Source organism: Ambystoma mexicanum, chromosome 7q (genome assembly GCF_040938575.1).
Source record: "Ambystoma mexicanum isolate Mex_15411 chromosome 7q, UKY_AmexF1_1, whole genome shotgun sequence".
In the NCBI taxonomy this organism is placed as follows: Eukaryota; Metazoa; Chordata; class Amphibia; order Caudata; family Ambystomatidae; genus Ambystoma; species Ambystoma mexicanum.
This window is the reverse complement of record NC_090941.1, coordinates 433754174-434042531: the sequence shown is the minus strand read 5'-3', so window position 1 is coordinate 434042531 and position 288358 is coordinate 433754174.

The window sequence follows — 288358 nt, the reverse complement described above, 5'->3', positions numbered from 1 at the left end:
CCTCCTCTTGACTACATTCCTACACTCAGCAACATCATCTTATTTCAATAATTGCATTAATCTTCACCCCTGAAAACACTTAATAAAACTGCAACAGGTTATGTCCACCCCACCACCCATAATCCTGTGCTACCACCTGCATACTCTCTGGTAATGATTTTGCAGCCTAATTCTTGTTCAAGATTTTTAAAATCAGGGAGATGCTCATCCCTTTCCTTTCCTTACCCCTTGCTTCATTGCACCCAACTATACCACCTCTTGCCTACGTCACTCTCTGAAATGTCCTCCACTGAACCCTGAGCCATTCTACAAAGGGTACAAATCCTTTCCACAACTAAAGGTCCATTTGCTCCACAAAGGCTCATGAAAATGGCACCCATTAACTCTTCCCCAATTAACCTTTGCTTTACTCTTTGGGCCTTTCCTTCTTACTTCAAAGTAGAATCTGCTATACCAACCCTTAAACAGCACATGTCAGATAACATCAATCCTACTAAATCATACCCTGAATGACTACTTCATCAGCCTTCTAAAATCCTAGGAACTTTCCTATGTATCAGGATCTCCACTTACTTCACCACTATTGGCATTCAAGATATTCACAAATCCTAAACAGACTAGTATAGGGAAATCACAACAGGTATAGAGATACCCTTAAAACTGTGGGACTCATTACGAGTTTGGAGGTAGCCATGCCGCAAATAGCGGCATGGCTGCCTCCAAACCCGGGTACCGGTCCGGTTTCCTTGAATGAGGAATTACCGGGCCATTCCAACCTTGGAGGACCCGATAATTCCTCATTCAATTTACCCATCCCCATTTGAGCCCCCATAGGGCTCAATGGGAATGGGGAGGCAGCTAACAACATGTCCGTTAATTACGGGCCCGTTATTAGCTCCCTGGTCCTTTAGAGGCTCCCGCTAAGGGCAGCTGGTTAGCGGGACCTGCTAAGGTACCTCGTAATGTGGCGGTAAGGGGTTAACGGTACCGGCATCCTTACTGGCGCCATTAACCCCTTACCGCTGAGCTCATAATGAGGCTCACTGTCTCTGTTGTTGAGATCAACACAATATTTCTAACAACAAAACAGTTGTTCTCCTTTTTCATTGTTTATTTTTTTGAAAGACATAGAAGAAAAACAATAAAGGTTTTGGTTTCCTTCTTGATGAATGGGAGGTAAAGGTCCAAATTCAGCACTGTCAAGGGGGATGCACCTATCAATTACGTAACTGATGGGGGACATAGCAGGTAAGGGGCGTAACTCCTAGGGGTGAAGACATCATTGCCCGCCAGGCAATGTATTCTAGGCACAGGTGCAGCAGGAGTTGCCCATGGGTGAAAGTGGAGGTGGGGTGCAGGGTACGTGACAGATATAGATAAGGGATAAGGGGTAGGTGTTGTGGGTAGAGGGGATAGTGCAGGACGATGTGAACTATACAGCAGCCATTTTTTGTGTAGGCCTCAGCTAAGTAAAACACTTTTCTTTTCAGAGTTACAAGGACCATGTACTGGGTGGACAGGGCTTTCTTGAACGCTCAGCCTCAGGCAGTGTGCTGGAGAAATGTTGCAAGCTGACGGTTCCCAGGAGAATATAGCTGCAGTAGAATGGGACCAATAGATACTTTCGAGGGAATCAAAAATTCAATGCAGCCAAATAAAATCCAACCAAAGTTCAAATCGCCCCTTGGCATATGATCATGGGAAGAGAGTTGTGGTTTGAGGGAACAGGCAATGGGGAAGCAATTACCAGGAGAGGTTTTGGTGTCCCTAGGGTGCATCAGTGTTTTGTGTCATTGCTGAGGTCTTATTGGTTGCATGCCATGCAAATGTCTCCCCTTTGCCAAGCTAAGGTTGCTTTGTGCATTCGATCTGGGCTAACCAATGGTAAATGAATAAAGTTCTAATGGTCAGCACAATCACATAATGCTTTGAAACGTAGATGTGGGAAGGTTTGTGACATCATGATGAGTGGTGGTGGACAATGGGGGCCGTTATTGCATGAACTAATTATAATCATTCAATTTATGCCTGTATATAGAGGACTGACATAGTCCCACCAATCAGCTTTTGTAAGGTGTTCTAAAATATATTTGAAATGTGTGTATTTAAATGATGTCATTTGTGTACAAAAATGGTGCCCGCTGTGGATGGCGTTGAAAGCTCACTTCGCTCATGTCATGTTCCACAGGGCTGTTTGTACTGTGCTTTCCCAGCTGCGTTTTGGGCCTATATATATAGCTTTATTTCTGCTTTGTGTACACTTCTTGCATTACCTTGGTGTTCCAGTTGTTACTTGCCTTAGAGGACCCATGAGAGAGATGTTTTTTTAACTTTTTAACTTTTTCCCTGGGTAATAATAAAACATGGTGTGTATTTGCATATATATTACATAGAAATATAGGTTTAGCTTTCTTCTATCTAGATTGGCGGCGCATCACCGCTTTCTAAGGAAAACATGCACCAGGTAGGGTAATGATAGTTCTTTCTATGAGGCAAGAGATAGTGACTCTTGAGCACCAGATAATCAAAAAGATTCTTTGTTTTAAGTGTTAAACCTCTTCGGACACAGCGAGCATTATGGCTCCAGCTACATGTCCTCTGATCACAATCATAACATCTTCTGTAGTTTTGGCTTCTCACCCTTTCTGCTGCCTTTGGCCTGGTTTACTTCTATTCTCTCCAACAGACCCTTCCTGCTCTTGGAATGCAAAATAATGCTTCCATTTAAATTATTTGACACCTCCCCCATCATAGCTTCTCTATCTCTTGGAACAAGGTACTTTGTGATCCTGATACCCCTCACCCTCCAGTTGGTGTCCTTCAAGTTGCTGTCCTGGGCCCTGTATAGTTCACTGTCGGCACTTCATACCTTTGTCATCTTATCTCCCTTTTATCTGCTATCTGTAATAAAATGTGTTCCTTGCTACCATAACTCCTAATCTTTCTGTACACATCTCTAACTGGCTTACAGCAAACCACTGATGGATGGCAGTTCAATGGCGCATGATGAACTTCCACATGAGCTAAGTGCTCTACAGACCAGTGTCCAATACTCCCCTTCTACGTACATCACATATCTCGTCCCCCAGCCTATTCTTCCATCCCTCACAGCAAAATCATGATCCTGTATGATCATGAAACTAATGGCCACAACCGTATTGCTGATACACCTACTGCTGCAATGAATCACCTGCTTATTATCAGTCATATCCACATTTCCTCATCTTCTTCTATGCTGAAGCACTCATATTAATTCTGGTACTCAGTCCCTTTGACTACTGCACAAGTGTCCTCCCTGGGAACCCACTCTATTCCTTCACCTCTATTGACAAAATACTCAATTTCATTATACATAGACTCTTTAGTCTCTCTCACTCTTCTCCCATTTACCATCACCAACTCTGTTTTGGCTAGCTCTCAATGAGAAACCAAGCCCTGATACTAGGGCTTGTTTTGAAGTCTAACCATGAAAATGCCCCAACTTACTTTGCTGGCACTAACCCTGGCTTCATTTATCTACACAACTTGTGCTTGGACATAATCTCTTTGTTCCCTGTATATCCTCATTCTTTTATTCTTTCTTCTTTATTGCTCCTCACCCCTGGAATGCACTACCCCTCCACATCCAAATCACTAATACCATCCATTCTTTTAAATCTGCACTGAATCGCCACCCCATTGGCCTAAAGAGATAACTCATGTTTTATGTAGTGTGTCTTGTCCTATCCAAATTTTATATATCTTTCAATCACTCATAATCATGCCCCCATATGTATGGAACCTAGTACACAATTTTCAAGTATATTGTTAGTCCTGTTGTTGTGCTTCTGGCATAGGCTACTTGTTCGCTCAATATGTATACACAAATAGAGGAACATAGGAGCCAGGGGGATAATGCTGATTTTGAAATAGCAGCCTGTATCTAAATTAAAAAGACTGCAGGGCAGCTAAAACAGGAATTGGTCAACCAATGATGGACATTGGTGATTTCTGTGCCATGAGAATAATTTGCAGTGTGGGCTGAATTCTTAGATATGACGATTGAGGTACAATGTCACTTCATGCGTTAGAGTAAAGATTTGTTTAAACAAATATTCATTATTTTAAATGCTGTGATTTTCATACTTGTAGTTAACATTTTATTTATTTTGTGAATTACATGTTTTTCATTCCTGACCACCGAGTTCTATCGAATCTTTAACCAGTTATGTTTCTTTAATTGTGTTTTTCTTTTATATGGATTTGTAATAACAATTCCGAATAGTAATACACTGGTAATTATAGTTTGTGGAAGTGTGTGCCAAATCTGATAACCACACACATACATATGGCTCCAAAAGTAACAGATTAGGAGCATAAGATACAAATTGGAAGTGTGTAAAGGATAGCATTGTAATCAAAATTGTAACCTTCTGTGCTAACATCTATCCTAGTTCACGTCCCTTACAAATGCGCCCAACCGTCTTCGCACATATGTGATACTATTCCAAACCCTTTATTCTCTGTCAGAACGCAATGTGCCATTCTGTTGAATCCATTCTATGAAAAAAAAACATCAAAGAACGAGTCGACATGTTAAATAATGCAAAAGAAAGGCCTGTTTAGATGTGCAAATGCGTTTTGGTTGATTCGAAATTCTTCCAGCTCTTGCTCGAGATATGGATGAAAGCATTTCTCCGGAACCCAAATGATCTGTGCATACTGTTGCATATATGCAAGAACTTCTAACTGTATGGTATTTGATACATATAGAAATGTTTTCATTTTACAGAATATACATATTACAGGGCGTGCGGTAGCGGCTCTGTAGTTATTGTTAAGTTGCTCACTCAAAGAAAGAGCACTTGGGAGGATTATAACTTTACCCCCTCTTGACGAGTTCACACCAAACCTAGCCAAAACTGTGTATGGCCCCTTTGAAATGATTCTGCAAAGTTTGGTTCGGTTTCGTGCAGGAGGGAAAAAGTTATAGGAGGGACCTGACATTTGTGGAAATCCTTATTTATGCAATGGAAAACTAATTTTGCTCACGTCTACAGCCAGAAAACCGCTGGACGGAGTTTCACCAAATTTGGCGAGGATTTGCGGCTTGGTCTCGAAAACATGCTTTTTCAAAGTTGATGTAAATCTGTCCAGTAATATTTTTAAAAAATGGCCAGAAAGTAGGTCAAAAGTAATTCAAGATATCTGGGTCCGGTCCGTGGACTCACTTCCCGATTCGGAGTCCGCGGACAGGCCTGGGCCAATGAGGGGGTGGGGGGTGTGATGTTCATGGACACTGTATGTGCCCGCTGATTGGATGGTGAAAAACGTGAGGTGCATCATATTTTTTGGGATGTTCGCCATGTTGGATCTGAGGACAGAGGCCGGTGTCTGCGGATAGAGCGGTGGGGAAAAGTCTGGAAAACAGATTTGGGGTTATTTTATGGCAGAAAGAGGGCCTGGGGTGTGGAATAAAGATGCTATTGAGCTGTTTTTCTAGGTGAAAAAAGGGTGTGCAGGTGCCGCTGAATCCGTAGACTAGCAGTAATCCAAAGACAACCCTGTGAACAAACAGTTTGAGAAAACACATTTGGGGTTATTTGGTGGCTGAAAGAGTGCTAGTGGAATAAAGATGATATGGAGCTGTTTTTCTAGGTAAAAAAACTGCGTACAGGGGCCACTGAATCCGGTGACACTACGGAAGTCCACGGACAACACTGTGAACAACAGTTTGGGAAACACATAGATGTTATGTTGTTGCTTAAAGAAGGCCTGGGAATGGAGGGGTAGTGGAATAAAGATGATATGGAGCTGTTTTTCTAGGTGAAAAAAGGGTATGCAGATGACGCTGAGTCTGCGGTCAATTTTACTGGCCGCTGACATTATGTGGGTGGCAGTGGGTACTGGGTGAGTTTTGTTATTTGAAGGTGTACTGTACGTACTTATTATATGGTTTAATTATATTGTGGTAGTTGTGGCCAGTGCCCAGATTCTGGGGGACATGGCCATTGACCATGCCCCCAAGAATCTGGCCACTGACCACAAACACTATAGTAATATGTGTATAGTAATTATAGGTACTGTACAGGGAGTATACTGTATTTGTAATATGGTGGAATTAACTAATTTAAGTGTATATGGTATTTATGATCGTAGTACAATTGAGGATACTGCTTGTTGATGTCCCCTCCGCCTTGTACACAGTCAATCATTGTATCCTCATTAAACGGTTAAATGATGCTTTTAGCATCATGCACCAAACACTGCACTGGCTAACATATTTTCCTCACTAACCGCCCTTCCCTGCTGCAACAGGGTGGTTTGTACTACACCACCTCACTGTGTACCTGCAGAGTACCCTGGGGTTCGATCCTATGAATGTGGCTCTCTAATATCTGTTTTGTCCCTCTGGCTCACCTGATGTCCTTCTTCTTTTCTCATGTCAAGTGTTATTTTAATGACACACAGCTTTCTTTAAACTTCCATCAACACATTTCTTCTCCTCAATTTTTAGTCCTGATTGGTTGACCGCAATTGAGGCATTGTGTACAGCTAGCAATCTCTGTCTGAATGCCAGTTAGACAGAGATCTTTCATATTGTGACACTTGTGCCCTGTTGTTCTTTTGGCCTCCCTCTTTGGACCCTCTACTCTCACCATCCTGTGAGGCCAGAAACCTTGGCTTGATATTTAAGTTCTTCCTCTCCTTTAGCCCTTACATTTTGGAGCTTGTAAAAAAAAAGCCCACTTTCAGCTTCAGCTCCTTATAGGCATTCTACCGTTCCTCGCATTCCCACAGAAGCTCAATGTCCCAAGAGCCCTGGTACTTTCTAGGCTGGACTACTGCAACACCTTCTTCTGTAACCTTCCCCTTTGTTGTCTATGGCCCCTTCGGCTAATCTAAAATAGGGCTGCAAGACCTATTTTAGGCCTCAACCCCAGGGATTGTATTGCTGCAGCCCTAAAAGGTGTACATTGGCTCCTAGTGGTTCCATGGTTCTCTGTAACATTGACAAGTCGTTCTGGGGCCTGGGACTACAATATCTCCAATGTTATATAGCCCTCTGCTGCTGTAACTCTATTCTCTGTTTGTCAAACACTTTTTGAAACAGAGTGTGAGAGGAATGTCCCTCTCTTTGGTTGGTGCCACTCTTTAGAACAGCCTTCTTGCTCCTCTTATACTTCAGCTGGAATTCCTTAAGTTTTGGAAACTTTTAAAAACTCTGTTTTCCTTGTTCCTGTTTTACTTAACCCCTTCCCTGCTAACTCATAACAATGCGACTGAAACTGGTGGCCTGGTCCCTCATAAACCTTACATGTGCCAGGCCCTATATCTAGTCGACACCAGCACATCACCAACCCCTTTGAGTACTGCCCTTGCGGGTCTACCACCTGGTGGCTGTGTACCCTATCCTTGTGACTCCTCTGCCCCAGCAGTTAGCCAGTGGCCTCCCACCTTGCCATTTCTTGGCACTTTCCTTCCGGGCGCCTATCAGCAGTTGGCAATCCCTACTCCACTTTCCATTCATGCACTTCTCTTATGCACAATACATATGGGCATTTATAGCAGCATGTGTACAATGTTTTGGGATAAGCAAGGGAAATGCAGATGCAAAATATGTCTAAAACCTTCTTAAGTGACAGTTGGGTGTGGAATTGTAATGTGTTTATAGGGTTATCTGTAGTGATACTTATTGGTGGATAGATGTGCGACTATTTGAAAACAGGCAATGAGGGACTTTTACAAACATAAGAGTAACAAGGGTGGAAGGGCTGTCTTGTGCAGTGGTGTGCACATGCAATCCAGGTTTTTTAATAATGCATGTCCTGGAGAGGGGACTGTGGAGAAGCCCAATAGTCATGAAGGTCCACGGATTATGGTTCTTATTGTATGCCATAGAAAAGTATTTGGGACAGAAAATTGTTCAGTGCTTTATTTCTTTTTCTCTAGTATAATACTGTCCATTATTCCCATTAGCATAGTAGAAATGTTAATGCGAATGGTGGAGACTTTTATTGAGTCTAACTACTTAAATGAAAAATGTAAAGTCCATGGAGTCTATAAGCTTATTTTTTCATATTCTATTTTTTAACTGTGAAAGGTGGTTCCTAAAGGAACCTTTGTTTTCGTGTGTTTTGATTTAGAGTGTTTTCTTTTTTTTCAGGAGAGGCCAGGGAGTATGGTGGGGAGGGAAATAAGAGAAGGATCACCAACCACAGATATGGAGGGGCAGGTGAACAGGGGAGGATGCTCGGCGTGCGTTAAATCTAAGATAGGGGGCAGTGTTTCTCATGGTCCTTGATTACAGCCTCAAAAGCACTTGGAAGCTGCACTCCCCTGCAGAGTGGTGTGTTGCAGTATATACAGAGTACTGTTTGTTAGGGAGAATTCTCTGTTTAGGCTGAATTTCCTAACCTAGTGAATCCCCCAGCAGCTTTGCTGGATTTCTGGAGTTTGTTTTTTTCCATCCTGTCAAGAGTGAGACTCTTTTCTCCCACTCTTGGACATGAATGTGGTTAATTCCTTTGAATGTCAATGTGTTCGATGGGTTATGGGGTCTTTTACTCCATAAGGTCTCATATGTTTTGCTATGTGTGTTACAACGCACCCTCCGTGCCGTAACACCGGGGCGTCCTAGAGGATCCCCACCATAGACTCCATACCCGGGGACTGACTACTGTCTCCCCGGGCATGTAAAGTCACCATTGGCTTTACTAGACCTGAATTTACTAACAGAACTAGTACAAACCATCCTATTGTGGACGTACTGGTAGGGGTAATTCGATTACCCCTGGGTCTCTTATTCGAGGGGGCACTGTCCCGTCCCCCCTCGTCGAGTTTTGGCTGGTGGCAGTGGAAACTACTTGTTATATTCGACCCGAATATAACCCTATGGGATTCTTCCCATTGTTGCAGTTAATACCTTTTCTCATTAAGCTCTAACATACCACCGGTTTATTTATCTTAAATAAATCTATCGGTTGGTATTTTCTGCCAGAACTCGGTTTGTAAAATGGCGTCTGTGTTCGTCTCTGTGACTCCTAAACCAAAGGTTGAGCCCTTTGTTCCACTTTTGGCAGGCTTCTGCACAGAGGCCCTCCAAAGTGGTGCCATTCTGTCTGGGTACCACAGGGGGTGTGGGAGGGGGTTTAGGCACCCTGGACTGAGTTGCCTTGCCAACTCAAGTCGCACTCTGGTGTGATTGGCCCAAGTGGTGAGCCACCCCGCTCACCACTTAGCGTGTTTTGATTGACAACTAGGCTGAATGAATGGGGGTTTTCTGCATAAAAGAAGGGCTTTTGGGACTGGATCTTCAGAAGTCGCCACAGGACGTAAGAATCCGACAAGGGTAAAGCTGAGCCGACCTGCAACGACGACACCTCCGGTGGAGCCCTGCTGAACCGACTCACCACTTCCCAACGACAGAGGAGATCTCCCGGTTGGAGAGTCTTCTTCCCCTGACTGGTGGGAACAACCAGTCCCCTTTGCTTTTTCTTCGTTCCAGGACGTAGTGGTCGAATTGCCCATGCTGAGCACCCCGGCAACCGGATAGCCACTACCCACTGTACCGCGACCAAAAGGTGGTGCCTTGTGACGGAGCACTCCCCGGCTGGTCTCTTCCCTGGTGGTGCAACGATCTTCAACTTTCCTTCGACGACGAGATCATCTCTTCTCTTGGCAAAGCCCCGACTTTCATCCACCACCAGGAACAACTGCCCCCGCCGGAGCTGCCTCTCCACATACAAGGTACCGTGTCCACCTGGCTTCCCTCGTGACGGTTAGCGTGAGGTGTATTAATCCTTGCCTCTCCATTGGGTCGCCTCCAAGCTTTCTTAACTTTCTCTTCTGAACTGGTCCAATCTTTCTGTGACAATTTGCGCCAAAGACTCGAAGTGCATTTCCACTGTGATACTTTTTGGGACATTTCGCCTTGCCTCTCTCCGGGTGGTCCTGGCCTCTGAACTTTGCAATCTACAGTAGACCCTGCCTTACTTGCCTTGCATTTGTTCGTAACAGTGTTGGTACCGAGTTGATTTCATACCCTGCCTTTTCTCTCCCGTCCTAACGAATACTAGAGTGCCATCTAGGTTAAAGCATTCACCTCTGTCTGCAAATAAGTGGGGCCGATGAACCTAGACTTGTCGAACTATTGTTAGGGGGATTGATTTACTTATAGTAATTGTAATTGAAGTTGTTTGCCGTATTAGTGCCAGAGTGTTTTCTATAGATGTGCTGTTATAAATAAATACCTATATATCTTTACAACCAATTCTGTTCCGTGTTTGCTAGTTCTACTGTGTAAATTGCCCTATTTTGTATACTCCACATACTGCCTAACTTTTCTTGAGAGAGGTCTGACTGCTCAGCCACAGCTACCAAATAAATCTGTGTGGTACAGACAGCTACCAAGTGGGTTTACTGCCAACATCTGTAAGCCTAAATCTTTTGCAGTGGTCCCAGAGGGAACTACACAGGTTTTCCGCTTAACACTGGTGTACAGCGGTGGGATTTGTATCGAGTATACAGTTTACAGTGGTTTTCAACACTTTAGGATAACTAACCACAAAGCTTAGCACTAAAAGCAACTTTCAAAAACATGTCTACTATGGAAGTTTACAGTCAAGAGTCCTTGTCAGGTGAAAATACTGAGAGTTTGAGAGCTCTCTGTAGACAAGAGAATCTTCCTGTAAAAGGCAAGAAAGTAGAATTGATAGCGAGATTGCTGGAAAACCAAAGTCTGGGTACTGGTTCAGAAGAAACAACTTCTCCAGCAAATGTAGAAAACAGTGATGGTATTGATCTGAATCAAAGTCTTGATAATGAGTCAGAAGAGGAAAGTGAACCTAATGAAGTTAGCCACTCTGAGCCTCTGTCTGCCTTAGCTACTGTACCTACGGGGCCCATAATAGGTCCCACATGTAACCCTGCTTATTTTGAACTTGAAAAATGAAGCTCGAGTTAGAATACAAACGGTTTTTGGCTCAATCTGAAAGAAACCAAGAGCTGGAGTTCAGACGGATGAATGCCCAGGCTGAGAAGAAGCAAGCTGAGTTAAGGCTCAGAGAAATAGAACTTAATCACGAGTTAGAGATGAAAAAGTTGTCTGTGGAAAATGCTTCTCTGTCCTCTGGTTCCTCTAGAAGCTCCAGTCCCAAAAGTCCCCGGATGCCGAAGGAATTAGTGGGTATGTATGAACCGAGATTGGATGTTTTGGATTGGTTGAAACTGTTTTAATATAATCATGGGCTCCAGGTTTAGAACCCTCAAAAAGCATGATGGTACCCCTTGGGCTACCTGGGTGAGTGAAGGATTGAAAAATGTATAGGGATGGATTAAGGGTTACAAAGTGAACACTTATGAGGGTATGAAGAATCTTTTTATGTTGGAGTCTATTTATGATGCCTGTTCTCCTGAGCTCCGACAGCACTTCGCTGATTCGAAGGAATTGGATTCCAGGAAGCCAGCTAAGGCTGCTGACTTGTGGTTTGCCAACAGGGCTACTCATAAGGATTCTGGGGCAACTCAGAAAAAGGATAAGGGAAAACAGCCTAAGAAAGACTCAAAAGAGAATTCGAATAACTCAAATTCCAAAGAGGGCCCCAAACAAAACCAGAAGGGTAAGCCACAAGGAAAACCGCAGCAGAATAGTGTGCCTTCTGGTGCCAAACCGGAAGGAGGCCAGAACAAGCCACCATTCCAGAAAGCATTTGGTAAATGCTTTGTGTGTGTCTCGACTGACCACGTGAAAGGAGATCCCAGATGTAAGGGTAAACCTTCAGGGGTCCAGCTTGTCTCCTTAGCCTTCGCTCCAGAGGAGGAAGTCCAAATGGCAAGTGGAAACTTTCTACTAGTGGCTGATGAACCCATTGGAGTCTCAGCCAGTGTTTCTTTAGTGTCTCTGGGGTTGTGGGAACAACAGAATTTAGACGTCTATAATTCTATCCACGATAATACTAAAGAGTATTATAAGGACAGTGTCCAGGTGAATGGTCAGGAGACTCCTGCCATTAGGGACACTGGGGCCAGCATAACTGTGGTGGATAAATCGTTTTTTCAGGCTGAGGATGTTGCTAAATCACCCAAACGCCTCACCAAGTTAGCTGGAGGGCCTGTGCAGATGCTTCCCCAATTACCAGTTCTCATCCAGTGTAATGACATGATTGTGAAGATACCTGTCAGCATACAGAGTGAGGTACCAGGGCGCGTTCTGTTGGGTAACGATTTTAAAACTCTCTGAGTTGTGTCGCATACCCCCAGACCTCCTAGTAAATGGTTACAGGAGCTAACCAGACCCGCAAAGGAGTGAACCATGCAAGGTACTCTCCAGGAGATGATGAAGAAAGAGATCACTCCTGCTCCACTGGAATTGTCGGCCGCTGTCTCCAAGAAATCAGAAACGAAAGGGAAACCTAAGACTTCTATACCGAAACCAGCTGCCAGCATTTCAGTGCAGCCAACAAGGACTTCCCCGCGGTTGTCCAAATTTACACCCGTAACTCCACCTCCAGCTGCGACTGAGAGGGAGGTACAGCCCTGTGTGGTAGAATTAGACTCTGAAGAAGAGCTAATGGAAGGCCAGGAACTCATTGGAGATCTGGATCCTGTTGACCATCCTGAGCTGCAGTCTTTACTGGCAGAAGGTGGACCTAACAGGGCAGACTTCAGTAAGGAACAGAGAGAATGTCCAACTCTGGAAGGTCTTCGCCACCAGGCAGAAGCTGAGGCTGAAGGGCCAGAGCCTGGGAAATACAGGTTGCACTGGGAAGATGGCCTCTTCTACAGTGAACCGACCGAGTCTGCACCTGGAGACTACAAACGACTTGTAGTACCCCAAGAGAACAGACCACAGTTCTTGCAGTTAGCCCACGAGATTCCTTTGGCTGGTCACTTGAGTTTCAAGAAGACTATGGAAAGGCTCTCTCTCTACTTTTATTGGCCGAAGATGGGGGCCGAAGTAGAAAAAGACTGCAGGAGCTGCCACACCTGCCAGGCCTCTGGTAAGGTGGGCTCCAAGAATGTGGCACCTTTAGTGCCTCTCCCAGTTGTGGGAGTCCCATTTGAGAGAGTAGGGATTGACATTGTTGGTCCCCTTGATCCTCCAACCTCCTCAGGCAACAGGTTTATACTTGTTGTAGTAGACCATGCTACTAGGTATCCTGAGGCAATTCCTATGAGGACTGTTACAGCTCCGGCTGTGGCTAAGGCCCTCCTTGGTATTTTTACTAGGGTCGGGTTTCCCAAGGAAGTAATCTCTGACAGGGGGTCAAACTTTATGTCCCACTACATGAAAGCCATGTGGAAAACCTGTGGAGTTACTTACAGGTTCTCAACAGCTTACCACCCACAAACCAATGGGTTGGTAGAACGGTTCAACCGAACCATGAAGAGCATGATAGGTGCTTTAGAAGAACCCCTTAAGCGTAAGATTTCATACCCTGCCTTTTCTCTCCCGTCCTAACGAATACTAGAGTGCCATCTAGGTTAAAGCATTCACCTCTGTCTGCAAATAAGTGGTGCCGATGAACCTAGACTTGTGGAACTATTGTTAGGGGGATTGATTTACTTATAGTAATTGTAATTGAAGTTGTTTGCCGTATTAGTGCCAGAGTGTTTTCTATAGATGTGTTGTTATAAATAAATACCTATATATCTTTACACCCAAGCTCTGTTCCGTGTTTGCTTGTTGTACTGTGTAAATTGCCCTATTTTGTATACTCCACATACTGCCTAACTTTTCTTGAGAGAGGTCTGACTGCTCAGCCACAGCTACCAGGTAAATCTGTGTGGTACAGACAGCTACCAAATGGGTTTACTGCCAACACCTGTGAGCCTAAACCTTTTGCAGTGGTCCCAGAGGGAACTGCACAGGTTTTCCGCTTAACACTGTTGTCTTGGGAAGATATGGATCAACAGCCTCTTTTATGGCTTGCAAGGGCCTGTGCTTTTGTGTGCTCCACAGGAGTAGCCTTTGTGGTGGAAGTATTGGTTGACAAAGATGGGGTAGAGGAAGGCAGCCTACTACTTCCTGAGAAAGAAACAACCTTTCTCAGAGCATCCCGGTGGTTGGATTTGGTGTGGCAGCGCATGGAGGTGGCCCCGTAGGAGTACTGCCCAGGTTGTGCATGACTGTTGCATTCAGTGGGCCTCATTACGACCCGGGCGTTAACCATGGCGCTATTAGCGGTGAATGGTGAATGGCGGAATTACCGCCCCATTCCAAAGTTTGTGGGGCGGTAATTCCCCATTCACCATTGGCCCTTCCCCATTCACATTTTTGCCCCCCTAGGGCTCAATGGAAATGGGAAGGGGGTAATTATGGTACCGCAAATTGCGGTACTGTAATTACCTCCAAGGTCCCTTTGAGGGTCTTGTCCTTCTTGGCTGGTAAAACCAGCCATTAAGGGAGGACCCGCAAAGGGACCTCGGAATAGGGTGGTAAGGGATTACCGGCACCAGTGCCCTTACCGGTACAGGTAATCCCTTACAGCCCGGGTCGTAATGAGTACCAGTGTATTTGAACATGGTAACTTTAGCCTTTGGAACACCCCCAACAGTGGTAAAGAACTACCATATTGATGATTCTCTGGGTGCTGAAGGTAGGCATTTCCTCTATCTCATCTTCCTGGTCGTCTTGATTCTTTTCTGCATCATTGCATTTTTTCCACTGCCTAGGCCCTCCAGCTGGTGGTGGAGGTGGTGGTGGTGGCTCCTGGGGAGGAGGAATGGCCATGGAGCATGCCATTTTTTAAGTTAAATAGCAGTTGTGTTAACATTCTTCCAAACATGTGTTCTCTCCTGGATTGCAGTAGGGAAATCAGTGAGAATAGGTATTGGAGCTGTGCTACATTACATTTTCAGCTTGAAACATCCTACATCAGCTAAAAATGCAGTTTGGAACTGTTCGCGAAGCATGGATACATTTGCGAAAAATTTCATCACACCGTGCATGGTCACGTGATGCTGTACGGAAAGTCTGTGATGACGTCAGACGTTCTTGAACATCGACGAACAAAAACTATTGCAAAAAGTTCATAGAAGTGTAAATATGCTGCTAGAAGGAGGAGAATGGCACACTTTTAAGGTGAAACTTTGTAGATCATCCGATAATGCTGCTATACTGGGGGTAATATTAGGAAGATGTAGCAAATTGAGGTGCACTAGTAAAAACACATGAAATTCAGTAAAAAAAGAAAGACACAGAAATGCACCAGTTATGGTAAGCTAAACAACCACCACCGTGCACTGCTAACACTCACACCAAGGACATTAACAATGAAACATGTTAGAAATCAATATCCCATTTAAGACTGCCTTTATGTTTTCATTAAGAACAGCTATGTGAATCTTATTAAGCATTTCTGCATACTCTAACAGGGTAATTCATAGAATTTCACACAAAAGTGGTGCACGCGGCTGGCGCACAATGTCCCCGTGCGAAACACTGCGCCAGCCGCGTGCTAAAAAATCCATTTCATCGCACAGCGTATTCATGGATTTTAGCCTCCAAAACCAGCCTTGGCGCAGAGTGGCGCAGCGACCCTGCAGCAGTGCCAGTTACGCCCCCAAGAACGCCCTCGCGCAAGGAAAAGCCATCAAAATTCCCAATTCATCGCAAATGTCTGCGCTAACCCTGGACCAGTTCAAAGGGCTGCCAAACAGCAAACGCCAAGTGGGGAACGTGTATTTCAGTGGTTTGCGGGAAGTTTCACACGTGAATGTCCTGGGTACGTGTACAACAGGGGTGCGCGTGAAGTAATACATGCAAATCCATCAGGGCACATGTATTCCAGGGGTGCGCGGGAAGTATCACACGCAAATTCAGCAGGGTCCGTGTATTTCCGGGGTGCGCGGGAAGTATCACACGCGATTCCATCAGGGCACGTGTATTTCAGGGGTGCGTGGGGAGTACTACACGTGAATTGGCCGTGTGGGTCCTCCCAGGTATTCCCTCTACACCCTCCATGGCCCCTGCAGGCAGCCCACAACACAGGGGACTACCCTGCACCCCTGCCATGTCCCACAGGCAGCCCATCCACCATGGGCATGCCCCCCAGCCAACCCACATGTCACCTTGCACCACTGATCAACAACGCATGTCTCCCAGCACCCTCAACCCCCAGCACTGTGGGGCACCTGCCAGGAGGCCCCCACACATGTCCAACTCATGTCCCCCTGCACCCCCACCCCCCCGCAGTGCAGGGCACCCTCCACCAGGCCCCCACTCATGTCCAACTCATGTCCCCCTGCACCCCCATCCGCCTGCATCCAGGACCACCCTCCACCAGGCCCACACACATGTCCAACTTATGTCCCCCTGCACCCCCACCCCCCCAGCATCCAGGGGCACCCTCCACCAGGCCCCCACTCCTGTCTCCCTGCACCCCCAGCTTCGCGGGGCACCCTCCACCAGGCCCCCACTCCTGTCTACCACCCCCTCACCCCCCAGCAGTCCGATTTGCCTGGGTACGTGTATTTCAGGGGTGCGCTTGTAGTCTGACACGCAAATTGATCAGGGTACGTGTATTATGGGTCCGCGTGAACTTCCATATGTGATATCAGCAGGGTACGTGTATTACGGGGTTCGCGGGAAGTTCCACACGCGATTGCCCTGGGTACGTGTATTCTGGGGTTACTTGGGAAGTTCCACATGCGATTGCCCTGGGTACGTGTATTTCGGGTTGCTTCGGAAGTTCCACATGCGATTGCCCTGGTTACGTGTATTTCGGGGTGCGCGGGAAGTTCCACACGCGATTGCCCTGTGTACGTGTATTTCGGGGTGCGCGGGAAGTTCGACACGCAATTTCTGCAGAGTACGTGTATTCCAAGGTGCGCGGGAAGTTCCACACGCGATTGTCCGTGGTGCGTGTATTTCTGGTTGCGTGAAGTTTCACACGCGATTTCAGCAGGGTATGTGTATTCCAAGGTGCGTGGGAAATTCCACATGCAAATCCAGCAGCCTACGTGTATTCCGGGGGTGCCGTGGAGTCCTACACGTGAATCGGCCGTGTGGGTCCTCCCAGCTGTTCACTCTACACCCTCCACGGCCCCTGCAGGCGGCCCACACCACAGGGGACTACCCTGCACATGTCCCGCAGGCAGCCCATCCACCATGGCCATGCCCCCCAGCCAACCCACATGTCACCTTGCCCCACTGTCCACCAACGCATGTCTCCCAGCACCCCCACCCCCCAGCACTGTGGGGCACCCTCCACCAGGCCCCCACTCCTGTTCTCCTGCACCCCCACCCCCAGCATTGTGGGGCACCCTCCACCAGGCCCCCACTCATGTCCAACTCATGTCCCCCTGCACCCCTACCCCCCAGCACTGTAGGGCACCCTCCTCCAGGCCCCCACTCATGTCCGCCTGCACCCCCACCCCCCAGCACTGTAGGGCACACTCCACCAGGCCCTCACTCCTGTCCCCCTGCACCCCCACCCCCCAGCACAGTGGGGTACCCTCCACCAGGCCCCCACACATGTCCAACTCATGTCCCCCTGCACCCCCACCCCCCAGCACTGTAGGGCACCCTCCACCAGGCCCACACTCCTGTCCCCCTGCACCCCCACGCCCCAGCACTGTGGGGCACCCTCCACCAGGCCCCCACTCATGTCCCCCTGCACCCCCACCCCCAGCACTGTGGGGCACCCTCCACCAGGCCCCCACTCCTGTCCCCCTGCACCCCCACCCCGCTGCATCCAGGGGCACCCTCCACCAGGCCCCCACTCCTGTACCCCTGCACCCCCACCCCTCAGCACTGTGGGGCACCCTCCATCAGGCCCCCACTCATGTCCCCCTGCACCCCCAACCCCCCAGCACTGTGGGGCACCCTCCACCAGGCCCCCACTCATGTCCAACTCATGTCCCCCTGCACCCCCACCCCCCTGCACTGTGGGGCACCCACCACCAGGCCCTCACTCCTGTCCCTCTGCACCCCCACCCCCCTTCATCCAGGGGCACCCTCCAGCATGCCCCCACTCATGTCCAACTCATGTCCCCCTGCACCCCCACCCCCCTGCACTGTGGGGCACCCACCACCAGGCCCTCACTCCTGTCCCTCTGCACCCCCACCCCCCAACCTCCAGGGGCACCCTCCAGCATGCCCCCACTCCTGTCTACCTGCACCCCACCCCCTGCACTGTAGGGCACCCTCCACCAGGCCCCCACTACAGTCCGCCGCACCCCCACCCCCAGCACTGTAGGGCACCCTCCACCAGGCCCCCACTCCTGTCACCCTGCACCCCCACCCCCCAGCACTGTAGGGCACCCTCCACCAGGCCCCCACTCCTCTCCCCCTGCAACCCCACACCCCAGAACTGTAGGGCACCCTCCACCAGGCCCCCACTCCTGTCCCCGTGCAACCCCACACCCCAGCACTGTAGGGCACCCTCCACCAGGCCCCCACACCTGTCCCCCTGCACCGCCACCCCCCTGCATCCAGGGGCACCCTCCACCAGGCCCCACTCCTGTCCCCCTGCACCCCCACCCCCCAGCACTGTGGGGCACCCTCCACCAGGCCCCCACTCATGTCCAACTCATGTCCCCCTGCACCCCCACCCCCCAGCACTGTGGGGCACCCTCCACCAGGCCCCCACTCCTGTCCCCCTGCACCCCCACCCCCCTGCATCCAGGGGCACCCTCCACCATGCCCCCACTCCTGTCTCCCTGCACCCCCACCCCCCAGCACTGTAGGGCACCCTCCACCAGGCTCCCACTCCTGTCCCCCTGCTCCCCACCCCCCAGCACTGTAGGGCACCCTCCACCAGGCCCCCACTCCTGTCCCCCTGCACCCCCACCCCCCAGCACAGTGGGGCACCCTCCACCAGGCCCCCACACATGTCCAACTCATGTCCCCCTGCACCCCCACCCCCCAGCACTGTAGGGCACCCTCCACCAGGCCCCCACTCCTGTCCCCCTGCACCCCCACGCCCCAGCACTGTGGGGCACCCTCCACCAGGCCTCCACTCCTGTCCCCCTGCACCCCCACCCCCCTGCATCCAGGGGCACCCTCCCCCAGGCCCCCACTCCTGTACCCCTGCACCCCCACCCCTCAGCGCTGTGGGGCACCCTCCACCAGGCCCCCACTCATGTCACCCTGCACCCCCACACCCCAGCACTGTGGGGCACCCTCCAGCAGTCCCCCACTCATGTCCAACTCATGTCCCCCTGCACCCCAACCCCCCTGCACTGTGGGGCTCCCACCACCAGGCCCTCACTCCTGTCCCTCTGCACCCCCACCCCCTTCATCCGGGGGCACCCTCCACCATGCCCCCACTCCTGTCTCCCTGCAACCCCACCCCCTGCACTGTAGGGCACCCTCCACCAGGCCCCCACTACAGTCCGCCGCACCCCCACCCCCAGCACTGTAGGGCACCCTCCACCAGGCCCCCACTCCTGTCTCCCTGCACCCCCACCCCCCAGCACTGTAGGGCACCCTCCACCAGGCCCCCACTCCTATCCCCCTGCAACCCCACACCCCAGCACTGTAGGGCACCCTCCACCAGGCCCCCACTCCTGTCCCCCTGCACACCCACCCCCCAGCACTGTGGGGCACCCTCCACCAGGCCCCCACACCTGTCCCCCTGCACCGCCACCCCCCTGCATCCAGGGGCACCCTCCACCAGGCCCCACTCCTGTCCCCCTGCACCCCCACCCCCCAGCACTGTGGGGCACCCTTCCACCAGGCCCCCACTCATGTCCAACTCATGTCCCCCTGCACCCCCACCCCCAGCACTGTGGGGCACCCTCCACCAGGCCCCCACTCCTGTCCCCCTGCACCCCCACCCCCCTGCATCCAGGGGCACCCTCCACCATGCCCCCACTCCTGTCTCCCTGCACCCCCACCCCCCAGCACTGTAGGACACCCTCCACCAGGCTCCCACTCCTGTCCCCCTGAACCCCCACCCCCAGCACTGTAGGGCACCCTCCACCAGGCCCCCACTCCTGTCTCCCTGCACCCCCACCCCCCAGCACTGTAGTGCACCCTCCACCAGGCCCCCACTTCCGTCCCCCTGCAGCCCCACCCCACAGCACTGTGGGACACCCTCCACCAGGCCCCCACTCCTGTTCACCTGCACCCCCACCCCCCAGCACTGTGGGGCACCCTCCACCAGGCCCCCACTCATGTCCAACTCATGTCCCCCTGCACCCCTACCCCCAGCACTGTAGGGCACCCTCCACCAGGCCCCCACTCATGTCCCCCTGCACCCCCACCCCCCAGCACTGTAGGGCACCCTCCACCAGGCCCCCACTCCTGTCCCCCTGCACCCCCACCCCCCAGCACTGTGGGGCACCCTCCACCAGGCCCCCACTCATGTCCCCCTGCACCTCCATCCCCCAGCACTGTTGGGCACCCTCCACCAGGCCCCCACTCATGTCCAACTCATGTCCCCCTGCACCCCCACCCCCCAGCACTGTGGGGCACCCACCACCAGGCCCCCACTCCTGTCCCCCTGCACCCCCACCCCCCTGCATCCAGGGGCACCCTCCACCAGGCCCCCACTCCTGTCCCCCTGCACCCCCACCCCCCAGCACAGTGGGGCACCCTCCACCAGGCCCCCACACATGTCGAACTCATGTCCCCCTGCACCCTCACCCCCCAGCACTGTAGGGCACCCTCCACCAGGCCCCCACTCCTGTCCCCCTGCACCCCCACGCCCCAGCACTGTGGGGCACCCTCCACCAGGCCCCCACTCATGTCCCCCTGCACCCCCAGCACTGTGGGGCACCCTCCACCAGGCCCCCACTCCTGTCCCCCTGCACCCCCACCCCCCTGCATCCAGAGGCACCCTCCACCAGGCCCCCACTCCTGTACCCCTGCACCCCCACCCCCCAGCACTGTAGGGCACCCTCCACCAGGCCCTCACTCATGTCCCCCTGCACCCCCACCCCCCAGCACTGTGGGGCACCCTCCACCAGGCCCCCACTCATGTCCAACTCATGTCCCCCTGCACCCCCACCCCCCTGCACTGTGGGGCACCCACCACCAGGCCCTCACTCCTGTCCCTCTGCACCCCCACCCCCCTTCATCCAGGGGCACCCTCCACCATGCCCCCACTCCTGTCTCCCTGCACCCCCACCCCCTGCACTGTAGGGCACCCTCCACCAGGCCCCCACTACAGTCCGCCGCACCCCCACCCCCCAGCACTGTAGGGCACCCTCCACCAGGCCCCCACTCCTGTCTCCCTGCACCCCCACCCCCCAGCACTGTAGGGCACCCTCCACCAGGCCCCCACTCCTGTCCCCCTGCACCCCAACCCCCCAGCACTGTGGGGCATCGTCCACCAGGCCCCCACTCTTGTCCAACTCATGTCCCCCTGCACCCCTACCCCCAGCACTGTAGGGCACCCTCCACCAGGCCCCCACTCATGTCCCCCTGCACCCCCACCCCCCAGCACTGTAGGGCACCCTCCACCAGGCCCCCACTCCTGTCCCCCTGCCCCCCCACGCCCCAGCACTGTGGGGCACCCTCCACCAGGCCCCCACTCCTGTCCCCCTGCACCCCCACCCCCCTGCATCCAGGGGCACCCTCCACCAGGCCCCCACTCCTGTCCCCCTGCACCCCCACCCCCCTGCATCCAGGGGCACCCTCCACCAGGCCCCCACTCCTGTCCCCCTGCACCCCCAACACCCAGCACAGTGGGGCACCCTCCACCAGGCCCCCACACATGTCCAACTCATGTCCCCCCTGCACCCCCACCCCCAGCACTGTAGGGCACCTCCACCAGGCCCCCACTCCTGTCCCCCTGCACCCCCACGCCCCAGCACTGTGGGGCACCCTCCACCAGGCCCCCACTCATGTCCCCCTGCACCCCCAGCACTGTGGGGCACCCTCCACCAGGCCCCCACTCCTGTCCCCCTGCACCCCCACCCCCCTGCATCCAGGGGCACCCTCCACCAGGCCCCCACTCCTGTACCCCTGCACCCCCACCCCCCAGCACTGTGGGGCACCCTCCACCAGGCCCCCACTCATGTCCCCCTGCCCCCCCACCCCCCAGCACTGTGGGGCACCCTCCACCAGGCCCCCACTCATGTCCAACTCATGTCCCCCTGCACCCCCACCCCCCTGCACTGTGGGGCACCCACCACCAGGCCCTCACTCCTGTCCCTCTGCACCCCCACCCCCTTCATCCAGGGGCACCCTCCACCATGCCCCCACTCCTGTCTCCCTGCACCCCCACCCCCTGCACTGTAGGGCACCCTCCACCAGGCCCCCACTACAGTCCGTCGCACCCCCACCCCCCAGCACTGTAGGGCACCCTCCACCAGGCCCCCACTCCTGTCTCCCTGCACCCCCACCCCCCAGCACTGTAGGGCACCCTCCACCAGGCCCCCACTCCTGTCCCCCTGCACCGGCACCCTCCACCAGGCCCCCACTCTTGTCAAACTCATGTCCTCCTGCACCCCTACCCCCAGCACTGTAGGGCACACTCCACCAGGCCCCCACTCATGTCCCCCTGCACCTGCACCCCCCAGCACTGTAGGGCACCCTCCACCAGGGCCCCACTCCTGTCCCCCTGCACCCCCACGCCCCAGCACTGTGGGGCACCCTCCACCAGGCCCCCACTCCTGTCCCCCTGCACCCCCACCCCCCTGCATCCAGGGGCACCCTCCACCAGGCCCCCACTCCTGTCCCCCTGTACCCCCATCCCCCAGCACTGTGGGGCACCCTCCACCAGGCCCCCACTCCTGTCCCCCTGCACCCCCACCCGCTGCATCCAGGGGCACCCTCCACCAGGCCCCCACTCCTGTACCCCTGCACCCCCAACCCTCAGCACTGTGGGGCACCCTCCATCAGGCCCCCACTCATGTCCCCCTGCACCCCCACCCCCCAGCACTGTGGGGCACCCTCCACCAGGCCCCCACTCATGTCCCCCTGCACCCCCACCCCCCTGCACTGTGGGGCACCCACCACCAGGCCCTCACTCCTGTCCCTCTGCACCCCCACCCCCCTTCATCCAGGGGCACCCTCCAGCATGCCCCCACTCCTGTCTCCCTGCACACCCACCCCCTGCACTGTAGGGCACCCTCCACCAGGCCCCCACTACAGTCTGCCGCACCCCCACCCCCAGCACTGTAGGGCACCCTCCACCAGGCCCCCACTCCTGTCTCCCTACACCCCCACCCCCCAGCACTGTAGGGCACCCTCCACCAGGCCCCCACTCCTGTCCCCCTGCAACCCCACACCCCAGCACTGTAGGGCACCCTCCACCAGGCCCCCACTCCTGTCCCCCTGCAACCCCACACCCCAGCACAGTGGGGCACCCTCCACCAGGCCCCCACACATGTCCAACTCATGTCCCCCTGCACCCCCACCCCCAGCACTGTAGGGCACCCTCCACCAGGCCCCCACTCCTGTCCCCCTGCACCCCCACGCCCCAGCACTGTGGGGCACCCTCCACCAGGCCCCCACTCATGTCCCCCTGCACCCCCAGCACTGTGGGGCACCCTCCACCAGGCCCCCACTCCTGTCCCCCTGCACCCCTACCCCCCTGAATCCAGGGGCACCCTCCACCAGGCCCCCACTCCTGTACCCCTGCACCCCCACCCCCCAGCACTGTGGGGCACCCTCCACCAGGCCCCCACTCATGTCCCCCTGCCCCCCCACCCCCCAGCACTGTGGGGCACCCTCCACCAGGCCCCCACTCATGTCCAACTCATGTCCCCCTGCACCCCCACCCCCCTGCACTGTGGGGCACCCACCACCGGAACCTCACTCCTGTCCCTCTGCACCCCCACCCCCTTCATCCAGGGGCACCCTCCACCATGCCCCCACTCCTGTCTCCCTGCACCCCCACCCCCTGCACTGTAGGGCACCCTCCACCAGGCCCCCACTACAGTCCGTCGCACCCCCACCCCCCAGCACTGTAGGGCACCCTCCACCAGGCCCCCACTCCTGTCTCCCTGCACCCCCACCCCCCAGCACTGTAGGGCACCCTCCACCAGGCCCCCACTCCTGTCCCCCTGCACCTCCACCCCCCAGCACTGTGGGGCACCCTCCACCAGGCCCCCACTCTTGTCCAACTCATGTCCTCCTGCACCCCTACCCCCAGCACTGTAGGGCACCCTCCACCAGGCCCCCACTCATGTCCCCCTGCACCCGCACCCCCAGCACTGTAGGGCACCCTCCACCAGGGCCCCACTCCTGTCCCCCTGCACCCCCACGCCCCAGCACTGTGGGGCACCCTCCTCCAGGCCCCCACTCCTGTCCCCCTGCACCCCCACCCCCTGCATCCAGGGGCACCCTCCACCAGGCCCCCACTCCTGTCCCCCTGTACCCCCATCCCCCAGCACTGTGGGGCACCCTCCACCAGGCCCCCCCCTCCAGTCCCCCTGCACCCCCACCCGCTGCATCCAGGGGCACCCTCCACCAGGCCCCCACTCCTGTACCCCTGCACCCCCAACCCTCAGCACTGTGGGGCACCCTCCATCAGGCCCCCACTCATGTCCCCCTGCACCCCCACCCCCCAGCACTGTGGGGCACCCTCCACCAGGCCCCCACTCATGTCCAACTCATGTCCCCCTGCACCCCCACCCCCCTGCACTGTGGGGCACCCACCACCAGGCCCTCACTCCTGTCCCTCTGCACCCCCACCCCCCTTCATCCAGGGGCACCCTCCAGAATGCCCCCACTCCTGTCTCCCTGCACACCCACACCCTGCACTGTAGGGCACCCTCCACCAGGCCCCCACTACAGTCCGCCGCACCCCCACCCCCAGCACTGTAGGGCACCCTCCACCAGGCCCCCACTCCTGTCTCCCTGCACCCCCACCCCCCAGCACTGTAGGGCACCCTCCACCAGGCCCCCACTCCTGTCCCCCTGCAACCCCACACCCCAGCACTGTAGGGCACCCTCCACCAGGCCCCCACTCCTGTCCCCCTGCAACCCCACACCCCAGCACTGTAGGGCACCCTCCACCAGGCCCCACTCCTGTACCCCTGCACCCCCACCCCCCAGCACTGTGGGGCACCCTCCACCAGGCCCCCACTCATGTCCAACTCATGTCCCCCTGCACCCCCCACCCCCCAGCACTGTGGGGCACCCTCCACCAGGCCCCCACTCCTGTCCCCCTGCACCCCCACCCCCCTGCATCCAGGGGCACCCTCCACCATGCCCCCACTCCTGTCTCCCTGCACCCCCACCCCCAGCACTGTAGGGCACCCTCCACCAGGCTCCCACTCCTGTCCCCCTGCTCCCCACCCCCCAGCACTGTAGGGCACCCTCCACCAGGCCCCCACTCCTGTCCCCCTGCACCCCCACCCCCCAGCACAGTGGGGCACCCTCCACCAGGCCCCCACACATGTCCAACTCATGTCCCCCTGCACCCCCACCCCCCAGCACTGTAGGGCACCCTCCACCAGGCCCCCACTCCTGTCCCCCTGCACCCTCACGCCCCAGCACTGTGGGGCACCCTCCACCAGGCCCCCACTCATGTCCCCCTGCACCCCCTCCACCCAGCACTGTGGGGCACCCTCCACCAGGCCCCCACTCCTGTCCCCCTGCACCCCCACCCCCCTGCATCCAGGGGCATCCAGGGGCACCCTCCCCCAGGCCCCCACTCCTGTACCCCTGCACCCCCATCCCTCAGCGCTGTGGGGCACCCTCCACCAGGCCCCCACTCATGTCCCCCTGCACCCCCACCCCCCAGCACTGTGGGGCACCCTCCACCATGCCCCCACTCCTGTCTCCCTGCACCCCCACCCCCTGCACTGTAGGGCACCCTCCACCAGGCCCCCACTACAGTCCGTCGCACCCCCACCCCCCAGCACTGTAGGGCACCCTCCACCAGGCCCCCACTCCTGTCTCCCTGCACCCCCACCCCCCAGCACTGTAGGGCACCCTCCACCAGGCCCCCACTCCTGTCCCCCTGCACCTCCACCCCCCAGCACTGTGGGGCACCCTCCACCAGGCCCCCACTCTTGTCCAACTCATGTCCTCCTGCACCCCTACCCCCAGCACTGTAGGGCACCCTCCACCAGGCCCCCACTCATGTCCCCCTGCACCCGCACCCCCAGCACTGTAGGGCACCCTCCACCAGGGCCCCACTCCTGTCCCCCTGCACCCCCACGCCCCAGCACTGTGGGGCACCCTCCACCAGGCCCCCACTACTGTCCCCCTGTACCCCCATCCCCCAGCACTGTGGGGCACCCTCCACCAGGCCCCCCCTCCTGTCCCCCTGCACCCCCACCCGCTGCATCCAGGGGCACCCTCCACCAGGCCCCCACTCCTGTACCCCTGCACCCCCAACCCTCAGCACTGTGGGGCACCCTCCATCAGGCCCCCACTCATGTCCCCCTGCACCCCCACCCCCCAGCACTGTGGGGCACCCTCCACCAGGCCCCCACTCATGTCCAACTCATGTCCCCCTGCACCCCCACCCCCCTGCACTGTGGGGCACCCACCACCAGGCCCTCACTCCTGTCCCTCTGCACCCCCACCCCCCTTCATCCAGGGGCACCCTCCAGAATGCCCCCACTCCTGTCTCCCTGCACACCCACACCCTGCACTGTAGGGCACCCTCCACCAGGCCCCCACTACAGTCCGCCGCACCCCCACCCCCAGCACTGTAGGGCACCCTCCACCAGGCCCCCACTCCTGTCTCCCTGCACCCCCACCCCCCAGCACTGTAGGGCACCCTCCACCAGGCCCCCACTCCTGTCCCCCTGCAACCCCACACCCCAGCACTGTAGGGCACCCTCCACCAGGCCCCCACTCCTGTCCCCCTGCAACCCCACACCCCAGCACTGTAGGGCACCCTCCACCAGGCCCCACTCCTGTCCCCCTGCACCCCCACCCCCCAGCACTGTGGGGCACCCTCCACCAGGCCCCCACTCATGTCCAACTCATGTCCCCCTGCACCCCCACCCCCCAGCACTGTGGGGCACCCTCCACCAGGCCCCCACTCCTGTCCCCCTGCACCCCCACCCCCCTGCATCCAGGGGCACCCTCCACCATGCCCCCACTCCTGTCTCCCTGCACCCCCACCCCCAGCACTGTAGGGCACCCTCCACCAGGCTCCCACTCCTGTCCCCCTGCTCCCCACCCCCCAGCACTGTAGGGCACCCTCCACCAGGCCCCCACTCCTGTCCCCCTGCACCCCCACCCCCCAGCACAGTGGGGCACCCTCCACCAGGCCCCCACACATGTCCAACTCATGTCCCCCTGCACCCCCACCCCCCAGCACTGTAGGGCACCCTCCACCAGGCCCCCACTCCTGTCCCCCTGCACCCTCACGCCCCAGCACTGTGGGGCACCCTCCACCAGGCCCCCACTCATGTCCCCCTGCACCCCCTCCACCCAGCACTGTGGGGCACCCTCCACCAGGCCCCCACTCCTGTCCCCCTGCACCCCCACCCCCCTGCATCCAGGGGCATCCAGGGGCACCCTCCCCCAGGCCCCCACTCCTGTACCCCTGCACCCCCACCCCTCAGCGCTGTGGGGCACCCTCCACCAGGCCCCCACTCATGTCCCCCTGCACCCCCACCCCCCAGCACTGTGGGGCACCCTCCACCAGGCCCCCACTCATGTCCAACTCATGTCCCCCTGCACCCCAACCCCCCTGCACTGTGGGGCACCCACCACCAGGCCCTTACTCCTGTCCCTCTGCACCCCCACCCCCTTCATCCGGGGGCACCCTCCACCATGCCCCCACTCCTGTCTCCCTGCACCCCCACCCCCTGCACTGTAGGGCACCCTCCACCAGGCCCCCACTACAGTCCGCCGCACCCCCACCCCCAGCACTGTAGGGCACCCTCCACCAGGCCCCCACTCCTGTCCCCCTGCACCCCCACCCCCCAGCACTGTAGGGCACCCTCCACCAGGCCCCCACTCCTGTCCCCCTGCAACCCCACACCCCAGCACTGTAGGGCACCCTCCACCAGGCCCCACTCCTGTCCCCCTGCACCCCCACCCCCCAGCACTGTGGGGCACCCTCCACCAGGCCCCCACACCTGTCCCCCTGCACCGCCACCACCCTGCATCCAGGGGGCACCCTCCACCAGGCCCCCACTCCTGTCCCCCTGCACCCCCACCCCCCAGCACTGTGGGGCACCCTCCACCAGGCCCCCACTCATGTCCAACTCATGTCCCCCTGCACCCCCACCCCCAGCACTGTGGGGCACCCTCCACCAGGCCCCCATTCCTGTCCCCCTGCACCCCCACCCCCCAGCACTGTAGGGCACCCTCCACCAGGCCCCCACTCCTGTCCCCCTGCACCTCCACCCCCCAGCACTGTGGGGCACCCTCCACCAGGCCCCCACTCTTGTCCAACTCATGTCCTCCTGCACCCCTACCCCCAGCACTGTAGGGCACCCTCCACCAGGCCCCCACTCATGTCCCCCTGCACCCGCACCCCCAGCACTGTAGGGCACCCTCCACCAGGGCCCCACTCCTGTCCCCCTGCACCCCCACACCCCAGCACTGTGGGGCACCCTCCTCCAGGCCCCCACTCCTGTCCCCCTGCACCCCCACCCCCTGCATCCAGGGGCACCCTCCACCAGGCCCCCACTACTGTCCCCCTGTACCCCCATCCCCCAGCACTGTGGGGCACCCTCCACCAGGCCCCCCCTCCTGTCCCCCTGCACCCCCACCCGCTGCATCCAGGGGCACCCTCCACCAGGCCCCCACTCCTGTACCCCTGCACCCCCAACCCTCAGCACTGTGGGGCACCCTCCATCAGGCCCCCACTCATGTCCCCCTGCACCCCCACCCCCCAGCACTGTGGGGCACCCTCCACCAGGCCCCCACTCATGTCCAACTCATGTCCCCCTGCACCCCCACCCCCCTGCACTGTGGGGCACCCACCACCAGGCCCTCACTCCTGTCCCTCTGCACCCCCACCCCCCTTCATCCAGGGGCACCCTCCAGAATGCCCCCACTCCTGTCTCCCTGCACACCCACACCCTGCACTGTAGGGCACCCTCCACCAGGCCCCACTACAGTCCGCCGCACCCCCACCCCCAGCACTGTAGGGCACCCTCCACCAGGCCCCCACTCCTGTCTCCCTGCACCCCCACCCCCCAGCACTGTAGGGCACCCTCACCAGGCCCCCACTCCTGTCCCCCTGCAACCCCACACCCAGCACTGTAGGGCACCCTCCACCAGGCCCCCACTCCTGTCCCCCTGCAACCCCACACCCCAGCACTGTAGGGCACCCTCCACCAGGCCCCACTCCTGTCCCCCTGCACCCCCACCCCCCAGCACTGTGGGGCACCTCCACCAGGCCCCCACTCATGTCCAACTCATGTCCCCCTGCACCCCCACCCCCCAGCACTGTGGGGCACCCTCCACCAGGCCCCCACTCCTGTCCCCCTGCACCCCCACCCCCTGCATCCAGGGCACCCTCCACCATGCCCCCACTCCTGTCTCCCTGCACCCCCACCCCCAGCACTGTAGGGCACCCTCCACCAGGCTCCTCCACTCCTGTCCCCCTGCTCCCCACCCCCCAGCACTGTAGGGCACCCTCCACCAGGCCCCCACTCCTGTCCCCCTGCACCCCCACCCCCAGCACAGTGGGGCACCCTCCACCAGGCCCACACATGTCCAACTCATGTCCCCCTGTCACCCCACCCCCCAGCACTGTAGGGCACCCTCCACCAGGCCCCACTCCTGTCCCCTGCACCCTCACGCCCCAGCACTGTGGGGCACCCTCCACCAGGCCCCCACTCATGTCCCCCTGCACCCCCTCCACCCAGCACTGTGGGGCACCCTCCACCAGGCCCCCACTCCTGTCCCCCTGCACCCCCACCCCCCTGCATCAGGGGCATCCAGGGGCACCCTCCCCCAGGCCCCCACTCCTGTACCCCTGCACCCCCACCCCTCAGCGCTGTGGGGCACCCTCCACCAGGCCCCACTCATGTCCCCCTGCACCCCCACCCCCCAGCACTGTGGGGCACCCTCCACCAGGCCCCCACTCATGTCCAACTCATGTCCCCCTGCACCCCAACCCCCCTGCACTGTGGGGCACCCACCACCAGGCCCTTACTCCTGTCCCTCTGCACCCCCACCCCCTTCATCCGGGGGCACCCTCCACCATGCCCCCCACTCCTGTCTCCCCTGCACCCCCACCCCCTGCACTGTAGGGCACCCTCCACCAGGCCCCCACTACAGTCCGCCGCACCCCCACCCCCAGCACTGTAGGGCACCCTCCACCAGGCCCCCACTCCTGTCCCCTGCACCCCCACCCCCCAGCACTGTAGGGCACCCTCCACCAGGCCCCACTCCTGTCCCCCTGCACCCCACACCCCAGCACTGTAGGGCACCCTCCACCAGGCCCCCACTCCTGTCCCCCTGCACCCCCACCCCCCAGCACTGTGGGGCACCCTCCACCAGGCCCCCACACCTGTCCCCCTGCACCGCCACCACCCTGCATCCAGGGGCACCCTCCACCAGGCCCCCACTCCTGTCCCCCTGCACCCCCACCCCCCAGCACTGTGGGGCACCCTCCACCAGGCCCCACTCATGTCCAACTCATGTCCCCCTGCACCCCCACCCCCAGCACTGTGGGGCACCCTCCACCAGGCCCCCATTCCTGTCCCCCTGCACCCCCACCCCCCTGCATCTAGGGGCACCCTCCACCATGCCCCACTCCTGTCTCCCTGCACCCCCACCCCCCCAGCACTGTAGGGCACCCTCCACCAGGCTCCCACTCCTGTCCCCCTGAACCCCCACCCCCAGCACTGTAGGGCACCCTCCACCAGGCCCCCACTCCTGTCTCCCTGCACCCCCCACCCCCCAGCACTGTAGGGCACCCTCCACCAGGCCCCACTTCCGTCCCCCTGCACCCCCACCCCCCAGCACTGTGGGACACCCTCCACCAGGCCCCCACTCCTGTTCACCTGCACCCCACCCCCCAGCACTGTGGGGCACCCTCCACCAGGCCCCACTCATGTCCAACTCATGTCCCCCCTGCACCCCTACCCCCCAGCACTGTAGGGCACCCTCCACCAAGCCCCCACTCATGTCCCTGCACCCCAACACCCAAGCACTGTAGGGCACCCTCCACCAGGCCCCCACTCCTGTCCCCCTGCACCCCCACGCCCCAGCACTGTGGGGCACCCTCCACCAGGCTCACACCGCTGTCCCCCTGCACCCCCACCCCCTGCATCCAGGGGCACCCTCCACCAGGCCCCCACTCCTGTCCCCCTGCACCCCCACCCCCCAGCACTGTGGGGCACCCTCCACCAGGCCCCCACTCATGTCCCCATGCACCTCCATCCCCCAGCACTGTTGGGCACCCTCCACCAGGCCCCCACTCATGTCCAACTCATGTCCCCCTGCACCCCCACCCCCCAGCACTGTGGGGCACCCTCCACCAGGCCCCCACTCCTGTCCCCCTGCACCCCACCCCCCTGATCCAGGGGCACCCTCCACCAGGCCCCCACTCCTGTCCCCCCAGCACAGTGGGGCACCCTCCACCAGGCCCCCCAAACATGTCCAACTCATGTCCTCCTGCACCCCCACCCCCCAGCACTGTAGGGCACCCTCCACCAGGCCCCCACTCCTGTCCCCCTGCACCCCCACGCCCCAGCACTGTGGGGCACCCTCCACCAGGCCCCCACTCATGTCCCCCTGCACCCCCAGCACTGTGGGGCACCTCCACCAGGCCCCCACTCCTGTCCCCCTGCACCCCCACCGCCCTGCATCCAGGGCACCCTCCACCAGGCCCCCACTCCTGTATCCATGCACCCCACCCCCAGCACTGTGGGGCACCCTCCACCAGGCCCCCACTCATGTCCCCCTGCACCCCCACCGCCCAGCACTGTGGGACACCCTCCACCAGGCCCCCACTCATGTCCACTCATGTCCCCCTGCACCCCCACCCCCCTGCACTGTGGGGCACCCACCACCAGGCCCTCACTCCTGTCCCTCTGCACCCCTACCCCCTTCATCCAGGGGCACCCTCCACCATGCCCCACTCCTGTCTCCCTGCACCCCCACCCCCTGCACTGTAGGGCACCCTCCACCAGGACTCCACTACAGTCCACCGCACCCCCACCCCCCAGCACTGTAGGGCACCCTCCACCAGGCCCCCACTCCTGTCTCCCTGCACCCCCACCCCCCAGCACTGTAAGGCACCCTCCACCAGGCCCCCACTCCTGTCCCCCTGCACCCCCACCCCCCAGCACTGTGGGGCACCCTCCACCAGGCCCCCACTCTTGTCCAACTCATGTCCCCCTGCACTCCTACCCCCAGCACTGTAGGGCACCCTCCACCAGGCCCCCACTCATGTCCCCCTGCACCCCCACCCCCCAGCACTGTAGGGCACCCTCCACCAGGCCCCCACTCCTGTCCCCCTGCACCCCCACGCCCCAGCACTGTGGGGCACCCTCCACCAGGCCCCCACTCCTGTCCCCCTGCACCCCCACCCCCCTGCATCCAGGGGCACCCTCCACCAGGCCCCCACTCCTGTCCCCCTGTACCCCCATCCCCCAGCACTGTGGGGCATCCTCCACCAGGCCCCCACTCCTGTCCCCCTGCACCCCCACCCCCTGCATCCAGGGGCACCCTCCACCAGGCCCCCACTCCTGTCCCCCTGCACCCCCACCCCCCAGCACGGTGGGGCACCCTCCACCAGGCCCCCACTCATGTCCCCCTGCACCCCCGCCCCCCAGCACTGTGGGGCACCCTCCAGCAGGCCCCCACTCATGTCCCCCTGCACCCCCACCCCCCTGAATCCAGGGGCACCCTCCACCAGGCCCCCACTCCTGTCCCCCTGAACCCCCACCCCCAGCACTGTAGGGCACCCTCCACCAGGCCCCCACTCCTGTCTCCCTGCACCCCCACCCCCCAGCACTGTAGGGCACCCTCCACCAGGCCCCCACTTCCGTCCCCCTGCACCCCCACCCCCCAACACTGTAGGGCACTCTCCACCAGGCCCCCACTCCTGTCCCCCTGCACCCCCACACCCCAGCACTGTGGGGCACCCTCCACCAGGCCCCCACTCATGTCCAACTCATGTCCCCCTGCACCCCCACCCCCCAGAACTGTGGGGCACCCTCCACCAGGCCCCCACTCATGTCCAACTCATGTCCCCCTGCACCCCCACCCCCCAGCACTGTGGGGCGCCCTCCACCAGGCCCCCACTCCTGTCCCCCTGCACCCCCACCCCCCAGCCTATAGGGCACCCTCCACCAGGCCCCCACTCATGTCCCCCTGCACCCCCACCCCCCAGCACTGTGGGGCACCCTCCACCAGGCCCCCACTCCTGTCCCCCTGCACCCCCACCCCCCTGCATCCAGGGGCACCCTCCACCAGGCCCCCACTCCTGTCCCCCTGCACCCCACCCCCCAGCACAGTGGGGCACCCTCCACCAGGCCCCCACACATGTCCAACTCATGTCCCCCTGCACCCCCACCCCCCAGCACTGTAGGGCACCCTCCACCAGGCCCCCACTCCTGTCCCCCTGCACCCCCACGCCCCAGCACTGTGGGGAACCCTCCACCAGGCCCCCACTCATGTCCCCCAGCACTGTGGGGCACCCTCTACCAGGCCCCCACTCCTGTCCCCCTGCACCCCCCACCCCCCTGCATCCAGGGGCACCCTCCACCAGGCCCCCACTCCTGACCCATGCACCCCTACCCCCCAGCACTGTGGGGCACCCTCCACCAGGCCCCCACTCATGTCCCCCTGCACCCCCACCCCCCAGCACTGTGGGGCACCCTCCACCAGGCCCCCACTCATGTCCAACTCATGTCCCCCTGCACCCCCACCCCCCTGCACTGTGGGGCACCCACCACCAGGCCCTCACTCCTGTCCCTCTGCACCCCCACCCCCTTCATCCAGGGGCACCCTCCGCCATGCCCCCACTCCTGTCTCCCTGCACCCCCACCCCCTGCACTGTAGGGCACCCTCCACCAGGCCCCACTACAGTCCACCGCACCCCCACCCCCCAGCACTGTAGGGCACCCTCCACCAGGCACCCACTCCTGTTTCCCTGCAACCCCACCCCCCAGCACTGTAAGGCACCCTCCACCAGGCCCCCACTCCTGTCCCCCTGCACCCCCACCCCCCAGCACTGTGGGGCACCCTCCACCAGGCCCCCACTCTTGTCCAACTCATGTCCCCCTGCACCCCCACCCCCAGCACTGTAGGGCACCCTCCACCAGGCCCCCACTCATGTCCCCCTGAACCCCCACCCCCCAGCACTGTAGGGCACCCTCCACCAGGCTCCCACTCCTGTCCCCCTGCACCCCCACGCCCCAGCACTGTGGGGCACCCTCCACCAGGCCCCCACTCCTGTCCCCCTGCACCCCCACCCCCCAGCACTGTGGGGCACCCTCCACCAGGCCCCCACTCCTGTCCCCCTGTACCCCCATCCCCCAGCACTGTGGGGCACCCTCCACCAGGCCCCCACTCATGTCCAACTCATGTCCCCCTGCACCCCCACCCCCCAGCACGGTGGGGCACCCTCCACCAGGCCCCCACTCCTGTCCCCCTGCACCCCCATCCCCCTGCATCCAGGGGCACCCTCCACCAGGCCCCCACTCATGTCCCCCTGCACCCCCGCCCCCCAGCACTGTGGGGCACCCTCCAGCAGGCCCCCACTCATGTCCCCCTGCACCCCCACCTCCCTGCATCCAGGGGCACCCTCCACCAGGCCCCCACTCCTGTCCCCCTGAACCCCCACCCCCAGCACTGTAGGGCACCCTCCACCAGGCCCCCACTCCTGTCTCCCTGCACCCCACCCCCCAGCACTGTAGGGCACCCTCCACCAGGCCCCCACTTCCGTCCCCCTGCACCCCCACCCCCCAACACTGTAGGGCACCCTCCACCAGGCCCCCACTCCTGTCCCCCTGCACCCCCACCCCCCAGCACTGTGGGGCACCCTCCACCAGGCCCCCACTCATGTCCAACTCATGTCCCCCTGCACCCCCACCCCCCAGCACTGTGGGGCACCCTCCACCAGGCCCCCACTCATGTCCAACTCATGTCCCCCTGCACCCCCACCCCCCAGCACTGTGGGGCGCCCTCCACCAGGCCCCCACTCCTGTCCCCCTGCACCCCCACCCCCCAGCCTATAGGGCACCCTCCACCAGGCCCCCACTCATGTCCCCCTGCACCCCCACCCCCCAGCACTGTGGGGCACCCTCCACCAGGCCCCCACTCCTGTCTCCCTGCACCCCCACCCCCCAGCACTGTAGGGCACCCTCCACCAGGCCCCCACTTCCGTCCCCCTGCACCCCCACCCCCCAACACTGTAGGGCACCCTCCACCAGGCCCCCACTCCTGTCCCCCTGCACCCCCACCCCCCAGCACTGTGGGGCACCCTCCACCAGGCCCCCACTCATGTCCAACTCATGTCCCCTTACACCCCCACCCCCCAGCACTGTGGGGCACCCTCCACCAGGCCCCCACTCATGTCCAACTCATGTCCCCCTGCACCCCCACCCCCCAGCACGGTGGGGCACCCTCCACCAGGCCCCCACTCCTGTCCCCCTGCACCCCCACCCCTCAGCACTGTGGGGCACCCTCCACCAGGCCCCCACTCATGTCCCCCTGCACCCCCGCCCCCCAGCACTGTGGGGCACCCTCCAGCAGGCCCCCACTCATGTCCCCCTGCACCCCCACCCCCCTGAATCCAGGGGCACCCTCCACCAGGCCCCCACTCCTGTCCCCCTGAACCCCCACCCCCAGCACTGTAGGGCACCCTCCACCAGGCCCCCACTCCTGTCTCCCTGCACCCCCACCCCCCAGCACTGTAGGGCACCCTCCACCAGGCCCCCACTTCCGTCCCCCTGCACCCCCACCCCCCAACACTGTAGGGCACCCTCCACCAGGCCCCCACTCCTGTCCCCCTGCACCCCCACCCCCCAGCACTGTGGGGCACCCTCCACCAGGCCCCCACTCATGTCCAACTCATGTCCCCCTGCACCCCCACCCCCCAGCACTGTGGGGCACCCTCCACCAGGCCCCCACTCATGTCCCCCTGCACCCCCACCCCCCAGCACTGTGGGGCACCCTCCACCAGGCCCCCACTCATGTCCAACTCATGTCCCCCTACACCCCCACCCCCCTGCATCCAGGGGCACCCTCCACCAGGCCCCCACTCCTGTCTCCCAGCACCGCCACCCCCCAGCAGTCAGGGGCACCTGAAGCAGGCCCCCACACATGTCCCCCAGCCAACACGTCATCACAATCTAGATCCCTGGCCCTTATGGGCAGCCTCCACATGGCAAACACCCACCCAAGTATTGCATCCACCCACTTAGAAATGACAATTACATGATACAACCCCAATGGCAAGTATGTAAATGAACACATGTCCCTCACATACACACAATGGGTGTCAGTGAATGTCAAAACCCATATCATGACATGCATGAAACCAATGAGATGATACTACACATTGAAGTATGATGAAAAAATATGTATTAAAAGCAACATAAATGGATTCAAAAATAAACAAACGAAAATGGGAATTTAAAACAAAAAGCAGCATGTCCGTAAAATAATGTAAAACCACAAATCATAATCCAAAGGAAAGGTGTCCAAAGTCACAGTTCACAAAAGTAAATCCAATGGAAAATTAAAACCAAAAACCATTGCTCCATGGGTAAAATCAAAATTAAAAAAAAAAATTCCCAACAGTCAACTATATACAGATAAACAATCCAGGGTCCATGATCCCAACAGAAGAAATGAAACCTATCTAATAACACTACCTAATAAAAAAAACTATATACAAAAATGTGGTCCATTGTCCAGTGATGCAGTGACAGGATCAGGGACAGGATTGCACACTGGCACCTCCGCGGCGGCCTGTGCTGCCTCCTGTCCCTGGTCCTGCACTGCACCACTAGCACCAGTGTAATCCCCACCTCCAGACCCCGTCTCTGTCGCTTGCACGGCCTCCTCCTCCACCAAACACCCACCAAACTGGATGACTCTGTGCCATCTTCCCCCGTTGGGCCCTGTGGGGTCCCAGCTGCCCCTTCTGCTGCCAAGGAGTCCAACTCCGACCTCCGCCTCTTGGACCTCCCCCCGGCAGCTGCGGCCTGGGATGCGGCACCAGACTCCTCACTCCCCGACGAGATCACATCCTGGGAGGGGAGCCGGGCCTTGTGTCCTCCCCGCCGCTGTGCTCCACAGCACCTTCTCCGTCCTCTTCATCAGTTGACGCTGCAGACAGGGAGAAATAAAATACAGGCATCAGGGCACTGTACAATGGACACATACACACATGACAGTTGTACATGAGTGGCATTGGCAAACCTCAGACAAAGCATCACAATCGCCAACACACACGTCATTTCAACTCGCACACATGAGCCATACCACAGCCATATCGCAACAGCCAGCACCATCCATACACATACACCAGCATGAGCAGGCAAAGGTGAGCCAGACATCACATGCAACACAGGGAGTGCACTACACATGCACACACACCACCACACTTGCATGCATGTGTACACCTCTGCCAACTGTCACAGTGTTCAGATTGGCATCCATGTCACATCTGCCAATCAGGCTTCCACATCCCGCTGTCACATGCATCCATGTTGCATCACTGTTGCACCCTTGTCAAATACACACACATTCACATGTACACAGTGCTGATACATGCAGCTGAAAACAACATCCATGTGTGACATCACGAACATGCCTACTTACATGCACATTCATCCAAACATGTGTGCCCACACAACTGCATTTGGCATGCAAGCCTACACACACAAGCACCATCCATGTCTCACACATGACAGCCCTCGCATGTGTTAGCCTCACGGCCCTGTCCACCCCCCCATACTTGGCCCCATAAAAACACATGTGCAACCTGCACACTACTGGCACATCACCACACGCACAGCTCACAATCATGATGCATGTACAGTTACCGCTCGACTCCAGACGGGTCTGCCTCTCAAGGACCTGGATGTGGAGTGCTGGGGATATGCATTCCAGGACCCTCATCTGATCGTCCGACAAGTGGCCCTGGCGCCCCTTAGCATCTGCTGCCTTCAAGAGGCCCCAGGCCTTGTTGAGGGTCCTGGACCTGAAGTCCTCCCAGCGCTTCTTCACATGATGGAATAGTTGGACAGCCACCCCCTCCGCGTTGATGGCAGTCACAATGTCCGTCCAGATCCGAGTCCGTCCTTCCTTGTCGGCGCACAAACTTCCGAAGAGTGCATCATACTGCCCCAGGACTTGCTCCACCAGGACACCAACTTCGGTGGCAGTGAAGCTGGCGCCCCTCTGCCTCTCTGGCCGGGGGTTGTCAGTGGTGCCACATGTTGCAGTGCCCGACATGACAACCCCAGAGGCAGGAGTGGGTGGGCAACTGGGTGCTGGGGCTGGTCTGTGGAGTGATGGAATCCCAGTCGGGAGTCTTCGGTTCCAGCAGGGGTGGTCACAGCAACAGCACCCCTGGCTGATGTGCAGGCATCAAATGGCAGTGCACGTGGGCAGCAGGCAATCAGGCAGCAGCAGATGGCAGGTGGGAGCGTGCTCGGGGCTCTGGGGGGCAGTAATTCGGCCTTCTGGGCAGGAGCGTGGTCTTCCGTGTGCTCACGCGTGGCCAGCTTGATACGGAGTGATTTGGCACGTGAAAATCCAGCACGTCTGCGGGTAATTCAAGGAAAGGTCCTTAGTGCGTAAGCGCATCAGCACACGTACGTGAATTCATTGGCCCAAAGGCCACCAGCGCGTATGCGCGTCTGTGACGTGCGTGTGCTGGCATTTCCCTGTACACGGGTGCATGTTACACATCCTATGACTGTACCTCAGAGTGTCAGCCTCAGAGTGTCAGCTCATGTAATTGGAGGATGGGGCCTTAGCACGTACACGCGGAAGTGACGCTGGACGTGTGGGCATGTTTAAAAGGTACGTGTAGAACGCCATTTCCTTCTTGTACGTGCTTTTCGTGGAGAGCGAGTGGGTGAAATCTGTACTTCTTGTCGGTTCACACGCGATTTTCTTCACGGCGTTCCAAGTTCGTACTCCCTGTTACCTCTGACAGCTTTTTCTCTTTTTGTCTGTTTCCTGGGCCTGTTTCCTCAAACAGCATTCACTTCTCCTGTTGTCCTGTCTCCTCAGATAGCATACAATTCTTCTTTTGGCGGGGGTGTTGCCAGCGCGCACATGCGTGTATTTTTCACGCGTTATTTCCTGGCAGACGGTGAGTCGCGCACGTATTTGACATCTGTGCTTGCCCCGTGTGTTGCCTACCCCTTCAGAGGTCAGTCTAGGCTGCGTGTGACACGCATACATTCATTTTTGTGTTTCTGGGTGCCACAGCGTAGTGCAGGTTTATTTTTCCACGCACGTGGTCTAGGAGGGGTTGCGTGCACATTATCTCCCTTTTTCGGGGTGCCTGTGCGTTGCGTGACCTGTCATCTTCCACCAGGGGTCACATATAGCCTTGCTAGAGCACTAGGGTACGAATTCCATCTAGTACCCTACCCCTTTGACCCCCAATTGCCCAGGACAATAGTTTACTGCAACTCCCATATGCACAACTACATCAGTGCCATGGTTGGGAGGCGAGCACGCGGTAAGGGTGGCAAAGGTGGACGAGCCACAAGAGGTGGCCATGGTGGATACGGTAGGGGACGTGGCCGGGACTTGCAGGGTGCCCCTAGCCCCCCATGTGTGGGTGACCAGTCAGGGACACCCATGCCCCCCCCGGTTGAGAGTAACGTGGCTGACACCATCCCTGCTCAGCCCTTGTTGGACCAGCCCATTGTGGCACCAGACCTGGCACAGGGTGACTCCATGGCTGACTTCCAGGTCAGCAGGTCTAGGCCACATGTGGTGGTGCACGTTGGTGTCACCAGCCCATGTGGATCAGGGGCAGTTATGTCATCTGCTGCCCCAAGTAGGCAGGATGGGGAGGCTGCAGGGGCAGCTGCGGCTCCATCCACCACAGCTCTGAGTCTCCCAGCCAGGACAGTGTCGGTCCTAGTCCATCCAGCTGACGTTCCCCCTGACTACATCACACTTCAGCTAATGCCTGCACCAAGTCCCATGGTGAGTGTTCATTCCAACACTCCTGGTCCACAGTCCACTGGGACTCCTGCCCCTTGTGTCCAGAGCGGCGTAAGACACTCAGTATCACCACCAGCTTCCAAGCGGAAGAGGAAGAGTGCTCGTCCAGTACAGGCTGATGCCCCAGACACGGCTACACAGTCCGGCCCACCAAGGAAGCCCAGCTTCAATCAGGCTGAACTGGATGCACTTGTAGAGTATGTGTCCGCACATGACAGAGAAATGTTGATTACTGCAGGATGCAAGACCACACCTGCACAATGTCAGACACACTGGCAGACCATTGTGGAACTCATAAGTGCCCTTGGATTCGTGAGGTGCACAGCTAATGATTGCTACAAGCGCTGGAATGACCTGAAGCGCAGGGCAAAGAAAAAGCTGGCCTCAAGTCATGCCGCAACTCTAGTGACTGGAGGTGGGTCTCCAGCAGAGGACATAGAACTCACTCCACATGAGTATGTTGCTGGGACCTATGTCACTGAGGAACAGATCCAAGGCGTGGGAGACCTGCCAGATTACGAGGCATTGTCCGGTGAGTGCACATGCATGTGTGTGTCATCCATGTGCATTGTGTGTGTGTGAGTGGTTCTGATTGAATGCCAGGTGAGGGGGTGTGTGCCTGAGTGGTTTGCGTCACCCATGTGCTTCATCCAATACATTCTGCACACCAGGATTTGGGTGTTGCAGTATCCCTTCTGGCAACAGTAGACATTCAGCCCAACCTCACGCCAGTTGCCCTTGAAGTGTCATCTTGCCACAACATAGTTGCATATTATTCTGTGTTCATTCAGTCTGATTGTCTGAATTCCACCACTTTCACTGGGCATTTCTCAGTCCTATTGTCACATGTGTGACATGGCTAGGGTACATGCCATCTGTGTGATGGCATGTGTCATGTATGTGTATTGGACATGCCAACCACAGGCCAATGTGTGATGGCACTGCTAGCCAGCATGCAGCAAATGTGTTGGTCTTCCATCTTGGTGTCATCAATGTGTGCCATTTGCCTCCCCTTCACACGCAGTGACAGTGCATGCATGGGCGGGTTGTAGTCATGTGGGACATGTTTCAATGAAGTACTGTTTCTGTTGCTTCTCAGCCCTAATTGTGTGCCATGGTGCTAATGCCTGTTCCCATTTATTTTCTTTCATGTCTTTGCAGGGGATGACGCACTTGATACTGCTGGGGTTGTGGAGATGGTGCAGACCCAGGGGGGGTCTCAGGGCCGACCGGGCACCAGTGAGGGACGTGGTGTGGTGGTGGGTGAGAACCCACAATTGCTACAGACCATCATCTCTAGGGGTGTCTCTGGGTGCACCTCCCCCGAGCTCTATTCAGGTGTCGATTCGAATGATGAGACCTACGTGCAGTCGCAGGTAACTGTTTCTGGGAGGGATTCTGTAATGTCCAACCCACCTGCACCAGGGGTAGAACCCTCAATGGGGATGTCAGTGTTGGTAGGTCCGCCTTTGGTGGTTACGGATGCAGGGTCACACTCCGCTACATCTGATCCTGTTCCTGGACCAGAAGATCAGAGGGGGAATGCAGTCCTGCAGCCTCAGGCAGCGCCGGCACAGCAAGGCGCAGTTCGCCTTGCCCCAGACAGGTGTGGTGCCCGCCGACGCGGTGGCCGTACGCCACCTGGCAATACCGCATGGGAGCAATCCATATACGGTATGGCAAACCAACAGATAGCATCAACTGAGATAATGGCTCAGGCCATGGATAGGGTGGCCACTTCCATTGTCCCCCAAGAAAGGCTGATTGAACAACTACAGCAGGCAACAGACTCCATTAGCCAGTCACACAGGGAGGACATGTTGGCGTCAAACAGGGACAGGCGGGCAGCACTGGAGACTCTGCAGGAAGCCATTTCTATTGATTCCCAGGGCCACAGGGAAGCCCTGAGGGTGGAACTCCGTCAGCTCAGGGTAACTCTGGTTGAGCTTGAGGCTTCAGCTAACACGGGGACAGAACAGCAGCTGGAGCAGCTCACACGTACGCTCTCAGCTGAGATGCAGGCAACTAGAGAGGAGGTCCGGGCATACCGTGAGTTGTTGCATGGGGACCTCCGCACAAAACATCCTCCAGAACCAGATCTTCCACACCCGCATTCTTGCAGCCATGGAGGACCAGACTAGGGCTTTGCGTGGGCTGTCTCCAATAGTGCCACCACCTCCTGATGCAGCTGCAGAGGGTGAGGAGAGCGACAGCATCGATTCTCCCACAATATTGTAGCCGTGCAGGCCATGAGCCCATGGAAGTGTTTTTTTTTTCTCGCAAGATCCACACAGGTGGGTTTTGGTGTGCACCCTGTCCTCGGACCTCCTGGGTGGCCTCCCCCACCTCCCCGGGCCCATTCATGGCCATTTTTGATTTTTGATTTTTGATTTTTGATTTTTGTTTTTTGATTTTTGATTTTTTGGACAGTGTGTTGCCTTGTGTGGCTCCCGTGGGCATACACTGTATTGTGGCAGGGCACATGCAGGCTTGTCCTGAATTTGGGTCAGATGTTTGGGTTTGTGTGACACACACCCCTCCTGCTTCCCGTTTCCATGGGCTTGCAAAGGGTGTGCCCAAGTGAAATTGACTTACACGGTGACGTTGGACTCCCATTTGATGTGTGGGCAGTCTGTAGTCAATACTGTGTATATATTCCTAGTGCATATTGTTGTTGTATTGTACACTGCACGGTGTATTGATATGTGCCTCTGCATCCATCTCATCCTCCTAATTTGCAGGTCCATTTGTCATGTCTTCACAAGGGGGTCTACTTTGGAAATGGAGTCCATGTTGTAAGCAGTGCACCTACACTTTTGCGTGGCGCTAACACTGTACAGTTGGAAGTGTTCGAAGTGCTGGCATTATCAGGTAGTGAGGCTACCAATTTTTTAAGTCCGTACTGTCATGTTTATGGTAGGTTGGAGGTTGTGTAGGTGATTAGTATTATTGGTAAGTATTTGGTAATGTGTGTTGTTGGTCCTGCATTACTGTGAGCATTTCATGTGTGTCTAGTCTCCATTAGGGACACTGTAGTTTGTGACACTTGGGTCATGTTGTGGGGATTAATTTGTTTGCTCTCACATAGCATGACATGCCATGGTGTGTTGTGTGGCTGTGCCGGGGAGGGGTTGGGTGACATTGCACTGTTCTCATGTTGTATTTTGCAAGTGGGTATTCATTTTTGCTGCATGGAAGTGTGTCTTTTGATGACACTGCATTGGTGGTGTTTGTGTAGGTAGGGATGCACACATTGTGACACTTCCAGATGAACAATCTCAGGCTGCTATGGTTCTGACAGTTGACTGTCCCTTCATTTATCATAATTGTCAGATTTAGTCATCATTGATTGTCAGATGGTATGTGCCAGGGCTGTGTGCACTCCACAGGGGTATGATTTCTATGTGAAGTAATTATCCACCAGCTGCGTACGGGCTGCCTCACCCCGTGCCCTTTTCCCTTCCCATGCGCAGCAGGCGTGCCTGTGGTTGGGGATGTGGGGGCACCACCATGTCCACAGCCAGGCCCCGGCGTGTTGCAACATTGTGCAGGACACATGCTGCCACTATGATCCTGCACACTACTGGGGGAGCGTATAACAGCTGCCTGCCAGAACGGTCAAGGGAGCAAAAGCGTGACTTGAGCACTCCGAATGTGCGCTCCACTATGCCCCGTGTTGCAATATGGGCTGTGTTGTATCTTACCTCTGGAGGCGTGATGGTGTTCCAAATTGGCGTCATCATGTGGGCGCTCAGAGGGTAGGCACTGTCCCCTGGGGAGGTGGTGATGGGGGTCATTAGTGGGGTATTGACATTACTCTGTATCTGTCATGCATGCGTGTGCTGTGGCATTTATACTCACCAAGCAGCCATGCATCGCCATGCCGCCCAGCTTCCATGTCCCGGTTTAGGTTTGACATCCTGTAAATGAAGCTGTCGTGGGTGGACCCTGGATAGTTGGCATATACTGAGGTGATGATTCCCTTGGAATCACATACTACCTGGACGTTGATGGAATGCCAGTGCTTACGGTTTCTGTAGATGTGCTCAGATGCCCTGGGGGGACGTAGAGCCACATGGGTGCAGTCAATGGCACCTAGCACTTTGGGGAATTGTGCCACCCTGTAGAAATCCTGGCTGACAGCCTGCCTTTCTGCAGGTGTTCTGGGCAGGTATATGTGCCTGCGGACTGATGGGCGTGCAGTGATGATGGCCAACACCTGGTGTAGGCACCGTGACTGCGTGGCCTGTGACACCCCCCCCACTATGGCATTTGTCCGCTGAAATGATCCGGTAGCCAAGAAGTGCAGTACATTGAGGACCTTCTCCAGGGGGCTGAGTGCTTGGGAGCACAGGGTGGGTGATGTGAGGTCATCCTCCCACTCACTGACCAGGTCGAGTATTATGTGTGGTGGAAACCTGTACCTCCCATACACCTGGTCATCAGGCAGACCAAATAGGCTGGTTCTGGGTGTGAAGATTCTGGCCCTGACTATCCTTCTCCTCCTCCTGCGGTATCCCACGGCCACTGCTGCTAGGAACGGTATATTCATCCTGGCGTCTGAGCTTGTTTGTTGTTTGCGCACTCTTTTATGCTGCGCGGGACGTGTGCCTGCTTCATGCTGGCGTACGTGTTTCCGGATTGGACCTTTTTTTTGTTTGGCGCGTTCCACCACAGGAATACACGTAAGATGCTCTCCCAGGCCCAGTCACAAGTACATATTCCCGCCCACCCCTGAAATACACGTACCCTGCAAATTCACGTGTGAAACTTCCCACGTACCCTGAAATACACGTACCCAGAGCAATCGCGTGTGGAACTTCCCGCGAACCCCGTAATACACGTACCCTGATGAAATTGCGTGTAAGACTACCCGCGCACCCCTGGAATACACGTACCCTGGCAAATCGCACTGCTTTTGGGAGACATGAGTTGGACATGAGTGGGGGACTGGTGGAGGGTGCCCCTGACTGCTGGTGGGTGGGGGTGCAGGGGGACAGGAGTGGGGGCCTGGTGGAGGGTGCCCTGCACTGCTGGGGGGTGAGGGTGCAGGGGGACAGGAATGGGGGCCTGGTGAAGGGTGCCCTGCACTGCTAGGGGGTGGGGGTGCAGGGGGACATGAGTTGGACATGAGTGGGTGCCTGGTGGAGGGTGCCCCTGATTGCTGGTGGGTGAGGATGCAGGGGGACAGGAGTGGGGGCGTGTTGGAGGGTGCCCTGCACTCCTGGGGGGTGGGGGTGCAGGGAGACAGGAGTGGGGCCTGGTGGAGGGTGCCCTGCACTGCTGGGGGGTGAGGGTGCAGGGGGACATGAGTTGGACATGAGTGGGGGCCTGGTGGAGGGTGCCCCTCACTGCTGGTGGGTGGGGGTGCAGGGGGACAGGAGTGGGGGCCTGGTGGAGGGTACCCTGCACTGCTGGGGGGTGGGGGTGCAGGGGGACAGGAGTGGGGGCCTGATGGAGGGTACCCTACAGTGATGGGGGTGGGGGTGCAGGGGGACATGAGTTGGACATGAGTGGGGGACTGGTGGAGGGTGCCCCTTACTGCTGGTGGGTGGGGGTGCAGGGGGACAGGAGTGGGGGCCTGGTGGAGGGTGCCCTGCACTGCTGGGCGGTGGGGGTGCAGGGGGACAGGAGTGGGGGCCTGATGGAGGGTGCCCTGCACTGCTGGGGGTGGGGGTGTAGGGAGACAGGAGTGGGGGCCTGGTGGAGGGTGCCCTACAGTGCTGGGGGGTGTACGTGCTGGGAGACAGGAGTGGGGGCCTGGTGGAGGGTGCCCTGCACTGCTGGGGGGTGGGGGTGCAGGGGGACATGAGTTGGACATGAGTGGGGGCCTGGTGGAGGGTGCCCCTGACTGCTGGTGGGTTGGGGTGCAGGGGGACAGGAGTGGGGGCCTGGTGGAGGGTGCCCTGCACTGCTGGGGGGTGGGGGTGCTGGGAGACATGCGTTGGTGGGCAGTGGCACAAGGTGACATGTGGGTTGGCTGGGGGGCATGGCCATGGTGGATGGGCTGCCTGTGGGACATGTGCAGGGATGCAGGGTAGTCCCCTGTGGTGTGGGCCGCCTGCAGGGGCCGTGGAGGGTGTAGAGGGTGTAGAGGGAACAGCTGTGAGGACCCACACGGCCAATTCACGTGTGGGACTGCCCGGCACCCCTGAAATACACGTAGGCTGCTGGATTCGTGTGTGGAATTTCCCGCGCAACCGGAGTACAGGTACCCTGCTGAAATTGCATGTGGAACTTCACGCGCACACCAAAATACACGTACCCTGCAAATTTGCGTGTGGAACTTCCCGCGCACCCCGAAATACACGTACCCAGGGCAATCGCGTGTGGAACTTCCTGCGAACCCCGTAATACACGTACCCTGCTGATATCGCGTGTGGAAGTTCACGCGGACCCATTATACACGTACCCTGATGAAATCGCATGTAAGACTACCCGCGCACCCCTGGAATAGACGTACCCAGGCAAATCGGACTGCTGGTGGGTGAGGGGGTGGGAGACATGAGTGGGGGCCTGATGGAGGGTGCCCCACAGTGCTGGCGGTGGGGGTGCAGGGTGACAGGAGTGGGGGCCTGGTGGAGGGTGCCCTACAGTGCTGGGGGGTGGGGGTGCAGGGGGACATGAGTTGGACATGAGTGGGGGCCTGGTGGAGGGTGCCCCTGACTGCTGGGGGGTGGGGGTGCAGGGAGACAGGAGTGCGGGCCTGGTGGAGGGTGCCCTGCACTGCTGGGGGGTGGGGGTGCAGGGAGACAGGAGTGGGGGCCTGTTGGAGGGTGCCCTACAGTGCTGGGGGGTGTGGGTGCTGGGAGACAGGAGTGGGGGCCTGGTGGAGGGTGCCCTGCACTGCTGGGGGACGGGGTGCAGGGGGCCATGAGTTGGACATGAGTGGGGGCCTGTTGAAGGATGCTCTACACTGCTGGGGGGTGTGGGTGCTGGGAGACAGGAGTGGGGGCCGGGTGGAGGGTGCCCTGCACTGCTGGGGGGTGGGGGTGCTGGGAGACATGCGTTGGTGGGCAGTGGCGCAAGGTGACATGTGGGATGGCTGGGGGGCATGGCCATGGTGGACGGGCTGCCTGCGGGACATGTGCAGGGGTGCAGCGTAGTCCCCTGTGGTGTGGGCCGCATGCAGGAGCCGTGGAGGGTGTAGAGGGAACAGCTGGGAGGACCCACATGGCCAATTCATGTGTGGGACTCCCCGGCACCCCCAAAAAACACGTAAACCCCGTAATACACGCACACGATATTTTTCACACAGCGGGTGTCTGTGTTTGTCGGTACCCCTTTGCACCTCATTTGTCCTTGAGGGCCACAGTATGGATCATTCATCATAGCTGTATATGGGTGCTTTTTGTAAGCACACATTTTAGGGCACATTTATTTCAGGTGCAGGGTCGCTACCGCCTGCTTTCTTGTGGTCTACTTGTTTGGCCCTGTGCGTGTCTTTGACCATGCGCTGGTTTGCCCTATTCAATTCCATGAGGCGAGCGTGTGGGCGTTCCGCGCACTTGCCTCCTGTACTTCCCCTGTGACGCCCATATTTTAATGCGTTGTTCCCCATTCCGTGTGTTACGCCTACTTTTGTAATGTGCGCCGCGCTATGTGTGATTTTGCAGCGGCCGTGGCGCACGCTGTTGGATGGCCTGTGCGCCGGCGTGCGCCGTGCTCTTTTTCAGCGGACATCCAATATATTTCTCGCGCACGGACTTCCATGAATCGATGTGCGCTGGTTTCCCTGCTATTTTGTCAGTTGCACTGCGATTTTCACACTTTTACTGCGAATCACACGTTTTGGCACCTCTGCGCCACAATTTTCGGCACACATTAATTCCATGAATCGGTCTGTTAATCTTCAGATTGTCTCATATTAATTTTAAGTTCCTGGAATTCCAAAAATTCCAAACGTTAAAATGACCAATACTTCCTTTTCTTTTTTTACTATCCTTAGATTGTAGCATTCTGAAACTAGTTGTCCTTTCACAGGAGTTAATTTGAACTAGTCTCCAAAAACAAGTACATATTTACCTCCAAAGAAAATGCTGTAGTCAGTCTTCAAAACCTTGTGCATTCACAAGTGAATGAAAGCTAGCATCAAATTAGGCATCATACTTACTTCATCTACAATCAAGGTATTTCATGTTCTAAGAACTTTTCATACTTCTTGTGCTGTACTTTATATACGTTCCGATACTCTAGTTTGTTGTCCTGCTCCACTGGTAACATCAACAGGCAATGTAAAGTAACACCTCCTACATTAAATGCTGCTAAACCTGTTGGAGCAGTTGCAATACATGACACAGAGGAATCTGTCAGATTTTGGATCATAGCTCGTATTGCATTAATTAAAAAAGATGTACATGTCTTGTCCACTAACATACAATATTACAGGTTTGTATTGCACACAAGAACATTCACACATATCATGCAGTAAACCATGTAAGAACCTATCTTTAATTGTATAATACACTTCTTTTTTATCAATATTAAGTTTACTTAAAAGGCCATCACAATTCACATCTGCAACTTTACTTTGTTGCATTGCAATTTCTACTTCCTCCATTGCAAGCTCAACATCAGTTTGAATAATTGGCTCAACAAGGACACTTTGATTTCCTGCTGCAGAATCTTGACTGCGCTCAGGCGTCTCTTTTGCCAATTCAGCTGCCAAAATGTCTTCTTGACGTAGTTCTTTCTCTACTAACTGCAAGTACTGTTCACATTTGTGATATGTAATTAAGCTTTTTTTAGCAAAAAATGATTCTTCAAAAGTTTCAAAACTTCCAAGCAAATCACTTTTTGCATGCTATGTGAAGAACAACTGCAAAAGTAAAATAAAATAATTCCCTTTTCTCTGGAGTTTGGCAAGACAGTTTCATGTGGTTAACGAGACTTGCCTTATCATGTCTCATTAGACAACTACTACATCCATGGACTTTAAACTGTCCTGTGTTACTGTTTGCTTCAATAGTTTGATAGAAGTAGCATTGTGCTGCTTGGTATAAACAAAGATTCTCCAACATTTCAGATCGATTTGGATAATATGTATCAATCAAATTGGTTTTCAAAATCTCTGTACTGTCGGGTGCTGCTTCAGCTTAATGCTCTATTTCAGTCAAAGGATTCAAAACCCGATTTCTAGTACTAGCTTGCCCAAGACTTAACCAAACTACATTAATGCTACATCCATGCAGAGGCAAGCTCGTTAGCCGATCTGCAGATTTGTTGCTACCAAACTCTCTGTGAAAGCATCTTCAAACCAAAGCATAGTAGTTTCTGACTGAGACTTTTATCTGCTGAAAAATCTGCCCATACTTCAGCTGCATTGCTCTTTTCTGCTTTTGTCATGTATGCTATAACATAACGAGCAACACCTGTTGAATCATCAGCAATAAACTGCACATCAGTATGTGCATTCCATATCTGAGCAATGACAGGATTGTAATCATTAATGAATTGGCATTCCGTATCTCTTTTTAAATGTTAGGTATTTGTCTTTGACTTACCAGTAAGATAGTGTTGAACAGATGACATTAAACTATTCAGTCGACCAACTGCTGTCACAGGCCTTGCAAAGCCAAATCTGCAATGAGTGTAGTCTTTACTTTCATATTTTCTATGACAGTGCTTTCCACATGAATGCTTTTGAAACCTTGCCACCTTGTTCCGTAAATCAGCAGTCACATGCTGAGCTGGAATAGAACAAGTAACATATTTTTCAATGAACTCCATCACACAGCCATCACTTTCCTTACCAAACTGAAAAGCATCTTTAATCCAACACAGGATATGTATATGTGGAGCCCCACATGTCCGGTATGCTTTCCTTCAAAAGAAATGGTCCATAGGGCATAGTGGACCATTTTCTTTATTACATATAAAATGTAACATGGCTAAACATCTGTGATTGAAAAAAAACATTATCCACTTACAGGGTCCATAAAACACAATTCCCCTGGTGTCATGTGTTCTATGTTTTCTTTCTCTGCATTAGTTTCCCGAATCCACTCTGCAATTTCATCCCAACCATACTCAGCGCAAGTTAAAGTCACAAACCAGGTTGGAGATCCCATGTTTCTAATCATGCATCTAACCTCGGAGTGTCTCCTTTACCAATATTCTTTGGTTCCTTTTATTGTAGCAAGAATTTTCGTAAGTTTGCCCTCAAATGAATATTATTTCCTGTCACCCGTTTCAGCATCTCAAGTGCAGAAAGATTTTGAAATCTAGTTCTGGTCTGAAGTGTATGAGAAACAGCATAAGATAATGTTGAAAATTCACTTACAGACAATTTGTGAAAAATATATTCTACATTGGTGTGAAATCGTGAATCTTCTGAATACATTCTTGTACAATGATATTCTGAAGCAGAGATTCTTACCTTCTGATAATCCAATCTCCATCCAGTACCAGTTGGAAAAAGCATAGGGAAACAATGGGCTTCTAGTGTCTTTCCCCAGATACTAATTGGTGCACCTTTTGTTGCTTTCATTTGATACAATTCTAAACTGTAGCCCATGACGTTACGTGAGTGTAGAAGGTGAATAGTGTAATGTTCATACACACTATTCCCTTCTGCAACAGATAGAAACTGAAACCGAGATTCAGTGCTTTTGTTTGTTTGCTCAACATCAGGCATAGACAAACCTGTTACAGTCACACTGCCTCGGTATAAATGATTGTGCTCCAATAGAAACGCCAATGTGTTTTTCACTTTTCCAATATCAATATGTTGTTGCCAAATCCTCTTATCTTTAGTGGCAACACCATTTACTACACAACTTTGCCTCTCACACCTTGCACTAATGACTTTTTAGGCAGATTTTACATATTTGTTTGCAATGTAACAATAACTTGGAAAGGATGAACAGTTTGCAATGCAATCATTTCAAATATGTTACATTTTTGATGCACAACAGGGATATCAGACGCTACCATGTCGTTTAAGACAATTATTGGAGGAATACGTATATGATTAAGAACTCCAACACAGTGGGCCTCATGCCATTTTTGCCACTCTGAAAACTACAAACTAGTGGTTTGCCTGCCGGAGCCACTGTGCCCGACAGGTCGGACCCTGCTGGGCACAGCAGTCATGGTAAGCAAAGCTGTCACGGTAGCACCAGCACCATTAACAAAGGTGCCGGTGCTTCTGTGTCCCCACTCACATAGAGTCCTATGGGACTCTATGGGAATGGAGATTAACAAAATTACCAGCACCTGACTTCCTGGCCGCCAGACTTGTAATAGCCTGGTGTCACTGTAAAGTCAGGCACCGGTAATATTTTACGGGTCTGTTGTCAACTCACCAGTAGCACCGGTAGGTTTACCACCAGACCCATAATGAGCCCCAGTTTCTACAAACATAAAGTACCTCACTTGTCTCAAATCTTTCTTCTAGAAACAAATACAGATAACGTTCTTTCCAACATGTTCTACAGTATGTTTCATTTTGTTCTCAACATACACTAGTTGCACTTGAGACTTATAAAAAGTGCATCAACAAGATACTCAAACAATGTCAGGTCTTTCAGAAGAAGTCAGCTCAAAAATTGCAATACTTCTTTTATACTGTTAAAAAAATGTGATCATTTGATTGCATAGGATCATCATTTCCACTTCCTGTAAGCGTTTCATTTACGTACACATAGGGCCTCATTACGAGGCCGGCTGTAAGGGGTTAACGGCACCAGTAAGGATGCCGGTGCCGTTAACCCCTTACTGCCGTATTCGGAGGTCCCTTAGCGGGTCCCACTAAGGCCGGCTGGTTTTACCAGCTGCCCATAGCGGGAGCCGCTAAGGGACCAGGGAGCTAATAACGGGCCCGCAAATGGGGACTCGAATTAATGGGAGAGGATAAGATCCTGTTAAGTTATATTGCGCCGGATGGCACGGAAGTCTGCATAGTCAGCAAAAGTCCATGCTTTTCGCAATCAGGACTGTCGGGATTCCAGCACAGTCACTCTAGCACTCTCAGCACCAGGCAGCAGCCTCATGGACTTTTGCTGACAATGCGGACTTCCGTGCCATCCGGCACGATATAATTTAACAGGATCTTATCCTCTCCCATTAATTCACCCGCCTTGAGAATGACCCTTATGGATTGAAACACGTGTCGGTTGACCACCATATCTAGATGAAATGTCTACACTTTAACAATAAAACACACTCTGAAAACACAGCAACAAGCTTCAGATCCTTTATCAAAGGGTTGCACATCCATTTTTCTCACTGCAAGTTAAACAGGACGTTTGCTGTACTCTCTCTACAAGAGGTATTTGGTTTACCTTTCATGACCTGTGACCATGCCGAGATAATACCTTATGCAACAGATAAATACAGAGCCCAGCACTGGAGTGTTCATTTTCTAGAACCCACTCTCTACCTCGTTTTTCTTAATTATTACTTCTACTTTTTTCTTTTGCAAAAAAACACTTAACCATACATCTAGATTTTGGTTTCACAATTCTCCAAAGATTTGTAAAAACTCTGGAGTGATACATTTTCCTATATATATCTTTATTTCTCTTTCAAGTTGATAAGACATTAACTACCTTTTTTCTAAAAACATTTTTTTTTCTTTTTTTACTTTCAATAAAAATATTCTTGGTTCCAGCATACTCTGTGTTCGCATATCTCGTACTTGAAATTGCACATTTTAAAAACTATCTTCAACATCAGGTATTGTTGTATTACCTACAGGATTTGTATCTACAGATTTGAAAACACTACTTTTTGAAATATAAAATATAACACTCTAGAACTTTCTTTCTTGATGGCATCTTATGAAGAAATTGGAATGATTACATTCACACATTGTGTTTCTTTAGATTTTCAATATACAATATAACTTACAAGCCCAGGCTGATAGGTGGAGATGGAATTTAATGGCCCACCAACCCAGGATTTGGACGGGCAAGCGAAACAAGGAACTCAGTCAAAGCTGTGGGATGTAAAAGCCTGTGGGCCTCATTACACGGTAGTCGGTAAGGGTTAACGGTCACCGGTAAGGGTAACGGTGACCGTTAACCCTTACCGCCTTATTACGAGGTCCCTTTGCGGGTTGGTACTTTAACGCCTGCTATTAGCAGGCGTTAAAAAACGAACCCGCAAAGGGACCATGGTGCTAATTACGGTACCGCAATTTGCGGTACCGTAATTAGCGCCTTCCCCATTCCCATTATGCCCTATCGGGGCAAAAATGGGAATGGGGAAGGGTCTTGGTGAATGGGGAATGACTGCCCCCGCTCACCTTGGAGTAGGGCGGTAATTCCGCCATCCAGCAAGGCAGACACAGTAAAATACCGGCGGCAACAATGGCGCTAATAGCGCCATGGTTACCGCCTATGTGTAATGAGGCCCTGTGTCTACCCATCAGCCCAGGTCTAATAATTATGTGTACCCTGGAATTTGGCTGGGGCGCAGATAATTTTCTTTTTTTTATTCCTGACAAGAGATATGCTCAAATGGGGTACACCTACCATAAGAAATAAAATAATGTGCCACCACGTTTTAAGTCAAAGGAGACTTGGGGCCTCCTTACGAGTTTGGAGGTAGCCATGGAGCTATTAGCTCCATGACTGCCTCCAAACCGGTCTCCATTACCGGGTTCCTGCAATGGTGACTCTTTGCAGGAACCATTCCCCATTCCCATTTGAGCCCCCATAGGGCTCAATGGGAATGGGGAGGGAGGTAACAATGGGCACATTACAAGTGTCCCATTGTTACCTCCCTCTTCTCCTCGCGGGCCACAGAAAAAAGATGTCTGTTTTTACCAGACGTCTAATCCGGGTCCCGCAAAGGGAACCTCGTAATCAGCCCTGACGGAATGAAGAGAGCCGGTCCTGTACCGGCCCCCTTCATTCCGTCAGTACAAGGGTCGTAATGAGGCCCTTGGTCTCTTTTTGGATGACAGCAAACATAAAAGAACAGTTCCAAATTGGCCACCATGATTCAAAAAGGATCCTTTGACCTAATAGTACTACCACTACTACTCAATAAAACATGTCAGCATGTATATCCTCCCTCTACTACCCATCCCCACTATCATTACAGTTTTTGAATGGCTAAGTCCCCTGGCAGCACCATAAAACTACTCTAACAAACATAATCAATAATACCATGATCCACATACCAGTACACACTTCTTAAATAATACTACACACATAACTTCAGAGTACAATTCCCAAACAACTTCGAAATAGAAGAAATGATCACTAGAAACATGATTTTCACATTCAAAAAGGTGTTCCAAAATAATACGTAACACATCTCTACTTTCGTATACCCAACTATCCATTCATCTATGTTATGTTTTCAATTTAGGAGTAACGTGATAAGAGAGCATAGCACCAATATAATGTACTGCCACTTGGTTGGTCTAACTGACTCCAGTGTTCACACCTCACAAGCCTGTACTTAACAGCTGAATGCCAACTCCAGGCACACACCATTGAGCATATAAGTGGTCACATAACATGGCCCTACCACACCCTTCCTTCTGCCAGCACCCATTTAATTACTCCTCCTTAGCCATCCTCAACAGAAAACATGCACAATTAACTATCTCGCCTGTTTCCACCTATTGGCGTAACATATACAATTATAAACATAATAAATACAAATACAAAATTTAAAAATAGTAAGACAATAGCCTGATCCACTATCCTGCCTTTCACCTGCAAACTAATAATTAATGCTGCTACTCAACAAAAGATATCAGCAAGTATATCCTCCCTTCACTGTCCATCCCCACTCCATTAAAGTTTCAATGGCCAAGTGGCCTAAGCAGCCCCAGAAAACCTTCTTAGCAATCCTCATCTATAATATTGTTTCCCACAACCGACTATGCACCCCCATTCATTTTACATCTTCTTATGTCATAACAACATATTGCATTACATAGTATGGAACACAAATAGATTATGCCCTTCCAAAGCACACTGTTTGCAAGCAAATTGGAAAAATGCCAAATATGATTGTTCTTTATTAATTCTAAATTACTACCAACAATTACATAACAGCGGAAATCCTGCAGTGTAAAAGTTCTGTAAAGATTTGTTAGAACATATAGTTATTAAGAAGACAAAAACATTTTTTCCAAAGCTGCGGCCTACTACCCCTTAATTTTCCCATAGACAAACAAGGTCCATGTTTGCCAACATGCACAGCCCAAACCACTGGTTGGATTTGGACCAGGTCCGAAACAACTTGTGCATGAAGCAATCAAAAGCTTGCTGTTTGTGGTTTGACATTATTTAATTATTTGATGGAGAAAGGGGTTCCCTCTTCTCAAAAATTGATAGTTATATCTCCCATGGTGCATTGAAGGATCATGATTTTCAGAAACGAAAAAGCAGCTATCTTGTTTTTATCTCAATGTGAGCTTAGGCCATTACCTCGTGTATAGAATGCTGTGATGTCCTTTATTTTGTTCCAATTTCCTAATAGACACTACCGCTCTCTTCTTGTAAAACTCAGATGGAACCTTCTTCCCACTCGGGAAGTCCTACGTAAAAGGAAGAAGTTTTCTGATTTGGATCCCACCTGTCGTTTTTGCAAACTTTTGGGGGTCACTGAAACTTCTCGGCATCTCATTCTTGATTGCAAGGCTTTGACCTCTTTAAGGGACAAATATCTAGGCATTTTTAATGTTATGGGGCGACTTGGGGTAGACAATTGGATTTGGTCACAATGTCTCTCAATCTCGAACATCAAGGTTGGTCTGGCTGTGGCGGGCTTTATCAGAGCCCTTGACCTATATGCCCCTTTGGTCTGATTTTTGCTCCTATTCTTGGAACTATGAATTTTTTACTATAGGAGCACAGTGTTTTTTAATATGAGCAATGTATTTCATATTTTATACCTTGTATTTATTCTATCTGTTATTCTCTGTAACCAGTACTTTATATTGACTTGACTAATCTTAGACAATCAAATTTCAAATCTGAAACCGGTTGATTATCTATTGTCTGTCCCTTTTCTGTAAAATTTGCTAACTCTTGCAACTTATGTAAATCTGTTATTTCGTATTTCTTTAGCGGGTATTTTCTTTTTCTTCTTTTTTCAAATGCAAATGCAAAGCAATGAATGTTTATCTCTTTCTTTTTTTTTACTATTTTGTTTTTTTTAATTATAAAGTTTGTTCTATTTGTAAAGGTTTTTTGTAAACCATATACAATAAAAAAAAAAAAAAAAAATAGAATGCTGTTCCTGTGTGAACACATTTATCATCCATTAATACACATCTAAACAATTCAAATTATGCTATACCCCTTGTGCACAGTAGTGAATACATGAACAGTATTCATATAGTATAATATTTCCAGTATTCTGCTACATTAAAGATATAAGACATAATTTGCAACTCACTTGGATAGTTAGCTGGTATATGTAAACAAAACCGTTTTAAAATCAAAAGTCAGAAACGAACAGGCTTAGAGTGTTACACAATGTATCGGTTATAGATCTTACTGTCATGTTTATATACTCTAAATTACTCCGTGGGGTTTATGTATAGATTAATTCACAAGCAGTGTTCATACATTTTACGTTATCTCCTATGGATAACTACATTGTCTCTATGTATTGAGAAATTCACAGTATCCACACACTTGACAGTATCTCCAATATTCAGCTCCAATAGGATAACATGGCCCTCATTATGACCTCCGCAGTATCCATGCCACTATTGGCGGCATGGCTGCCGCCGAAATCGCGTCCGGGTCCACAGAATGAGGAATTACCGGGCCATTCCGAGTTCGGAAGGTCTGGTAATTCCTCCCTCCGAGGACCCGGACCCGGTACTTCCCCATTCCCATTTCAGCCCCCATAGGGCTGAATGGGAATGGGAGAGGGAGCAAACAACGGGCCATTTCGAGTTGGCCCGTTGTTTGCTCCCTCTTCCCCTCGTGGGACCCAGTAAGCGCACCTGGTTTGACCAGGCTTTACTTGCCGGGTCCCACAAGGGGACCTCGTAATGAGGCAGTACGGGGTTAACAGCGCCAGCACCTTTTACGGCGCCGTTACCGCCTTACCGCCTCAGTCATAATGAGGCCCCATGTCTCTCATATTGATAGTCTAGATGGCTTCATGGTGTTTATGTATTGATGAATTCACAAACAATGTTCATACATTTGACCGTATCTCCGATATATAACTGCAAATGGATAACATGACTCGCATATTTGTGGTCTAGATAACTTTATGGTTTTTATGCATTGATGAGTTCACAATCGAGGTCCGTACATCTGACAGTATCTCCAATAGAAAACTATCTTGTCTCTATGCATTCATGTATTTACAGACAGTATTCGTGTATCTGCCAGCATTTGCCAGTATCTTCATTATTCAACTGTAGTAGGATAGCATGTGTCTCACATTGATGGTTAATTAATGTGATTTGTATCTCAAATGTGTTGTTCATAGCCACGGGGCTGATTACATCCAAATGAGAAATCCAGTATAATTCCCTTTGTGATATTTTTTTCTGCAGATCGCCTCCGCTCGGTAAGGGGTGGATCACTTCCAAAATTACACATCTCATTTGAGCCACTGAATGTCTCGCTTCTTTGAAATGTCTAAACACTGGCACTTAAGTGTTGGCTGTTCTTATGTTGGATTTATGCTCAGACTAATGGTCTTTCGCTCACCTTATCATGTGCCCCATGTAATACTTACCACATGCGTATTTGAGTGCATAAATGACATTTTGTGTGTCACATGTTGAAAAATTATGTAATGGAATCTTTCTACCAGTATTGGGGTGCCGAATATGCTCTCCCTTGATTATGTTCGAACAGTGTTGACAGTTGAGGCAAGGAAATGTCCGCAACTTGGGTTTTTGTAACATCCTATGAAATGGTTTCTTGATACGTTCTGCCTTAATCAGTGTATCCTTGAAATGTCTTCCTATCTTGTATGCCATCATAGGCGGCTCCGGGATTAGTCTATGAAGAAATGGGTCTAGTTTGATAAAGTTCCAGTTCTTCTTGATTGTCCTAGCAATCTGATGGCTCTGTGCTGTACATCGCAATGTATGTATCATTCTCATTGTCATTATTTTTGGTTTAGACCTCAGTTGATCTTCCTTCTTGTGTCCCTCTACTCTGGTGATTGCCTCTTCTAGGATGTCAGATGAATAGCCTCTTTTCTTAAACCTTATTGACATCTCATTCTACTCATGCTGGAGTGCAGTTGGGTTTAATACTATTTTCTTTAGTCTGAGAAATTGACTATAGTGGAGACTCCTTTAGGTGTTTAGGAGGAAAGCTCCCAAAGTACAAGGTGTTATTTACATCTGTTGGCTTACGATAGATGGTAATTGAAAGTTCATTATCTTTAAAGGTGACCATGACATCTAGCAAATGCATATGTGGTTCCCCCACTTCCAGTGTGAACTTGATATGATCGTGGCAGAGGTATAGATGGTCAAAAAATGATGACAGTTCAGCACTCCGTCCTTTCCAAATGGCAAAAATGTCATTGATGTACCACTTCTGAAAAATAATCTTGGATGATCAGGATTCCTTATTGAGAATATGTGTGGTCTCAAAATAAAACATACAGTTATTAGCATATGTGGGAGCCACCGATGACCCCATTGAGGTACCTGAAATTCGTAGGTACTATTTGCCTTCATACGTGAAAAAATATACAACTATATGAATACTGTTCGTGTATTTACTACTGTACACAAGGGATATAGCGTCATTGGTCATTGGAATTGTTTAGATGTGTATTCATGGATGATAAATGTATTAAAACAGGGATGGTATTCTATACACAGTGTAATGGCCTAAGCTTGCTCACTCACCTTGGGGTTTTAGAGCTAACACATTAGCATCTCGCCCTAATACTATTATCATTATTTGTCTGCCATCAGGAGAGATATTCCTTATTTGAATAACATCAGGCATTTAACGTAGACAGATAGATGTTTATCCTTTGTCTCCTACTAGGATACATCACAATGGAGCAACATTATTTAAATACTTTTATCTTTTGCACAGAATTTGACTGCATTTTTGACACTTGTTGTGTGTTAGGTAACAGGCTTCCCGTGCAAGGATTCCTTTTATTTATATCAGCAGATAATATTAAAGTGCCCGATCATGGAGACAGATTATACCGTACCCTGTGCGCGATGACGTCATCGTGTCTTGCACACATTTGGTATAAAAACAACGCCATTTTGAGCGCTGTGCTCTCTATTGTAGCTGCAAGTGGTTGGAGCAAAGCAACTTTTCAGGGTAAGTGACCATACCAGAATGTCAGGGGGTTTATCCCCAATACCATACCAAACACCATACCAAATTAGCAGCCCAGATTGGAATTTGTTTTATTAAGCTATAACAGGACATTTTTTGTCCTTTTAGGTGGCGAACCTACAAAGTAATATCATCATTTTTACTTCTCGGGGAACTGTCACCAGTTTTTGTTGCAGGTGAGATTTTCAATGTGACAGACGCAGTTTGATACTGCTCAAGCAATTCTTGGCATAGTTTTTCTCAAAACCTATTGGAGATTGAGGTTACAAGGGCATCTGGGTGCTGATTTGCAAGAATAGTTACATGGTTTCATATGGTGAATTTTCTGGACAGATAGTTAGGGGCAGTGTTGGAGATACATGTATGGGTTAGTGCTTGCATTTTGAAGATGATGCTTTCTTGTACTTGAAACCAGTGCATGTTGTGTCTGGCCGTAGATATTGTTATTTTTGGAGATGTTCAGCACTGCTCTTACTGCGTTGTTCTGGATGATCTGACTTTTTCATATTGCAGACATTTTTGCCTGCAATTAGGGAATAGCAGTAGTGGATGCTGGATAGTATGAGGGCTCTGACGAATATGATGCCACTGTTGGTGGAGAGGAATGGTCTGCATGCATTGATCAGTTTTGCAATGTAAGCTGCTGGTGAGGCAATGGTGTTCACTTGTCTGGTTAGTGATAGCATGGAGTCTAGGTATACTCCCAGAGTCTTTACCTCCTTAGCAACTGTGATGTTGTTCCCATCAATGGCAAATGCTTTGTACGAGTTGTTGAGTGTGTTTAACTGATGTTGTGTGCCAATATGTAGAAGTCCTGTTTTCTCATCATTTAGGCAGAGTTCATGTTGTGCCATCCATGATTGTATGGTTTGGTAGAGTTTACTTAGTGCATTGGAGTCAGTGGGCCTCATTACGAGGTGGGCACAAAGGGATACCGGGCACCATTAAGGACATCGGTGCCGGTAATCCCTTTGCGCCCTATTCCGAGGTCCCTTAGCGGGTCCCTTCCTTAACGCCTGGTTTTACCAGGCGTTATGGACGGGGCCCTTTAAGGTACTTCAGAGCTAATAAAGGTACCGCAATTTGCGGTACCGTTATTAGCGCCTTCCCCCTTCCCATTGAGCCCTATGGGGGCTGAAATGGGAATGGGGAATGGCTTTTTCAATGGGGACATACCAGTCCCACAAAGGTCGGAATAGACCGGTAAGTCCCCATTGAACGAGGGCAGACTCGGTACCGGTAACAGCGCCATGACTACCTCCAACCTCCTAATGAGGCCCAGTGTCATAGTTTCCGGAGATGGGTAGGAGGATTTGGGTGTCGTCCGTGTAGGTAGTGCAGGTGACATCCAGGACATCAAGGAGGTCTCAGAGGGGTTTTGTGAAGACGTTATATAGGGTAGGCAAGATGCAGGAGCCTTGAGGCACTCCGCAAGTGACTGGGGCAGGTGGGGCTGCAGCTGAGGTGGAGAACACTCTCATTGTGTGGTTGGATAGGAAGGATGCTGTCCAGGCTGTGGCTTTGTCTGAGAAATGGGTGGCTGAGGAGAGGTGTTGGCATAGGATTTGGTGATTGACCAGGTTGAATGCTGCAGAGAGGTCAAGAAGGAGGAGGATGACCATGTTGCCTTTGTCTTTGATTTCGTCCATTTGGATTTTTATGTTTAGAAGGGCCGATTCCATTCTGTGATTAGGGCAGAAACCAGAATGGGGGAGGCCAAGGAGGTTGTGGGTTTCCAGAAAGTTTTGGATTTGTAGATAAGTTGCTCTGTCAAGAAATTTTAGGAGGCAGGGTACGGTCGTGATGGGGTGGTTGTTGGCGCCTTGAGGAGGGGGAGTACGCAGGCTTCTTTTAGATTCTCTGTGATGTTACTAGTTGAGAAGGAATTGTTGATTAACGCCATGATGAAAGGGGCAGGTTCTACAGCGCAGTCCTTTATTAAGGTAGCCGGGCAAGTGTCTCCTTGGCATATTGATGGTTTAAATCCTTTGATAATTTTGGTACTTTTAGCTGGGGTGATCGGGGAGAAGTCAATCCTAGAAATCGAGCAAGGGGTGGGGGGACTGTGCTGGACTGGGGGCTGGTCTGATGTTGGGATCTTTTTTTTTGCTATGATTTAGTTTGGAGTAAAGAGATCTTGTCGAGGAGAGGGTTTTGGATGTTCTTGCACCAGTTTATGTCTTTGGTAGAGTTGTCAGATGGAGGCGCTGGTGTTTCATTTTCACGCAGGATAGTGAAGAATTCCCTTGTGCCCAAGTTTGCTTCTTCAATTCTCCTGTTGTATGTGGTGCTTTTGGTTTGCAAAATAGCTTGTTTGTATTGCTTGGAGAGGGAAGTCAAGTGCTGTTTGTTCTCCTCTGAGGGTATTTTTATCCAGGCAGACTCAGCAGTTCTTTTAGAGGAGTGCAGGGTTTTGAGAATATGGGGTGAGCACTTGGCTTGGGTTTGCGGATGCTCAGAGGAGCTACATTGTTGATGGCATTGAGGAGGGTTTGGTTGTATGGCTCAACCAAGGTAGTGGCAAGGTAGTGGGGTCAGTGAATGTGTCCGGACGAGCAGTTAACGGTCACAGCAGGGGTATTGGTTGACTGGTGATATGCTCTGTGAGTTTCTTGAGGGGACGGCTGGGCATGAATGGGGTGGGACACCCGAAAGGGAACTCTTTGTAATATTGAAGGTGATGATGTTGTGTTCTGACCATGGGCACGGCTTGTTGGTTAGCATTTTGGTGTTGCAGTTGAGGTCTCCAATCCAATCTAGTGTATGACCTTTATTGTTGGTGGGGTTTGTGATGAGGTGCGAGAAGCCAAAGGATTCTATGGCATTGGCTAGGGCAAGTGCATGGGGATCCACTGGGTCATTGAGCCCTAAGTTGACATCTCCAATAAAAAAAAAAAATTGTCAGAGGGCGTGGCGTTCGTGGAGAGGAGTTGTGCAATGTCTTCTTCGAAGGAGAGCAGAGGGCCTGGGGGTCTGTAAGTTAGATGAATAGTGACGGTGGCTGTAGTGGATAGGGCAATTTTGATCGAGGGGATCACAGCTGATCAGATGGAGGGGTTGGGAATTTCTCTGATGGGTAGTGTGTTTTTGGCAATAAAGGCGACTCCTCCTTTTGATGCTAGTCTATCTTTCCTGAGGATTCTGAAGATTGTGTAGCCATCTGGGATGGCTAGGGAGAGGGATGGGCCAGTCGCAGGGTGCAGCCATGTTTCTGTGATTGCTAGGATGTCTAGTTGGTTGGAGGTTATGAGGTCTGAGATGTCGAGGGCATGGGCAGGGAGGGATCTGGCATTGATAAGGGCTCCTAAGAGGTGTGTTATGGTATTCGCTTTACAGTTGATGCTGGGGGTGATCTTATTAGGTGAGTGTTTGGGTATGGTGGTGGTATTAGAGATTGGGGAGCATGTTGGTTTCTCTTTTTGTTTGTGGGAATTGGCTGGGAGGGACTCTGGATAAGATTTCATGGTGATGGCAAAGGTGGTTCTCGAATTGAGATGCACATTTCTCCATGTGATAGGTGGGGTTGTTGTGTGAAAATACTGGTAGCATAGAGCTAGGCGAGATGCTAGTCTATTGTTTTGAGAGTACATGGGGCAGGACTGACTAGGACTTGAGGATGGCTTGTAACCCATGTCCTGTGGGATAGCTGGAGTGTTGGGTGCACGTCCATTGGGCAGGAAGCGCGATGGTGTGATGTTGTGAGAGTCTGGGAGGTGGTTGGACATTTGTAGGGTGAGTGTACATTTGTAGTTAGTGTTGTAGAGTTGAGAGTGTTTAGCAGGGCAGATCATTGGGTTTGTATAGACCCTAGCTTGGTGGGGACTGACAGGAGTGCATCCAGGCATAATGCATGAGGTTTTGATGCAGGGTAGCATTGAGTGATGGTTGTTGGGCTTCAGGCTGCTGGTGAGGGACGTCTGAGAGTGGGTTTCGGTGGAGGCTTTGATGACGCAGTAGTGCACTGTGGCAACAATCAGTAAAGGCAGCTGTGTTCAGTTTTAAAGGAGCAGAGGAAGGCAAGCAGCAGTGTGTAAGTTGGGGTTTAGTAGGGGCCCATATACTTACAGTATGTTATGGGCAAAGTGAACAGCCACCAATCTATAGGCAGTCAGTCAACTGAGTGCAATTTCAGGGCAATTCCAGGGCTATGCAACTATTGATCTTTCGGGGCGACACAGCTAGATACAATATTTAGGGCAACACAGCTAGATGCAATTTTATGGGCAACAGAGGAAAATGCAGTTTCAGGGCAACACAAATAGATCCAATTTTCAGGGCAACACAGCCAGATGCAATTTTCAGGACAGCACATGTAAATGCAGTTTTCAGGGCAAGACAGCTAGACACAGTTTCAGGGTAGTGCAGCTTGATTTCCGTGCCAGAGTGAGCATATCACACAACAAGGTTCAGTTTTGGAGGTGGCTCAGCCAAGGGTGGTCATTGGAGGTCAGAGGGAATGTGTCAGCTCATTCAGGTGAGCACGCAGATTCAGGCAAGCACAATGTTCTAGTGGACAAAATTGAGGTCAGGAACAGAAGGCTAGGATGTGCACGTGCTGACTGAGGCATGTAGATAGATGACGTGTGGTTATACACGTTGAGGAGCGTGTAATGGCTTGGTCAGTAGAGGGTGACTAAGTTAGTCAAGGGTGCCTTACCGGTGCTGTAGCTGCATTCTCAGATCAGTACCGATAAAAAGTATGGAGAGGGGTATGCAGCTCTGCCATGCTCGGACAGGTTACTACAGTGATAAGAACACGAAATACGAATAATGGTTATGGATCACAATACCAGAGGATTTCTGGACTGTTTATTATAAAGGTGATTTATCAAACTTAAGGTGATCTTAACAATGACAGTAGACTTTGCAGTAAAGCGCCCATGATGAAGAGTGTTCAACTGGCTTTCCATTAAACCAGTACCTGTGAAGAAAACAGAACTTATTGTAATTCTTTTCCGTGAAGAATACTCATTCTGAATTTCTCATCTAAATAACTTTTTGAAGCTTTTCATTTAATGTTTGAAAATTGTTGTAATTATGTTTTGGCTATTATCTAGCCTTTGACAGTGTGCAGGGGACGGGAGTTCCCAAACCTTTGGGACCTTATTTTTCTGTATTGCATAGATGAATGGTGCATGTGACAAGACCTGATTTCTCCCCTGCACCTTAAGTTTCATACCTAATTTGTTCTAACTACATAACCAACCAGATACGATTTATCAGACAAATTCCTCTACATAGGAGTGCACTGTCAACCATTTTTGTTGTATAAAAGCATATAAGTATAAAAGATAATCACCTTTTAAACCCAGCACTCTGTCGTGAAATATTCCCTAGAAAATGAAATACCAATACGAAACAACTGCTTGCGGTCTTGTGGGTTAGTGTACTGGGAACATGACAACCTGAGTAAAATACTGGCAGCCAAATACTTGAGCAAGCTTGCCAACCTCAAAGAAAAGTTATACTGTCCACCCACTTGTTCCCTTAATTGTGCCCTGAAAAGCAGCTACAAGCAGTGGCAAATAACTGCACCAGTGTCCAGGATTTCAAAAAGGGCTTACACTTATGATTGTACTAGAAAACATACCAGATTAATAATACTCTAACCATATGTTGTAAGTTGCAGTCATTGTTTCTGTTTATGTATTCTTAGATTGCTGTATTAACAGCAAAACTTCAGTAGACATTTTATGTTTCAATAAGTACATTTTTGGATACTTGGAGTAGTTCATTAGAGGCCTACCAATCACCCTTCATAAGATTATAGTAATACTCTAAGTAGGACCCCTTATAGGGACCTTCCATTTGCAGTGTTATAGAGTAGTAAAGTCATATGTGATGTATTCTTTGATGTCCTGCGTGTAAGTCTTAACAGTGCATGACAGTGGTGCTAGTTTGGTTGCATAACCTACCATAACTTGTGACTTTCTTTGGTTTTGCGATTTTACCGTGCAAACACAATGGGCCTCATTACGAGGTAGGAGGTAGCCATGGTGCTATTAGCACCATGGCTACCCCCTTACCGCATTCCGGGTCTGGGTCCGAAATAGGGACTTACCGGGTCATTCCAACCTTGGAGGACCCGGTAAGTCCCCATTCCGGGAACCATTACCCATTCCCATTCGAGCCCCCATAGGGCTCAATGGGACAGGGGATGGAGCTAATAACGGTACCGCAATTTGCGGTACCGTTATTTGCTGTTGGGGAAGGGATTACTACCTACCTCGTAATGAGGCCCAATGTCCCTTTAGCTAAAGTTTTTTCACAGAATTTCATAGGCGTGGATTAGTACAACTTAACCATAACATCCATTTGGCTAAAGTTTTTTTTTTACTGAATTTCACAGGTTTTTATGATGTTTTTATGAGTGCAACTTTACCATAATGTCCATTTAACAAAGTATTTTCTCTGACTTTCATAGGTTTTTGCCAGTGCAACCTAATTTACCAAAGACTTCATTATTTCTCTTTACAAACTATCCACTTAAAAATCATTCTCCCATGCCATTCAATAGTTGTCATTCTCTCCTGACATAAATTAGCTGTCTTGTCCATGGACAGTATAATTAGTCGGCAGACGTACTTGTGGACAGGTGACATAAATATAAGCCAAAATCACAGGGGAGGACACAATATTCTTTATTTGTACAACAATACAAACAATCAATACAACCATATTTTTCATGTATAAACCTTTGGAAATTGAAAAACTGATTTTAAAATCATAACTCAATGTTATGATTGTACCAAATTCGGAGCAAAACTCTATTTTGTTAGGGTGGGGCTGCGATGCCTGGGGGGAAGCTGTGCTTCATGGGGTTGGGGGGGTATCCTGTCTGGGGTCTGTCCTGCCTGGTGGGGCTGCCTGATGATGAGGCATACAAGGTTGTGTCCTCGTCAGCCACTGGGGACTAGGCGCATGGCCGGCCCTGTGACCTTGGGCTGTGTGCCTCCACATGGTCATGGCTTTCCGGTGGTGTGCTCATTTCCGGCACATGCATGTCTTCAGGTGTCGGGCCACAGCAGCCTGCTGGTCATTGCTGCTTGCCCCTCATTCCTCCTGGGTGGTTGCTATTTGGGTCACTTGAACTGTCTACTCCAGGTCGGCCTTCATGGGTTGGGCCCTTGGTGTTGGTGTTGGTGTGAGCCTGGAGGGTTGGGCCGTATATGTTGACGTGAGCCTGGAGGGTTGTGCTCTTGGTGGTGGTGTAGCCCTGCTGCCCTGTGGTGTGATGGACTGATGGGGTGGTTCTTCCACCTTGGTATGCCCTGTCGACCCCATCGCAGGGTGGTGGTACTGGTGGAGGCATGGGTGGGTGCCCAATGGGATATCCCTGCTCCCTCGTCCTCCTTGGACGCCTCAGGTGATTCTTGCATGCCTGTAGGGGACAAAAGGGATGGCATTGGGTCGCATTCACTCACATGTTTTGGCATGCATAGCAGTGCTTACAGGTGGGGTTGCACAGGTGGTTGGTCTCATACAGGGTCCTGGCCTGCTTGCATTTTGCAGTGGGTTGGTATATATGGGGCCTGCTGCTGGTGAGGGGACACACTTGGGAATATGGCTTCCCGGTGGTGAAATGGCAGGGGTACATTGTTGGCGCAGGCATTTATTGTGTGGCAAGTATCTGAGTTACACAACCAGCTGCAAATGGTGCACTGCTGTGCCCATGCCATTGGTGTGTGTTGCATGGCACTTGGATGTGTCCCTTGGCTGCCACAGCTAAGGCTCACAGGGGTGGCCTAGGTCAATGGCACATGGGTGCTTCTGTGGATGCCTGTGGTGGCTCCCACACACTGCACCCAGTCACAATGCCTGGCTCATGGATGTTCACACTAAGGGATGGTGTGGTGGGCAGTTCTTATTACATTTGGAATTTGGGGGGTTGACTCACCTTCAGCCGCCTGGGTGCCACCGCCTGTCTCCCCTTCTCAGTCTCCCTCTATCCCTGCCATGTCAATGATGCTTCTGCAGTGCTCCTCCCATGGCATGAGCTACGGTGGTGGTGGTGGTGATCCTCCTTCGTTTGCCTTGGAATCTGTCCTGTGCTGGGCTAGGATGCCCCGGACCCGCAGGTCATTGAAGTGCTTCCTGCAGTCTTCCCCTTCCCTGGAGACACTGCCGACTATGCTTGTCATAGTGCCCTGTCACCTCATCCACAAGGACGTTGAGTTCTGACTCTGTAGAATTTGAATTACAGAGCCGATCCTGGGCTGACTAGCCCCTTGCATGCTGCTGTGACAATCTGGCTGTTGAGATGGTATGGATGACTGCCAGGCTCCGATTTGTTTTGGATTGTGATATCCAAAATGCCCATCGCAGTTTTTCCTGTTCCTGCGCTGATGCGTTTCCCGTGCTCTATTACCGCCGGCTTTTACAGTGCGCTATTACCGCTGGCTAATAGCACGCAGTGTTGGCTGCCATTGGCCCTAGCACTATTTGCGGTGGAATTTCGGGCAATAGCATGCATCCCGGCGATATTTGGTCGAGTGGTTTTAGAGTTAACACTGGTGACGAGAGCACCTGTCTGCCGACTCGTGATACAGCAGTTTCTGCGTGACTACTCCCGGCATTAACGCTAATACTGCTCAACGGAAATAACACAGGATGTACAGTGTTCATTTGAGAAGACTACCATGCACAGGGAATTATTACTTTACATGGCATAGGCTATTTCCTATGTACCCCTAAGGGAACCTAGGCCAGATGCATCTGGGGGGTAGGTTTAGTGCAGTAGCTGTCACATGTGCCATTCACTGTCAACTTGCCCTCTGACTAATCCCATACAACTAACACCAATGGATGTAAATATCACTAATGTGTTACCAATGAAAGTGGACTGTGCCTATCCAGTGGGACTTTAGACCTTCACATGATTTAAATGTTTTATTTAGTGGTATTCACAGTATGCAGTCTACTTCTACAGGACTTCATGTACACATCCATCTACATCGTAACACATATGACGAGGTCACGTATAGATTGGTAGTGGGGTAAAGGGTTATGTAATAACATTACGGCTGGGTGGGTGTTTGCATGGATGATTGAAGCTTAATTGGGTGAGGCCGCCAGGTCTCAATCATGTTCTGGTGGTAGTCAAGGATTGTTGCATTTAGCAAATTTAGACTAAACGCATTCTACTTGAGGGTGTCCCTTAAGGAGACATGACAAGCGTACTGACCAGCGGTGTACCTGTGAAATGTGTGTGCAGTCACAATTCTTTTCAGTGCAGCAGATAGTTTTATATCTGGCTCACCATCACAACTTGTGTATTTGCTTTACTGTGTTTTTGAATGTCATTTATTGTCACTAATGTGTGGTGCATTCTGGTACATGTGGTTTGAGTTTTCTGCAGGCCCAAATACACCCATGCCGTTAACTGCCCCCCACCCAATTCAACATTCCTCATGGCCTTGTGGTTAGACTCACCCAGCAGCCAGGTACGATGTCCAGTGTGTTGTGCCATGTAGCAGGGCAGGGTGGAGTTGTGCAGCAACATGGAGTCATGTGTGGAGCCAGGGAATCTTGCACAGCAATGTGTGATTATTTTCGCGGGCATTGCATGCCATTTGTATGTTGAGGGAATGGTGCAGCTTCCTGTTGCGTTACCCTACCTCCATAGCATGCCGTACAACCAGCTCCACATGTGTGCAGTTGACCCCACCTATTACATTAGGCATGCCTGCAAGTATATGGAATGCTATTTTTGTTGCATTCACCTCCTCCGCAGTCCGTGGTAAGCTGATGTGGTCACGTACATGGGACAGGAGTGCATCTAGCACCTGGGAGAGCACAAAGGAGAAACAGGGTTGGGAGATTCCATGCAGCTGCCCCACTGTGTGCTGATAAGTGCCTGTGGCAAGGAAGTGTAGCACAGACACTACCTTCAGCAAGGGGGAGATGGCTGTCCTTGGCTCACCAGGTCATCATGTATCAGGTCCACTATAGCGGTGATGGTGTCCCTGTCCAGCCGGTACAGGGTGTGGACATGAGCGGGGATGAGAATTAATGGGGTGGCCCTTAGGCGAGGGATTGGTGGTTTCCTGCGGGGTACAACCGGCTGCACATTGGGTATCTGCTGGGCCATGATGGCCCTCCTTCTCCTCATGCACCTCCGCTGTGTCCTCCGCCTCACTGCCTCCTCAATGAGTAGGTTTGCAGGCATGTCCTCCAGCCCCAGTACTGCTAGTGCTAATGGTAGCATTGTGGATTTGGAAAGGTTGTGGGGCGTGGGAGTGGTCCTTTTGTGCTGTGCCACAGACCATTGGCACCACTGGTGCTGATTGTGAGCACCTGTGGCAGGTTTCTACACACCAGACTCCTCTTAATGCCTGATCCACGATGCCAGTGTTTCCGGCATCATTACACCCATTACTACCGGCATGTACATGCCGGTGGTTGAGTGTCCATGCACCTCTTAATGTGGAATTACTTACGCCATGCCGGTATCACTGGCACGGCTGCCGCGTGTCAACGCTGATCCCGGCAATGGTGTGGCTGGACATGGCGGGTCACTGGGTATGCTGGTAACACCGGCATCGCGGCTCGGACTACACCAGTCCAGAAAAGGGTGCCAATATGGAAATAACAACAACGCTATTTCCGGACCAGCATTCTTGTAATGAGACCCATAGAAACTATAGAAAGAGATATCAATGGAAATGGTCAATTAGAAGCATGAACAATAATGCTGCATGACATATTGGATGTACTTTCAATGACTGTCACATGGCATATATTGTTGATAATTCCTGTATAAAGTGCTAACTTATGGATTCTATGACACTGCATAATCTTGGAAGTGCCATCACTATAAAACTGTATAAACAGCATGGCATATACATCCGCCTATCAGAACATCAAATACAGTATACGAGATATTTCTACCTTTTAAAAAGTATAGGGAGATTATTTGAAGAAAATCTGTTGCACTGTGAAGTAGCAACATCGATTCAATGAACAAACTGCCACCACCCATGTACACCTACCCCTAAAACGAAAATATAGGACTATATGAGACACTAACCCATCAACTTAATCGTTTCATTCCAACTGAATCACAAAATAATACACCAATATTGGACGCCCAGATCAAAGAGACAGACTCAAACTCGATTATTGGTGCTGCACAATGTTATGATAATATTTTACACAATTGCAATATTCTGTTATGCTATGACGGCAGAAATGAGTGGTAGGATAATTAAAATACTTAAATGGATCAATAGAGGCAAACCCACTTCGACATTTGATTTTTCTCAAACTTGAATGGTTTATAATTGCCACTCGATGCATTGTCAGAGCATGTTTTCAATGCAATAATTCTGTTGTATGTGTTGTACTTGAAAAACTATTTAAATACAAAGTAAAACAAATAAAAGTAACAATCCCAAAAAGAAAATGTATCCTATATCTCACTTTATTTTTCATCCTCCTTTCTTGTTCCCTTCATCTGAACGAACTTCAACAAGCCATATTCTATGCAAACGTTTATATATGCATGTCGATTTACTATATTTACTTTTATTTATTGCTTGAAAATATAAAGGTAGAGATTCCTAGCATAGGCTTCTCGATCTTCAGTAGAAATCGTAATCTTCAGTTGCTTTTCATAGAACCATGATAGTAGTGCATCATATACTTACTATGGTACCAATAATAATAATAATAATAATAACAATGTATTTCTTATGTAGCGGTATACACCCATAGGTCTCAGAGCACTGAAATAACACAAGAATGTAATATTCCACAGAGTGGTACTCAATTTATCAACCTCAGAAGAATGAAAAACTGAGTTGACCCAGCCAGGATTCGAACCTGCCACAGCAGGATGCACATAAATATCAGCGGGTAGTGCTTAGCTCGCTGTGCTATCTGACCGGCTACATCTATAAAAGTCTAACACCTCTCTTGTATCCTCCTGTCATGTTCTCTTCACCTTCCCAAACATGTAATTGCTGTTTATTGTATGAACTTTTTATATGGTTTTATATGAAGATCTTAATTCTCATAACATGAATCTTGATCTTCTAGTTTCCTGCTCCCAGATACGGAATGAGAATCAAGATCTTTGAAAACATAATGCATGTCTTTCCACCTCCTCACTGTATCAATTTCCAAAGAGACTTAACACGCAACCTCTCTTTAATGACCCTTACATGTTGCCTTGATCTTATATGGGGATCTCAAACTAAATCACTGCAGTACAGAGAAAATTGAGATCTTCATGTAAATCACATGAAAGGCTTATACGCTCAAAACAAAGGGAAGCGATCACATGCATCAGCACCACTTTGTTCAATTTCAATCCAAAAAGTAACGTTTTCTGAGCAAATTCCACATCAAATACAATCGCCCTAATAGCATCCTCCCACACATTGTACATTCATTTAGGAAGTTATATCCGCATCATTATTATTAATCATAAAAACAGGCATTGCATCCCTAATTCACTCAAAATACTCCTCTTCTCCTAATTAGCATATTTTTTTACTTGCCTTAACACATCATTTTTTTGAAGTTTTTTTGTTTTCTTTTGCTGCTTGGAAATAATCAAAATCGTTAATCTTGAGGGGAAATGCTTGAAAAAACAAATCACATCTTCACTATCTCCAGACCTTCACAAATCCTCCCTCTAACCTTATCCACGTGATCCCCACCATCAATACAAAATCAGTTCAGTGATTTGGGCTGTAAACATGGTTGAAAATTGCACACTCTCACTATGGGAAAACCAATGCAAAATGTGAGAAACACTGTTTCAACCCTTTATATCTATTGAACCGGAACACAGATCTGCACCGAATAGTTCAATTTTGGGGGGACCGTGGACAATGTTGGGAGACCCTGGACAGACAATTTGTTTGGGAAATGTGATGGGAATACATCCTACAGGTCAAAAGTTTTTAGGCATAGAATGTTCTCATGTTCTATAGGGGATGGGTTTCACCTTTACTAGTGATAGTATCCCTGTAGCTATGATTCAGTTGTCTTCAACAGATGAAGAACAGTTTTTGGGCAGCTTTTAACTTTGGTGCCATTCAACGCATATATAGACACAACTTTGAATCTTTTTGGAAGGTGTTGGGCAGTTTCATCAGGGGGGAAAAGTTCTAGGGGAGTTCCAACATTTTTGAAAATCATGACTTGATTATTTAAAACACAACTGTGCATCCAACATTACCTCAAACACCGCCCTTCCTTGGACAGACCACACATGCATCAAATTCATCATCCCCACCAACCCTAAACCTAAGACTCTCACCCACGCACCACCTGCCACAATAAGAAGTTCTAAAAAACTCAACGCAGACAACTTGCGTCCCCACCTTAAAAGTCCCTGCCTAGCACCACCTTTCTCTCAGGACCCAAATATACTATCAGCTATCTTCAATGATACTCTCACCAATGCCATAAACTCTATAGCCCCACTTGAAAGCAAGAAGGAAAAAAAAATCATTTCACTGCAACTCTTGGTTCTTGGAAGAACTCCAAACCCTCCGAGCTCAAAAGCGCAGTCGCTTAAAAACTAGCAAACGGATCCAAGTGATCTAAATAAGAGCCTTTTCAAACAAATAGCCCTCCAATATAAAAAAGCCCTCTTAGCAGCAAAATCCAACTCCTTCAATGATAGGATCTCAAAGGCCAACTCCCAAGCTAAAGAACTATTCACAATCTTTAATGAATTAGTCACTCTTACGGCTACCGCTGACGAGATAACTAAAGACAAAGGGCCTCATTACACGGTAGGCGGTGAGCCATGGCGCTAGTAGCGCCATGGCTCATGCCGGTAAAATACTGGCACCACCTTGGCAGAAAGGGGATTTACCGCCCCATTCCAAGGTTGGAGGGGCGGTAAATCCCCCTTCCACCATTGCCCTTCCCCATTCCCATTTCTGCCCCATAGGGCTCTATGGGAATGGGGAAGGCGCTAATTACGGCACCGCAATTTTGCGGTGCCGTAATTAGCTCTGAGGTCCCTTAGGGGGTTGGATTTTAACGCCTGCAAAAAGCAGGCGTTAAATCCCCGAACCCGCAAAGGGACCTCGTAGTAAGGCGGTAAGGATTTACCGGTACCAGTATTTTACCGGTACCGGTAAATCCTTACCGCCATCCGTGTAATGAGGCCCAAAGACGGGTGTGCCAGCATTCAGTCCGCCACGCTCAGCAAAATAAAACTCCTCCAGAACAAAATCCAAAACCACTGCAAAGCCCTCACAAACCAAAAGACACAAGACAAGCGTAGTAATCTGAATCACGCTCAATACTCCTTCAGAAACGTCACTGAACCTGAGGTCCTTAATCTCATCAAAAACCTCAAACCATCCCTCTGAAAAGCTGACATTTGCCGTCCCAAAATCATCAAGGAATGCGCCAATGACCTAGCACCCCTGATTACTGCCTTCATTAACACATCTTTCCAAACAGGAACTGTCCCAAACAATCTCAAGAAAGCCTGGGTGCGGACACTTCTAAAAAAGGCCACACTTGACCCAGCGCAACCCAACAACTACAGACTGATAACGGACACATTGATAGAAATCTATTGATGAACAAACAAGTCAGCGCCATAGCCTCTGCATCAGCGTTCAGCACCAAACTCATCAATGGCATTAAACCCTATTTATCCACCCCCAACCGCTTGTCCATAGCTAGAGCAACTATAGGAGCCAAACTCGATTATTGCAACACCCTTCTAGCTGGCACCTCTGCCAAAAACATTCACAGACTGCAAACCACACAAAACAATGCCCTCAGTGCCGCCATGAGCATCCCCAGAAGAGACCATGGAGGTCATTACGACCCAGGCGGTAAGTACACCAACTTTACCACCATGGTGTAAACTATGTTTACACCATGGTGGATGGCGGATTTACCACCCCATTCCAAGGTGAGTGGGGCGGTAAATCCCCATTTCCCATTTACCCTTCCCCATTCCCATTTTTTCCCCATAGGGCATAATGGGAGTGGGGAAGGCGCTAATTACGGCACCGTAAATTACGGTGCCGTAATTAGCACCAAGGCGGTTTAGCGCCATGGGTTTTAACGCCTGCTAAAAGCATCCGTTAATATTGGAATCAGGCGTTAACGGTTAACGACGGCGTTAACCCTTAACGCCTGGGTCGTAATGACCTCCCATATATCCCACGCCAGACGCCTCACCATCACTCACAGGTGCATCAACAAAACCGCTCCAGCATACCTGTCTGAAGCAATATCAAGGACCACATCCACTCGACCCACCAGAGCTCAGTACACCAACCAGCTACACATACCACGCATGAAGAGAGCCACAGCAGGAGGTCTAGGTTTCTCCTATATTGCACCGAAACTCTGGAACTCAGTCCCTGATACCCTTAGAGCTGGAACTTCTGCAACAACCTCAAGGCCACTCTCCTCAACTAGCAAGTGGAGGACTGCCTCCTCCACTTCTGCCATGTATATTGTAGTATAACACAAATATAATATAACTATATTGTAACCTATATGTGTACTGCTAATGACTATGTAACTATATTGCAACCTGTATATACGTTGCTAATGACCATGTAACTAAGGAACTAAGATTTGTACTGTAACAAGTGCCACGATGTCCTCGGGCTGTTGTGCGCTATATAACTATGAATAAAACAAACAAATATATATATATTCAGTTAAAAAAACTTTGTTAAAGGGGCGTTATGGTTAAGTTGCAGTACTAAAAACCTATGAAATTCAGTAAAAAAACTTTGTTAAATGGATGTTATGGTTCCAAGTAAAACCGAAAAAGCCTTGAAATTTGCCAGTTATGGTAAGCTAAGCAACCACTAAGCTACTCATGTATAAATATGTACTTTCTCTGGATATGCTCATAGTTGTATTCTCATTACTTTCTTTAGGGTGCAGTCACATCATGTGATAGGTATACATAGGGAAGTAGTGGGTTTGAAGCAGAGCAATCATTTCTGTGCATAAAGAAAATCAGTTAGGTTATGAATACTTTCTGGTTCTACTGCTGCTTTTTTGCGTACTTCACTTTCCCTTTATATACTCATATTTGTATGTGTTGTTGTGTCTTTGTGTTTTGTATGTAATAATGAAATTATGCAGTAAGTGGGTTTTATTAGCTACTTATTACATGTTTCACAGTACGCAAAACTCTAATCAAAAAGCATTTATCATTTCACTATTCAACATGGGAAGATTAAGAATATTGCACCTCCATCATGTATGCTGCACACAACGCTTATATTTATACATGAGTAGCTTAGCATACTGTAAATAACTTCATAATAGAATGCTACTTATATCAATGCACTACATAGCTCATGATATTTATTCCAATGATGTTTCACACTTTTTTGTCAATATTATAATAAGAATCCTTTGTACAGACTTTTCATGAAAAGTAAATGAGCATGTGATGTCATCAATGATGTCATCAATGACATTTGTGATGTCATCTTTGATGTCCTGGGAGTTAGTCGTAGCAGTGCACGGTGGTGGCGTGAGTTATGGTTGCTTAGTTTACGATAACTGGTGAATTTCAAGGGGTTTTCGGTTTTACTTGGAACCATAACGTCCCTTTAATTTAGAACACACCAGGTTTCCGGGATGTCCGTAAATGAACAAAATGTAGGTGTCCTAAGGACACCATACCTGTCTGTACCGTTCGCAACCAAGATGGAACTGTCTGTAGAACAGGCACGGTGTCCGGGATGTCCGAAGTCTAACAAAACGGAGGTGTCCTAAGGACACTATACCTGGCCGTACAGTCTGCAGAACATCTACGCACATGCGTACCACACCCGTAAATCCTGCAAACATTGTGCCCGTCGTAACTGTCTGTCTCACTTGTGTCGCACTTTTAATTAGTTTCAGGACCCAAACACTGTCCGTAGAACACCCGCACACATGCACACGACCACTCCTGTGCATTTGGTGTCCTGCGGACACCCATTCCCTTCACGGACGTGTTCCCAACATCATCATGTGACAGCACCCACGTTGAGCGTGTGCCCTAATTTGCGGACTCTGTCCGGTGCCCAACATTTTAAAAGAACGTATTCAGAGAATCCAAATTATTTTACAGTAAAAAATCACCATTTCACATGTCTCACACAATGGCCCAGGCTTTCCACATATTTCTTGTAACATTTTGAATGCTTTTGAGTGTTCGATATGTTCTCGAGGCGCACCACTCCACCCCTATAAAAGGCCACACCCCAGAGCTGATCTTCATTGTACTTCTGGCCATTGCAGATTCACTTTTGCTGCCTTTCCTGCTCTGGCTGAGATTACCTCATCAACCCTAATGGCATCCATGGCTGCTGTTGCTACATCTGCCTCAGCACCACCCCCAAACCCTCCACCACCACCACCTCCCCAAGGTCCTGCAGAGGGGAACACACGTGAGGATGTAGAGAACGAGAATGAAGAGGATGAAGAGAATGAGGTTGAGGAACTCCCTACTGCCAGCACTCGCCGGGAGTCTTGAGCTTGGCGGTTGTTTAAGATGTATGGTAACGTACCAAAATCAAGTGCGGACAAAGTCACTTGTAACCAGTGCAAATTAATGCTGAGTCGTGGGAGACGTGGTGCGTACAGCTTTGGTACGACATCCATGAAGCGACACCTAACTCCGTTCCACAGTGCGGACATTCACAAGGTTGTACCTTGTGATGAACGTAGTAGGTTGAGTTCCTCTACATCATCCTCTGTTTCCACTCCTCTCACAACAAGAGACACTCCCGTGGGAGAGCGCATCCCTACAGCTGCTTCACAGGCCATTCACAATGCTGTTGACCCTTACCTTTTGAGGGTCACAATATTGTGTATGCACAGCAATGCAGCACTCTGCAGGGGGGAGAGTCTTCGAAGTGCTTTCGAGACTATGGTCATGGACCACCAGAAAATGAAAATGTTACTCCAAAAGACACATTGGATAAGACTCTGGAACGCATGGAACGGAAAGTAGCCATGCTCAAGGAAAATGTCAATGGTTTGAAACAGTTAGTGGAGGACCACATAAAAGAAAAACATTAAATACCATTGTCCTACCTGTACCTGTGCCCCCTCTCCTTGTACCAGTGAACTATCCCCAAACCCTCAACAACAAGATAAACGTTTTGATGAGACCATGATCCCTTCATCCCCTCCCACCCAGCCTCTCCAAACCCCTTATTCCCCTGTTTTTGTATCAGTTTCTGCTTCCCCCTCTCTTTCATAATTTGTGTATGTGTATATAATAAAAAAAAGTTATGTTTCTTGTAATGAAATTCTTTGTGTCTTATTTTTTTTTAAAAACCAGTTAAAATGTCCGCGGACAGCGCGCCTGTCCGTAATTAACAAAATCTCGATGTGCTAAGACACTACACCTATCTGTACCATTCGCAACCAAGATGGAACTGTTCTTAGAACACACCAGCTGTTCGGGATGTCCGTAAATCAACAAAATGGGGGTGTCCTAAGGACACTATACCTCTCCATACCGTTCGCAACCAAGATGAAACTGTTCTTAGAACACACCAGGTTTCCGGGATGTTCATAGTGTAACAAAATGGAGGTGTCCTAAGGACACTATACCTGGTCGTACAGTCTGCAGAACATCTACACATGCGTACCACACCCATAAATCCTGCAAACATCGTGCCTGTCCGTAATTGTCCGTCTCACTTGTGTCACACTTTTAATTAGTTTAAGGACCCAAAAACTGTCCATAGAACAACCGCACGCATGCACACGACCACTCCTGAGCATTTGGTGTCCTGCGGACACCCATTCCCTTCACGGACGTGTTCCCAACGTCATCATTTGACAGCACCCACGCTGAACATGTGTCCTAATTTGCGGACTCTGTCCGGTTGCCCAACATTTTAAAATAACTTATTCAGACAATCCAAATTATTTTACAGTAAAAAATCACTATTTCACATGTCTCACACAATGGCCCAGGCTTTTCACATATTTTTTGTAACTTTTTGAATGCTTTTGAGTGTTTGATATGTTCTCGAGGCGCACCCCTCCACCCCTATAAAAGGCCACACACCAGAGCTGATCTTCATTGTACTTTTGGCTATTGCAGATTGACTTTTGCTGCCTTTCCTGCTCTGGCTGAGATTACCTCATCAACCCTAATGGCATCCATGGCTGCTGTTGCTACATCCGCCTCAGCACCACCCCCAAACCCTCCACCACCACCACCTCCCCAAGGGCCTGCAGAGGGGAACACACGTGAGGATGTAGAGAACGAGAATTAAGAGAATGAGGTCGAGGAACTCCTTACTACTAGCACTCGCCGGGAGTCTTGATTGTGGCGGTTGTTTACGATTTATGGTAACATACCAAAATCATGTGCGGACAAGGTCACCTGTAACCAGTGCAAATTAGTGCTGAGTCGTGGGAGACGTGGTGTGTACAGCTTTGGTACGACATCCATGAAGCGACACCTAATTTTGTTCCACAGTGCGGACATTCGCAAGGTTGTACCTTGTGATGAACGTATTAGGTTGAGTTCCTCTATATCATCCTCTGTTTCCGCTCCTCTCACAACACGAGACACTCCTGTGGGAGAGCGCATCCCTACAGCGGCTTCACAAGCCATTCACGATGCTGTTGACCCTTACCTTTCGAGGGTCACAATATTGTGTATGCACAGCAATGCAGTACTCTGCAGGGGGGAGAGTCTTCGAAGTGCTTTCGAGACTACGGTAACGGACCTCAAGAAGACCTGCTACCTACCCAAATAAGGCCCACTCTACATCTTCCTCTCTCCACCTGCCCTTTCTTATCCCCGTGGTTGGTGTCCCTTCCTTACCCTCCTTTCCCCTCCTCTCCTGGTGTGTCATGTATAAAAAAGGAAAAAATATATAAAACAACAAAAATCTCCAAAAAAGGCTCTTTTCAGAGTTTAAAAATAGAAGTATCAAATAAACAGTGCAGGGCCCTGCGCATTTTTTAAAAGTCTGCGGACAGTCCTAGGACAGATAAAACTTTGGGGTGCTGCCCTAGCAAAACCAATGCACTTTTCTCTGGGAGTAAGTGGTGGCTCTGAAAAGAGCCTTTTGGTGGTGTGTTTGTGTGTTTGAAAAACTTGGATTCTTAACATCTAATGCAAAATAAATGACTGTAATTCCAAAAAAGGTTGCAATGCATTTTGTACATTTTTCTGAAAAAATCTGATTGCCAGCATATGTAAGATAGACTCCATCTCTGCGAAAAATGTATGTGCTATGAAACATAATATTTTAATTGTGAAAAGAGGACATGCCAACATCTCTTAGAAAGGCACAAACAGCCTTATTGACATTGCACCTCGCTTTCTCCATTTGTGGACCAAATGAAGAAGAACACAGCCACATTTGTCTTTGCGCAATATGAGAAAATATTACTTGGGAATTTGGAAACATGTCCATGACCTTCTCAAGTCCTTCTTTCATTGCAAAGTGCAAAGAAATTCCAGACAGATGTCCTAAACTGTTCCCTCCACAATGAATGATAATTATCTCTGGATGATGCTCTGTCTGTAAAGTAGTAGAGAGAGGTACCAAGTCCAGCCACTTCATTCCACACACTCTATGCCAGTACACTTCCACATGAGCGAATGCAAGATCTGCAGATACACCACAACGTTCTGCATGCACCTCCAACCAATGTATCCATGAGTCTCTCAAAATCCAGATAATCTGTTTTCGAAAACACACAGCCATAGCTATCTGTTCTTCTCTCAGGAAAAATGCATTCTCACAAAATCTCTCCTTACACAACACACCCACTAAACTTTACTGACCAATCCCTAGCTACGCTCATTCTCATTTGCATGCCTCTCCCCCCCTAATCCCTGTATGTAATACGCGCTGTCCGCAGACTACCGTCATGTCCGAGGACATAGAAGATCTGAGCATGGTGAATGTACATTTAAATAGTGTTCCCCATTTCCCCTTTGAGGTGGGCTCTGAAAAGAACCGTTTTTTGGGGGTTTTTTGCAGATGTCTGACAGACACCTGTTATTTTGTATTTTTTGGGGGGTTTTTTCTTCATATTTTAGAACTACAATCTTCACATAACCTGTTCCAAAGCAAACCTTACATTGATAAACAGCATGGCATTTCCCAAAAAAGATAAAGAAACACCATCTGCTTCAAAATAAGCAGCATTACTCAAAACAATATTCTCGTTGTTGCAGAAAAACATACCAGCTCTAAGCATGAAAGCACGCAAGCCTCGATTGATTGCACACCTAGCAATGTTGTGCTGAGGACAAAAAACAGAACTATTGTCCCATATTGGCCTAGGTAGTAATCCAGAAAAAAATACTTTCGCTTTTGGAAGGATGTTGATTACTGCTTGAACCAACTGTTCCAAATCTGCCAACAAAGTAGCGGAACTCACGTAGCCCACATTGAAAGCACCATAGTGCAAAACTACCAGATGGGGACTGTTCATCCTACGCATATCTTCACAAACGTGGAGAATTGCCTCTACATTGCAATCAGGCACAGCGCTACACACCACCTCCACTCCTCTAACATCGAAGTTGTTTGAAACATGCCTGCATTGAGAATACTGCTGTAAACCATGGACAAACATATCTCCGAGCACCAACACCCTGACATTCTCCACCTCTGCCATCTTCTCTACACACACTCTCTTTCTACACAAATCCATAACTTCAAAATCTGATTGGTTGATCACTACAGTCCCCTTTCCATGCTGGATTTGCTGGAAATCCCTGTATGTGGCACACCCTACCCACGGACAGCCGTGGTGTGCGCGTGGCACGTAACTCTTAGCCAGCCCTTCTACACTTTCCACATCACTCTTGGTTCCATTCCCTCATTGGATACAGCTATGCAGTAACACAATCATCCACCAATCACATCCAAGACCTCTACATCTAACTCCATCATCAGAGTTACGCACTTCAAATGTATTGTTGATCACTCTGAATACAAGTCTCATATCATTGGAAAGCACCAACTACAAAAACTACTGTACAAGTCTTGAAGATTTCTACTTACAGCTCCATGCATATCCACATTCATGATTACAAAGTACAGGTATGCATATTTTATTCAGAGTACATGTACAACTCTTATGAATCTATATAAACAGAGTAATGCGAGTAAATCTGCATAGCCTATACATACATTCCAACGTTCCCGATTTAAGCACGAGACTCCCGATTTTTCATTGAGAAATTGCACTATTTTGTACTCTCTCCTGCATAACCTATACATACATGCCAACCCTCCCGATTTACATGCAAGACTCTCGATTTTTCATTGAAAAATGGCACCATTTTTTACTGTCTCCCTACTAAATTAATGCTAATCCCAATGCAATCCTATGAGAAAAATAAATGCTCCCGATTGCTGTGATGAAATCTCCCTCTCAGGTGCTCCCGATTGTTGGCATGTCTAGCTATAAAATGAAAATATTCACATTTTTCCCATCTACTATAATGAACTATCACTTCTAAACCTGTCTGCTATCTACAACAAATCTGTAAAAAAACACGTGAATTTCATGAACTTAAAATTCTACTCATTTGCAAAGCATGTTGAACTAACATACTGTATTTATAAAGGCTGCACATAGTCAAATGCATGCCTACACTATGTTCAGATATCAAACAGGAATACTACCACTAAAACATAAAACATAAAAATCAACGTGTATTAACATCAGTGCTATAAACACACAAAATTACTAACTTCTTTCTTTTACAATTGCAGTGAAGACCACTCTCCTGAAAATCAGCAGCATCTAAACTACAAACATATCCGAACAAACCTGCTCATTCCACAAAAAAAGAGTAAGTACAATACTACCTTTATATTCTTACCGTTCCTCAAAGACACCATGTTGTTCATTCATGTAACTTGCGCACCAAAAAAAAGATCGATTTCTGAACCATTCTGCCCACAAATCCCCATTTATTAAACAGAGATTAGCAGGCAAAATGACACACAAATCCCTGTTTTTTTGGAACACAAATAAAATACTCCACCCTTAGAATGTTAGTTCTACAAAACAAAGAACTGTTTTAATTTTATACCATTACGTTTACTATTAATCCTTCTCCTCATCACTAGCTCACTTTCTACTCTCATCTGAACCGCAGTGTACTAACACACAAACAGAAGAATAGCCACCCCAACTCATTCTAACTGCCCAATGCACAATCACACACCACCACATACATCTTTTCCATCAAGCTCATACACTCATGCACACACCACACATACATTGCAAAACAGACCAACCCATACCTTCTTTTTTTTCAACAGACCCCAAATAATGCCTACCAAAAAGCAAGTCCGTAGAAAGCAACGCAGAAATAGAGCAAATGAAAACAAAACAGCTAATGCAGTCATTTAGCGAAACAAAACAAGCTTCTAGTACAGAAACTTTGCCTCCTGTATCAAAATGTAAAATGAAACAAAAAATGCTTAACAAGAATTTGGCTTCCACTACTGCTAAAACTACTCCTATAAATCTTCATATGCTAGCAAGTAACCATAACAAAAAAAGTATTTTATCAAAAATGTTCCGCCACAGAGTCCTTCAGAATCTTATAAAAACAGGAGCAAAATCATGCACAACCCTTAAAACCTACCGTAGAAAATTAATCCTAGAAGCTTCGTAGACAGTGCAGTCCTTCTCAAAAGGAAGTTATTTATTTTACTTTTAAACAGGATGAAACCACTAACAAAACTAAGTACTAAACTACAAAAAAAGTCTCAATAAACGGAATGTCAACAAAAATAACTTCTTAAATATCTGTGGAGGTGAATGGAGTCACACCACGACCACAGAACCATATTTTAATGAAGAAGCAGACAAACAAAACCAAACAAACACAATTGCCATCCATAGCAGTGGACAAGGTTATGAAAAAATTAATAATACCATAATGGAACAAGAAACACTGCTTACAAAAATATCCCCAGAAAACTCAGAATTACCTCTCCATTCGACTGAACCAGAACGTCCAGTATACAAATGGCCATGCACGTCAATGTGTAACATTCCCACCAAATCTTTCAAATCTTTACGCCAGTTCCTCAATCAGTATGTGAAAGGTAAAGACAAAATCAAAATGAAAGTGCTGCAAAATATGGATACCTGTCCAGTGCGCAAATACACAGGACCACAAGGACATTCATTAGCCTGCATTTCAGGACCTATTTGCCAAAGCACCTTCCATGATATCAAAATGATATCAACACATCATTCAACTATAAGAAATCTAGTCTATAAACTGTACTATGCTAAAAGTCCTGCTTTAGAACTAGCCAATTTAAATAACTCTCTTCTACATGGTACACCCAAAGACCTACAAGAAGAAATCAACTGTATCCAGAGAAATGTTTTGGAAGTGAAAGCCACTTACAAAATGCAATACCTTTACGACAGACTAGCAACAATTCTGCACATGGCAACCTTCTACTACACACACGTACAAAAAAGAAATACTAAAATTTAAAAGTACATCCGCTTAAGTACCAAACCATCTGTGTGTGTGTTGCCGCAGAACTTTTTATAAAAGTAACACAAAAACTATAGACGTAACATACAAAATAGAAGACAATGATGATTCCAAATGGTTTGAATTAGCTCTCTACCTTTTAGCAGGAAACAAATACGAAATAAGTGACCGCTTAATACTTTGCAGTTACTGCACTATAAAACTTGATAACAACCAAACTCCTTCACGTGCAATCACAAATAACTTGGAATTATTCCCACTACCAAAACCCCTGCAACAACTCAATGTATATGAGAGCATCATAAATCAAACAGTACACCAATTTCAAGCAATAATACGCCTTCAACCAAAAAACAGCAACATTACCTCTCTCTGAATCGGTGAAAGGCAATTGTGGCAAAGTAGTTTATTTACCATTAGATCTGACAGAAAATGTGCACACTCTAGAAGTGCAACGTCCAATAGAGCAATCTTTAATTGTGTTAGTAAATGGTGTACCAACATAAGACAAAAAATAAATGTGGCAACAACTCGTGACTTACATAATGTTAGACAAGCCTTGCAATATCTAAAAGACAATAATGAATACTACAAAGAAATACATATTGAAGAAAACTTAAGGGAAACAACTGAAATAATTCAAGAGTCACCAGTAACTGGCCAATTTGAATGGTCTAAAATATTTGATCCTGCTGCAGTATCCAATATTTTAGACCATTATACAATTCATCCATTACACTCTAATGACAGCATAGATGATACACTAGAAACATACCAAATGTGACAAACCAAAGGATCACCAATGAGCATATGGGAAAAAAGTATAGAAGCACATGATTTTCCTATATTATTTCCTACTGGCAAAGGAGGAATGTACGATGATAGACCCACTCAGATAACAGCATCCACATACCGCTCATTATGAATGTATTCTGAAGATCCCAGATTTAGACAAAATGTGGAATACATATTCCACCTACTCTTTGAAAGTTAACTAGCAAATCTATGTTATGGAGTTGCACACATATTGAAATCAGGAACCCAGTTTCAAAATATGTCAGCTACGCAATTAATACAAAAAGTGCAAGGAAAAGATGAGGTTTTACAATCAAGCATTACAAATCTGTTTGCAAACATGCGTGGTACGAAAGAATACTGGTTCCGATGTCACAGAGATGTACATTGTATGATCAGAAACCTTGGACCACCCACTTGGTTTGTTACATTAAGTTGTGCAGAATATGCATGGGAAGATTTACATGATTTCCTAGGCATATCAAACAAAAAAAAAACAAACAGAGATATACTAACTCCTGGAGAAATTTGCTCTCTAGATCCTGGTAATGTTTCAAGATATTTCCACCATCATTTCATTGCTATGCTACACTTTATTTCTAATAAAACTGTTCCTCCCCTTGTAGAAGTGCAACACTTTTTTTGGAGAAAAGAATACCAAGCCAGAGAAGTACCACATACCCACTTGCTTCATGGTTTAAAGATGCTCCTAAATTTGGTCAGGACAGTGATGCCACTGTTTTGCAGTTCATCAAAAAATATGTCACTTGTGAAATCCCTTCACAAACGAGACATAGTGACCTTCATGCACAAATTGTACAATTTCAAAGACACAAATGTGGCAATTGTTGTCATCGCAAATACAAAAACAAAGGGAAATACTACACCAAATGCAATAGATGTGCAGTACATTGCAGACAATTCCACTGTAGTTGCACGATATGTTACAGCCTACTTAACAAAAGCAGAAAAAAACAGATCTTCAAGACCTCTGGAATGACCAATCATCAGAGAAAACACTATTTCAGAAATTGTACAGCTTATGCATAAAAATGCTCTGTCATAGAGAATGTGGCTCCTATGAAGCTGCAGATCGTTTAACCAGTACTGCTTTGTATGGAAAATCTGAAAATATAGTATGGCTAAGTTTTGGTCCAGCTAAATCTAGAAGAAGAGTTGTCAAACCATATGAGGACATAGAAACAATAGCCAAAAATGATCCCAACGGCCAAGACATTTTGAAAAACGATTTACTAGACACATACTACCCGAACAGGAGTACCACTTTGGAAACCATGTGTCTATATCACATAGCCCAAAACTTTGCATACAAAAATAATATAAAACCCAATGAAAAAAAGTTAGTGTAGAGTGACAGATTGTGAAGGCAGCTTGGTGAAACTTACCAAACGAAGTTTAATTAATCATATGAAATTGTCATTAAAAACTCCTCAACAGAAAGAACTATATTACATGTCCCTGCAACGACTTTTTAAACGATGGAGAAAAGAAGAAGAGATACTAGATAACTATGACTCCTATGAAGACGCTTTCAAAGCAAATGCAAGCACTATCACCGATGTAAACTTTACGCAGTGCAAAACAATGTTGCACAATGAACAGCAACACGAAGAAGAATTCCAGACCTAACTAGATAAGGACACTTCCGACAGTAGTCAACCTTCTGTAACAACAAGCCAAGAATCACTGGGACAGCCACTAATAGCAAAAGACAGAATTAGCTACGACAGAAGTAGAAAACACCATGTGTCATTACAAAAAGATACAGAAGACTTAACTGTACCACAATCAAAACTGAACAAAGACCAGTGCACCATTTTTAAAGAAGTAACAAAAGAAATTGCACATGGTGTACAACATGAAAATAAAGAATGTACCTGCCAAAATTACAAACCTATACTGCTATACGTCAGTGGTGAAGCTGGTTCAGGCAAAACATTCTTAATCAAAATCATCAGCAAGTTCCTTTAACAATTGACAACAAACTGTCAGTTGTTGTAACTGCCCCCACACATTTAGCTGCCTACAACATAGGTGGTGTCACTTTACACCGATTACTACTCCTTCCAGTAGAACACCAAAACAAATTAGACTATTACAAACTTTCTACAGAAGCTGCAATGGAACTACGCAGAGTGTTAAAACAAATGAAAATGCTACTAATAGATGAAGTGAGCATGGTCTCCAACCTAATGTTGGCTTTGATTCACCTCAGATTGCAAGAAGTACTTAAAACAAACTACGAAGAGCTCTTTGGAGGAAAACACATTATTGTTTTCGGAGATCTTCTTCAATTGACACCAGTGAAAGCTGAACCTATATTTAAAACCTTAAGACACAAACTCTGCCGTAAAACTGTTGGCAGCATAGGAAATGTCAACCTTTGGCAACATTTCCAATACAGAGAATTAACAGAAAACATGTGCTAATCTGCAGACCTCACTTACGCCAACATTTTTAAAAGTATTAGAGTTGGTGTACTGTCTCAAGAAGCACAAGCAATATTAAAAACCTGGCACATCCATGCACTTTATGGCGAACACTCCTGTGCTACTGATGTTATGGAACAATTAGCACACAAAAATGTCAATTGTATGTCCTTAATGCCAACTCTTGCAAGCTGTTCCAAATTCAATGAAACAATGTTGAAAAAAGAAATGCAACCAATAATTGAAATTTGCTCCACATGCAAACTGGACGTACATGGTATGACACTACCCATGTTTCAACAAGCCACAACAAGACTGAATACCTAAGAAAATTCTATCTCCAACACAGCTGGTTTGGAGAAAATATTAAAATTATCCTTAAACTGTAGAGTAATGCTTAAATGTAACCTTGACCTGGAGCAAGGACTAGTTAATGGAGCACTGGGTACAGTTGTTGGTTTTCAAACATACCCACATGACAACAACTTTGATGCAAGTAAAGTAAGCGCTGATATTCCTTGCATTTTAGAATACAATAGACTATGTTCACTATACACCCCGCATCTAAAATATATCCTGTTCCACAAAAAGGAAAACGTTGTAAAAGAAAACTAATTCAAACAGAAATGCAACAGGATCTGACTGCAAATCCTCCAAAGAGATTAAAAGAAGCTAATACTTCATCAATTAGCAAAACCAAAGAGGAATCTCTTACTCAAAGTAACTCAGGTACTTCTTCAAAGAAGCAACACACACTCCGAAAAAATGACTTGGACACAGAACTATCTGGTCCATTCAAATGTTCAAATATAACTGGTGTAAGTTGCTACACAAATGTACCAATGAATATTCTAATTCAATTGCCACCAATTGTTGACAACATTTACTTACACAGTACAGACCAATTGTGTTTGCAAATCTTTGTCCTTCATAGAAACTCAACAAATAATCCTGACAACATGTATAGTATTCACGGAAGAAGACAAGAATTGGACTACTGTGATGGAATGGTGAAATTCACTATAAACTCACAAGAAGATCCTCAAGACTGTCTAGTGTACTTACTACAAGTACTGGAAAACAAAAACATACCTACTAATGAAACCTTCCAGATTTCATACATGTGGAAACATACATGCACTGTCTGCAACAATGTGACACAGGAACAAACCCCGAATGAGCACTTTGTGTATGTATCCATACCTAATTGTGAATCTGTTCCATTTCAGCAGCTTTTACAAATGCAAACCATGGTAGATTATGTACTACCGGCAAATCAGATAATCGCTCCTCCTTACTAATACCAACACATAATAACTACGCAATACTAATGCTTCTACGTTACAATGCAGATGGTACCAAAAACAACTGCAAGCTGACTGGATTCACACACGGTCAAGTATCACTTGGTAAGAAAACCTTCACAACAATAGGTATAATCTACCACGCAGGAGCCACAGCCAATGCAGGTCACTACACTGCATATATAAAAAAGTAATGTGGATGTTTTGAATGTAATGATAGTACCATTTCTCTAAAGCAGAGATTACCAGCAAATCTTACAAATGCTTATATCTTCTTAAAACCAAAATTTAATAACTAATCTGTACTTCAACATTAACAAAAATTCAATTAAAAAACTATAAACAGAATACGCCAACAGGTATCTAACTGGCCCAATATTCTGTAACAACCAAACAGATAAATGAGTACCACTAAATTATAACAAATAATAGACAGTTAGAATACACCAACAGGTATCTAACTGCTTCAAAAATCTGCAACAAGCCAACAGATAGAACATTAGCCAGAAACAACAAGTGAACACTGAAAACAAACAAACCAATAGACTGTAGCATAACAAGAAAAAGGTTTTTTTTTAATACGACATGAATTATTTTTTTCACACAGACCCAATGATTTGAAAAAACAAACACAGAAACTGAGCAAAATGCACAGTACACTGGTTTGTAAACTAAATATGAGGGTCGAAAAAAAACTGAAATGTCTATTATGCAATGTAATACGTCTTTATAAAATACATACACTAACATGGTCTTTTCTTTTATCACAGAAATTGACAAAGAATATTTCCTCCAGTTACCAAACTCATGTAAAAAATATATTGAATCTCAAGAAATCAAACAGTAAGTATAATTTCAAACATTTGATAGCTATCCGATTCTATGAGTGTGATCTATAGCTGTGATATGCTGCAGTGGTTGTGGCCAGGGCCTAGAGTCTTGGGTGTATGGCGTACAGCCTACGGCCTGCGGCCATGCACGCAAGACTCTAAGCCCTGGCCACAACCACCGCAGCATATCACACCCACAAGCACTGCAGCATATCACACCCATGCTGGTTTATAACTTCAGTGCTTATAACTTCGGTCCTGGCCACAACCACCACAGCCTATCACACCCATGGTGGATTATAACCTCAATGCTTATAACTTCGGTCTTGGGTGCATAGCCAAGACTCTAGGTCCTGGCCACAACCACCACACCACATCATACCCATGCTGGCTTATTACTTCAGTACTTATAACTTCGGTCTTGGGGTCATGGCCTTCGGCGTGAGGTTTGGTTTTTTGTAAAAAAACACTGACATTTCAAAATTAGTACAGTAGTTTTATTTCACAATAAACAAAGCGAAATCATCGCCCTAAGCAATTAGTACAGTAGTTGTGTTTCACAATGAACTGTGCGAAATGATTTCCCTATGCACATTTCCATACAAGTAGTACGTTTCTGTCTTTCGTCGACAATGAAAATGTTAATAGGCACGTTGATTTCTTTCACACACAGAAAGTGAGCGTTACCGCCACAAAAGTTGTTTTCCTACTACATTGAAGTGCAAGACGACGTCAACCGCTGTGATCTACACTACCAGAAAGGATGGAATGTTACTTCTTATTGCGACAGCAGGGTACGGACAGAGAGGTCCAACACAATCATCCCACTCAATTATAACGCACAGACAACCGGTAATGAACAGTTGCATTTGACGGTTAAAAAGGCGTCACTCGGCAGCTGTAATCCGTGACAATCACAATAGGCAATGAAGTATCTGAGGGGAAAAGCGTAAATAAAAGGTATATCAAAACGCAACCTCTGCACAAAACAAAGTTGTAACACGTACTTTTATCAGTAAAGAATAAGTTAAATTGGGGGAAATGTACTGGCACCCTACAAACGGTGACAATGTGCAATATGACGCAAAGACAAGCGGTAATTAACAGTTGCATTTGACGGTTAAAAAAGGTGTCACTCGCCAGCTGTAATCTGTGACAATCACAATAGGAAAGGAAGTATCTCAGGGGAGAAGCGTAAATGAAATGTATATCAATACGCAACCTCTGCACAAAACAAATTTGTAACACATACTTTTACTACTAAATAATAATTTAATGTTGGTATATGTACAGGAACCCTGCAAATGGCGACAATGTGCAATGTCCATAACGGGGAAAAAAATTTGACTGCACTTCAACCTTGTAATGCAGTAAGAAAAAATATTTTTTTTCCTCCATAGTAAAAATGTACTGTCAATTTCGTAAATAGGCGGGAAAAATACACTTACATGATGTGGACCGGCTCCATTGCGTTAGTTGCAGTCAGACAGTAGTGTAACATATACTTCATGGTTGGTGCAAATGTTTTTGAAGCATAACCTTATCAAACAATATGTTTTTCTAACTGGTACTCCCTACATTCTTTCTGCTCCTTCCCTGGACCTAAAAGTTAGAAAACAACTGCCCCTTATGGCTGTCGACAAATTTGCGTCCGTACCAAACTTTTATTTCAAACGGAAAATGAAGTGGCCTTCACTGTGAATGCAAATACATTCTCATTTTGCAACAACATATCATCGGCTATTCATGAGAACCGCTACTCCCGTACACGGGCGGAACTGCTGTGTGTAGGAAATAGAGCAGGTGGCTGCCTCTGATTGCCACCAGTCTGACCGCAGTAATGTTGTTTATGTATGTAAAATGGACGCAGTAAGTTCATTTCGTACAATGTGTAGCAAATTATACTGTACCGTACGACAGTCCTAACAAGAATACTTCAATGGTTCACTTTCTACTATCAAATCTCATTAACACTCACCCTTCAAAACAGTGTTCCATAAGTGTAACAAGTGCATTGGTGTCTTCTTTTAGATATATTAGCGGCGATGGCCGCGTTCAACAGAAAACGAAGTAAACATGGCAAACGTATCGAAAGATTAAGACGCACTTCACGCTGTGCCACAACCAATCTGTGAAAGTGCAACATGGTCACGGCAAGCACGCCATGGAATAGCCAATTGCAATCTTCTCCACGGAGCGAACAGGGAAGTGTGACTGCGGAGCGGACATAGATATCACTAATTTGTAAACACATACTTTTTCATTGTTTTTAAGGAAACTACTGGATGGATTGTCACCAAATTTACAAAAGCAGGCTTTTGGGACCAAGCCCCCCTGCCCCTGCCACACATTTGGTAAAAATCCATCCACCGGTTCGCCTGTAGCCGTGCGCAAAGTTTTTCCCCCATTCAGTCTATGGGAAAAAAGACGTTTTGAGATCCCCCTATAATTTCCCCCCCTAGACAGATCCTCACCAAACTTTGCAAAATAATTCAGAGTGCCCCACATACGTTTTTGGTGAGGACCGTCATGAAAGAGGTGAAAATGAAATGAATACAGAAGATAAAAAGTGGAAATTAGACCTAAAATGAGATTCTATTGAGGAGATTATAATTAAAAATAGTTAATCGAGAGCTCTGGGTCCTAACAAATTTGGTTCTAAAAGACGACCCCATGCTGTAGAGCAGTATATTGTTTACTTTATTCCTAGAAATCGTGATGATGGAACAGAACCCAGAAAGCTGGAAACAGTCAAGTGTAGAGACAATATTTAAAAAGGTAATACAATTAATGAGGTAAACAACCGCCCGATAGCCCTAACAGATGTAGACTCAAAAATATTTGCTTTAGCCGTGCTGAATCAAATAAATACCTGGGAAAAGTATAATAATATTTTATGCTCTAATAAAGTGTGCTTTCGGGCAGGGATGGGCACAATTGCAGCTAGCTATGTGATTGACCAGGTGCAGAAGTGAGCTTGGCAGTACAAAGATCAAAGTATATATTCAGCTATGATCGACTTTTCACTGTTTTTTGATAGTGTAAATAGGGTTTGCTTATGGGCAAAGTTAAGTGACTGGGGTTTTCCGGGTGATCTGTTAAAAATCCTGATCTATCTTTGCTCCGGTACCCCCATAAAAGTCTGACTAAATCAAGAAGGTCTGAAGATTGGGTAAACCAGATAACCATTGCACTTAACCTCCTAATCCATCTAGTGGCAAGCTGCAGCCCAAGTGCAAATGGGTTATAACCTTTACCTCAAAATAGAATGTTAGAGACTTGCACTCGTCGCTTGTGCTTTTCCAAAAATTACATATAGCCACAATTGTCCATTGTGAGTTGATTGTTTATAAATTAAATCTTAATTTATTAACCATCTTGTAATTAAAGTTAATTCAGCCTGAAATTGCAGTACTTTCAGCCAACACGTGTTTCGACGTACCGTCTTTTTCAAGGCTGACACAATTAATCACAATAACAACAGAACATTTGGAACCATTGATTTGGTAGCAAAGCAAGATAGTTCAACATGATATAATTCAAAGAAAAGAAAATGTAAAGAAAGAAAAATATTTGTTTTGTTGTTACATACCAGTGGCAGGAAGGATTTGCAGATAAGGAATACAAACTAGACACAGGGGAAGCAAAACTGATATTGTACAAGTTCCTAATATAACAACTTTTTAAACATTTAAATACTGTTTCATATCTCTTCAATGTAATCTAATAGAAATTAAACTTCATTACTTGCTGCATGGCAAACTTGGAGTATGCCAGTCCGGAAACGTGCCGGTAAACAGAATAAACGGCACGTTAATTCCAAACCGGCATGCTCCTAATGAGGCCTAATGTGTTTGTTCATATGTTCCCAAAAAACTCTTTGATTTTATGCAAACCATTAATAGATTGTAGTCATGGCATTTGCCCTCCTCCCCCTTCAGATAGGTGCTCTCTTGGATAATTTCACAGCTGGCTGAAAATGTCAGTGGTACGTTATTCCCTCAACGTCTGCTTTGTACAGAAAAGAAAACACAGTTAAAGTGAAATGTCCTTTCGTTTCAGTAGACTGGTGCATCTGTAGCTTATATGTGGATATTATTAGCCCTTCCTTAAAAGTGGTATTAGCTACCGATAATCACCGGACAGGCAGAGAGCAGGGGAGCACAACCCCCAAATAAGCACTTAGCAAATATCAGGCACACTGTACCAACTTTCTCTGACCCTTTTCACACTGTGTGTTTTGTTATAATCAGAGATAGGAAAAAGTGGGTTTGGTGCCTGACTGCAAGATAGGCCATCAATCCTTGTTTGTCTGGTGCTGTTGACGCTGTAAGTTTGTGTAAGTTACCACCACATAAATCACAACTAATTTTGAGCTAAAGTTGGCCTTACAGCATGTTTCTTACTTAGTAAATATGGGCCATATACGTTTATGTGGGCATAGGGGAGTTGGAGGCGGTAGCGTGTGGGATGGAGGGAGTTTTGGAAGGGCCATTTAAAAAAAAAAACAAAATTGAATTCATGACGATCAAAACCACACAAACAAAGTGCAGATTTAAAAAAAGAAGTCTATGAAAACAAGTAGAAACCCTTAAAACATTTACTTACAACAGATATTCAATACACAAGGTTTATTATGATAAAGAATGAAGATTGCCCATGTGCTAAGTGCAGGTAGTCTTGATTCTATTAAAGACACAGAGGTGAGCATTATGCTTTTTCATCTTTATTCACTGTCCAACAGGAATTCAAAACTTTACTTTTTAAAACTGTTTTTTTTAAAAAATCAAAGTATGCCCAACTGGCTTCAAAAACAAAATAAACAAAACATGATGAGCTCTGAAAGTGAGTCTGAACTGCATCTCCCAAGAGTCTCAGAGGCTCTGTAGTCCCTAGCCTCAGTTCAGTCCTCCAATGAGGGCTCTTAGGTAAGTATAAGTCCCATTGTCTCTAGGTACTTTCCTCTTCTTTTTTCTTATCTCGCTGCTTACCTCCTGTAATTAACTAACAGATCCAACTTTTAACAACTTGTATTCTCTCTGCTACTCTGCATGGCATAGCCCCTTTGTCTTTTCACCAGTCCTGATTATTCTTCTGCTCTTCTCCTATGGTCAAAGAGAAATCATAAACGTTAGGGCTGGGAATTCCTCTCTAAATTTGAATCATAATAATGCAGTACAACATTACTTACACCACTGAATTCTGTAGGGAGGGATAATGCTTGCCTCCGTGGCTTTAATAGAATCAAGACTTCCTGCGCTTAGCGCATGGGCAATCTTCATTCTATGACAAGACAGGAGGCGAGCATTATGCTTGTTCAAAGCTTTGCATCACTGCTGCTGCTATATTCGCTACTGGCTTAAAATAGAACGTCCTGAATACTGAGACACTGGACCAATCTGCAGCTGTCATGATCTCCTGCAACAGAACTCCAGCTGCAAAAGCTCTGGAAGCCATAGCTCCTCTGGCCGAATGAGCTCCGAAAACAGATATGTCTATTCCTGCTAATTCCATAATCTTCTTCACCCATCTTGCTATAATAGCCGGAGTTACTGCCTTGTAAGGTCTCCTACACGCAATAAGCAGTTGAGTCACTCCTAGTGGTCTTATTGCGGCTGTAACTGCTTTAACTGCTTCATATTGCTTCATGCATTGCGCTACGTAGAGGCGGCTGTTATCTGGAAAGTATGGGTATGTAATTATTCTGGAGTTGGTCTTAGTACGCTGCGCTATGTTGAATGCCACTCCCTCTGGATAGAAAATATTTCAGTCTATCTCAAGAGCCTTCACATCTGAAATACGTCCACACGATACAAGACACAGCAAAGTGGCTAACTTCCCAGACAGTTGCTTCCCTGACAAGAGATCGTTTCTTGGTCACTGCTCAAACAAGTGCAATACTTTTGTAACGTCCCACAGGACTGAGTACTTAGGTAACGGAGGCTTGCTTACTTTAATACCCTTGAGAAGTCTCACTACGGCCGGGTGCTCTCCTGCTAGTACCCCGTCCACCAGCTCAAGCCCCGCTGAAATGGCTGACATATACACACCTATTGTTCTGAATGCCTTCCCTCCCGCACTAAGAGACGCTATGAAATGTATGACTTGAGTTATAGGAGCTGAAATGGGAGAAATACTCCTCTCCCTGCACCATAATTCCCAGGCTTGCCAAGCGGAATTATAGCTCCTTATTGTCAAGGGAGCCCATGATACTTTGATGAGCTCTGTAGCCTCCTCTGAAAGTCCCGGCAAGCACCACGTTCGCATGAAATTCTGCAGGCCAGGAGGGTTAAGGTCTGAATCAGAATCAGAGGCTGTGGTGCCCCTGCTGGCTCTACAATGAGATCCTCTTGGTGTGAGATCCTCTGAAGGAAATCCGTGGAAAGTTCCATCAGAACCAGAAACCAGGCTTGAGACCTCCACTCTGGAGTTACCATCACTAACCTGGCTTTGAGCCCTGCGCACCTTCGCTAGCACTCTGGCTACCACACCGAAGGGGGGAAAGGCATATTATATGTGGAGCCCCCAATCTTGTAGGAACGCATCCGTCCCTATCCCTCCCGGATCTAGCCTCCAACTGAAGTAGTTCGGCAGGTGTGTATTTAGTCTGGAAGCAAACAGATCTGTATGAAACTGACTCCACCTGCTCTGTAACCTGTTGAAGATGGATTCGTGTAGCCTCCAGTCGCTGGAGTCTATCAGATAGCGAAAGTTCCAGTCGGCCACAGTATTCTTGGCTCCCGGAAGATATTCCGCTTTGACCGATAAGTACCTGCTCAGGCAGAAGTGCCAGAAATCTTTGGCAATCTCCACAAGCATTTTCGACTTTGTTCCTCCCAGTTTTTTGATATATCTCACTGCGGATATATTGTCCATGCGTAGCAGAATGCAGCACCGCACCTTGTCCTTGGCGAAGGCCTTGACTGCAAATGATCCCGCTAGAAGCTCCAAACAGTTGATGTGTAACTCTAGCTCTTTTGGGGACCATTTTCCTCCTGTCTCTGCGTGCCCGCAACTGGCTCCCCAGCCTGACCTGCTGGCGTCTGATTCCACTATGAGCTCTGGCAGGTCTCCGATGATGGCCCTGCCGTTCCATGCTTCCATACTGTGAAGTCACCTTCGGAGCTCTGTTTTGCTGTCCTCGTCCAACAGGACCTGATGATGGTATCTCCATCCCTTCTGCAGGTATCTGATCTTGAGCTTCTGAAGGGCTCGATAGTGTAAAGGCCTGGGGAAGATAGTCTGAATCGAGGTCGCAAGAAGCCCCACTATCCTGGCTAGATTCCGAAGCAAAATAAACGGTATCCCCAGGGCTGTCTTCAGGTCCTTCTTGATGGATCTTATTTTGGAGGGCAGAAGGGCTAGAGTGGCTTTCCTTGCATCTATGGTGAAACCCAGAAACTCCAGTTTCTTGCATGGAACGAGTTCTGACTTCTCCTTGCTGATCAAGAAGCCTAGACTGGAGATGATGGCAGTCGTCCACTGAACCTACCTCTGAAGTCTCTCCCTGTTCTCCACCATGATATGGATGTCTTCCAAATATATGATCATCCTTATTCCTTGTTCTCTCATCGCGGTGGCTAGGGGCCTGAACAACTTGGTGAAGGCCCAAGGTGCCAATGCTAACCCGAAAGGCAGCATCTTGAATGGCCATACTTTCCCTTTCCACTAGAATCGGAGGAAACAACGGTATGAAGGGTCTATGGGTATCGTGAGGTATGCATCCTTCAGGTCTAGCCGCGCTATCCAATCGTTTCTCCTCAGGAGGTCCGCCAATAAGTGGATTCCCTCCATATTGAAGTGCCTGTAAACTAGCCAACTGTTCAGTTCCTTTAAATTGATGACAGGTCTCAGTTTTCCTTTGCGGTGGGCCAGAAACATGCTGCTCAAGAATCCTTCCGAGTGGGGCTGAGCCCTCTCTATTGGCAGTTTTCGCGCCAGCACTTCTAATTCTGCATCTAATTGTGCTATCTCTTCCTCTGAGGAATGCATGCGCTGAGGGGGTTGAGACTGACTTGGCTCCTCTATGAAATCTAGGTGAAATCCCTGAGCCATTTGAAGTATCCAAGCGTCTGCTGATAATTCACACCAGTTGCTTATAAAAAACAACATCCTCCCTCCCACTGGGGGATAACTCACTGAGCGCTCTCTCACCTGTGGAATTATTCTGCTGCCTGAAGTATCCTCTTCCTCTGCGGCCTCTGAAACCTCTGCCTCTGCTCGGGAAGAAAGCGTCTTGCTTGCGCGATTCCCATTATTAGGCTTTAGGCCCTTAGGGTCTCCTGTTGGAATTGAGGCGGCAGGACGAGTGGCCCCTGTAACGGCCGCCCCCTGCAAAAACCTGTGTAGGGAACAACTTCCTAATCGATGGCTTGACGAATGTGTCGCCGAAGAGCAGGCCCTGTGCCCCTTCTCCTTCCTCATATGAGGCTAGGTCCCCTAGCTTGTTGTCTATTTTTAAAAGCATCAACCTCCATCTCTTGGCTGAAATGGCGGTATTTGCATTGCCAAGGAGACATACGGCTCGCTGAGCCCACCCTGCTAGGATGTACGGGTCAACTGGCTCTCCTGTGTCTTTTGGCCTCTCAGCGAGGTCCATCATTTTGGCTATGGGGCCTGTTAAGTCCAGTATTTTATCTTGGCAGGCCCGCCAAGTGTGGACCATCCCTCTTCTAGCCTCCTTCCCAGCTTTAGTGATGAAAGTCAACATCTTGGGGTCGAGCTCTGGCGTCTCCACCACCTTTCCCATGAGCTCTGGTCTGGGACACTCTTACCGAAGTCGGAACCTGGTCTCGTTCTCCAAAGGTTTCCTTATTTTCTGAGCCATGTATAGTGCTACCCTAGGAGATGGGGTCCAGTCCGTGGATCTGGGATGCCTAATGGCTTCTGGCTCAAACATGTCTGACCTGTCCTCCTCGGGGGTACTCTCCACCAAGCTGGCTTTCTTCTCTGTCTGTCTGTCTCTCTCTTTCTGCTCTGCACTACCACCTGACAGACTTCTCTCCTTCTCCTCTTGCTCATCTTGATCGTATTCCTCTGAGGATGAAGGCACTTCCCCAATGTTTTTCACCCCTGGGGTAGGGGGCGCGAGGCAGGGCACTGCTGATCTAGCAAGGAAAGTGTCCCGTAGCCTATTAAAGGCATCAGCTGCCTCCTGGGGCTTCTCTCTATTCCCCATATCTGCGCCGGGGTGGTAGAAGAGTGCTTCCTCCTCCGGCCGCTTTACACCCCCTATGTTGTTCTTGTAGAGGCCTGATGGTGGAGGTCCCCTATCCTGGATCTTCATCCCTGCCAGCTTTAGTGCCCAACATATTCTCCAGGACTTGAAGGCTGTCCTGTATAGGCTGAACCCCCTGAGCTACAGCTCTGCTGAGGGAGTCTCCCAAAACTCTTTTAAAGCTTTGAGAGAGGTCTATTTCCTCTTCTTGAACTTCCTGTTCATGATCACTGTACTCTTCCCAGTACTCATCTCCCCTGTCACAGGACATCCTTGACTGACAGTAAGGGCTGTGATCTGGTGCTCTGTAGGTACTGTAATTGACCTGTCTTCTTAGATATCTATGGCAGAGCGCTTCTCAATGAAATACACTTTTTTTTTCTTTTCAGCCTCTTACATTTCAAACAGACCGCTCATTTAACAAGGAACGGGTCCCTTTACGCTCCGGAGCTGTGTGCCGACTGTTACATTCGAGTAAGGAACGTTATGTAAGGAAATGACCCACCGCGCATGCGCGGAACGCTCTTAATGAGCTGTAGCTCCGCTCTAGGCACTGGAGCGTTGCGCAGTGTTTTGCTCCGCCTTCCTGAAAGGGAATGGCTCCCCTGAAGCGAGCAAAGTCACTCGCGGGGCTCCCATTCTGTCAGGAAATGCTGTTCTGACGGAGCCAGTAAACACTTTGTGCTCCTCTATTAGTTTCCTCCGAATACATTGCTTGCACCAAAAATATAATAAAACACGCTTATTATGTTGTTATTGAACATTGAACATTGAAAACATTAATGTTTTGTTTATTTTATTTTTTAAGCCTTTTGGGCATACTTTGATAAAAAAAAAAACAGTTTTAAAAAGTTTTGAATTGCTGTTTGTCAGTGAATAAAGAGGAAAAAGCATAATGCTCGCCTCCGGTCTTGTCATAGAATTTTAAATATAGAAATGTGTAATGTGAAATTAAATGTACATATTATAAGTCAGTTAAAATTGTAAATGTAGATGAAATGACTAACAAAAAAATAAAATGTGGCTTGTCCTTATAATGTATCTATATGTTGAAAACCAAATATGTTTGCATTGTTGTAAGCAATTGGGTGAAAATTAAACTGATAATGTATTCCATTTTAAATAACATGAAACCACATCCTATTCCAACATTATGAGAACATTTAAATGCACACATATAATTACTCAATTTAAATGTCCTTTTCAAACAATTATATACTTTCATAAAAAGAAAGGAAAAAAAACAGCCGATTAATTAATTAAATGTTTAAAAGGCAAAGTGGCATGTTCACCTTTAAGTATAAACAGTAATGTAGAAGCTTTTGGGGCAAGTTATGTTATTTAAAACACACTATTAGTGAAATTAACGGCGTGCCAACAAAACATTAAAAAAAATTAAAACATCTGGCAAGAACTTGCTAATTTACATAGGGCCTCATCAGTGCTAATGCACCGGGAAACCACCCAATGCTATTAGCGTTACTGCTAAGAAGTCATCCGCAATTTGCGCTGGATCTCGAGTTGCGGTGGGGAGGTAAATCCCCATTCCCATTGGTTCCCCAACGGGGGTTTCTTGGTGCTATTAGGGCGAGCGAAATTAGCGCGGCACCAATACTGCTGAAAATAGACTGGAAATTATGATTTTTATCTCCAGAAAAAAGCTGGAGGTAATACTCCCATTTTCCACCCCAACTTGAGATTGGGTGGAGCAGTAAATCAAGGCGTATTAGCATTACAGCTGCATTTTACCGCTCCGCCCATCTTGGGATGAGGCCCATAATTTCCACCAATGTTTATGACGGTTAAAATATCAAAATAACCGTTATGAAAATGTAAATATAGAACAACATATGAATTTAAACATTACATTGGAATGAAAAACAAGCAACATATGAAAAGGTTGAACTGGAAAACACAAACAACTTGTTTAAAGTATACACAATGCACGTTTAACATTCATAGGTGGTTATAGGCAATGTAAAGAATGATGTCAAATGAAGCAAGCGAAGTGCACATTACTAAGGGTATGTGATCAATACTTAGAAGAACGATGCTTTGCTCAATTGTACCCAGCAGGTGAGGGTGGCGGGGGGATTAGACGATAAACTGGTACAAATATCTGCCTCAGATTATAGAACTAGTCACATGTATTCAACATATCCTAGATTATAAGTTAATCATTAGTATATTGCTCAATTGCTGTATGATAGTTAATTGGCAACACTATGGGGGTCATTATGAGTTTGGAGGTAGCCATGGCACTATTAGCAACATGGCTGCCTCCAAACTCATGTCCAGGTCTGGGTTGTCGGAATGGGGACTTACCGGGTCATTCCAACCTTGGAGGACCCATTCTGAAAACCATTCCCCATTCGAGCCCCCATAGGGCTCAATGGGAACGGGGAAGGAGCTAATAACAGGCCCCAAGTAGCCGGCCCGTTATTAGCTCCCTGGTCCCTTAGCGGCTCCCGCTAAGGGCGGTTGGTAAAACCAGCTGGCCTTAGTGGGACCCGCTAAGGGACCTCGGAATGCGATGGTAGAGGGTTAATGGCACCGGCATCCTTAGCGGTGCCATTAACCCCTTACTGCCGCACTTGTAATGAGGCCCATATATTTTAGATTTGCTCATACCCCTAACATTTTAGCAAATATGGTAGGAACCAGAGATAACTGCTATATGCATTTATCTGAATTAAATTGTATGTTGTGAAACCTTGGACCATCAGTGTGGTTTGTAATATTACGTTGTGCAAAACATGCATAGCAAGATCTATTAGCCTTTTTAAAAGAATCACATGTGCATATTAACTCTTCTCCAAATTACCTGTGTGCCTTTCATCCAGTAAATGGGCCTCATTACAAGGTTGCCGGTCTGTAAAATAGATGCCAGTATTACCGTACCAGCATCGTTTACCGGACTTGAGTATTAGGAGCCGCAATGCCACCAGCATCGGCAAGGACCCGCCGTGACCGGCCTCACCCTTGCCAATATGAGCGGTGACACGCGGCATCCGTGCGAGTGATACCGGCATGCTGCAGTTAAGTGCACATTGGGCCGCATTACGACCCAGGCGGTAGAGGGTTAACGGCGCTGGTAGGGCTGGCATCCTTTGTGGGATCCGCTAGCAGACCAGGATGCTAACAACAGGCCCGTCATAAAAGGGCCCGTTGTTAACATCCTGCCCATTCCCATTGTGCCCTATGGGGGCTCAAATGGGAATGGGGATGTACCGGGTCCGGGTCCTGGGAAAGGGAATTACCGGGCCCTCCAAGGTCGGAATGGCCCGGTTATTCAGCGGCATGGCTACCTCCATACTCATGAGGCCCATTAAGAGGTGCACGGACATGCAATTACCAGAAAGGACCTGCCGTTAATAAGGGATACAATCATGCCATTAACACCAGCATCATGGTGCAGGCATTAATATGAATCTGGTGTGTAGAAACCTGCCACAGGTGCACACAATCTGCACAGTTGGAGGCAACCGAGTCTGGCACAGCATAAAAGGAGCGCTCCCACACACCACACCCCTCCCAAACCCACAATGCAACCATTAGCACTACCAATACTGGAGATGGAGGACATGCATGCACAGCTACTCTTCGAGGAGGCAGTCAGCCAGAGAATGCATCAGAGATGCAGAAGGACAAGGAGGGCGAGATTGGGCCAGCACATGCCCATTGAGCAGGCAGTTGTTCCCCGCAGGTAGCCACAAATCCCCCACCTAAGGACCAGCCCATTCAACCGAACCCCTGCTCAGATCCACACCCTGTACCGGCGGGACAGGGACACCATCACCACAATGGTGAACCTCATTCGTGATGACCTGGTAAGCCTGATCAATATCCAGACATCCACCCCCCCCATGCTGAAGGTAGCGTCCATGCTGCACTTCCTTGCCACAATTACTTATCAGCACACAGTGGGGCAGCTGCATGTAATCTCACAACCCTGTTTCTCCCGTATGCTCAACCAGGTGCTAGTTGCACTCCTGAAACACGCAAGCAACCATATCAAGTTACCACAGACTGCGGAGGAGGTGAATGCATCCAAAATAGCGTTCTATGCACTGGCAGGCATGCCAAATGTCATTGGTTCCCTCGGCGGTAAACATGTGTAGCTGGTTTTCCGGCATGCTGTGGAGGTAGTGTACCGCAACAGGAAGCTGTACCATTCCCTGAATGTACAGATGGTATGAGATGCACGCAAAATCACCACGCATTGTTGTGAAAGATTCCCTTGCTCCACACATGGCGCCATGGCGCTGCGCAACTCCACGCTTCCCTGCTACATGGCACGACACAATGCCCAACGTACCTGGCTGCTGGGTGAGTCTAACCATAGGGCCATGAGGGGTGTTGATTGGGGGGGGATCGCAAGCATAGGCAATGTATCTGCTGGCAGGGCCATAAGGGGTGTTGAAGGGGGGGATCACAAGCATAAGCAACGTGCCTTCTGGCTGGTCCATGAGGGGTGTTGATTGGGGGAATCACAAGCATAGGCACCATGTCTGCTGGTTGTGCCATGAGGGGTGTTGATTGGGGGGGTTCACAAACGTGTCTGCTGGCTGGGCCATGAGGTGTATTGATTGGGGGGAATCACAAGCACAGGCAACTTGTCTGCTGATCCACTGTACATGCACAGTCCATTTCCATTCGTAACACATCAATACAATGCAAGGCCATCGTGGACATTTGGTCTTGATTTGTGAGAGTGCAGGTTCACATTGAATTGTCCTTGGGATGGTAACTGCACCCATCACCCCCACCCATGAATGAGCCCTAAGTGCACTTACCTGGGGTATTTTAAATTGAACATGTCATGTGCAGTTATGAATCCTTAGTTGCATTTAATCATGAGCACTCTACAGGCAGTGCTAACATGGAATTACCAATTTATTCACAAGAACCCTTTTGCTTGCTCCCATGCAGGTGGTGATGGGTATCCCCTGAAGGCCTGGCTCATGACCCCCATCAGGCAACTAGTCAACAGGCATGAAGAGGACTACAACCGGGCACATGCGCGGTCGTGTCACCATTGCGCAGACATTTGGCCTGTTGAAAGCCCGGTTTTGCTGCCTCAGCAGGTCAGGGGGCACTCATTTACGGGCCAGAGAAGGTGGGAAATATTGTGTTAGTATGTGCCATGCTACACAACATGTGCATCCGATGCAACGTCCCCCCACCCCCTGACCTGGGCATGTTGCCACCTAAGGTTGATGATGAGGAAGATGGTGGAATTCCTCAGCAGCACAAAGTAAATAAAGGACGTGTGACACAGCAATATTTAACTGCCCACTACTTCTGATGGTCTGTAAAAACAAGGCACTGGGCATGGGTCACACTGGGCAATGGGCACTGTACATAATTAAAATAGACACACACTCAAGAAGCAATGTCCATTCATGTGTTTTTCTTTTACACACCAGCTGTATTGAATAATGTATAACTATTTACAGATTTGCATTACCAACTACCACTACCATTCCCTTAAATTTACCCCACACCTCCTTCCCCACTACCCCACACACTGGATACCCCAACACACCCTCCACCACTGCCCCCACAACAACGTCACAACTACTCCCTCCCCACATGCATTTGTGAGTTCTTCAATTCACCCTCCCTTTTTTGGAGTGGGGAGTGTGACTCTGGGCAGTGAACAAGTCACTGTGAGCGACGCGCATGGCTTGTTTGAGTTGAACTAGCCAGTGTTGTGCTGGATGAAGGACAGGGTTGGGGGGTTGTGGTGACATTACGGTGTTCCGCTGTAGTGCTTGCCAACTGGGAGATTGATTGGGCCATGGCGGCCATGACTGCAGTCCCTTGATATAAACGCCTGGCCACGCAGTACACGGCTCGGCTCACCATCCTTGCAGTGTTTTGCAGGGCATCCTGCATAGCCTGCTGTGTCTGTTCTGCGTCCGTAACGTACTGTGTGACCAGCGCCTGCATTGACTGCTGACGCCCTTGCATGCGGGAGAGTCATCCCTCGATGTCCCGAATGTGCTGTAGACCAGGTACTGGCAGGGTAGGTGGGCTCTGAGGGCTTGTGGGACTGAACTCGGCGTCATCGCTGTGGGTGTCACATCCACTGGCCTCCACTGTGCAGTGTGCACCTGAGCCAACTATAGGTGTGCCATGTGTGGTTGCCTGCCTGGGTGGTGTTGATTGGTCCTCGCATGCTGGCTGTGGCTGGGGGAGTCTGCCTCCTCCTCCTCACTGTGCAGTGCGGATTGAGCTGCCTAACCCTGCTCACTCTACACTGCAGATTGTGGGTCCTCCTGCTCGCTGGCCACAGGAAATTCTGGGTCTTCCAGTTGAGGTGCCTCCTGTGCCCCAAATGTCGATGTTTGCTGGGGGGCTGTACTGGCAGGAGAAGATGTTTGCTGAGGGGCTGTGCTGGCAGGAGTAGATGTTTGGCAGGAGGCCTTGCTAGAGGTTGATGATTGCTGCTCCGGCTGCTGACCAGCCTGTGTTTCCTGTTGGCGGGGGGCTGTGCCGTAGATGGTGTGGCATGCTTCTGTCTTGCCTTGGAGGTAGACGGCTCCTGGCTTGAGCTGGTGTATTTGCCGTGGCTCTCCGGGGGGTTGTGGCATGTTCACCCTCGCTGTCTGTTCCTGTGCCTGTGGGGGACAGTGAGGCAGGGCATTAATTATGGGTGTGCATCCATCTGACATACATTGATGCTAGTACATTACGCGTCATGCACATTCTCATGGACATGCTGGAGGGCCTGGCATGGTATGGTGCATGCAAGAATGGAGGGGTGCAGTGTCGGAGCATCCTTCTGGTGTGGCCCTGTTGTGCACAGTGTCTGTTCGGTGGTGTACATGTGACTTTTGGTTTGCGTGTTGTGGCCATGCCACAGGGACTGTGTGTCATGTGGTGTTTCATGTCAGTGGGGTTTGTTTTATGTTTTCGTGGAGGTACATTGTAGTTGTGAGGGAGGTGACTTTCGGTGGGTGCAAATGCAGCAGGAATCTGGTGCCAACTACTTGTCATTTGGATTTCGCCATTGGCATTGAGGAGGAAGGTGTGTGGTGTGACTTTGGGATTACGGTAAGGGGGACTGACCGTCATCATCCGATGTTGCATCTCCCATCTCGGCATTTCCAACACCCTCAATACCCTCCATTTGGATGACGGTGCTGCAGGTCTCCTCCCAGGACGTCGGTTTGAGGGGGGATGAAGGTCCGCCTCCTGTGGCCAGCCTCTGGCTGCGCTCTGCAGCAAGGAAGTTGCAGACCCGCAGATGAAGATCGTCCCAGCACTTACAGCAGTCACAGTCAGTCCAGGGTGTTGTCCCCACTGCCGTTATCTTGCAGGCCAACTCCTCCCATATGATTTTCTTGTGTAACTGGGCTGGCCACTGCAGGACAGCACAAAAGACGACGTTGGCATGTTCGACGAGAGTGTCCACCAACATGTTTAGCTCTATCTCACTGAACCTTGGTTTCTGACGACAGACGGTGCCTTGCCTGGATGACTTTTTTTGCTGCCTATTCAGTTATCCTGTTGGACAGCAGTAGACCGAGGATTGCAATGGATTATGTTTTTAAAGATGGCCGGCGGTACGTTTCCCTTTCCGGCGCGTTGACGTTGTTTCCGGTGCCGGTATTACCAGCATCGGGGTACCTGTAATTATGGTATCGTTGGTGCAGGTGCTACGGCATTGAGGATGCCGGTATCAGGGGTTTGGGCGGTTACTGGCATGCCAGTGCTACCGTTTCCAGCAAGCTGACTCAGAATCTACTATAGATTCTGGCAGGAGTGCTACACAGACACTGTAGCACCGGCATGCTGGTAATTTACTTTTTTTACTGGCAAACTCGTAATGAGGCCCAATGTATCAAGACATTTGTATCATCTCTTCCTTGCAATATTAAACTTCATTTTGAATTCAGTGTCCATTATTAGGTACAATTACACATTGGGCCTTATTCTAAGTTTGCCAGTCCAGTAGTAACAGCGCTGGGAAGCAAACTACGAATTCTGCTTGCAGGTGCCTTTTCGCCTACCAGGTCTCGCACACGCGAGCAGAGCATGTCGAATGCACCGGCACCATTCACAAATCATGCCGGTGCATCCGGCTTCCCCATTCCCATTGATTCCTATGGTGCTCAAATGGGAATTGGGAAGAATATTTTCCGGCGCCCGCGAATGGGCTATTACTAGCTCCGGCAAGGCCGTAATGACCCGGTAATTGCCTTTTCGAGGGCGTCGGAAAAAGAATGATAGTTTTAGAGAGCCTCATATACATATGGTTTTATTGGTTGAATGTGTTCCATGATTTGGAGAAGATACTTCAAAATGAGTATGCAATTGTATTGACAAGTATTTTTGTCTGCAATTCCGAACCCGAACAACAGCCCAGATTTGTATTATGAATTCATATGTTTCCAAATTCACAAGTGCAAATCTTGTTGAAAAACAATATAGAAAGCAAAGGAACACTTTTACCAAAGATGTTGATTTGGCTTTCATAGAAAGCCACCTACAGAAACAATAATTAATTACCATCTTTCAGCTACTCGACATCATTTTAAATGCAAAACTCCTAGAAAATTGTATGAATTAAAGTGAGATTTTAAACGCAGTAACATTATTAATCACTGTCCTATAATGTTATGTATGTGGAATACAAACATTGGTATTAATTGTAAAATAGACCATTTTATGTCAATAAGTAGCTACGTAAGATAATCCATAACATAGGTTGGACAATATCAACTGCAAGATAGTAGGGAAGACATTACAAGTGAAAAGTCACTATCAGTATGTGTTATTAGTTTAGGAGTAAACACTTTTTCTCATTGTGAATGTTGCACATATGAAGCACCCACTAGATTAAATGGGGCACCCATTTATGTTAAAAATGTGGACATTCAGGGGATTAGACTTGGATATGCAGGAAACAGACATTTCGTCTTAAAACATTGCAATTACATTTTATAGTTAGCATCTAATAAAGCAGTTAGGACATAGTAAAAATAACGACTATCAAGGAAGATATGACCATTTATAAAATGTGTGTTTATATTCAATGTTATAGCATTAACATTATCAAGAAGGTGTAAAAGAAGATTTTGAAAAGGGATACTTTACAAATAAAACCAGTTATGGCTGTTTAATAAAACATGTACAACTAGTTTGGTTAACCAACCAAAACTAATCTGTGATTCATTTGTTGTTGTTTTTTTGTTGCTTAATTCAGCTCTTTATTCTTTGTTGTAGGAATCAGTTTAGAAGAGGCATTAACACATAATAAAAAAGAAATGAAATGCCATTATTTAAAACATTACGTCACAATGCTTAATGAAGAACTTGAGCAAGCACAAATAGTGGAAACAGAACTATCAAACAATTTATAAGAACCAACATCAAATATAAATGCTGATATAATTGACTATCTTCACCAACCACTACCAAGGATAGAGCTGCATTTAGCAATGCAAGATGTAACAAATAGAAAATGTAGAAGAACCAGTTACCAAATTAAATGTACACAGAAGAAATATTAAGATTGAACACAGGATTTTATATGAAATTAATAATTGTGAGTGTGTAAAGTTTCAAACTACACACTGGTATGTATGTTAGTGCAGAAGCAGGTACTACATAATATTTGTTAAATAATGTTATATCAATATCTGTTTGTGTGAAACATTTAATAAAAGTTTAGCATGTGTTCTAGCATCTCCTACTGGTCTTGCTTCTCATAATATTAATGGTACAACACTACAGAAACTATGTATGTTACCAGTAGAAGATGACAAAAGAGTGCAATATGATGAGGATTAGTAAAGAACATCAAAACATATGTTCACTACAAGCAGTGAACCAAGTAGAACAGTATGAAAAATGCAAGAAAATGCCAAGACCACATTACAAGAATTACAACATTCAGTTTCCAGAACAAGTGTCCTTGATAGTTTGTTAAATCTATATTTACAAAAGTGAAAATGTGTGGCTTTGTGGCTTTGCAAAGTTTTGTTCCTTATACAATTCCACCCTGTTTCACCAATCTGCACCAATGTTTGCATTACCTGTTATAACTCCCCGGACAGTACTGGCTACATGACATTTGCACACCCCACCCTGCTCCCTGGATTTCAGCAAAAGTCTACATTTCTTTGAGGGTTTGTGGATCAGCAGAGCGTTGCTGTCATGCCTGTCACTGTGCCTGTCACTCCCATTAAAACTCTCCCCACGACTCCACGTCATCAGTGGGTGCATTTTGCATAAAGAACGGCTAAACCATTCTACACGCGATGGAGATTCTTTAATGCACTCCCTGGAAGCCGCGTTTTCAGCTCGTAAGCCATTAACATCACATGATGCGTAATGAGTCACATATTCTACTATTACGTATTTAGCAGCGCGCACAATTATGCTTGCTGCTTCTGATAGTTGTTTCTATGGCGTCCTGAAGCCGGGTTAATCCAAACCCTTTGAATTTAATGCACTCCCTGGGAAGCAGCATTTTCAGCTTGTAAGCCGTTAACATCACATGATGCGTAATGAGTCACATATTCTACTGTTACGTATTTAGCAGCGTGCAAACCTATGCTTGCTGCTTCTGAAAGTTGTTTCCTGAAGCCGGGTTACTCCAAACCCTTTGTATTTTCTCTGCTGCAATTGATTCCTGTTCAAGTGTTCTACCTGCCGCTTGATTCAGAATGCGGTACGTTGTTCGTTTCATTTCAATTTCAAAATAATTTTCCTATCGCCCCTATGATCTCCACCCTTACTACTACTCTCGATACTCCCTTTTCGCTTCCCTTTTCTCCTTCCCATACCTCTCCTTCTCTCTTCTTTCTCAAATGCAAATTGTTCCACGTGCTGTTTTTCTGGTTTGATTCATGAATATTTTATTGCTTCTATGTTCCATGTTTGATGTTTTCCTTGTTGTTAAACTGTGAAGCACTTTAGAGTAAAGCGCTATACAAACAATAAAATACAAATAAAAATACAAAAAGGAACTCAGAGGAGTACCGTTGCTATATTAGGTAGCGGACGTTTGGACTTCTGCATCTCTCCTCACTCTCAAACTGCAAGTGAGGCATTACTGTCTACTGACATCATGAGGTTTGTACCTGTATAGCTATAAACGTTCCCTTAGGTGTACCCTAGAGACGGACGCTCATTTCTCCAGAGTCCTTTCCAGTGACACGTGAATGAATTTTACTGCATATCCTTAAAGCTCACATGTCAGTCTTTTCTCAGCTGAAGTGTACGTTTTGCTCTACACATCCTGCTGGCACACAGTAGGAGTTCCTTTGGCTGATTCCTAAAACTATTACTACTCAAGGAATACCACATTACCCAAGGGCATTTTTGATTTCTCCTGTTCAAGAACAATCACATCAGATCATTTGTTATTTTCTTTTATTTGATTTGTGAAGACGTGCACAAGACATTATGGATGCTATCCAGAAGTGCACCAACCCGGCACTAGCGTGACAATCCTGCCGTTCGGGATTAGATCCTTTACTAACCTCCCTTTCCCTGTAGTTGTTTTTCTATTTGGATTTACCTGGTGGTTCTTTGACGGACTTCCTGATTCTACATACACCATCAGGTTGGTGTTTTATTCAATATATTGATACAGAATTTTATGTTCTAGGACATTCACTGATGTAGTCTTTCTTATTACAGCCTGGCGAGTGTTTGTTGTGTTCCACGCCCTTTCCATTGATTTCTCTCTCTGGTTGTATTTTTAAGAGTTAGAGGGTGCCATCAGTTGGAACGTCTATTTTGACCAGAATTGTTATATCTGAGTACAAGGTCATATCATCAAGTACAGGAGACTGCCCTCACAACCTGTATCCTTTAAGGTGGCCATACAACCTATATCATTTGCTTAGTACGCACACTAAAACAGTGTTTGATTCATGACAGTTGTTCCTTATACAATTCCACACTGTTTCACCATTCTGCACCACCTTTTGCATAGTGACCTGTTAGGACCCTCAGGACATTACTGGCTACATGACATTTGGAAACACCACCCCTTTCCCCGGATTGTATCAAAACTCTAAATTTGTTTGTGGGTTTGTGGATTGGCAAAAACATTGTTCCTTATGCAATTCCACACTGTTTCACCAATATACACTAAGTTTTGCATAGTTACCTGTTAGAACCCTCCAGACATTAGTGGCTAGGTGACATTTGGAAACACCACCCCTTTCCCCGGATTCCATCAGAACTCTAAATTTGTTTGTGGCTTTGTGGCTTTGTGGCTTGGTGAAGACTTGTTCCTTAAACAATTCCACACCCTTTCACCAATCTGCCCCAGATTTTGCATAGTTACCTGTAAGGACCCTCAGGACATTTCTGGCTACAAACAATCTCCACACCCACCCCTTTCCCCTGATTCCTGAACCTTCACAAATGAGATGGCTGCCTAAAATCAGCAGTACATCAATGTGGTCATAGCAGGACCAGTCCTCAAACTTAGAATGCACGGTTTCTGGGACATTTGCACCACAATGCATTGTAATGCACTGAAACAGACTGCACCATGCTTGGACGAGGCAACAGGTGGGGAGACAGAAATGTATGTCCCAGTATGTTGCAGCACACCAATACTTGCCTCCCCCCAACGTCTGCTCTGGGGTATGTCAGCCAACCACACACGCCCACTCTCAGTGCAATTTAATTCAGGGTGCAAAGTACATCAACCGATAAGCTAATCAGAACAGCATCCTACAGGATCATTAACGTTCAACAATTGATGATAGTGTTGTCATGTCTTTCTACAGACCCATTCAGAGAACAGATGCTTTTGCTAGTGTTTGTACAAAGCAACAATTATTTTTAAAGAACATGTTAATGCACTGCTGAAGAAGGCTTAGTTACCAGAGGTATGGACTGCATAATAGGTTTTAAACACCATGCCAGTAATTGATTTATTTATTACATTGCAATAAAATTTGATAACATAAAAAAGTTTTGCTTTTTTTTTTATTGTGAACCAGGTTAATTATAAAGGACTTCATATGCGGCGCTGTGTAAAACCAGAGAATTTGGAGTTTCATTGGTGTGGAGCCCGATGAGGAACCCGTGCAGGAAATGCACACCTGAATTGATGGTTTGAGGACGTGCTTAGAACAGAGATTTGCCTCTGCCCCTCCCCTTTGTGCTTCGGGGCTCCTGTCTGTTTGGGAAACCGTGACTGAACCTACTCCTCACGACATCCCTTGTGCCCCCATGTGACTTGGCTGACCAAAGGCCAACCTACTATGGCTACAGAAGTGGTTGGCAATTTTGGAAGCTGATTCAGGCAGCTCTAAGATTGTAAGATGTGTCTTTTCCTGATGAAGACATTGATAAATGATCCATAAAACATTGAAACCGGTCGAGAAAATTGGGTATGCAGTCATGTTTTGACATCCAAACGACCCACCCCTGGAGTAGATCACATTTTTTACGATAACTTTATTGGTCATGTACATTGATTGCACTTTACCTAAAAAGAAATTTAAAAAACTGCCAGCTATGATTTTTAACAGGCTTTATCATATATGTATTTTTGTTGGACTGTATGGAAAGTGTATGTATGATGCTTGCATGTGGACGAGTGAGTGAATGATTTATTGTCAACTGTATGAATTGCATAGATTACTATGTTCTTAACTCTCCTGCAATGTAAATAATATGCTAAGTGCAGATTAAATCACAATTAATTTGTTTATTAAAATCTTGTATCAGGCACAATAAATTCTTTTGATACTTTGCTATTTAAGTAAACTCCTCTGGACACTTTCTTCTGAGCAAATTAGTTACACTAATACCCTAGCCCAGAGTGGGGGGTTTCCGGTGTCTTTCAGAGATACACTACAATATTTATAAACCTTAAACACAGTGCAAAATACAAAATACTAAATAAAAACATGCCCACAATGTCTTTTTCTTTTGCAAGGTAAAATGGTCTCACTGTTAAAGCCTCTTGCGTGGAATCTTTTAGTCTGGAGAATATATTCTTTCCTGAAGGTACCATTAGTGCTGCAGTTTCGACATGCCCAAATATATTCTGCAGTCTGTGTGTTATCTATTAGACTTTTGCAGTGGCAGCTTGTGACAAACAGTGTGGATTTAACCTCTGTTGGTTTTCGAAATGTGGTGGACTGTAATGTGTTACTTTCCGCATAAATGCAAATATCTAAAATGTCTATCTCAATATGGTGTAAAGTGCAAGTTAATTCAATTCCAAAGTTATTGGAGATTTGAAACTCACAAAGTAATTTAAAATATATTCAGCACAATTCCAAATCAAAATGATATCAGCTATATAACGATGACATGCAATAATATGTTTGGCAAATGCTCCATTTGAGTAAACACGTATAGATTGCCCAGGGATTGGGGCATCATTCACCCCCATTGCTATTCTTTTGATCTGTCTATAAACTAGATCATTGAAAATAAACACATTTTGTTGTTGAGTGAGAATTGTAAAATGTATCTGATCATTAGTACATGTGCCAGATAGCTTGTCAATGTATCAACAAAACTATTATCAATGGCATCCAAAGTAAGGTCATGTGCAAATGATGTACAGAGTGCCTTTAAATCAAGTGCAGCGAAAATATAATTTTCTTGCCATACACAGTTAGCCTATCCTTGTTGAATATGCACAGTATTTGTTACGTATGATATTAAATGAATCACTTCAGGCTGTACAGCTGCATTTATATACTTGGAGAGTTTTTCCATAACCAATCCTATACCACTCAATATTGGTCAACCCTCTGGAATGGTGTGAAAATGCTTGGGTAGTTTAAGAAGAAGATACATAGTAGGCATGCTCAATCATTAAACATAGTTTATCATTATCTGTCAACAACCCCTTTCTGTATCATTTAATAATAAGGTTTTTGGCTAGTGCACTGAATTCTTTTTTTTTTTTTTTTTTTAATCTGGACATAGCAGCCAGGGGTTTCCAGATGTGTTTTGGCCATCTGAATATATTCGATCTTGTTGAGCTCACAATGTTACCCCCTTTATTAGCCTCTTTGATAACTATATCTTTGTCAGTTTTCAGGGCTAGCAAAGCCTGTTTTTCACATGGTTTTAAGTTATTCCTGGTTCCAGTGTGTTCATTTTTGTTGGACAGTTTGTGTATGTCCAGTGTCGCTGCTCGATGGAAAGTATCAATCACATTATCTGTGGAAAATGTCAGTGTGAATTTTGACTTGCTTTTTAATTCTGGAGTATCCAGTGTATTACAGATAATATTTAAATCCTGCAGCAAATCAAATTCATGAAACGAGTCATATTCCTGTAGTGATAATATGAGTTGAGTGGTCTTAATTTCTTTAATTGTTAAAGCACTATCTGGAAAATGTGATAATAAAGTCATTTCCAATGGTAATTAACAAATTTATGATGGAAACATTTCTTTCATTTCAATTTCCTCACAAATGTGAATAGGACTATTTGTACATGAAACCAATTATTGTTGATAGTTGGTGCAAAGGAAAGCCCCTTAATGAGTAAGTGAAAATCGAGTTCAGTTAGATATCTTTTAGATAATATCATAACTAAATTGGGTGTCTGCTCATTCGCAATTGTCTCTGTGCCCCTGGCCTGACATCTTTCTTGTTCTAGTTGTTCTTCTTTATTTGTGTTTCTCCTCTCTCTTGCCTCATCTTGTGCTAGTCTGTTTGAGGTATCTTGTACCAGTGGTTCTTGGAACTGCTGTAAGTGATTTCAACCTGGCACTTCACCTACATCAATGCCTAGCGTGTGATGCACAGCTGAAAACCTTAATTAATTATTTGTGTCTATAAGTGTATTTATTTCCGAACGATGTACCACTTATATCACGCCCCTCTCTTTTAACCCCCCGCCCCCCAGTCACACTGAACCAGGAATCAGGCTGGTTTGCAAAGTTAAGATATTTATTATGTATTGCACAATATATATCACACTATTTTTAATGGTTATACAATGATCACCAATGGGGTGGTGTCACACTAAACAATCTCTTTAATCACAAGGAGCAATGATGGGAAAAAATAATGCAGCACAGAGATAATACTTGTGTGGGTTTTTTCAATCAAATGGCAACGTGGTTAACATTTTCCCCTGCAAACCCCTCAATCCCCCCAATATGCAATATAAAGAGATATAAAGAGAGAGAACAGGTCTCAGGAATGCAGGACTCAAGCAAACATATAAATCCCAATTTCCCCCCAGCAAACACAATAGAAAAACAGAATTGAATGGCAAACTTGTCAAAAATGGTTTTAAAGTTGGCTGGAATGTAATGGGTAAAACGCTGAAAATGGTTTAATTCACTGAAATTGTTCAAATTCTAATGAGAGCAGCTTTGTATGGTTTCAGACACACACTGGCAATGATTTGGGAGTAATGAGCAAGTTGAAAATTTAATTTTGAGATCGGGTGCAATGAAAAGCTATTTCACATGTTATAGATTTGAGCCAAACAAAACATTTGCTGCAAACTTTTCAGCGTGTGGTAAGCATGATTGCGGAATAACTATAAGGAGTTGAGATGCGGTTTTGGGTTCATTGGAAAGCTTAGGATGTTAGCTTCAAAGGTTTCTTTACACTAGGGATGGACTATAAAGATACAAACTACACGACAGCACAAACACCAAACCAGGACGTCACCAATCAGTTTTTTGCCCGCTGAGACACTTGCCTTCTTCAGATGCAATATATCAGCGCAAAGATGATTTTAAGAATATTATGACAGAAGGATTATAGGATAAGAGAGAGAGTTCAGGCAAGACAAAAATTATTTCTAGCAATAGATTTCTGGATATGAGATAGATTTGATTTGGATAGGGGTGACTATGGATAGTACATAGGCTAGTGACAATCATATACTATGGATATTCACTACCAATGTTTTGAATGGAACCATCAGGGATTCTGGTCAAAGATTTCTGGGACAGACTGCTGGGCACACCGGACTGGACGGGTCAGCGATCAGCAAGGCCCTCTGGAGACTGCACGGCAGGACTGGACAGCAACGTGCTCTGGTCTACACTGCACAGCACAACTGGACTGGATCTGCAATGGCTCTCTGGTCTGCACAGCACGGCACCAGACGGGGTTTAATCTGCCCTTCTGGTTATGAAGTTGATTCTTTGGCAGGCAAGCAGTTTCAGCACAGCCTTGCTGCTCTTTGGTTTCCCCTTTAAGTTGAGGGAATGGTTCTGGAAATTAGGCCCAGCTAAAAGTGGTTCAGCTATGCTCTGAGCATTTCTGCTTGCAAAGTTTCTGTAGTCTGGAAGAAGGAGTATGGATGGATCTCCGTCAGAGTGCTTCTCCTAATTCGGGGTGGTGGGTGGATCAGTGTGTGATTCTAGGTCCTCAGCTGTCATAATAACATAAAAAAGTTTTGCTTTTTTTTTTATTGTGAACCAGGTTAATTATAAAGGACTTCATATGCGGCGCTGTGTAAAACCAGAGAATTTGGAGTTTCATTGGTGTGGAGCCCGATGAGGAACCCGTGCAGGAAATGCACACCTGAATTGATGGTTTGAGGACGTGCTTAGAACAGAGATTTGCCTCTGCCCCTCCCCTTTGTGCTTCGGGGCTCCTGTCTGTTTGGGAAACCGTGACTGAACCTACTCCTCACGACATCCCTTGTGCCCCCATGTGACTTGGCTGACCAAAGGCCAACCTACTATGGCTACAGAAGTGGTTGGCAATTTTGGAAGCTGATTCAGGCAGCTCTAAGATTGTAAGATGTGTCTTTTCCTGATGAAGACATTGATAAATGATCCATAAAACATTGAAACCGGTCGAGAAAATTGGGTATGCAGTCATGTTTTGACATCCAAACGACCCACCCCTGGAGTAGATCACATTTTTTACGATAACTTTATTGGTCATGTACATTGATTGCACTTTACCTAAAAAGAAATTTAAAAAACTGCCAGCTATGATTTTTAACAGGCTTTATCATATATGTATTTTTGTTGGACTGTATGGAAAGTGTATGTATGATGCTTGCATGTGGACGAGTGAGTGAATGATTTATTGTCAACTGTATGAATTGCATAGATTACTATGTTCTTAACTCTCCTGCAATGTAAATAATATGCTAAGTGCAGATTAAATCACAATTAATTTGTTTATTAAAATCTTGTATCAGGCACAATAAATTCTTTTGATACTTTGCTATTTAAGTAAACTCCTCTGGACACTTTCTTCTGAGCAAATTAGTTACACTAATACCCTAGCCCAGAGTGGGGGGTTTCCGGTGTCTTTCAGAGATACACTACAATATTTATAAACCTTAAACACAGTGCAAAATACAAAATACTAAATAAAAACATGCCCACAATGTCTTTTTCTTTTGCAAGGTAAAATGGTCTCACTGTTAAAGCCTCTTGCGTGGAATCTTTTAGTCTGGAGAATATATTCTTTCCTGAAGGTACCATTAGTGCTGCAGTTTCGACATGCCCAAATATATTCTGCAGTCTGTGTGTTATCTATTAGACTTTTGCAGTGGCAGCTTGTGACAAACAGTGTGGATTTAACCTCTGTTGGTTTTCGAAATGTGGTGGACTGTAATGTGTTACTTTCCGCATAAATGCAAATATCTAAAATGTCTATCTCAATATGGTGTAAAGTGCAAGTTAATTCAATTCCAAAGTTATTGGAGATTTGAAACTCACAAAGTAATTTAAAATATATTCAGCACAATTCCAAATCAAAATGATATCAGCTATATAACGATGACATGCAATAATATGTTTGGCAAATGCTCCATTTGAGTAAACACGTATAGATTGCCCAGGGATTGGGGCATCATTCACCCCCATTGCTATTCTTTTGATCTGTCTATAAACTAGATCATTGAAAATAAACACATTTTGTTGTTGAGTGAGAATTGTAAAATGTATCTGATCATTAGTACATGTGCCAGATAGCTTGTCAATGTATCAACAAAACTATTATCAATGGCATCCAAAGTAAGGTCATGTGCAAATGATGTACAGAGTGCCTTTAAATCAAGTGCAGCGAAAATATAATTTTCTTGCCATACACAGTTAGCCTATCCTTGTTGAATATGCACAGTATTTGTTACGTATGATATTAAATGAATCACTTCAGGCTGTACAGCTGCATTTATATACTTGGAGAGTTTTTCCATAACCAATCCTATACCACTCAATATTGGTCAACCCTCTGGAATGGTGTGAAAATGCTTGGGTAGTTTAAGAAGAAGATACATAGTAGGCATGCTCAATCATTAAACATAGTTTATCATTATCTGTCAACAACCCCTTTCTGTATCATTTAATAATAAGGTTTTTGGCTAGTGCACTGAATTCTTTTTTTTTTTTTTTTTTTAATCTGGACATAGCAGCCAGGGGTTTCCAGATGTGTTTTGGCCATCTGAATATATTCGATCTTGTTGAGCTCACAATGTTACCCCCTTTATTAGCCTCTTTGATAACTATATCTTTGTCAGTTTTCAGGGCTAGCAAAGCCTGTTTTTCACATGGTTTTAAGTTATTCCTGGTTCCAGTGTGTTCATTTTTGTTGGACAGTTTGTGTATGTCCAGTGTCGCTGCTCGATGGAAAGTATCAATCACATTATCTGTGGAAAATGTCAGTGTGAATTTTGACTTGCTTTTTAATTCTGGAGTATCCAGTGTATTACAGATAATATTTAAATCCTGCAGCAAATCAAATTCATGAAACGAGTCATATTCCTGTAGTGATAATATGAGTTGAGTGGTCTTAATTTCTTTAATTGTTAAAGCACTATCTGGAAAATGTGATAATAAAGTCATTTCCAATGGTAATTAACAAATTTATGATGGAAACATTTCTTTCATTTCAATTTCCTCACAAATGTGAATAGGACTATTTGTACATGAAACCAATTATTGTTGATAGTTGGTGCAAAGGAAAGCCCCTTAATGAGTAAGTGAAAATCGAGTTCAGTTAGATATCTTTTAGATAATATCATAACTAAATTGGGTGTCTGCTCATTCGCAATTGTCTCTGTGCCCCTGGCCTGACATCTTTCTTGTTCTAGTTGTTCTTCTTTATTTGTGTTTCTCCTCTCTCTTGCCTCATCTTGTGCTAGTCTGTTTGAGGTATCTTGTACCAGTGGTTCTTGGAACTGCTGTAAGTGATTTCAACCTGGCACTTCACCTACATCAATGCCTAGCGTGTGATGCACAGCTGAAAACCTTAATTAATTATTTGTGTCTATAAGTGTATTTATTTCCGAACGATGTACCACTTATATCACGCCCCTCTCTTTTAACCCCCCGCCCCCCAGTCACACTGAACCAGGAATCAGGCTGGTTTGCAAAGTTAAGATATTTATTATGTATTGCACAATATATATCACACTATTTTTAATGGTTATACAATGATCACCAATGGGGTGGTGTCACACTAAACAATCTCTTTAATCACAAGGAGCAATGATGGGAAAAAATAATGCAGCACAGAGATAATACTTGTGTGGGTTTTTTCAATCAAATGGCAACGTGGTTAACATTTTCCCCTGCAAACCCCTCAATCCCCCCAATATGCAATATAAAGAGATATAAAGAGAGAGAACAGGTCTCAGGAATGCAGGACTCAAGCAAACATATAAATCCCAATTTCCCCCCAGCAAACACAATAGAAAAACAGAATTGAATGGCAAACTTGTCAAAAATGGTTTTAAAGTTGGCTGGAATGTAATGGGTAAAACGCTGAAAATGGTTTAATTCACTGAAATTGTTCAAATTCTAATGAGAGCAGCTTTGTATGGTTTCAGACACACACTGGCAATGATTTGGGAGTAATGAGCAAGTTGAAAATTTAATTTTGAGATCGGGTGCAATGAAAAGCTATTTCACATGTTATAGATTTGAGCCAAACAAAACATTTGCTGCAAACTTTTCAGCGTGTGGTAAGCATGATTGCGGAATAACTATAAGGAGTTGAGATGCGGTTTTGGGTTCATTGGAAAGCTTAGGATGTTAGCTTCAAAGGTTTCTTTACACTAGGGATGGACTATAAAGATACAAACTACACGACAGCACAAACACCAAACCAGGACGTCACCAATCAGTTTTTTGCCCGCTGAGACACTTGCCTTCTTCAGATGCAATATATCAGCGCAAAGATGATTTTAAGAATATTATGACAGAAGGATTATAGGATAAGAGAGAGAGTTCAGGCAAGACAAAAATTATTTCTAGCAATAGATTTCTGGATATGAGATAGATTTGATTTGGATAGGGGTGACTATGGATAGTACATAGGCTAGTGACAATCATATACTATGGATATTCACTACCAATGTTTTGAATGGAACCATCAGGGATTCTGGTCAAAGATTTCTGGGACAGACTGCTGGGCACACCGGACTGGACGGGTCAGCGATCAGCAAGGCCCTCTGGAGACTGCACGGCAGGACTGGACAGCAACGTGCTCTGGTCTACACTGCACAGCACAACTGGACTGGATCTGCAATGGCTCTCTGGTCTGCACAGCACGGCACCAGACGGGGTTTAATCTGCCCTTCTGGTTATGAAGTTGATTCTTTGGCAGGCAAGCAGTTTCAGCACAGCCTTGCTGCTCTTTGGTTTCCCCTTTAAGTTGAGGGAATGGTTCTGGAAATTAGGCCCAGCTAAAAGTGGTTCAGCTATGCTCTGAGCATTTCTGCTTGCAAAGTTTCTGTAGTCTGGAAGAAGGAGTATGGATGGATCTCCGTCAGAGTGCTTCTCCTAATTCGGGGTGGTGGGTGGATCAGTGTGTGATTCTAGGTCCTCAGCTGTCTCTATTTATGTGTTTCATAAAGGGGTGGGTATGCTAAATTATCCTAGGCGCACTTCCTAGGTAGTCTGTTGGCTAAAGTCTGCTCTCTCCCTTGATTGGGGGGGAACAGTGTGTCATCATGATGGTTCAGTTTATGAGGCAGGGAAAACCTCCCCTTTGCCTTTTGCCCATGAAATCTATTTTTGATATAATACATCTTTGCATGTGTGCAATCTTTATACCAATAACATACATAGATCACATATTTTGTGGAGCAAATATTCTTCCAAGCCCCGTAGCGGTTGGACCTCGGGTCTGGATTTGGCAAAATTTCAAACTTTTTGTCCGGGACACAATGGCCCTCATTACGACCCTGGCGGAATTCGGAAAACGATGGCGGAAATGCAATACCGCCATCGAATAGCGCTCGGTGCGACTATGACCCGTCACCGCAAAGTACGATGCCATTAGCGACACCGTAGTGAACGCCAACGCTAACTGCACCAAACACGCGTGCGCGCGCCATGCCAAACCGTAAACACCACCATGGCGCAACGGTACGCCAATTCCGACCCCAGCGGACATGTACCTAACGCCATCAAGCATGGCGGAATGCACCATTCCGCCATGGTGAGAAGTACGGCATCGCGAATCAACCGTAAACGGCCCCACTGACTGCCCGTACACCGCTCCCTGCCCACAAAGTACAACTCCCCGTAGGTGCAACGAAGCCACAATGCAACCAGTGAAATGCACAAGTCACCCATGCATGCCAACGAACAAATGGACCTCAAGAGGGGCCAATGGGAGCTGCAGGGCACAGATGGCACGAATACAGAAGCCATCCCAATGGACATGACCACAGTCCCCCACCAAGAAACGCACGCAAACACAGGCACCTGTGACCAGCAATATTCAGTAAATCACAACATTCCACCAGTCCACCTGGCTGACCGGCATCTGTCACACAAAACCCAATCCCCCGCCCCTGAGCATGACAACATTCAAACTGTCATATTGGCAGCCCCCATCCCTGACCTCACGGGCTTCGTAGGCAAACGCGCCCAGTACAGGACCACGCAACAAAACTCCGAAGCTGGAACCCAATGCAGATCCCCTCACAATACATCGCTCCCCAAATAGGAATATGCCACATCACTTGCAAAGAAGAACGCTACACGGCCCATATCAGAATAGAATTTTAATGCACATCAATATCACCAAGCCCATACAGCCATCAGGCCATGAACTCCAAAACACATTTCACCATTGTGGGCTGCATCCGCAAGAAATGACCAGCCACTACTCGTGTGACGCCCTGTTCCCACATGGTACACAGAGCCACATACACGTACGAAAAGGCAACATGGAAGCGCACAGAACCGCAGGGCCGTCCCAATGGGGAGGCACTAGTCCAGCTGAAAGGCCGAAATGTTGCTCCGAGCCACCAGTACTGCGTAAGGGCATGTGGCCCATTGGCGATCGTCCCATAAGATCGTAATGCTGCTCCACTGATTAACACGAAGCAGCAGGTGTCGGGAGTAAAATCCATCTGCAGGAGTGGCATACAGATGGCAGTGGCAAAAGGGGAGGAGATACCTGTCAACCAAAAGAAAAGAAACAGAATAGAATGGCCATCAGAACTACATTCGAACAACTCACTTCAATGATCACACTAGATCCACAGCCATATGCATGCAAGCCCACTCCAAAGGATCATCACCACCCCAAAACCACTTGCGAATCATAACTACCTATATCGAGGTGAAAACACCATCACAAACGAGTGTACCTGTGCATGCGCCTGTGAAAACAGAATCCTTCAGATGGGATTGGTAACGTGCATGGACACAAGTGTCTGAAGGCGCGTCGAGACAGGGAGGGCTCAACAAGGCCAGATAGACGATGGTCCCACTATGGCAGCCCTGCATCACATAGCGCAGGGGGGGCGGACAGATCCCAAGAAGCCCTGTACATGGCAAACACTGTATCAAATCACCTGCCCATGCATCCATTCATCATTCCCTCATCCCGTAATGAAAACGCCTGAATATTTACTCACATAACATTAGAAATATCCATTGAGTCTGTGCGTTATGCAGCCTGCAAAATCCACAGTGCCCCAGCACATAATTCCAGTCTAGTGAAGTAACATGTATTTGGGAACGTCCTGCCTTATCGTCCACTACGCAATTGCGCATCCCATACTATTCATATCAATCATAGCATTCTCGCCATGGCCCCTGTCCCAAGGACATTGAACAATAGAACGTTATATTTGCAGTCAGACCTGTGGGCATCTCCTCGCCGCTAGCTGAAAACCGAAAGCGCCGCATTTCGAATTCCTCATTTGCAACATCACGTCGAAGAGGCATCTGTGGCCGTTTGAAAACACTAATTAATCCATCGAGTGCGGCTGTGTGTGAAAATGGCAACTGCCTTCACCCACGAATGGGACGCCCCGCCCGTCGTTGCAACTCGGTACAGTGATGAATGAGGGCCCACCGTTACTCGAGTACTACGTTCCACTGACCCTTCACAACTCTGTTCGCGACTGCACAGATAGTATGTGAAACAATGGGACCACAATAGAATGAACATATCAACCAATGTTACACGGCCATCGGGTACAAATACAAGATTGCAATAGCAAGATGCCATTCCACGAATTGCAGCGTTGTGCGCGGGACGTGCTCGGCCAAAGGGGAGAGCAGTTTGCACAGGTGGAATGAATCACCACAGGTGGAGGCCATTCAGCCTGGAAACACATAAATTGCACAGCCAGTCTCCTCCCACACCCACTCCGAAATGCTACCGGCAGGACTCGCGATGTTGGCCCTGGGGGACCTGATAGCACTGCAAGTACTCCAACTCCAAGAAGAAGACGAACACCAACTACAACCGGCCGCACGGAGGAGACGCAGGAGGAGGAGGAGGCCAAGGCAGGGCCAGCAAGGGCCGCCAGCACAGCCACTACCACCACGCAGGCAGCCCGCAATCCCACGCCTCCGAGCACATCCGTTCAACCTCACTGATGAGCAGATCCACACCCTCTACCGTCTGGACCGGGACACCATAACCGCCATTGTGGACATGACACAGGCTGACCTTGTCAGCATGATAGATAGCCCAACCGCCATCCCACCCCTACTGAAGGTGGTGTCTGTACTCCACTTCCTGGCCACAGGCACCTACCAGCACACAGTCGGACAGTTGCATGGCATTTCTCAGCCACTGTTCTCATGGACACTATTGCAAGTGCTCGATGCCCTCCTGCAGCACGCAGACGACTACATCTCTCTACCACGCTCGGAGCAGGAAATTACCAACACAAAAGTAGGATTCCATGCACTTGGCGGCATACCGGGTTGCATTGGTGCCATCGACTGCACCCATGTGGAATTGGTCGTCCCACATGCCATGGAGGCCCAGTACCGCAACCGAAAACAATTTCATTCCCTGAATGTACAAATGGTGTGTGACTCCAACAGGATCATTACACATTGTTGTGCCCGATTCCCTGGATCAACCCATGATTCTATGGTCTTGAGGAACTCTACAATACCACGCTACATGGAGCGACACGCAGGGAACAGATCCTGGCTACTCGGTGAGTCTCATTACATGCATGATAATGTGGGGTATGTGATTCGGCAATGACCTGGCAGGAAGGGGGGGGGGGGTGTGCGTACGTAGCAATGGCATTCCACATCATACGTTTCTCGTCCACATACAGGTGATGCTGGATATCCACTGAAGAGATGGCTCCTCACACCAGTCCGGAACCCACGGGACCAGCATGAGGAGGACTACAACCATGCCCACTCACGTACCCGTGTAGTCATTGAACAGGCATTCGGCCTACTGAAGACCCGTTTCCGGTGCCTCAGCAGGTCTGGCGGGGCACTCCTGTACCGCCATGAGAAGGTTGCAAAGATGGTGATGGCATGTGTCATGCTCCACAACATGTGCGTACGTAGAAATGTGCCCATGCCCCCTGACGCAGAACTGCAAGCACCTGATGATGGTCATGATGAGGGTGGGGATGTGGCAGCACCTCAAGGAGTCTGCGAGGCACCGGAGGCCCGTGACATTCGTCAGCATCTCATTGATGCATGCTTCTAGCACTCACGCCTGGTGGCTGATACATGGACACGGGATGCGTGGCACTGTGTGTGTCTGGTACATGCACAATATGGACTGTACGCCTATAATGGCCTAGTACACAAAGATCAATGTCCACACATCTCATTGGTTGATCGTGCACTTTTTATGGCATATGTGATATCATGTTGTACACCCTATCGACCCGCCACCCAAGTGAGCCCAACACACCCCCTCCACCCTCCCACCTCCCCCCCGAACACCAGTGTCCAAAGATGCTCATCGTCCGTGGGCAGTCGCTATTGCAAGCCCCCTCTGCGGGTATCAGGGGCACCCCTGCCTGTGGAGCGCAGGTTCCTCCCAGATCTACGTTGGGGGCTGCCCTGGACGGAACTTGCAACGGATGATGTCTCTGCCTGCTCACGTCCATGCATGTCCCTAAGGGTTTGCGAGAGCTCAGTGAGCACACGGCGCACTGCGGCAAGTTCACCACATACGTCTTTGGACGTCGCATGCAGTTCCCCCCTCAGGCTCTCGGTGCTTCTCTCCATTTGGACTCTCAGGCTCTCGGTGCTACTCTCCATTTGTGCCCTTAGTGTCTCTGTGCCTCTCTCCATTTGTGCCCTAAGTGTCTCAGTTGATGTTTCTATGTCTGCCTTAGTGCCCCCACATTCATCGGCATGGTCCTTGAGGAGCGTGGCCAGTTGCTGCTGTTGCACGATTAACTGGTCGAGGGACTGTTGCCTCTGCTGGGCCATGGCCATTTGCGGGGGTGTCACAGAGGGGCTGTTGTCCTCATGTTGCCCTGCCACAGGGCTTGTGGGGGATGGCCAGTCGTCGTCTTGTGGGTGCCCCTGCGTGGTATCCTCATGTAGTACGGGATGGAACAGACAGGGGGATTGGGACAGGTCATGGATGGATCTGACTTCGACATCCCCGTCTTCTGTGTCGGAGCATGCTGCCATCAATGGGGTGTCACCTATGGTGCTGCTGCCACCGGAGGCAGTGCCTTCTGTGGCATCCGTTGGGGGGACCTGTGGTGGTGGTGTTGTGGCCATGCTGGCTGCTGGGGTGCCTGTTGATGTTCCCTCCTGTGTGCTGCCACCTGATTTCTGCTGCTGCCGTGTCTTGATGCGTGCAGCTGAGGTGGAGGGTCTTTGGCCGTCGGTCTTGGCCCTCTTTGCAGGTGTGCTGGTAGGGGTGTCCTGCAGCTCGTCGTTTGGATCGGACCCTGTGGTGGAGTAAAGGAGGGCGAGGGTTATTGGTGGGTCTGTGGGAATTGGAATGGCAATGTATCACATGCATTGGGGTGGTACCTGAGGGTGATTTGGGTCGGGGCCTTGGAGGTGCTTCCATATGTGTGTGGAGTGAGGGTGCAGTTGTTTGGCAGCCTGCAGTTAGGGTGTGCCTGCTGCACGTGTAGTGCGTGTTTTAGGGGTTTTTAATTATTTATGTATTTATTGTGGGTTTTAACGTGCGCTATCAGGCCAATGTGTGTGGACGTTCTCCTGGACATGTGTTTCTGTTGCACTATGGGGACACATGGTGCTTCGAATGGATGGACTTTGTGGATTTAGCATTGTTTCATTAGGCCCACCTACCTGAATCTTCGGATGTCTGCACTCCTTTCTCCATCCCTCCGACTCCCTCTATGCTCTCCATTCCGATGGTGGAGGCACAGATTTCTTCCCAGGGGGTCAGCTTGATTGGTGATTCCGACCCTCCCCCGGTGGCTGTGGCAATGTTGCGGTTGGCAGAGAGTATGCTGCGGACGCGTATCCGCAGGTCGTCCCATCGCTTGCGGCATTGCTGTGGGGTGCGGGGTGCGGTCCCCACCGCACTTACCCGCTGTGCCACCAGAGCCCATATGGCCTTCTTGTTTGCGAGTGCCGTCCTGGTCATTTGCGTGGAGAAGACGACGGCAGCATTCTCCTGGAGGGTCTCTGTTAGCACGGTGAGTTCCTCACGGGAGAAGTGGACCTGCCGCTTGCGGTCGCACGCTTTCTTCGCTACTTTTCCCATTTTTCTTGGTTTCGCTAGGGTGGATGACGGGTTGGGTTGTGTCTCAGGGTGGTGATTTTAGTGGTTGTGTGGTTTTAGTGGTTTTATAGGTGTACGGCGGGTTGTTTCCCGTTCCGAGCCCGTGTTTTAACTTCCGTTTCCGTATATTTCCGGTCACCGTACTTTACGGTAGGCGCACACTGCGGTGTCCGCTGTGATGGGTGGCGGTATTGCACCTAGGGCGCCGTACGGCGGCGGTGTGGGCCGTTTTGGGGTCATTTCCGCCATCGCAGACTTTGCACTTCCGCCATGCCGTGGTGCTCGTGCCCGATGGGTCGGAATGGGCCGCACTTTGCTCCTTCTTGCAATGGCGGAAACGCTATTTACGCTGTGGCGGTCCGGTCAGTCACTTTCCGCCAGGGTCGTAATGAGGGCCAATGTCTAATTTGTCCACACTTTTATACATATGTGCGCATTGAATATGGCATAATTGTATGAAGTTTCATGCTTCTGACATGAATACAATTGCTACAAAACCAAAATTTTCACTGTGCCTTCTCAGAACATCGCACAGAGTTCTGGTTCCTTTTAAAATGTGCACAAAAAAAATCATATTAACAATACTTTAATTTTACAATTTTTACAAATTTGCACGGTCATTTATCAGTCTTTTTCAAAAATCTGCTTTCTCTGCTATGTGAATCCACAAATGGTCATCTGTCCCCGCCTCCAAAGTTTCTGGCAGGTCTGAAGCAATCCGCCCCTTCCTTCTGGGAGAGGCCACTTTTGACACTTACAATCTGCATATCCTTTCAGCCAAGGACGGTCCTTTGTCTCTCCCAGGAGCAGCAGCCCAAAATCTCCTCCCCTCTTAATCCACACCTGAATGTGAGTTCCTGGCCTTTGGTAGGAAGCAGGAGAGATGCCTTTTGTTAGGGGAAAGCTGGGGAAAACTGGTTTGGTGACTCTGAGTTCAGTTAAATCCACTGTCAATTTTTTAATTTAAAATAAAACTGGAAATTTTTAATCAAGCAGCTAGAACTCTGATTTCAGTCTCTAAACCATGGAGATTAAATAGTTATAACCTATGTTCCTCTTAATGACAGGTCACTTAAGATTTAAGACATTAGGGGCCTCATTACGACGCAGGTGGTAAGGGGTTTACGGCAGCGTAAACAGCGCCGACCCTTACCGCCTGAGTACGAGGTCCCTTAGCGCCATGGCGGATTTAACACCTGCTTTTAGCAGGTGTTAAAATCCATGGCGCTAAGGGACCATGGAGTTAATTACGCCACCGTAATTTACGGTGGCGTAATTAACGCCTTCCCCACTCCCATTATGCCCTATGGGGCACAAATGGGAATGGGGAAGGGTAAATGGGGATTGGGGACTTACCGCCCCGCCAAGGTCGGAATGGGGCGGTAAATCCGCCAACCACCATGGCGTAAACGTAGTTTACGCCATGGTGGTAAAGTCACGGCCCAGGCGGTAACTTACCGCCTGGGTCGTAATGAGGCCCTATATCTTAATGGTGCAAATTTGCAGTTTCAATGCAGGCTTTTGAAACAGTCACAGGAGGCTGCTGGTACTGTGCCCATATTTTGACAGTTTTTCACATGCAAGCACACATTTTACTGTCGATATGTTGATGATAGATTCCACTTTTCCTGACATTGTGGGTTCATATTGATTCCTTAAATGAAGTGGCTGGTAACACCAAGCATAGATATTGGGTGTTTTCTTATGTTTTGGACTGGCATTCTGTATTTTCAGCAACCAAGAAAAATTGGTTTAAGAGCAATTTCTGGGTTTCTTGCAATAAAACACTGCCTTTCCTTCAGTGTTCATTTTTCCTTGGTAGGCAGCCCAGTGGCATGTTTCAGCCGTGTGGTCTCCTTCCACCACTGACAACAGGCAAAGTAGATCTGGCAGCCATCTTTTCTGGTTTCAAAGTGCAATTTTCATAGGTTTAGGCGTGCCCACAGATTTTGCGGCCATTTTGCTGATTCTGGTGCTACCAGTACACAGGGATGTCGCAGGGCAGAGCAGAGTGGGTTAAAACATCCCACAAAGCCCCCCCACGTGAGTTGACTTTTGACCGACAGTCAATGGGAAGTCGCGAGATTGGGATGTTCAGATTTTTTCTTTCTGGTCCATTTGGCAAAATTCATCAGCTTATCCCATCAGTGCTGGATCGACAGGTTCTCCTCGCTGGTTCCGGATGAGAGTATCGAGCGATACCCAGGGCCCCTTGGGTTTTTCCTTCCGGTCCCCGAGTGGTCCTCCTTTATGCTTAGGATCCATGGTTTAAAATTCTAGGATGACAAAACAGAGACTATTTGTAGATATTTCCCCACCACTATTCATGTAGTGGGGCAGACACATACATTTGACATATAATGACGATCTTCTCTATTTGCAATTGATTACTCATTTTCAACAGGTGGAATAGTTTTATAGTTGGAATTCTAGGGATCCTAAGGGTCCCCCTCTAGGTTTCCAGATGAATCCTCTAGTTGCTGCAGAGTGTGCCTAGGATGGCAACACTTCAGTTGGTTGATGTGGACCCACTTATCCTCCCCCTCTGCCAAAATGCCTTTGGGGATACGGATTTTGTAGGTGACTGGTGAGATTTTGTCTATAATTTCAAAAGGACCCCGCCAGCTAGGAAGAAATTTGCACTGTTTGGCCTGGTTCCTTTGGAAATTGTATAAGTAGACCCGGTCTCCTACTTGGTATTCTGTTCTAGTAGTCTATAGGCCATAGTGGGTCTTCATTCTGTCTGCTGATCTTTCTAGATTTCACTGAGCATAGGCAAAAGCATGTTGAAGGTGTTTTCTCAGATTTTCAACATACTCATGAGTTGTGGAGGCATTGATCAATCTGATGTCCCAACTTGGCCCAGAATCTGCCACAAACATTTTTAATATGCTCACAATTGTCTTGTTGTATCTCTACACTGCACCACTAGAGGTTGGCCGGTAGGCAATGTGTAGTTTCCTTTTGACCCCAAGTATCTCCAACATCTTTGTCATCACTTCGCTAGTGAAGTGGCTTCCTAAGTCTGACTCAATCCTTTGGGGTAGTCCAAAACGCGAGAAGATGTGATTGATCATCAGGGCAGCTGCTGTTTCAGCCTTGCCATTTGGGGCCGGGAGACATTCCACCCATTTAGTGAACAAGCATGTCACGGTCAACAGGTACTTGTTCCCCACTAGAGGAGTGAATCACGGGGCCGATAAAATCGACTTGTAAATCTGACCAAGGCAGTGTCATCCCCCTCGTTTGGAGAGGTGCACGATGTGTTAGGGATGTTGGCTGAAACTGTGAGCACACAAGATACCCTTTCAAGCATTGTCCGAGGTCCAGCCCCATGTGTGACCAGTATGCAACCTCTCTTAAGATTTCAAGTGTTGTTTGAAACCCCAGATGACCGGCTGTGGCCGCATCAAGGGCGTGACATAGCATCAGGCTTCGGAATGAGGTAGGGACCACCCACTGATCATGGCCAGCTATGGATCTCCTTACAAAAAACCGTCTTGGATTCGGAACATTTTTGGACATTTCATCAACACTCTTTCCCTATGCAATCGGTATCCATCAGGGGAAAGTTCTCAGGGTCCTCAATGTGTTGATAAAATTTACCAAATATTAGATCCCCTTTTGAGCCGTAATCAAATCAGCATCTCGGGTCTCCTTACTCGATTGTGTAGTTGAGAGTTCATTGTGAGCATTTGTCTGGGACCTAGGATAGCAGTGACCTGGATTTCCCCCAACAGGGAGTCGATCTCAAATAGATCCCCCTGGATGGCTCCGGTTTTGGCCAGCTGATCAGCTAGGTCATTTCCAGTTTTGTCTGGCCACTCTACTCTAGAATGACCCTTGATCTTTTTCCAGTAGATGGTCATCCCATTCGAGGTGACTAGATCATCAATATTTTGGATTAATTTCCCATGTTTCAATGGTTTGTTATTAGCACATAGCATGCCTCTGGTTTTCCAGTTAACCCGAATCAGTGATTATGACCAGTTCGAGTTGGTGTTGGACAGCAGTGAGTACGGCTTGATGCACAGCCATCAACTCTGCCACTTGACTACTTCGGGGACCAATTTTGTACCCAGCAGAGGATTCTGGGGCATCATTCACCCATGCATTCCCTACTCCGGCCACAAGTTCTTTTTCCCAGTTGTTGTCAACATGGTAAGAGCATCCATCCACATAGACAGTGGGCATTCCCTCACACTTGTCTTCTTAGTAGACTTTGTGTGGGGAATTAAGGTATGCCTCCATGTTGTCCTTGATTTTAAGACTTTCGTCCTCGAGACAGTTTTCTCTGGCACAATCATGCAAGTCAGCCAGACCTTGCGCGAGGGACTCTTCTTATTTTGGCCAAAGATTACCTCCACCGGAAAGCCTTGCATTTATTTATTTGTTTATTTTTATATAACGCGCAGACAGCCCAGGGGCATTGTGGTGCTGTTACTTGCAGGAGCTTAGTTACAGGGGGTACAGGATTGGTAGCAGTCGTTGGCACATTATGATTGCTACAAACAGATTAGTCATTACAGCTCATGCATCTTTGGTTATTACATTACAGACAGTTGATTGGTGAACATGGTGCTGCGAGAGACCTTATGTGAAGAGGATGGTTTTCATAGCTTTCCGGAAGGCAATGAGGGAGGGCTCACCTCAGATTGTGGGAGGTAGGGCATTCCAGTGTGATGGTGCAAGATAAGGGAAGCTGGATCCGCCAGCTCTGGCTCTTTTTACTAGTGGCACACAGAGCATGTTGGTATATGGTGACCGGGTTGGCCTTGTGGAGGAGACGGGGTGGATTCTTTGTGAGAGGTAGACCGGGGTGGTGAGGTGGATGCACTTGTGGGTCAGTGTCAGAGCTTTGAAGATGATTCTTTCCTTTATTGGTAGCCAGTGGGCTAATTTTCTGGCCTCAGAGATGTGTTCTCTTTTCCCAATGCCAAAGTTTTACTCGCATAGGAGATGACTTTATTGACCTTGTCATGCTTTTTATATAATACTGCAGTCAAGCATGTATTTGAGAACCCTGTCTCCAAGAAGAACTCCTTGTTTTTGACAGGGTAAGCTAGGCAAGGCGCTTGTGAGAGGCTTCTTTTGAGTTGTCTTACTGCCTCGGCTTGTTCTGGACCCCACTCCCACTTAACCCCCTCTTCTGGAGTGTTTCCACTTTCTTTTCCTGGGGACAGAGACCCTGATGAGTAATCTCATGCCCCAAGAAATTGACACGTGTTCTACACCACTGTGCCTTTTGAAAGGAGACTTTTGCTCCGGCAGCCCTCAACTGTGTCAGAACATAATGGATCTCTGCTATGTGTTCCTCCCCAGTTGAGCTTTTGACCAAAACATCATCTACATAGGCCAGGTTACCCCTTTCACCCAGGTCTGGCATGGCCTTATGTAGAAAGATGTTGAATTCAATGCCACAGTTGATGTATCCGGAGGGAGTCTGTGTCCATGTGTACTGCTGCCCCCCAAAGGTAAAGACCAGCTTGTATTGGTCCCCCCCCTTACAGGTACAGTCCAGTACCCATTGGTCAGGTCTATTGCAGTGAATACCTTTGACCCCTGGATTTGGGCCAGCCCTTGGTCAATGAAGGGAAGAGGCCATTGGGAAGTGTGGACCCATTTGTTGAGCTCCCTAAGGTGAGCGCAGAGTCTCCACTGGCCGTTTGGCTTCAAAATCCCCAGCACCGGATTATTGAAGGTGCTGTGGACTGGACGAATTATCCCACAGGACTCAAGGTTCTTAATTATTTCATTAAGAGACTCCATTGATGTGATAGGCAAGCGATATTGCTTCACAAACACTGGAGTCATGCCGGCGTCCGTGGGAATTGTTGTTGTGTGAATGTTGGTGCGACCACAGTCATATGAGTCCACTGCAAAGAGATCTTGAAAATCTAAGAAAACCTGTTTCAATTTTTGCTTTTGCTCCAGAGTCTCACAGGCATCAGCTAGGTTGACTTTCTCTTCAATCATCTGCCTGAAGCCTGGAAAGACTTCCGGTTTTGCAATCTCAGCGGCCTCCTCCAGCTGGGTGGAGAAGTCGCTGGTCAAAGTGCTGATTTGGACTGGTGGCTTCAGGTGGGGAAGGCAGTCCTCGCGGACCGGAAATATCACCTCATGCCTCCTGTAGTCACATGTCACTTCTTCCTTACCATTAGGGCAGGAAGTGTACACCAGGAAATTCCCCCCATGCCCGGTGAAGATCCTGTCTGGCGTTGTGTCATCGTTGCTAGCACTGTCAAAACAGTCCTTGGGGATTGGTCCTAACAGTTCATTACCTAAATCTATGGAGAAATGGCGGTCATCAACCGCCATTCCAATAATGGTGCCTGCGGCTAGAGTGATACTCTTTAAGTCGCTGTTCTCCACATCCATTGGAATGGTGTCATGTTCTATGTTGACTAGTGGTGTTGGGTTTACCCCCAACCCTTGCTGTTGGAAATAAGCATTAAGATGAACATAGGCGTCGAGGTTTTTCAATGTCTGTCCTCTTTAAACTTTCACTTCCAGTGAGAATTGTCGGGTCCTTTTTGGGATGGTGACTTCCTCTTCAATCTGAATTTCAACTGCATAAGGCAGCAATTGAGCAGACCTAAATGCTTTCCCTGGGTCATCAAAGCCCATGGGATTACCCGCTAATCGGGACCAAGCTTTGAAGTTTATTAGGTCCAACCTAATGGCAAAGCGATTGAGAATGTCACTGCCTAAGTAAAATGCTGCAGGGACATCTTGCACGGCCCAACAATTATGGACTATGGCTCTTGTCGCCTATGGAAATTCTGAGCATACACCTGCTAGGCAGGAGATGTTGGGAACTGGGTGTTTCCCGGTCCATTTCCCATTTGTCTATCAGTTTAAATATGGGAATGGCTGGATCTTTTGGGAGTTTGCGGAACATGGCCTCGCTGATGAAGCTCTTACCGTTGTTCACACACACTTGGACGAGAATAGAGTCCTTCCCTTCATTTAACTGAATAGGGATGAACAACTGCTCCCCAATTTTCTGAATATCAGCCAGGCTTTGAGCTGATTTTTCTTCTTTCTGGACTATAGGATTGGGATTTTCTGATTGTGAATTGGTAAAGAATTTGGAAGGTTGCTTTTCAGAAATAGAGAGGACTCCCCATCACCAGTTTGTTGTCCTACTGCTATTACTGTCATGTCTGGGATTTGATTATTCTGGAAGTGAAATTCTATTTGGTCAGGTTTTTATTCAACCATGTGGCATGTGCCATTTAAACTAACATGGTTGGGGCGTGGCTTGGCGCCATGGTGAACGGTCGGGCCCGGTGAGAGCTCCCGGCCGCGACTGCGTGTTTACCAGCAATGCCCCAGTAAACTCAGGTTTCTGTGAATAAAATCAGCTTCCTGCAGAGCCGAGAGGCTTCGACATCCAGTGCCTCGATTTTCACTGCCCTGGACCGATGAGGGACTGAGTTTGTGCTGTAACCCCCCAGCGAGTGGCCTCAGCATTGGCGGCAACCTAAGATGGCGGACAGTAGTTCGGCCTAATCCGGCCTCCCTGTCAGCACCCGATTCGAGATGGAATTCTGGAAGCTCAACACGGAGCTGACCCTTAATCTTCGCCCTGAAGCGGCAAGTACTGTATCCTCCCTGCACCCCCGCCTCAGGACGCATCAGCAGTGGCGTAGCGCCCAACCACTGAAGCAGTGGGCCCTTCCTCCAGACGGTGCCCGGTTAATCCCCCCTTGTCCTAGTGTGGGGGGACCGAGGCTTTGGGCCCGGAGGCCAACAGCAGCTGCGGGGCTATTCCCGCTAAGTGGAGAAGCTTCGCGGAACTACTCCTCGCGGCCTTTCCAAAACGAAGGTCTACCCTCCTCCCACAGCCTGAGGAATCTCCAGCTACCACGGTGTCCGCCATTCCGGCAACAGCGGGACCCATTACCGAACTCTAGGGATCCAGCTGAGCCACACGACTGCCATCTGCGGCAGAGAAGTAAGCCTGCTGCGGAGAGTCATGACACGGGGCCTGGCCCCCTTCCCCTCTCCCACTGCGGCCCGGAGGAAATCCTCAGTTCTCCACTGTTCACCCGACGAAGCCTGGAGCCCCTTCCCCTGCTCGGATGCGAGGGGGCTGGTGGCGGCAGTGGATTGAGCCCCGCAGGGGAGGGTAGCGAGTGGTTCCTCCCCCCCCTAAGATCCACCAACTCACCAGCACCTGCAGCTGCGGTATCCGCGTGAGACCCGTGGATCCCAGCGCCCCAGCCGGAGCTGGGGTTGTGGGGGTTCTCCCTGCATGAGACCGCCAACTGCAACTCCCGGAGCCTGAAAGAGTCGGATCCTTTGGCAACCCCGGTGCTGCAGACGCGGGTTCCTGCTCCCTGAGGAAGGTAAGACGGCACCTGCCGCATTACATGGGAGCCCCCGGTATCCACCCGAGCACGAACCCCCCCATGAGTGAACTGGATCCCAAATCAGAAAGAGAGGCCATATTCTTCCACCCGCACTGAGCCCCCTCCCTCCAGAGGTACTACGCAGCCAACAGAGAGGTGCTCCTCCTGAGGACGGCACATGGCTCTGTCGTCTTCCACCACCACCACTACCGCCATTGCCGACATTCCAAGACACAGAGAACACAGTGGGCGATCATTCGACCTGCCCCACAGCAAAGACACCTCACAATTCGGCCCGGCCGGGATATTAGGGCAAAGAGGAGGCCCCTGACTTCTCATAACAACCCACCCCAGGTGGGGGACACACAGGCTCCTGCTCAAGCAACAAGGAGTAATGTCCAGGAACCAGAAATTAGCCAAACAAACGGACATTGCGACCCTGCTATCCGCCAACATGGGCGAAAAAACTAAGAAAGGGGAGCGCAATGACACTTCCGTTGCCCCCCCGGACTCCAAAACTGAGTCGCAACCCAAGCAGTGACTAAAGCGGACCTCCAGGAGCTCCTTTCCGCCATAACTAAGGAGTACCAAAAAGGGACAGAAGAACTAAAGGGCAAAATCTCCTCCCTTGACAAGAGAGTGAGGGAAGTCGGATCTAGAACAGAAGAAATTGAAACCACCCTGACTTAACAAAACTTTGAGATAGGGGAAGGGGCTGACAGACTTGCCGCGCTTGAGGCCAGATGCAAAGCCCTCGAGAACAAACAAGAAGAAGCTGAAAACAGGCCTAGGCTCAACAATATCCGCTTGAGGGGAATTCCGACTTCTGCCCCCGACGAAGAGCTCAACACCTATGTCAATGACTTATTTTGCTTCATCATAACGCTCCGAGACAGAACTCCCCTGGAACTGGACAGGGTCCACAGTGTCAGAACCAGACAAAATGCAAACGTTACGCCGGATGTTCTGGCAAGAATTCACTTCTACAAAGTCAAGGAAGAAATCATGCAGGAAGCCAGAAGTTCGGCTCGAATGAACTTCCGTGACGCCGAAATATCCCTGTACCAGGACCTAGCTGCGACCACCCTCGCAAAAAGAAAAGCCCTTAAGCCACTTGCCGAATGGCTGTGTGAAAGGAAAACAACCTACCGCTGGGGCTTTCCCACATCTCTACTCTTCAATTGGGAGGGCAGGTCCTGGTCTATCCCCTCCCCTAGAGAAGCCGAGCGATTCATGAATCTGGAGAGTGAAGAGGGGTCCCTCCCTGAAGCCGCGGAGGCTCCGGGGAGATCTCATGGAGACCCCACCAGATCCTGGACCAAAATTCAGGGTCGCCGCAGACCGCGTGGACCCCCAGGGAAGTCAAAAGGGACAACAAACGCTGAGTGGGTAGCCTCGACCATTCGAACCACACGCTCCTCTCTGGCCCAACTGTCTACCTCCCGTGAAGGGACACCGAAAGACCTTAAGCTACCTCCATCAATCAGGCTCTCTAACCTTAACCTGAATGTTTACTGGCCAACAGAAGAGGCAATATTTGCCTCCAAGCAGAGTTAACACACCGGTCTGGCCAACTGCCCCGTTGGTCGAAGGCTGGTCCGGAAACCTTGTTATTGTTTGGGGGGTGAGGGGAGGGCAGAGAGGGGGGGACGAGGAGGAGAGGAGATCTTCACAAAAATTTTACAAAAAGTTTGCTCACCTGCTAGCACCACAGCTGGCAAATCTATTCAACTCATTCCTCTCCACTGGCTCCATAACCTTGTCCATGAATGAGTCGATAACAGTACTGATCCCTAAACCAGGGAAAGACCGAACACAATGTGCATCATATAGGCCCATAACGCTCCTAAACAACGATGCAAAAATATTTGCGAAAATCCTAGCAAATCGGCTGGCCCCCTCCCTCCCGGATCGCATCCATCCAGACCTAACAGGCTTCATCCCGGGCCGGGGGACCCAAGACAACATCCGCAGAACCATCAACATCATTGATTCAGCGACCAGGCTGGGCACAAGGCTTGCAGTCCTCTCCTTAGATGCGCATAAGGCATTCAATATGCTCGACTGGGGCTACGTGGAGGAAATGCTAAGGCACTTTGGCTTCGGCCCGAATTTTGCAAAATGGGTCCTAGCCATCTACCAAAGACCTTCTACGAATCTATGCCTCAATGGGGCCAAATCCAGCAGGATAAACATAACCAGAAGCACGAGGCAAGGATGTCCTCTCTCCCCACTTATTTTCGCCCTGTCAATGGAGCCAGGGTCCGCTGAAATTCATCAATAACGATTAAAAGAGAATCCTACAAAATTGCCTTATACGCGGACGATGTGCTCCTCACACTCACCAAACCAGAAGAATCAATAAGAGCCCTACGGCAAACTCTTGAAGAATTCTGTGTAGCCTCAGGGTTCACAATAAACATCTCCAAATCAGTAGCACTAGGCATCAATATCCCAAGAAAGTCCAAATCCCACCTCAAAGCGGAGTTCCAGATCCCCTGGGAAGGAGCAGCATCAGCTATCTAGGAGTTCAAATACCCAACAAAACCTAGAAGCTGTACAAGACAAACTTCCCGGCACTCTTCAGTGACCTGAAAAATGACATCAACCACTGGAAAAAACAAGAAATCTCCCGGTTCGGCTGAACCACAGCGATAAAAATGAATCTAACCCAACGGCTGCTATATTATGCTCAAGCTCTGCCGGTGTTGATCCGGGAAAAGGCCCTGCAAAAGCTGCAAGGAGAGATTGTGAACCTAGTCTGGGAAGGAAAGAAGTCCTGCATCCCAAAACGCATCATGCTCCGAAGTGCTGCCCTGGGAGGCCTAGGGGTCCCAGACGTAACAAGGTACTGTCTCGCTGCCCAACTAGCACCGGCCTTCGCCTGGAAGCTCCTCGCCAACCGTCCTCGGTGGTTACAATTGGAGGAGGATTGGAGCCAGACTCCGCTGGAATCCCTACCTCACTCCAAAGAGCCCAAAGGAGCCCAGGACCCGGGTCCCCTACCAGCAACAAGAAACACGGTCGCCAGCTGGTAAGCGGCAGCCCGCCGGTGCAAATGCAGAGGCACAGTGGTCCCCTCACGCCAATCTGGGACAACCCCGACTTCTCCCCCGGAATCTCACCAAACCAGTTCACGGAGTGGCGTGCCGGGGGCCTGGAAACTATTTCAGATTTCTTCGAGAACGGCCTCCCCTTAAACTTCGAAGACTGTAAAGCAAATTTCAAGGTTCCGGAAACTGAAAGGTTCCGCTATACGCAACTGAGGTACTGGCTGTCGAACCCTCGGGTCAGGAAACTGGGCAGCCGAGAGCTCACGGCATTGGAACTCACCCTCTCAGAAACTCCCCCGAAAGGGAAAATATCAGCACTGTACAAAATACTAGACAGAACAGACCCCACTAAAAAAGGTCTGTATATGGTGAAATGGGAAGAAGACATCGGAAGACCGATCGAACGAGAGGAATTGCACCACATCTGGTCCCGCGCACTGAAAAGCTCAAAATGCATGACGAATAAAGAAAGTGCATTTAAAGTCTGCTACAGATGGTACAGAACTCCGGTAATCCTAAACAAGTGTAACCCGGCTATCCCTGTTCAGTGCTTGAGGGGGTGCCCGGACCGTGGAACCCTATTCCACCTCTTCTGGTCTTGCCCGAAAGCCACCCTGTTCTGGAGGTATATCCTGGAACAAATTAAAGAAATCACCGGACTCAACATCCCCCGGAACCCAGGAATCATGCTACTGGGGGCGACAGGAGACGGCCAATTCCCTCTAACCGGCTGCCTGGTGGACCTCTGCTCCCTCCTCCTTACAGCTGCCAAAATAACCAACGCCAGACTCTGGAAAAACCCGGAGGGCCCATCCACGCAGACGTGGTGGTCCAAATGCTGGGAAATTGTCGCAGCCGAGAAAGTCATAGCCATCAGGTTAGGCAATAAACCCAAATTCGAACGCATATGGGCCCCCTTTCTGGACTATGTGCAGCAATTCCCTGGGGTGGCGAGGCAACCCCCAACCTTGCGCTGGATGGAAACCCAAGACTGAAAAGAAGGAAGCAGAACCAGACCGGAGACGTGACAGAGTTCCTCCATGCCCCTGAACTGCCACAAACCACCAGCCCATTCACCCCAACCTTGAGGGTCCGGTGTCAAAGTACCTAGCCCAAACCCAGCTAAAGAGTCGCATCAAATCCTTGAAACTATCTCCTTGTCGAAACAGACAGTCTTCTGTTCCTAAAGTGCACACAGCTCCTTACCCCCTGTTCCCCTTTCCCCTCCTCAGTTGTAGTTAACAACTTTGTTTTTGAAGACAAAGCAGGATTAGCTAAGACCTAGTTATATAAAGAACTGTTGTCTTCACTAAATGTTCTAACAAGTTTGTAAAGCATGTAACAATCACAGAATTTGTACGACTTGTTATGACAAAAATAATAAAAATAATGTTGGAAAAAAAAAAAACTAACATGGTTGACACTCTGTTTCAATTAGTTAGTCTGGGTCCAGAGGACCTTGTTTACACAATCTATGAGGGGTGACAACCTACGCAGGATGTCATTCCTTAGTAAACAATGTGTGCCCTCTGGAGTCACAACTATGACCGGGTGCTTCACCTTGTGTCGCCCAATTTTAATGTCCAAATCCGCAGTCCCCTCAACGGGAATTTCCTTCCCGTCAAAGTTCTGCAGTTGTCCAGGAAGAGGGGTGAGAGGAACAATTCAATTGATCAAAGGCCCTTTTTGACAGAAGGGTAGCTTGGGATACAGTGTCCACCAGTGCTAAAATTGTACACTGCCCCTGTATTTGGACCGGGGCATAAAATCTTCCCTCCTTCTCCTCAAGGGGCAAAGATAATGTACATTTTTGGAGAAATGGTGGGTTAGTTTCTTGGTTTTGGACCCTGATAGGAAGGTGATTTGGCCAGGATTCTGTTTGGAGTCTTGGGAAACCGAAAGAAAAAGGTGACAGCTAGATATGGGGGAAGTTTTGGCTTACCCTGGTTCTGATTCTGGGTTGCCCCCCACCCCTTTTTGGAGGCAGTCACCAGGATGGGTTTGAACCAGGGGATTTCCATGCTGGTGATTCTGGGGATTGAAGATGGGTGGTGCTTACTCAGTCACACATCTACCCAGTCTGGATTTGGATGTTTTGGGACCCATTTTTCTTTGGGAGGAGTTCCCCCATCCCTGAAGGAGAAAATCCTTTTCCCAGGATCCTCTGAGGATCCCTCTCCTTAATAATTGAAGATTTGTACCTCCTTCTCAAAATGGGTCTTTTTGGGCACTTTATTTCGCATACCCCCTCTCTGCTGCTTGGGTGGCAGACTTTCAGGGGCAGGAGGTTTTAGTTGCGGTTCCTGGGTTTCCAGGGGCTTTTTACAAGTGGGAAACAAAGCTTCCTCCAAGGCTTTACACCCCCTTCCCCTTGTGCCTCCTCCCTGGGAACCAGTGGGTTGTCGGGGTTCTTCTCCCGTCATTGCTCCAGAGCACCAGGTCCTGGATTTGAGGCATTCTGCACCGCCATGCTCATCTGAGGGTTCTGTTGAGCCCTCAGCATGCGACCCAGATCCTGTGCCATGTTTTGGACCTGGCGTTCTCGTTGTGAACCCCGCTCTGTCTGGTACGGGGTCCTTATGTCTCCTCTGGGCTAATCCTGGGAAGGGTAGCTATCCCTTCTCACAAAATACCCTGGGTTGGGAAAGTTTGGGTACCCCTCCACCTTTGGCCTCCCCTCTCCCGGATTGGGCGTTCTGGGCTCAGGAAATTGGGAAAGAAGGATGGATTGTTTTGGGGGTTAATGTTTGGCCGGTACCTTGGGAAGAAATTCTGTCCAGTATTTGGGGGTCTACTGCCCTCCTGGGGGAAGGGAGGAGGGAAGTTCCCTGGGTTAGCTGCTATCTGGTTAGATCCCCCCCTTGGGCTGGAGGAGTCCACACATAACCCAGGATGGGTCTATTGCCCTGGTAGCGTGGGCTGGTGTAGTCAGGGAAGTTAGGGGTTCCAATTGTGGGGTTTCCTCCCTGGCTCCCTGTTTGTGATTGGCCCGAGGGCCTTCTGGGTTTGGGATTGTTTTGATTCTGTGCGGGCAGGTTTTTAGGACCCCCATCTCTAAATCTAAAATGGGGGCAACCTTCATCTCTGCCACTTTAGCAGCAGCAGGGGTGTTTGTTGTTTTTGGCTTTTTAGATTATTTTTATTTTCCACTGGCTTTTGCACCTCATAAATGCACATGGCTTGTTCAATGACCCAGTCTAGTGATCTTTTCTCATGAAAGTCCCTCACTAGTTCGGTCATGATATATTTGGGGGGAGCATAAAAGAAAATATTTGCAAACTCTTTGCTGTCAGTGCGCACCCTTCTAGTGGTCTGCACAAAGGCATGCTTTAACTCTTGCACAAATTCTTGTGGGGCCTGATCTTCCCCACATTGCAAGTTATAGGCTGCCTTGCGAGCCTCCTGAGGATTCCTGTGCACAGAATTTTTTTTCAAGATGGCCGCTCTATAGGTGGACCATCTGGAATGATTCTGATCCTCCAGCCCCGCAAAGAAGCTGGAGTACTCAGGAGAGAAGGTCAACTTTACATATTGAATACAGCTTTGGCTGTCCTTCAAATGGAAAGTCTCCATCATTTATTCAAGGAGCTCAAGGTGCTCCCAAACTGAATATTTTGCAATTTTTATGATAGGGCGTGATGACGCTCCTAATGGCCTTTATTTGTTTTAGGGGATCCTTGAGCAAGGCCCGCTTGAACTTGTTGGCTTTTTTGGTTCGGGTGACCCTGGTCCACTCCTCCTCTGACTCAGAGGCACTTCTACCAGAGGTTCCTGCCTGGTCTTCTAGGCTCTCCCGGATTCTGTGAGCTTGGGAATGGCTGGCAGAATGTGGGGGCCTAGTTTCTTGAGATCTGTGGTGCTCAGAGGAGTCTTCTATTTCCTCCTTGCTCCCAGGATTTGCTGAGTACCCCCCCCCACCACTGTCCTAGCTGGACGGAGGTTTTCAGGATGCCCTTAGTGGGCCTACTCTCATGGAGTTCCCCACTAAATTGTACCATATGGTCTCTGGGTAAATGCTATTTTTGAGGATCCATTTCTATGACCCTCCCCTCATTGGAGTCTCCCTGATCAGAGAAAATGGCCCTAGCACTTGGGAACCCATACCCAGATGCCCGTCCTTCCATTCCTGGGAGGTGCTGATCTATGAGCCCCATATTCCTCATTGGATTGAAGTCTGCCATCCCTGTTGCCCTTGGCTGATGTGCGCCAGTCGGCATGGGGGTGGCAGAGTCCACAGAGTGGAAGAGATGAAGGCCTCTGGTATGGTACTAGGGTTCCTGAGGTTATGCTCAGGTGTTTCCCTTTCCCAGCAGACCTCATCTCTCTCAGCCCATGCTCCCTGTTGCCATGCAAGAACCTGACTTTTCTGTTCCTCTATACATGTCTTGCTAGTCTCTATTAATTGTTCCTGCATAGCTACCTGCCTGTGGAGCCTGTCATCTTTCTCACAGAGAGCCTCATTGTCTCTCTGTGCTTCCTGTGTCATTTTAGAGTACTGGGCCAATTTTTGCTGCAGGAGGGTTACCTCAGGAGTCCTGTCCTTACTGGCCTGGTCACTCTTTGCCAGAGCATCTTCCATCCTCCTGGTGTGCTCTAACAGTTTTGTATAATCTTTTTCTGGCTCACCCAGTCTCTGGAGGGCCAGTTGATTTTCTTCCATCTTATCTTTTCAATAACTGACCTCCTGGCCTAAGGTGTCCCTTTGTCATGCTCACCTTAGCTCTGTGGGAGTATCAGGAGTTCCGTTTTGGTACCCTTCTTGCTCACTAGGACGACTGCGTCTGTGGGAGGAACCAAGAAGGCAAGTGGTGGTAAATATAAGGACTTGCGCTAGCTGCAACCCCCCTCCCTTCCCACCAAGACCCTCCTGTGCGCACCCTTCCCTGTGTGTGTGTGCTCACCTTATGAAATAAGAAGGTTGGCTCTCCGTCCTGCTATCAGTCCTTAGCAGGGGAGCAAATTGTTCAGTCACCAGTTACTTCAGTGGTGTGTGGTCCAGCCCAGACCTGCTGTGGCTTGGAAGTTCTGCTGTGCTTGCTGTCTGTTGGTTAATGTCCTTATCTGATTGCTGGTTTGTTTCCTTTCTCTTTGTGCTGCGTGGTTTCGTCTTCTAGTATGCTGGTGCCTGTTGTGTTTGCTGGCAAGCTTCGTGCTATTGAGTGTTTATTGTCTTTGCCTTATTGTGCGCGCCGTATTGGCTACTTGCTTTGCTGGCCATATTCATGCTTTTATCTTTGCCTTGCACACTCACTTCACGTGTTTATATACTCTTCTATTGTCTGTTGTTTTTCACTCTTCACGTGCTTATATGCTCTGCTAATGTCCGTTGCCGTTCACTCTTCACGTGTTTATATGCTCTGCTAATGTTCGTTGTTTTTCTTTCCTTCTGCAGGTTTCGAGAGGAGCAAGGCTCCAGGGCGAGCGTGACTGGTCGAGCTGAATGCCGTGGAGGGGCCGCGTACCTGGTGACTGAAGCAGCTGTCGAATGCAGAGGGGCCACAGAGCCGAAAGACTTCAACAGCTGATTGCGGAGGAGGAGCCAGACCGACACAGAGCCGCGGAACAAGAAACAGGTGGGTGGGTCCGGAGCTCCACTGCACAGTGAGGGGCTGCTTCTCTGCGGCAACGAGGGGCTGCTTTATTCCGGGAGAGCGGCCAGGGTGTCTGGAGTCCACGGAATGGGAATCCTCATCAGTAAGGCACGGTGAGCGTTCCACTGTCAGTGGGCAGGAAAACGCAAAGCGTGGATCAATGCCTGGGTGTGGCTTAAATAGCCAGCCACACCCGGGGTTATGCAGAAACTACACCGCAGGTCCTAATAACCTGTTGGATCTTTTCCCCTCCATGTTCTGTTGTGATTGAATCCTTGAGTGCCATGCTATTGTCCAACTGGGTTCCCTGATGCTGGGGATGTGTCGGGAAAACCCAATAGCCCAATGAGGGTCTCTAAGAACATGTGTATTGGGTTGTGTTTTCGGATGCATGGGAGCAAATGTAATAGGGGTTGTGACAGTACTTCCCCCAAGGCCCCCTTCAGGTTAGAAGCCCCAGGTCCAGGTTTGTCTGGATGCGTGTGATGGAATCTTTTAACCAAACGGGGAGCATGGGCATGTTCACTGGGTTCCCAGATGCGTCTTGCGGACCATAACCTTTCCATTCAATTAAGTAATATAATCTGGACTTGACAATCTTGGAATCTAGGATGTTTCTGACCTCATATTCTATTTCCCAATCTACAATCGTAGGTGTTGGAGGTACTTGTACCCATGTGTTTGGTTGAACAGGCTTCAGAAGGGAAACATGGAACACCGGGTGGATTTGCATACTTGCCGGTAGAGCTAACTTTACTGCCACCGGATTGACGATTGACTCATGACGTATGGACCTAAGTGCCTTGGACGAAATGTTTGGGGTCCTTTCAGTGGAATATGTTTGGAGGCTAACCACACGTCATCTCCAACTTGATACTCTGGTGCTGCTTTTCAGTGTTGATCTGCATATTTCTTCTGTCTCCCTTTGGCTTGTGGCAGTAGTTCTGCAGCTGCCTTAAATGCTTGTTTGATGGTTGAATGCAAAGTCTTTACTGCTGGCATTTCTAATTCCTCAGGTGGATCGAGAACTCATGTCCGTGGGTGCCGCCCGTACAAGACGTAAAATGGACTTTGCCCCGTAGTGGAATGCTGCGAGTTGTTGTAAGCATATTCTGCAATCCAGAGGACGTCTTTCCAAGTGTTCTCTGATTGGTGGAGAAGGCATCTGAGGTATTGCTCAAGTGCTTGATTTGTGCGTTCTGTTTGGCCGTCAGTTTGAGGATGGTGACTGGTTGACAGACGTACATCCACCTGGGCCAATTCGCAACATTTCTGCCAGAATTTGGAGACGAATTGGCTCCCGCGATCTGATATTACAATGGTCGGGAACCCGTGTAGTCTGACTATTTGCTCCAAAAAGGTTTTTGCCAGGGTGAATGCTGTGGGTAGTCCCTTCAATGGAATAAAGTGGGCCATCTTCAAAAACAAGTCCACTACAACAGTATAGTGTTGTAGCCATTGCAGGGAGGTAGGTCCGTAACGAAATCCAAGGACAGGGTAAGCCATGCTGTTGGTGGAATTGCTAACGGACGTAAGAGGCCTGCTGGTTTCTCTTTCTGGGATTTGTTTTGCGCACCAACACCGCATGAGAGCACAAAACGGACAACGTCTTTCCGCCAGGTGGGCCACCAATAGGTTCTTTGTATCTTGGCCATGGTTTTGGCTATTCCAGGGTGTCCTTCCAGTAATGTGTCGTGATAGGTTGTGATGACCTTTTCTCGTTGGTCCTCCGTTGGGAGATATATACGTTCTTGGAAACATGGAAAACCATTGTTGAGCGTGTGTTGTTTACTCTTGGTGATCCACGCCTGCAGTTCTTCCTCTTTCATGTGGCGTAATATGTTGGCCTTCAGATTGTCCAGTAGTGTGGGTGTTGTGGCTCCAAGTATCTTGCTTTCCGGCATTATGGCGATCGGTTCGATTTGTTCGTTTGCTTTATCTCCCTCGTCAAGCCGCGATAGCACGTCAGCTTTGCCGTTGCGCACCCCTGGATGATATGTGATAATATAGTCATATTCTGTGAAGAATATCGCCCAGCGGAGCTGGCGAAATGATTGTGCCTTTGCTGACTTTAAGTATTGCAAATTGTGATGGTCAGTGATGACGGTGACCGTGTGTCGTGCTCCTAGGAGATAGTGTCTCCATTCCCGGAAGGCTGCTTTGATTGCCAGAAGTTCCTTATCTGTGATTGCATCGTTTTTTTCAGCTGGGGAGAACTTCCTTGACCAGAACACGACTGGATTTAACTGGCCGGTGTCAGGGTCTTTCTGTGAAAGGACTGTCCCATTGCGGTACTGGAGGCATCTGCCTCGACTATGTAAGGAAAATCGGGTCTTGGGTGGCGCAACATCGGGGCTGAAGTAAACTTTGATTTCAGAGTCTGGAAAGCTGTTTCTGCCTCTGTGGGCTAGTTAAAGCGTTTATTTCTTCGTAGCAGGGAGGTGATCGGATGAACGACCTGAGAAAAGCCTGGTATGAAACGGTGATAAAAATTTGCAAAGCCTAGGAAGCTCTGGATCCCCTTGATGGAGTTGGGAGAGGGCCAGTTTAGAATTGCATCCACATTTCTTTTGTCCATTCTGATGCCTTGAGGGGTCAGGATAAATCCTAAGAACTCCACCTCAGATACATGGAAGGAGCATTTCTCTAGCTTTGCGTAGAGTTGATGAGTCTGTCAAGGACAGCTTGCACATGGTTGACGTGTTCCTGTTCGGTGGTCGAATACACAAGGATGTCGTCGATGTAAACCACAGCACAGACATCTAGTAAGTCCCTTAGCATGTCGTTCATAATATTTTGGAAAGCAGTGGGGGTGTTGCATAGACCAAAAGGCATTACCTGGTACTCGAAAGACCGTATTTGGTTCTGAATGCTGTTTTCCATTCGTCCCCACTTTTGACCCGCACCAGGTGATATGCCCCTAGTAGATCTAACTTGGTATAGATTTGCGCACCTTTCACCTGGTCCAAGAGCTCCGGAATGAGTGGCAGGGGGTACCTGTTCTTGATGGTCACCTGATTTAGTAACCGATAATCGATGCAGACACTCAGGTCCCCCTCCTTCTTCGGGACATAGAAGGTCGGATAAAACCGTTTGCCAAATACTGCTCTAGATATACCTTTAGGTGGGTGTTCTCTTGTTCGGTCAGCGTGTAAATCCTTGAGTGCCATGCTATTGTCCAACTGAGTTCCCTGGTGCTGGGGATGTGTCAGGGAAACCCAATAGCCCAATGAGGGGCTCTAAGAACATGTGTATTATGTTGTGTTTTCGGATGCATGGGTTGTGTTTTGGGATGCATGAGAGCAAATGCAATAGGGGTTGTGACACCTTTTCCTGAATAAGAGTACCCCTCTGGGCAGCCAGGTCGTCCCTTTGTTTTTGGAGTGCACCAGCTTTCTGGCGCTCTGCATCAAATTCTGTCTGGGTGTCAAGGTCTTTGAGGATTAATTTATTATTTTCTTCTTTTTCTTGGTCTATTCGGTTTTGCAGGATTTCTACCTGCTCTGCACAGGCCCTATTTTAATTTATTTGCTCTTCCAGCTTTTTCTGGCTCTGCAGTAGAGAGTCCAAACTTTCTTGGCACTCCTTCTGCAGTGCCAGTACTTTGGTATCCTGCTCTACCTTCTCCTGCTGCAGGATATCCATATCTTCTTTTATTTTTATCAGGTACTGCCTGGTTTCATTTTTTGATGCATGGCTCTTTTGTAGCCTTTGCTCTGCAGAGTCCAGGTCAGTTTGGGGTTTTTCTAATGATTGTAGTTGCTTGTTTGCCAGATCTAGGTTTTTGGCATATTTGTCCTGTATTGCTCCAATGTGGAGGTACAGATATGCAGCTATTTTGGCAATCTTACTTTGCTCTTCTTTTACCTTAGGAGCCATATACACTTCACTCAGTGCCATATGTAATGGACCCTGATCTTGCCATATATGTAATCCTGTTGCAGTGGCCTGTTCTTTAGTTTCCTGCAACCACACATTATGATCCTGCTCTGTCCATTCACCCCTGACAATAATTTGTGCAGTAGGTGTTCTTTCGCCATATTCATTTCTACCAAGGTCACCATTCCGGAAATATTAATTTCCTTTCTGATTTACAGGAGTTTATTTTATTTTTGCAAAACAGAACAAATTCCTTAGAGCGTTCCTATTGAAGGGTGCTTTTCAGTGTAGCACAGTGTGGTAGCTCAACAGGGTTTATGTACCCCGTTAGCACGCTGTATTAAGCTGTAACAAGTGGTATGTCTAATTCAGAAATCCCGGCATCGAGCCCCCAATCTTGTAAGTGATTTCAACCCGGCACTTCACCTACGTCAATGCCTAGCTTGTGATGCACAGCTGAAACCCTTCATTAATTATTTGTGTCTATAAGTTCTTTTATTTCTGAACGATATACTACTTATATCATTCCCCTCTCTGTTAACCCCCCCGGTCACACTGAACCAGGAATCAGGCTGGTTTGCAAAGTTAAAATATTTATTATGTATTGATCAATATATATCACACTATTTGTAATGGTTATACAATGATCACCAATGGGGTGTTGTCACACTAAACAATCTCTTCAATCACAAGGAGCAATGAAGGGAAAAATAATGCAGCACAGAGATAATACTTTTGTGGGTTTGTTCAATCAAATGGCAATGTGGTTAATATTTCTCCCTGCATACCCCTCAATCCCCCCAATATGCAATATAAAGAGATAGAAACAGAGAGAACAGGTTTCAGGAATGCAGAACTCAAGCAAATATATCAATCCCAATTTCCCCCCAGCAAACACCAAAGAAAAACAGAATCGATTGGCAAACTAGTCAAAAATGGTTTTAAAGCTGGCTGGAATGTAATGGGTAAAACACTGAAAATGGTTTAATTCACTGAAATTGTTCAAATTCTAATGGGAGCAGCTTTGTATGGTTTCAGACACACACTAGCAATGATTTGGGAGTAATGAGCAAGTTGAAAACTTAATTTTGAGGTCGGGTGTAATGAAAAGCTATTTCACACATTATAGATTATAGATTTGAGCCAAACGAAAAATTTGTGGCAAACTTTTCCGCGCGTGGGAAGCATGATTGCAGAATAACTAGAGTGATGGGTTCATTGGAAAGCTCAGGATGTCAGCTTCAATTAGACACTTAAGTTTCGTTTCTAGCATGAAATATGAAGAAGTTATGAACATTTTTGTGGAGGTCGTTTTTTTTAAGATAGAGGCAAAATTGTAAAACAAAGATGTGCTTTTAAAATACAAACAAGGTTTCTTTACACTAGGGATGGACTATGAAGATACAAACTACACAACAGCACAATCACCAGACCAGGATGTCACAGATCACGTTTTTACCCGCCGAGACGATTGCCTTCTTCAGATGCAATATATCAGCGCAAAGATGATTTTAACAATATTATGACAGAAGGATTATAGGATAAGAGAGAGAGTTCAGGCAAGACAAAAATGATTTCTAGCAATACAGTTCTGGATATGAGATAGATGTGATTTGGATAAGGATGACTATGGACAGTACATAGACTAGTAACAATCTTATACTATGGATACTCACTACCAATATTTTGAATGGAACCTTCAGGGATTCTGATCAAAGATTTCTGGGACAGACTGCTGGGCACACCGGACTGGATGGGTCAGTGATCAGCAAGGCCCTCTGGACATTGTATGGCAGGACTGGACAGCAAGGCGCTCTGGTCTACACTGCACAGCACAACTGGAGTGGATCTGCAATGCCTCTCTGGTCTGCACAGCACAGCACCAGACAGGGTTTAATCTGCCCTTCTGGTTATGAAGATGATTCTTTGGCAGGAACGCAGTTTCAGCACAGCCTGGCTGCTCTTTGGTTTCCCCTTTAAGTTGAGGGATGGGTTCTGGAAATTAGGCCCAGCTAAAAGTGGTTCAGCTATGCTCTGAGCCTTTCTGCTTGCAAAGTTTCTGTAGTCTGGAACAAGGAGTATGGATGGATCTCCGTTAGAGTGATTCGCCAAATTCAGGGTGGTGGGTGGATCAGTGTGTGTTTCTAGGTCCTCAGCTGTCTCTATTTATGTGTTTCATAAAGGGGTGGGTATGCTGAATTATCCTAGGTGCACGCCCTAGGTAGTCTACTGGCTAAAGTCTGCTCTCTCCCTTGATTGGAGGGGAGAACAGTGTGTCATCATGATGATGCGGTTTATGAGGCAGGGAAAACCTCCCCTTTGCCTTTTCCACATGAAATCTATTTTTGATATAATACATCTTTACATGTGTACAATCTTTATACCAATAACATACATAGATAACATATGTTGTGGAGCAAATACCATAGCGGGAGGACCTCTGCTCTGGATTTGGCAAAATTTCACACTTTTTGTCCGGGACACAATGTCTAATTCGTCCACACTTTTATACATATGTGCGCATTGTATATGGGCATAATCGTATGATGTTTCATGCTTCTGACATGAATACAATTGCTACAAAACCAGAATTTCCACTGTGCCTTCTCAGAACATCGCACAGAGTTCTGGGTTCTTTTAAAATGTGCACAAAAAAATCACATTATCAATACTGTAATTTTACAATTTTTACAAATTTGCACGGTCATTTATCAGTCTTTTTAAAAAATCTGCTTTCTGTGCTATGTGAATCCACAAATGGTTGTCTGTCCCCACCTCCAAAGTTTCTGGAAGGTCTGAAGCAATCCGCCCCCTTCCTTCTGGGAGAGGCCACTTTTGACATTACAATCTGCATATCCTTTCAGCCAAGGAGGGACCGTTGTCTCTCCCAGGAGCAGCAGCCCAAAATCTCCACCCCTCTTAATCAACACCTGAATGTGAGTTCCTGGCCTTTGGTGGGAAGAAGGGGAGATGCCTTTTGTTAGGGGAAAGCTGGGGAAAACTGGTTTGGTGACTCTGAGTTCAGCTAAATCCACTGTCAATTTATAACATTTTTCTTAATTTAAAATAAATCAAGCAGCTAAAACTCTGATTCCAGTCTCTAAACCATGGAGATTAAATAGTTACAATCTATGTTCATCTTAATGACAGGTCACTTAGATTTAAGACATTGGGCCTCATTACGACCCAGGCGGGAATGGGTTAACGGCACTGTAAAAGGTGGTGGCGCCATTAACCCCTTACCGCCTAATTACGAGGTCCCTTTGCGGGTCCCTACCTTAACGGCTGGTTTTACCAGCCGTTAAGGATTGGACCTGCAAAGGGACCTTGGAGGTAATTACGGTACTGCAATTTGCGGTACCGTAACTACCACCTTCCCCATTTCCATTGAGCCCTATGGGGGCAAAAATGGGAATGGGGAAGGGCCAATGGTGAATGGGGAATTACTGCCCCGCCAACCTTGGAATGGGGCGGTAACTCCGCCATTCCCCATGGTGGAATCGGTAAAATACCGGCGGCAACCATGGCACTACTAGCGGCCGCTGTTACTGCGCCAATATGATATGATATGATAGTTTATTTATATAGCGCATCTACACAATGTGTTTCAAAGCGCTTCAAGGCAAGGAAGGGAACAAGGGAAAATACAGCGACATTCTTACAGGCCATGAACAGTAAGGATGAAAAATTAACTATCGTACTTGGCCTGACGACATTTCAGGTAGTGCAAATGCTAAAACATAGATAACGAAGGGAGGGAGAGAGTGGGAAGGAAATGGAAACAGACAGGCGACTACCGTACTAGGCCTGATGACATTTCTGGTAGAGCCGGAGGAAAACAAAAGGTGAGGGAGAGGGGTGCAGAAAGGGAGGGGAGGAACAAAACAAGTGACTATCGTACTAGGCCTGACAACGTTTCAGATAGTGCTGGAGGGAGGGGGCAACAGTAAGGGGATAGGGGAGCGACAGACGAGGTTGCTATCGTAGTAGGTCCAGGGACAATTCTGATAGAGTAAGTGCATAGAAGAAAGTAAGGGGAGGAGGGGAGGAGGGGAGGAGATGGGAAAAGGGAGAGGGCAGGGGAGGAGAGAACAGAGAGTAAGCAGTCAAAAAGAGTGGAGAAGCCAGAGAGGAGAGTGAATACAATTGCAGAAGTCAGTAGTAACACATGCAAGCCAGGATACAAGATGAGGATGGAACAGCATGATTCAGGGCCACCATGAGTACAAGATGTAAAGGAAGTCCAGCAAGCGAGTTGAGAAAGGGTGACGCACCGCGAATCAATGAAGTCCATAAAAGTAAAATCCAGCATTGGCCACAAGACGGTGATGGTGAAACCAGAATGTATCAGGACAGACTCCTGTGTGCAGGAAGGGGGGTGCACAAGGGAACAATACGGGGGGGCCAGATTTTCACAGGCAAGCACACTTTTAACTGTGGATATTTTGATGATAGATTCCACTTTTCCTGACATTGTGTTTTCATATTGATTCCTTAAATAAAGTGGCGGCTAACACCGAGCAGAGATATTGGGTGTTTTCTGATGTTTTGGACTGACATTCTGTATTTTCAGCAACCAAGAAAAAGGGTTTAAGAGCAATTTCTGGTTTTCTTGCAATACAACACTGCCTTTCCTGCAGTGTTCATTTTTCCTTGGTAGGCAGCCCAGTGGCAGGTTTCAGCAGTGTGGTCTCCTTCCACCACTGACAACAGGCAAAGTAGATCTGGCAGCTATCTTTTCCAGTTTCAAAGCACAATTTTCATAGGTTTAAGTGTGCCCAGAGATTCTGCTGATGTTGCAGGGCAGAGCAGAGTGGGTTAAAACATCGCACACTGCACATGCTTGCCCTGCGTTCTCTTTTTTTCTTTTTGAATTTCTTTATTTGGTCTAAAAACTCCTCTTTTTTCTCCAGTCTGCCAAACAAACTTTGAGAAGATTTCCGATTTGTAGTATCTGAATCACTGTGAGTTTCTGGCTCACTATCCACATATGAGCTTGCTGGAGAAGATGTGAGTGTATTATCTCTACTGAGAACAATTATTAAATAATGTTGAACTTTCAAGACCAGTCTTTCCCCTTGATCATCAGGTACATTATATTGACATCTAGATTAATTTCTGTATGTAGGTCTCATCCAGTAACTTTTCCAACAAGATCCCTTTTTAAATTCCAGGTTGGTACAAAATTGTCACTATTATTGGTTCTGTGGGATTATTAAGATATTTGAAAACTAACATATTTGGCTCATACTGAAACAAATTACTGGGTATTAATCCTATCTGAAACTTTATGGTTTATTTACCAATTCGAAGTAATTCACTGCACTCATGAATGTGATGCATTATCTTGATGTTTCATTGTTTGCCCTTACTTGACTATCAGGGTGCTGGGTACACAGTGTCTTATCTTAGAACTATAACTGTTGTAATTCTAATATGTTATTGGTCTGATATAAAATTGATATACTTTTTGAAATTAGCTTTTTTTTTACTATTGTCCAGGTATGTCATGCTTGATGGGCTGAGGTTTTGCGGAATCATGACTCACATATGACCAATAGAGAGTTTCTTATTATTCTTGTATTTGGATGACTGGATGTCATTGATTGAATTCATGTTAAGAGTTTTCTGCATTTTCTTACCATATTTCTTTAAAATTCCGAATTTGTACATGGATCTGAAGTTTCAATTCCTTACGTGCCATGTGCTATTGTTGCAATGTATGGAAAACTCATCTTGATATTTCTTCTATTGTCTTGTAACAATATTGCCTTGAAAAAGTCCGATAGAAGATCGAAACATGTGTTGGCTGTTTATATGTCTACCTTCTAAATCCCCAAATTCAATGTAATAAATAACTATTGATTACATTCTCTGGATCAACATTCTGTTTACTTCAATGATATATATGACATAAATAGCAGATTAATAAATCATTCCGTATAATGTTTCTTGAAATATTTCAAATAATAACGTTGTCAATCGATGTGTCTATAAAGTGATTTGACATCTTTCAAAATACTGTAAAGTTGAGCGCTAGTTTGTCAGTGTGTCCTTTTTTTTAACAATTTTTCCTTGTGATGTTGAGCAATGCCACACCATGGCCCTGACACCTGCAGCACTGCAGATAGATACCATATCGTGAAGCCGAAGCAGCTATGAGCTTGTGCGTGACCAGACACTTTCTTTTGTGTTAAGTTAACAATGATATTTGGGGTCTAATACACAGAAGTGTTTTATAATGGCAAAAATCCCTTTAGAAAACATTTGGTGAATTAGGCTCTTTTCAGGTTAATATAACATAATGGGCCTCATTACAAGGCTGGCGGTAGCCGTGCCTGTAATAAAGGCACGGCTGCCGCCTGTATTTTTTTTTTTCAGCACCCAGGAATGGGAAATTACTGAGTCATTATGGCCTTGGTGGACCCGGTAATTCTGCATTCCTGGACGCCGGAAAATATTCTCCCACATTCCCATTTGAGCCCCATAGGGCTCAATGGAAATGGGGAAGCCGGATGCACGAGCACCGTTATCAACGGTGCCGGTGCATCCGACATTCTCTGCTCGCGGGTGCCGGTAAGGCCGCCAGGTCAAAATATATTAAAAGGGTGCTTGGAGGTGTCCTGATATGCCCGGGAGGGTAAATAATACTAATATCAGAACAGCAGTACTTGAGATCAAAAAAGCATTCATGTTTTGGATAAATGTATTGAACCTCAAAACAATTTTTCAACAAAATGTTAAATATTCGCATTTTCTGGACAAGCAAGACAGTAAAACGGACAGGTTTGGTGTTCTAACAATGGGGGGTACATATGGGTACCAGTCTCTTGATTATTGAGGTAAAATTCCCCTATTGGTGCACATTCTCTGATACAACAACTAGCCAGATCAATCGCAATACGAGTAAGTGCTACCCAGGGCTACTATTGGTCCATGAGTTTTTTTAAAAGACAGTACACACAACAATATACATAAGCATAAATGGAAGGTCAAGCGGTTGTGTCACAGATCATCGACACTGTAGTGTTCCGGACAACGGTGGCAGTTTTTTGAGCACGCTACTGTGGTGGCTTTCTTCAGGATAGAAATGAAGAGTAGTTCTGTCTGTGTGCATTATCTGTGGGGGACATGGATAGCTGTCATGATCTCAGTAATGTGTTATTTATTCTTTTGGTTACTTATTAGTGGCTAAATGATGCCGAGGAGATACACAAATGTGTGTATTCGAGTAAAGCATACCGTCAAGTGTGCATTTGGCGGTATGGCTGTACTTGAGAGTCCCTCATAAAATCATGGTGGAGACTGTGGTGTATTCAATACACCGAAGAGAATCAACCTGGAATCTCTGGATCCAATGAGTTCAACAGGAAGTGGATGTGCCTATTAGTGGCAATCCACAGTACCAGGACTGTAAAAAGAAGACGAGACAAAGAAAAGCTTTTCTCAATGCAGTGAGGAATTCATCTGTGTAGTCACGCCGATGGCGCTGTTTGGAGTACGTGACAACATTTCCGTGGCTAAAGTGCATGCTATACGGTACAAGGTGGACGCATAGAGAGCCATCACTAGATGGAGAGTGATGGAGTACGTGCCATGTGCTGGCGGTACCAGTCTCTCTCAAAACATGCCCGGGATGACATGGGGGTGGTGTGATGGGCACACAATTGGCTGGCGGCCGCAATGGCACCCACAAGCAGAACTCCTAGTTTGCCTGTCCGGGTACCATAGTTCCCGGACCAGCAACCTTATAATGAGGACCAATGTTCTTTATTTTATTTTACTTGAATTATTTCTTAGCTCTGGCCCGTCCCAAGGGGCCTACGATTGCCTTACAATGTTCAAAGTTTAAAAAATAAGAGTTGAAAAAAGAACTTACACTATGCTTTCAGGAAGGGATAGGAAAATTAGGATAGACAGGAAATAGCAGTCAAGGAGGGAAGGGTTATGTGTGAGGAAACAGTTATATTTTTAGGCTCTTTGTGAAAGTGGTGATGAAGGATGCATTGCATATGTTGTTCAATGTCCTGGTGCCAGTGGGTGAATACTTGTTTTGTGTTCATGTGAGTGAGTATGCAGGGTCGAATATGTAGAAGGTGTTGACTGGATTGTCTGGTATTTGTGTGGGTGATGGGTTTCAGTCTGCCATGAAGGTAACATGGATTTTTTAAATAGAATCCTTTGGAGAGTAATGTTAATATTAACATTTGAATACATTAATTGAATTTAGGTACATTAACATTTGTATTTCTAATGTTTGTAGACTTTAGTTTTTTTTTTTTTTAACTTGAACTGTTTTGAATATCCAAACTCAGCCCACTCCCTGCTGATGTACCAGTGATGTCATTTTACCTTCCACAGGGAATCTCTTATGTGATATCATGTGAGCTCATGGGGATTTGGGTGTCAAGGTAGGATGGCGATCACTTCGAACAAAAACTGAATTTCAAGGTGGTTGTTGCAATAAATCTGATCACCTTAACTCTCTCTTAACTAACGTTTTTTTCACTGAATTTGAAGGTTTCTCATATACAATAGATTTTTCAGGTCTGACTAGCCATGGCCTCAGGGTCCACTTGCCACTGCCATGTCAATTGTATTACAAGGCCCATAGCTTACACATGTTGCACCAATTATTTCTAAATTCCCATTGCCCACAGTCTAGTAAATGTGATCTGTGCAGGTTGAAAAGTGTGTCGCAGATACTTTTTTCCAAACTCTTCCTAGTGCCACAAACATTTCCTGGTAATTGTTCCTGAGTATGCTGATTGCTCAGGTAAAATAATGTTTCCCGTAGTATTGGAAAAATACTCGAAAATGTAAACAAGTCCTCAATGGCACTCACCATGTTATCCTCTTCCATTACCCTCTCCATTACCCTCTTTCACTCTTCTGTTTGTGTGATAGGTTTTCTTTTCTGAGCGCACATTTTGGTGTTATCCCTGTAATATTGTGAGATTCACCAGGGATTATTACAACAAGCTGGAAATGTTCTATCTCAATCGGATCACCAGCCCACCCCAAACTACTCCTTTCTCATATTGGACCCTTTCCTCCTCCCCATCACTAGCCTGATGTAAATGCACCTCTTTTCCTCCTCCAAACAGCATTTTCAGCACTTTTCATTTTGGACTTCCCTCAGTATTACTGTGGGAATCACTCTCATCGAACAAAACAAATGTCAACTTTTTATTTCTGAAAAGCCTCTCTGCTTCAAAGCACCAGGAGAGATACATACACGTTTTTGTGGAGCAGGTTACACCCCATTCTCCATCAAATATTTAAAAACTACCAAATGGATTTACCCCAAAAAAGCAAGTAACATCTGTGGTGTTTGTGCCCAAGTTGTTTCCGATTTGGTCCAAGTCCATCCAGTGGTTATTGTGCTAAGGGTGGTCCATGCACTTTTTCTATATCGCAAAACGAATGGAATAACACCAACATTTTTTTTTTCCTTTGAACACATTTTCCCCAACATGTCCAGATTTTGAGAGTCTAAATTAATTGGGGAAAAATGTCATCCATATCCATCCAGTGAGTCAAAAGTTACTATAAATAGGATTTGTGGAACCTATAATGGCGATCATTTAAACAATGAATAGGCGGTGATACCATCTATAATACCTTTTATGATAGGGGCTCGAGCCTGTTAAGAGAGCAGGGAAAAGGTTCAGAGCAAATTGAGGACTTGCCTAAATCTCCTATTACTTTGAGATTGGTAATGATATGCACCACTGATTATCATGGCAAGGCAAATACTTGTATTGTGTTAGGTTCATCATTAAACTACCTAGCTTTCAGCAGGTTGTTTGTTGTGAGTAATAATGACTTATGTGAAAAGTTGACCATACATAGGTGTAATCAAGTAGAACATTGAGGGATTGGACAAATTGGAGGCATGGTCTTGGCCAAAGATAGAAGGATCTCTGTCAAAAAGTGATGACACATCAATTTGAAAACCACACAAAAAATACTTGTACATGCCAGGAGGAGACCGCAGATAGAACTATTAAAATGGAGGGAAGAACACAATAATACGATCAAGAGTAAAGCCGTCCAGATTGCTTAGACCTGTCACATGTTGATGTAAGTCCGTGAGGGCATACAACCCACAGCATTTGAGTTTGCAGCTAAAGATGCATTTTTGGCCCATGTACTAAAACAGGTAGATCATTCATGAAATTAGGACTTGAACTATGGGTTGGTAAAGAAGAAGAAGTGCAGTTATGGAGTAACGGGTAGTGAGGTTCATTTTGGTAAGTAAAAGCTCTGCTTTTACAGTGTAGTGCACAGGAAGCTTGAGGCAGGGTAGCATCTCTAAAAATGTTAAATCTATGCCCCCACAGGAGCTGTTTTGTGATCAGTATAGAACATTGCATAGTGAGGGGAAATCCCTCGATAGTGGTCTGGACCACGAGACTTAGTGAGTGCACTTCCCATGGAAAACATGAGCTCTCAACTGTTGTCAGAATGTTGTTTGACTTTGATCATTCATTTAACTAAGGAGCAGCTACTGAACAGTGGGCACCATATTCCTCGATAGGCTTTTGGGAATTAGGGGAGTGTTTGGTTTAGAAACTGCATGGAGAACCTTTTTGAACAGGTGCTAAAGCATTTGAAGGGAATACATTCACAAACATGGTGGGTTATTCATGGTAAACGTAGGTGCAGTAAGATAATGATAAACAGGCAACATGAATACTCTCGAAATGTGCATCTGTAGTCATTGATAAATGAGATAGGATGCTGATTATAGACACACTGCAATAGGTCGCAAATGTGGCCAGAACAGTCTTGTGATGGGGTGCTTTATAAAAAACATACAGGGATGCACACGGTCTCATAACGGGTAAAGCACAGACACATGTACTGGCATTATATGCAAGATCACATATTTGTGGTATCCCATGACATGTATTAGCAATATGTACATGCAGGTGGGTGAGTCTTGTGGGTGAGAAATTGTATGATTAGTTACGGAAAAGGACCTGTTAAGAGAGGGAATATGTGTTTAGAGTGTATTTGAAAGCTGAAATCATGGTAATATTTTTGTATTTGGGACAGAAGCTTCCCGGCTATGGAACGCTTTGCCGGACTCCTTAAGAGAAGCCACTTCCCATCACATATTCAGGAAAGATACTTAAACGTATCTGTTTCCTCTCGATCAATGAACCCTGCCTCCATATGCAATGGTGTTCATATTTTCTCACCCAGCTACCTTTATTGTAAATAGATGGCCTTTTCTGACATTATGTAAATGTTTTTCTGTATTATAGGACCTATGATGTAAATTACTGTAACTTACTGTTCGTTCTTCGGCTACCATGTCAAATGTATAACTGTACCCATGCAGCCTGCTATGCACCTAGGTACCCAAGGGAGTGGACCGCTTTACAAATGAATAAACAAACAGTGGTAGGGTGCAAGAAAGTTGAAGGAACAGTTGCACAATGTAATGCACAGTGGAGGGGGACAGAAAGATTACCTAAAACATCTACATGCACTATGCTATGTCCCTGGTCCAGACTCAACACAGTTGAGTGCAGAAGGGCTTTCCTTCATCACACCTCTTGTGCACCTGCAGAACGTGAACGTTTTCGGGATAAGTGCTCCGCTCCCTAAAAGAATGAATGCCGTTCATCTGGAAGACCTAGTTCAATGATCGCTGCCACCATCATGGAAAGGACTGAATCACTAGATGCTCAGGTCTTGCTCATTGTTAATAGCTGCTGTCACAATAATGGGTTAGCTGTACAGGTAAAATCTCACAGAGACGCTAAAAACAGTGACGGTTATAAGCAGTTTAAAAATGGAAGAGTACAGTGCAAACATGCTGCTAACGGTAGCTCTGAAACCCCGATCTTTGATAGCCACAGCAGCGTGAAATGAAGAAAAGACTAAATCACACGACTACCAAGTAATTTTCAATTGCAAAGTAGACACTCATCCTAATGCTTTTGGCTCTGAGCTGGCTGTCTCATGTGGATATTTAGAGGGTACGTTATCCCATATAATATATTTGTTTGCATATCTTCACAACTATGACACCAAATGGGAGGTGGACCTGGGGAAAACTAATGGAAGAGAGAAGAGAGTAGTGTTCAAGCATGTACGCAAATATTAGCCAGTGGTCCAAAAATTGATTTGTTGAGGTTGGTGTATCAAAGTACAATGTTAATTGTATTCCTGATGCATATGATGGAAATGAGTGCCTAGTGTCAGAGAATAAGGTTCAATAAGTTTGCTCATTGGTTTCCAGATTACGAATCATACAACTAGTGTTCCTAGTTAACTCCATAGGTAAAATTCAAGCTTTACAATCACCATACAGTGTAGTTGCTTACTTCTCTGAGATGTTCCACTTTACATGTACAGGTACAGAGTTGAAACCTGGCTTGAAGGTCCTAAGGTCTCTGAAATCGATTTGAATAGAGCCGAGTAGTGTGGAGCAGAGCATGGCCAGAGTGGACTGCTCCTGCTCTTTGTTGCTTGTTCAGCTGAGGTGGTGGTGGTTGCAAAGGGTTTCAAAGAGAGGCAACCCTGACGCATAGACGTGGCAACGTTGCTACAACATATATCTTCCTGCGGGCCCGCTGGAGTGGGGCAGGAGCGGGCTGTTCCTGCTATTCGTGCAGCAAGCACAGTGAGCATGGAGAAACCATGTGCCCGGTTTCCCTAGGACTTCATCCAGGAGTTAATTAGCCAGGGGGCCATATATCACCACTTAGAAGCTGAGCGATGTGAGCCTTAGGAAGTTGGGGACACAGAGGATGTTCTTTCTACCTTGGTTGTGGATTGACAAGGATAAGGAGAAATGGGGAGGTGGGTGTTCTCATTAAGTGAGAGCACCAATACAATACAGTGATTAGAAATACCTGCATTTATATCTGGCCATGATTGGTAATTTCCTTTCATTAAAGTCTTATTATAATGGTGCAAGGAAATCAGAACCAAACTCTTGCTGGCACTCCTCACTACCACATGGTGAGCTGTTTCCAACAAATTACACAATCTCATTATACCTGCTGTCTTGCTCATTTTACCCATCTTTGCCCGTTGAGATATTAAGCATCCCGATTGTTGGCTGTTGGTACAGCGTTTACCTTTGAGTCCATCACATCTCACCCCACATGCCTACCATTAAAATGGGGAAACACAAGGCAAACACTATTTAGAATGTTATCCAAGGAAAGAGGCTTAATGAAACCAAAATGAAACAAGGTAGGCAAAACAAGCCAACACCATCTAGTTTGAATTCCTATCTACTGGAAGTTACAGGAGTGCTTGAACAGAAAATACTAGTGGTAGAGCAAGAATCATTGAGGATAAGGCCCCCCACACCCCAGTGTCACCATCAGTCAACCAAGTTATCGCAACTCTGGACAATGACTCACAAAGCATCACTATTATTACCATTACTGGCCATACCATCGACAGGGGTACCATCAACAAATATAACTGACATACAATGCATTCTTCTCTTGTGCCGTCTGATGAATTCACTATAACAAACTTGGAAGTACCCATAACACCAGAAAGGCACATAGATTCGCCCCTGAACGTAGCATCTTGATCTCCAATACCCTCAGACTCATCAGATTTTAAGGAAGGGACCAACAAGATCACCAAGAATCAACCAGTCATCGTGAAAAACATTTGTTTTTAACGGAAGGACAACTACAATCATTATAGGGATTTCTTAAACATTTTAAAAGTACTCTTTTTCACTTTTTCAATATTATGGATGACTTTTTAAGTTGCATAAAGAATGATACCACAAGCCTGGTGGAAAAACATCTTCCACCAAAATTGACTGGCACAATGACCAAATATCTGTCACACAACCAACCATAGACAACATGCTGCTGCAACAAAAGTGTTCTTCTATTTCTGGTACAACAAGAAACACATCAGAATTACCAGCGACAAATGACACCCAACAAAGTTTGAGAGCTCCTGTGACCACATGCCAAATGTAAAGAAACTACCTGGCCAATCGAGTCAGATTTTAGTTGACTCTTTTCACTCACCACCTGCTGCATTGCCTTTGGTAAGAATAATCCTATTGGTGGACCCTCTCAAAGAGGTGGGGTTGGACTCAACAATCTCATTGATTAGCATTAATCTGCAGGGCATACTCATGGCCAGAAGAATGAAATCGATTGGCAATACACGTTAAATATTAAATGGACATTTTATATGAATTACTTTTGTATCCTTAAGAGTGGCTGCTTACGTGCTTCAATCAAATTCATCTTCCCAATCCGCAAATGACTGTCTCATTTCTATCCATCCAATGCAAATGCTTATTCATATTCAGTTAAAGAGGTTGTTAAGGATCCGCGTTCAGCATACAATAACACCAAGAATATCCTAGTTAGAAAATTCCTTCTTTTGGCCGAGACCAGCTCCTTCCCTACTTTCAAGGAACAGAGTTGGATGAGCTGAGGTAGTCACAACTAGGCCCAACTTTACATCAGAGTACATTTCCTTCCAAAACATATATAATGAATTGTTTTACACAGAAGACAACGATTGACTACAAACTTCCAACTTTTAAAGCCCTACTAGCAAGCAACAGGATCCTCTTCCAACTGTAACTGTTAAACGTAATTTGAATCAACAGGCCTTGTTAAAGCACAATATTAGTTGCCCAAATGACTTTGCTGATCTCTCGACCAACCTCTATTCTTTCTTGCAACATTGCAGGTGCATTAGTCACATTCTCCAATAATGAGATCTTATTACATCTCAGCCGGCATGATATATTACTCCTGCAAGATACTTGGGGGGGAAAGGACTTGATTTTGAATGGGTATAATACATAATAAACCAAAGTAAGTAAACAAGCTAGAGGGAGAAACTCTGGCGGTCTGTTTGCCTTTTATAAAATTCCTCTTGATTGCACTGTGAACGTATGCCAACAAGCAATATAACCTGTATCCAAGCATTCACACTGTCCAATATAAACAACAAAATGATGCTTTAATTCGTAATTTACAACAGTTCACAAAAAATGATTACATTAAATAGCCTCCCCGTCATAAAGTCAGGAATTGATTACATTATTTTGAATGAGGCTATTGATGACTGCATGAACATAGGTGGATCTGACCTAAATATATAAGCCCTAATTCATGGAATGATTTGCACGGAAAATCGCATGCAAGCGCCAGTTTGTGTATTTGTGGAACACAATGCGCAGGGCTTAACAGGGACTTGCGAGGAATCCGCGCTGGTCCAACACGTCACTGCAACACCACAACGCCTTGCGTGAGACTCGTAGCAAAGGGGCATTGGGTCCTGCGCAGTCACTTAAAAAGGGCGCAGAACACGTGGAATGGGGAGCAACAATCCAAAATATGGGCATAACGAGGGATGTACCAAAATAAAATCCTTGAAACACCAATACGCGTGCTAAAACCCGTATTCATGGAATTGGACAGGGCTCGCCGGCGCAAGGTAAAATATGTGTAAATCCTCAAACACGTACGCCTTGCAATAGCTGGTGGATATGTCAATGCACACAAAAACAAATGCATAAAAAGGCTGCGCAATCTACAAACGCCCGTATACAGCTACATTGAAAGTACCATTTCTCGCAGCAGCGATCGTGGGACACCGGTGGAGGAGGATGGCCAGGGCCCAGATTTTTCTACCTATAACCAGACGTTTTGGGATGCCTGATAACCAGGTCTATGGCAGGTATAGGTTTCCACCTCATATCATATTAGGCCTAGTCATGGAGTGGGAGGATGACTTCACATCACCCACTCTGTGCTCCCAAGCACTGAGCCCCTTAGAAAAGGTACTCAATATTCTGCATTTTTTGGCCACTGGGTCATTTCAGCGGACAACTGCCATAGTTGGGGGCATTTCACAGCCCATGCAGTCATGCTGCCTACACCAGGTGTTGGCAATAATGAATGCACGCCCCTCAGTCTGCAGGCACCTCTACCTGCCCAGAACACCTGCAGAAAGGCAGGCCGTGGTTCAGGATTATTATGAGGTGGCACATTTCCCTAGAGTGCTTGGTGCCATCGATTGCACCCATGTGGCTCTGCGTCCACCTAGGGTGACAGAGCACATCTATCGCAATCGCAAGCACTGGCATTCCATCAACGTGCAGGTTGTATGTGATGCCAAGGGTATCATTACTTCTGTATATGCAAACTATCCAGGGTCCACCCATGATAGTTTCATATTAAGAATGTCACCCCTACACTGGGCCCTGGAAGCTGGGAGGCATGGCAACACATGGCTACTTGGTGAGTATAAATGCCCCTACACACGCATGCATGTCACACACACACAAATACACACCAGTGACACACATCTTTGCCTCTACAGGGGACAGTGCCTACACTCTGAGCAGCTACATGATGACGCCAATATGGAACCCTGCCACACAACCACAGGTAAGATACAACACCACCCATATTGCAACTCGGGGCATAGTGGTGAGCACATTCAGAGTGCTCAAGTCACGTTTCCGCTCCCTTGACCACTCTGGTGGAGATTTGCTATATGCACCACCACTAGTGTGGAGGATCATAGTGGCAGCATGTGTCCTGCACAATGTTGTAACACAGTGTAGTGCACCCGTGGACATGGTGGTGCTCCCACACCCACAACTACATGCATGCCGTTTGCGCATGGCAGGTCAAAGGACCATTGGCATAGGATATGGGGATATAGAGGGGACAAATCCCCCCTACAATTTTAAGTAGGGGGGCTACAATGGCATTTATCCCCCCAGTTTTCCCCAGTTTGTGTGTCTCTCTGCTGCACCAGTTTGTGTGTCTGCAGCGTGTCCCTGTGCAGTGATGCGTGCAAACATAGAGAGTTGGAGATATCTGGGGGAAGGGCTCGGGAAGGAAGGTATTTTGGAAGAGAGTGTTGGATATAGTGTGGGCCCCGGCCCCAGAAAGCCTTGTGGACAATGCAAAGGGTCTTGAAATTGATCCTTGCAGCCACCGGGAGCCAGTGGAGAGATTTCAGGACTGGCGAGATACAATCCCTCAGCTTGAGGTCAAGGATAAGTCTCTCAGTCCTGTTCTGAATTAGTTGCAGAGGGCAGAGAGTAGAGGAAGTCAGATTGAGAAAGAGGTTGTTGCAGTAGTCCAGCCTAGAGCGAAACAGGGCTCTGGAGACAGTGAGCTTCTCGGGAAAGTGAGAAAGGGAAGAGTCCCTTTGAGGAGGAGCATCTGGTAGTGGGACTTCTTGGCGACGTCAGAAATGTGAGGCGAGAAAGAGAAAGGTTTTTTGCCTCGAAGGAAGGGGAAGGAAGAGGGCCCATGGTGGGCGGCCAGAGTGAGAGACGGAAAGCAGGGGCAGGGGTCCCAATGAGAATGATCTCCGTCTTACTGGCATTAAGGCAGAGATCATTGGAGGTGCACCAATCCTGAATCGCGGATAGACAGTCAGGAATGAGTGAGAGAGGAGAGGAGCCTGAAGGAAAGCTGAGTGTCAACCGCATAACACTGAAAGTTAGAGGAGAAGGTAGAGATCAGGTGGGCCAATGGGGCCAAGTAAAGTTTGAAAAATTCGGGTGAGTGAGAGAGGTGGCAGATAGAAAGGGACCAAGTTGGACCTGGAGGGGCAGTCCATGAGGAAGGAGGTCGGCCACTCCAGGGCCTGATCCTTGATGCCCAGGTTATTGTAGGTGATTGATCAGGATGGTGTGGTTAACTGTGTCAAAAGTATAGGAAAGATCTCACAGGATTAGGACAGAAGTAATGCTGGAATCAAGGTTAGAGAGCAGATCTTCACAGGTATTCAGCAGAGCAGTTTCCATATATCCGGCAGCTCTACAGCCAGACTGATGGTCATGGAGACATCCAACAGATTCAGTGTGGAGATTAAGCTGGGAGATTGCCAGCTTTTCCAAGGGTTTGCCCAGGAAAGGGGTGATGGAGATTGGGCAATAGTTTGCCGGGCAGGTAGGATCGGCAGATGGCTTCTTGAGGAGTGGGTGCATAAGGGAGTGCTTAACAGGAGAGGGAAACGTCCCAGTGGTGTAAGAGTGATTTCAGAAATCGGTCAAGGCTGGAACGAGGGTGTCAATATGGCAATATGGTCAATGATGGTTCTAGAGGAGCAGGGGAGCACCTGTTTGGACGACACTTTCATAAATCGGACTTGTCTAGAAACCTTGTCAGGTGTTGTCAGAGAGAAAGAGGAGAAAGGTGGAGAAGAAGTAGAGATGGCCAAAGGGGGGCATAGAGAGGAAGAGGGAGAGGAAGAGGAGGAGGACAGCATGTCCTGAGTTTTAGCAGCAATGTGAGAGGCCAGAGCCATACAGAAGGCCTGGGAGGGAACAGGAGGGGTAGAGACCGCAACAGGATTGACCAGTTCCTTGCCGATTTTAAAGAGTTCGGCTGTGTTGTTAGAGGCCACAGAGACCCGGGCTTGAATGTGTGTTCTCTTCCCGATGAGTGTTATTGCTTCGACTGGCTTTTTGGTGCAACCACTCTAGGTTTTTCTAAATGTGGCCTGGAATGCTTTACTGTAATGTTATTATGTGTCTACACGAGTCTACATTGTGCAGCCCGTCGGACATGTTTTCAATGTGGCGTGGAATTTTTAATAGCAAAGCATTAATGTTCCTGTGCACTGTGGGTGACTTGCATGTATTGGATTGGCATTACCCTACAAACCAATTGCAAACACTCTGACTTTTTAGCCAATTCTTCTCAGATAGTGTGCTGTATATTGCATTAAACACATATTTATAAATTTCTCCTAGTACAGTGTGCGGCATACCCCTTCAGCAACACATTTGTGCGTATTGTGCAAATGTGATAATCTAGGCAGGCCCAGAGTGTGGTACGACCCATGATTTGTTGCCGAGATGGGGGGCCCCCTCAGCATGACTCGCAGGGGGGCCCCCACATTTTTTGTTACGCCACTGAGTGTAGACAGTCGGCAGCAGCGCTGCGGCCTGGGTATTGGTAATGGTAAACAAACAAGATTCTTAACTCCGCTGCCTGCTGCGCAGCTCACTCATGCATTCCACCTCCCCCACCCCCCGCGCCTGCCGCCTGCGCATTTGGCATACTGCATGTGCCCCTGCGAGTGCGCAGCCTCAGCTTCAGAAGCCACTAGCTAGGCTGCAACGTGTGCTCCTGACTACTGACAGCGTGAGCGAAGTGTGACTCCACCGTCTCGACTTCCTTGAGACTGGAGTCCTGAGGAGAGACCTCACACTTACTCAGCCTACTAAGTAATGTAAGTCAAGTCAAAGTGGCCCCAGGCAGGTGTGTTTTCATACAGGGGTGCCACAGCGATGCAACTCTGCCTGTTTAGTCAATGTTTAGAATTCAGGCCGGCATCTGGTGTTGGGGAGGAGGATTTAATTAGAGGGAACAAACAAACGACTGTCATATTTACCACGCTGCGCATGTTAACTGTATAAATATGACATTTATACAGTTAACACTGGCGCGTTGAAGTTGAAGGAGCTGCTAGTGCTTCCTCAGTGTGGGCCCGCCACATGCAGCCTTGCATGCCCCCCGTGGGCAGGCAGCATACTTAACAACATTCTGATACCAAAAAGTCTAAGATGTAGGATTTTTCAGGTTTCAAACAGAATACTTTGCATAACAATGACATCACAGGAAATTACAAACTATACATTGTTGGCACAACTGGGGCATTCTAAAATGCACAACCCATCAAACAGCACAACATGGAGAGATGTTGAAATGTTTACAATGTATAATTTTGAATGGTAAGTTAACACTAAATTTAATTACCCACCTTCACAGAAGGTAATCACACCGAGCTGGTAGGCAAAGTTTGCCACTCCTCTGTAGCATCAGCCTGGGTAGTACATATTTATTACTGCAGTGGAGGTGGAACACTGAACAACATGGAGACTGATACCCTCCGTTGTCTGATAGGCAGATGCTGTGTGATGGTGGCACGCTCTGCAACTTGCCTTTACTGGTGGTTAACGTAAGGTCTGTCCCTGCAGGAGTGCAGGGCAGAGTCATGTAGCTGTCAGGTCAGTGGATTGATCTGAGCCCATCACCCAAATGTATCACTTATCCACCCAGCGCAAAGACAGATTATTTGCCTTAGAGTCGCATAAATTACCTGCCACTGTAAAAAGCAGTAGAATCTGTCACCCAAATCTGTAGGCAGTAGGATTACTTAAAAAGCAGTAGCCCGCCTACTGCCTAAATCAGTAGGGTTGGCAAGTATGAGGTGGTACAAAGGCCCAAAACCACTGTCAGTCTGGGGCCATGCTGTTTGCGCAAAAGTTGAGGGGCAGCCATTCCAGACCTCTTATACCCTGCCGGCCACCAAAGAACAAACCTATGCTATCTTTGTCTTGCCCTTTAGGCACTGTTCAGAAAAACAAACACGTTTTTGCGCAGGACCTGCCCCTACACGACCCCACAAACATTGCACTGGCTGGCAATCAGCTGCATCTTACTAGCTGCATGCCCCTGACTGTCTCTGGTTGTAGCATTACTGCGCTTCCTGCTAGGAACGTTGTGAGTTTTGAATTTGAATCCAAACTTACATCTCTTTACAAGGGGGCAGTGTCTTTGCCCCAGATGCACAGCCACCACTGTTACATCTATCCATGGAGACATTGGCATACAAGCTTCTTCACAACACCACCCCAACCCTCCTCCCCCTGCACTGCCACCAGGGAAGAACATCTTTCTTCCCAATCCAACAATGTCAACCTAATAAGTAGTAAGTATTAACCCCCACACACTCAAAAATAAATACTAGCAAATATTGTAATTTTAAGCTGAGGTCCCAAAAATAGGTTGCACACACGTTAAACCAGAACATTGCACTCAAACTGTGTGTCATAATGGGTATCACCCCATCACTGCGCATCTCAAAATGCTGAATTTCGACAGCCCCATTCCACTGCATATCTATATGGGGGGGGTTGAAGTTAATAATACATTTTAGCAGTTATGGGGGGGAGGCTACACAGGGTCTCCTGCGCATATATATGCAGTGAAATGGGGTAAAACAAAAACTTCTGCATTTCGGTGATGCACAGTAAAACATGCGTAGTGATCACATAAAGTTAAGGACGTAAATTCTGGTTGAATGCACCACTTTGTTGATAACTTTTAAGTTACTTAACATTCATGCAATGTGTCTAATACATCAAATATATTTAAAAAAATATTCTTGAACCACACATTTGTGTCCCAACAAATGTCATGGTACTACAGTTAGTCTTTTTGGGACATATTTTAAGTAACTCAAAAGTTATCAAGAAAGAGGTGCATTCAGCCTGGAATTTCCACTTACATACATGGATAACACGCCTAATGTGATACAATAATGGAAATGCAGTTTCAATGTTACACTTATGCCCAGCAACAATCAGTAGTACTACAGTGCTAATACTTACAAGGGAGACAGTGACTGTGAAATGGCCAGTATGAGCAGCAACCACCTGTGCCTTCTCTCTCATGAGTGGGGTATTATTTCATCCTCTGTGGTCAGATAAGGCTCAGCATTGATGGGCAATAGTAGTTGGTCTGGAGGGTTGCCCAGAGCATTGCCAGTGGTTAAGATTAATTCTAAACCTTCCAGCCATCACCTCTTTGTTTTTGCTATGTCACCCCGAGTGGGACGGGTATGCCCAGACGTGGGTCCCGTGCCTGCTGGGCCTAGAGACCCAAGCTACTCCTCACTGATGAGCCCCAACAAGGGCGAAACATGTTTGGGGATGCTTGTGGTCTCGTGCAGAAGGGATGTGGCCTAGCAGTTCGGGCTGGACTGCCCCTTTTGGGGTGGGGCCAAGCCTGATTTGCATATGGTCTTTCCCTTCTGTAATGGCTTGGCAGGCGAAGAACGGTGGTCTGGAGGGTTGCCCAGAGCATTGCCAGTGGTTAAGATTAATTCTAAACCTTCCAGCTATCACCTCTTTGTTTTTGCTATGTCACCCCGAGTGGGACGGGTATGCCCAGATGTGGGTCCCGTGCCTGCTGGGCCTAGAGACCCAAGCTACTCCTCACTGATGAGCCCCAACAAGGGCGAAACATGTTTGGGGATGCTTGTGGTCTCGTGCAGAAGGGATGTGGCCTAGCAGTTCGGGCTGGACTGCCCCTTTTGGGGTGGGGCCAAACCTGATTTGCATATGGTCTTTCCCTTCTGTAATGGCTTGGCAGGCAAAGAACGGTGGTCTGGAGGGTTGCCCAGAGCATTGCCAGTGGTTAAGATTCATTCTAAACCTTCCAGCCATCACCTCTTTGTTTTTGCTTTGTCACCCCGAGTGGGACGGGTATGCCCAGACGTGGGTCCCGTGCCTGCTGGGCCTAGAGACCCAAGCTGCTCCTCACTGATGCGCCCCAACAAGGGCGAAACATGTTTGGGGATGCTTGTGGTCTCGTGCAGAAGGGATGTGGCCTAGCAGTTCGGGCTGGACTGCCCCTTTTGGGGTGGGGCCAAGCCTGATTTGCATATGGTCTTTCCCTTCTGTAATGGCTTGGCAGGTGAAGAACGGTGGTCTGGAGGGTTGCCCAGAGCATTGCCAGTGGTTAAGATTCATTCTAAACCTTCCAGCCATCACCTCTTTGTTTTTGCTATGTCACCCCGAGGGGGACGGGTATGCCCAGACGTGGGTCCCGTGCCTGCTGGGCCTAGAGACCCAAGCTGCTCCTCACTGATGAGCCCCAACAAGGGCGAAACATGTTTGGGGATGCTTGTGGTCTCGTGCAGAAGGGATGTGGCCTAGCAGTTCGGGCTGGACTGCCCCTTTTGGGGTGGGGCCAAGCCTGATTTGCATATGGTCTTTCCCTTCTGTAATGGCTTGGCAGGTGAAGAACGGTGGTCCGGAGGGTTGCCCAGAGCATTGTCAGTGGTTAAGATTAATTCTAAACCTTGCAGCCATCACCTCTTTGTTTTTGCCATGTGATGGATGTGACACAGGTGCTCTAATAACTGTGAGTGTGCATTGTGAGTGACTCAGTTCATCGATGTGATATGACTGACTTGTCATGTTTATATGTTGTATGCCAGACATCCACTGGCAACCATGACTGATGTCAATGTTTTCTCTCCTATGTTTGTACAGTTGCTGCAGCTCATGGAGAGTGTGGAGGCCTCGTTGGGGAGCATCATGGCAGGGACAAGACTGACAGGCATAAGCACACTCCCCAGCCAAGCCGACTTGACTCAACCTTATCTGAGGGTGAGTCGGCTGGGGGTATGCATGGTTCATCAGGTGCAGCAGCTGGGGGTACGTCCCAGGAGGTTTGGGTGGAAGGGGACTCCTAGGTGGCTGTGGTACAAGGTGCAAGGACGGAGAGGCCATCCAGGGAGGAAGGCTCTCTGCGGTCATCAAGGTAGATGGAGGTGGTGGTAGTGGAGAAGGAGGAAGATGAAGGCCAGAGCACAGGGTTGGGTGGATACATCCAGTAGGGGATTCAGGCTGCACCCCTGGAGTAGGGACAGGAGGCTGTGCAGTGCACCGTGGAGGGCACTGACCAACCGCCTGTCCCTGAGCCATCAAATGCAGCATGGATCAACCTTGTGGATGCCTCCACCCAGGTCGGGCCCCCTTTGAGGCCATGATGGTCACCCCAGAGATTTCGCACGCCCTGCTGGCTGGGATTGCGAGGCAGGTGGACGTGATCCAAGATGATGTGAGGAGAAATCGTGAGGGACTCTCAGATCATCATAGATCAATGTGCAATACCCTGTCCCAGCTGGCACATGCACTGCTCTCTGGTGATCTGTGTGCACTGGCACATTCAGCTGCCCACTCCTCCACTGCCAGCTCTGTGCCCCAGTCATCCTCCGGGGGGGCATGCTTGCAGGTTCCCATTGCGGCCCACTCTACTCCTGTTGTGCCCACTGCGCCCTGTCTGATGGTTGGAATGCCCCTGTCTGAGATGGATGTCCAAGGGAGTACATTGGAGGTGGTTTCTGTGCCTGACCAGGCTCTTACACAGGACTGGGCATCAGTGGGGCAAATGGCACAGCAGGACTGTGCTGGCACTGTACCCCCATCAACCAACATCAAGATGGCGGTGGTGCATGTGCAGGACACGCTGGAACAGGTAGCTGCAGTATGGCAACGGTCAGGCCCACTCCTCCCAGGGCCAATTTCCATCAAAGAGGCAAGCAGCACACAGGTCAATGGTGACCCGGCAGGAGGAGCACCACTGCTCAAGGGCCATGGTGTGTGTCCAGGTGGAAATGTCGATGCTGCTGGTTGCGGAGAGGGAGCGGACTTGGGTGGCACAAGTTGCCATGGCAGAGGCGGTGGAGAGGAGGGCACAGAGGTGGGTACAGATCCAGGAAGAGGATTGCAGGGATACAGGAGAGCTGGAGAGGAGGATGAGGGACATCCTACAAGCCATCCAGGACCAGGAAATGGCCCACCTCGAAGAGGAAGAGGAGGAATGTAAGTCAGCCCTGGATAGCCTAAGGGACGAACAATGAGCCCACTACCTTTGTACATAGTTTTTTTTAGATATAAGTTACATTGATATTGGCCCTCATTACGACCCTGGCGGAGTGGGTTTACGCCAGCGTTATTCGCGGCGGACCCGTCCGCCCTACTACGAGTTCCCGTAGCGCCATGGAGCGTTTTCCGCCTGGTTTTTCCGGGCGGAGAAATCCATGGCGCTACGGGACCTTGTTGTTAATTACGCCACCGTATTTTACGGTGGCGTAATTAACGCCTTCCCCACTCCCATTATACCCTATGGGGCAAAAATGGGAATGGGGAAGGGTAAAATGGGGGATGGGGATTTACCGCCCCGCCAAGGTCGGAATGGGGCGGAAAATCCGCCAACCCCCATGGCGCTATCGGCAGCTTTCCGCCGTGCTCCATGGTGCATTTTGCACCGCGATTTCCGCCAGGGTCGTAATGAGGCCCATTGTCAATTATTTGGAGCTTTTGGACATAACTCCATTTCTTTTTACATTGTTTTTTGGTGTGTGTTTTACAGATCCCATTTTCCATGTGTAAATGTAATGTTTACTTTTTTACTATTTTATTGTATATTTTCTTGCACATGGATATTTTTATATTCATTATTTTTACATGTGCAGGTCTTGACATTTCATTTGCAGTATGTATGCAGCTAATACAACTGTTTCATGTATTCATTTTTTTCTCTCACACTCATTGTCACAGTCATTTTAGCAATGTGCGGGTTTGGTAATCCATTTAGTAATCCTGATTCTGACCATTGTAAGTCATGTATGTGGTTCCTTACATGCATGTGTAATGTTTGGTGTTTAGTTGCGGGGTGAGCAAACACATGTGGCTGACTGGTGGTGGTGTATGAAGTGGGAGCTTGAGTGTGCCCTGTCAAAGGGTATTTTGTTTCACATGTGCAGCATCACTGTGTATTAGCCCTCACTGTGTTTGTGAGGGCAGTGGGCAGGGTGACTGTGGGAGTGATGCATGTTCACAATATTGGAACATGATTTGCTTAATGCTGTGTAACACACATGTATTGCTTTCCCCTTCACCAGCATGTGTTTGTGCAGTTAAAATTATCTCTGGTGTTGGTCAACCTCTTGCACTGGCATACACTATTGGCCTTTCTTTGTATTTACATATCGGCTGACCAATGCAGCTGTCTCTGATTGCCATGTCCTTCACACATGGGAGAAACAGTGATATGTTTATTTGGAAATCTATTCTGGAAATAGCAGCTCATTGAGCCTCAGGCTGTGAGACTCCTGGCAAGTTTATGTTCATGTGGAACACATTGAGGCTGGTTTTATTCTTTCATTGTAAGACTATTTGTCCCTGGTGATTCTTCACATGACATTGTCACAAGGCTAGCAGGGCCTCACTTTGACATTGGGCCTCATTACGAGTCTGGCGGTAACCGTGCTGGAAAAACCGACAGGCTACTGCCGGACCCGTATTACCATTCTACCTCTGTGATTCCCGGAATCACTGGGGCATTACGACACCGGTGATCAGGGAATTCCAGAGGCGGAATTCTCTAAGTCCCCATTCCCATGGAGTCCCATACGACTCCATAGGGATGGGGACAATGGAAACACTGGTTCCATCTATAACAGAGCCAGTGTTTCCATTTGCGCCTGCAGGCGGGTGGCATTACTCCCACCAGGTCAGACCTGGTGGGAGTGGCACCTCCCACCTGCAGGACTCTGAATCAGCTGATCCAGAAAGAATGGTGGCAAGGTTTTACCACCACCGTTCTTTCCGGACCTGCAGGGTCATAATGAGGCCCATTGACTTGTTAAATGTGTATGTTGGGAGATGGTTGCAGACAGTAATTGTGTTTGAGCAGCTGCCACACTCATGGATGTGGTGCAGGTGTATACGTTTATTTTGATTTGGAGGATACATGTTCCAGTTTACATTCAGAGTGGTGTCACAACACTGCAGTCAAGGTGTATGACACACCATCGATGGACTGATAATGTGTCACTATGTCAGCGTACAGCATGTAAGTGATATCCTGTCTGGAGAGGGCTGCCTGAAGATTGGGGTCACAGGTGATGGGGGCTGGTGTGTCCCATGTGGGTAGGGTTGTTTGCAGGGAGGGGGCATGGGTGTCCCATGTGGAGGGGGCTGCCTGCAAGGTGGGGTCATGGGTGATGGGGGCTGGGGTATCCCATGTTGAGAGGGCTGCCTGCAGGGTGGGGTCACAGGTGATGGGGGCTGGGGTGTCCCGTGTGGACAGGGCTGCCTTCAGGTTGGGATCATGGGTGATGGGCTCTGGGGTATCCCATGTGGAGGGGGCTTCCTGCAGGGTGAGGTCACGGGTGATGGGGGCTGTGGCATCCCATGTGAAGAGGGATGCCTGCAGGGTGGGGGCATGGGTGTCCCATGTGGAGGGGGCTGCCTTCAGAGTGGGGGCACGGGTGTCCCAATGTGAAGAGGGTTGCCTGCAGGGTGGGGTCACAGGTGATGGGGGCTAGGGGCTGGGGTGTCCTATGTGGAGAGGGCTGCCTGCAGGTTGGGGTCACAGGTGATGGGGGCTGGGGTGTCCCATGTGGAGAGGGCTGCCTGCAGGTTGGGGTCATGGGTGATGGGGTCTGGGGTATCCCATGTGGAGGGATCTGCCTGCAGGGTGGGGTCACGGGTGATGGGGCTGGGGAATCCCATGTGGACAGGGCTGCCTGCAGAGTGGTGTCACGGGTGATGGTGCAGGGGTGTCGTATGTGGAGAGGGATGGCTGCTGGGTGGGGGCATGGGTGTTCCAAGTGGAGGGGGCTGCCTGCAGGGTGGGATCATGGCTGTTGGGGCCTGGGGTATACCATGTGGAGGGGGCTGCCTGCTGGGTGGTGTCATGGGTGATGGGGCCTGGAGTATCCCATGTGAGAGGGCTGCTTGCAGGGTGGGGTCACTGGTGATGGGACCGGGAGTGTCCCATGTGGAGAGGGCTGCCTGCAAAGTAGGGGCATGGGTGGCCCATGTGGAGGGGACTGCCTGAAGGGTGGGGTCACAGGTGATGGGGCTGGGATGTGGGTGTCCCGTCAGGAGGAGGCTGCTTGCCGTGGATTGCGAGGTGCAGACGAACAATTTTGCTAGGGTGCGGCTGGGGATTTCAAGATGTTTTCGTGCGATTTGGCTGGGGTGCGGCCAGGAATTTGCAAGGTGCTTTCGCGCAATTATGCTGGGGTCCGGACAGGAATTGAGAGGTGTTTACGTGCAATTTTGCTGGGGCGCGGCCCGGAATTGCAAGGTGTTTACGCACAATTTCGCAGAGGTGCGGCTGGGAATTGCGAGGTGTTTATGCCCGATTATGCTGGGGTGCGGCCGGGAATTGTAAGATGTTTTTGCCCAATTATGCTGGGGTGCGGCCAGGATTTGTGAGGTGTTTATGTGCGATTTGGCTGTGGTGTGGGCCAGAATTGCGAGGTGTTTAAGCGCGATTTGGCTGTGATGCGGCAGGGAATTGTGAGGTGTTTTCACGCAATTACGCTGGGGTGCGGCCGGGAATTGTAAGATTTTTTTTGTGATTACGCTGGGGTGCGGCCGGGAATTGTGAGGTGTTTATGTGCGATTTGGCTGGGGTGCGGGCCCGGAATTGCAAGGTGATTACGTGCGAGTTGGCTGTGGTGCGGCTGGGAATTGTGAGGCATTTTCATGGGATTATGCTGCGGTGTGGCCGGGAATTGTGAGGTGTTTTCGTACGATTACGCTGGGATGCAGCCCAGAATCGCAAGGTGTTTACGCGCAATTTTGCTGGGGCGCAGTTGGGGATCACGGGGTGTTTTTGCATGATTACGCTGGGGTGCGGCCAGGAATTGCAAGGTATTTTTTGCACGATTATGCTGGGGTGCACCACGGAATTATGAGGTGTTTACCCGTGATTTCGCCGAGAAGTAGCCGGGTATCGTGGGGTGTTTTTTGCATGACTATGCTGGGGTGCGGCACAGAATTGTGAGGTGTTTACATGCGATTATGCTGGGGTGCAGCCAAGAATTGCGAGGTGTTGACTCGCGATTTGGCTGAGGTGGGGCCAGGAATTGCAAGGTGTTTTCGTGTGATTACACGGGTGCGGCTGAGAATTGCAAGGTGTTTTTGCGTGATTATGCTGGGGTGTAGCTAGGAATTGTGAGGTGTTATCGCGCATTTATGATGGGCTGCGGGCCAGAATTGCAAGGTGTTTACATGCAATTTCGCTAGGGTGCGGGCCGGAATTTCAAGGTGTTTTCGCTGGATTACTCTGGGGTGCAATCGGTAACTGCAAGGTGTTTACATGTGATTTTGCTGGGGTACAGCCCGGAAATGCAAAGTGTTTACGTGTGATTTTTCTGGTATGCGGACAGGGATAGCGGGGTGTTTTTGCACGATTACGCTGGAGTGCGGTCGGGAATTGCAAGGTTTTTTCACGCAATTACACCGCGGTGTGTCCTGGAATTTTGAGGTGTTTACACGTGATTACGCTGGGGTGCGGCCGGGAATTGTAAAATGTTTTTTTGCGATTACGCTGGGGTGCGGCCGGGAATTGCAAGGTGTTTATGTGCGATTTGGCTGGGGTGCGGGCCGGAATTGCAAGGTGTTTACGTGCGAGTTGGCTGTGGTGAGGCCGGGAATTGTGAGGCGTTTTCACTGGATTATGCTGCGGTGTGGCCGGGAATTGTGAGGTGTTTTCGTACGATTACGCTGGGATGCAGCCCAGACTCGCAAGGTGTTTACGCACTATTTTGCTGGGGTGCAGTCGGGGATCACATGGTGTTTTTGCATGATTACGCTGAGGTGCGGCCAGGAATTGCAAGGTATTTTTTGCACGATTATGCTGGGGTGCGCCACAGAATTATGAGGTGTTTACCCGTGCTTTCGCCGAGAAGCAGCCGGGTATCATGGGGTGTTTTTCGCATGACTATGCTGGGGTGCGGCACAGAATTGTGAGGTGTTGACTTGCGATTAAGCTGGGGTGGGGGCCGGAATTGTGAGGTGTTTACGTGCAATTTGGCTGAGGTGCGGCCAGGAATTGCGAGGTGTTTTCGTGTGATTACACGGGTGCGGCTGAGAATTGCAAGGTGTTTTTGCGTGATTATGCTGGGGTGTAGCCAGGAATTGTGAGGTGTTATCGCGCATTTATGATGGGGTGCGGGCCAGAATTGCAAGGTGTTTACATGCAATTTCGCTAGGGTGCGGGCCGGAATTCCAAGGTGTTTTCGCTGGATTACTCTGGGGTGCAATCGGTAATTGCAAGGTGTTTACACGTGATTTTGCTGGGGTACAGCCCGGAAATGCAAAGTGTTTACGTGTGATTTTTCTGGTATGCGGCCAGGGAAAGCAGGGTGTTTTGGCACGATTACGCTGGAGTGCGGTCGGGAATTGCAAGATTTTTTCACGCAATTACACCGCAGTGTGTCCTGGAATTTTGAGGTGTTTACACGTGATTTCGCTGGGGTGCGCCTGGGGATCGTGGGGTGTTTTCTCGCGATTTCGCTGGGGTGCGACCAGGGATCACAGGGTGTTTTCACAAGATGTTGCTACGGGGGCTTTATGCTGGCCCAGGGATGACGCAGAGGCTTGCGCTGTGTTAGGCATTTCACTTGCTTTTTACTGTGCGTGGTTGTGTGTTGGGGCATTACTGATGCAGCTTGCTGTTCCTCGCGCCGCGGCTACTGATGCCTCTGGAAATCCATGAATATGCATGCCTCGCAATCATTTTGCTGCACCACGGCTGCCGCATGCTCTTTCTCAGTGCCTTTTCTGCGCCAGATTCTATGAATCGGGCCGATAGTTGGGAAATGGCTTGCCCAGGGAATAAATTGACCCCTTAGAAGACATAGCCTTGGATATTCCAGAAGCAGAAATGCAAGATGCAAGGGTATGTAATGATGGTATTATCTTTCATGATTGGTTGATTTATTGGGGCATGCGCTCAATCACTTGATGATAGCCCAGTCGGACTCAAATTCAAGAACCATCAGGGGATCTGAACAATTGAGTATTTCCTCATATCCTTGAAACCATGGAATACCATTGACCAGTTAGTACCTGATCTATTTAGTGATCATCATGTCCTTAAATTGGTACAGAAGATGATTTGAGGGAAAGACCATTACCCTTAAGGGAGTTTGAAGTAACTCCACAAAAAAGAATAAAATGGGCTTCCATAGAGAAATCTACGATATACCAGCAAATTATGAGACCAAACATGCCCTTGTTTAAGGAACTATTACAAGAGGATGTTACTCCACTGAAAATCATAACCACTTTCTCAATTCTAGTTTTCACAGTTCACACAAGCTTTTGTGCTCAACTATAACTCATAAAAACTATGAACACGAGGGCTGGTATTATGACAAATGTAGAATGGGCAAAAAAGACAACCACAGAAATCCCAGGATCCCTGTAAAAGGAAAGTACAAATTGCCAGAACAGCTTACAAGCATCTATTTGATAAATGAAAGTGGTGCTATATAACTTTAAATGGATTGAATAAGAACTAGCATCTGCTGTGGGCAATTCTAAAAAAAAGATGGGACATAATAGCCAGTGGCCCCTAACTGGCCTAGAAGTAATGACACCAGACGAGCTCTGGCAGGTCCATTTCTCTATCTTACATAAATCACCACCTGTTGATCAAGAACTCACACACTTCTCACCTAATAGAATAGAAATACTGGACGAGAATTCCTCTTCCAGGCATTTTCTTTTTCAATAAAACACTTCAATTAAAGGCTCACAATCGTTCTCTGGCAGATCTTTTCCAGGATGTATTAGATCTATGGGCGCTGGTCTTGACATGCTATTTTACAGCCTTTAATCATACCTGATTCATGGAGAAGAGACATTATTATACTGTTTTGCAAAAAACGGTAAAAGTAGTGCAAAGGCATATAGGCACATTTCTCTCCCGAATATGAATTTTAAGATATTTAGCACATTGGCAACGGAATAGGATATTCTTCCCAGAACCCAGTTGGGATTTTGCCCAACCTTAGACACATGTGAACACGTATTACATTTGTACTGAAGTCTTCATAGACCTTTGATAATGTACATAGAGTCAAACATGCCCCGAGGCTATATTTGATATTTTGATGGTGTTAAGTGAACATTTCAAAGCATGTGTAAGAAACGGAGGTGATGGTCACTGCACTCCATGGTTCTCAATAACATCTGGTTTAAGACGTGGGTGTGTCCTGGCCCCTTTATTATTCTCAATGTACATGAATGACTTGAATCAGTCTCTTGTAGATTGTAAACCCGATGCACCAAAAGATAGTAGACATGTTTATACATCTGCATGCATATGCAGATGGCACTGTGTTAATAGGCCGAAACCCGAAAGCCCTTCAGGTGCAAATTAATAGGTACATTGCATTTATGAATGGACTGAATATTAAAATGAACCCCATATAATCAGCAATATTAATGTGTGTTCAAAATTAACGAGCAAGGAACTGTACCTGGGTTGCCCTTTTCCAAGGCTATCTAACTTTGACCATCTGGATGTTCGCTTTTCTAGCTCTTCATCTCCCAAGTCTCATAGGGAAAAACAACAAATGAGCTTAAGACAAGAAATAGGGGGCACCCCATAGGGCTCATTGGGAATGGGGGGGCCGGATGCACCGGCACCATTCAGAATGGTGCCAGTGCATCTGGCATGGTCTGCTCTAGGGTGCTGGTCCGCCCGCCAGCGGCGAAAAGGCACCTGCAAGCAGAACTTGTAGTTTGCCAGTATGGTAACAACGGTACTGGCAAGCTTACTGTACTGTTGTTACTGTACCACCAAACTTGGAATGAGGCCAAGTGCCTCGCTTGTGTACTAGTGTTTATGTTGGGTGTGTGACTCATATACGGTTAAGGTGGAAGTATAATCGTGCTCACTGGTTTGTTGTATACTAAGAGGGAATTCAGTGTCATGGTTCTTTGTAGGTCTTCTGAGCCTGAGATGTTGGGTTGGGGTGTGTTTCAGTGAATTTGTGGGTGGTTATTCTGAGGTTTTATGGATTGTGTGCACTGATATGTTCCATCTGAGGTTAGGTTCAGTGTCTCTGAAATGTGTTGAGTGCGAAAGTTAAGTAATGCTTGGTGTGTGAATGTGTATTTTGGCTAGCCCATAGTCGTATATAGTTGTTGTGGATGGCTTTGGAGGAGCAGGAGTGGGGTGGATAGGTTAGTACATTGGTTAATCTCAACAGTATTGCCAACAAATGTCCTCAGTGCTCATTCAGTTGCCACTTAGTGGTACCCTCTAACACTTCTGGTCGAGATTAGCTGGCCGTCCCCGCCACCGCTCTGAGTTCAGGGGGCTACCTTCCTCCACTGGTTCCTCTGAGGGCAATAGATTGGTTGCACCAAATAGGTCTCTAGTTATTCAGCAAGAATTATTGGGTATTATTGTGCTTGAACGTATTGTAAGATTGGGAGCTAAAGTGATGCATGGTTGGTCTTCACAAACCCTCAAGAATTGATGCATGAATTGACTATCCTGATTATTTGGTGTGTCCCGTGGTCAGTCTACATGCTTCAATTTAATGTTTTATAGGGCTGTTCTTTCCATGTCTACATTTTGCACTTGGGGTGTCTTTCACAGATCTGTCTAATGTGAGGCACTGGCTTTGGTGCATGACCGGGAAGGGGGGTGGAGGGCGGTCGGCATTTTGGTCCTACTTAATTTCTCTTCTATTGTCCCTTTCCTGTGCTAATGTCTCCATGTGCATTTCATTCGGTCCTCTTTGCTTTCGCTGCTATTGTCTTTTTGTGCTGGTGATAGGCATTTGAACAACCATGTTCGAACATTCGAACATTCCCATTGCCAACATTCCTAGGTAGAGACTGTTTGCGTTGTCGGTTCTTGTTAATATCAGGGATATGAATGTAAGGGTTCTATGTGGAAAAGAGAGGTTCAGTAGCATCCCCCTGAGGAGTCTCAGGCGATAACAGCACTTCTTTGTGATAGCATTGATTTACGGTTCTAGGGATAGTCCATTGCTCATGAGCATTCCTAGGTTATTTATCACATTTGAAGTTTCGAGTTGGGTTCCCATGCCTGGCGGCCATTCCAGTTGTGGGTCTGTTCTGTTGCCTTCTTGGGGTGAGACCATTATTTCTGTTTTGTCTGGGTTCAATTTGAGGTTTTTTATTGTCCTCCAGCTGTAGATGGCTGTGAGAAAATTGTTGAGGGTATTGTTTGATTCTTGGTCGTGGTTATCTTCATGATCAGTTGTGTGTAATCTGCTTAGTTGTAGGTGGTCAGTCCATGGGTTTGAATTATTTTCATCAAGGGAGACATGTAGATGTTGAAGAGTAGGGGGAAAGGCTGAATCCTTGTGGAACTCCACAGGAGATATTTTTGGTGATTGAGGTGAACTTTGGTAGGTAATTTCTTTTGGTTCAATTTGTGAGGAAGGCGTTTAGCCATTTTAAGGCGGAATCTTTTATAATGCATTCTTTTTTTGTGTTGTGTGGCTGATTGTGTCAACTGCCGCAGAGATGTACAGTAGTATAAGGGAGGATTGAGTGCCATCGTCTCCATTTATTTTAAGGTTTTCCCATTTGGATAGGAGTGCCGATTCCGTTCCTCTTATTGGCCTGAAGCTAAATTGCAAGCGGTCGAGTATTTCATTTGTTTCAATGTAGTTAAGTAGGATTTTGTATGCATGGTTCTCCAGTATCATCACCGGGTAGGACAGGTTGGATATAGGTCTGTAGTTGCTGGGATCTTCTGCACTTTCTGTTTCATTTTTTATCAGTGGTTTGATGTGTGTCGATTTGAAGGAGTTTGGGACAATTCCTCTGATTGGGGACAGGTTCATGAGGAGCCAGAAGCGTGACGCTGGGGTTTTGTGCTTTAGGATCTCTTCATAGATGTCCGGGATGGTAAGGGTCACTTGGAGATCCTGCGAGGTTGGTGTCCTTTGTAATGTGGAGAATGTTTATTTGTTTATTGGTTCAAAGCAATTGTGTTTTACTGTGATCAATGTTTCACCAGTTATCCGTGCTTCAGTGGTTGTGTTTGTATTAACCTGGTTTGAGTTGATGGATTATTGGATTGTTTCTATATTTGATCTGAGGTGTTTGATGATGTTGTTACATAGTGCTTGTGTTGGGATGACGCCATTGCTGCAGATTTTTTTAATGTCTTTGATGATTCTGAAGAGTTCTTTTTGTGGGTTGGTTACCAATTCGATTCTTGCATTGCAATATTTTTTTGTTGCTTTCAGTACTGTTGATTTGTATAATCTGAGTTGTCTTTGATCATGATTTTTTGTCCGGACAGCTGTAATTTTCTCTCCATCTTTTTTCCATTTTGCATTCTTTTTTAGTTCTTTCTGCTTTTCAGTGAACCATCTCGCGGCATGATTTTTTTAGTGTGACTTTGAAAGGTTTTGCTGTTACAAGTTGGTCTAAGGCCTTGGCGATCCAGATGCAGAGTATGTTTTCCTCTGAGCCTGCAGTCATTTCGTCCAGCTCCATGGTGTTTGGTTGCACTGATTCAAGCAGATCTGTTAAGGTTTCCAAGTCTAGACTTTTCCAGTTTCTTTTCCTAGTGGCGTGTAGTATTGGGTTTCTGGTTGGCCGGCGAGTTTTCAGTTTGATGAATAATGGTATTAGGTAGTGATTTCTCCACACAATTGATGTTGGTGGGGCAGATATGCAGAGTCCTACTCTGCAGAGGATTGCGCCCAACTTATAGGTGGATCTGTTTACTATTTGCTTGAAGTGGAATGTTTCCTGGCATGCACAGAGTAAATGAGATGAGGTTTTGTTTTCTCTTTCAAACCAGATGTTGAAATCTCCCAATATGATTAGGTTGTCATGGTAGGTTGATAGGATGGAGATGGAGTCTGCTTGTTTCATTGTAAAAAGTTCAGGTTGTAGGATGGGAATCTAAAGATCAGGAGGAACACTATGTTGGCTTGGTCATTGAGTTTGATCTTGAGGAGGAGGGATTCACAGTCTTCAATGTCAGTAGAGGGGAGTGGCAATGCACAGATGTGTTCTTCATGCACCATTGCGGTTCCGTCTCCTCTTTAGTTTTCTCTGTTGATGCATATTAATTGGAAGTTGTCCGGCATGGCTTTGTGCGCAATAGTTTTGTAGTTGTCTAATAGCCATGTTTCTGTGAGAAAGAGCGTGTCTATGCCTCCCTCGCTTAGAAGGTTGTGGTTTTCCATTGTGTGCTTTGACATGGATCTTACGTTGAGGAGGCTGCAGTTGAATTTGTCTATTTTTCCTTGTGGGTTGTTGGTTGTTCTTTTGTCTGTGTGAGACTGTGTGGTCTAGGTTGGGTTTCCATTACTGGCAGTTCTCTCCGGCATGTGCTTGCTGAATGGGGTTGTTCTTGGGTTTTCCATCTCTCCATCAAGTAGTCTGATTAGGTTGATGGCAGGGTTGCTTGGTTTTGGTTCATGCAGGTTGGTGAATTGTTTGAGTGTTGGTCTTTTGCTCCAGTCTTTGGTAGTGTAGGTGTATTTAAGGTTATGGACTTGAGTTTTTCCCTGATTCTTATTGGTTTACTATCAAAGGTGTTATCTGGGTTGCAGTGGATTGTTTTGTGGAGTGCTGTGTTTGGCGGACTGATGTTGTCAACATTTATTTCAGTTCTTGCATGTGGGTTGGTTGCCAGTTGTCTGTTATATCTTGCAATGTCGTCATAGGGGGAGAGGTAGCTAGAGATATAATCCATGTTCGCTCTTTTCTTGGTCTGCATCATTTGTCCATTTGACAATGTCTCCATGGGGTTCTTAGATGTTTAGAATTTTTGAGGCTGGGATCCTTCATGTAGGGTTATGGTTTCACTCTTGTTTCTGTTTTCCATTCTTGTATATTTGTCTTTTTTATGACGATGCATGGTGTGGTGTCCTCTTGGTTGGGTAGCTTCCTGGTCCCTGGAAGTATTTTCTTTGCTTTGTTTGTTTGCTTGTTTGTTTTTTTGTTGGTTGTTTGTTGTTAGCTATAACTTGTAGTTGATTAATTGTGAGCTGTGAGTTGTGAAACCAGGGGTGTGAGCCCTTGTAGTTCAGTTGTTTCCTGATTTTCCTTTATGGTTCTGTGCGATCTTGGTGTTCTTTAGGGTTGGATTGGTCCGGGTGTGTAGTGCTGTAGTAAGTTGTAAGGCGCAGCACAGTTCAACCCTGTGGGTAGGTAATGGTGCGCACCAAAGTGAAACTCAGGCTAACTTATGGGGTAAGGCCTTAAAGGCCAGCAATGGGTGTGACACAGTTCAACACCAGCTAACTGAGGGGGACACGAAGGTTAGCTGAGGAGAGGGTAGTTCAGACACAGTGGCTAACCATTAGGCGCAGCCCAGTTTAATGCAGTGGCTAACTACAGCGCAGTACAATGCATTGGCTAAATATAGGTTCAGTTCAGTTCACAGGCTTTATTTCGGAGAAACAGTCATAAAAGCAGCATTTCATGGATACATCATGAACACATAATGAAAAATGAATTTGTTAAACCCATGGTCATCATATCATCACATAAAAATATATAACAATATAAAACAGTATCACATAAAACAGTCAAATTACAAATACTTTTCAGAGTCAAATTAATCATTCTCCTTTCCCATTTTATGTGAGCTCTTGTTACCCATTTGAGGTGATGCTGGTCCCAAAGACTGCAGGGGTATCTGCTGAATTTAGGCACAAGCCCATAGCTTCAGCAACTGTCCTGCAGCCATGGCTCAGGAATAGCAGTTTCAGAAATAATTTCCTTAGGCCCATAGAGGCCAGACACAGCAAAATCAGGAGTACTACGTCTTCTTTAGGATCCTTGCATAGAAGGCATGATGAAGAAACAGCATTGTCCCACCTATGCAACAGACAGGCCATTGGCAAAATCCTCAAGCTAAATTTTAAATACAAAGATCTTTCAAATTTAGAGGGAATATAATCTAGGTATTCTTCACAGCCAACCTGGTTTTTGATGGCAAGATAACGAAGATTACAGAAGCTTGGGAACTCAGCACATTATCGCGCTCCACCTTAACCACAGCCGCCCTCTTTACCACTGTGCTAGAGGCAAACGTTAGAGCACTAGGGTTATGCCAGTATTCTTCCAGTCCCAGGTCCCCCAACAGGATCTTGACATGCTTGAACCATCTCAATGAGCAGCCCACTTGTTGGGCCAGAACATCTCATAGTGCCTCTCTGAATACGAAGAGACCTTCATTGGTCCACAAGTGGATCCAATATAGTACCAGTCGCAATTGACAAATTAAAGCAGTCCCTTGCATGCCTGTCTCTAGGAGGACTGGGATACTTGGTGCGCTAACTGGGAGCCCCAATACATTTTTCAAAAATGTATTCTCGGCTACTCGGTGGGAATTCATCTGGCACCACAGCTCGGTGCTGTACACTGCAGCCTACCTTGCTTGTGCTCTCCTCAAGAGAGACACGTACAGCCCCATTACAATGTTCACTAGTAAATCTGGCAAGGGCCCCACGATATCTCGCCACTATACCTCACCAGGGTTCTTTTTTTCCTTCTTCAGATGCAGTGCCCACCCACACGACTCCATACCTCGCACCCCCAGGTAATCATAACTTGATACCTGCTCAATTTCTCAATTTTCCCTTCATCCACTGCCAACCTAATACCCTTCTGTCGGTTCCTAGACATAAAATCGAAATCAATAAAATCGAAAGTCAAAATGTCGAAAAAATAATCTCGAAAAAAAAAAAGTCGAATTTTTTTTAATACGTTTTTTATTCGAAATGGGGGGGTTCCCCCCCAACCCCCCTTTTTTTCTATTTTTTTTTTATTTTACCCCTTTTTTTTACTTACCAAACCCAAAAAAAATATATAAATAATAAAAAAACAAATTCGACTTTTTTTTTTTCGACATTATTGATTCGACTTTTTTGTCATTCGACTTTATTTTTTCGATATTATGACTGGATACCCCTTCTGTCTACTTCTAGCCTTCGTATTAAAGATCATATGCTTGGTTTTGCTAATATTAAGCGATAGCCCAGTTTCCCTGGAGAAGGAGACACAGATCTCCAGCTGCTTACGGATGCACAAGGGTGTTAGTGATAGTACGACCACTTTGTCCACCAACAGCAGGACTGGGATCTTTTCAGCAGCCAAGGATGGGGCATCAGTATGGGGACCCAAGCACTCCTTTATAACACAATTAATGAACAGGCAGAACAGTATTGGCATCAGTACACACCTATGGCGGACACCCTTCTTCCTGCCTATGCTACCCAAGGTACTACCATCAGTTCCCTACCAAACCACTGTGGTGTTGCCTGAATAAAGACTTTGGATGGCTGACAAGCGTGCACCCGGAATACCATAGCTCCTAAGGACCTCCCATAGGTGCTCTCTATGAACAGTGTTAAAAGCAGTTTGTAAATCTACAAACACTGCATAGACACTAGTCTTCCTGAGAACAGCATATTTGTCGTATACTAACCGTAGCCAAAGCCTTTGGTTAGTTGTGCTCAGCCCTTCACAGAAGCCCGCCTGGTGGTGGTCAATGATCTTATTGTTGCTTTCCCATTCAGTCAGATGGTATAGGAGTGCCCGTTCAAACATTTATCCCACAGCATCTAATAGAGAGATTGTTCTGAAGTTGCTGTATCCTCATGTGACCCCTTATTGTGGATTGGGGCCAATTCAACACTCCTCCAAGACCCTGGTACCATTCATCCTCTCAGAATTGACTTGCAGAGCTTGGTCAAGCAAGGGACCCAGACCGTAAACTTGTTCCTATAAAACTGAATGGGGACCCTATCCAGGCCTGATGCCTAATTTCTAGCATAAAAGATACGTTTTTACCACTACACTTGATAATACCAATGGAGCAATGCTACCATGCTCCTCCTTTCCTGGCCAAATTCCCATGCAGTTCGGCCCAGCACATTGCATCTCCTCTGCACAGTACAAACTACTGTGGTGGTCAACCCAGGTCTGCTCAGGTATGCTTCCCAGCAAAACATTGGCACCAGAGCCACGGCCTGCCCCCAGCAATGCCCAGAAACCCTTTAAGTCCCCTCTTTCTATGGATTCTAATAGCGACTCCCAGGTGTCCTCATACCAACCCTCTTCTTTTCCTTCAGTAATATGCAATACTCCAGCCTAGCCAACCTCAACTCTACACCCCTCCTAGGGAGAAGAAGCTTAGCCGCCAATACCAGCCAGCCCTTGGAAAATGTACAATCTTTATCATACCACGGTGTAGCTGACTCAGTATATCTATGTACCACTTTCTGTGGCTTAGAAAAGCACTGGCCCACCAGCTCCATCATTTTCTCATGCAGTGAAATTACCTGCATCACATCACTGGTAGGTGCCCTTGCAAAGCCCTTCAGCAATTGGATGATATTCTCATAGGCCGGGGGTAGCAATGCCTCAAGATCCAAATTCCCCTACCTCACATTCCTTCTAGTTTGCCCCACAATTTCCAAGAGACCTAACACCTCCCCCAGGCAATTAGGTCCACCAACTTGGGTGTCCCATAGGTTTTCACTTGTCTCTAAGGATAGGGAGTGGTGGTCACTCTTGGCCTACTTGAACAGTAAGAATGCTTTTACAAGGCCCCAAGCCTCTAGGTTAACCAGGAGATAATCAATGATACTTTTAGCCAGATTTTTATCAAAAGTAAAACCTGCTGGTGAATCACCTGGGAAACACCTGTTACATGCCCTCAGGTTAATGGGCCTGAACAAAGTAGCTGTTTCTTCTGCCTACCTGAGCCATCTCAGTGGGTAGACTGCATTCAAGGGTACACACCCTCAGTGGCTGCCCTTCTCATTCATGATCTCACTCATACAGTGAAGTGGCTCAAATTGGAGATTGAGATCCTCCATGATCAAGAGCTTGAGATGCCCATGGGAGCGCAATCTCCAGTCTGTTACAATGCCTGTGATTGTATCTATTAAGTCTATACACATTACAGCTGGAGACCTATTGTAAAAGTTAATCAACAAGATCTTAGAATAATCCTGTAGTTGAATATGAATCACGAGTATCTTGCGGCATGCTATTTCAATCCTTGTCACCGACTTGAACAAGGCCACATTTACCCATGTCACCAGACCTACGCTTGGACGACCCCTCGCTCCCTTGTTAGCTGGGGAAAAGATAGTACAAATCCTTGAATATGTGGAGGTTCAAGGCCCCAAGTTTCCTGTATTCAGATGACCCCACAATCCCTGATGAGGTTAAGCCAATCCTTATCACATAGGTATTTTGTAACCCCTGCAAAATTTCTGGAAATGACCCGCACCACAGGCACGGTCTGCGTCAACCCGTCACCGTTTGAAAACTCAGAATAGCTTGCAGTGCCATGGTATCCTGGCCCATGGTGAGAGCATTTCGATTGGGGCCCAGGGCGCCTGGTCCAACATTTCCTGGTCTCCTGCTCATGGCTCCCGCTGAGCTGGAGCAATCTGTGTTGGATCCCATCCTCTACTCCCACTGCCCGAGTGCTCCCTAGGCTTCTCACATCAGAGCCATGATGCCATACATGTGGGACATTTTTATAAAAAATGTGCAACTCGTTTGGGGGAAAGGATAACTGTTCCATTTCAGAATTCCCTGAACAAGCAGTGGATCTTTCATTGTGATCTGTATAGAATCCTTGACTCGTGAACCCACAATCCTTTTACAACAAAAGATATCATTATGAATAACTGACAAACAGCCTCTCTTGGCCCTCAGCCAATGGATGACCTTATTTTGCAGGCTGTCCTCCTGGTCATATCCTCTCTCCAACCTCTTTCACATGTTCATGAGGTAAAGCAATCTTTTTTTAGCGTTATCTATGGAGCTAACACTTGGAGGGTGGGATGCTACCGTCTGGGACTCCCACCTCTTGCACTCTCCCATCCCACCACATCGAACACTCTGGGGAACCAAATCTGCAACAGGCCCCACTAAGGACTCAAATCGTACCCCTGGTCAACCGCTTTGCCCTGCCTAGATGGGGCTCCCTCCTGGGCTTTCCCTACAAGCCCCTGGATAGGGGCAACCCGGCCCATTAAGTCCTACACCATTTTTTCCAATCTTTGTACATCACTTTTGAGCTCTACATTCTCCTTCCTCAAGATTGACATACATTTCAAGGCACACTTACAACCATCACATCTCCCCACGCCTCGTGGACTAGTACCAACTAAACCCAGTCCATAATCGCCGGGCTCAAGGCAGATGCTTGAGGAGGGGCGCTGTCTTCTGCCCCATCATCCTCCAAAACAATGGGCATGAGGGCAGGGCTGAGTTCCACGCCTGGTCCGAGATTAGTTAAGGTCTCGAACCTATCACTCACATCTGCCCCCATGGGGTAACACAGAATATTCCCTCTCTTTTCGACCTCCTTTGGTTCCTCCACTAGGGATGCCACGACTTCCACCGGGGTATTTTAGTTGAGCTCTTCAGATCCACCCACAGTACTTTGGAACGGATAGCCCAGGAGAATCCTACCCACATCAACAAGGGCCTCCAAGCTAACCTTAGGCCACCACAAAGTATCCTTTGCCAAGACTTGCATCTCATCTAGACTCAATTTGGTCTTAGGTCGCACCCTCTTCTTTGGCGCCTTTATTAGTCCCCCTCACTGTCCATACTAATTGTTTCTATATTCTCCATGCCCAGTGTCATACATTTGGAGTAAGCTCTCATGCCATTAGGGCCTTTTCTTTAGTATTTTTTACCTCTTCCCATCTATTGTTGCTGGAGTCAATCTCATTAAGAAACCCTGCTATGTCCCTTATTATGGTGTTTGCTTCATCTAGTCTTCCTAGGAATTTAGAGGTGTGCTTCCTAGCAGACCCATTAAAAGGGGGGCTCTGGGCCTTCCTCTTGGACATAATTATAAAGTACAGTAACGTGCAATTGCACACCCGCAGTAAATGCTGCTGGCCACCAGTGTAAAACTTTGAGGCACAAAGAAAAACAAATAACTTGCAATAACAAGAAGCAGAAAATAACATACGGTTGTAGGGTGGTCCCACTCACGGGTCCCACTCACAGGTCACAAAGTTACAAATCACAGTTAAAATTACAATGCATCCATTACCCTGTTAAATTCAGATTTAAACACTTACAAAACGCTTTCAGGAACTCATAGAACTTATAAATCCCAAGAGGGGAATAAAAGACAATACTGAGGGACATTTTTAAAAAAATGACTGGGCTGTTAAATCAGTCCACTTGGTGAGATTCTCTAAATGCCGTTCAACGTCTCTTAGAATCCAGGAAGAGAAGCCAAAAGTCAACAAGCTCCAGGTCCCCCGCCCAACCCCTGTTATCTGTCTGCTAGTATGTTGTCTATCTGCCAGTATTGCCTGGTTCTCAAAGCACTCTCAGGGAAAATGACCCTTGGCCTCAACTGCTCTACGTAATAAGAGGACCACAGAGGCCAAATGTGAGGGGGAGAAGAGAGACACCGAGCAAGACATTCCCGATGGCTAGAAGGGCCACCTTAGTCTGTCTCCTCTTCCTCGCTACTGTGCTCCCCCTCTAACAAGGCTTCCAGACACCTCACAAAAACACGGAGCTGCTCACGGCACACAGAATTTGCAGTAATTCATGCAATCAATCAATTGATCCCCAAAGCACTTATAAGAACAGGCAATTTCACCAGTAGCCGCAATGACACTGAAAACTTTTAGTCAGTACGAGATTTAACACGGATCCTTGGCCTCATAAAATGTAAGACTGGCAGCCCTTTTGGACAATGAAAATCGAAATAAGGAGGCAGGAAAAAGGAGGCGGGCACCAACGGTTACCTCTCCTCTTCTCCAGAAACAAGACTGCCAGGGCCCGTATGTCAGCACTCCCGGTGCTTGTGGAATTCCCGGGCGAGAGTTGAACTCCTGCACCCTTTTGCTCCTGCGGGCTTCTGCCCTGCGGGAGACTGCTGGTGGTTTTGTTGCTGGTGGCCGTGGCCCAAAACGAGTGCTCCTTGGGCGTAACACAGTTTGACCCAGTGTCTGGCCAATAGGGCACAGTACAGTTTCACATGAGCTAACGAACGATTCGAAATACAAAGGCTAGTTATGGTTGCAGCAGAGTTAAACACAGGTGGCCCAACTAAGGGCGCAGCAAAGTTCAAACAGTCGGGCAGTTCAATTGAGCACAATGGATAGCTACAGATTGACACAGGCTAGCTATGGGGTGAAACACAGTGGCTAGGTATCGGGCAGAGCGCAATTCAATGGGGACAAATTGTGGACCAAAACTCAGTGGTTAACTATTAGATGAAGCACAGTTAAACACAATGGGCCTCATTATGATACCGGCGGTAGCCATGCCGGTAAGACAAGCATGGCTGCCGCTAGTATAATTTTTTTTACGGCACCCAGGAATGGGCAATTACCGGGTCATTATGGCCCCCCCCAGACCCAGAAATTGCCCATTCCCGGGTGCCGGTAAAAAATGCTCCCCATTCCCATATTGACCCATAGGGCTCAATGGGAATGGGGAGGGCGGATGCACCGGCACCATTCAGAATGATGCCGGTGCATCTGGCATGGTCTGCTCGCGGGTGCCGGTCCGGCCGCCAGTTCAGACCTGGTGGGTGAAAAGGCACCCGTGAGCAGAACTTGTAGTTTGCCGGTACGGTAACAACGGTACCGGCAAACTTACCGCTACCGTTGTCACTGTACCAGCAAACTTGGAATGAGGCCCACTGTTTAGCTGTCTGGTGCAGCATGGCTCAACACTAGCTAACTATGGGGCGAAAGCACAGTGGTTAACTATACAGTGTGAATTGGGGCACCACCTAGAATAAACATTGGCAGTGAATTGGAAAATTCCTAGATGTACCTTCAGCACAGCAATGCTAAATCACTCTGGTTCAACTTTGGTTGTACAGTTGAAAACACTCCGATCCAACCTTGGCACAACATTAGATAGTGGAGAACCACTTTCTGAAAAAGATGCTGGGTCTTGCAACTTCAGTGCCAAACTTCTCCGCACACATGGAAATAGGTCTTCCTTTTATCCCAGAGGACTTTTCATTGGAACCTGGTTTACACTGGTTACGCAAATGGGCACATACTCAGGCTGTACTGTCACAACAATGAATCTGTATCTTGACCAACCAAAGAGGCACAGAGACTATGGTTCTCATTACAACCATGGTGGTACGGTAACAACGGTGCTGGTAAGCTACCGGCACCATTGCTACCGCACCGCCATACTACAAGCTGGTCTGGCGGGCAGAGCAGCAACCGCGAGCACAACTCGTGGATGCACCGGCACCATTATGAATGGTGCCGGTGCATCCAGACTCCCCATTCTGATACAGCCCTATGGGGCCGAATGGGGATGGGGAGTCCCTTATTACTGGCACCCACTAATGGGCAATTAGCAGGTCTGCCAAACTCGGCATGACCCGGTAATTGCCCATTCGCAGGTGCCTCAAAAAATGTATCTCCTGCGGCAGCCATGCTACCGCTAGAGTTGTAGTGAGGCCCATGATGTCCTTAATGCCCGAGGTCTGCACAGATCTCACAGGGCGCATTAAGTATTTTGCGTATGACGATTATCTGTGGAGTTTAACATTTCCTCTAATTGAAAGCATATAGTTATCTCTACCAATAACGTTCAAGAATAATTGCTTTGGCCTAATCGTTCTTAGTAGAAAGAACCCCAATTACGAGAGCCAGGTTTAATTGCCTACAGCTTGGATGAGTATTTGCCATTAGATCGGGAGGTAGGCAATTACAGAAATGTATATCATGTAACGTGGGGAAGTAAGATTTAGCAGACTTTATACTTTTCTGGCGAAAATATTCAGAGCGGACATCTAGACCCGTATTGCCTGTCTTCTCAAGAGGTCAACGGTTTGAACCTGCACTTCATTGACTTCCTGTTGCTGGTACAACTTTGAAAGCATGGGCGTGATTAACCTATTTACACCAAGCCTGGCGGAGTCGAGGTTTGGTTAAAAGTATTCCACAACCTTGATATTTGGTATACCAGTTACTCCACTAAATTGTACATTGTTTAAGAATTTGACCTATGTTTACTGATATCTATTGTATGATTGTATACTTAATGTAAATCAACGTATTATATCAAACTTTAAAATTGATTTTGCATTTTTGGGTGTTTTATGTAATAATTGTATTCCGAATAAACTATCGGTTGGATTCGTTTAGAGCATGTGGTGAGTTATTTATTTACCTTCCCGTGTAGATGAGTTTGCATTTTAGTAAAGTGAATGCGTGACTGCTGTTGTCTTTTGTGCGTGAAGAAGAAAAACATGCGTCTTTTGCCGAATAAAACATTCATAATCGTATGCATAATTGCCATTACAAAAATAAATTCAGGACAAACGTGTTCTCGATTGAAGCAACACATAAAAAGCCCAACTTGTGATTGCAGAGAAGCAACATTAATTAGTCGTGTGCCTTACTTAACAAAACAGCCTCCCCTTGCTAACGACAACGCATGTTTACACACGTGATTAGAATGCCCACATAACCTTCTGCCGGAAACTCGCGGTATCTATTTCGATGCCTGCAAAATGGCCAATTATGTCTTTGTACAGTACATCTTTGCATTAAAAAATATATATATATAGTTTTGTTTAAAAAAAAATCGCAAATAGATGTGGTGAAGATGAGCTCTGAAATGTCCATGGAAAGTGTATTAAGGAGATGAAAGGATTATCCTGTCAGCCTTGCCCGTAATGGAAGCAGCACTCGAAGCAGTTGACCACTAAGAAGGTATCCTAGCAACATACCGCACAGTAGTCCAGTCCGACAAAGTAATATCAAGCCGAAATGGTCCTTTTCAACATCTCATCTTCAAGAGAGTAGCAATGAATAAACAGCAAATGATAATGGCGAGGCGACAACGAAAGACAGGGCTAGCTAATCAGAGGTTAAGGCTCGAGGAAATGAAAACAGGATGCAGGCCTTGTGCGTCAGAACACGCTCTGCTGCGTGTATGCCGTAGGTCTTGAGTCTTGAGTCGAAAATCTCTGCTTGATGTTTCAAAAATATGTTCATATTCTTTTCTTCTGTATACATGTTTGACGGAATTCTGTTTGCATCATGGCATTACAAAATGATAGAGCATAGCAAAGTCGAACCAAGACGGGAAAATAAAGTTTACATGTTCAATCAAACCTTTTGATATAACGGTTATGTTATGTTGATTAATACTCCGCACCGCTACCACCCAAGGGCAGTCTCCAGGCGCTCATATGGCTCTCCAAGAGAAGCGGGTGGAGGTGGTAGTTAGGATACGGTGATATGATAGGTTCAGAACCAGGAGGAACTGGCATCTGTGTGCGTTTTTCTTGCATGTGGGAGTTGGTTTGAGAGGCCCTGCTTGTAACTTTAAGGGTAGGACACAGTGGGCCTCATTCCGAGTATGGCGGTAAGGGATAGCGGCCACCGGTAACGAGACCGGTGGCAGTGATCCCTTACCGCCATACTCCGAGTTCCCTTTGCGCCCTCGCCCTTAATGCCTGCTTTGAGCAGGTGTTTAAGCCGAGGGCGCAAAGGGGCCTTCAAGCCAATAACGGTGACCGTAATGAACGGTCACCGTTATTTGCATCTTCCCCATTCCCATTGAGCCCTATGGGGGCTCATTTGGGAATGGGGAAGAGCCTTGGTGAATGGGGAATTACCGCCCCGCCAACCTTGGAATGGGGCGGTAATTCCGCCATCCACCAAGGCGCTGCCGGTCCGGGTACGGCGTCAACCAATGCGTTAATAGCACCATTGGTTATCGCCGTACTCGGAATGAGGCCCAGTACCTCGGATGTGTGCTGGTGTTAGTGTTGGTGGGGTGTTGGTTGTATAAGGGTAGGATGCTGTTGCGGTTATGCGCACTGGTTAGTTGTGTCCATAACGGGTCCAGAGTCATGAATTGTGTTGGTGAACATTTGTGTAGTGTTGATGTCTTTATGGACTATGTACATGCATATTTTCCCACCAAGGTTATTTCCAGAGTCTCAGAGTCGGTTGAGTGTGAGAACTAGATTAGTTTTCAATGTGTCTATGTGTAGCGTGGTTAGCCCCTAGTAGTGTATGGTGACGTTGGTTATGTTGGAGGAGCAGGACAGGGGGAATATGTTAGTATCTTGGTTATTTCGATGGTGCCTCTGAAGTGCACCGTTCCTCAACACATCCTAAATTAAGGAATCAGACGTAGAAAAACTTTCTTGAAAGAACAATTCATGGAGATTACTGATGTGATGATAAACTCTCTTTTACATAACACTTTCCTGTGCTTTACTAGCACTTATAGGAGGCTACACAGTCAAATGCCAAATAGGGGAGATGGATGTACGTAGCTGTATTAATGAATATATCACACTTTACTTATTCATTCAAGGATAAAAAGAGCTTCTATACCGACTATTCTGTTGGTACACTCAATAGATTGCAAAGCAGTATTGCAAGACCTAAAGATATCAAGCAGGAACGCCTGTGGGCAAATCTCTGTCAATCATTTTATTTGCCACAAAAAAAGGTTAATCTGGAGGACTGTGTGACAGCCCTTGTGCAAAACAGATTTTGAGAATGATGCCATCCTTTTTAATCATGTTCCAACCAATTTGAGCCATTTTGACCTATGGTTCAAATTAGGTTGTGCCAATTCCAGCTGAATAGAGCATTTGCCACCTCTGCAAGATTCAACAAGTGAGTGATCTCTAGGGAGCCTTGAATGGCTTTACCAATTGAAACCTTTTCTTCAAAGGTTGAAACCCTCATTCTCGTCAAGCACTTTAAGGCTCATCCACCCCTAGGCTTGAGGATATAATCAGGCTCTGTAGGGGATATGTGAAACTGTGTATTTATTTACAGGTCTGGCCACAGATTAGGCCTAGCCTTGACTAACAATTATGATTGTATTAACCTTTGGCATGTAGAGGTTGTAGTGGTTAGTGCTTGCAAGCATATATTGGAGGGTTTGTCGAGAAGGAGACCAGTTTGAATCGCTATTGTGATTGATAGGCAGCTGTATACGTTGTGTTCACTCAAGTAGGTCGTTGTGCCTCCAGAATGGCTGTTTGATATTATTTCATTAGGCTGTACTAACTTTATCACGAGGATTATTGTGTTTTACCATCTATTTTCAGACCATAAACCAGTTTGCTTCTTGCATTTGAGGTGAAAACTGAACCACAAAGTAATGGGATGGATTACATGCAGTTGCCCAAGGGATGATGCTTTGTATGAAAACAGTATGAAAACAGGATCCTCATAGTCAACATCCTAAATGTTCCCTGGCAGACTTCATGAGGCATACAAATGAATGAAAAGCTGCATGTAGGTTGTCCAAACATTTGTAAAAGGGGTGTGGCTATGATAGCGGACCTGGAACCTCAGTTGTTAATGTCTGAGCAGTCCTTTTTACAGCCTTACAAGGTAAGGGAAAGGTACATGAAATGCAATAATGGTCAGACCACAATACAGGAATGAGTCTGTTATGCAAAAGAAGGTACACTGTCTTTTAAATGACATCCAAGGTATACTCTTTGATATGGGTGCGGCAATGACTATAATGAGGAAAGGAAATATAAGTCACAGAGAAATTGACTTCTGTGGCTTTAGAATCTGAGCAACAATCCACTCAAGTCTAATAGGGTTGAACCTTCACAGATAAACAAACAAGAAAGAATGTATTAAGTGGGGAAACAGTCGCTTGCTTAACGCGGGATACATTTTATTTCCATAATAATATTAACACGACATTTCATGCTAGATGTTCATTCTCTAAACCACGATTTAACTACCTTACATATATTTAATCTAGTCTTATTACATGTGAGCATGGACTAGAAACGAAATAACGAATCATACGATTGTGACAGACCAAAGAGACTGCTCTTCACTATGCTACTTCATAGCGCACTAATCTTATTATAATTTATATTCATGGTAAAAACCATAAACGATAGGCACTCCTTTAAGCTCATCACTGCACCAATATGTATACACCAATGTAACTAACTTATTTTATATTTTCTGTTTTTTGTCTTTTGTTTTTCTCTAGCTTTCTCCCCTTTTAACCCACTTTTTCTGCTTTTTCGACTTACTACTTAGAAATGTGCAAAATATAATGATGAAAGTATAACTTGAAACTAGCCTTGATAAAGCCTGGTCGGGCGAAACTCGTGGCCATGGACGGCTATGTGATGTGAACAGGCTATGCATTTTTGCTTTGTCATGTGAACTAGCTATGCATTTTAAAAGAAATATTGACTGTAACAATACATTATATCATCAGAGATACATCGTTGTTTGATTATCAGGGCTTGGCTATGTGATGTGAACAGGCTATGAAATTGAAGTAACAAAGCCCTGTGTCAAAGCAGATGCATTATTGCTTGAATGTTGAAATAGAAGTTATCTTGTGAATTAACAAGTTGGCTTATTACAAGAGGTAGCATTATCAGAGCAGCCTTTTCTTGCAATAAACACAAGCGTGGGACTAATTAATTTAGCAGTAATTCTGCACTACATAAGTGTCAACTGCAAGCCAGATTTATTACAATTAGCAAACTTGTCGTTTTAAGTAAATTAAAAGTGCCAGGCTATTATGCAAGTCTATGCAAAAAAGGACAAGCATACTTGTCCTTGGCACAAAAGGGGTTAAGCATGTATCCAATTATAGTTATTGTAAGGGACGCATGGTATGACAAGTATTCATTGACACAAGAGTTGTAAGTTTCAAAAACGTTATTGTTAGATTCAAGAGGGTGGGAAAAACTCCTGTCTGGGCCTATAACTAAGATTGGAGTAATCTCCACCATTGAAGAATAAGGGAACAGTCCTAGTCAGTCTTAGTAAAACAATAAAGGCCTATACTAACAAAAACCTAAAGCCTGCCCTCACTCTTATGCAAACTAATCTGACATAGGGATATGTGTCTAAAAAAGGAAAAATCAGTGGTGAAATAAAATGTCAGAATAGCAATATAAATCAGTATTAATTCTCGTCCACACGTTGTATAGCACGGGGACAGATGGAACACTTGATGGATGATCACACTTTGCCTTCTTGGCCGTTCAAGTCTGAGTCACAAGTTCACAGGTTTAACTTCTCGGGTTCCCATCACCGAAGTCCAGGCCACCCTTCAAGCTTCTACACAGTTTCAGCAAAAAGCTTCTAAGTATAGTATTTGTTCACAGTTCACTATAGGTTCCACTCAATTGGGCACAAACTTTTTCTCCTTGGTGGGGTTCCCTTCCCCAAGCTTTCTTCACATTCCACACTATGGTATCCCCTCAATCAGGCTCAAACCTTTTCTCTTTGGTGGGGTTCCCTTCCCCAAGCTTTCTTCACATTCCACACATGGGCTTCCCCCCATCGGGTTAGAGACACTTTTCGTGTTTTGATTTTGCTGTTGAAGACTTTCGAAACTGGGAGGATTTTTGCTCTCAACTCCACATGACTACTTTGACCTTCCTTTCTTTCTTTACTTCCACCTTACATATTTTCATTCAGTTCCAATGTCTCTTGGAACATCTACTTGCTACGTATGACTTGCTTTCATCTGAATTGCTCCTAGATCAAGTCTTTCAAACTTTTCTTTCATGCGGTAGTGTGGTTACTTTCTCTCAATTTCCGCTGCCTCTGCAGCTTTAAAACATTTCACAGAGGCTTCCGATTGGGCAATCTCACTTTGCCAGACCACTCTGCTACTTTGTATTTCATATTCACAGTTTTTACCAATGGATTTGCTTTCTCTTGCAGCGTATCAGCGCTCATATGACCTTCATCCCTCGGATATTGTTGCAAGCATTTAATCAAACACAGACCATACTTTCTTTGCTTCCCTCAACTCTCTGGTCATGTTAAGATGCTTTCTGTCTTTTGGGCCTTTGATGTAGCAGTCAAGGCTGTTACCAATGCCGCTTTTGCACCTCCCCAAATTTGACGCTCAGGCGGGAGGCTGGATGGTAATTTTGCAGCAGTCAGAAGACTCTTTCTTGCTTCTAGCAGGGCTGTTGTGCGCAATCCTTATGGCCTTTTGGAAATAATTATCTCTCGCCGGGTGGAGAGGGCTCTGGCTTTCTGCCCTTGGGTTCAACCCCTCAGTTTGTCGCTCTCCTTCGCCTGGTTTGCCTTAGCCCTGGAGGAACTGCTCCTTCTTGTGCACCGCCTTGCTCAAAGTATGTCTCAGTGTTCAACCTTTTAACCGTGTGGGGAGCATTAATAAATGTGCGTGATTAAAGTCAAGTGCCTGACCCTGCCTGATTTCGTTATAGGGACATGCCCAGTGTATTGCATGGGTGGTAATCCTTTCAGTATTAGACCTCCACTTCCTCGGCTCAGTGTTTGTGTAGGAAAGGGGGGGATTTGGGAAGTTGGAATATCCTATAAAATAGGACTGGTTACGGATATTCGGAAAGGGGGATACCGCGTCTCACCAGTAGGTGTCCCTCACCCACTCCCTGATGATCCCTCACTCAGGTGATCCTCTCGCACTTATCCATCCAGAGAGTGAAGATCCAAATGCGATGGCCGTGTTCTGACCATGTGACTAAGGGATTCCCGGGGTCTAGGTAGTGAAACACCCTCTGGTGTTTCACAGTGTCTAAAGGTATAGTGAGCACTCTTGAACTTGAGTCCACATAATTATGTCACTTACACTATTCAGCATTAGGGTGTGCTAGGATAACCAGAGCATAGCTGCTTACTACACTCTTACTCAAATTGAATACCAAATTTAGAGAGTGGTGCAGGTTTAACAACCAGTTCCCTGAATTTTAGGTCAACATAGTGTGGAACCTTCGAACTTGCAATGTCAGAAATAATGCTGCCACAGTCACTAAGCCTGTGACACATAGGCAAGGACATTATTTAAAGAAATACATTAAAGCAGATGAGATTCTAAAAAGATGTGCTTAAAACTCCATGCTGCTTTCTGAGGTACCCTTGTAGCAGCCAAAGTTATTTGATGCAGTATCTGAAATGCATTTGTCATGTTTTCACACATACATTGTACCGTCTGTGTTTCAGATTCTTATGCAGTTACTTAATGTCCAATTTGAGTGACTGATTCTGTGAACATCATCAACCCTAGTGGTTGTTCAGTGGGAGCAATCATGGAGGAAAATGACATTATTCAGAGAAAATGCTTCCATTAATATTCCTACATCATTTGGGCACAAAACAGAGAACCCCTGCCCTGTCCTATCACACAACTAGGCTTATAGACTTCTAACAGGTTTTCTGCCAGTAATTGCCACACCTGGCTAGAAGTGTTGGATGGCTGAAGTATCCATAAAAACCTACTGAATAGGGCTTGGCTCCATTAAGCTGCAAGGGGACATGAGTAAGCATAGTTTAGATGCTGTAAGAAGAGCATAGTTGGCATGCATATTCTAAAGTGACTGAACCCAGGAAGGGCAGGGAGTTATATAAAGTTACAAAAGACACCCCAATATAAAGACAATAAATCAGGGCTGGAAGGTGTAAATGTTTTGTAAATGGTGGCAAACAGTACACACCCATTGCCACTGTCCTTTGTTGGGCTGCTGGCACTTCACATCTAGAAAACTCTGAAATTGTTGACAGAGGTTCACCCCTATGACTCTAAAATTGGTGTTCGAAACCTGAGAGTGGCCAAACGTGTCCTGGGAAAATCTGGGCATCATGGTCGGATTGCTAATAGCGAGATTGTAGGTAGCCTGTATCCCTACTGGTGGGCCACCGGGAAGCAATCTAATTAACTGTGCCCTATCTGGTGCGAACCACATGCCTCTGGGGAAAAGGCTTACTGGGAACTAACTCGTACATAGGCTTGTGGAACATTGTAGCGTGTTCCGACTGTAATTAAGTGATGTATTTGATAATTGAATTGTATGCAATGCATTAAGGAAATTTAGAAATGTCTTGTATTAGGATGTACTTAGATGGCCTGATGGCCGAATAAAGTTATTTGGATGATGAAGGAGGTTCATCCCTCGTCTAACTTTGCTGTTGTTTTAGTGCCATAGCTTGCAGCTACTACCAAAGGTGCTGGCGGATACAGTCCATAGAATCCTTTAATTTATTTATGCCCTAAAGAGGTAACAATGGCGCCCTTCTTCAGGGAGCGGGGGCTTACACATGTCAGGTGATAACCCAGCACATTTGAAAAGCACAAAGGTAGACGGTCAAAGAGCCTCATGCAGCAAGCCAGCAGTGACTTCATGTAGATCCGAAGAGGAGCAGTGTTATAACATGTGGGAGAGGTTCCTCTGAGTGGGAGGTTGAAAGAGTAATTGAGAAAAATAAGTAAAGATGCAGTTGGGAAGAATGAAGGTCTGTTGATATAGTATTAGGAATGATCCTTCACACATTGATAGAAGTGTTTTGAAAATGCTTTGAACACACTTTGCAACTGTCTGAGTTTATTGTTCTGCCGGCAACACACTTGGTATTAACAAATATACCTGCGTCATAATTAAAATAAATAAAATAAATGTACCTGCGTCCCTGAATTTTAGGTCAACATTGTGTGGCACCTTCGAACTTGCAATGTCATATATATTGCTGCATCAGTCACTGAGCCTGTGATAGATAGGCAAGGAAATTATTTAAAGAAATACATTAAAGCAGGTGAGATTCTAAAAAGATTTGGTTAAAACTCCATGCAGCTTGCTGAGGTACACTTGCTGCAGCCAAAGTTACTTGATGCAGTTTCTGAAATGCATTTGTCATGTTTTCACACATACACTGTATTGTCTGTGTTTTGGATTGTAATGCAGGTCCAATGTGATTGACGGATTGAGTGAATGAGTATACACTCATACATACAGTACCTCTGTGAACATCATCGACCATAGTGGTTGCTAAATTAGTGCAGTCATAGAAGAAGGGAACATTATTTAGAGAAAATGCTTCAATCATGTGGGCACCAAAAAGAGAACCCATGCCTTGTCTAAATGCAAAACTAGACATATAGACTTCTAACAGGTTTTCTGTCACCAATTGTGTAACCTAGCCAGGAGTGTTTGATGGCTAAGGTGTCCATGAAACATGCCTTTGCAGACCAGACCTAGAACTATTTCTGATTGCAAACCAGTGGAAGCTCATATCTTGTTCACAGGGGCTGAATTTCCATAGTCTAGGTGAGGTTTTGGATACGATCCGTTACAGGGTTGCTCTTGCTCTTGCACAAGGGATTTCTAGCCTGTGAAGGCATTATTTATGGGTGGAGAGGAGGGAGGAGGGGGGCAGCAAAGATACAGAGATAACTGGCTTGCAAGAATGGCTTTTTGATGGTGACCTTATGGAGGATCTATAAGGTCTTTAGAAATATGAGTGCTTGGAGTGGTAGCCTGTGTATTGTACGATTGTACAATACACAGTACAATACAGGTTGTACTGTTTGGTCCAAGAATATTTAGCATATTTGTGGTTATTGTATATGCAGGTTGAACTTGACTTCCTGCCCCAATATATGCACATATCTGTAAGTGTGCATATCTGTGAGTCTGTGTTTTAGTGTCCATATATAAATGCATATGTCTATGCACAGGTCAGGGTAGACAAAACAAGCTCTCACAGGCATCATTTCATAACCCTAAACAGCCTACAGAGTAGCCCAGGCATTTACAAATTGGCTAATCATAATCACACAACTGGTGTTTTGCAACATGTTCTGAGGGTTGCAAGCGTATTCTTTGTGTTGCATGTGTGTATGCATGTATAGGTCTCCATAATGAGCAGGGCAGAGAAAGGACACTCTTACAGGCAACATTGTTCAACCCTATATAGAAGTTTGCAGATAGAACAGGCATTTAAAAAATAGCTGATCATATCAAAACAAATGCTGTTTTGCTCAATTATCAGGTTGCTGCAAATTTCCTTTTGTGTTGCACATTCCCTGTTCACATTTCTCAGTTGTTTTAACATTACTCAGTGGAAGAGCTATGTACATTTGTTTGTCTGATCACAGAGGGCACACGCAGCAGCTGACCAGTTTTGAAGTGTGGGGGTTATTTCTGCTGCCTTTTATGACATTTCCCTTAACCACCTTACCAACTTTTGTAAAAGTTGTAAATGTATAAGCACAATTTCAGTCAACACCACATGCAAATTAGAGAGAAAACCCTACCAAATCTCTAATCATGTTATCTCTTCTGTAGTGTAAAGAGAGGTTAATGGGTGAGATGCTATGGTTATCTGTGACAGCCCTGGCTTAGCCTTGGCAGTTCAGCCCTTAAAATCTGGATGAATAAAGTATGGCTGTTTTTGCCCTTTTCCCATCTTTTAGCTATGGCACAAGTAAAGAAATTCCCCTGAGATCGTAAACTAGCAAGGGTCCAGAAAGACTACACACTCAAGATTGCAACATTATTGGGAAAACCCATTATATCCCCCACCCCCAAAACCCCTGTCTGTCACTGCTAAGACAGTGCTCGTCACCATCCTGCAGCCCTATCACCTCTCTGTTCCCTTGTTTAAGCAAAGGTGATACACATTTTCTTTGAAGAATGTGCACTCCACATTTCATATTGTCTGCTCAGCATTTCATTGTAAAGAATTCCCTGAAGGTTTGCAGCAGCAGCCTCATACTGAAGGCCTGTTGCCATGTCAAAATCTGATGAGTTGTTTATACAAGTATGCAGCTTGTGGGAGATATCAAGATACCCCTGGGCGAATTGACCAGGGATTCTGGCACCTGCCCAGTCCAATGCACTGACAAACACCTGACAAACAACTTGCCCTCCTTTGACATGCACATGTCCCACCAGGCCACTGAACATAGCACCTGAGCATGCTAGATTAAGGATTGAGGCATTGCTCAGCTTGCTAACGAACATAATAAGGAAGGTGAAATGCATGACTGCAGTCCCCAAATTGTAAGGCACCCTTTCACTTAACCTTAAGGTCTGTCTTGCCTACCATAAGCTTAAGCAGGATACGGTAAATTCTGAGTGTCCACAACACCCCTTTCCCTCATCTTCCAACTCACAGATGCTTGTTTTCTTTCTCATGTGGTATAAATTATCTATTTGAGACAGACACAAAGAAAGAGGTGAGAGAATAGGAGAGAGAGAGAGAGAGAGAGAGAGAGAGAGAGAGAGAGAGAGAGAGAGAGAGAGAGAGAGAGAGAGAGATATTGCACTGTACTGGGATCTAGAGAAATGGGTCCTCTCTGCAAATAGCCAGAGTTATTATCCCCTGGTTGCTTAATTTTTTAGTGTGTGTTTTGGGCCTAGGATAAATATAGTATTTTTGAATCAATCAATCAATCATGATTTATTCAGCATTTGCCACAAATTCAAAAACAAATATACAATACATATAAATTCAACATTTGTACATAAAAGAGAAAAAAAAGCGTAACTAACATGTAAAATGCATTTATAAAACTAGATTTTTAAAAAAAAGAGCTACGATGGCAACTAAACAATTTACAGGGTAATTCATAGAATTTCGCACAAAAGTGGCACACGCGGCTGGCGCACAGTGTGCGCATGCGAATCTCTGTGCCAGCCGCGTGCGCTAAAATCGATTTGCGCGCACAGCGTATTCATGGATTTTAGCCTCCAAAACCAGCCGTGGTGCAGAGTGGCGCAGCGACCCTGCAGCAGCGCCAGTTATGCCCCCACGAACGCCCTCGTGCAAGGAAAAGCCATCAAAATTCCCAATTCAGCGCAAAGGGCTGCGCTAACCCTGGACCAGTATACAGGGCTGACAAACAGCAAACGCCGAGCGGGGAACGTGTATTACTGGGGTGCGCGGGAAGTTCCACATGCGATTTCAGCCGGGTACATGTATTTCTGGGGTGCGGGGAAGTTTAACACACGATTTCTGCAGGGTACGTGTATTACTGGGGTGCGCGGGAAGTTCCACTCACGATTTCAGCAGGGTACGTGTATTTCTGGGGTGCGGGAAGTTTAACACGCTATTTCAGCAGAGTACGTGTATTACTGGGGTGCGCGGGAAGTTCCACATGTGATTTCAGCAGGGTACGTGTATTTCTAGGGTGCGGGGAAGTTTAACACGCAATTTCAGCAGGGTACGTGTATTACTAGGGTGCGCGGGAAGTTCCACAAGCAATTTCAGCAGGGTACGTGTATTTCTGGGATGTGGGGAAGTTTAACACGCGATTTCAGCAGGGTAAGTGTATTACTGGGGTACGCGGGAAGTTCCACACACAATTTCAGCAGGGTACGTGTATTTCCGGGGTGCGGGGAAGTTTAACACGCGATTTCAGCAGGGTAAGTGTATTACTGGGGTGCGGGGAAGTTTAACACGCAATTTCAGCAGGGTACGTGTATTACTGGGGTGCGCGGGAAGTTCCACAAGCAATTTCAGCAGGGTACGTGTATTTCTGGGGTGTGGGGAAGTTTAACACGCGATTTCAGCAGGGTAAGTGTATTACTGGGGTACGCGGGAAGTTCCACACACGATTTCAGCAGGGTACGTGTATTTCCGGGGTGCGGGGAAGTTTAACATGCGATTTCAGCAGGGTACGTGTATTACTGGGGTGTGCGGGAAGTTCCACACGCGATTTCAGCAGGGTACGTGTATTTCTGGGGTGCGGGGAAGTTTAACACGCGATTTCAGCAGGGTACGTGTATTACTGGGGTGCGCGGGAAGTTCCACACGCAATTTCAGCACGGTACGTGTATTACTGGGGTGCGCGGGAAGTTCCACATGCAATTTCAGCAGGGTACGTGTATTTCTGGGGTGTGGGGAAGTTTAACACGCGATTTCAGCAGGGTACGTGTTTTACTGGGGTGCGCGGGAAGTTCCACATGCAATTTCAGCAGGGTACGTGTATTTCTGGGGTGCTGGGAAGTTTAACACGCGATTTCAGCAGGGTACGTGTATTACTGGGGTGCGCGGGAAGTTCCACACGTGATTTCAGCAGGGTACGTGTATTTCTGGGGTGCGGGGAAGTTTAACACGCTATTTCCGCAGGGTACGTGTATTTCTGGGGTGCGGGGAAGTTTAACACGCGATTTCAGCAGGGTACGTGTATTACTGGGGTCCGCGGGAAGTTCCACACGCGATTTCAGCAGGTTACGTGTATTACTGGGGTGCGCGTGAAGTTTCACACGCGATAGGCCCTGTGCGAGTGGGGTAAGTGTATTTCGGGGGTGTAGGGGAGTCCTACACGTGAATTGCCAGTGTGGGTCCTCCAGGTGTTCCCTCTACACCCTCCACGGCACCCTCCAGGCAGCACACACCACAGGGGACTACCCTGCACCCCTGGTCATGTTCCGCAGGCAGTCCATCCACCATGGGCATGCCCCCCCAGCCAAGCCACATGTCACCTTGCACTAGTGATCACCAACGCATTACCCCCTTGCACCCCCACCCCCCAGCAGTGCAGGGCACCTGCCAGCAGGCCCCTACTCATGTCCCACTCATGTCCCCTTGCACCACCCACCCCCAGCAGTGTAGGGCACCTGCCAGCAGGCCCCCACTCATGTCCCCTTGCACACCCACCCCCCAGCAGTGCGGGGCACCTGCCAGCAGGCTCCCACTCATGTCCCCTTGCACACCCATCCCCCAGCAGTGCGGGGCACCTGCCAGCAGGCCCCCACTCATGTCCCACTCATGTCCCCTTGCACCCCCACCCCCCAGCAGTGCAGGGCAGCTGCCACCAGGCCCTCTCACATGTCCCACTCATGTCCCCTTGCACCCCCACCCCCCAGCAGTGCAGGGCACCTGCCAGCAGGCCCCCACTCATGTCCCCTTGCACCCCCACCCCCCAGCAGTGCGGGGCACCTGCCAGCAGGCCCCCACTCATGTCCCCTTGCACCCCCACCCCCCAGTAGTGCAGGGCACCTGCCAGCAGGCCCCAACACATGTCCCCCAGCCAACACGTCATCACAATCTAGATCCCTGGCCCTTATGGCCAGCCTCCACATGCCAAAGACCCACCCAAGTATTGCATCCACCCACATAGAAATGCCAATTACATGACCAACCCCAATGGCAAGTATGAAAATGAACACATGTCCGTCACACACACACAATGGGTGCAAGTGAATGTCAAAACACATATCATGACATGCATGAAACCAATGAGATAATACCACAAATGGAAGTATAAAAAATATATATAATAAAGATAACATGAATGTAAATCAAATTAAACACACAACAATGGGAATAACAAAAGAAATGGGCCATGTCCGATAAATAATGAAAATCAAGAAAACATAAGCAAAAGAAATCCAAAAAGAAATGTTGTCCAAAGTCAAAGTCCAAAAACCATTGCTCCATGGTGAACACAAAAAAAATATTAAAAAAGATGAATCCAGTGTAGAACTATGTACAATTGAAGAATCCAGGGTCCATGAGCCCAACTTAAGAAATGAAACCTTCCAAAAACTAATACCTAATAAAAAAACTATATACAAAAATGTGGTGCATTGTCCAAGCGGTCCAAAATAAAGAAAAAACGAAAGGAAACCTAATACAAACTAACTAACTATTTACAAGGGCAGCGGGCAAGTCCAACGGCTCACTTGTTGATGTCCCGGGCCAGGGCATCATCGAACTCCTGCTCGATGTCCTGGAGGCGGTCCTCTTCCATGGCCCCGAGGGTTCGCAGGGACGATGACATCTGGATCTCCAGGTCCCTGTGAATGGCCTCGAGGCACTCGGCCCACCTCAGGGCCCTACGCATGGAGTTCTCCACCCTGGCCATCATGAGCCGTGCCTCTTCCGCCAGCTGCCGCTCCGCATCTATCTGCTGGCCCAACCGCTGCCACACGTAACACACTTCCCGTCCAGGGTCCTCCTGCCCTCCGGCCGATGCCTGCCCCTCCGATGATGAAGGCCCCGAGCCATCATGGCTCCCACTTTGTTGCTGCTGCTGCTGTGCCGCAGCCTGTGCCCTGGCTCCTGCTGCCTGCACATCCTCCTCCAGCTGGGGTGCAGTTGTTGAGGTGGCCACCCCTGCTGGACGTCTGACTCCTGACTGTGGCAGGGATGTGTCCTCCACCAGCCTGGCCCCAGGGTCAGACGCAGCTCCACAGGGCACCCAGGTGACACATGGGTGGGAAGGTGGCACGTAGGACGACTGGAGCATAGGGGATTCAGTTGAGGAGGGGGTCAGAACAAGTTCCAGAAAACAGAGGAATCCGGCCCTGGTGAGCTGTCCCAGTGGGTCAACGCCGTCAATGAGCCATGCGAGAAGACGTGCAGTCTCCTCATGAAAAGACTGCAGGTCAGCTCGCATGGCACGTTGACGCTACGCCACCCCACCCAGGACAGGCTCAACCCGGTACCGGATAGCCACATCCGCAGTGAGAGGAAGACCAGTTGGTGTAAGCCGATCCCCTCCCTGAGAACGGGTCTGGACGTAGGTATCCCTGCTGGTGCAAGATGATGCAGTCACAGGGTCGGGACAGGATTACACACAGGCACCTCCGCGGCGGCCTGTGCTGCCTCCTGTCCCTGCCCCTGCACTGCACCACTAGCACCAGTGGAATCCCCACCTCCAGACCCCGTCCATGTTCCTTGCACAGCCTCCTCCTCCACCAAACCCTCCACCAACCTGGATGACTCCGTGCCATCTTCCTCCGTCGGGCCCTGTGGGGTCTCAGCTGCCCCTTCGGCTGCCGAGGAGTCCAACTCCAACCTCCGCCTCTTGGACCTCCCCTCGGCAACTGAGACCTGGGACATGGCACCGGACTACTCACTCCCCGACGAGATGACAACCTGGGAGGGGAGCCGGCCTTGTGTCTCCAGCTGGTGGTGCGATCCCTGCCGCTGTGCTCCACAGCACCCTCTCCGCCCTCTTCATCAGTCGACGCTGCAGACAGGGAGAGATAGGACACAGGCATCAGGGGACTGTACAATGGACTCATACACACATGACAGTTGCACACGAGTGTCATTGTCAAACTTCAGACATGGCATCACAATCCCCAACACACATGTCATTTCAAATCACACACATGAGCTATTCCACAGCCATATCGCAACAGCCAGCACCATCCATACACATACAACAGCATGAGCAGGCAAAGGTGAGCCAGACATCACATGAGACACAGGGAGTGCACTAGACATGCACACACGCCACCACACTTACATGCATGTGTACACCTCCACCAAGTGTTGCAGTGATGAGTTCGGCATCCATATCACATCTGGCAATCACCTTTTACATATCAGTCTCACATGCATCCATGTTGCATGACAGTTGCACACTTGTCAGATACACATACATGCACATGTACACAGTGCAGATACATGCAGCTGGAACCAACATCCATGTGTGACACCACAACCTTGACAACTGACATACACAGTCATTCAAACATGTGTGCTCACACATCTGCATTTGGCCTGCATGCTTACCCACAAATACACCATCCATGTGTCTCACACATGAAAGGACTCGCATGTGTCAGCCTCACGGCCCTGTACATACACATCCATACATGGCCCTACAAAACCACATGTGCAACCTGCACACTACTGGCACATCACCACACGCACAGCTTCCAATCAGTATGCATGTACACTTACCGCTCGACTCCAGACGGGTCTGCCTCTCTAGGACCTGGACGTGGAGCGCTGGGCATACGCGTTCCAGGACCCTCATTTGGTCTTCCGACAGTTGGCCCCGGCGCCCCTTAGCATCCGCTGCCTTCAAGAGGCGCCGGGCCTTGTTGAGGGTCCTCCAAGTGCTTCTTGACATGATGGAATTCGCGGACTGCCACCCCCTCCGCGTTGATGGCAGTCACAATGTCCGTCCAGATCCTGGTCCGTCCTTCCTTGTCGGCGCGCGACCTTACGAAGAGGGCATCATACTGCCCTAGGACTTGCTCCACCAGGACACCAACTTCTGTGGCAGTGAAGCTGGTGGCCCTCTGCCTCTCTGGCTGGGGGTTGCCAGTGGTCTCAGATGGTGGTGTACCCGACATGGCAACCCCAGAGGCAGGAGTGGGTTGGCAACTGGGTCCTGGGGCTGGGTTGTGGAGCGATGGAATCCCAGTCGGGAGTCTTCAGTTCCAGCAGGGGTGGTCACAGCAACAGCACCCCTGGCTGACGTGCAGGCAGCAAATGGCAGGGCACGTGGGCAGCAGGCAATCAGGTAGCAGCAGATGGCAGGTGGGAGCGTGCTCGGGGCTCTGGGGGGCAGTAATTCGACCTTCTGGGCAGGAGCTGTAACACTCACCTGATTCCCACGGAGGCGCAGGTCTGGCTTCGAGTGCTGATGCTTCTTCAATGGTGAAGCGCAGGACTCTGACTGAGTTATGCTCAAGCCTCCCACTCTCTTCCAACACTCCACGATACCCTTCCACGATTCCCCGTGAAGTCTCACCTTAGGGTCAGGAAGGATGAGCTCTCCATCCTGCTTCTGATGCAGGGGCGCGTTGAAACCCAGTTACTTCACTGGATTGAGGATTGATGAGAGTTCAGGTAAGCTTGACTATTCAGGTAAGGCTCTGTAAAAGTTCAGTTGCAAGTTCAAAAGTCCAAGCTTAATAATAATGTTCATTGTCTTTTTGCAGCAAGCGCTAATGCTTATGTCTTTTTTCCCCTTAGGGGCCGGGGTTCGGAATGCCGGAGATATGGCGCCGACCCGAAGTGAAACGTGCAGTTCCAGTTCCAGTAAATGACAGGTTAGTTCTGGATGAGCGCTCGGGAACTGTCTTTGCATATGCTCATTCAATGTCTTTGTCTTTTTTCCCCATAGGGGCCGGGGTCCGGAACATGCCTGGAAGCGGCAAGACCCGAAATGAATTGGGAATGACCCAACAGGTAAGTCTTATTCCCTTCCTTCTCTCACCTCTTATTCTTGTCTTTTTCTCTAGGCTCTGGGAAGTGGCTGTGTATCCGGATGATCGCTGCTGAAGATGGTGGAACCCAGGAAAGGTGAGTGAAATGCAGCGCTGCAGCGATCGTAACGAAATGCTTTTAAAAATAATGTCTTCCCTTTCAGGATAGTCGGTGATGTCTCTGTGGTGCAGATTTAGCTGGTAAGGTCTCTTGTCTCCCTTTGCAGGTGACCCAGGATGCTGACTTGCGTGGCTGAAGTCCAGATGCAGGAGCTGACACGGTGAGCGTCCAGCTGCGAGGAGCAGAACAACGCGAAGCGTGAGTTGCTGATCGGGTGTGGTTTAAATAGCTTTGGAAGAAGTTCCAAAAGTGTATCCTTCCTCCGATCAGGTATGTATCCTTCCCTGACCACACCCGGGTGGAAAGTAATCCCACAGGTAAAGTAGTTCCATTCAGGCCTCAAGAGGGCCTGGATGTGGCAGCATGGTCTGCATCAGGTAAGTGCACATTAAAACACTTGAACACATGTCTAGCTTTATGAGCCTGGCGCCTAAGGCGCCAGGACAGGGGTCCAACATGAGCCTGGCGCCTAAGGCGCCAGGACTGCGTCCAAAGGGCCCCAGCTTGGGCCCGCTGGCACTCCCCTGGGGGAAATGATGCCTGCCTCTGGGGTTGCTGGGTCGGACCTGGCTCCTTGGAGGTAGGCATCATGACAGGAGCGTGGTCTTCCGTGTGTGAACGCATGGCCAGCTTGATACGGAGTGATTTGGCACGTGAAAATCTTGCACGTCAGCGTCTAATTCGAGGAAAGGCCCTTAGCGCATAAGCGCGTCAAGGCACGTACGCGATTTCATTGGACCAAAGGCCCTTAGCGTGTAAGCGCGTCTGTGACGTGACGCGCGTGGGCATTTCCCTCATAGCACGTGATGACAGAGCACACGTGGAAAAGCTGCACGTCCGAGTGTCAGCGCATGTAATTGGAGGAAAGGGCGCGTACACGCGTAAGTGATGTGTACGTGTGGGACGGTTTAAAAGGTACGTGTAGGACGCCATTTCCTTGTACGTGCTTTTTGTGGAGAGCGAGTGGGTGGATTCTGTACTTCTTGTCGGTTCACACGCGATTACTTCACAGCGTTTCAAGTTCGTACTCTCTGTTACCTCTGACAGCTTTCATTTTTCTACTTTTTTTGGGCCTGTTTCCTCAAACAGTGTTCACTTCTCCTTTTGTCCTGTCTCCTCAGACAGCGTACAATTCTTCTTTTGGCGGGGGTGTTGCCAACGCGCACACGCGCGTATTTTTCACGTTCTTTTTCCAGGCAGACGGGGAGTTCCGCACGTACTTAGCAACTGTGCTTGCCCCGTGTGTCGCGTACCCTTTCAGAGGTCATTGTAGGCTGCGTGTATTACACGTACGCTTATTTTTGTGTTTCTGGGTACAACAGCATAGTGCGGGTTCATTTTTCCACGCATGTGGTCTACGAGGGGTTGCGTGCATGTTTATTTTTGTTTTTGGGATGCCTGTTGCGTGACCCGTCATCTTCCCCCAGGGATCACAGACAGCCTTGTTACACCCTACCCCTTTGACCCCCAATTGCCCAGGACAATAGTTTACTGCTCCTCCCATACACACAACATCAGTGGCATGGTTGGGAGGTGACCAAGCGGTAAGGGAGGAAAGGTGGCCGACCTTCAAAAGGTGGACGTGGTGGGCGCAGTAGGGGACGTGGCCAAGATTTGCAGGGTGCCCGTAGACCCCCATGTGTGGAGGACCAATCAGGGACACCCATGCCCCCCCCATGGTTGAGGGAAACGTGGCTGAGACCATCCCAGCTCAGCCCCTGTTGGACCAGCCCATTGTGGCACCTGACCTGGCACAGGATGACTCCCTGGCTGACTTCCAGGTCAGCAAGTCTAGGCTACATGTGGCGGTGCAAGTTGTCACCAAGGCACGTGGATCTGGGGCAGCTATGTGATCTTCTGCCCCAAGTATGCAGGGTGGTGAGGCTGCAGGGGCAGCTGCAGCTCCATCCGCCCCATCTCTGACTCTCCCAGCCAGGACAGTGTCGGTCCTGGTCCATCATACTGATGTTCCTCCTGCCAACATCACACTTCAGACAATGCCTGCACCAAGTCCTATGGTCAATGTGCACACTCCAACAACCCAGCCCACCAGTGATTCTGCCCCTACTGACCAGAGCGACGTTAGCCACTCTGGCTCCGCTCCACCTTCTAAAAAGAGGAAGAAGGGTGCTCTGGCACGACAGGCTGAGACCCCAGGCACGGCTACACACTCCGGCACGTCAAGGAAGCCTTGCTTTAATGACGCAGAGCTTAATGCACTTGTGAGCTATGTGTTGCAATATAGCCACAAATGGTGGTGACTGAGGGTCCAAGACCACACCTGGTCAACGAAAGGCACACTGGCAGACTATCGCCAACGACATAAGTGCCCTTGGATTTGTGAGGCGCTCAGCTGATGATTGCTACAAGCGGTGGAATGACCTGAAACGCAGAGCAAAGGACAAGCTGGCCTCAAGTCATGCCGCTACTCTGGTGACTGGCGGTGGGCCTCCACAAGAGGACAACGAACTCACTGAACATGAGTCTGTTGCTGGGACTTTCGTCACAGAGGAACAGATCCGAGGTGTGGGAGAACTACCCGATTATGAAACATTGTCCGGTGAGTACCCATGAGTGTGTGTGTAATGCATGTGTATGTTGTTTGGTTGACGGGTTCTGATTGAGCGGCAGGTGACGGTGTGTGTGACTGAGTAGTATGAGTCACCCATGTGCTTCATCCAAAACATTCTGCGGCCTTGAATTTGGGTATGACAAGATCCCTTCTTCCCACAGTAGTAATTTAGCGCAACATTACGGCAGTTGCCCTTGAGGTGGCATCATGCAACAACATTGTTTGTATTTTTCAGTGACTTTCAGGCTGATTGTTTCAATTCTCCCACTTTTGCAACACATTCCTCAGCCCTATTGTGACATATGTGACATGCTTCTGTCAGTGAAGAAACCCACATAGGCCCACATGTGTCACCTTGGTAGTTGAAAGATTTGACCATTCAGGCTGAATGAGTATTGTCCTGATCACATGATGTTTTTGGGCCTGTTTGAATGTGGAACATGCTAGTTGTTTCCTGTCATGTTGAAGTGCACAACCATTGATGTGTACATGGCCCCGCAATGACTGTATTTTTGTACACTGGATGTGTTGCAGTGTGTGGCACATGGCGTATCTTTTCACACTATGTGGCATTTTTCATCTCTTCATGTCCATCTCACATGGATGGGTGACAGTACTCATTCACTGACATATGGATGTACTTGTGGAATGTACCATGGTTATGGTACATGCCACCTGTGTGATGGCATATGTCATTTATGTGTATAGGACATGCCACTCACAGGCCAATGTGTGATGGCAGTGCTACCCAGCATGCAGCAAATGTGTTGCTCTTCCATCTTGGTGTCAGCAGTGTCAGACTTTTGCCTCCCCTTCCAACTCTCTGACAGTGCATGCATGGGAGGGTTATAGTCATGTGGGACATGTGTAAATCATGTACTGGTTCTGTAGTTTGTCAGGCCTATTTGTGTGCTATGGTGCTGATGCCTGTTTCCATTTTTTGTCTTTCATGTTTTTGCAGGGGATGACGCACTTGATGCTGGTGAGGTTGAGGAGATGGTGCAGACCAAGGAGGAACCTGAGGCACAACCGGCCACCAGTGGGGGATGTGGTGTGGTGGTGGGTGAGAACCCACTTTTGCTGCAGACGATACTGTCAAGGGGTGTCACTGGGTGCACCTCCCCAGACCTCTATTCAGGTGTTGATTCGGATGATGAGACCTAAGTGGCGTTGCAGGTAAGTGTTTCTGGAAGGGGTTCTGTTCTGTCCAACCCACCTGCACCAGGGGTAGAACCCTCTATGGGGATGTCAGTGTTGGTTAGTCAGCCTTTGGCGGTTACGGGTGCAGGGTCACACTCCACAAAATCTGATCCTGTTCCTGGGCCAGCAGATCAGAGGGGGAATGCAGTCCTGCAGCCTCAGGCATTGCCGGCACAGCAAGGCGCAGATTGCCTTGCCCCAAACAGGTGTGGAACCCACCGACGCTGTGGCCGTACGCCACCAGGCAATACCGCATGGGAACAATCCATTTACAGTATGGCAACCCAACAGGCAGCATCAGTTGAGATGATGGCTCAAGCAATGGAGAGGGTGGCCACTTCCATTGTCCCCCCTGAAAGGCAGATGGAGCTACTACAGCAGGCAACAGACTCCATTTGCCAATCACACAGGGAGGACATGTTGGCATCCAACAGGGACAGACGGGCGGCACTGGAGACTCTATGCCAATCGATTTCAATAGAGTCCCAGGGCCACAGGGAAGCCCTGAGGGTAGAACTCCATCACCTCAGGGAGACTCTTGTTGACCTTGAGACTTCCACTAACTTGAGGACAGAACAGCAGCTGGAGCGGCTCGCACGTTCGCTCTCAGCTGAGATGCAGGCAACTCAGGAGGAGATCCGGGCATCACGTCAGGTGCTGCATAGGGATCTCCGCACTATAATCCTCCATAACGAGACCTTCCACACCTGCACGCTTGCTGCCATGGAGGACCATACCAGGGCTTTCTGTGGGCTGCCTCCCATAGCACCACCACCTCCTGTGGCAGCAGTAGAGGGTGTTCAGAGTGACAGCAGCAGTTCTCCCACATTGGCATAGCCGTGCAGGCCATGAGCCCATGGAGGTGTTTTTTTTTCCCAACATCCACACAGGCGGCTGTTGGTGCGCACCCTGTCCTCGGACCTCCTGGGTGGCCTCCCCCCCTCCCCCCCACATGGCCATTTTTGATTTTTGATTTTTGCTTTTTTGCTTTTTGATTTTTGATTTTTGATTATTTTTTGACAGTGTGTTGCCTTGTGTGGCTCCCGTGGGCATCCACTGTATTCCGACTGGGCACATGCAGGCTTGTCCTGAGTTTGGGTTCAATGCTTGGGTTCGTGAGACACACACCACTCCTGCTTCCCGTTTCCATGGGCTTGCAAAGGGTGTGACCAAGTGACAGTGATGTACACAGTGATGTTGGGCTCCCATGAGCTGTGTGGGCAGTCTGTAGTCAATACTGTGTAGACATTCCTTGTGTATATTGTAGTTGTATTGTACATTGCATGTTGGAATTATGTATGCTTCTGCTTCCATGTCTCCCTCTGAATTTGCAGGTTCATTCCTCATGTCTTAACAAGGCCGTCTACTTTGGAGATGGAGTTCATGTTGTATGCAGTACACAGACAAGTTTTGAAGCCTGCAAGACTACAGTTGGAAGGGGGCGATGTGGTGGCATATTCAGGTTGTAAGACTATGACTACTTTAACTTAGTACTGTCATGTTTAAGTTATGTTTGAGCTTGTGTATCTGCATTGTATTGTTGGTAAGTATTTGGTCATGTGTGTTGTTAGTTCAACATTACTGGGAGCATATTGTTTGTGGCCAGTTTCCATTAGGGACACTGCACTTTGTGACACTTGTGTCAGGTTTTCGGGATTGCTTTGTTTGCTCTCACATAGCATGGCATGCCATGGTGTGTTGGGTGGTGGTGCTGGGGAGGGGTTGGGTGACATGGCAGTGTTCTCATGTTGTATTTTGCAAGGGGGTAATGCATTTAGCAGCATATGTGTCTTTTGATGACACAGCATTGGTGGTGTTTCTGTAGGTAGGTATGCACACATTGTGACACTTCCAGGTGACCAATCTCAGGCTGGTATGGTAGTGACAGTTGACTGTCCCTTGAGTCATCATCATTGATTGTCAGATGGTATGTGCCAGGGCTATGTGCACTGCACAGGGGTGTGATTCTAAGTGAAGTAATTAGCCACCAGCTGTGTTCAGGATGCCTCACCCCGTGCCCTTTCCCCTCCCATGCGCAGCGGGCGTGCATGTGGTTGGGGATGTGGGGGCACCACCATGTCCACCGGCAGGCCCCGGCGTTTTGCAACGTTGTGCAGGACACATGCTGCCACTATGATCCTGCACACTACTGGGGGAGCGTATAACAGCTGCCTGCGAGAACGGTCAACGGAGCGAAAGCGTGACTTGAGCAATCCGAATGTGCGCTCCACTATGCCCCGGGTTGCAATATGGGCTGTGTTGTATCTTACCTCAGGTGGCGTGGTGGGGTTCCTAATTGGCGTCATCATGTGGGTGCTCAGAGGGTAGGCACTGTCCCCTAGGGAGGTGGTGATGGGTATCATTAGTAGGGTTGTGACATTACTCAGTATCTGGCATGCATGCATGTGCTGTGGCATTTATACTCACCAAGCAGCCATGTATTGCCATGCCGCCCAGCTTCTATGTCCCGGTTTAGGGTTGACATTCTGTAAATGAAACTGTCATGGGTGGACCCTGGATAGTTGGCATATACTGAGGTGATGATTCCCTTGGCATCACATACTACCTGGTCGTTGATGGAATGTCAGTGCTTGCGGTTTCTATAGATGTGCTCTGATGCCCTGGGGGGACGTAGAGCCACATGGGTGCAATCAATGGCACCTAGGTCTTTGGGGAATTGTGCCACCCCGTAGAAATCCTGGACGGCAGCCTGCCTTTCTGCAGGTGTCCTGGGCAGGTATATGTGCCTGCGGACTGATGGGCGTGCAGTCATGATGGCCAAGACCAGGTGTAGGCAGCGTGACTGCGTGGCCTGTGATACCCCCCCACTATGACACTTGTCCGCTGAAATGATCCGGTGGCCAAAAAGTGCAGTACATTGCGGACCTTCTCCAGGGGGCTGAGTGCTTGGGAGCAGAGGGTGGGTGATGTGAGGTCATCCTCCCACTCACTGACCAGGTTGAGTATTATGTGAGGTGGAAACCTGTACCTCCCATACACCTGGTCATCAGGCATGCCAAAAAGGCTGGTTCTGGGTGTGAAAATTCTGGGACTGACTATCCTCGTCCTCCTCCTGCGGTATCCCACAACCACTGCTGCTAGGAACGGGATGTTTATCCTGGCGTCTGAGCTTGTTTGTTGTTTGCGTGCACTTTTATGCTGCGCGGGTTCACGTACGCCTGCTTCCTGCTGGCGTACGTGTTTCCAGATTAGCGCGTCTTTTTTGGCGCGTGCGTGTGGGCGTTCCGCACATTTGCCACCTGTACTTCCCCGCCCACCCCAGTAATACACGTACCCCGCTCGCCCAGGCCCAATCGCGTGTAAAACTTCCCGCGAGCCCCTGAAGTACACGTAACCCGCCTACCCAGGCACATCGCGTGTAAAACTTCCAGCGAGCCCCTGAAGTACACGTACCCCGCTCACCCAGGCACAATCGCATGAAAAACTTCCTGTGAGCCCCTGAAGTACACGTACCCCGCTCACCCAGGCACAATTGCGTGTAAAAATTCCCGCGAGCCCCTGAAGTACACGTACCCCGCTCGCCCAGGCACAATCTCGTGTGAAACTTCCCGCGCAACCCCGCAAAACACGCTATTTTTGACACAGTGGGTGTCCGTGTTTGTCGCGTACCCCTTTGCATGTCATTTTTCCTAGAGGGCCACAGTATGGGACATTCATCAGAGCTGTATATACAGGCTTTTTGTTGGCACAGGGACGCTACCGCCTGCCTTCGTGTGGCGGACATGTGTTGATGTACATAGTTGACTTTTGGTTTGTGTCATGAGATCGCCATTTCACTGCTGGGGGGTGGGGGTGCAAAGGGACATGAGTGGGCATGAGTGGGGGCCTGTTGGCAGGTGCCCTGCACTGCTGGGGGGTGGGGGTGCAAGGGGGCATGATTGGGGGCCTGCTGGCAGGTGCCCTGCACTGCTGGGGGGTGGGGGTGGAAGGGGACATGAGTGGGACATGAGTGGGGGCCTGCTGGCAGGTGCCCTGCACTGCTGGGGGGTGGGGGTGCAATGGGACATGAGTGGGGGCCTGTTGGCAGGTGCCCTGCACTGCTGGGGGGTGGGGGTGCAATGGGACATGAGTGGGCGCCTGTTGGCAGGTGCCCTGCACTGCTGGGGGTGGAGGTGCAAGGGGACATGAGTGGGAAATGAGTGGGGGCCTGCTGGCAGGTGCCCCTCAGTGCTGGGGGGTGGGGGTGCAATGGGACATGAGTAGGAAATGAGTGGGAGCCTGTTGGCAGGTGTCCTGCACTGCTGGGGGGAAGGGGTGCAATGGGACATGAGTGGGGGCCTGCTGGCAGGTGCCCTGCACTGCTGGGGGGTGGGGGTGCAAGGGGACATGAGTAGGGGCCTGTTGGCAGATGCCCTGCACTGCTGGGGGGTGGGGGTGCAATGGGACATGAGTGGGGGCCTGCTGGCAGGTGCCCTGTACTCCTGGGGGGTGGGGGTGCAAGGGGACATGAGTGGGGGCCTGCTGATAGGTGCCCTGCACTGCTGGGGGGTGGGGGTGCAAGGGGACATGAGTGGGGGCCTGTTGGCAGGTGTCCTGCACTGCTGGGGGTGGGGGCGCAATGGGACATGAGTGGGGACCTGTTGGCAGGTGCCCTGCACTGCTAGGGGGTGGGGGTGCAAGGGGACATGAGTGGGGGCCTGCTGGCAGGTGCCCTGCACTGCTGGGGGGTGGGGGTGCAATGGGACATGAGTGGGGGCCTGCTGGCAGATGCCCTGCACTGCTGGGGGGTGGGGGTGCAAGGGGACATCAGTGGGGGCCTGCTGGCAGGTGCCCTGCACTGATGGGGGGTGGAGGTGCAAGGGGACATGAGTGGGACATGAGTGGGGTCCTGCTGGCAGGTGCTCTGCACTGCTGGGGGGTGGGGGTGCGAGGGGACATGAGTGGGACATGAGTGGGGGTCTGCTGGCAGGTGACCCTCATTGCTGGGGGGTGGGGTGCCATGGGACATGAGTGGGGGCCTGTTGGCAGGTGCCCTGCACTGCTGGGGGTAGGGGTGCAATGTGACATGAGTGGCGGCCTGTTGGCAGGTGCCCTGCACTGCTGGGGGGCGGGGGTGCAAGGGACATGAGTGGGGGCCTGCTGGCATGTGCCCCTCAGTGTTGGGGGGTGGGGGTGCAATGGGACATGATTGGGGCCTGTTGGCAGGTGCCCTGCACTGCTGGGGAGTGGGGGGTGCAAGGGGACATGAGTGGGGGCCTGCTGGCAGGTGTCCTGCACTGTTGGGGGGTGGGGGTGCAAGGGGATATGTGTGGGACATGAGTGGGGGCCTGCTGGCAGGTGCCCCTCAGTGCTGCGGGGTGGGTGTGCAATGGGACATGAGTGGGGGCCTGCTGGGAGGTGCCCTGCACTGCTGGGTGGTGGGGGTGCAAGGGGACATGAGTTGGGGCCTGTTGACAGGTGCCTTGCACTGCTGGGGGGTGGGGGTGCAATGGGACATGAGTGGGACATGAGTGGGGGCCTGTTGGCAGGTGCCCTGCACTGCTGGGGGATGGGGGTGCAATGGGACATGAGTGGGGGCCTACTGGCAGGTGCCCTGCACTGCTGGGGGGTGGGGGTGCAAGCGAACATGAGTGGGGACCTGTTGGCAGGTGCCCTGCACTGCTGGGGGGTGGGGGTGCAAGGGGACATGAGTGGGGGCCTGATGACAGGTGCCTTGCACTGCTGGGGGGTGGGGGTGCAATGGGACATGAGTGGGACATGAGTGGGGGCCTTTTGGCAGGTGCCCTGCACTGCTGGGGGATGGGGGTTCAATGGGATATGAGTGGGGGCCTACTGGCAGGTGCCCTGCACTGCTGGGTGGTGGGGTGCAAGGGAACATGAGTGGGGGCCTGTTGGCAGGTGCCCTGCACTGCTGGTGGGTGGGGGTGCAATGGGACATGAGTGGGGGCCTGCTGGCAGGTGCTCTGCACTGCTGGGGGGTGGGGGTGCAAGGGGACATGAGTGGGGCCTGCTGGCAGGTGCCCTGCACTGCTGGGGGGTGGGGGTGCATGGGGACATGAGTGGGGGCCTGTTGGCAGGTGCCCTGCACTGCTGGGGGGTGGGGTGCAATGGGACATGAGTGGGACATGAGTGGGCGCCTGTTGGCAGGTGCCCCTCAGTGCTGGGGGGTGGGGGTGCAATGGGACATGAGTGGGGGTCTGCTGGCAGATGCCCTGCACTGCTGGGGGGTGGGGGTGCAAGGGGACATCAGTGGGGGCCTGCTGGCAGGTGCCCTGCACTGATGGGGGGTGGAGGTGCAAAGGGACATGAGTGGGACATGAGTGGGGTCCTGCTGGCAGGTGCTCTGCACTGCTGGGGGGTGGGGGTGCACGGGGACATGAGTGGGGGCCTGCTGGCAGGTTCCCTGCACTGCTGGGGGGTGGGGGTGCGAGGGGACATGAGTGGGACATGAGTGGGGGTCTGCTGGCAGGTGACCCTCATTGCTGGGGGGTGGGGTGCCATGGGACATGAGTGGGGGCCTGTTGGCAGGTGCCCTGCACTGCTGGGGGTAGGGGTGCAATGTGACATGAGTGGCGGCCTGTTGGCAGGTGCCCTGCACTGCTGGGGGCGGGGGTGCAAGGGACATGAGTGGGGGCCTGCTGGCATGTGCCCCTCAGTGTTGGGGGGTGGGGGTGCAATGGGACATGATTGGGGCCTGTTGGCAGGTGCCCTGCACTGCTGGGGAGTGGGAGTGCAAGGGGACATGAGTGGGGGCCTGCTGGCAGGTGTCCTGCACTGTTGGGGGGTGGGGGTGCAAGGGGATATGTGTGGGACATGAGTGGGGGCCTGCTGGCAGGTGCCCCTCAGTGCTGCGGGGTGGGTGTGCAATGGGACATGAGTGGGGGCCTGCTGGGAGGTGCCCTGCACTGCTGGGTGGTGGGGGTGCAAGGGGACATGAGTTGGGGCCTGTTGACAGGTGCCTTGCACTGCTGGGGGGTGGGGGTGCAATGGGACATGAGTGGGACATGAGTGGGGGCCTGTTGGCAGGTGCCCTGCACTGCTGGGGGATGGGGGTGCAATGGGACATGAGTGGGGGCCTACTGGCAGGTGCCCTGCACTGCTGGGGGGTGGGGGTGCAAGCGAACATGAGTGGGGACCTGTTGGCAGGTGCCCTGCACTGCTGGGGGGTGGGGGTGCAAGGGGACATGAGTGGGGGCCTGATGACAGGTGCCTTGCACTGCTGGGGGGTGGGGGTGCAATGGGACATGAGTGGGACATGAGTGGGGGCCTGTTGGCAGGTGCCCTGCACTGCTGGGGGATGGGGGTGCAATGGGATATGAGTGGGGGCCTACTGGCAGGTTCCCTGCACTGCTGGGTGGTGGGGTGCAAGGGAACATGAGTGGGGGCCTGTTGGCAGGTGCCCTGCACTGCTGGTGGGTGGGGGTGCAATGGGACATGAGTGGGGGCCTGCTGGCAGGTGCTCTGCACTGCTGGGGGGTGGGGGTGCAAGGGGACATGAGTGGGGCCTGCTGGCAGGTGCCCTGCACTGCTGGGGGGTGGGGGTGCATGGGGACATGAGTGGGGGCCTGTTGGCAGGTGCCCTGCACTGCTGGGGGGTGGGGTGCAATGGGACATGAGTGGGACATGAGTGGGCGCCTGTTGGCAGGTGCCCCTCAGTGCTGGGGGGTCAGGGTGCAATGGGACATGAGTGGGGGCCTGTTGGCAGGTGGCCTGCACTGCTGGGGGGTGGGGGTGCAAGGGGATATGAGTGGGGGCCTGATGACAGGTGCCTTGCACTGCTGGGGGGTGGGGGTGCAATGGGACATGAGTGGGACATGAGTGGGGGCCTGTTGGCAGGTGCCCTGCACTGCTGAGGGATGGGGGTGCAATGGGATATGAGTGGGGGCCTACTGGCAGGTGCCCTGCACTGCTGGGTGGTGGGGTGCAAGGGAACATGAGTGGGGGCCTGTTGGCAGGTGCCCTGCACTGCTGGTGGGTGGGGGTGCAATGGGACATGAGTGGGGGCCTGCTGGCAGGTGCTCTGCACTGCTGGGGGGTGGGGGTGCAAGGGGACATGAGTGGGGCCTGCTGGCAGGTGCCCTGCACTGCTGGGGGGTGGGGGTGCATGGGGACATGAGTGGGGGCCTGTTGGCAGGTGCCCTGCACTGCTGGGGGGTGGGGTGCAATGGGACATGAGTGGGACATGAGTGGGCGCCTGTTGGCAGGTGCCCCTCAGTGCTGGGGGGTCAGGGTGCAATGGGACATGAGTGGGGGCCTGTTGGCAGGTGGCCTGCACTGCTGGGGGGTGGGGGTGCAAGGGGACATGAGTGGGGGCCTGCTGGCCGGTGCCCTGCACTGCTGGGGGGTGGGTGTGCAATGGGACATGAGTGGGGGCCTGCTGGCAGGTGCCCTGCACTGCTGGGGGGTGGGGGTGCAAGGGGACATCAGTGGGGGCCTGCTGGCAGGTGCCCTGCACTGCTGGGGGGTGGGGTGCAAGGGGACATGAGTGGGACATGAGTGGGCGCCTGTTGGCAGGTGCCCCTCAGTGCTGGGGGGTCAGGGTGCAATGGGACATGAGTGGGGGCCTGTTGGCAGGTGGCCTGCACTGCTGGGGAGTGGGGGTGCAAGGGGACATGAGTGGGGGCCTGCTGGCCGGTGCCCTGCACTGCTGGGGGGTGGGTGTGCAATGGGACATGAGTGGGGGCCTGTTGGCAGGTGCCCTGCACTGCTGGGGGGTGGGAGTGCAAGGGGACATGAGTGGGGGCCTGCTGGCAGGTGCCGTGCACTGCTGGGGGGTGGGGGTGCAATGGGACATGAGTGGGGGCCTGCTGGCAGGTGCCCTGCACTGCTGGGGGGTGGGGGTGCAAGGGGACATCAGTGGGGGCCTGCTGGCAGGTGCCCTGCACTGATGGGGTGGAGGTGCAAGGGGACATGAGTGGGACATGAGTGGGGTCCTGCTGGCAGGTGCTCTGCACTGCTGGGGGGTGGGGGTGCACGGGGACATGAGTGGGGGCCTGCTGGCAGGTGCCCTGCTCTGCTGGGGGTAGGGGTGCAATGGGACATGAGTGGGGGCCTGTTGGCAGGTGCCCTGCACTGCTGGGGGGCAGGGGTGCAAGGGGACATGAGTGGGGGCCTGCTGGCATGTGCCCCTCAGTGCTGGGGGGTGGGGGTGCAATGGGACATGATTGGGGGCCTGTTGGCAGGTGCCCTGCACTGCTGGGGAGTGGGGGTGCAAGGGGACATGAGTGGGGCTTGCTGGCAGGTGTCCTGCACTGTTGGGCGGTGGGGGTGCAAGGGGATATGTGTGGGACATGAGTGGGGGCCTGCTGGCAGGTGCCCCTCAGTGCTGCGGGGTGGGTGTGCAATGGGACATGAGTGGGGGCCTGCTGGGAGGTGCCCTGCACTGCTGGGTGGTGGGGGTTTAAGGGGACATGAGTGGGGGCCTGCTGGCAGGTGCCCTGCACTGCTGGGGGGTGGGGGTGCAAGGGGACATGAGTGGGGGCTGTTGACAGGTGCCTTGCACTGCTGGGGGGTGGGGGTGCAATGGGACATGAGTGGGACATGAGTGGGGGCCTGTTGGCAGGTGCCCTGCACTGCTGGGGGATGGGGGTGCAATGGGACATGAGTGGGGGCCTACTGGCAGTTGCCCTGCACTGCTGGGGGGTGGGGGTGCAAGGGGACATGAGTGGAGGCCTGTTGACAGGTGCCTTGCACTGCTGGGGGGTGGGGGTGCAATGGGACATTAGTGGGACATGAGTGGGGGCCTGTTGGCAGGTGCCCTGCACTGCTAGGGGATGGGGGTGCAATGGGACATGAGTGGTGGCCTACTGGCAGGTGCCCTGCACTGCTGGGTGGTGGGGGTGCAAGGGAACATGAGTGGGGGCCTGTTGGCAGGTGCCCTGCACTGCTGGTGGGTGGGGGTGCAATGGGACATGAGTGGGGGCCTGCTGGCAGGTGCTCTGCACTGCTGGGGGGTGGGGGTGCAAGGGGACATGAGTGGGGCCTGCTGGCAGGTGCCCTGCACTGCTGGGGGGTGGGGGTGCATGGGGACATGAGTGGGGGCCTGTTGGCAGGTGCCCTGCACTGCTGGGGGGTGGGGTGCAATGGGACATGAGTGGGACATGTGTGGGGGCCTGTTGGCAGGTGCCCCTCAGTGCTGGGGGGTCACGGTACAATGGGATATGAGTGGGGGCCTGTTTGCAGGTGGCCTGCACTGCTGGGGGGTGGGGGTGCAAGGGGACATGAGTGGGGGCCTGCTGGCAGGTGCCCTGCACTGCTGGGGGGTGGGTGTGCAATGGGACATGAGTGGGGGCCTGCTGGCAGGTGCCCTGCACTGCTGGGGGGTGGGGGTGCAAGGGGACATGAGTGGGACATGAGTGGGGGCTTGCTGGCAGGTGCCCTGCACTGCTGGGGGGTGGGGGTGCAAGGGGACATGAGTGGGGGCCTGCTGGCAGGTGCCCTGCACTGCTGGGGGGTGGGGGCGCAAGGGGACATGAGTGGGACATGAGTGGGGGCCTGCTGGCAGGTGCCCCTCAGTGCTGGGGGGTGGGGGTGCAATGGGACATGAGTGGGGGCCTGTTGGCAGGTGCCCTGCACTGCTGGGGGGTGGGGGTGCAATGGGACATGAGTGGGACATGAGCGGGGTCTGTTGGCAGGTGCCCTGCACTGCTGGGGGGTGGGGGTGCAAGGGGACATGAGTGGGGGCCTGCTGGCAGGTGCCCCTCAGTGCTGGGGGGTGGGGGTGCAATGGGACATGAGTGGGGGCCTGTTGGCAGGTGCCCTGCACTGCTGGGGGGTGGGGTGCAAGGGGACATGAGTGGGGGCCTGCTGGCAGGTGCCCTGCACTGCTGGGGGGTGGGGGTCCAAGGGGACATGATTGGGGGCATGCTGGCAGGTACCCCTCAGTGCTGGGGGTGGGGGTGCAATGGGACATGAGTGGGGGCCTGCTGGCAGGTGCCCTGTACTGCTGGGGGGTGGGGGTGCAAGGGGACATGAGTGGGGGCCTGCTGGCAGGTGCCCTGCACTGCTGGGGGGTGGGGGTGCAAGGGGACATGAGTGGGGGCCTGTTGGCAGGTGCCCTGCACTGCTGGAGGGTGGGGGTGCAATGGGACATGAGTGGGGGCCTGCTGGCAGGTGCCCTGCACTGCTGGGGGTGGGGGTGCAAGTGGACATGAGTGGGGGCCTGTTGGCAGGTGCCCTGCACTGCTGGGGGGTGGGGGTGCAATGGGACATGAGTGGGGGCCTGCTGGCAGGTGCCCTGCTCTGCGGGGGGGGCGGGTGGGGGTGCAAGGGGACATGAGTGGGGGCCTGCTGGCAGGTGCCCTGCACTGCTGGGGGTGGGGGTGCAAGGGGACATGAGTGGGACATGAGTGGGGGCCTGCTGGCAGGTGCTCTGCACTGCTGGGGGGTGGGGGTGCAAGGGGACATGAGTGGGACATGAGTGGGGGCCTGCTGGCAGGTGCACTGCACTGCTGAGGGGTGGGGGTGGAGGGGGTCATGCTTTGGTTATCAGTAGTGCAAGGTGACATGTAGCTTGGCTGGGGGGCATGCTCATGGTGGATGGGCTGCCTGCGGGACATGACCAGGGGTGCAGGGTAGTCCCCTGTGGTGTGGGCTGCCTGCAGGGGCCATGGAGGGTGTAGAGGGAACACCTGGGAGGACCCACACTTCCAATTCACGTGTTGGACTCCCCTGCACCCCAGATATACACGTACCCCACTCGCACAGGGCCTGTCGCGTGTGAAACTTCCCGCGCACCCCCGAAATAGATGTACCCCGCACGCTAAAGGCCAATCGCGTGTGAAACTTCCCGCGCACCCCAGATTTACACATACCCAGGCCAATCGCCTGTGAAACTTCATGCGAACCCCAGGAATACACGCACCCCACTCGCACAGGGCCTATCATGTGTGAAACGTCCCGCAACCCCAGATTTACACGCACCCGCTCGCCCAAGGCCAATCGCGTGTGAAACTTCCCGCGCACCCCCGAAATACACGCACATGCTATTTTTGACACAGCGGGTGTTCGTGTTTGTCGCGTACCCCTTTGCACGTCATTTGTCCTAGAGGGCCACAGTATGGGACAATCATCAGAGCTGTATATACGTACTTTTTGTTAGCGCACATTTTGGCGCACATTTTTTTCATGTGCAGGGACGCTACCGCCTGCCTTTGTGTGGCGTACGTGTTTAGGCCTGTGGGCGTCTTCGCCGGTGCCCTGGTTTGCCCTATTCGATTCCATGAATACGTGTTTTAGGCGAGCGTGTGGGCATTCCGCGCACTTGCCTCCTGTACTTCCCCCGTGACGCCCACATTTTCACGCGTTGTTCCGAATTCCGCGTGTCACGCCCCGTGTTACGCCTACTTTTGTTATGTGCGCCGCGCTATGTGCGCTTTCGCTGTGGCCGTAGCGCACACCGTTAGATGACCTGTGCGCCGGCGTGCGCCACGCAGATTTTCAGCGCACATCCCACATTTTACTTGGGCACGGACTTCCATGAATCGATGTGTGCGGGTTTTGCTGCGATTTTCGCACTTGCACTGCGATTCACATGGTTTCGCACGCTTGCGCGTGAATTTTCAGCCCACATTAATTCCATGAATCGGGCTGTAAATCTTAACACCCAAGGGGAGAGATAGCTCGTAGCCCCTAGATAAAATGTTTTTTTAGACACAGCTCAGACAGAGGTGGTATAACAAAATCTCACCTAATTGGCCACCCATATCAACTTACATGGCTTGATACCAAGTTCAATCTTGCAAGCCATGCCTGATCAATATACTTCGCCACGACTAGCACAGTGGGCAAATTGTTGGAGTGTTTACCAAAAAAAATGCTTCCGCTATAGTGCGTACCCCTGCTACTCTCAGAAGGGGCATTATGTACTGAAATCTCAGGGCACTAACGGTGGGATACAGAAACATAAAGTGGCCCATGGTTTCCTACACAAGATAACATAAAGTGCAAATACCTGAGCCTACCCAACCCCAATATTTTGTAAATGAAGCGACCCTCAGGGTTCCCAACATAAAGCCCAAATAAAGGGCTTGACTTTATCAAGGAAACATTGAAAATCTCCTTTAATGGCCAGATAACCGGGTCCCAGTTTCAATTTACAACACCCATCCAGTATTTTTGTACTTACATGTCTAATTTGAACTATTGTGTGCTTCAGTGAGTGGACTCATTGTGGACACTGGACCCGACTCATACTTTGCTGAGAGATGCCTTGGCTGCTCTATATTGCTACCTTGATTGGGTGCTGGCTAACCTCTAAGAGTCTCCCTGTTCACTATAACTAGGGTGGCCTACTAAAATCTGTCCACCAGGCCAGATTCAAGAAACCAATCTTAACTATATAAAACCCTTACACTGATAATGAACAACAATATATGGCCTTATAACCTTCTCAGCTACAATGTCTTAGCAAGTCGGTGTGTAGGGATCAGTTGGTGTCAGGAATGACCCTGCATGGTAAACTGTTATTTTGGAAAAAGTATTTCTGTATACAGTTATTGTCTGTACCCTATGGCATGTTAATTTTCTTTCCTGGGCTGGGCTTTTCATCTCATGCACCTTGCACCACATGGTGCAGCCTCTGAGCTGGCCCGGTGAGGGCGTCTACATCATGGCCACTCTACACAGGTGCCAAATCAGCTGATTTTTCGTTCCAAACATGCCCCGGATGAGGCTCGACTGTGAAGGCAAATCCCTGAATGCTCACACCAAAGAGAATACAACTCGCTAGGTAAGAAAGGCCCAAGTCGATCTTGTAAGGATAACAAGTTTTAATCGCACATGAAGATGAGAGCAATAGCAAAGAACGTTCTGCCGAAAAGTAGTACAAGCAGATTCTTATAAAGGAAAGCGTTGTCATAGATGATGCAATACATACAGTAATACATACAGTAAAAACTTGCACGGCTGGTTGGTGTGTACCTATATATGATTTGCCTGCTCCATAAGAGATGTCAGGTCATTGGTTCCAGCCCAGTCCATATGTCTACCAACAAATGGGTGCTGCAGTGATAATCTTCTTCTCACGTCGAAGGGGGAAGAACAAATTAACTACACTCCTAACATAATGCTACTTTATCACTATACTGTTCACCTGGCAGGCCTTAAGACAGGCACAAAGGAGGTTCTGGGGCACTCAAACCTTCACACACACATTTCGGCTCCAAGGTCGCCACCCTCGTTTTGAACTATAAGGTATCCCTCCCAGCACCTCGCAATACAAGTCAGTAGATTGTCGCTCAATGATGTGCCCTGTCTGTCCTCTTTGAACATTTCAGGGATTGTTACTTTGGGGTTGGTAGTCAAAGGGCACCTGGTGGCATTGAATTGAAGGATCATAAGGTTTAGCCAGTTGTATGAGCTATAACTCGTGGTCCCCTGGGGATGGGCCAGGTCATGCTTTGGCCAGTGTGAGGTAATATGCACACCAGGTGCCGGTCTGTGATCATGGCCTTGTACGTACATTCCTCTCAAGTAAGAAACACATCTTTGCAACACTGTTAGAGCAATGAATATGCATTGTGGCTGTTGGGGGTGTGGGCTGTCCTCATCGAAGCTTGAGAATGGCTGGAGTTTTCCCTCGTCTCGCAATTAGGGCCTAGTGCATGCAATGTCGTATTTGCCGCGCAGGCCTTACCTTTTACCTATGATTACTAATATCTACGCAAAGCAATATTGCTTGCGCCCTGCACTACACTATGTGTGTTGATTAGATTTGATTATACTGAGGTGGGCCCCTTTATATTGGGAGGTTGTCCTTTCACCGTCTCCCTTGACCCCTGGCCCGTCATAGTGGTTTGAATGCATCTCGCCTCACTCTAAAGCGCTTATAGGGTTGTGCGGGGCTGCCCCCTTGCCAAAACCTGATTGGCTGGCCCATGAAGAAATAATCATCTGACCGCAGAGTCGGCAGGCAACCGCTGGCCCCCTCAAAGGGCCACCTCAAAGAGTCTTGACCAACCCTGTCTGGCCCCATCCATGCCTGCGCTGCGGAGATGTCCTCCTTCCACATCCCAACCTCTTGATGAAACTGTCACTGTTAGTGACGTTGTGCACCGGGTATGCACCTTTTTCTATTTGTTTAACTCTACAACATCCATTGCACCCTCTCCCTCCTCAGAACCATGGCCTCACTGGCACCTATTCGCCTGTATGGCGGTCACTTCCCACTACTTGCGGGGCATTGCTCCAAATGTGTCCCATTGTGGTCCTATTTAGTTGGCAGCTTCGTGGCCCATTGACCCCCACTTACAATCTGTGTGACACTTAGCTGCTGAAAACTATCTGCCAAAAAACTGCCTCTCCTTCTCTAGTTTGCTACCCAACCTTCATGTTGCACTGCACCTAGCTACCTCCTCTTCTGCATTATTTTGTCTCCACCTAAGCGCCTCTACAGCTGTCTTCCTTCTGCAAACTCTGACTGGCTAAACTGTCCTTCTTATCTGCAGGATAGCGAAGCTTCAGGACACACTCCTTCACTGCAGTAGTGTTACGAGTACCTTTACTTTTAAGTGCTCACTTCTTCTGCTGCATATTGGTGTTCTGGTGGAAAGTCGTATTTAGTTGTGCCTCTGTACCTGTGCATGAATTGTTACCTGCTGCATTTTGGTGCTCTTGTGGCTGTCGGTCTGATTTGTACTTATTAAGCCTCTACTGTAATGTCTGGACTAATTAAGCCTCTCTACTGTAATTTCGGCACCATGTGAAATATTTATCTTGCTGTGCTTCATTCTTACATTGATTTTCTTTCTGCTGCATTTTAGTGCCTTGCTTGAAATTCAAATTTGGGTGTGCTTTAAAATCTGTGCATTCACCTTCTTGTGCTGCATTTTAGTGCCTTCCTTGAAATTCAAATGCAGGTGTGTTTTTAATCTGTACATTGATTGTCTTCATTGCACTCCTCCTTCATCTGTGCCCGCCTGACTGCTAGGCCACCTGTTGAGCTATGTGTGCATTGTGCAGCTCCTCTGTCTGTCATTCTCGCTCCTCTGCTACTCCCATGGCACTCTCTATCTCCCTTATCTATTCCAACTGCAACTTTATCACCTATCCTATCACTCTCATGATGTCTAGAAGAAAAAGGCATAAAAGAGCTCTCATGACCTCTAACCCAGGTCTTCCTATTGCTGACACATACGTCAATGCTTCTTCCAGGTAGACTATTACTGACATCCTCTTTTCTGTCCCCTATTCTGACCTATGAACCACCCGCCTGGTTCCTATCCCTCCCTTTTCTACTCTTCATCCATTAACAGTGGCACTAGGTGCAAAATACTCCTGGCATACTTCTCATGCTCTAGGTGTATCATTAATGTCTATCACAATGGCACTATCATGGCCCAAGGTTCTCAACCTACTTGATGCCTTCTCAATTGGCACCTGCCCTCTCTCATAAACATGCTGCCTTCTCCCTTCCTCCTCTCCTCTCACCTCTCCATCATCACCGACGGGAGAACCACACCCTGGTACCCCTCCTCGGAAAACTTTCAAAGGTGGCAATCAGCTTCACTTAGCTACTGTTAATGCTCGCTCTGCTGTCAAAGACTCCTCTGACATCGGTCTCCTCCTTGAAGACTTTGACCTTAATATCCTGGCCTTTAATGCCAGCTCGCTCGCTGCTCTTGACACTCTCCTCCCTTTGGGCTACAAAATACTCTCCAAACCCAGGCCCAACTGTTCCAGAGATGGAGTGGCCCTGATCTTCCCTGAGTGTGTCCCTGCCACTATCATACCTACTCAATCCTACTCCTCCTTAGAATACTTCATCTGCAGGCTCAGGGTAAATCCTACTCTCTCACTCACTCACTTTCGCTACCATCTATAGGCCCCGGCCCTATCTCTCCTTTCATACCTGAATGGCTGACATCATCTCCTCCCTATTGACTACTTCTTCCAAACTATTCCTCCTAGGGGACTTGGATATCCACCTTGACTCCCCCAAATCAGCCACCCCACCATTCTGTGACCTCTGTGACTCCCTCTCTCTTACCATTCTTCCTTCCCGTCTGACCCACTCAGCCGGACACACTCTGGATGATTTCATCTCTGGAGACCTCCCTATCTGTAACCTGGTCACCACCCCCCTTCTCCTGGTCCGACCACTGTCTCCTCTCCTCCAACTGTAGCCCCTTTGTCTGAACCTCCCACTGCAGTGTCAGCTGCCGGCACACGGAATTTGACCGATGAAGCGAGTGTCAGTCACTGCCTTTGCTTCCACCTTCATCCCTTTCCCTCTCCTACTGCTGACTCCTCCTCTGAGTTTGTTCTTGCTAACCTTCACCTATCCATCTCCAACACCCTTGACATCCTTGCCCCTGTCATGAGGGTCTGCCTGAAACCTGCCTCCAAATGAAACAGCTGGCATGACTCTGATCCATCATCCGTGAAACTCAGGTGCAGAGTTGCTGAATGGAAGTGACAGATCTCGGGTTCACCCTCAGACAAACTGACCTGTCGCTTGCTCCAAAGGCAATATTGTTTCTCAATCTGCTCCAAGAAGCGGGCCCACTTCCAAGCCTGCATCTCTGGAGCTACAAACAACACGGATGAACTTTTTAAAATCTGCAAGAAACTCACCGATCCATCCGCAGTCTCCACCCCTTTCCTTCCTTCTCAGGCTCTCTGCATGGCTCTGGCCTCCCACTTCTCATCTAAAACTCGGGGCATCCAGTCCGGACTCTCCTCCACCCCCACCTTCAATCCCACTCTATCTTGCCACCCTCCCTTGGATCGCGTCCCCCTCCCCCACACTTTCTTCCCTCCTACTCACATCATCTGATGAGGTCTCTAAAGTTGTCTGCTCTATGAAGCTCTCATCCAAACAGTTGCACCACTGCTCTTCTAGAATCATTAAGGACAGCACCTCCTTCTTTGCTCCGGCTCTTGCCAACTTCAGACCACTTCTTTTGCCACTGGCTCTTTCCTCAAGCACTCCCTTGTGCACCCTCTCCTAAACAATCTGTCTGCTGACCCCTCCTGGCTGGCTAACTATCACCCTCTCTCCATTATCCCCTTCCTGGGTAATCCCTTGGAGAAGTCAGAGGTCGAAGTGGGCGGGAGCGGTGGGGAGCAGTGTCCCCATACTTTTTATTTTTAAGTTTCACTGTTCCTATACTTCTATTTTGTTAGTTTGTTTGTTTGTTTGTTTGTTTATTATTTGTAATGCGCCGGAATACTCTAGGGTAACAGGGCGCAACAGATACAGGAATATGCGAAGCTTAGTTGCAGACAATAAAATATATACAAGGCATAAACACAATAATAATGAAAGTAAGCAGGAATATATACATATATACAGTTAACAGTTCTAAAAAGAAACAATTCTGGAATCGTTTAGTTTTAAAATAAAAGTGTAGGAAGAAGTTGAAGCTTGCACTTCAGCGCACTGCACTGCACATTCCCATAAATAGCATGTGTGCTTGTTTGGGGGGTTTGGATTGTGTGTGGGAGGGGGCGCAGGGATGGGGTTTGTGGGGAGCGAGGCAGACCAGCAGGGAACATAGTTCCACTACTTCTTTTCGTACACTTCAACCACTGGGAGCAGTTGGTCCTCCCCAACTGAAACTTAACTTGTTGATTGCTGCCATGACCACCAATCTGGATTCTGAGCATCCAGATCCATGGAAACTGCTTTCCTGAACACCCGTGAAGACATGCTCACAAATCTTGACTCCAAGGCTCCTGTTGTTCTCATTCTCCGCAATCCTCATAAAACGGCTTCACACCACCCTTCCAAGCTTCAACAGGGCCCTTTCTCTTCCACCACCTGACTCTCTACATGTAGCGTACCCCGGGGCTCTAGCCTTTCACCTTGGCTTGTCAACCTCTTTCCCGCCCCTCTTTCTCACCTGATCAACTCCTTCTCTCCTCATTTCCAGTGTGATGCTGATGACACCCAGATTTCCCAGATTTCCTTTCCAGACCTCCTCCTCCTCCTCTCTCATCCTGAATGTCTGACCGCCATCCAGGCATGGTGTGCGCTGAATGATCTCTGTCTTAATGCAGTAAGATGGAGTTCCTTCTCATTGAGACACCTGCACCTTGTTTCCCTCTTACCCTCTGGCCGCCCTCCCTGGGCCCTCTACCCTCCCCATCTTGCATCTTGTGAGGCCAAAAACCTTGAGGTCATATTTGACTCAGCTCTCTCCTTCACCCCTCACATCTTGGTCCTTGCCAAGAAGGCACTCTTCCAGCTTCATCTCCTTAGAGGCATTCTCCCTTCCCTCACCTGCCCCAGAAGCTCAATGTCTCCATAGCTACTGTCCTTTTGAGGCTGGACTACTGCAACAGTCTCTTCCTCAACCTCCCCCTTTCTTCTCTATGCCCCCCTTCAGCTCATCCAGAATTGGGCTGCAAGTTTTATCCTTGGACTCAAGCCCAGGGGCCGCATCTCTCCAGCCCTAAAATCTCTCCACTGGCTCCTGTTGGCTGCAATGATCAATTTCAAAATCCTCTGCATCATCCACAAGGCTTTCTTGGGCCTGAGACCACGCTATCTCCAACTGTCCCTCCCTACATATCTCCCTGCTCGAGCCCTCCGTTCCTCAAACTCCAACTCTTTGCTTGTGAAACGCTTCTCCAAGCAGAGAGCGGGGCAGGTTGCTCTCCTCGGCTGGAGCCTCTCTTTGGAACAGCCTCCCTGCCCCTATCAGACTTCAGCCGGACCTCCTCAAGTTCTGGAAACTTCTCAAAACTCTGCTTCCTCTACCTCTTTCCCTCTTTCCCTCTTTCCCTCTTTCCCTTCCATGATAATCACCCCACTTCCACTGAGACTGGAGGCCTGGTTCTTCCTGAATCTCATAATATAACAGGCCCTCTACCCAGTCAATACCAGCACCCTCCCCCTCTTCACCATTGCCCTTTCATGCCCATGCCTGGTGGCTATGCCTCCCACTCACGGGATTCCTCCACCTTAGCAACTGCCCAGTGGCCTTCTCCCTGGCTCCCCTGGCACTTCCCTTCTGGGCTCCCACAAGCACTTGCCCTTATCCTGCTCTCCCCTCCCTTCCTCCTCCCCATCTCCGGCACTTCTCTTCACTGCACTTGCATGTCTGAATACCACAAGGCCTAGTAGTACCACAATTGTATTTTTACAGTTTTTGCTACTCTACTGTTATTTACTCTCCTGCCCCCTCCCCAATTAGCATTGTGGCTTGTTGAAACACAATAATGTTATATAGGCACCTAAAAAATTCTCAATAAATAAATAAGCATATATTTTATCTTGCAAACCCAAAGCGACAATTTGATGCTGTCTGGGCTGCTGAAGAACAGAGTTTGGTAAGCCTAGATAGGGAGTATCATTTCAGATGGCCTAAAGTCTTGCCCAGGAGATTAAATCATTTGTTGCAGTTATTACCAGAAGAAAGATAACACATGTGAACAAGCACTTACAGGTGTTAGAGGTCATATTTAATGAAGATAAGGGGCTTTTGAACTAGGCCATCGTACAACCACCTTTTGTACTGCCTAAAATGTAATTTGTTCAATCTGTAATTTATTTATTTATTTATTTAGTGTGATATAGTTTACAGATGAAACTTTACAAACATATACACACATGGAAAAATCAGTAGATTTAGCAAAATAGTAAAATACAATTGCAATTCCAATAATAAAACACACGTAAGCAGTATAAAAACAATGTCTCATTTCATACTAATCCCTAAAACATGATAATTCTCAAAACAGAGAAATTTCATTCAGTCTCAACCAGTTTTTAAAACATGTTCACACTAATTAACAGTCTATCACTAGGAGTCACTAATATTTGCCACCACAGAGGCTCCGAGTTTATCAAAGGACGTGTACGAAAATACTGATTAAAAGTTTCATCATGATAGCCAGATAAAGCCGGACATTTTCTGTGTGTGTTTCAGGGATTCAGGGATTCACACTTCACATTGCAGCATCTGCATGTGCGAGCAGATGCGGGAGCCGAAGCCCGCGCGCCCAGTACATTGTAAGTGGTGATTAAGTTTAACTTTAGGCGGAGCCAGACATTTCTGATATCTCTAGATGCATGTTTTGTCATGTATTTTTGAGGGCAGTTTAACGGTTTGATGTCCAGAGAAAAATGATCAAAAATCATGTAAGTGGACGATTTTTCCCTATTAGTAATCCAGTTATTTACAAAAAGTGATTCCTTGAATGTGCCTAGATTATATTCCAGTTCGTCCACAGTCACTAGATTGTTCACCCAATCGTTTAGCAAAACACTTCGCTAAACGCTTCGCTCGGTAATACAATGTCTGAACAGCCTAACATCACTGCTATTGTGTGTCTGATTCTCTTGTTTATTTCCTACTAAGGATAATATTTTGCTGACACTCACAGATGCGGAAAGAGAACGTGGGATGATGATTCTGCATAGCCCTTGCAAGCCCAGTTCGATAACACGTGAGCATTTATATCCATTCTTCATGATACAGCAATGAAGGGAAGCACCTATACAGTTGCAGGCGGAAGTGAAGGATTTGATGACAATACAAGCTGACTAAAATGTTGTCTTTTAGGTTGCAGTTTTGGGGGAAATAAAGGTCTCTCTGTGTTGGCACAGCTTCCATGAAACACTTCTAAATGGGTTACAGTGAAAGTACACATGTTGGGCTATGCGAGGGGTGGGGGGTATGCTGTTTTTGAAAATAAATATGCAAAGATGCGCACTGAGAGAAATGAGGAGGGGAGATTTTGAATAGAGTAGGGATTGGGATTGGGACCCCCCCATATGAACTTTAGCAAGGTAAATTCCTAGCCCTGTGATATCATGTCCTCAGACCCGTATTTTCTTTTCCTTTCAGTGGATTCTACATTAGGGTGTTGGCTGAAGGCGAACCTTGATGAAGGACATAGAGACAATAATGGATTTATGATTCATTCCCTCTGTGGATGCTGGAGCAATACTGTGGGGGCAATGTCCAGCACATCCAGCCAACTGGAACTATTATGAACAGTGGATAGTTGTGCAGAAAATGGAATGTGTACCGGTGGAGGATAGTGCCATACATACTTCTCTGGAAGTAATCTCCACCCCCAACAGGTTACGTTCTACCAGAAGTATGTCAGAGCTTTTACTTTTGTTCATAAAAATTGCGATAGGACTAGCAATTGTTTGGAACAAGTCCATTGTTTGGGAGCAGGTGGAGAAACCTGCTTGTAGTCTCAGGAGGGGGTCTTCTTGGACCGTTTGTGGTCAGGTGACTGCAAGGCCTTACACATTACAGGCCAGGAATATGGATTCGATTATTATGTTGGGGTTTGTCCTGCTGGGATGCTGTGTTCCTTGACTTGCAAGCCAACGGGTAAGTCAACTCTTTTTTCATCTCTGCAGATCAAATTGTGAGCCTGTTGTTTCTTCAACAATAGCAACATACAACCATTTTATGTTTCTTAACGTTTCATGATTCATTTTCACATCTCTTGTCCTTTTGTCATAATGACAATATTCTCCACAGCACACATATACAGCATGCCATGACAATTTTTCTCTCATTTGGCTGCAAAGTGTTTTTATTTTCACAAAGATGAAACAGAAACAACATTCTCTGGCCTCAGCATGTAATTACATATTATATACGTAACTATGTGATTTATAATGCCCAAGTCTCACTAGCCATCTATTAAGTGGTTGACTGAGTAACAGAAGGGGTAGTGGGTCAGGATGGTTGTCATGTGACCGAGGGTGATGCCACCTAATCAGAAACGCATGGCACACGAAATGTTTCAAAGAATATTTTTAAAAACATGTTCTCTGGTTAATTTACTAGGCAACATAAGTGGGCATGCAATACAGATGTGGGGTTAATGGTGTCCGAAAGTTACCAGATCAATTTATAAGTCAGAGAGTTCTAGCATGCCATAGGATGAGGTCTGTCACATGGTTTTCCCATTTGACAATTTTGTATTTTCATTGTTGGGAAGTTGTAGCTTTTGGAACTTTGCAATCCAGCCCAGATCAGTATGTTAACTATGTATGGTGGTGAGTAATGTTGACATAGCTTTGTGCGAAATACAGGATTTTTCCAAACACTATATATATGCTGGTATTGAGCCATTGTAGTTTCTTCAGGGTAGTTGAGTTGTAATATTTTGTTGATGCTGGCGATTAGGTTGCCTGTGGCATGATGTACTGCTTTGAGTGGAGCAAGCATATGTGCCTGTAATCCACAACTGAATTCCATTTCCTCTGTCCAGGTGAGATAGGACAGACATTTTATTTTAGTCCTGCAATTGGTGGTTGGCAAGAACGATTTGATTTTGCACAATAATGATAAATTGGAACCATGCAACTGGGCTCTTTTTGGCTTCGTGGAACATAGTGGTTTTGCACATGTGGCTCAATTCTGGGGCAAACCATTCTAGCAGCAAGTTAACTGGCCATGTGTGGATAAGTGATTCATTGCTCAGGTTCCAGAGGAGCAGAAACTCCGTTTTTGAGGTGTTGAGTTTAAGATATGAGCATGTCATTCAGGACTGAAAGCACCAGGCAGTGTTTTCAATGTGAAGAATATTTTACACAGCTGACATTTGGGTATAGATATGTGTCTTCTGCATATTGATAGAACGAGATTTTGAAGTCATCAAGTAGAGCCCCGAAAGGAGGTATGTAAAAATTAAAGATGGCTGATGATTGATGGAACCTTTGGGGACTCTGCCAAAGATTGAGCTATGTATTGATCTATCGATCTACTGTATACCATCTGGACAAGTCGGTGCATCTCTGACATTTAGGTGGTGAACCAGACTAGTACAGAATCCTTAAAGCCTATCCAAACATTGCAGTTATAAGTATAAGGTGAGGCACCTTGTCAACTGTATTCAAAGCTGTCAAGAGAGGAGGACTGAGAGGCACAGGCTACCTTTGTCCCTATTGTGTAAGGCATCATTTTCAACCAGTATGGTTGTTGTCCCTATAATGCATCTGGCCCTGAGCCCAGACTGGTAACCTGTAATATCCTCTTTTTCTCTATTTGTTCATGCAATTGTATGCCAACTGTTTTTGATCACCTTGCTCAAAAGGTATATAGGCAATTGAAAGGTAGTTTGACAGGTTGTCTGTGATCCAGGTCACTTTTTTCAGATAGGCATGCTAACAACGCTTTGTGTGGGAAGAAGATTCTTGATAAAAGGGACACATTGATAACAGGTAGAAAGTGCAAAAGGGTTTGGCACTTCATGATTTTTATGGTGGAGGATAGTGTATTTGGTGTACCAGAGGGATGCAGGGATGATTGAAAGTTTATCAGGAGGGGTAGGCTTGCATTTTGACCACTCTTGTACCTCCTGGGGTGAGATTGGCAGAGGAACTCATTTAGAGAGGAAGGTGTTTTAAATGCGAGTTCTGATTTTCAAAATGTTGCCTATCAAAATGTGTTGGAAGGCACTGTATTATTATGTCAATTGAGGAATGAGTGGATCTGGGAGTTGGTAACAGTTGGGTAACAGGGCTTTGCCAAGAATTTGCTAAATTTGACAGGTTTTTTTCCACCTACACTGAAGTAAAATTATCTTCAATAAGTGGATGAAATGTCTTGCCAATTCTGTTTGCAGCTAAAAATCACTGCACACATGAAGTAGTTCTCCACAATACAGTTTTGCTGAAAAACGAAAAGCACAACCCCATTGTTACACTTTCTAAAGTGCATGCAGTCAAACAAACACAATACAAATAACCACATTGGAGAACTTTACTGTTGGCTAAATGTACATTTAGCGAAAAACAAAATAAATATAGCTACATTTGCGGACACTTCTTCATGCATTATGTGTATGGCGTAGATTAGAAGCAGAATTCCATGTATGCAAACAACACATATTATTTGGGATCATCCTGCCTACTGCTTTCCCTTGTTGACTGTCAATTGCTGTTTCTAATTTGCGAGCAGGCTCATAGGCTCAAAGAATTCATCAACGTGGAGTTTGCCTGCCTAATGTGCTACACAATATGTATATGCCATTTAAGCCGGAGTGGGTTCGAGGCTATGCCATCTCGAGTAAGAAGGGCATTAGTGAGAAAATATGGTCTCTACTATGGAGGTGAGAACAGGCATCAAAGGCACCCCAAAACCAGACATGTCATTATTGGTATGCTGTGTTGTACTGGGAGACCAATCTGTTTAGAAGCCTGGCTGTGCAGGTAAGAGAGGCTTTGAAATCCAGGCCTGCAGCATTAGTAGGAGACGGTAGTAATTGAGAGAAAGTTAATTCTGAAATAGGTGTGTCATTTACCTAATAATATGCTTTTAAAAGCTTAAATATGAAAACGAAACTTTATTTCTAAGCTCTTAAAACTAAACTATTAAACTTTTAAAAATCCAATATGTGTCTGAATTCTAATGTTCTAACCCCTAAACTGTGATCAATCTATAGTGTAACTAAAAAGTCTGAACTATACTGTGAATATTTGCCATCTGGCAATGATAGGGAAGCCCTAGCTGTTTTGATTTTTATTTATAATAAAATGACGCTGGTAATTCATCCCAGAAAGGTTGCTCTGCTAAACAGATCCCCCTTTAATCCAACTCCATAGCAAAAGCAAAGTGTACACCTCGCCCCTAATGCACCAGTATTCTGATCTACAGCATCTCCTCTTCAGTGGTACAGGGCAGGTTCAGAGGTCACAGGTGCCCTGTTTGACAGATCTTATGGCAGCAAAGTCACTGTGGCACAGAGGCCGCATGCAAATCTCACCTCTTTTCCAAAACCATACAATTATGATAAACTATCAACCTGACGGTAGGATAATCTAAAAACATAAGACACACCTTGGTTTTTAGATAAAGGATCATGGTTCAAATAATTATACCACACCTAATTTGCAGCATATCAGTTTCAACCCTATGAGTTTATGCTTATGATTCCCAGCACCTGCTTTTTTGCATTCCAGTGAATGGGACAAAGGACAGGAGGCCTGTCTACATTGACATCCTGGAAGGTTGGGTAATTCCTCCCTAGCCAGTCCCGGATTCACCCAACTGGAGATAGCATGAGAGCCTGGCATCATTAGGTCAACTCCTTAACAAAGCACTGCCTAACAATAGTCGTTTGCACACCAAAGGAGCTTTGGGGTGCAGGGCTAGAGAAGGGGAGGGTTTAGACAAGCAGGCAGAGAAGGATCAAGAGCATCTATTTTTCTGGTTGGCCTTTCATTCCTTCATGTTTCCTACACTTCCAGCACATTAAAGCACTTTGGGTATGATGAAATAAGGGAGATGTTACTTGTTATATTAATAAGGATTGGACTCCTTAAAGCAGGCTTGCTTTTAACCAATCTCCAGATGCTTTCTACCCTTGTAAGGAAGGGTTATCCCCTCTTTCTGTGATTCATTTCTTGACTGCAAGAATAATTAATTAAGACCACCTTTGGGAGAGCTGAGGTTTCCAAAGCCCCCAGGCACTGAGGTGAAGAAGGCATTCTCCAAGGCAGAGGAAAACTCTGCTTCCTATTCAGCATATTGCTGTTTACTGCTGCTGGAGCAAGAACTACTCCTCTGCAATGTACATGGGTTCCCAGGACCTCACTGGAGGTGAAGCCCTCCTGCAATTGTAAGCCTGCCTCCCCTGGTTTGTGAGAACAAGAACAAGGACTCATCCTTTCCCTGAGTCCCTGGATTGAGACTCACAGTAACTGAAGATGAAAAGCATCTGTATGACTTCATTCTACTGCGATTAGCAATTGCCAATGGTGTTTGAAAGCATTTGAACCAATGGAATCGGTTGTGCTGCCTTTGGCATTTCTTTGAACTTCTATGAACTGCTCTTCTGCTGCTCAAACCAGTTTGATGCAATACTACACAAGCTGAGCATGTTGATTTGCCTCGTTCAAACACCAAATTCTGCTGCAAGACCATTCTAACCACTTCTCAATCTATGCCTCAAACTACCGATCCCTAATCGAATCCTGAACTGACCCTCGTCACCTCTTCTAATATCATTTATATGCCACATTGGAACATAGCAAGCTTCATCTCAATCCTGACTTGAAGCCTGCTCCCTGTTTGTATTATCACGATTTACTGCATTCCTAACCTGGTCCGGCCTTCTCACACAACATTAAGAAGCATGGTTTGATGCCATTGAACCGTACCAAACTAATGAAGATTGTTTTTGAATGCCTCAGCCCTCATGTCCATTTGATGCGATGCTAGAGACTAGATAAATCCACTTTTGCACCTTTTTCCCAAGTTACATACTTTTTTAACAACATTGAAGTGATTAATTGCCTTGCCTTCTCTGCTAAGTATCCAGAGTGCTTGCATCATTCATTTTGCATTTCTTTGTCTTTCTTTAGAGGGGCAAGATTTTTGTGTAGTTTTTATTGCATGTTGGTGTGTTTAATTAAAGTATACATATATTATTATATAACCTTTATCATATATTTATTTTACACGGTTTTGAACTCTTGCTGTTTTGGTTGTTACTGTTTCATATTAGCCCCCCTCTTAACAGTATAGCCTTCACTCAGCCCAGATAACCCCAAATGTTAAAGGAGAGATATCTCTTATCGCTAGCTGTTTCTACTTTATGATTGGGATTGCTATTGTTTTGTAGAAGTGTGAGGACTGAATAAGTGGATTTGCCACAAGTCGTCATTGTACTCCTACAGGGCAGTAATCAGTCTGTCACATATACTATAAACTAAAGCAGACTATACCATGTACTGAATACCAAAGAAACCTGTTTCCTTTTCTAAGATGGAAATCAGGAGCTGAATCCAGGAACTTCTAGAAGACCAGGCAAGTCACTGCATGAAAGTGTGGTTCAGCCATTATTGGACCTGTATCCAAAGGAAACATAGCAGTCTATGGTAATACTTTCCCAACCAGCATTAGTAACAATCTTTATTATGAATCTTTTGCCAGGTCCACTACTGGCACTGCCTTCAGATTCGACTTAAGACAACAATTGGGAATTTTTAGAATGGTCAAAAACGGATGGACCATATGAAGGCAACGATGGGGGATTTTGAAGAGAGGCTCAGCAGTACCTATAACAGGGGGTTGGGGGATTTTATAATTTTATTTTCATTTGTTTTTCTCCTTTCATAATGTATCTGTTCGTGGTGGTTGTATAGAGTCATTGGGCAGTGGGGTTCTATTTTTTTTCTTTAACTTTTGTCCTGCTGTGGGAATTTTGTAATGAAAATGTGTGTCCACCACCTGAGACACTTGCACATTTTATTGTGCTCACTGGAGCTGCTACACTAGTGTCAGATTGTACAGGTAATCATTGGTGCGATGTGTGGGTGACATAGGGCCTAATCCCACGGGCTAATGGGCTGTTGTATTGGAGCATGTTGGTTTAATCATCTATAGCACTTAAAGGCTATACTTTCTCTGTGTGGGGAGAGAACTTATATTAAACAAATGTCACTGAGTACATTAAATACAAATCTTAACTTGGGGTGAAATACAGTGTGCATTCATACAACGCATTGACTGAAAACGAGGAACATTATTCACTATATCATTGCTATTGAAATAACTGTACGTTTGTGAGTCCTCCTGAAAGATTTGTGTTGAATGTAGACATACAATCAAAGTTAGGTAGTTCGTATTATGTGTTGCACTGCACACTGTGTGTAGTCTATCTTAAGCTGCATTCTCATTAAAAAATAAAGTATTTCCTAGAAAACCGGTCTGTATGTAACAACTAGGATTTTTTTTTTTTGTGGAAGGAAAAACGAACATATCTGTCTTCAACCAATATCAATGTTGCTTTTCCTGTTTGCTGTACAATTGTCTCTCTGCAGCAGAATTCACCAGCACTAGTGGATGATGGTGCCATCTTCTGTATCATCAGTATTTGTGTCAGCATCAGGAACATAATCACAGTCTCCCAGATATGCGTGCTCCAAATCCTCCTCTCCTGGAACATTATATGATCTGGGTAGGCAGTGTTAGCACATCCTCAACATTCTTAGGATTCCTATCTTTTTTGGCAAACAGACTTGTCCTTGTGTATTTGATGATGTCCCTGCCAGCACTAAAAAAGCATTCAGAGTTGATGTTGGCTACAGGGCACCTAAGCCATTTCATTGCTAGCCTGCATAGTGCTGGCTCTTGCTCCTTTTTTCTGTGGTAATAATGCAGAGCATTGGTGGCCAGACACAGTGGTTGAGGGGATGCTCCTTTCACCCGAGTAACGGGCAGCACAGTCCCCTGTGTGCATTATTTACATATAACATTGATAGATGCATTGGAAGGAACCCAGTGACAGTAATAGTTCATTCATTAGTGAACATGCCTCGCTGGAGGTAAGAAGGCATAGTTGAGGATACAGATAGAAATTGGAGCACTCTGACATCATCTGGGTGATCTCTCAATAAAGATTCATACAATTTGAGGGTCTGGGTCCAGATGAGGAAACAGTTTTGAGGATCAAGGCTGAGGTTTTATTTGTGTTAAGAGTCTGGGGCAAGTTCTTGCTAACATCAACCATGGTTGCCTGAATGCCTCTGAAAGCCTGGTGCCTGATTGGTAGTCGTTCATAAGGTTAACTTCCTCTGAGTCGTGCCACATCTATGAGGACACTATTTTGCTTCTATTATTTTGCATTTGTATGGCCTGCTTGCAATGGCTTGGTAGTTAGCACGTGGGCTTGGGTCAGCATTGGTGTTCTCATTTTTCCAATGAGCATAGCTTTTATTCAGGACCCAAAGAAGGCATCTCAGGGGTGAGGAAACATTGCAGAAATCCGCCAGAAAGTAAGTGAAAGTAACCATGTGCTATTTCAGAAATGATGCTGAACATTGGTGATGTTGAGCACCTGAGCCTTTCTGCTTGTTGAGGATATTAATGCTCGTCTAACAGTCAGCTGGTTGGAATGCATTAAAGATGGTTGGTAAATCTGGGTTCCTGCTAGTAAGGGTTTTCTGTTAAGCAGGAATGCACAGCTTGATGCCAGAGATCTTTTTGAAGAAGAAGGATTCTGTTTCATCTCCGAAGCCTTGAAATGGGCCAGAGGTGGTCTTTCTGAACCAGTGGCTTATTTGCATGTTTGGAACAGTGTGCAGGTTTTGTTAGGCCCTCTCATTATCCATGACTGGTAATATTTTTTGTTAGGGTTGATTGTGGCACACTGCTATTTCTAGTAGCGTCTCTGACAGATTAATTGACCTCATCCTGTTGAAATGAACTCCATTTACTCTCTGGTTTGTCATTTTCTCTTTATATAATACATCATATAAAGAGAATAGCTATTGTACCATTTATTTTTCATTTTAGTAGAGGTATTTAGATATGTTATCCTACATGGAGCTCTATGATTGAGGGATCTTGTAATCTCAATGTATAAACTCTTCAGGATTGCCTCTGATAAGTGTTGTACTCCACTTGAAGATACACAGAATTCCTTGTTGAAGGATTTCATGCAATGAAAAGGCAATTGCTATGGTCATACCAGATGGATCTCCTGGTTAATGAAACTTTTGTGTCCCTAGTGTGGAGTTTGCTTTCCAGGTTGAATGTTCAGGTAAACATGTAATTTTCAGAGGTTGTCAGGTACATCTTGTCAGCTTTAACTGATGGGCCACGAAGGTGGGCACTCCTCAGGAGTAGGACAGCCAGTTTAAGCAGGGAATATGTCGATGGGACACTTCCTCCTACCCACCATGGGATGTGCCCATCATCTTAGTATCAGATGGAATCAGCTAATATAAGCAAGGTGCTTCCCCAAGTAATGTTGTGTATCAACCTATAAGTAATGTGATGGTCTCTTTGTATTCATACCTATGTATAGCAGCGCAATTGCCAGTAGTCAGTTATTTCCTGTTTGCATTTAGTGATTCCTTATGGGTATGCACCCTAACAGAAGGGAGGGATGGCCACCAATTACTGGTCTCCCTTTTTCTTTGACATCAACAATTAAGGCTGGCACCAGGTTGGGGCCCTGGACTAAGTCAATCAACCAAGCTCATTGTAGACATTTAAAAAAAACATGTTTGAATATTAACAATCCATTCCAATCAATGTACACTAACAATAATAGCAATATGCACAAAATAATAATACCTGCAATTTAAAATGATCAAAGCCTATAACCAAAAAATGGATAGGTAAAAGGTAACATACTCATCTCTACCACTGAATTTTCTCTGAACAACCTTTCAGACCATCTATTTTAGACAGACTGCACCATTGTATGATGGCACCAGCCATATGAAAATCAATCTGGGTACTGCTACCAACGGGAACAGTGCAGCCTGACATTCCATGGCCTGTTGTCCTAAAAAAACAAACAACAGACATATTTTGGCATTAGTAGTCCTCGTTAGTGAGTTGATGCTTGGTTCTGTATGGCACATGGAGAAAGGGACTCACATCTGGACACTGCACTCCTCTGCTCAGAGCTTACTCAAGTGTCCGCTCATGCCTACTACCTTCCTTCCATCTTTCCTTCCTATTACAGCCCCTAAACCAGGCTGCTGTCACTCACTCGCCTCTAGAGTGCCATCTGCACACTCCTCTTCATCCCTACTCTTCCCAGGCAGTCACAAACCCTACCTACTGACTTTAAAAACTGGAACTAATGCTCCACCTCCCACACTGGTGTCTCCTATTGCTAACAATGTCACGGCCAGCCTTCCTAATTCGTGTATTGCAATACTTTTCGACAACCCAGCAAGCTCCCTGTACCTCCTGTCCAACCATGTGTTGGCTTGGAGCGCATACACAGTCTAAGCTTCAGAACACTTGGTACGCTCATGTCAGTTCCTGCACTCTTGTAAACCATTCTGGGACCTACAGGAAACACCAGGCACTCATTGCGTACCAAACCCCCTCCCACCCTCCTGCCTCGTCCCCTGTGCCCCTTACCCCCAACTCCCCACCCAGGGCCAAAGATGCTACCCTCAAGTGTGCATTAATCACTGAATGCTCCCATGGTGCTCACGCCATTGATATACATGATTTGATCTCTGACCTTGACCTTGAATAGCTTGCCATTACAGAATCTTGGCTACATGATGCCTTGGGCCATTTTTATGTATAGCCATACCTTGTAACTACTCCATTGTTAAGACTGACAGAACCAGTGCATCAGGAGGGGGTGTGGCACTTATCACCAAATCCTCACTCTACTTCAGGATCATCGATTCTACCCAAACTCCAGGGTATGAACCTCTCCTCTTGAAACCTTGATCCATCAGACAACCTACAACCTCCTATTCTTGTACCACCACCAGAGCTCACTAGGTTGCCCTGACTCAGATATCCCCCTGATGATCACTCTTCTACTCAAACCTTCTACCAACTTTATCATTTTAGGTCTCAATCTGGGTTTTAATGATTCTGGTGACATCAAAGCTTGCTCCTTACTGGAGATGAATTGTACACAATTAGACAACTCTCCTATCTGCAGTAAGGGACACATCATAGATTGGATTCTTGTCTACATAGTCACTCTTGAAATTTCTTCTGTCTCTCCAGTAACCTTGTCTTGCTACTTCCATATCAAATTTGATATTCTGGACTCCGATCCCCCAGCTCAGACTGCTCCTGCTACCATGCCGATCCTGGTCGGCAACACTTGCAAACTGATGCATGAGATTCTCATGCCCAGACTCTCCTCCCTTCTCACTGCCACTCCACCAGATATTAACATACCTGAAGTAGTTCACCACTGTACCCTCCTCCCTAAGAAGAATCAACATGCCCCCCCTCAAATCGAGAATACCCGAGCCACACAAACCTACCAACACCTGGTTTTCTGATGAACTTGTTTCACTTTGTGGAACCAAGAGATCCCCTGAACACCTTTACTAAAAAATACCTTCCAAAGGGAACCACACCAACTTTGGCATAGCCACTAAGACCTACAAAAAAAATGCTGTTTGCCCACAAGTCCAACTGATACAACACCAGGATCTAAAATGCCAGCTCGGACGCGGACGCAAAAGAGCTGTTCTCCATCTTACGTGAACTTGAGACCCCTGCTAGGCTCAATAACAACTCTAGGACCAAGATAGAATGGTGTAATACCATTCAGGATGCGATCTCCACCGTAATTGACCTACTTCACCACAAAAGCATTGCCAATTGTCTCCAAAGCCTCTGTCCCTGCTACCCCTCCCTCTTCCAACCTCTGCACCCGAAAGATACCACACCATTCTCCTTCTACCAAGTCTCTGAAGGATATATCCTGAAGACCTTATTGGCCCTAAAACCATCAAACTGCAAGGATGAGACCTGTCTGCCTCACATTGTAAAACTGTCTAGAGGGAGAATGCACCAATGTTAGCACCTTTCATCACAGACTTTGTGAATGCCTCCTTCCAGAACTACACAGTTCCAAACTGCATCAATTCGGACTGGATTACTCTGCTTCTTGATCCCACCTTACCAACCAACTACCACCATATTACTCTGCCCCCTTTCTTCTTAAATTCCTCAACCGGATTTCCGATTTCCAAATACATTACTTCCTAGAATCCCAACATGTTCTCGACAATAGGCAATATGCGTTACGACCAAACCCCAGCACCAAAACTGCCTTATTGGACCTAAAAATGCAACTGGACAACTTTTGGGATACAGGGAATCTCGCCACCCTCCTCCTCCTTAACCTCTCTGCTGCATTTGACTTGGTTGACCTTTATACTCTCTCTCAACACTTGGGTTCTCACTTGCTTTTTTCCACTGACAACATTGCCTGGGTGAAACCCTTCATTGGAGAACGCACCTCAAGAATCTGAATTGGGAACTTGGCAGCATACCCCATCCCAGCACCTCTGGGTGCTGCTCATGGCTATTGCTTGTCTCTAACCCTCTAAAACACCCATACCAATCAACTCTTTGACATATTGGACTCGTTTGACATCACATACCCCAACATTGCTGATGATACACAAATGCTCATCCACATCACTGCTAACCACTCTGATGACACTATTGTCATCAACAAGATCTATTCCACCATCCAAAACTGAATGTCCACTAACAATCTGTGACTGAATGATGATAAAACTGAACTTCTTATTGTGGGTTCCCCCTTTCACCTCAACATTCTTGTCTCATCCTATGCCTCCATCTCTATTGATGGCACCTAATTCCCAGTTCACAGACAAGTTAAAACCCTGGGGATCTATTTGGACGCTGAACTCAACATGACCAAGCACATAAATGCCTTGACCTCATCCAATGCATACACTGTGAAATGTATGTCTTTGTGCAGGCAATCCTTATCCACACACAACTGTCTCACGTTTGTAAGGGCTATTATCATTAGCAAACTTGACTATTGTAACGTCCTCCTCATGGGCACCTCTGCAAAACACCTAGCTAAAATGCAACTCTTCCACAACAAAGCCCTTTGTGCAGCCCTGGGTCTGCACCGGACTGACCACAACATGGCTTCCAGACGCAAAGCCCACTGGCTCCCCCTCAAAGCTCACATTGAGTTCAAGACTCTGACACTAGCACATTGCTGCATCTACAACATTGTACCCACATATCATAACAAGAGCATCTTTCCGAAACACCACTCACACTCCCTCCACTCTTCTGACAGCACAACGCTGGTTACCCCAAGATTCAAAAAGGCCAGAGTGGGATGCCTAGGTGTTGCTGTCACTGCCTACTTACTTTGGGCGTCTTAACTCCATGCATCAGAGATGAAATGTCTTACATCATCAACAAAAAGCTGGTCAAAACCTGTATTTTCAATACATATGAATAATGTCTCTTTCTCCTACTCCTATCGCTCACCTTCCTACCTATTCTATCAGGCTGCTACTATTCCATTAACTTGCATATACTGTACAAACGCCATGATACCCTTGGCTCTGAGCATTACAAAATGTTATAAATAGATAAAAACCTCTCTCAAATAGAGAGGCAAGAGACAACATGTAATTAAGATATGTAATGTGTGGAAGGCTATGAATGTATCTTAACTTGTTTTGTTCTGGGAAACCTTTGATAACACTTTTTTTTGCCCGAATGAGCCATTGCAGGCGGGCACCAGTCATATGCAAATCAATCTTGGGTACTGCCATTAATGGGAGGAGTCCAGTCAGAATTGCTGGGCCATAGGCACTCTGCACAGAAACAGAAGAAATCACATACACGTTTCAGCCTTGTTCGGCCTCAATAGTGATCTTGAAGCTTGGTTCTGTATGGCACAGGGAGCAAGAGACCAATGTCTTGGCATAACCTTGCTCAAATGGAGAGACAAACTATTACCAACAAATGTGATGAGTGAAAAGTAAAGAAATTATCCTAATGACTGGCAGCCTCAATCCACCAAATATTTTGGTTATAAATGATCACACCCTAACATTATGTACTTGCAATCTTTTTATGTTATGCTGAAAAACAATGTGCTGAATAATATTATTGCATGTCCATTTAGGTGATGTGACCCATTGGGCCTCATTACGAGTTTGGAGATAGCCATGCCATTTTTGGAGGCATGGCTACCCCCAAACTCGGGTCTGGGTCCCACAAAAGGGGACTTACCGGGCCATTTTGACCTTGGAGGGCCCGGTAATTCCCTTTCGCGGGACCCAGACCCGGTACGTCCCCATTCACATTTGAGTCCCATAGGGCTCAATGGGAATGGGGAGGATGCTAAAAACGGGCCGGTTAATGACGGGTCCATTGTTAGCATCCTGTACTGCTAGCTGGTCCTGCTCTGCATGTCTGGTCTGGCCAGGCGTACAGAGCGGGACCCTCTGCAGAATTCGTAATGTGGCGGCCTGGAATGAACGGTGCTGGTCCCTTACCGGCACCGTTCATTCCGTGGCCACCACAGTTGGAATGAGGCCCATTGTCTTTTCAATCCAATCTGCAATACAGCATGCACATATGTGAGAATCATGTAGATGTAAGCAATCATGAAAACAACTGGGGAATATGCTAGCTATGTGTATGTGGTGATATTTATAGTAGAAATGTGCATTAGGCAGACAAGTCCGGGCAATGATTCATAAAAAATGCTTGTGTGGTATTCAGATGTTTTATAGGCAATCAATACAATACTGTGTTATGCATGAGCTAATTTCCAGTCGGTGCAAACACAGTGGGCCTCATTACAACCCTGGCGGAACGGGTTAAACGGTGCCGTAAAAGGCTGCGGCGCTGAAGTGGGAAAATGGAAAAACAGGCTCCCATCTTCCCCCTCTCGCGCCTGGCCTAAAGGTTCACGGCCCAAGCACCCGCCACGAGAAGAGTTTGCCCACCTACCAGACGACCAAATACCCTGGTACAGGAACATACAGATGTGTCCATCTGCCTGCCCAGCAGCCCGCCCTGCCCATGCCGATGCCTGCGGCATGGATCAACTAGACTAAAACCTATAAGTCGTTAGAGATGCCATGACGACCTAGCCAACGGATAGCACACCTGTGCCAATATACACACTGGACACTCCCGCACCAATTTACACGAAGCATATACTCAGTGCTATGACGTAGGCGACAGACATACTCACGGACGTGCATCTTTATTATTTTCCACATAGGCTCTCAAAATGCAGAAACGCAAGACGCACCATGAACTCATCTAAAGAGCTTGCTTACGCTTCTTCTAAACCTAGGTGCCATAATGAGAATTATAACGAAGACACGATACTGGTCATAAGATAATATGAGACTATAACCTAAAGCGCCTGCGCACCAAACGGTTCCACCTATACACCAGGCCTAAGTAGGCCGCAAGCAAGAGCTCCCGTGGACATTAACAAAACAAGAGTCAGGTTGCTGATCCTGCAGAATGAGCCTGGCGAAAGCAGACAGCCAAGGTCGTAATGTTGCAAACCCACATTCCAAAAGCAGACCATCAAGGGCACGATGTTGCAACCTTGCACGCCGTGCACCAACATCAAAGTCGCACCTGTAAATTAAACCAGGCACACAGTGGAAAAAACAATATTAATTGTGCAGAATTCTGCCTCAAAGACGGTCCCACCTCATGTGACCAAGCCGAACCTGACAAGATGCCAAGCCCAGGAGGAAGGAGGCGTCTGGATCCCTAGTTACAAGACACTGGCAGATGCACTTGAAAGGATCAATGGACATCTGCGACAGTGGGAGTAGTCGGCCGTCCAGCTCATGAACAAGTCTTCACATTGTCTGCATGTACCCATAGTGAAACATTGTTGCAACTTGCAGGTACACCGAGAGCTGGGAACAGCGATGGTCCCAGGCTGGGAAGCTCACGGGCGCACCAATCAGAACATGGGGCTCTTATCACTGACGCCATTAATATTAACCAATCATTAGGAGTCTTCATGTAACAATTCTCATGTATCTAATTGTAGGGACATCCCAGATATATCACCTGACTAACCCTCGTCCACTCATATTATTCTCTATACGTATGCTACACTAACTCTACCACTCGAGCAACCAATTAAGAGTGGCGATAGGTTTTTTGTCAACTTTCGAAGTGACGCAAGTAGCGCGTCATACTACAGTAAAAAGGGCCTGCGAGCCCCACGATTGTGTGTGTGTCAGGTCAGACGCGTATGATCCTTGACCCATCCCTGCCGTTTGTGTTTAATAAACAGCAGAGTCACCTTGCTTCTTGTGCGTGTCTCATACTCTATCTCTTTTGGGATATACGGGAGGAGTTGGGGCCTCCCTGCCCGGAGGTCTGCGGACGGCCCGGCCGACCCCGGCAGAATTTCCCCCCGACAAGTTGGAGGCACTGCTGAGATTTGTTTAAGATCGGCATTTTTATTTTTTTACTTTTTCCAAGCACTCCAGTTGCGAGGAGGCCCGGCGGCGCGGCCCCCTCTGCCGTCGCCCCCTTCTTAGGACTGCAGGACCATCGCGGAACTGCGAGAAGACCGGACAGCGCAATCCGGATATTGGCCCTCGGGAGCCGGTTGAGAAGTATCCCGCCCGCGGTTGGCGAGTGTCCAGATGTGGTCCAGACGAGGGAAGGTGGCGAGCCGCTCGGAGGGGTGCACGCAGTCGAGCGGCCCCGCATCAAGAGAACTTGGTGAGCATGCCACGCACAACAAACAATGTGAAATTGTGAGGGAGGGGGGAGGAATTAAAAACGGGAGGCGGGAGGTGTTGCACAGGTGAACGGCGAAGGTTCGAGAATTTAGTGTTAGAAATAGAATGAATGGTAGTTGAACAAGCGCGAGAGCAGTTGGCTACGTAACGCGAGAAAAGGGGGCGGAGCACGAAAACATCTCGTGCGGCCGCTCGTAGAACCTGATTGGCCTAGGTCGCGACTACGTGTAAGGGTGTGTGTGTGTGTGGTTTCCTACGATTTGGCATTTATTGATCAATGAGTAGATGAGGATCCCTATTGTTCGAGCAAGACACTCGATAGATAGATGACGTTTCCCTGTAGGCGGTAGCTAGTTAGTTGCCCAATACGGAAGATAATTGGCTGGTTAAGCCCTCCTGTCGAGGGGCGTATCACACGCGATGCGACGCAGCGTGCGCAGTCCGATTATATTGTTGATTTGATTACCTTGTTCCGGGAGTGACGGGAAGACAGCTGTGGGGTTAACGGGGGTAGATTGCAGGTGTATTTTGGATTTAAAGAATATACGAAGAACTTACCAGTAGCTCTACGAGATCGGTGACATCACCAGTAGGGTTTTCATAGGATATCACAAGCACGAGGCATCTTCGTTTTGAGAGTGGTGGGGAAGAGAACTGTGGTAAGGGAGTGGAAACGTAGATAAACGGTAAACGAGTTGATCAAGGAAAGGCGAAACGGGGAACGTGGCTGCGCACGGAGAATGCCGGCAACGGCAGGTGTAGAAGGGGGAGGAGCATGTGGAAACAGGACGATTGTATAAGAACACAATAAAGGGTACGCAGCCGCAGGGGGCTACGTACGCCTTGGCCGCAGGGGGCCGTAAGGGTGTTGTATAAAGGAAGAAAAGGTAGAGGAAAATCTACAGATGTAACATACTATATTTTTATAATTTTCCTTAAGCGGACTATCGCAAGCCCCCAAACTTACGGGGCCAGGTAATGATATAAGGCTGTATATTGTAAACTACTAGTGGGATAAACTGATACCAGATTAGGGGAGGGTAGCAAGTGGAGCGCTACTATGTCATACGGAACAGGATGGGGAGGATGGGGGAACACCCTCACCACGCCACTACAATACATATGCACAACACTGCCACCCCATAGGGAGAAACTGATTAAGTATAGCATAGAATGGACCCAGGGGACGGATAACAAAATGTTAACACCGTGGCCGCCTAACGGCAGCTTCGACCCATATGTCCAACATTCACTATTAAATCATCTGCACAATACGTATAAAGGGAAGAAGTTGGCAAACCACATGGAGGTGTTTAACTTATGGAGGATGTTCCAGGGGTCCCGACCAGGACCAAATGGAATATTCACTATGGGGGAAATACCAGAAGAAACAGAGATTAAGGAGGAAGGAGAGGATGGGACACAGGGGAATGAGGACCCAAAGAACACGGGAAACAGAGGTGAGGGAGGAGGAAAGAATAATAAAGCAGATAAAATAAAAAAGGAACCAAGCAATGATATACCCATAGCAACGGGAGTAAAAACAGAGGGAGGGGGGTTGTATCCTTTAAGAGAATTGGGAGAAATAGAAAGAGGACAGTTAAGGGCGGCTGAGGGATACTCGAATCCGGCATACAGCCCTCCACCATATGTGGCTCACAGGAAAATGCCGGCAGGGGAGGGGAGGACTGGAGAAGACCAGACTGTGGAAATAGGAAATGATTAATGGGTAGCTGCACGGATATTATTAAAATTACGAGGTTCATTAACAGGAGAAGAGAAGGAGGTAGTAAAGAAAACAGACGAGGATAATGCCAGAGAGAGTGAATTGAGGGGGGAAGAGCTGTTAAGACAAAAAGAAGAGGTTTTGGAGGAACGATTAGCAAAATTAAGGGATGAACAGAATGAATTGATCAAGCAGCTTGAGAGGGAGGAGAGAGAGAGAGTGAGGAAAAGGAGAGAAGGTAAGAACGAATTGGAAAAAATAAGGGAACGAACTGAGGAGCAAAGGAGAGAAGCTGACAGGGTAAAAGCAGCAGCAGAAAGGGTATCAAGAGTAGTACTGCGGGAAAAGAAAAGGGAAGAAGAAGAAAAAGAAAAAGAAATGGCAATATGGAGGAGGAGGTTACTATCAGAATCAACTAAGAAATACGAAAAAGGGAGGGTGATGGAGAATATAGTAGAAAAAGAAAGGGCGAAATGGGAAAGGAAGAAAGAGAATGAAAGAATATTAGAACAGATGAGAAGTGAAGTGATGGAGGAATTGAAAAGGAAAAGGGAGGAAACTAGTAAGGAGATGGAGGAAATGTATGAAGGAGAAAGAGGAGATAGGCGAAAGGAGAGTGGAGCATGGAGGGATGTATATGATGACACAGAAGTAGCAACAACATCAGCACGAAGGGGAGCGGTTGATAAAGGAGAAAGAGGAGAACTGGACCTAATAGATTTACATACAGTAACGATCAAGGGGAAAAAGACCGAGTGGGGGGTGCCGTTTATGACTAGCTTTTGTAGTGAGGAAGAGGGAGCGGAAAATGAAGGAAGAAACAGCGAAAGGGAAAGCTTAGATAAACTATACATCACCCGGACCAACCTAGACTCACCATGGATCAGTAGGAAAAAGGGTGAGATGGAGAGAAGTAAGGAGGGAAAGAAAGGAATAGAGGAAAGACAGGCACATGAGGACGCAACATCCCCATCCCCATCATCCCCATCACGCCCTCCCCTATCGCACCCTACATGCTCAACCACCTCACGTTTGTTACGCAAAATAAAACTAGCGCCCTTCACGGACGAACTGACACCCTATACATGGCGGCTTAGAGACCTCCCTAGTCGCAGGCAGGAAAGAGGTATACACATGCCCACATTAAATACAAAGGAAGATGGAAGAAGGGGAAAAGATGGAGAAGAAAGAGGCAAGAGCAGGTGAAATACAAACGAAAGTGAAAATGTGGAAGAAAGGGAAGAGGAGGAAGGGTGTGAGGACTCAATATTATGGAATACTAAGGGTGAAACAAGACATAATTTAATGCCACTTTTGGAGAAAGGTGGAGTTAGACCACAGTATGTTCCTTGGAAGCATACCGATGAAGAAAATATAAAATGTAGGCTCCCATCATTAAGTGGAGGTGCGGGTAAATGGATATATGAAATGGAAAAACACACCGCAGGACAGAAGCTGGCAGTAGGAGATATAAAGGGCCTTTTAATATCAATATTAGGGGATAGAGCGGATGACATCTGGAAGAGAGCGGGATTTCATGGGGTAACAATAACAAATACATCACACGATCGGGCACCATTCGCAAACTGCAGACATGCACTATGGCAGGCACTGAGGGTACAGTACCCAGACACATCAGATATAGGAGCAATCACATCCCGCAAGATGCATGAGAACAAAGATCCTGTTGATTATATCCAGGAAATCCAAGAGAAGTGGCGCATGGAAACTAGAGAACAATGGGATAAAACACCAGCAATATTTTACCATATACTGGTACAAGGGCTCCCAGAAGGAGTTCAGAAACAACTAAAGAAAGTAGTGGGAATGGAAGCAAAACCATGGCCCGAAATACAACTGACTATAGTGCATCATTGTAGGACATGGCAAGGAAAAATGATACAAAAGGAAGAGGACAGGAAAACGGAAGAGGCTAAATTAGTACAGAAAAAGCTTACTAAATACACAATGGAAGGGGCACTAATAACTACACCTACAACAATGACCCAAAGCCCCACACAAGTAGTGGCTGCACAAGATTCCTCCCAAATACCACCTTCACAGACTACATCACAACAGGTGCCGCCACTCCAACCATACACGCCCAACATGGGAGGAGGATACCCAATGCAAGGAGCTGGGTATTATAATTATAACAGGGGGAGAGGAGGAATTATGAGAGGGAGAGGGTACGGATATGGCACCCAACCGCAGGTGGGAGGATTTAGAAATTCCTATCCCTTAGGGCATCCAGTATACCAGGACAACACAGGGAGCTTTGCATGGCAGAATAGGGAACCACCAGTGTGTTGGAGCTGTGGACTATTGGGGCACATGTCACGCACATGTAGAGTTAGACCAGGAACACCATCATGGAGTGATCAGGGACAATCAAGGCCCTCACAGGTACAGCAGGGCATACCACAACAGCAAATGTTGCAACAAGGAAATGAACAACAACAACAATTAACACAACAACAGCCCCAAACACTGCCACAACAACAGGTAGCGATGACACAACAACCACAAATACCACAAACACAACTGGTTAGGGTGACGGTTTTGGGACATAACCCTTATACCGGAAATGGCCAGTCGTTGTACCCCCAATAGGACAGCCCACAGACGGCCTTGGTGTGTCCCATCCTGTCAGTAACACCTAATAGTGCGGAGGAACCACGCATAGAGGTAACGATAGGTGACAAAAAATTATCATTCCTTGTTGACACCGGGGCGACCCGGTCTTGCATAAAGGAAGGTAAATTTAAGATGTCAGGCGAGACCATGAACACCCACGGATTCTCTGGGGCTAGAGGGTTGGTTCCCTTTACTGATAACATTCCCTTATCTATTGGAGATTACGATCTGTCAGTTCCACTTTCATATTATAGTGCCTCACCAGTAAATATACTGGGGAGAGCTATAATGAATAGGTTGAATATGACGATCTCCTTCACCGAGGACGGCATAATTTGCTCTACTCCGGGGATTAACATGCTCACGGCACGACAGATTATGCAAGCATACTGTGGACAGACAGCGATTAGGGCGGAGCCAGTAGATGGTGAGCTCTTCCAGTATGGAACGGACATGGCAATTGCATGGATGCCAGGGATAGAAGGGAAAATATGGAGAAGGCCAGCAGCCTATCTGTTCAGACCAGAAACACCTGTTAATGAGCAAGAAGGGAAGGTGGTTTCAATGGATATTGAAGGCATTATTGCAACAGCTGATTATATTGCTGTGCATGCCCAAGACAGAGAAGGAAGAGCATGGAGGGCAGTGATAGCATTAGCAGAAGGATGTAGGCTCACCCAGGTGTCAGATGAGGAGCTGTTTTCAGATGAAAAGGAGGAAGGTGAAATGGTGTTTATAATGAGTGTGGAAATATGGCTAAGAGTGGCTTACAAACAAGTAGCACAGAAAATTGCAATGGCACTTGAGGCACCCGCATGCACACCGGTCCCTTTCTTTAAGGACGATATGTCAAAAGTACCCAAATCATTGTGGACTACTGGCCCCTATGACGTGGGCTGCATAAAAAGTATAGGGGGAGTAAAAATAAAATTGAAAAAAGGTGCAATACTCTGCAGAGTAAAACAGTACCCACTATCAAAAGAGGCAGATGAGGGCATATATGAAACCATAACGGCCCTTATAAATAATGGTATATTGGTCCCCTCGGAATCACCATGTAATACGGCTGTGTACCCAGTGCGCAAGGCTAAAGGGGGATCTTGGTGCTTTATACAGGATCTCAGGCCCTTGAACAACATAGTAGAAGCGGAATATCCCGTAGCTGCAAACCCGGCCACAATATTGTGTGGCATTCCAGCAGAAGCATCACGATTTACAGTGATCGACCTTAAAAATGCTTTTTTCTCAATACCATTACACCCATACTCACAAGATCTGACGAGCTTCACTTACAGAAACGCTAAGTGGAAACACACCAGATTGCCACAAGGGTATTGTGAATCACCTTCAATTTTCAATAGAGTAATACAGATGGATTTGGGTAACATTGAAGTAGAAAGCACGGTGTTGCAATATGTGGATGATATAATAATTTGCAGTAAAAACGAAAAAACATGCAGAGAGGACTCATTAAAGATGCTGACAATATTGGCTGACAAAGGTTACAAGGTAGACATGGAGAAAATACAGTACTGTCAATAACAGGTACTTTACATTGGTCAGCTTATATCCCAACATGGAAGAAAGATCGCACCACAAAGAGCACAAGCTATATCAACCACTCCAATGCCACAAACTGTAAGGGAACTGCAGCAGTTCCTGGGGCTCTGCAATTACTGTAGAGCTTGGGTATTTGATTACAGTTCGTACATAGCACCTCTGCTTGAGGCGTTACGGGAAGCTAATAAAGGGGAGAAAAAACTGGGGTGGACGATGGAAATGAAAGAAGCTTTTGATGAATTAAAAGATGCGATATCAACTGCTCCAGTACTGGCATCCCCAGACTATGAGCGGCAATTTTTTATATTTTCACATTGCGACTCAGCAGTAATGAAAGCAGTGTTGGCTCAGAAAACAAGCATGGGCTACAAACCAGTAACATTTTACAGTGGCCACTTAGATCCTGTAATGTTAGGCCACTTCCCCTGCGAACAAGGTCTCACCACAGCTGCTTTTGCGGTAGAAAAAGCATCAGCAATCACCATGGGGTGCCCAACTACACTATTTGTGGAACATGCACTTTTTGCGATATTAAATAAACCTAAATCCACCCTAACCATGCAAAGAGCATCAGGTTATGAGATCATTCTATCCAGAGCAGAACTATCAATTGTTAGATGCAGCACGGTCAACCCTGCAAGGTTCCTAGCAGAAGTAATTGAGGAGGGAGATTATGCCCATGACTGCACACAAACGACTGAAATATACTCATGTACTAGAAAAGTTGAGGAAAACGCACTAGAGGGGGGTGAGCTCTTATTTATTGATGGGTCATCAACTATCGATCAGAGGGATGGTGTGAGGAGAACTGGGGCTGCGGTGGTAAAAATGATGGAGGTACCAGTGTGTGTGGCAATGAAATGTGTACAATTACCACAGCATTACTCCGCTCAAGCAGCTGAACTGGTCGCACTGATCTTGGCGTTGAAGGAAAGCTTTGACAAACGGGTGACCATATATTCCGACAGCGCATATGTCACATCCACTGTCCACTCAGGGCTGTCGAAATGGAGAAGAAGAGGGTTTAGGAGAGCTGATGGCACTCCAGTGCAACATGCCCTCTTATTGGCTGAACTAATTGAAGTAATTAATGACCCCCAAGAATTAGCTTTAGTGAAATGCACCGCACACACCAATGGTGAAGACCACGTCTCGAAGGGAAACGCAGCAGCGGACGCACATGTGAAGTATGCTGCATACTTTGGTGAGATATGGAACCCCCCAGAGTCACAGAGAGGGAGAGAAAGGGGAATGGCTAAGGAGATGTTGATAAGAGAAGGGTACACCCATCTCCCAGCCACACAGATTATGGAGTTACAAGCGGCTGCACCAATGGCCGAAAAAGAAATATGGGTAAAAAGAGGGTGTACAATGTCACCAACCGACGCACTATGGCGCCAGGGTGGCACTGGAAAGGTTGTAATGCCATTGGCACTTTTGAACACCGCCCTGAACCAACTACATCATCCAGCCCACACAGGCAAGGAAGTGATTGCAGCACGAATTAGGGAAGACTGGTTCTGCCCCGAGTTAAATTTGCATGTGTCAAATTTTATCAGTAATTGTCTCACATGTCAACAGTTTACGGCCGGCCACACTCTAAAGGTGATAAGAGGTACTATACCCCGGCCAGAGGGACCTTTCCGGCATCTCCATATTGACTATGTTGATATGATCAATATATGTCAAGGAAATAGGTATATGATTGTAGTAGTATGCCCATTTTCTAGGTGGATTGAGGCAGGGCCCTGTTCACACCCAGATGCATTTAGAGCAGCCAAATCCATAGTGAGGGAGGTCTTCCCCAGGTGGGGAGTGTGCGAGGTGTTAAGGTCAGACAATGGCCCACATTTCGCAAACGAGATGTTTCAGCACATTACATCACTGCTGAACATTCAACATAAATTTGCATGTGCATACCACCCACAGGCCAACGGTGTATGTGAACGACTGAATGGCCTATTAAAAGAGGCAATTGCAAAGATACAACAAACAACAAAGAGGAGTTGGTTATATTGTCTTCCATTAGCTTTATTTGAGCTAAGGAATAGGCCAGGGTCCGACCACCACCTCACTCCCCATGAGGTGGTTACCGGACGTCAAATGTGCCTTCCCCTAACGCCAACGTCAAGAGCATTTACCGACCACGAAAGTACTGCAAGTGTTCTGGGTGATGAAATGTACCAATATGTGTCTTCTTTGATTACTAGTGTAGTGTTTGTGTCTCAACAGCTCGAGCGCACACGGGGCGGGTCTAATAGAAGCCAACAAGAAGACGCGGATAAAGAACTGGAAAAGGAAGGACTGTGTAAGATTGCTAAAGGTGACCACGTACTACTTCGCAACTTCAATAGGAAATGGAATAGCCCCCGTTTTACTGGTCCCCATCTGGTAGAGGAGGTATCAACAAGAGCAGTAAAGCTACAAGACAAGCGTGCCTGGAACCACCTACACGACATAAAGATCTACAGACAACAGACCCGCCCCAGCGCCACCGACAGGTCCATTGAGAGAACAGCGACAACATCGACAACGGAAGAAGAAAGTCCTACCACAGCCAGCGGCCCAAGTATTCCCATACCTTGTCACTCCCCAGACTCCCCAGAGACAATAACTGAAGAAGGAAGGGGTGATCCCCATACAGCCCACCCCATGATCACACGCTCAAAGAGTAAAAGCCACGCCCACCAGTTGAACCCAAAAACCCCCTGCCCATCATCCACTGACCCCTGTCCCCATTACAGTAGTAACTGAACTGAAGGACATTGTCTTGCACAACTACACATGTAAACACGTGAATGCTCTCTTTTCTTTTCTCTCGCACATGCAGGAATCGCGTATTATTGTATTGCTAAGAAAGTAGATAACTAACAAATTCACTGCCCAGGAGTAGATGGTACCCTCAGACGATAACTACCCAGAAGAATTGTCACACCAATTTGTATATGAAATAAAAAGGCCAACGTACCTGAAAAGGAAAAGGGTACGTGTCTACTACACAGCGTTCCTTTTGGCCATAGAATATTCGATGCCCCACCTCCAACCATACTTACCTGCCCTAAGAGATAGATCGCTTAGAGTAGCGTGGGAACAGCTCTTCGCCTGGGCACTGAATGATTATTTGATAGGGAGAGCTTAAAAAAAACAACAACTAACATTTAATAACCAGCATATTGAGAATTTTCAGACGGGCAACTATAACGTCGCAAGAATACGCTGCCGGACTGCAGCAAGGTAAGAGCAAAATGCCGGTGAAATTAGCGTATGTAATAAAAGTAATAGGGATTTTGGTAATCACCGGGTTCGTAGCTGCCTCTGTATGGCAGTACAGCTGTGCTATCAATATCATTGCTGTACCCAAACCTAACACACCCCCATCCCCAGCTGCAACAGGTGTTACGTCAGGTGATATTAGTAAAATTGCGCACAAGCAAAATAGAGTTCAACGCAGCACATACTCAGATAATAAAGGTATTGACAATTACATACAAGATTCAGCACACGTCTCAAACAACATATGGTATCAACACATGACCCGCATTGGTAAGCAGACAACAGAAGACAGCTGCTACGTTTGCTCATTAATACCATACGCCATGAGTGCTTCTCGAACATTTGTTGCCACAGAGATAGACGAGAAAACAGCACGATGCATAATATACTTGGCACTGTTCCAAACGAAAGGAAGATTTCAAGGAACAGTGGTGCATAAGATGTGGAAAACACGAGACTCATACCCATACGAAAACAACTTCCTCAAGACTTATTTGAGTTACCACAAGAGCAGTTTACATGCTGAAGCATTCAGATACATAACAAGTGGTCCTGCAAAAGGAGAAACAAAGAAAGTAACACTGCAGTATTTATCATGTGATTGGTACGCCACTGAAGTTCCTGGTAAACTAGGATGCTGGGAGAGGCCACTGGTGACGATAACGGGGAAAGTGTACTTGGGCAACAAATGGGAGATAGGAGTGGTTGGCAGCAACATGGTAACAAAAGAAACTATTTCAAACTATGGATGCACACAACCACAGATGTTGGACGACTTGGATCAAATACGTGCCTATGCTCACATGGATAGAAACGGATGAAGACCTGATAACAATTCTGCCGCTGACTGCGCCTAAAGTATGCTACCAACATAAAGGAGAGGTGGACGTAGGATACAACACCAATTGTGGAAGCGTGATGGAGTTACCTGAGGGGGGAGCAGGAACAGCAGTGATAATGGACCATTACTGGGCCTGTGGAGAAAAGGCATATCACACACTGCCCCCTCTGTGGAATGGTGTGTGCACGATGGTGCACGTCAATGTACCATCACTAGTGGTACCCCAGAAGCATGTGAATGTGGCGAACTTTCCCAAGATGGATGAAGGGGATAAGAGAAATAAGAGATCTGCACCACCTCAGGAGGAGCCAGGGAACAGGACCAGCGGCAATGATACTGTCCTAAATAGACGGAAAAGACAAGGAGAACCTCTGACAGGAAATTACCTATGGGGAAGATCGGAAACGGTACTCACTTCAATCCCGCCAGAACACAGACTATTCAGCAGAGCAGCAATGTTCTTCTCCTCAATAATACATCCGGGACTACAGGCTTACGCAAACGCAAAATGGCTCCAGATAACTAGATGGGAACTTATGATGACCATCAATTCTACAGTAAACGGATTCAACACGATAAAAGAGGAGCTGCGAGCAATAAGGATGGTAGCACTGCAGAACACATATGTATTGGACCTCCTCACTGCCATGGAAGGAGGAGTTTGCGCAAAGATAGGACAATCATGCTGCACATTCATTCCTGCCAACGATGCTGACAACGGTAGACTGACAGAAGCAGTTTCGCAGTTGGCCCAGTTGCACTCCAAAATGGTGGATGAAAGTAAAGGTGTGACAAAGGATGAGAGCTGGTTTTCGCTATTATGGTCATGGATGCCATCTTGGCTGTCAGATGGACTGAAAATTATAGTTGGTTGTATTATTTTTGCTGGAGCAACACTGATCATAATAAGATTCTGGAAAGCCCGGAAGGCACGCACCACTGACGAGTTGCTTGAAATGGTCGGTATGCACCTACTGATGCCAGCAGACGACGGCCAACACACAGGCATAATCATACAAGAGAGAGAGAAATTGCGCAATCAGATCATTACCAACCACCTGGACCCACCATCGGTGAAGGTCGAGAACCCAAGAAACCCCAGGAGTTACATAGGTAAATGGGTATACTGTACTCCTGGAGGAACCTGTGAATATATGTATTGGTCATTTGAAGATCATGTTAACCATTATGGACATTTAGGAGGAATAACTAAAATATGGAGAGTAAGAGGAGATAACGAAAAGGATATGTTTGTGGTCGACAAGTCGACCAGAGGGGGGACTGAAGTGGGAAAATGGAAAAACAGGCTCCCATCTTCCCCCTCTCGCGCCTGGCCTAAAGGTTCACGGCCCAAGCACCCGCCACGAGAAGAGTTTGCCCACCTACCAGACGACCAAATACCATGGTACAGGAACATACTGATGTGTCCATCTGCCTGCCCAGCAGCCCGCCCTGCCCATGCCGATGCCTGCGGCATGGATCAACTAGACTAAAACCTATAAGTAGTTAGAGATGCCATGACGACCTAGCCAACGGATAGCACACCTGTGCCAATATACACACTGGACACTCCCACACCAATTTACACGAAGCATATACTCAGTGCTATGACGTAGGCGACAGACATACTCACGGACGTGCATCTTTATTATTTTCCACATAGGCTCTCAAAATGCAGAAACGCAAGACGCACCATGAACTCATCTAAAGAGCTTGCTTACGCTTCTTCTAAACCTAGGTGCCATAATGAGAATTATAACGAAGACACGATACTGGTCATAAGATAATATGAGACTATAACCTAAAGCGCCTGCGCACCAAACGGTTCCACCTATACACCAGGCCTAAGTAGGCCGCAAGCAAGAGCTCCCGTGGACATTAACAAAACAAGAGTCAGGTTGCTGATCCTGCAGAATGAGCCTGGCGAAAGCAGACAGCCAAGGTCGTAATGTTGCAAACCCACATTCCAAAAGCAGACCATCAAGGGCACGATGTTGCAACCTCGCACGCCGTGCACCAACATCAAAGTCGCACCTGTAAATTAAACGAGGCACACAGTGGAAAAAACAATATTAATTGTGCAGAATTCTGCCTCAAACACGGTCCCACCTCACATGACCAAGCCGAACCTGACAGGATGCCAAGCCCAGGAGGAAGGAGGCATCTGGATCCCTCGTTACAAGACACTGGCAGATACACTTGAAAGGATCAATGGACATCTGCGACAGTGGGAGTAGTCGGCCGTCCAGCTTATGAATAAGTCTTCACATTGTCTGCATGTACCCATAGTGAAACATTGTTGCAACTTGCAGGTACACCGAGAGCTGGGAACAGCGATGGTCCCAGGCTGGGAAGCTCACGGGCGCACCAATCAGAACATGGGGCTCTTATCACTGACGCCATTAATATTAACCAATCATTAGGAGTCTTCATGTAACAATTCTCATGTATCTAATTGTAGGGACATCCCAGATATATCACCTGACTAACCCTCGTCCACTCATATTATTCTCTATACGTATGCTATACTAACTCTACCACTCGAGCAACCAATTAAGAGTGGCGATAGGTTTTTTGTCAACTTTTGAAGTGACGCAAGTAGCGCGTCATACTACAGTAAAAAGGGCCTGCGAGCCCCACGAATGTGTGTGTGTCAGGTCAGACGCGTATGATCCTTGACCCATCCCTGCCGTTTGTGTTTAATAAACAGCAGAGTCACCTTGCTTCTTGTGCGTGTCTCATACTCTATCTCTTTTGGGATATACGGGAGGAGTTGGGGCCTCCCTGCCCGGAGGTCTGCGGACGGCCCGGCCGACCCCGGCAGAATTTCCCCCCGACAGCGCCGTTCAACCCATTCCACCACATTACGAGGTCCCCTCGCAGGACACGTTAAGCACGCCTGAGAAAACCAGGCGTGCATACCGGGTCCCGTGAGGGGAAGAGGGAGCAAACAACGGGCCATCTCGTAATGGCCCGTTGTTTACTCCCTCTCCCATTCCCATTCAGCCCTATGGGGGCTGAAATGGGAATGGGGATGAACCGTGTCCGTGTCCTTGAGTGAGGAATTACCGGGCCATCCGAACTCGGAATGGTCTGGTAAGACCTCATTCCGACAACACAGACACGGATGCGGTTTTGCCGGCAGCCATGCCGCAAATTGCGGCATGGCTACCGGCATAACTTGTAATGAGAGCCAGTGTGTTTTACAGCCACATGACAACCATATAGGCGCCGGTAGGTACTGAATGACTCATGATGCATGTACCTTTGTGTGTGCCTCGTTTGGCACTTTTGCAAAGAGAACTTTTTCCCTTTACGGACGGAGGCAGGTAAGTCTATGGCTGGAGCCTCTAGTCATTTCCAAGCATGAGGTGTCAATTCCTGGCATAAAACAAGTCAGTTTTTCAGGCATAGCATGGATGCAGGAAGAAAACCTACGTCCTTTCCATGCCCACATTCCAGAACCCCAAAAAAGAAAACTCTTTGGAACACGGGGACATGAAAAAAGATCTTATAAAAGGCATACCCCACCATCTCGTGTAATTAGCACATTTTTTTAACGCTCCAGTTTACATTGGCCTATTGCCTGAAATATGGACCAATTTCATTTGTTTTTTTAAATCTTCAGCACTTGGCAAAGCCAACGGTTTTGAATGTTGTACTTTTTCTGTTCTGCCAGATCTTGCTATCATGTACCAAGTACGCAGTTCAAATGCAAAGCGTTTTCTATCGAAAAACAAGCACTCATACCATAAGATAGGATTTGCCACTGCCATACTAACCAGTGTCCAGGTAGTGCCATTTGTAAGCTATATTCAATCAACACTACAGCTAAGTCAATGCCTAGTCTGGGATGCTGAGGAAAACCCTTATTGATGTATTTTTATATTCGGTTCAGTACTCTGGATGACAACCCTTGTATAACACCCCCCCTCTTAGAATCCCCCTGACCCCAGTGAGCCAAGAAGTAGGTTTGTTTTCCAAATTAAAAAGGTTTATTTGAGAATTTAAACAATATATATATATCACACTTTATAATAAATTCATATCTGATAGTACACTTAGACATATGATGTTGATCAAATCTGGCACTAGCACACTTCTTTACAATAAATGAGGAGTTAGTATAGGATGGATAAAGTAGCAAAAATACTTTTATGATTTCAAGGGAAAAGCAATGAGGAATAAAATGTGGTACAGAAATACTTGATATGATTTTAGCAAAAGATAAGATAATCACTTTTTCTCTGGCAATTCATCCCCCTCCCCTATGAAATGGAAGAAATGGAAGGAGATGGAAAGAGGAGCACACAGTTCTCAGGAATGCAATCAAATACCATACGAAATTCAGTTCCCCCCCAGCAAGCTTAGAGGAAACAGGTAGGAGTTTGAAACACAGGCCCAAAATGCTCTTAAATGTGATGGCAATGGATGGGAAAATGTGCCAATGATTTTAATTCCCTCTAGAGATTCAGGGTGAGTGGGAGATGCATGTTGGTATTAGTTAAGGCTCACTTTAGCAATGCTCTATGAGTTATTACCAAGTTGCAAATGGATTTTAACAAAGGAAAGAATGGAGCTGCTATTTTGACAAGTGGAGAAATTGAGCCAAAATCGCAAATCGCGGTAAATTCGCGAGTGCGTGAATCGTGATTGCGGCAAAAGTATAAGGAGAAAGTCGGTTCTATGCTTGTTGGAAAGCTTAGATTCTAAGCTTTCGGAGGAAAGTTAAATCTCGTTCCTAGCCCAAACAGTTCCAGAGATACGGATGATTAAATAAAGGTAGTTTTTCGGATTTAAAGTAAAACTCAAAATGACAGGTGACAGCTTGCAGCTGCAGAATTGACAGGTGACAGTTGTGCAGCTTTAAAAATGACAGATGGCACGATTTCTAGGAGGCTGTTCTACTTAGGTTAAAATAGTTTGGATTAGATTATTTTAACTAAGAGATTGGTTCCGCACAGTTCTGCTAGGTACTCACAATATAAATTTGAAATAGGCCTCGCCACGGATCTGGTCAGGTTTTGGACTAGACTCCGGTTCTGGTCTCATCACTTCACAGTGATCTGGGTCAGCTCTCTGGTTCTGCTCACAGCGGTCTGGGTCACTCTGGATCTCTGGTCTGGTCTCTGGCAATTGTTCTTGGCAAAATAATTCAAACAGCTCGCCCGGCTGTGGAATAGTTTGCAAATGTTTTTAAGGTTGCTGAGGCCTGCTGAGAAGAGTTCTCAGTTTGTGGGTTTAGGCCCTTGCTTTAAGTTCTGAAGTAAAGTTCTGATCTTTGGAGATTGATGGATTTGAAGTCTGGATCTCTGGATGTGAAGTCGTCGGTCAGCATGCTCCGCAGCAAATGGAATTGAATGTCTTTACCTGTCCCAGCAGTCTCCTTTTATGTGTTTTGAAAATGGGTGTGTGCCTGGGCCTAGCTAAGCCTGCCCCTGTCTACTTGTCATTGGCCCAATTCTCCCCTCTCCCATGATTGGGGGAAGGAAGTGGATTGTCATCATGATGAGGTCTGTTTATGGGTCAGAGGATCCTCCCCTGGTCAGTTTGCCCACAAATCTATATTTGATTCAAATACATCTTTCTCAGATATACAATTTGTTGAAATTACATGTGCACATTATATATTCCTTATGGTCCATGCTTGTCTGCCTCTGATCTTCCTGGGGGCTTGCATTCAAAAATGACAACATTTTGCACTTTTTAACTGGTTTTGCAATATCGGACATTTACCCAAAATTACACACATGTGTGCAAGGAGTATGGACATTAATTGATGAAGTGTCAGATTTTTAACATGCAGACATTTGGAGTGAGACCCTATTTTCCGCTAGCAACCCCCCAGAATACACCACAGGGTCCTAACGCCTCTCAAAATGTTCACAGAAAAATCACAAAAATAATGATATTACTTATATAATTCTGACAAGTCTGCTCTATGAGTTATCTATCTTTTTAACATTATGCCCTGGTCAAAAAGGGGTGTCGCTTCCCACATCACAGGGTGGAATAACTGGTTTATCCACTTCCCCCAAGCTCAGCTGCTAGCAGAGGCACTGCCCCTTCCAGTTTCCCCTAAGAGGAAGCCACTTTACGACGCCCCCAACATAACATTTGCCTGAGTCAAGGGAGTTGCATTGTTCTGTTCCTTCCAGTTCCCAGGTGCTCCACCCCTAATCTAATCAGAGAGATGACAACTCATTTTGGCAAGGGGCAGCAGGATGCAGCTAGGCCTGGGAAGAGTGGCTGAACAGGTTTCTCCTCTCGGGGGTAGTTGTCAGGCAGAATCCAGTTTCACTAAGCCAGGTTTCAGCTAAATGTCACTTTTTGTTCCCAGTTTTCTACATTCAAATCAATCTGACAATTTGTACCTATACATTAAATAATTACTTCCTTCAAGTCATTTCAGAATATAGTTTTACATTGTATCCACCTCTTAGAAAGTCTTTCCTTGGTCTGGTTTTGTTTCATTTGTGCAGTTTTACACAAAAGTCTGGTGGTTTTAAAACGCCGGCTTTCTGATAGTGGTGAGTACTGGTAATGCAACCATTTTTGGGATTAAGAAAATGAATTCCCCACAGTTCTGAGTTGCTTTTTTGGCAATCAGCATTGCCATTCCCAATGGTTTCAGGCTACTGTGTGTGTAGCCCAATGTTGGTTTTAGGCAGTGCCCTCCTGTGCTCACAACATAGGCAAAAATGGGTGGCAGCCTATTCTTCATGTTTCCCCTGTGCACTCTCTGGGGAGTTCTGGCCATCATGATGTTTTCCATGCCAGTACTGCACAGTTTAATTGTAGGGCTTGGATGCATGGGTAAAAACATCCCACAAGCCCCCCCTCTTGCGATGGCCATTCTGTCCTTTCGCTCATGGAACTCGCAAGATCAGGGATGTTCGCCTCCTCTTCTTCCAATTCCATGGATGGCACAGTTCAGCATCTTTTCCTCCCTCCAGTCGATCAATCAGTTCTCCTTGCTGGTCCTGATGGGAGGATTGGGCGGTACCCTGGGCCCCTCGGGTCTCTGCTCCCGGTCCCCAGTCGTCCTCCTTGGTCAGTCTCCATGGTTTCATCTCTCCAAGGATGATAAAGCAAAGCGGCAATACACATTCCTAGACATTTTTCCACCAGTATTAATGGTGTGGCGAACATATACATTTTATGAATCAGAAGATTTGAACATATACATTTTCTTTTTTAATTTAGGAGACAAGAACATATATATATATATATACAAGGATCACAGAATTTTATATGCTATATGTGGAATATTTTAGGGTTGGAACTGAATTACTCTGGAGCGGCCCCCTCTGGGATTCCAGTGGATTCCTCCAGTTGTTGCAGAGTGTGCCTGGGATGGCAACACTTTAGCTGATTTATATGTACCCACTTGTCTTCCCCCTCTGCCAAACCACCTTTGGGGATGCAGATCTTGTAGGCCACAGGGGAGATTTTGTCTATAATTTAAAACGGCCCCTTCCATGTAGGCAAACATTTTCGCTATTTGGCCTGGTTCCTTTGGAAATTGTATAGATAGACCCGATCACCCACCTTAAATTCCTTTCGGGTAGTTTATAAATTATAGTGGGTCTTCAAGCTCTCGGCTGATCTTTCTAGTTTCCGCTGAGCATAGGCAAAAGCATGCTGAAGGTGTTTACTTAATTTCTCACTCATGAGTTGTGGAGGCATTTATCAACTTTTGCTCTTGGGTTCTGTAGAGCAAATGCTGGGGAAGCACCATCTTGCGTCCAGTCATCAACTCAAATGGTGACATTTTGGTTGCAGATGAAGGGGTAGATCTGATGGCCATTAGGACCAAAGGTAATCGGATATCCCAACTTGGCCCAGAATCTGCCACAAACTTTTTTAAGATGCTCACAATGGTTCGGTTGTATCTCTCTACTGCCCCAGAAGAAGCTGCCCGGTAAGCAATATATAGCTTTCTTTTGACCCCCAGTATCTCCCACATTTTTGTCATTACTTCACTGGTGAAGTGGCTACCCCTGTCTGACTCAATCCTTTGAGGTAGACCAAAACGGGAAAAGATGTGGTTAATCATCAGGGCAGCTGCTGTTTCTGCCTTGCAATTTGGGGCCGGGAGACATACCACCGACTTGGTAAACAAGCATGTAACGGTCAACATGTACTTGTTTCCTCTAGATGTGCGAATCACAGGGCCTACAAAGTCGATTTGCAAATCTGACCATGGCAGTGTCATCCCCCTCTTTTGGAGAGGCGCACGGTGTGTGAGGGATGATGGCTGAAATTGTGCACACACAAGACACCCCTTCAAGTATTGGTCGAGGTCCTGCCCCATGTGTGGCCAGTATGCAACCTCTCTAAAGATTTCCAGTGTTGTGTGAAACCCCCTATGACCGGCGGTGGCCGCATCATGGGCGTGACTTAACATCAGGCTTCGGAATGAGGTAGGAACCACCCACTGATCATGGCCAGCTTTGGATTTTCTTACCAGCAAACTGCCTTGGATTCGGAACATTTTTGGACATTTCATCAACACTCTTAGGTCCTCTTTCCCAATGTAATCGGTATCCGTCAGGGGAAAGTTCTCAGGGTCCTCAAGGTGTTGGTAAAACTTACCAATAATTGGATCCCCCTTCTGTGCTGTAATTAAATCATCATCAGGGGTCTCCTTACTCCATTGTGCAGTTGAAAGATCATTGTGAGCATTTGTATGGGACCTAGTGATAGCAGTGACCTGGATTTCCCCCAACAGGGACTCTATTTCTATTAGATCCACTTGGATGGCCCCGGTTTTGGCCAGCTGATCAGCTAAGTCATTTCCAGTTTTGTCTGGTCCCTCTACTTTGGAATGACCCTTGATCTTCTTCCAGTAGATGGTCATCCCATTCGATGTGACCAGATCATCAATATTTTGGATTAACTTCCCATGTTTCAGGGGTTTGTTATTAGCGCATAACATGCCTCTGGTTTTCCAATTAACCAGGTGCTCCACGAACCCGTTCCGTACATAATACGAATCTGTGATTATGACCAGTTCGTGGAGTTGATGTTGGACAGCAGTGAGGATGGCCTGATGCACAGCCATCAATTCTGCCACCTGACTACTTCGGGGACCAATTTTGTATCCAGCGGAGGGTTCTGGGAACTCCTTCACCCATGCATTCCCTACGCCAGCCACCAGTTCTTTCTCCCCGTCGTTGTCAACATGGTAAGAGCATCCATCCACATAGACAGTGGGTATTCCCTCACACTTGTCTTCTTCAAAGACTTTGTGTGGGGAATTAAGGTATGCCTCCATGTTGTCCTTGATTTTTAGACTTTCGTCCTTGAGGCAGTTTTCTCTGGCACAGTCATGCAAGTCAGCCAGACCTTGCGCGAGGGGACTCTTCTTGTTTTGGCCATATCTGACCTCCACAGAAAAGCCTTGCATTGACAGAATCCAGGAAGTAATTCGGGAATTACTCACATTTCCGGCCCGGATTCTGTCACTTTGGAGATATTGCAGAGGCTGGTGTGGAGTCTCCACTATGATGTGTTCCCCCTGGATAAACGGGCGGTAATTCTTCAATGCCCACACCATTGCCAGGAGTTCCTTCTCACAATCGTTGAATTTTTCGTCCACAGAGGATAAAGTTTTGCTCGCACAGGAGATTACTTTATTGACCTTGTCATGATTTTGGTATAATACTGCCGTCAAGCACGTATTAGAGAACCCCGTCTCCAGGAAGAACTCCTTGTTTCTGACACGGTAAGCTAGGCAAGGCGCTTGTGAGAGGCTTCTTTTGAGTTGTCTTACCACCTCGGATTGTTCTGGACCCCATTCCCACTTGACCCCCCCCTTCAAGAGATGAATCAGGGGTCTAGTGATATCTGCGTAGCCTTCAATGAACTTTCTGCTGTAATTAGTCAGTCCAAGGAGGCTCCTTAGTTCCCGCAGAGTCGTGGGGTCTTTCAGTTTGGAGTGCTTCCACTTTCTTTTCTTGGGGACAGAGACCCTGAGGAGTAATCTCATGCCCCAAGAAATTAATACGGGTTCTACACCACTGTGCTTTCTGAAAGGAAAGTTTTGCTCCGGTGGCCCTCAACTGTGTCAGAACATAACGGATCTCCGCTATGTGTTCCTCCACAGATGAACTTTTGATGAGGACATCATCTACATAAACCAGGATACCCCTCGCACCCAGGTCGGGCATGGCCTTATGTAGGAAAATGTTGAATTCATTGACGGGGTTGAGGTATCCGAAGGGAGTCCGAGTCCATGTGTACTGCTGGCCCCCAAAGGTAAAAGCCAGTTTGTATTGGTCCTCCCTACTGACAGGCACGGTCCAGTATTCATTGGTCAGGTCTATTGCTGTGAATACCTGTGACCCCTGAATCTGGGCCAGCCCTTGGTCAATGTAGGGCAGAGGCCATCGGGAAGTATTGACCCATTTGTTGAGCTCCCTAAGGTCGGCGCAGAGTCTCCACTGGCCGTTTGGCTTCAATATTCCCAGCACCGGATTATTGAAAGTGCTGTGGACCTGACGGATTATTCCCCGGGACTCAAGGTTCTTAATTATTTCAGTAAGGGACTCCATGGATGCGAGAGGCAAGTGATATTGCTTCACAAACACTGGAGTCATTCCAGGGTCTGTGGGAATTGTTGTGGTGTGGATGTCGGTGCGACCACAGTCATATGAGTCTACCACAAAGAGATCTTGGAAATCCAAGAAAACTTGTTTCAACTTTTGCTTCTGTTCCAGAGTCACACAGGCATCAGCTAGGTTGACTCTCTCTTCCACCATCTGCCTGAAGCCCGGAAAGACTTCTGGTTTGGCTATCTCAGCGGCCTCCTCCAGCTGGGTGAAGAAGTCCCTGGTCAGAGTGCTGATTTGGACTGGAGGCTTCAGGTGGGAAAGGCAGCCCTCATGGACTTGCAAAATCACCTCATCCCTCCTGAAGTCACAAGTCACATCTTCCTTACCATAAGGGCAAGAAGTGTACACCAGGAAGTTCCCCCCATGCCGGGTGAAAATCCTGTCTGGTGTTGTATTGTCCTCACTGTCACCGTCAAAACAGTCCTTGGGGATTGGTCCTAACAGTTCATTTCCTTAATCAATGGAGAAATGTCGGTCATCAATCGCCATTCCAATAATGGTGCCTGCGGCTAGAGTAATACTCTTTAAGTCGCTGTTATCCACCTCTATTGGAATGGTGTCATGTTCTATGTTGACTAATGGTGTTGGGTTTACCCCTAACCCTTGCTGTTGGAGAGAAGCATTTAGATGGATATAAGCATCAGGGTTTTTCAATTTTTGTCCTCTTTTAACTTTCACTCCCAGGGGGAATTGTCGGGATTGTCGGAACTTTCTGGGATGGTGATTTCCTCTTTGAGCTGAATTTCAACTGCATAAGGTAGCAATTGAGCTGACCTAAATGCTTTTTCTGGATCATCAAAGCCCATGGGATTATCCGCTAATCGGGACCAAGCTTTGAAGTTTATTAGGTCCAAACTTATGGCAAAGCGATTGAGAATGTCACTGCCTAAGTAAAAGGCGGCAGTGACGTCTCGCACGACCCAACAATTATGGACTATGCTCTTGTTGCCAATGGAGATTTTGAGCATACACCTGCTTGGCAGGAGATGTTTGGAATTAGGTGCTTCCAGGTCCATTTCCCATTTGTCTATCAGTTTGAATGTGGGAATGGCTGGATCTTTTGGGAGTTGGCGGAACATGGCTTCGCTGATGAAGCTCTAACCGTTGTTCACACACACTTGAGCGAGAACAGAGTCCTTCCCATCAATTAACTCAACAGGGATGAACAACTGCTCTCCAATATGCTGAATATCAGCCAGGCTCTGAGCTGATTTCACATCTTTCTGGACTATAGGAGTGGGTGTTTCTGATTGTGGATTGGTGAAGAATTTCAGAGTGTTTCCTTCCAGTGTGGAATACCACCTTAAACTGGAAGGAAGGTTGATTTTCAGAAATAGAGAGGACCCCCCATCACCAGTCTGTTGTCCTACTGCTATTATCGTCACGTCTGGAGTTTGGTTGTTCTGGAAGTGAAACTCTACTTGGTCAGATTTTTGTTCAATCATGTGGCAGGTGCCGTTTAAACTAATATGGTTGACACTCTGTTTTAATTTTATTGGTCGGCTAGTCTGGGTCCATAGGACCTTGTTTACACAATCTATTACGGGTGACAACCTTCTCAGGAGGTCATTCCCTACTAAACAAGGGGTGCCCTCTGGAGTCACTACTATGACCGGGTGTTTCACCTTGTGTCGCCAAATTTTAATGTCCAAGTCTGCAGTCCCCTCAACGGGAATTTCCTTCCCGTCAAAGTTCTGCAGTTTTCCAGGAAGAGAGGTGAGAGGAATTCGGTATTTCTCCCCCCTTCCTGCATTTAGTTCCTCAAAGGCCCTTTTGGACAGAAGGGTAGCTTGGGATCCAGTGTCCACCAGTGCCAAAATTGTACCCTGCCCCTGTACTTGTACCGGGGCATAATATCTTCCCTCCTTCTCCTCAAGGGGGCACAGATAATGCACATTTTTGGACAACTGGTGCGCTAACTTTCTGGTTTTGGCCATTGCTAGCGAAGAGATTTGGGCAGAATTCTGTGAAGAGCCTGGGGAATCTGAAAGAAAAAGTTGGCAACTGGAGATCAGAGCCATTGTGGGTTCTCCTGGTTCCGTTTCTGGGCCGCCCCCCCCTTTTTGGAGGCAGTCACCAGGATCGGTTTGAACCAGGGGATTTCGGTATTGTGGGTTCTGGGATGAGATGATGGGCGGCGGTAGCTCAGTCTCCATATCTCCCCAGTCTGGATTGGAATCCCTTGGGACCCATTTTTCTTTGGGAGGAGTTCCCCCATCTCTGAAAGAGAAGATCTTTTTCCCAGATCCCTCTCCCTCAAATTGGAAGACCTGTACTTCCTCCACAAAGTGGGTCTGTTTGGGTCCTTTGTTTCTCCTACCCCCCTCTGCTCCTTGGGAGGCAGGCTTTCAGGGGCAGGAGATTTTGTTTCCGGTTCCTGGTTTTCCAGGGGCTGTTTACAAGTTGGGAAGGAAGCTTCCTCCAAGGCTTTACATCCCCCATCCCCTTGTGCCTCCTCCCTGGGAATTGGTGGGTTATCAGGGTGCTGCCCCCGTCATTGTTCTGGAGCACCAGGTCCAGAGTTTGGGGCATTCTGCGGTGGCATGCTCATCTGAGGGTTCTGTTGAGCCCTCAGTATGTGACCCAGATCTCGTGCCATATTTTGGATCTGGCGCTCAAGTTGTGAAACCCGCCCAGGCTGATACGGGGCTCTATTTTCTCCCCTGGGCTGATCCCGGAAGGGTAGCTATCCCTTCTCTGGTTGTACCCCTGGTTGGGAAGATTTGGGTACCCCTCCACCCTTGGCCTCCCCTCTCCCGGATTAGGTTGTCTTGGCTCAGGGAATTGGGGAAAGAAGGATGGATGATTTTGGGGCTGGAAATTGGGCGGATACCTGGGGAAAAAGTTCTGCCCAGGATTTGGAGAATTTCTGCCCTCCTGGGGGAAGTTAGGAGGGAAGTTCCCTGGGTCAGGTGCTTGGCTGGATCCCCCCCTTGGGCTGGAGGAGTCCACACATAACCCAGGATTGGTCGGTTTCCCTTGTAGCAGGGACTTACATAGTCAGGGGAGCGGGGGACCCCATTTGTGGGACTACCTCCTCGACTCCATGTCTGTGACTGGCCCGAGGGCCTTCTGGGCTGTGAATTATTTGGTGCAGGCAGGTTTTTAGGCCCCCCCATCACCAAATCTAAAACGGGGCAACCTTTACCTCTGCCACCTTGGCAGCAGCAGGGGTGCTGTTGGTTTTGGGGTTTTTCGGCGCATTATTTTTATTTTCGATGTGCTTCTGCACCTCATAGATCCGGGTAGCCTGTTCAATGACCCAGTCTAAAGATCATTTCTCATGAAAATCTCTCACGAGCTGGGTCATTATGTATTTGGGTAAGGCATGGAAAAACGTATTGATAAATTCTCTGCTATCCGTGCGCACCCTTCTGGTGGTCTGCGCAAAAGCACGCTTTAATTCTTGCACAAACTCTTGTGGGGCCTGATCCTCCCCACATTGCAAATTGTAGGCTGCCTTGCGAGCCTCTTGAGAATTTCTGTGCACAGAAAAATATTTCAAGATGGCCACCCTGTATGTGGACCACCTTGAATGGTTTTGATCCTCCAGCCCTGCAAAGAAACTGGAGTATTCTGGTGAGAAGGTCCACTTTACATATTGAATACAGCTTTGGTTGTCCTTCAAATGGAAAGTCTCCATCATTTGCTCATAGAGCTCCAAGTGTTCCCATACAGAATACTTGGCGTTCTTATGATAAGGCGTGATGACACTCCTTATTGCCTTTATTTGTTTCAATGGGTCCTTAAGCAAGGCCCTTTTTTCCTTATTGGCCTTTTTGGTTCGGGTAACCCTGGTCCATTCATCCTCCGACTCAGAAGCGCTGCTCCCAGAGGTGCCCGTCTGATCTTCCAGGTTTTCCTGGATTCTGCGAGCCTGGGAATGGCTGGCAGAATGTGGGGACCTGGTCTCCTGTGTCCTGTGACACTCAGAGGAGTCTTCAGATCCCTCCTTGCTACCAGAATTTGCTGGGTATTCCCCCCATTGACCTAACTGGGCAGAGGTTTTCAGGATGCCCTTAATGGGCCTACTCTCCTGTAGTTCCCCACTAAATTGCACTGTGCTTGGGTGCCCATAGTCGGATACCCGCCCATCCAATCCTGGTAGGTACTGGCCTATGAGCCCCATACTTCTAGCTGGATAGTAATCTGCCATCCCCGTGGCCCTGGGCTCATGTGCGCGAGGGGGCATGGGGGTGGCAGAGTCCAGGGACTGGGAGAGATGAAGGCCTCTGATACTAGGGCTCCTGAGGTTATGCTCAGGAGCTTCTCTTTCCCAGCAAACCTCATCTCTATCCGCCCCTGCTTCCTGTTGCAATGCAAGAGCCTGTGCTTTCAGTTCCTCAGTTAAGGCCTTACTAGACTCTATCAGTCTCTCCTGCATCGCTACCTGTTGCTGGAGCCTATCATTGTGCTGACAGAGAGCCTCATTTTCTCTCTGTGCCTCCTGATTGGTCCTGGAGTACTGGGCCAGTCTCTGCTGCAGGAGGGTTACCTCCAGAGCTGTGTCCCTATTGGCCTGCTCCTTTCTTGCCAGAGCATCCTCCACCCTCCTGGTGTGCTCTAACAAGTTCTGGTATTCTTTTTGGAGGTCAGCCAGTACCTGGAGGGCCAGGTGATTTTCTTCCATTTTCCTTTTTAAGTGGCAGACTTCTTGGCCTAAGGTATCCCTTTCCTGACTAAGAGCCTGCATCTGTGCCGCCAGGACGTCCCTTTGCCTTTGGACGGCACCAGCTTTCTGGCGCTCCTGATCAAACTCTGCCTGGGTATCCAGGTCTTTCAGAATCAATTTATTGCTTTCCTCTTTCTCTCTGTCTAATCGAATTTGCAGGGTGGCTACCTGCTCTGTGCATGCCCTGTTGAAGTCCAGTTGTTGCTCCAGCTTTTTCTGGCTCTGCAGAAGGGAGTCCAACCCTTCTTGGTACTCCTTCTGCAAGCCCAGAAATCTGGTATCCTGGTCAGCCTTCTCCTGTTGCAGTCTATCCATGTCCTCTTTTATTTTAATGATATACTGCCTACTATCATTTTCTGACTCCTGGCTCCTCTGCAGCCTCTGCTCAGAAGAGACCAGGTCAGATTGGGCCTTTTCTAACGCCAGCTGTTGCCTACTTGCCAGATCTTGGCCTTTAGCACATTTGTCCTGCATGGCTCCCATATATAGATACAAATATGTCGCTATCCTAACCATCTTGTCGCGTTCATCTTTAACTTTAGGAGCCATGTATAATTCACTCAGGGCCACATGTAATGGACCCTCATCTCTCCATTTATATGACCCTGTTTCAGTGACCTGTTGCGCGATTGCCTGCAGCCAGACCATTTGGTCCTGATGAGTCCACTCACCTCTCACAAATAGCTTATGTAAGACGTGCTCTCTGGCTATTTTCATACCTATCAAGGTCGTCATTCTGGAATTTGAGTTCCTACCTGACTTACAGAAGTTTGTATTTTATTTTGCAAAACAGACCGTTTCCTTAGAGCGTTCCTTTGAGGGGTGCTTTCACAGTGTAAAACAGCGTGGTTATCTAATGGCGATATGTGTATCTGGTCAGTTGGCACACTGTATTAATCTGCACAAATGGTAAATCTAACCCAGAATATCCGGGCTCCGAGCCCCCACTTTTGTAAGCGATATTCAATCAACACTACAGCTAAGTCAATGCCTAGTCTGGGATGCTGAGGAAAACCCTTATTGATTTATTTTTATATTCGGTTCAGTACTCTGGATGACAACCCTTGTATAACACCCCCCTCTTAGAATCCCCCTGACCCCACTGAGCCAAGAAGTAGGTTTGTTTTGCAAATTAAAAGGTTTATTTGAGAATTTAAACAATATATATATATCACACTTTATAATAAATTCATATCTAATAGTACACTTAGACATATGATGTTGATCAACAATGGGTAATCTGGCACTAGCACACTTCTTTACAATCAATGAGGAGTTAGTATAGGATGGATAAAGTAGCAAAAATACTTTTATGATTTCAAGGGAAAAGCAATGAGGAATAAAATGCGGTACAGAAATACTTGATATGATTTTAGCAAAAGATAAGATAATCACTTTTTCTCTGGCAATTCACCCCCCCTCCCCTATGCAATTTAAGAAATGGAAGGTGATGGAAAGAGGAGCACACAGTTCTCAGGAATGCACTCAAATACCATACGAAATTCAGTTCCCCCCCAGCAAGCTTAGAGGAAACAGGTAGGAGTTTGAAACACAGGCCCAAAATGCTTTTAAATGTGAAGGCAATGGATGGGAAAATGTGCCAATGATTTTAATTCCCTCTAGAGATTCAGGGTGAGTGGGAGATGCTTGTTGGTATTAGTTCAGGCTCACTTTAGCAATGCTCTATGAGTTATTACCAAGTTGCAAATGGATTTTAACAAAGGAAAGAATGGAGCTGCTATTTTGACAAGTGGAGAAATTGAGCCAAAATCGCAAATCGCGGTAAATTCGCGAGTGCGTGAATCGTGATTGCGGCAAAAGTATAACGGACGATTAAATCCATATATACTGATATACGGATGATGAAATAAAGGTAGTTTTTCGGATTTAAAGTAAAACTCAAAATGACAGGTGACAGTTTGCAGCTGCAGAATTGACAGGTGACAGTTGTGCAGCTTTAAAAATGACAGATGACACGATTTCTAGGAGGCTGTTCTACTTAGGTTAAGATAGTTTGGATTAGATTATTTTAACTAAGAGATTGGTTCCGCACAGTTCTGCTAGGTACTCACAATATAAATTTGAAATAGGCCTCGCCACGGATCTGGTCAGGTTTTGGACTGGACTCCGGTTCTGGTCTCGGCACTTCACAGTGATCTGGGTCAGCTCTCTGATTCTGCTCACAGCGATCTGGGTCACTCTGGATCTCTGGTCTGGTCTCTGGCAATTGTTCTTGGCAAAATAATTCAAACAGCTTGCCCGACTGTGGAATAGTTTGCAAATGATTTTAAGGTTGTTGAGGCCTGCTGAGAAGAGTTCTCAGTTTGTGGTTTTAGGCCCTTGCTTTAAGTTCTGAAGTAAAGTTCTGGTCTTTGGAGATTGATGGATTTGAAGTCTGGATCTCTGGATGTGAAGTCGTCGGTCAGCATGCTCCGCAGCAAATGGAATTGAAGGTCTCTACCTGTCCCAGCAGTCTCTTTTTATGTGTTTTGAAAATGGGTGTGTGCCTGGGCCTAGCTAAGCCTGCCCCTCTCTACTTGTCATTGGCCCAATTCTCCCCTCTCCCATGATTGGGGGAAGGAAGTGGATTGTCATCATGATGAGGTCTGTTTATGGGTCAGAGGATCCTCCCCTGGTCAGTTTGCCCACAAATCTATATTTGATTCAAATACATCTTTCTCAGATATACAATTTGTTGAAATTACATGTGCACATTATATATTCCTTATGGTCCATGCTTGTCCGCCTCTGATCTTCCTGGGGGCTTGCATTCAAAAATGACAACATTTTGCGCTTTTTAACTGGTTTTGCAATATCGGACATTTAGCCAAAATTACACACATGTGTGCAAGGAGTATGGACATTAATTGATGAAGTGTCAAATTTTTAACATGCAGATATTTGGAGTGAGACCCTATTTTCCGCTAGCAACCCCCCAGAATACACCACAGGGTCCTAACGCCTCTCAAAATGTACACAGAAAAATATCAAAAATAATGATATTACTTATATAATTCTGACAAGTCTGCACTATGAGTTATCTATCTTTTTAAAATTATTCCCTGGTCAAAAAGGGGTGTGGCTTCCCACATCACAGGGTGGAATAACTAGTTTATCCACTTCCCCCAAGCTCAGCTGCTAGCAGAGGCACTGCCCCTCCCAGTTTCCCCTAAGAGGGAGCCACTTTACGACGCCCCCAATATAACATTTGCCTGAGTCATTGTTCTGTTCCTTCCAGTTCCCAGGTGCTCCACCCCTAATCTAATCAGAGAGGTGACAACTCCTTTTGGCAAGGGGCAGCAGGATGCAGCTAGGCCTGGGAAGAGTGGCTGAACAGGTTTCTCCTGTCGGGGGTAGTTGTCAGGCAGAATCCAGTTTCACTAAGCCAGGTTTCAGCTAAATGTCACCTTTTCTTCCCAGTTTTCTACATTCAAATCAAACTGACAATTTGTACCTATACATTAAATAATTACTTCCTTCAAGACATTTCAGAATATAGTTTTACATTGTATCCACCTCTTAGCAAGTCTTTCCTTGGTCTGGTTTTGTTTCATTTGTGCAGTTTTACACAAATGTTTGGTGGTTTTAAAACACCGGCTTTCTGATAGTGGTGAGTACTGGTAATGCAACTATTTTTGGGATTAAGAAAATGAATTCCTCACAGTTCTGAGTTGCTTTTTTGGCAATCAGCATTGCCATTCCCAATGGTTTCAGGCTACTGTGTGTGTAGCCCAATGGTGGTTTTAGGCAGTGCCCTCCTGTGCTCACAACATAGGCAAAAATGGGTGGCAGCCTATTCTTCATGTTTTCCCTGTGCACTCTCTGGGGAGTTCTGGCCATCATGATGTTTTCCATGCCAGTACTGCACAGTTTTATTGTAGTGCTTGGATGCATGGGTAAAAACATCCCACAAGCTCACTTGACTGGTGCTCAGGATAATATGCCATGTATTACCATCAAACAACAGGAGCACAGATCAAAAGCCACCTGAAAGAACAAAGAAATATCGAGGCTGAGTGCCACAGATGAAATACACCAATGAAGGGCTGAAAAGATACAAGTACAGTTTACAAAGCAAACCAGATAGCTATTTGGCTCACAACACCTCGCATTGTGTACCAGCTGACACAGAGAGGAGAGAGAGAGTGCTGGACATCTAAACACTAGCATTTGTATACATTTCCTACAATATTGACCAGCCTCTCTTCAGGTTTATAATTTGTGGTCTAGAGTTCGTGCCTAGTTCACATACAGATTTTACAATATCATGTAAAGGATTACATAAGTTTGTACTTCCATGAAGACACAATAGTGATGTATGTTCTCGGAACATGCGCTAAGCCTTATTTCAAGAGTCTCTACAATGTAGTTCAGCTAAAGCATATGCTCGAGGTTTGTTCTTCATTGTCCTGATGTTTATACAAGGATGAGGCTTGTGAGCACAGACAACACTTGAATAGCAGTGCATGAAGCACAAGGTTTCATTGCTCAGTTTAAACAGTCTGCTCTCGGACAACCTAAACATTAACAGAACTCAAAGGTCGGACGGCTTGCCTGCAAGTCGAAAACATAATGAACCATTTTAGAACGTAGAACATGAGTGAAAATAAAAATGGCGGATGAATCTTAAAATGACGGCGAAGTTAACCCAAAAATTGGAACTTTGCAACATGGTTTTCCGTGTAGCGTGAATGGGCTTAGGCCAATAGAAATAATAAGGAGGCACTATATTATTATGGTTTAACAAACCCTCTTTTTGGCCTAAGCCAAGAGCTTTACTAAAAATATTTGCTTTACTCGTAATTCCACATTTCATTGTCCGTACATCCCGAATCACATTCATCTGATATATCGATCACCATTAGATCCTTGACAGTATTATCCGTCATCACAAAACATTAGTCATCTTCTCAGGTGCATGTATTTTCGGTCCTAATGTTTCTACAGTTTGCTCACAACATCCCCCTAACATCGAACATATGGTAGGAAGACAATGTATGCAACAACAACAGAACAATAGAATACCAAGGACTACCACTAAGGCTGAGAAGATTTTCCATCCCCAAGACCGTAAAGAGCCCCAGAACCAAGCACTAAGATCCTAATTTCCCTCGGGTACATGCACTTCTGTACTTAGGACGTGCAGATTTTGTATTGGCTTGAATATGGTAGGGGAGAAGTCAAGTACATAGATGCAACAAGCAGATCCCACCAATTTACATACTCCACCACGCTCAGCCAGGATGACATCTAACACCATCCATTTCTGTAAAGCCACTAATCTAATTGCTTTCTGTTCTAACGTCATATTGTAGAGTATATTGGTGGTCCGGTTGATGGTTCTCTCCAATATTCTTGCCAGTCTCCTAATATCCTCAGAATTCATGATTTGTCCCCAAAATGGCACAAAGGATTTTGCTACATCAGCCATGACCTGTGAAGGAGTATCACCGTTCTCGTCCCACCTTTGATGAGCTCTAGAGACCTCAGAGGTGCTAGCTACAAATACCCCTTGTAGCAAGATACCCAAATAACAAGTATCCTGCTAATCTCTAGGTAGCCATGGATAAGCTTCATTGCCACAAACAAAATAAACAGGGTCACCTACATACAGGGGTCTGTCCTCACTAGTCAAATTAGCAATATTGGTACAACCCTCAAAGGTACCCATTGACTGAGAACCATTGCTTTGTATGCAGTAGGAAACAGAGTTGGGGCTGTGATTGATAGTGTAAGAAGGAGGTGTGTAATCCTGGTTGCCTGGAGGAGCCCTCTTGAAAGAAATTAGCGATTGGAAAGGTCTAGAAAGTCTATCAGAAGGCCTAATAGAAGCAACATTGAGCTTGCTCCTATTTGCAAAAAGGGAGCATCCCAGAGGCATCAGAACTCGCCTTTCAAACTCATTCAAATTAGTCCTGTCGAAGTTCTCTGAGATGCTGTCATTCCAACGACCAAGGAATAGTTCCCTTAGAGAGGCATAGCATGCAGTAGTTAAAGGCAAAGGATGAATATACCAGCCCAACCCTTTTCCCCGTGTTGTGGCAAATGCAAACATATCCAGCAATCAGTTCTATTAAAAATTGCATGGGTTGAATTCATGATTAACAAAAGTGTATTGTTGTGATAACTCTGTCTGTGTTGGGAATCCCTAGAAAATAGAGTGTGCAGATGCTCGAAAGGAGAAGACATAGTGGGAACACTCTCAGTGGGTATCAAAGTTTCAAGTGGATGCACCCCCTCAATATCCCAAAACCAAAGAGCAATTACTACTATCAGACCAATTAACATCATTAAGAGAAAACAATAAGTCCTCAAGGACCATGAATTTTTCTATCCAATGTCTTTGTTAGCCACACAATCGATCGGTTGCTTCGTACAAGTAGGAATAGCGACAGGCATTGTTCCTCAAAGTTCATTTCAGAAAGTCTCTGCAACAGAATCCTTAAGTTCCTTTGTTGGTGATCTCCTGGCCACGTGATTTATCTTGATTGAAGATAGCCCTTTTTTTCCAGTCCCAGCCACTTACTTATGTTTCAGTGAGAGAGTGGCAAAGGACTAGCTCAACGGTCATTTCCTGTAGGTACAGCCGTGCTGTGCTGTAAGTCTAATGCCGTGAACACAGATCGTACCTTAAGACTCCAGGCACTGCGTGATTTGCGAACAGTGTGTTGTTGCTTCCTGATGGAAGTAGTGAAACAGAGGAAAGATTGCTCAAGGGTGCAGAAAGATCCAAAGAAGAATTCAAAGACAAAGCAACAGTTTCACCAGGCCCCACGGGCTCAGGAAGAGCCTCCGAAACACCCTTGATGTTGTTCAAGACAGATTAATCACCAGAAGCAGAGCAAGTAGTTTCCTTCTTTTCTTCTCCGTCGTGTTGCAAAAGAAAAAGTATTCTCTTGATGTGTGTCACGTGTATCCAGTGTCTTCTGCCAGCTACTCGTACAGCAGTCTGTGTGGCCAACAAGACCTGGAATGGTCCTCTCCAGCGCAGTGCGATACTGGATGCTCTCTCAAATGACTTTGTGAGCACGCATTCACCTGGTCGAATTCTCTGACCTGGCCCCTCGTATTTAGCTGGGAGGGCTTCTCGCACCTGTTGATAAATGAAATACAAGTTTTGAGTTAACTGGTCACAGTATTCAGCAAGAAGCAAATGCTCTGCATCTTTGAACACTTTGGGCTTTGGCATATTCCAAATGTTAGCTGGCCTGCCCATCACTATTTCATACGGGGAGAGTCCAGTTCTAGTCTGTAGGGTCTTCAGCATGGACAGAAGAGCTATAGGTAAGGCGTCCGGCCATTTCAAATTACTGCTGGCACAGACCTTCGCAAGCTTATTCTTCAGGATATCATTAAGGCGTTCTAAGAGTCCGGCACTCTGAACGTGTCTAGCCGAATGGAACCGCTTATCGATCTGTAATCCCGCGCATACTTGCAAGATGACAACAGCGATAAAATGTGGACCATTATCCGACCAGATGACCCTTGGCAAACCAAACCTAGGAAAATATTCCTTAAGCATGGTTTTCGCCGTTGTCGTTGCTGCGGCATCTTTCACAGGGAAGGCTTCAACCCACTCGTTAAAGGCACAAATGACTACCTAGACATATTTATAGTTATAGCAGCGCTCCATCTCGATGAAGTCGAAATGAATCACTTCAAAAGGCACAGAGTGGGACCAAAACTACCCCTCAGTGTCGTCGTACCCTTCCCCGCATCATGCTGTAAGCACACCATACAGTTTTGGACAAAACACTCAGCAGTTTTTGAGATGTTGACACTTACCCAGACAGGTTCTAGTAATTTACAGATCTTTCTAGCACATATGTGAGTGGGACCATGAGCCATTGTAACCATGGCGATGACATATGCATGTGGTAGCATCCATCTTCCTTTTAAAATGTCTATGCAACAACCTTCCTCATCCAAACTTGCTAACCCCTCAGCCCAGTGTTTAAGTTCTTCTGGAGTGTCATCATCTTGAATATTCTTTATCAAATCAATCCCTTCATCTACTGTACAGGTATTTGTGGTTACTTTTGTGACATACATTTCTGAATATAAATCAGTGGCAGTCTGTTTAGCTATCCTGTCAGCAAAAGTGTTTCCTCTCTCTATATCATCTACTACCTTCTGATGTGCGGCGCAATTCATGATTGCTAGTTGAGTAGGAAGTGCAAGTGTTGAGAGTAGCTGAACTATCAAAGTGCCATGTTGGATTCTGCCCATAGTCTACCGAAGTTCTGAACCACCCCAAAGGCATATTGGCTGTCTGTAAATATATTTACTATAAGCCCTTCGGAAAGTTCACAAGCTCGAGCCAGTGTGATAATCTCTGTGGCCTGCGTGGGGTTATGCAGAATTCTCTTGGTTTCCACGATCTTGCTTAGTGTAGTGATGACATTAGCAGCAGTGGATGTACCATCCGGATGTTTGAAACAGGAGCCATCGCAAAACAGCTCCCCTTTTGGATCATTCAGAGGTGTATCATTTAAATCGATCCTGCCTTTAGTTTCTTGCTCTGTAGTATAAAGGCAGTCATGAGATACTTCGTCACTGCAAGCAATATCTTGCAGAATAGGTAACAATTCAGCCGGATTCAATACGCAACACCTCTTAATTTGGATATGCGGTGCAAATAGGATCAGTTTGTATATTGTTAATTGTGCGGAAGTAAGGTGTTGCATTTGCATTCTGTTTAATTGAAGGTCTACGGAGTGGGGTACCATCAAGGTTAAATTGTGACCTAAAACCATATCCTCACTTTGTTTTACAGACGCAGCAGCAGCAGCGACAGATCTCAAGCATCTCAGCAAAGCGCATGCAACAGGATCAAGTGTGGAGGATAAATAACCGCACAGTCTATTCTTCCCACATGTTCCTGCGTTAACACAGCCACAGCACATCCATCACGTTCATGCACATACAACTGAAATGCCTTGTCATAATTTGGTGTGCCCAAAATCGGTGCTGAACATTGTGCAGTCTTGAGCCGATCAAAAGCTTTCTGGTGTTCCATGTTCCACGGTAGTGGCAAAGAAATGCCCTTCTTTGTCAATTTCAACATTGGTTTTATCACTAGTGAAAAGTTTGGGATCCACTGTCTACAGTAAGAAGCCATTCCTATCAAACCTCTGACTTCCTTCTTTGTATTTGGGACAGACATGATAGAAATGCTTTTTATCCGTTCAGGCGTCAATCTTCTTCCCTCCTTTGACAGGAGATAGCCTAAATAGGCGACCTCCTGTCGACAATACTGAAACTTTTTTAATTAAGTTTTATGCCCATATTTAGCTAGATGAATAAGCAATAACACAGTACCTTCCTTGCAAGCACTTTCTGAGTCTGCAGCTAAGCGAAGGTTGTTAATGTATTGCAACAGTGTACAAGTAGAAGGCAACTCAAGTGTATCGAGCTGCTCTTTCAAAGCCCTCCTTAAATGCTCAGACTCTCTGCGTACACTTGTGGTTTACGAGTGAATGTAAACGAGCGTCTCCCTAGGGTGAATGTGAACAAATATCTACTATCCACATGTATGGGAATGCTAAAAATGCTTTCTTTAGATCCACACTGAAATGAGTAGAAGAAGCTGGAATCATTGTTAGTATCGTCATTACATCAGGCACTATTGGAAATTGTGGAGCAAAATTCTTATTGATAGCGTGCAAATCGATAATGAAACGGAAAGGAATCACATTATCCCCTTTCTTATACACTGGTAAAATCGGGCTATTGAACAAACTTCCTGCAATTTCTTCAATTACTCCACAATGTACAAAGTCGGAAACTATACTCTTCAAAGCTTGCTCACCATCAACTGAAATATTATATTGTGGAATTTGTGGCAACTTAACTCCTGGTTTCAAAACAATTTTGACAGAGTCAATTTGAAAAATACCAACATCATTGTCATCAACCGCCCATAAACACAGCAGAACCTCACTAAATTCTGGTAGCAAAGGTCTAGTCAATAACTGTGAGGCAGAATATTGCTGGGCTTAAATTGTCAAACGTACTCCATCTGAAGAACAATGAATTACCGCATTTAATTCCTTCAACAGATTCAACCTCAACAAATCCTCTCCACAGTTCGTTGTCAGAAGAAATGGATCTGTGAATGGCCCCAGTGAAATCAGTACCAGCAGGGAAACTGGACTAACCACTGGCGTGCCAAAAAACCCTACTGAAACGTTATTCTGCCCTGACAGTTAAATGTCTGGAACCCGTGAATGATCAATGCAACACTTCTGTGCTCCTGTATCTCTCAAAAATAGATGCTTCCTATTCCCCACCTTCATCTCAATGTAGGGACCTTTCTGATTAACGGGAATAGGTGCCGGTTCCAGACCCTACTTTGGGATGTCCTAACAAAACAATATATCATCAAAGGCAAGATCTTCAGAAAGATAGGCAGTTCAAGGATTATCAAAAATATTTCTGCTATCCAGACTAGGTTGCCGATTGTCTTGAGAGAATAACTGTGAATTTTGAGCAAACTGGCTTCTACCAGGATCCCCTACCCCAGGGCGGTGTTAGGGAGAATTCTCTGTTTAGGCTGAATTTCCTAACCTAGTGAGTCCCCCAGCAGCTTTGCTGGATTTCGGGAGTTTGTTTTTTTCCATCCTGCCAAGAGTGAGACTCTTTTTCTCCCACTCTTGGACATGTATGTGTGTAATTCCTTTGAATGTCAATGTGTTCTATGGGCTATGGGGTCTTTTACTCCATAGGGTCTCATGTGTTTTTCTATGTGTGTTACACCGCACCCTACGTGCCGTAACACTGGGGCGTCCTAGCGGACCCCCACCATAGACTCCATACCCGGGGACTGACTACTGTCTCCCCGGGCATGTAAAGTCACCATTGGCTTTACTAGACCTAAATTTACTAACAGAACTAGTACAAACCATCTTATTGTGGACGTACTAGTAGGGGTAATTGAATTACTCCTGGATCTGTTACTCAAGGGGGCACTGTCCCGTCCCCCCTCGTCAAGTTTTGGCTGGTGGCAGTGGAAACTACTTGTTATGTTCGAC